This window comes from Pelophylax lessonae, assembly GCF_965119305.1.
Source record: "Pelophylax lessonae genome assembly, chromosome: 4".
Taxonomy (NCBI): domain Eukaryota; kingdom Metazoa; phylum Chordata; class Amphibia; order Anura; family Ranidae; genus Pelophylax; species Pelophylax lessonae.
In genome coordinates this window covers 508,222,624-508,508,934 of record NC_138771.1, presented here as the reverse complement: position 1 = coordinate 508,508,934, position 286,311 = coordinate 508,222,624, and the positions used below count along the sequence as shown (strand labels likewise).

At 44.5% G+C, this 286,311-nt stretch overlaps 3 protein-coding genes across 3 annotated transcripts; 2 read left to right on the top strand and 1 right to left on the bottom strand.

The window, feature by feature from the left end:
- Positions 1 to 31,419: 31,419 nt before the first annotated feature.
- LOC309553536 (aldo-keto reductase family 1 member C1-like) lies at positions 31,420 to 65,016 on the top strand. Its single transcript, XM_082254783.1, has 9 exons — positions 31,420 to 31,570; positions 38,761 to 38,928; positions 50,607 to 50,723; positions 51,431 to 51,508; positions 52,673 to 52,795; positions 53,827 to 53,936; positions 55,255 to 55,420; positions 61,377 to 61,459; positions 64,822 to 65,016. Exons 1-9 carry the CDS (start codon positions 31,484 to 31,486, stop codon positions 64,862 to 64,864), a joined length of 975 nt encoding a protein of 324 aa, XP_082110909.1. The 5' UTR covers positions 31,420 to 31,483; the 3' UTR covers positions 64,865 to 65,016.
- A 17,489-nt stretch (positions 65,017 to 82,505) lies between these two features.
- LOC309553534 (aldo-keto reductase family 1 member C1-like) lies at positions 82,506 to 130,941 on the top strand. Its single transcript, XM_082254781.1, has 9 exons — positions 82,506 to 82,593; positions 89,553 to 89,720; positions 91,622 to 91,738; positions 107,196 to 107,273; positions 107,671 to 107,793; positions 111,133 to 111,242; positions 113,141 to 113,306; positions 129,577 to 129,659; positions 130,881 to 130,941. Exons 1-9 carry the CDS (start codon positions 82,507 to 82,509, stop codon positions 130,921 to 130,923), a joined length of 975 nt encoding a protein of 324 aa, XP_082110907.1. The 5' UTR covers position 82,506; the 3' UTR covers positions 130,924 to 130,941.
- Positions 130,942 to 132,962: 2,021 nt separating this feature from the next.
- Positions 132,963 to 201,921, bottom strand: LOC309553533 (aldo-keto reductase family 1 member C3-like). The gene is made up of 9 exons (XM_082254780.1): positions 201,748 to 201,921; positions 170,556 to 170,723; positions 167,860 to 167,976; positions 161,836 to 161,913; positions 144,683 to 144,805; positions 139,038 to 139,147; positions 138,790 to 138,955; positions 135,240 to 135,322; positions 132,963 to 133,154 (listed from the first exon to the last, which is right to left on the bottom strand). The coding sequence occupies exons 1-9, from the start codon at positions 201,832 to 201,834 to the stop codon at positions 133,112 to 133,114; spliced, it is 975 nt and encodes a 324-aa protein (XP_082110906.1). The 5' UTR covers positions 201,835 to 201,921; the 3' UTR covers positions 132,963 to 133,111.
- Positions 201,922 to 286,311: the final 84,390 nt, after the last annotated feature.

The window sequence follows — 286,311 nt, the reverse complement described above, 5'->3', positions numbered from 1 at the left end:
TGTCACTTCCCTCATCTCCGGTAATAAATATAAAAGCGGATCACGGAGCCGCGATCGCCGTCACATTTACATCTCATACACCCGCCACCGCTTTTATATTTATTACCGGAGATGAGGGAAGTTACAGCGATAGCAGAGGAGATGATTGATGTTGCAGCCGAAGTGTTTTCATGTACCCGCCGCATGTATAACATTACACACTGTGCCGTGATACTTTCATGCCCACCGAGCATGCGCACTTCTCAAATTCTTTCATGTTCAATTGCGTATCCGGGGCTCTGAGCATGCGCACTGCTGCGCTGCTCAGCTGTTTCAGACCGGAAGTGACGAGGGTATGGTTTCTTCACGGGGTATGGTTTTTTAACGTTACACCGGTTTAATAGAAGGCATTTTTTTGGGATGTTTGCAGTCAGGAAAAACATCTGAACTTGTGTATAGTGGTACTGTGCACAAGTTCTGATGTTTTGCCTGCCTCCAAAAACCCCCAAAAAATGCCAGCAAAAACACACCTGGGCATTATTTTTTGGGGTTCTTTTGAAGGCAGGCAAAACATCTGAACTTGTGTATAGTGGTGTATATACACACATCCATATATTTATATACACACCTAGACATATATAGGTGTGATAGTAGCAGAAATATATGCTTGCGCTAATGAAATAATTCACAGTAATATATTTCTGCTACTATCACACCTATATATGTCTAGGTGTGTATATAAATATATCTATGTGTGTATATGTACCACTATACACAAGTTCAGATGTTTTGCCTGCCTCAAAAGAACCCCAAAAAATGCCAAAAAAAACGCTAGCGTCAAAAAAAAAAAATGCCCAGGTGTGCTTTTGCTGGCATTTTTTGGGGGTTTTTGGAGGCAGGCAAAACATCAGAACTTGTGCACAGTACCACTATACACAAGTTCAGATGTTTTTCCTGACTGAAAAGATCCCAAAAAAATGCCTTCTATTAAACCGGCAAGGTGTTACAGGAGCGGAGCCAACCCCCTGTCAGAAAGTTTTCTAATACAAACAATCTTTTTTTTCTGGTTCTGGACATGCTACAGAGCTGAAACTTCACATGTACACTTTTTAGACCCACCAGATCTGAAATCCAAAGTAAAAATCAAAAAATCTTTTTTTTTTTTTTTTTTAATTTTTTCAATAATTGGCTTTTTTATCAAAAATGACAATTTTTAAGAACTTTTTTTTTTTTTGACGCTAGCGTTTTTTTGGCATTTTTTTGGGTTCTTTTGAGGCAGGCAAAACATCTGAACATGTGTATAGGGGGTATATATAGACATATATGTCTGAATATATACCCCTAGACATATATAGGTGTGATAGTAGCAGAAATATATTACTGTAAATGATTTCATTAGTGCAAGCATTTATTTCTGCTACTATCACACCTATATATGTCTAGGGGTATATATACAGACATATATGTCTATATATACCCCCTATACACATGTTCAGATGTCATGTCTGACATCAAACATGTCCTCAAAAAAGCACTGGCAGTAGCGGCCCCTGCAGCATAAAAAATGCTTGGCTGGTGAGAAGCCATATGCCTGTGCCGAAGCTATTCAGAGAAATGATCATTTCTCTATAGCGGTCACCCTGCTATGGAAGGGTTTTGTCACCCTGCCATAGCAGTCACTGCCAGTTAACCCTACACTACACTACACTACGGTCCCCTTACACTTAACACTTTCCCTACAGAAACTACATTTTTGAAGCTAACTAAAGTGTAAAGGAGCACTCTAACTACACTAGATATCCCTTTCCTCACACTAATAAATAGCTAAATGACACTTTTAAAGTAAAATTAACAGAACTGCTTCCACTCTCTTCCATGTCAAGTATAACAATGCTAGGAATATGGCGGGGGCGATCTTATATACTGGGGGGCGTATTCACTAATGATTGGTCTAGGGACCCCCTAGTCACTCCAATCACATTCCTAGCATTCTCCTGCCCCCTCAATTGGCTTTTGCTAATGGTTCTGGTCCAATCACGGGCTTTTAAAACCTATTTCCTGAAGCATTGCATTTTGGTCGGTTCTGATTGCTGAATTCCGAACTTTTTGGGCAAAAAGTTCTAAATTCGGTCGAACCTCGAACACCCAATGTTCGGGCCGAACCGATGGTGGACCCGAACCGTTCAATCATCCCTAATGCCCAGTAGAAGGTCAAAAATAGCAGACTCCATGTTTCACTCAGCAAATAATTTTAAAGTAAATGTAAACCTAATCACTAAAACCTTATATCTTTAACTTATTAAAAACAAAAAAAAAATAAATTGGCAGCTTTTATTAAAATAATACCTGGTGATTCTGTCGTAAAGGTCCTAGTTCAGACACTTGCTGTTATAGAGTGAGAAATGTGTCCTAATCATGCTCCTGCATTTCATCCTGTCACATGCTAGCCCGGTTGAGAAACTATGAACAGTCATGCTGACACAGATTGTGCAGACATGGTCCCCTGTTGTCACCATCATGAAATCAGTCCAGAGAAATGGCATGCAACCAATGCTTGTGCATGTATTCAGAAAATGCCTGAAAGGGGTTGTAGGAGATCAGAAACACTTGAGATGGAAAAAGGGATAAAAAAGGTGAAAATCATATAAAGATTCCGGAAAATGTCTAACATGCCTAGCATGAAAGACGGATAGATCATGTGACAAAAATGAGGAATTGATAAATACCAGCAATGATAACATGGCACTGTACAATAAAACATGGAAAAGGTCCTTCAAACTACTGTAACTATACACAAATTATGAGCTCCACGTCAACCTCAGCTCCTCCTGAATGAGTAGCAAACCTAGGCCTGAAGTCCTTCACCCACCTATCAAATGCCAATGTTTATACTTATCTACTGGACCCAAAAGCATATTACCCCACTCCCTAAAGTTCTTTGTGGTACCTCCCTGGATATCCCGCTTCCTCCTACCCTTGTCTAACCTTCCCCCACACACCTAAATTCCCACCTTTACCTCAACCACTAAGGCTCGGGTCACACTATTGCGATGCGGGAAAGCTGCGAATTCGCAGCCTTTTCCCGCATCGCACACGCACCCCCGGCAGTTCACACTGCCATATGCGATACGCTGGGGGTGTCAATGTAATCTTAACGACACCCCCAGTTTGATCGCATATCGCAGTGCGATCGTGCAGTTCGCACAGGATGGGATCGCACAAGTGTGAACCGCTGTGCGATCCGATCCTGATGCGGCTGCAAAAATGCCTCCTGTGCGTGTTTGCACCGGGTGCGATGCGAATTTAGCCATACAAACTGTATGGCTAAACTCGCACCGCACAGCTGATCGCATGTAATGTCGGAGCAGTGCGCTCCGACATTACATGCGAACCCGGCACTCGCATGAGTGTGAACCGGGTCTAAAGCCTAGTACACATGCAACGATTATCGGCCGACCGGTCGTACGTCTTTTGTCCAGAGTGGTGTTTTGTTGGTTGGAATGTGCCTAGACTGCACACGAATTTTCCCGCACGACAAAATTCTACTTCAGAAGTGATGTCATGTGTTGGTTTGCTTTCTTTGTGTTCTTTCTTCTCTGAGCATGCCCAGTCTTGCTCATCAGATTTTTCCCTGTCGAAATCTGTACTGACTGCACGAAAATCGGACGTGTTTTGATGGTGGACAAAAATTTTATTTCCTGCACACCAAGATTTTTTCGGCCGAAAAGTCAGAGTCGGTTGTCGGAAGCATCATGCTAACAAGCCGAAAATCGGCAGATCGGTCGTCGGACGAAAATTCCCGGCCGAATTTCGACGCGTGTGTACGAGGCTTAAGGCTGGCCATACATGTTCAACTTTTGTTGTACAATTTTCTGTCAGATCTACCACAAACCACATAATGAGAGGTCAAAGCTAAACAACACATTCACTTGTATCTAATTAGGCAGGCCTTCGTACTACATACTTGAAGGTAAATTTCAAGAAAATCTGACAGAAAACTGAAAGAAAATTGTATCATGTATGGCCAGCCTAACTCCTAAACAGAGAAGTCAAATCCTTAGTTCATGAATGCCCAGATCCACTCCCTGACAGCCTCAAGACACCCTTTTCCATATCACATCCATTCCTACTTTCAGCAGCTTCACCCACACACTACCACCAAGAGTAGACTCATGTGGAGCAACTTACCAATAGGCATACATTTGAGAAACAAGTCCCTCTGCTCTAGGTGAACTGGCCAGGCTGGAATCCTAGAAGGCAAATCCGTGAAGTAGGTGCACGCCCCGTCACTGCTGCAGAAACCATGATAAATGAAAAAATTGGATGGCTGCACTCTCACAAACGGTGCAATTTAATTTTATTGGAGAGATCAATAAAAGCATATCACAGTGGCATGTTGGCAGGGGATGTGATTTTTCGTTTAGCCATATATGTTTGTAGGTTTGCTACCATGTTATTCTAAAGCTGGCCATACATGGATTGAAATTCCGCCGATTCAGCAGGGACCCGATGAATTTCGATCCATCTATGGTCCACTCTAATGATCAACTTCTCCCGAATTAGACTGTTGGAAAACCTCCATTTGATTGCCGTCTGATGCCAATCAACAAGTAGAGAGGTGTACATATGTGTGATTACTGATATAATGAGTCCCGGTTCACACATTTGAGATGCCAGAACCAAAGTGATTCCAGTGCCAATTCCTGCATTGCATTTCCCTCGCAGCCATGCGATCCGATTCCAGGTCTGATTTCAGTGCGGGGAAAAAAAGGTTCCTGCACTATTTTCGTGCGAATCCAATGCGAGCTCAGCCATACAACTGTATAGCTAAATTGCATTGCGCAGACATCGCATGTGATCTGCACAGGAAAGCAGTGCGAATCACATGCGATGTCTGACATTGCAGTAATGTGAACCCAGGCTTAAGACAGATTCACATCCGGTCTATTGCAGTATGTCAATGCATGTGTGTTAACAAGAATGGTCAGAGAGAGAGCAGCACCAGCACACCAAGATCCCCAAAATGGGTCCAAAGCTTTATTTAGCGATCACATCATTACAGCAAATCGCAACATTTCAGGAGTCACGCAGGACCCCTTCATCATGCCTGATGAAAGGGTGCTGTGTGGCTCCTAAACATTGCGATTTGCTGTAATGATGTGATCGCTGAAAAAAGCTTTGGACCCATTTTGGAGATCTTGGAGTGGTGGTGACATCTCTCTCTCTGACTATTCACAGTTTCAGCTGGTGGTCGCTTTAGCACCCACTTATAAACAAAGCCAGGGGTGTAGCTAGCACATCTGGCAACCGGGTCTGGTAATTGTTTTGCACCCCCTGAAAAAAAAAAAAAAAATTATGGGCAATATAGCAGCGACGCGCCCAAACTGTGGGTGTGGTCAGATTGCATCAACAGTGGGAGGGGCTTAAAGGGCCATATGTTTTAATAACTGTGCCACAAGCTTTGTGTAGCAGATAGTGGGGGCGCTAGAGGGGGGGGGGCAGTCAACGGGGTCCACCGGGCACCTGCGATCGCTCCCCATGGAGACAGAACAGTGGTCTGCTGATGTAAACAAGGCAGACCACTCAGTCTGTGACTATTTTGTCAGTGATGATCACAGGGATCCTGTGTTCCTCCTATTCAGGAACACAGGTCTCTGTGTTCATCCCGTGAGTAAATTCCACACACAGTTAGAAAGCACCCCCTAGGCACGCATTTAACCCTTTGATTCCCCCTGGTGTTAACCTCTTCCCTGCCAATGTCATTAGTGCAGTAACAGTGCATATTTTTAGCACTGATTACTGTAGTAATGTCACTGGTCCCCTTAAAAGTGTCAAAAGTGTCAATTAAGTGTCCGATCTGTCCGCCCTAATGTTGCAGTCCTACTAAAAATCGCAGATCGCGGCCATTACTATGAAAAAAATAAATACATAAATAAAAAGGACACAAATCTATTCCCTAGTTTATAGACGCAATAACTTTTGGGCAAACCAATCAATTTACACTTATTGGGATTTTTTTTACCAAAAATATGTAGCAGAATACATATTGGCCTAAATTGATGAAAAAAATTGAATTATTTAAATTTTTTTTTATTGGGAATGTTTTATAGCAAAAAGTAAAAAATATTGTTTTTTTTTTTTCAGAATTGTCGCTCTTTTTTTGTTTATAGCGCAAAAAATAAAAACCACAAAGGTGATCAAATACCACCAGAAGACAGCTCTATTTGTGTGGAAAAAAGGACATCGATTTTAATCAAGTACATCATCGCACGATTGCTCAATTGTCAGTTAAAGTAATGCAGTGCCGTATTAATGCCGAAGTAATGCAGTGCCTTCCAGTCCTTAAGTGGTTAATAACTACCATAAAAAATGTGGAATTGAGGTCTAATTGTTTTAGGCCCCTTTGGGCTCTTTCACACGGCCGCTCCGTGTGAAAGCTCCGCTGCGGTCCTTTTTTTTTTTTTTTTCCACGGAGCGGATGACATTTCTGTCATCCGCTCCGTGTGCCCGCATATCATCCCATCCGTTTGCGGATGATATGCGGACATAATGTAAGTCTATGGGGGTTTGCGGATGTCAGCGGATGACACCGCTGATATCCGATTTTCCTTCCTTTCCGTTTTTTGAACGGAACAAAAATAGGGTTTTATTCAGTTCAAAAAAACGGAACAGAACTGACAGGAAGAAAATCGGATGTCAGCGGATGGTATTCCGCTGACATCCGCAATGCCATAGACTTACATTATGTCCGCAAATCATCCGCAAAAAAATAGGATGATTTGCGGACATACGGAGCGCGCGTGTGAAAGGGCCCTTTCACACAGGCGGACCGTTCAGATCCGCCTGTCCGTTTTTTTGGCGGATCTGAACGGTCCCCCCATGCATTCCTATGGGGCATCGGATGTCAGCGGAGAGACATGTCCGCTGACATCCGACCCGATCCGATCCGTCAAATCTGGACGGATGGAAACCCTATTTTCCATCCGTCCAGCGGATCGGATCGGATGGGATCGGGTGAGAACGGACTGACAGTCCGTTGACATCCGATTTCCCCCATAGAGATGCATGGGGAACTGTCAGCTGTGTCTCCGCACACAGAGCGGAGACACAGCTGTCCTCCTGCTGCTCAGCGGGGGATCGGCGGTTCGATCCCCCGCTGAGAAAAACGGACTCCGTCCAGCAGACGGAGTGTGTGAAAGAGCCCTAAAGCTGTTCAAGTTCCTCAAGTGCCATCACCCCACACATGAACAGAATTACAGCATTACAGCAAAGAATTACAAAGACAAGACAAAATAGCCTTGAGAAAACAAATGCTTTCATAGTAAAAATGTCAAAGTTGTATTAATAAATTGAAGATAGCACACATATACATCTATAAAAACGGTTTTGGAATTTACTTTAAATAATATTGTGTACAGATTTTTATGGCCATTTTTAGCCTGTGCACTAAACACTAAATAAATCAAAAGTTCATATTAAATGTATCAGTCAGTTGACACCTTCAGGACTGAGATGGAAAACTGTAAATGCAATATGACTCGTTAGTGGTCCAACTTCAACCTAAAATGAACATATACTGTATATAGATGTGTAGCACCCTCCTAGGTAGGTAGGTGCTAGGCAAAAGCATCCATCGCTCCTTTTGCTTATCAGGGGAGCCTGATCTATTAGGTTGCCTGTTGCATGTCTCCAGGTGTGATTCACTGGGTCTGAGGGAGTGTCTCCACTGTATCCAATGAGGGAGCTTGTTGAACAGTGGAGGAAACCCAGCCAGTGACACATTGGCTTTTGTGGGAGTCCCTGTGGGAGGGCATTCTTGCAATGCATCCTGGGATTGCTCATAAAAGTCAGGAGGGGACATGTGACAGGGCGTCTTTGGCGGGAAGCAGAGTCCCAGGAGGAGGCAGATGGCTGTCTCTCCTCCTGCTGTGTGTGAGGAAGTTGGTCTTAGGCAGTCGGCCTAGTGAACCAGGTGTGGAGCTGAGCTACAGAGGATCCAGTAAAGCTGACAGTGGACCTGCTGGCAGAGGCTCTCAGGAAAAACAGTCTCCATGAGTACCAGGAGATTTGCCTAAGGGTCTGGCCAGGAAGGGGGACAACTTCAGAGAAGTCAGGGGATCAGGGAGCCAGCTCACACAGAGAGGTACAGTAAAGGGGTGCCTTGTAGAGAACCCTGAAAAAAAGGGGAAAAGGGGGTACCAGGAAGGGCCCTGAAGAATGTTCTACATTGCAGTACAGCTCATCTAAATACTTCACTGCATAGTCAAGGTGAAGCAGCGGCTTTGCCGCATTCAGTTATTCAGCAGTCCCAACAATTATGCATAGTTATTCAAGTTGGAGTATACCACTCATCCCTTCTCCTATCCAAGTTCTCAAATAAAACCACAAAAAAACAAAACCCCTGGACTGTTTTCTGACTGAGCCAAGCACTTTGAAAATGCTAAACTGTTGTGTTGTTCCTATGGGTAACCCAGGGGAATCCGTAACCAGCAGCTCCCATGGGAGTAGTGCTACAGATGCCTGTAAGTACATACATTATATCCAACAAATGCACATACACACATACCCCTCTTGTATGTACATTTACTATATGTGCATATAGTGTTCAGAGCAAATGTATTCTACTGGCCAGGATAATAATATACTCTAGCCATCGCAACACATTTATGCTCATATACGCACGTTTATGTGCATTCACACATGCGTAAATTTATACTTGTAAGCTCCTCTCTGAACACAGCTTGGGTGCATATTTTTTTATGCCTCTAAACACTGCTCTTAAGGTGGTTCCAAAGTCAAAATGTTTTTTTCTTAATGCATTGAGGTAAAAAAAACTTTCATAAGCAGCTCCCCCTAGTGCGCCCTAAAACTTACCTGCATCCATTCTCGATCCAGTGCTTTGTCCTTCTACTGCAGCTCTTCTTTCCTCTTCATGTATTCACTTGAGGCTCTGATGTCAGTGGGAGCTATTGGCCTCTGCTGCTGTCAGTCAAATCCAGTGAGGAGTAGGGAGGGCGTGGCCGAGGTGCGCTGAGTGTGTCACCTTTGATGCACACAGCCTGGCTTGGGAATGAGCCCTCATGTGTGCCAACATAGGAAGCGGCTTTTTTTGGTGGCACATGGAGAAGAGGTGGAGAGCTCCATAGGGGGACCCCAGAAGAGGAGGTTTTGGGCCACTCTGTGCAGTATCCTTGCACAGAGCAGATAAGTATAACATCTTTTTTTTATTTTATGAAAGAAACGCCAGCCTTTAGTTTCACTTTAAAATACCGATCTAAACATCCGATGTGCATGGCTAACGTAGAAATGCGCCCAATGGCATAAAAAATCCCTGTGTGCATGAGGCTCGAAAGTCTATTCAAGTATCAAACTAGTTACCGGTGTGATGCACAAAGCTTCATAAACTAAACAAGGGGATCTCCAAACTTTTCAAACAAAGGGCCAGTTTACTGTCTTTAAGGCTTTAGAGGGGGCCAGACTACGGCCAATGGGATTAGAACATTCCGCAGTGTTATTGTGAGTAAACAATGCCCAATCATTGGATTTAGTGGGAGAACTTGTGCCCCATTGTTGCCGTCAGTTGAAGAAATAGTGCCCCAAGGACCGGATAAAGGTAGGCAATGGGCCACATCCGTCCCCCGGGCCAGAGTATGAAGCCCACTGAACTAAGTCATAAACTTCCCCTACATTTCCTGACTGAGCCAAATCCTTCTTTAACAAAACATTGTCAATATTATTTACCAATCCAAAGGGGAGCAAGGAGGGAAAATTCATTCTTAGGCTTTATGTACACTCTAACCATTTGAGCTTTAGCAGGTTTTGCCCATTCATGACCAGGCCATTTTTTGCTAATTATCACTGCGCTACTTAAACTGTTGACTGCACAGCCTGCAATTCTGTACCCAAAAGAAATGTAACTTTCTGCTATAAAACATATCCATTAAAAAAATAAATAAATAAAATTTCTTCATAAATGTAGGCCAAAATGTATTCTGCTACGTGTCTTTGGTTAAAAAAAAAAAAAGAGTGAATATTGATTGGTTTGTGTGAAAGCTATTGCGACTACAAACTATGGTATATATACTGGAATTTACGCAGCTATAAATGCTATACTGTAATGGTGGTGATCAGCGACTTAAAGTGGGACTGCAATAGCACAGTGGACAATCTGACACTAACTGACTGTGGGTGGAAACTGACTAACTGACACTGACATCATCAGTGATACCAATACAGTGATAATACTATTCACCAGCCTTTTTCATTTGCAATAATTTTTATTAAGGTGACAATCATCAACAGTTCAAATGAAACAAATTGAAGAACATAAAAACTTGTCATAATGAACACAGGCAACAATGGCAACCATAAACAGTGGGACAGCAATGGTGCATGAGGCATACTGGGCAGTCAAATAAAAGTAGAGAAATATAGCACATATGCCAATGGATCTCTCAAAAAGCAATATCTGTCCCCAACACTGATAGCAACCAGAGGTTCCAAGATGCCCGGCAACCCCATGCAGGCCATCGCCCGGGTGCCCCGAAAGGGTGGACGTCGCCCCCCCCCATCTGGCCTCAAACATAACAGGACCATTAGGCAAGGGGGTTAACAATGCCACAAAGGCCGCTAAGAATCATAGCCGCACCGTAGCTGAGTTACCAAAATGACCTAAAAACAGAAGGAGGAGAGACAAAGAAAAAGAAAAGGGAAAAACGACAAAGGAAAGAAACAGGGGGAGAGAGAATTAAGTACACCAGCCCTTTTCAACCAGGATGTCCAGGCACCCTAGGGTGCCTTGAGGTTTCTTCAGGGGTGCCTTGGCAAAATGCCTAAAAATTGTATAAAAAGCTGGTGGGTGGATAAATCTGCCTTTTAGTTACACAAAAGCACAGCTTTTTATTGTGCACCATTACAACCTTCTAGTCGCCAGCATCCTAATAACCAATGGCATCACCAGTTAATAAGGAGGATGTCAGTTGCTTGCAAAGCATCCTTGTTTGACCTTTCCCTGCCCTTCTCCATCAGCATTGATGGCACCTTAGCTGACTGATGAAGAAAAACTGAGGGAGAAGAGAAACACAGGAATACTGGTCAAAACCAATGTGCAAAAATGTATTTGCTTTGGAAGAATAAATCACCTCTAATGTTGGATGTTCTACTTGGACTTGTGAATGTTGCTGCGTTATGTAAAACTATTAGAATAGCATTTAAATGTTAGAATGGGGTGCCTCCAGACTGTCCATAATTTTTAAAGGGTGCCTCAAGACTGTCCATCATTTTTAAAGGGTGCCTTGACTGAAAAGAGGTTGAGAAACACTGCTATACACTGTCACTGTACTGGAAAGGGGTTGACATCTCAGGGTAATCAAGGGGTAAGGTATGTTATTGTGTGTAATGTGTGCTGCTCTTTGCTAAAAATTGGCTTGTTTCTTCTCCCTGCTTTCCACGCACACACTTGCGCCCTGAATCCAGAAACAGGCAGCGATGTACAGGTACATCACTGTGCCTGTAAGAGCCGCCCCTTCTGCAGTACAATGCGGGCAGTCATGAAGTTGTTAATCTGAGTAAAAGGCAATTAGAGTAGCAGTACGTTTTTGTATTATTTGTGGAAACTAGGACATCCAGAGAAAACAGAGGCAACATCCACACTCTGTTCATCCAGTGTTCTTTATACCCAATGAGCATTGAACCCATTACCCCAGTGCTGAGAGGTTCAGTAGACTGAGTGATAGTTCCAGATTCTATACCACCTACCTTGAGAATTTGAAGTTTCCCACCAGATTTTCATCCTCCATAATTTTGATAAATCAATACACAAATTAAAAAATCAGAATATCAAGACCCTCTTTTAATGGCTGCGTGTATAGACCTATATATATCACATTGGTTTTGGATAGGTCGGGCCTATCAACAATAGATAGATAGATACAACTTTATTGTCATTGCATAGTACAGGTACACAGCAACGAGATGCAGTTTGGCATCTTCCAGAAGTGCAAAATGTAGCAATCGTGCAAAAGTGCAGATAAATATCTAGCATATTTACAGTGCAGATAACCATCTAGCATAATTAAAAAATATATATACACAAATGAATGTGAAATATTGGGCAAAATGTACAGTATTGATAAAGATACATACAGATATAAATAGTGCAGATGTACTGAAGAGTGAAAAGATATACTATGTAGTATGTACATGTATAGTACAGAGGTTACATACAGTCTTTTGTTTGTGACCATGTGGACATAAAATGTGTAAGGTTTGACCTTTGAGCATGCTTTTCAGGTCTGTAAATCAATGGTATGTTAAATATTACACACCCTTTCCTATTCATGATAAAAGCCCTAGACACAGGATTAGTGTTTGTGTAAGATAGGCATTAGCCAATAATGGTGACACATAATTTTTCAAGGTATGGTAAATACAATGGTCTCCGCTAATAATGTGAATTTTCTGTGTATCGTTGTGAATTTGACACACATAACATCAACTTGTTATCTTGTGATAATATTTGTGAGTATACCCCTAAGTTAAAATGTCCAAATTGGGCCCAAAGTGTCAACATTTTGTGTGACCACCATTATTTTCTAGCACTGCCTTAAAGCGGAGTTCCGGCCACGAAAATGTTTTTTCAATAAAAATACCCCCGGGACAGTCAGGGCTAGTACATTCCACAATGGATAGCCTCTGTACTGTCCCGGGTCTCACTTACCTGTAAGAAAAAATACTTACCTTGAAAATTTCTTCTCCAGCGCTGCCATCTCGGATGTGGGCAGCCGAAGCCAGCGCGTCCTCTTCTGCGTCCTTTTCCGTGTCCTCTTCTCCCAGAATGCGCCTGCATCGGCCCCGCTCGTCACTTCCGGTGCGGGCGCGTCATCCCTCCACAGCTTCTGGGCATGCCCAGAAGCTGTTTAGCAGGGAATGAGCGCCCGCACCGGAAGAGACAGGCGCATTGATTCCTGGGAGCGATGACGTTCAGCTCCCAGGAATCAATGCAAAGAGGAAGTGACGGCCACGGCCGCAGAGGGAGGAAGTGGAAGGAAGGTGAGTATATTTTTCTTCAATAACAAGGTAAGTAAACTAAAAAAAAAATCGTAACTATCCATTTCTTTTTCAGGTGACCAAAAGCAAGCGGATGGCCCAAAATCGATTATGTCGATTTTGTGGCCGGAACTCCGCTTTAACCCTCTTTGGCATGGAGTTCACCAGAGCTTCACAGGTTACCACTGGAGTCCTCTTCCACTCCTCCATGATGACATCAGGGAGCTGTTGGATGTTAGAGACCTTGCGCTCCTCCACTATCCGTTTGAGGATGCCCTACAGATGCTCAATAGGGTTTAGGTCTGGAGACATGCTTGGCCAGTCCATCACCTTTACCCTCAGCTTCTTTAGCAAGGCACTGGTCGTCTTGGAGGTGTGTTAGGGGTCGTTATGTTGAAATACTGCCCTGCGGCCCAGTCTCCAAAGGGAGGGAATCAGTGGGATCATGCTCTGCTTCAGTATGTCACAGTATATGTTGGCATTCACAGTTCCCTCAATGATAGCTCCCCATGACATGACACTCCCACCACCATGCTTGGCTGTAGGGAAGACACACTTGTCTTTGTACTCCTCACTAGTGATGTCGCGAACATAAAATTCGCCGTTCGCGAACGCGAACATTGCGAACCGCCATAGACTTTAATAGGCAGGCGAATTTTAAAACCCACAGGGACTCTTTCTGGCCACAATAGTGATGGAAAAGTTGTTTCAAGGGGACAAACACCTGGACTGTGGCATGCCGGAGGGGGATCCATGGCAAAACTCCCATGGAAAATTACGTAGTTGACGCAGAGTCGAGTTTTATTCCATAAAGGGCATAAATCACCTAACATTCCTAAATTGTTTGGAATAACGTGCTTTAAAACATCCAGTGTGTTTATACGATCAGGTATGATGTTGTATCGATCAGGTAGTGTAAGGGTTACGCCCGCTTCACAGAGACAGACCAAACTCCCCGTTTAACGCACCGCAAACAACCGCAAACAGACCAGAACCGTCAGGAACTGGGCTTTAAGGGTTAGGTAGGGTTAGGTTTAGTAACAAACGGTCAAGAGGGAAAAGAACCGCTCAAGTGAGGGGATAGTTCCAAACACATCCAACCCAGGTGCAGGCACGGATCCGCAGTCCTGATAGCAGCAAATGGAAGAGCACAAAAAGCCGCACAACTGGTTGAAGATGCAAAAAGTTAAAATCCAAATTTATTTTGCAGGCAAAAAGATAAAATCATCCAAGATGAAACCAAAACAGTCAGAGACATGGGGGGAAAAAGGGGAGCACGGCGGTTGACGCGTTTCACGGAGTCTTCCGCTTAGAGACTCCACGCGTCAACCGCCGTGCTCCCCTTAAAAAAAAATTAAAAATTTCTTTGGATTTAGCGTCTGTGGGGTCTAAAAAGTGTACCTGTGAAGTTTCAGCTCTGTAACATGTCCGGAACCAGAAAAAAATTACGAATTAGGGTTAGGGCTAGGGTTAGGGTTAGGGTTAGGGTTAGGGCTAGGGCTAGGGTTAGGGTTATTTTTATGGCTAGGCTTAGAGGGTTAGGTTAGGGTTATGGTTAGAGGGTTAGGGTTCGGTTTAGTGTTAGCCTAACCTAGCCATGTCCCGTTCCTTGTCCTCACTGACATCATTGAAGGTCTCTTCCTCCACCCAGCCAGCCACGTACAACACCAAGGGTCCCCGAAAGGTGGCAACAAGCCCCCTGGGACGCCTGCTGTGGTTGGTCTTCCACCTCCTCAAAGCCACCTTCCTCCTCTGACTTCTCTTCTTCAGACTCCTCTCTCTGCGTTGCCACAGGTCCAGCAATCGACAACGACAATGCTGCTTCTGGTGGTGATGGGGACCACAACTCTTCCTCTTCATGCTTATCTACGGCCTGATCCAGCACTCTTCGCAGGGCACGCTCCAGAAAAAAACGCATATGGGATGAGGTCGATGATGTTGCCTTGGGTTCGACCAACCAGGTTTGTCACCTCCGCAAAAGGACGCATGAGCCTACAGCCATTGTGCATGAGCATTTAGTAACGCTGCTAAAAAATACCCAGCTCCGCAGAGGCTGTCCTCTTTTTTTAAAATGAAAGAAAATGAATGTTTTTTCTATGAAAAATTATCACGCTGATCACTTTTGGTCTGTTCACAATGAAGCAACAACCTTATCATCTGGGGTGTGCCAACATTGCCAACACACTCCTAGAGTTGATCGCTTCATTGTGATACGCAAGCCCCTTCACCACAACAAGGTAACGATCACGAAGGGGAATTGACACATGTATGTGCCTTTTTTTTTTTTTGTTTGTTTTTTTGTAGCCACAGTGTAGTGTAGCACCAGAGGCCAGAAAAATTAGGCATGTACACATGCATGAAAAATTAGTTACACATGCATGAAAAAAAAGTTAGCGGCCGGAAAAATTGAGGTTTTCAAGGCAGAAAGTGCACTAAAACATTGCGGCTTGAACCGTATTTGGTGGCGGAGACGTCACGTAAGTCATCCGGCATGCAGAGATTAAATACAGCAGCGTGTGGACCATTTTTAGCCCAAGGCATCTCATCAGGCCGTTTTTAGTCAAATGCATCCCCCACTGTCAGTCCCTTCGGGATCCATGCCTCATTCATCTTAATAAAGGTGAGGTAATCAAGACTTTTTTGACCTAGGCGACTTCTCTTCTCAGTGACAATACCTCCTGCTGCGCTGAAGGTCCTTTCTGACAGGACACTTGAAGCGGGGCAGGCCAAAAGTTCAAAGGCAAATTGGGATAGCTCAGGCCACAGGTCAAGCCTGCACACCCAGTAATCAAGGGGTTCATCCCTCCTCTTCCTCTTCCTCTTCACGCTCATCTACAGCCTGATCCAGCACTCTTCGCAGGGCACGCTCCAGGAAGAAAACATATGGGATGATGTCGCTGATGGTGCCTTCGGTGCGAGTGACTAGCTTTGTCACCCCCTTTAAAAGGACGCATGAGCCTACAGGCATTGCGCATGAGCGTCCAGTAACGTGGCAAAAAAATACCCAGCTCCGCAGAGGCTGTCCTAGCACCCCGGTCATACAAATACTCGTTGACTGCTTTTTCTTGTTGGAGCAGGCGGTCGAACATTAGCAGCGTTGAATTCCAACGTGTCGGGCTGTCGCAAATCAAGCGCCTCACAGGCATGTTGTTTCGCCGCTGAATATCTGAAAAGTGCGCCATGGCCGTGTAGGAATGCCTGAAATGGCCACACACCTTCCTGGCCTGCTTGAGGACATCCTGTAAGCCTGGGTACTTCTGCACAAAGCGTTGTACAATCAGATTCAACACATGTGCCATGCACGGCACATGTGTCAACTTGCCCAAAATCAATGCCGCCAACAAATTGCTTCCGTTGTCACACACCACTTTGTCGATCTCCAGTTGGTGCGGGGTCAGCCACTGATCCACCTGTGCGTTCAGGGCGGACAGTAGTGCTGGTCCGGTGTGACTCTCTGCTTTCAGGCAAGTCAACCCCAAGACAGCGTGACACTGTGGAATAGCCCCTGGGGAGCTGGGGGGGTGCAGTTGGTGTGGAGCAAGACGCAACAGCAGAAGAGGACTCAGCCGAGGAGGTTAGCAAAGAGGATGGAGTAGGCGGAGTAGAGGAGGTGGCAGCAGGCCTGCCTGCAAGTCGTGGCGGTGTCACCAACTCCTCTGCAGCAGAGCCACGCATTCCATGCTTGGCAGCCGCCAGCAGGTTTACCCAATACGCAGTGTAAGTGATATACCTGCCCAGACCGTGCTTTGCAGACCAGCTATCAGTGGTCAGATGGACCCTTGCCCCAACACTGTGTGCCAGACATGACATGACTTCCTTTTCCACAATAGAGTACAGGTTGGGGATTGCCTTTTGTGAAAAATAATTTCGGCCGGGTACCTTCCACTGCGGTGTCCCAATAGCGACAAATTTTTTGAAGGCCTCAGACTCCACCAGCTTGTATGGTAAAAGCTGGTGGGCTAAGAGTTCCGACAAGCCAGCTGTCAGACGCCGGGCAAGGGGGTGACTCTGTGAGATTGGCTTCTTATGCTCAAACATTTCCTTGACAGACACCTGACTGTGGGCAGGTGAGCAGGAACTGCTGAAGGTGAGAGGCGGAGGGGTGGGTTGTTGATAGGGGGCAAGGAGGACAGCAGTGGTTGACGTGGCTGAAGATGCTGGACCAGGAGGAGGATGGTGGCTTTCAGTTTGTGTGCTGCTTTTACTCATGTGATCCCATAGGCGTTTGTGATCTGAGATCATGTGCCTTCGCAAAGCAGTTGTACCTAGGTGGGTGTTGGACTTCCCACGACTCAGTTTCTTTTGGCACAGGTTACAAATGTCATCGCTGATATCAGAGGCAGACACACAAAAAAAATGCCACACTGCTGAGCTTTGCAATGACGGCATTCTGGTGGTGGCAACAGCTTGCGTTGATTGGCGTGCTGTCTGGCTGACCCCGGGTGCCGAATCTACATCATGCTGTCTGACTGTGCCACTAGCTCCTTGCGATGACCTCCCCCTGCTTCCAACTCGTCGTCTCCTCCTCATCTCTGTCTCCCCATCTGAACTTTCCCCCTCTTCTTCTGCTCTTCTTCGAGCAGGCACCCAGGTGACATCCACGGACACATCGTCATCATCAGCCGCTTCACTTGACAACTCAGCAAAGGCAGCAGCAGCAGGTACAACATCATCATCATCACAATGTACGTCCATGTGTATAATGCTGCCTGACTGAGACATATCCCCGTTATCTACATCCTCTGGCACTAATGGTTGCGCATCACTTATTTCTTCCAACTCATGTGTAAATAACTCCTCTGACAGATCAAGTGAAGCGGCTGTGGTGCTAGTGTTGGTGGTGGTGCCGGCGGGCGGGCGAGAGGTAACTTGAGAGGTGCCCGAAGCTGAGCTGGAGGAGGATGGTGCATTAGGGTTCCGAGCGGAAGCTGTAGACGATTGGGTGTCCTGTGTAAGCCAGTCAACTATGTCCTCAGAATTTTTTGAGTTCAGGGTCTGTGGCCTCTGAACACTGGGCATTATTCTAGGGCCAAAGGAAATCACAGCACCACGACCACGACGGCCCTTGCGGGGTGGCCTGCCTCTGCCTGTCATTTTTTTTTTTTAATGTGTTGTACTATGAGTGCAAGGTGCTGTGCCACCCTATAGGAGTGTTGGGCAGTGGGTACAGTACACTCTGTGGACCTGACAGTCACTGGCAGCCCAGGCAACTGCAATTATAAAAAAATATATATATATTTAATTTGCAAGCTGCTGTGCCACCGCATATATCAGTGGTGGGTGGGCACACAGTGGCACTGCAGTGGGCACAGTACACTCTGTGGACCTGACAGTCACTGGCAGCCCTGGCAACTGCAATTATAAAAAAATATACATATATATTTAATTTGCAAGCTGCTGTGCCACCGTATATATCAGTGGTGGGTGGGCACGCAGTGGCACTGCAGTGGGCACAGTACACTCTGTGGACCTGACAGTCACTGGCAGCCCAGGCAACTGCAATTATAAAAAAATATATATATATTTAATTTGCAAGCTGCTGTGCCACCGTATATATCAGTGGTGGGTGGGCACGCAGTGGGCACAGTACACTCTGTGGACCTGACAGTCACACTGGCACCCAGGCAACTGCAATTATAAAAATATATATATATTTTTAATTTGCAAGCTGCTGTGCCACCGTATATATCAGTGGTGGGTGGGCACGGAGTGGCACTGCAGTGGGCACAGTACACTTTGTGGACCTGACAGTCACACTGGCACCCAGGCAACTGAAATTATAAAAAAATATATATATTTTTAATTTGCAAGCTGCTGTGCCACCGTATATATCAGTGGTGGGTGGGCACGGAGTGGCACTGCAGTGGGCACAGTACACTCTGTGGACCTGACAGTCACACTGGCACCCAGGCAACTGCAATTATAAAAAAAAATATATATATTTTTAATTTGCAAGCTGCTGTGCCACCGTATATATATCAGTGGTGGGTGGGCATGCAGTGGCACTGCAGTGGGCACAGTACACTCTGTGGACCTGACAGTCACTGGCAGCCCAGGCAACTGCAATAATAAAAAATATATATATTTTTTTCAATTTGCAATTGCAACAAGATGCTGTGCCACCGTATATATATCAGTGGTGGGCAGTGCACTGCAGTGGGTACAGTACACTCTGTGGACCTGACACAGCACTCACTGCAATTATGACAGAGGTAAAAAAATATATTTTTTAAAATGCAAGGTACTGTGCCTGTGCCACCCGAAATGAGTGTGGTGTGCACACAGTACAGTCTGTGGTGGGTCTGTGGCCTCTCACACACAGCGGGCAGGTAACTGCAGTGCACAATAGATATATATATATTATATATATATTGTGACAGGAAGTCAGCTAAATCTGGGAATGTAGTCACAGGAAGGAGATACATTTCCACCTGATTGAGAAGTCCATTAATTAATTTAGGGTGTTGGCTACAGAGCTAGCCAGCAGGAAGTTGAAAGGCCTTCACCTGTTCAGAATGAGGGAGTTAAGGCTCTATAATTTGTTTAGAGAAAGTCCTATTGTTTGCTGCCTCCAGAAGCTGCATCCTGAAGCCATGTGGGCTGGGAGCAGGAGGACAGTCAGCGTGTGCCTCCCGACAGGATGTGTGGGCCTGGGAGAAGACCCCCCGGAGTGATGTGTGCCCGGGACGGTAACCAAGGGTGAATACGTCTCAAAGGTGAGAAGACGAAGTGTTTCTGTGTGAAAGAAACAAAAGGACTGTGTTGCCCTGTGAAGCTATAGGTCCGCTGTAGGACAAGGAAGTCTAGCCGACGGTAGGTTGGAGACAGACACTTAGGCAGGTTCCAGTTGTGAGAAGGTAGCCGCCCACAGAGGCAAGGATTTATTTTCTGTTTTATTTTATTTTGGATGTTTTGCTGCATACAGCCTGGTGAAGAAAACACCATTCAATAAACCACACTGTTTGTTTGCAAGCACTTGTCGGCTACCTGTCTGGGAAAACGCACCCCCCAAGGGGTCATCCACACCCGCCACCGAGCTAATCCCTTACAATATATATATATATATATATATATATATATATATATATATATATATATATATATATATATATATATATATATATAAAAAATACTCAAATACCAGCCCTCAAAAGGGCATTTGGGGACAATAGATATATATATATATATCACAGAACAAAAAAAAATACACAAATACCAGCCCTCAAAAGGGCTTTTGGGGACAATAGATATATATATATATATATATATATATCCAAAAAAAAAACTCAAATTCAAATACCAGCCCTAGGAAGGGCTTTTTGGGGTGCTGTCCTTACAGCAGGAGTGTACCAAGAACACTGGCTAACAAGACCGGGAACTGTCCCCAGCTATAGCAGCAGCACCAGCACTTTCCCTGCTCTCAGTAACACAGAAATGATCTAAGATGGATGCTGCCCTTGCTTATTTATAGGAGGTGGGAGGGTGTGGGAGGGAGGTATGCTGATTGGCCTGGAATGTGTCTGCTGACTGTGATGTTCAGGGTCAAAGTTTGCCTCAATGATGATGTATAGGAGGCGGACCGAACATCGCATATGTTCGCCCGCAGCGGCGAACGCGAACGTACGAAGTTCGCCGGGAACCGTTCGCCGGCAACCGTTCGGTACATCACTACTCCTCACCTGGTTGCCGCCACACATGCTTGAAACCATCTGAACCAAATAAGTTTACCTTGGTTTCATCAGACCACAGGACATGGTTCCAGTAATCCATGTCCTTAGTCTACTTGTCTTCAGCAAACTGTTTGCGGGCTTTTGCATCATCTTTAGAAGAGGCTTCCTTCTGGGATGAACAGCCATGCAGACCAATTTGATGCAGTGTGCAGCGTATGGTCTGAGCAATGAAAGGCTGACCCCCACCCCGCCAATCTCTGCAGCAATGCTGGCAGCACTTAAATGTCTATTTCCCAAAGATAACCTCTGGATATGACGCTAAGCACGTGCACTCAACTTCTTTGGTCGACCATGGCGAGGCCTGTTCTGAGTGGAACCTGCCCTGTTAAACCGCTGTATGGTCTTGGCCACTGTGCTGCAGCTCAGTTTCAAGGTCTTGGCAATCTTCTTATAGCCTAGGCCATCTTTATGTAGAGCATCAACTCTTTTTTTCAGATCCCCAGAGAGTTCTTTGCCATGAGGTGCCATATTGAGCATCCAATGACCAGTATGAGCGAGTGAGAGCGATAACACCAAATTTAACACACCTGCACCCCATTCACACCTGAGACCTTGTAACACTATTTAGTCGCATGACACCAAGGAGGGAAAATGGCTAATTGGGCCCAATTTGGACATTTTCACTTAGGGGTGTACTCACTTTTGTTGCCAGCGGTTTAGACATTAATGGCTGTGTGTTGAGTTATTTTGAGGGGACAGCAAATTTACACTTTTATACAAGCTGTACACTCACTGCTTTACATTGTAGCAAAGTGTATTTTCTTCAGTGTTGTCACATGAAAAGATATAATAAAATATTTACAAAAATGTGAGGGGTGTATTCACTTTTGTGAGACAGTGTACATGGGGGGTACCGAACTCTTGACTCCCTGTAGGTCTCCAAGAAAATAAAGTAGAAGGGTGTAACATTTGTGGATCCGAAATATCTCCTTTGATCTAGGAGCTACAATGGGTAAGTATTATGCTCAAGGCAAGGTATACATTTTTAACATAGAGTTAACTACAGTTCCTATGGTATAGGGATTAAAAATGAGAGGGAAGGGGAACCTGGGGATTACAAAACCCAACACTAGTCGGAATCAGAATTATAACATGGAGAAGGGTGAAAAGGAGGAGGAAAAAAAGGAGGGGGGTGAAATACGGGTGTTCAGGATTTAAGGGGGCCAGGGAGAAAAGGGTGGAGTAGGGATGAGGAAGGGCAGAAAAGTCCACCCTACAGGGGATCATCATTTACTCCACCCTACAGGGGATCATCAAAAAAAGGAGTGGAGAATTTATGAAATAATACCCTGTACCACATCAACACTAACTTGTAGCCATGTTCTTAAAAGCGATTTGCGTTAGAAGATTAATGGGCGAATTGAATGCATTTGTCAACCTGGGCTTTTGTGAATCACATATGTTGGCCTGATACTCATATGCAGATATATGGAGGTACAAAGTTCTCCATGGGGGCATTCAGCAGTTTGTATGTAGAGGAAAGCAGTTTTTTTGGTTTTTATTCTAGTTACAACTTAGTTAGCAGAAGTTTAAACTGTTTATATTTTACTTTCCTGGATACTATTTTAACATGCTAGTAACATTTTTTAAATAAAATCTTTTTAATTTTTTTTTTACATACCTTTTATTAGATCCAGGGACATGATTTCTGGGCCTCTGAACATCTCTATGCAATACAGGCAGATCATGGCTGGTGGGAGGGGCCAACAGTGTGATGTACATAGCTTCCATAAAAGCACCCTGCCTCAGTACTCCTCTCAAGAGCACTCAGACTTGATGGCTCTTGGGTCCATAGACTTGAAGATTATTTTATATATATATATATATATATATATATATATATATATATATATATATATATATATATATATATATATATATATCTAAATGCTTTAATGCAGGGGTGTCAAACTGAATTTCCTTGTGGGCCACATCGGGATTATAGTTGACCTTAAAGGGCCTGTTGTATCTGTAAGACTATATAAATGTATCCGGGGCTTTTTTTTTTTCTCAGAGAATAGGTGCACCGTGCAGGAACTAATGCTAAACCGCATCAAATGGTGGGTGTGACCAAATTGCACTTACAGTGGGAGGATCTTAAAGGGGCAATAAATAACAGGAGTGCATTATGTGCAGAGATCAGGGATGCGCTATGTACAGAATGCAGAGTTCAGGAAGCAGTACATACCAAGTGCAGGGTTGAGGGGTGTGCTATGTACAGAGTGCAGAGTTCAGGTGTGAGCTGTGTACAGAGTGCAGGGTTGAGGAGTATGCTATATACAGTGCGCAGGGTTCACCTCTTCTTCACAGGCTGTCCACATCTCACTTCCTCCCCTGCTCAACTCTGACCTCTGTACCACTCTCCCCCATCCCCTACCTCTTCACATATCTTCCTTAATATCCGTCACGCCCCCCCTCCCCCCTTAAACAAAAGCTTCCTCACTTCTCACCTACAGTACCTGGCCTGGCTCTAGTACTTCCTGGCAGTGTAGGTTGCTCTGCCTCTTGCTTTTACTTGTACGGAGTCCATTGGTCAGCATCTGTGCACTCAGGCATAGATGTGGGATCACAGTGCAGCTTACCACATGATGCCCCATCCCACACTGCAGCTGCATCTTCCATGTCTATACCTCCCAACTGTTCCGGATTCCGCGGGACTTTCCTGAGATTTCAAGTAAGTCCTGGGGTCCAGTGGATCTGGACCGGAGTCCTGAAATCCCACCCCCGTGTCTTAACAAGTTCCAGCAATCTCTGCTTCTCCCTTCCACACCCCCCCCCCCCCCCCCTCAATCTTCAATACTGTCATTGGGCATTCTGTGGTCATTAAGCTGCACTAATATCAGTTAGCATTGTTCCCAGCTTTCTCAGTAACTACAGACACCCTCTATGTCAGAGGTCAGCAACCAGTCGATCGCGATTGACGAATTGACCACGGCCAGCTGACTGGTAGACCACAGCTTTGGCTTGCTGACTCGCTGTCCCCACAGCATCAAACATGCGTCAGCCATGGAAAGAGAAGGAAGCCGTGGACTGAGCAGGCGGCCACGGACCTCTTCTGTAATTCTGACTGCAGTATAAGGCAGAGTGATTTCTACTGCACTCTACCTCTAAATCCTGCTAGCTTGAGCCGTGCCTTAAAGCAGAGTTCCACCCAAAAGTGGAACTTCCGCTCTTTTGTTTCCTCCCCCCCTCCGGTGCCACATTTGGCACCTTTCAAGGGGGAGGGGGGAACGGGTACCTGTTTGACAGGTACGCTTCCCCACATCGGGACAACGGGGCCTAATGTGGGTATGCCAGGGTATGCCATGGTCACTGGTAACACCAACATTACATTTAAGCTGATTGCCCAAGTGTGAGATCTGAGACAATGAACAGTCAGGCATCTTTGGTTTGTTTTGTTTATTTTATATGGGGATGGGAGAAGGGAATGAGTGGGATACTTCGCTGGCTCAACTAGGTACAAATTAAGACACTTGAGAAAAGATGCCTTTCAGCGCTGACTTGACGCCAGCTAGATGCCGACCAACGCTTGCTGGCGCTTGAAATCACTGACTTGCTGAACTGTATTGAAAACTGACTTCTGACACTCTGGTTAGCTCCAAAGTCTTTGAAACTGCTCCCTCCAGTCCTTCCTGACTGAGGTAGCCTCTTATAATGCTGCTGCTGCAACTCTTAGCACTGTACACACTGCACTGCACACTTTGCACTTCAAGGCCCAACCAATGGCACCCCCTTTTATTCTTCAGAGTCAACACTGGCACCCCTCTTTACTTTGCTCCTGCAGCGGCTAACTAGCTCTTGGATCCCTCTGACCTTCTCCGGAGTGGTCCCCTCTCACTAGGCAGACCTCCAGGGGCAGTTTGCAGTACTCACGACTGGAAATGATTTCCTGAAACTGGTCCCCTCTCAGCTCTGCTGGTCCTTGGCACACTGGATCCTCTCTGGATGTAATGGGCTAAGGAACAGGATGGCGAGGGGAGGGCTTTCTCTCCTGGGTTTTGATCTGGCCTTGCAAAAGGCCTGTCCCCAGTGGTAGGTAAGCTCTCTCTAAGCTGTCCAGGTTCTAATGTCTGCTGGTGGGGATAGGCTACACTCGGTCGGGCCGGGGGCTGAGATAGAAAAAGCCCGTAGTGTAAGTGCCCCTGGGGTGGCAGCCCAGGGGTGCCTTAATTTCTCACTGGTGAGGGGCAGCTCGCTGTGAGTTTTTTCGGCACCTTGGTCACTGCACATGAACACCTTTTTCACACCTGCCTCTTGGGACAGGCCTTTTGACTTGCACCAGAGGAATTTTTTATTCCGGCTGGAAGGCCTGCCTTGGTTCCTCACATGGCACCATAGCACTTTCCCCACTTCCCCTTCCCCCACTTCTTTGTTTGTTTGTCCTTTTCTTTGGAGTTTGTCACTGCACTTTCACCTTTTTTCTTTATTTGCACGACTGGAGGGTGTGGGTCCTCGGGCCCAGCCTTGAGTCTTGGGAGGGGGTGGATATGGCCTTCTGGCTTAGTCCGCCCTCTCTCATGGGGTCTCCCTTCGGGGGAGCTCCACTTAGTACTTGGGGTGGGCTGTTTCGGCAGTCCCCCTGAAGAACAGGGTTAGTTTGGTTTCGGCCGACTGACCACAAGTACCTTAAATCCCTGTCAGGAGTCTTGCGCCCCGGGGGATCGAGGTTTCGGGTCCTACCTCTTCGGAGGGAAGACCATACGTTTTCGCACACCCTGTGCTTTTTTGTGTTCTCACTTTGTGTGTGTGCACTTTTTTATGCACCGGGTGGAGTCTTTTGAGTGTGTTTCACACGCTAGGGGCTTTAAAAGAAAAAAAAAAACTGGATCCTCTCTGCAGCTCAGCTCAGCCCTGTACCCCCTCAGGCAAACCGCCTGGGATAACCGATCCTTCCTGTCAGGAGGAGGGACAGCCGTAGCCTCCTTCCTGGGACTCTACTACCCGCCAAAGACAACCTGTCATGTGCTCCCCACCAGGCCCGGACTGGGACAAAAAATAGGCCCGGGCATTTTAGGCTGAGCAGCCCATTTTTTTTTTTAAAACAAAATGACCAATGATGAACAACTACCGGTTTCTCTATGTTTTTTAGTTATATTTAGCCTGCACACCCATGCGATCCGATTCTGCAAATCGCATTGTGTTTTGAAAACCGATTGCGGGGTGTCGTTAACCTAACATACACTCCGCAATCTGTTTGCATGGATGGGTTGCTATTTAGATGCAGTCCGCTTTTGGTGTGAACCCAGGCTAAGAGATAACAGGTAATTTTAGGGTACATTAAAAATATATTACCCAATTTTTGGGTAAAATATAAAAGATGAGTTTGTGTCAAGTAAATAAATACCCAACATGTCAAACCTTAAGACTATGCATGCCCGAAAATTGCAACACATTTCAGTACCCTATATTTTCCATAGGCAAAGCTATTAAAGATCATAGAGGTCATCAGTTCAGAGTTACTGTAACCAGGAATAATGATCCTATAATTATTGCTCTCATTCCAGTGTGCAGGGTGATATATTACACTGTAGTATGTGGTGGTAGTAGTGGTAGCAGTAGTGGTGGTAGTGGGGATAGGGATGACATCAGTGGCAGTGGTGGTGGGGATAGGGATGACATCAGTAGCAGTGGGAATAGGAATGACATCAGTGGCAGTGGTAGTGGGAATTGGGATGACATCAGTGGCAGTGGGGATTGGGATGACATCATTGGCAGTGGTGGTGGGGATAGGGGTGACATCAGTGGTGGTGGGGGATAAGGGTGACATCAGTGGCAGTGGTGGTGGGGATAGGGGTGACATCAGTGGCAGTGGTGGTGGGGATAGGGGTGACATCAGTGGCAGTGGTGGTGGGGATAGGGGTGACATCAGTGGTGGTGGGGATAGGAATGGCATCAGTGATAGTGGGGATTGGGATGACATCAGTGGCAGTGGTGGGGATAGGGATGACATCAGTGGCGGTGGTGGTGGGGATAGCGATAACATCAGTGGTGGTTGGGATAGGGATAACATCAGTGGCGGTGTTGAGGATAGGGATGACATCAGTGGGAATGATGAGGATAGGGGTGACATCAGTGGGAGTGGTGGTAAGGATAGGAATAACATCAGTGGCAGTGGTGGAGGGGATAAGGATGACATCAGTAGCAGTGGTGGTGGGGATAGGAATGACAATGTCCACTGCCACTGATGTCATCCCTATCCTCATCACCACTGCCACTAATGTCATCCCTATCCCCCCATCAGCGGATCAGGCAGAGGGATGTCGGTGGGAGAGATGGGATCCAGCAGAGGTATGGCAGTGGGAGAGATGGGATCAGGCAGAGGGATGGCGGTGGGAGGGATGGAATCAGGCAGAGGGATGGCGGTGGGAGAGATGGGATCCAGCAGAGGTATGGCAGTGGGAGAGATGGGATCCAGCAGAGGTATGGCAGTGGGAGAGATGGGATCCAGCAGAGGTATGGCAGTGGGAGAGATGGGATCAGGCAGAGGGATGGCGGGGGGAGGGATGGGATTAGGCAGAGCAGAGGGATGGAGGTGGGAGAGATGGGATCAGGCAGAGGGATGGCAGTGGGAGAGATGGGATCCAGCAGAGGTATGGCAGTGGGAGAGATGGGATCCAGCAGAGGTATGGCAGTGGGAGAGATGGGATCCGGCAGAGGTATGGCAGTGGGAGAGATGGGATCCGGCAGAGGTATGGCAGTGGGAGAGATGGGATCAGGCAGAGGGATGGCGGTGGGAGGGATGGAATCAGGCAGAGGTATGGCAGTGGGAGAGATGGGATCCAGCAGAGGTATGGCAGTGGGAGAGATGGGATCAGGCAGAGGGATGGCGGTGGGAGGGATGGGATTAGGCAGAGCAGAGGGATGGAGGTGGGAGAGATGGGATCAGGCAGAGAGATGGCAGTGGGAGAGATGGGATCCGGCAGAGGTATGGCAGTGGGAGAGATGGGATCCAGCAGAGGTATGGCAGTGGGAGAGATGGGATCCGGCAGAGGTATGGCAGTGAGAGAGATGGGATCAGGCAGAGGGATGGCGGTGGGAGGGATGGGATCAGGCAGAGGGTTGGCGGTGACACGGGGCTGCACAAGTGCACAGTACTGCCGGCACTTACCTTCTCCCCGCCGCCGCCCCTCGCGAGCAGCCCGGACTGAAGGAGCTGCCACATCTGCAGCTGCTTCACACAGTGATGCGGACTGGGCTGGCCACGCTGGGCAGGACACCGGCCTGACACCCCGTGAAGAAGAAGCGGGAACATTTGACTTGTCCGGCTCCGCGGCCAATCAGCCTTCTGCTCAGGGGGGTGTGACTCACACTCCCCCTGAGCAGAAGGCTGATTGGCCGCAGAGCCGGTGTTGTGCCGACACCCGAAAGCAAGGGGAAACTCGTTTCTTTGGGGAAACCAATATCGGCACAACAGCGGCCGCAGTGAGGGAACTTCAGAGCTGCGGCCCACCGGGAATATGCCCGGTCTGCCATATGGCCAGTCCGGGCCTGCTCCCCACAGACTTATACCCCCTCCCAGAATGCTCTGCGGCAGAATCTGCCCTTCCGGGATGAATACAAGCCCTGGTGTGCTTTTGGTTAGGTTTCCTCCACTGCCCAATGAGAGCCCTCATTGGGACACAGTGGGGAAACTTCCCAACTCAACAGGCACACCTGGGAACACATGCCAGCCTAGCTGAAAATCATGGCCCTGCTGATAAGCAGACAAGACCTACTACACTTTACCTAGCACCTACCTTGTAGGGTTCTACATCTACATTAAAGGAGAAGTACAACCAAAGCTTGTTTGGCTGTACTTCTCCTGTGATTCATAGGACTGCAGTTTGTTTTGCACTGCTGTGACCCATTTTTAGCAGAGAAGGGCTGAATTATTTTAGGGGGCTCAGCGCAGTAAGGATTTTTACAATTATGGTTTAGATGCAGAAAAAACCTCATAGTTTTTCCTTGTTTTTACCACTCCCTTCGCACCCCATTTAGCTGCAGTGGCTAGTAGTGTACACATGGCTGCAGCAGGAATTCATTCAAGTAAATGAGGCCTATCTGCAATCTTGTGCATTACAGCGACCAAGGGGTTAAAACAGGCAGTAAGGAGGCATTAAACAAACAATTCAGCCAAGCGCTCACTCCGAAGGGGAAGACTGGCGTGCTGCTCTCCTCAGGCACGGAACTTCAACATGGGTACATAAAAGAAAAGAGAAAGGAGGCGCAAACACCTAGTGCATTACCCATGGTCACTGTTTGTAAAAATGTTTAATAAAATGCCAAATGCATACTCACAGACATGCAGATAATAAAATCGTGTTACAAGAATCCATCACACATGGACTGGAACATGTCCTTGAAGATAGGACCGTTGATGCGTTTCGGGAGTCAAGCTCCCTTCCTCAGAGCTGGTCTTACCAGTAGCAGATCAAAAATATTTATAATAGCTTCAATTCAATCGGTTCAGCCCTCCTCCCCTCCTCCGAAGGAGAGTGGGCGGGACCATCCAGTGCCTCAAAAATGGCTTTCTCCACCTTGGATGAACATTAACCCTCCAACCATATATACAAATTATGTAATGCAGACAAAAAAAAAAAAAACACCTAAAACACCAAAATATTTTGTATGGTAAAGTTATAGCTATATGTGTATGCTCTGGTGGGATGAGCACCTGCTGATAGGCATATTGATGGGTTAAGTGTATTTTGAGCTTACCATACCCAGATCTCTCTTGTGGCTCCCTGAGTTGACCGATGATGACAAACAGTGACCACGGGTAATGCACTAGGTGTTTGCGCCTCCTTTCTCTTTTCTTTTAAGTAAGGAGGCATTGTATCACCTCCTCACCAACTGCAATAACCCCATGGACCCCAAACAAGCATACAGTTTCCGGGGGCACTTACAGAGTGATCCTTTTAATTTGAATGGATGATGAATGGTGGGAAGTATAGTCCACTGAAAGCAACAGGAGGTATAATTCCTGCTGCGACATGTGGCTGCTGCCTTAGTGACACCGTCCTCTGCCCTACTGACACGGTCCACTGCTCTACTGACTGACACCATCCACTGTCCTACTGACACCAACCTCTGCCCTACTTACACTGTCCACACACAGTCCACTGCCCTACTGACACCGTGTACTGCTCTACTGACACCTCCCACTGCTCTACTGACACCGCCCACTGCCCTACTGACACCTTCCACTGCTCTACTGACACCGCCCACTGCTCTACTGACACCGCCCACTGCTCTACTGACACCGCCCACTGCTCTACTGACACCTCCCACTGCTCTACTGACACCTCCCACTGCTCTACTGACACCTCCCACTGCTCTACTGACACCTTCTGCACTAGGGATGGGTGGACAGTTCAGGCCGAGCATACGTTTTAGCCAAACATCGCCCCCAAGCGCACAGTCAATTGGTTGTTAAGGAGTGGGGCCAGAAAGTCCATATGAAAAGTCCATGAATAGAAGAAAATCCAATGGTAAAAAAACTTTTGTGCTGTATAGAAGAACCACAAGTCCCAGCATGCAGGTGGAGATGGCGCTCATCTCACGGCAGAGAAAACAAATAGAAGCCCCCAGTGAAGCAAAGACACAAATGACTTCTTACCAGATGATGTTGGCTTCCAAACCAATGGAAAAGCCAAATGCGCATAAAGGGGTTAAACCCATCAGGTGCAGATCATCAGAGAAGGCCTTCAAATTGTACTCTCAGGAAGACACCTGGGAACCACTTAGATATAAAAAGGGAACACAGGGCAAATAGCTTGATACCGTTTAGCACAAAGCTCATTTATTAAAAGTTATTACACTCACATGTTCATAGAAACAAGCAGGCATATCTTAAATACTCGGTGGAGAAAAACACAGGCTGCAGCATTCAATCGTATGAAAGCTGGCTTGGGGGCTTGGTCACTACATGGCGTTTCGTCATAGGATTGACGTTGTCAGGCAATAGAATTGTTTTTTCCAAAACAGTGCCTGCAGTCTGGCACGCCAGGAAAGGGGGGGGGGTGAGTGAGCGTCCCCCTCTCCTGAACCATAACAGGCCACATGCCTTCAACATGTGGGCCTGCCCCAAAGCACCTTGTCCCCATGTTGATGTTGAATTTTGTCTGCCTAGACCATATTGGGAATCTGTTGTTTTTTTATTTTATGTGTTTAATTTGAATATTATTGCAGTGTATTTGAAAATAAATTTTAATGGGATCTTTGGTACGCTGCAATATGTATGTATACTGTGTATTGCTGGGTTTAGATACACTTTAATTTAAAACATGAAAACTGACTCAGCAAAGGAAATTTCCGTAAGAAAACAGATAGGAAGGTCAAGAACAAAGCATGATATAACTTTACAGCTTGCATTGTAATTCTATTGTAAACTTGATATAGGTAGAGTCATTGTGACACTGCAAAATACTCTGTCCCCTCTGGATGTCACAGGTATCATTGCTACATTGTTTGTGATTGGCTGCTGCCTGGATCTATCAATCTGCACTATAATGACTGGACCACAAAGAAAATGTGAATGTTTAACCCTGTGCTGGCCGTCATCTTACCTTCAACTAGCTGAAACTGGTGTGCTGCAAATGAAGTGGTTGCCAACAAGTGGTTAAACTCTCTGTAGCGTGAGCAGATTACAGGCCGACCAGGAGGAGGGGTTAGAGATGGAATAAAGTCACATACAATACACAAGCAGCAAAGACATTAGTGTGCAAGATAGGGAGTAGACACAGACAATGGCCTTAAAACCAGACTCTTATGTGGTCCTGAATGATGGCCACAAGATGCCGGTGATCGGGTTCGGTACCTATGCCCCCGAACAGGTAGGATGTAGACTTAAATTTCATTTTATTTTAATCAAACCTAATTTATTAAAAATAAGGCATAACAGAAAGGCTAACTTTACACAGTGGCCAGGAGGGTTGTAAAAACAGGCAGTTGAGCTGTTGAGTTTTAAGTGGTGAAAATGATACCTAGTGTTGCACCAAACACAGCCTATTCAAGAGAATAGAGGCAGCCCTGTAACTGCATGTTATTCCCATTCAAAATCTAAATTCAGTAAAAAAAAAAAAAATAAGAATTCCAACGGGTGGCAGTATCATTTTCTGAATGTCTGACAGCTGAAACTGTCAGAAAAGTGATTGTTTTTCAGAGACCCAAGACCTTTGACAGAATTCAAATACATAATTGCACAGTGGTGTCGTTTCAAATGTTGTGTACAGTATTAGTTATAGCACATCTGTACAGCAGCTATTACAGGATATATGAAATATTACATGATTTTCAGGCTTCATTCACACTTGTGTAATGGCAATGGGTACAAAATCGCACACTTTCTCGCAGTGCACAAAAAGCTGACAGTCATCGCTCAGAGTGGACCAGAGAACTAAACGATAACTGGTCCTTGATCGTTCAGTTCTTGGATAGAGGGGGTGGGGGACAGCTGCAGTATCGAATGGATTCTGCAGCCAGCTAGGTGAGTACATGTGTTTGTCATTTGTATTTCCCACACTTTTCTTGGCTAATGCACAGGCGTATGCACATAGTGGAGTACCATGCTTTTTGATGCAGGCATCTTTTTGCACGTTTTTTTGTACATAGGCAGCCCATTTAAATCATTTGACTGCATAAATGCGATGCATAGAAACACGAGGAATTGTGCAAATGTGCATCTTATTCATGGTGCAAATGGTGCCCCAAGGAGTACAGCTTGTCCTTGGCACATGGTTCACTTGCAGCACGCTGAAATCATTGGGATGCCAGTTCCATTTCTCAGCGGCAAGGAGAATTAATTGCCAGTGTAGCCCGACTATAGCCTGATTCTCCAAATTTCTATAACAATCTTATACTCTTATTCTACTATGATTACCAGAATTGAATCCATGGGCCAATATGTAGAAACTGAAATCTTACCATGAGAGGTCGCTCACATTCAACCTGCACATACTCATAACACATACCTCCTTATAGGCGTGCGCACAGGGTGTGTCGGGTGTGCCTGGTCACACCCTAATCACCTAGTGCACATTAGCATTATCGCTCTGTGTGCGGGCGGGGATATGAAAAAGATCTCACTCTTACCAGCTCAGCCATAAGAGAAGTGCTAAAGCACTTCTCTTTCATTGTGCCAGCAGGGAGATGAATGCATCTGGGCCATATACATGTAGACACACACATGGGAACGAGGGACACCTTTTAGCAAAAGTATGTAGGCTTCGGACACACCCTCTGCCACGCCCCTTGGAGGAGAATGGTACATAAAAAAGATTAGTTAACCCCCCAAGTGCTTTTTTTTTTTTTTTACCAATACTATTTCTTTATATTGGCTTTTGGAATTTACAAATGCAGCAGTTTAGAAATTGAAGGAAAGGTTTAGCACTGGGAAACACTTATTGAAAGATAAAATGTGCATTTTATGCATGATCTGCCTACATCCTGACTTTATATACAGTATAACTATATAGATCAGACCAAAATGAGGAACAAAGGAGGAGGAAAGAGGGACAGAGGGACACTGTTCCAAATCAGGGACAGTTGGGAGCTATGCATAACATTCCCATTTGTGCATCACAGCGCACTGCTGTATATGAGCAATTGAGTTGCAATTTGAAATGTATTGCAATGCACCCCTTTCAGTGAGATACAGGTTGTCAGTTGTTAGATACACCATAAAAAAAAAAAACATTTAAAGAAGGGTATCTTAATTTCATGACTGAATGACAAAATTGGCCATATTTTGCATTGTGAAGATTATAATTTTGCAACCACTTTGTTGTTCACACTTTTGCGCTGCGGTAACAGGCGTGATGCAGTGCGCATTACTGCTGTAACAATGTTTCCAGGCCTGTGACCTGATGTGGGTCTGCCATTGTTACTGGTTACCTCTCCAGCCCATGTGAGCTTGGGAGAAGGGAATGAGTGGCATACTTTTTGGGACTTTATCCAGAAAATGTCTATCAACGCTGCCTAGATGCCAGCCGACGCTAACCAACGCTCACTGACACTTAGAACACACTGTAACTTGCAAGAAGTGCTAAATCCTTGACTCTAGGTCCAGAAAACTCAGGACTATGGAGCATAGAATTGCTGACACTGGTGCACTGCAAAGTCACTGACTACCCACTTCAGCCTGGCACCAGCTAGAGGTAGCTTGTGGTGAATTCCCATATGGCTGCAACTCTCAACTGATACTCTGTACAATTCAGGGCCCAGACTGCAGGCGCCCCTTTTGCACTTTTAGCTCCTCAGGGTCCACTGACTATGTACCCCCTTTGCTACTTCAGGGTCCTCAACCTAGGTACCCCCTTTACAGCTAGCTGACACTGGATCCCAGAACCTCCTCCCGAGTGGTCTCCTCTAGCACTTCAGGCAGACCCCCAGGGGCAATCCTCAGTACTCATGACCTGTGTAGGCTTTCCTGGGACTGGACCCCTCTCACTCTCCGCTGGTTTTCGGCACACCGGATCCCCTCAGCTCAACTCAGCACTCTCTCTGGATCCTCAGGCGACACCCCGAGACAGGAGGAGAGACATCCATTCTATACCTCCTGGGACTCTGCTCCCACCAAAGACCCCGAGCCATGCGCCCCCTTCAGACTTATATCCTCCCCCAGAATCCTCTGTGGCAGAATCTGCCTCTTTGGGTAGATACAAGCCTGAATGTATCTCTGATTGGGTTTCCTTCACTGCCCTATCAGAAGCCTCCTTTAGAGCCAGTGGGGACACTCCCCTTCTCAGAGGACACACTGTGAGGCTCTAGGGAGCGAGCACGTGCCGCCGGAGGCGCGCTCCCGCGCGGTCACGGACCCCCCCCCCCCCCCCCCGCGCGTGTGCCCGGCGGACCCTATGTCCACCGGGCACTCGCGATCGTCCGTTACACCGGAAGAAAGGCAGGCGGCTAATGTAAACAAAGCCGCCTGTCATTCTTCCCTGTGTAAGAATGGAGATCAGACCGTTGATCTCTGTTCTTACACTAGTAGCCACAGCCAATCACAGTTAGAAACACGCCCCTAGGACACACCTAACCCCTCCCTCTCTAATACAGTTAACTCCTTCACTGCCAGTGTCATTTTTACAGTAACAGTGCATATGTATAGCACTGATTACTGCAGTAATGTCACTGGTAACCCTCAAAAGTGTCAAAAATGTCAGTCAAGGGTCCGATCTGTCCGCCGCAATGTCGCAGTCCCGCAAAAAAAAAAATCGCAGATCGCCACCATTACTCGTTAAAAAAAAAAACAACAAAAATGACAAAAATCTTTCCCTTTGTTAGTAAACGCGATAACTTTTGCGCAAACCAATCAAAATACGCTTTTTGCGATTTTTTTTTTTTACCAAACATATGTAGCATAAAACAAATTGGCCGAAAATGTTAAAAATTTTTTGACTTTTTTACATTTTTTTGGGGGAATTTCATATAAAACAATTTGAAAAATATTGTTATTTTGGCAAAATTGACGCTCTTTTTTTGTTTATAGCGCATGATCAAAAAATTGCACAGGTGATCAAATACCACCAAAAGAAAGCTCTGTTTGTGGGAAAAAAAGGACGTCAAATTCGTTTAGGTACAGTGTCGCACGACCGCGCAATTGTCCGTTAAAGTCACGCAGTGCCGAATCGCAAAATAGGCCCTGGTCAGGAAGGGGGTAAAATCTTCCGGGGCTTAAGTGGTTAAAGCCCAACAGAACTTTTGGTTTCAATCAGCTTAATACATTTCGGTTTAAAAAGCAGTAACATCCCAAGTACAAAAGGTGATGCTCTGCCAGCATGCTGCAGAAATATCTCTTGCTTGCGTAGTAGTCTCTCTGAAGATGACTGATATCCTTCTGAGTCAGATATAGAGCTCTCCAATCAGAAAAGCTCCCATTCCCTGCTCAATGCAAAGCTATAGCTCAGACTCAGTGGAGTAAGAAGAAAAAAAAAAAAAAAAAAACGACTGAAAGACTTTGAAGATTTTTTGTTTTAGTACTCCAAGAATGTATTTAGTTGACTTAAACGAAATGCTCAGCGGTGTTAATTTTGTCAACGAAAATATTTTCGTCAAGTTTTTCGTCAGCAGCCTTTTTACGGTGACCATAGTGTGCTTTGCTTAGCAGCAATTAGCAGGCTGTGCAGCCAGCATTACATGCCTCCGAGTTCTCAGACGACTGTCCAGAGCAGCCCAGTGCATTATAGGTCTCCAGACGAGAGTCCCACTCCTGACGACGACCGTCCAGAACAGAGACCACTGTGAGTGTGTACATTACAATTACAGGCCTCCCCTCAGACCACCCTCTGTCCAGAGCACTCTGGGCATTACAGGTCACCCCTGACCACCAGAAACCAGAGCACTGTACAATACAGGCCATCCCTCAGACCTGAGACCACCATCTAGCACTCTGCAGCTTTACAGGCCTCTCAGAGTCAGACCACCATCCCAGAGCACTGTGCTTTACAGTCCCCCCCCCCCCTCAAACCATTATCCAGTGCACTGTGCAGCATTACAGGCCTCTCTCATACCACCATCCAGAGCACTGTGCAGCATTACAGGCCTCTCATACCACCATCCAGAGCACTGTGCAGCATTATGGGCCTCCTCAGATCATCGTTCAGAGCATTGTGTAGCATTATAGGCTTCTCAGACTACCATCCAGAGCCCTGTGCAGCACTACAGGCCTCCTGATACCACCCTCTGGAGTACTGTGTAGCATTACAGCCACCGACCAGAGCTTTGTGCAGCATTACAGGCCTCCTCAGACCACCGTCCAGAGCACTGTGTGCAATGCATTACAGGCCTCCTCTTCAGACTGTCTATGTCCAGAGCACTGTGTGCATTACAGGCCTCAGCAGACCACTGTCCAGAGCACAGTATACTTTACAGGCCTCCTCAGACCACCATCCAGAGCACTGTGCAGCATTACAGACCTCCTCAGACCACCGTCCAGAGCACTGTGCAGCATTACAGTGCTCCTCAGACTGTCAACTGTGGCAAAATCTGTATCTGTGAGCTTGTTCAAACCTTAATGCCATATGTAGCGCCCTCCTAGGTAGGTGCTAAAGTGAGTGTTTGGTTTCTCTGCCTAACAGAGAGACAGTAGGTAAATGTATGTGCTGTCTGCTTAACAATGGCTGTGGTTGTTTATCTGAGTCTGCTCAGTGTGCTCGGGTGCTGCTCATGCTGCTTTGAGAAGTTTCACATTGGTCTAGTGTAGCTATTGAATGTACTGGACAGTGGGTGGAAACCATGCAGATGAGAGCATGCATGTCCATACAGCCCTGGCCAATTAGAAGGGGATGTGCCCCAATGCTGGGTGACTGTATTTATATTTGATGAGCACATGGGCTCTGAGTCTTCCTCTAGAGAGATGTCCAGGTGGGAAGGGGGCCTGCTGCCCCTCCTCAGGCACAGGTTGCCATGCGGCTTCAGGTGGGTGACCTGAGGGCCTGAAACATTAAAGCTGAAACCCATGGTTCTCTCGCAAGCTGACTGAGGGAGAATGTCCATGGATCCTGTCTGGTATCACGGAGGAAGGTGACCTAAGGCCAGGGCCTTGTGAGTACAGACCCCTAAAGGGATCGTAGAGACTGAGGTTGCTAAACCTCCTTCTTGGTACAAGAAGTCAGCGTACTGGGTGTAAGCTAAAGGACATTGGCTAGTGTCTTGAAGAGGCAAAGTCCACTACATTCTTTCTGCTACAAAGGGACTTGTTTATTCTGTACAGCCTGATAATGTGCTACACAGTTCTATTGAGAAAGCTGTCCTTACTTGAAAAGTGAATAGGTAATTCTGAGTATCCTACTGAATCCCTTCTCCTATCCAACTTCTCCAGATAAAACATCAAAAACAAATCCCCTAGACTGGTCATTGGGGATAATGAGCATAAGAGTGTGTGCATCTGGTTGTGTGAAAATACTCAGTGTCTGGCTGTGGATTAATTAGTGGGAGACCCGGTCAAACAAGAATTCCAGCGGCTCCTGCGGGCGTAGCGCTACACATAAATAATAACATATTAAATTTTTTCACCCCAGGAGTATATAATGAGTATAGAAATAGAAATGCTTAAAAAAGTAATTACAATTAAACTAAACACATTAGATTTTAGTTGACTAAAATAATTTTATTAGACTAAAATGTACTGGAGATTTTAGTAGACTAAAATATGACTAAAACTAGAACAATTGCAGATGGGACAAAAACTAAAATGGCATTTTAGTCAAAATACTATAACTAAAACGAAATTGAAAATAAATGTCAAAATTAACACTGATTCTCAATTGTGCTACAAGGTGGCCCATTCATTTAAAAAGTGGTGCCAATGCCCCTCAATGATTAAAAACATGTATGTGACACCTTTTTTATGCAACATACCACAAAGCATGACGTGTAACAATGCACTACCTGAACTAACATGCTTTAACATTTTAGCCCAAAACTATGAAAATAGTACTGCTCAAATGTCCCCCCAAACCTGTTTCAGTCAGATCAGCATGTGAAAAGGCTGCTTGGAAGACTTGGCTCATCAGGCTCTAGTAGACTTTAACAAAATGGTGGCCGTCTCCACACAGACACCGACTCCCTGTTGCTTAAATGTGAATGAGATGGGTAAAAGATGTCTTCAGCTCCTGTTCTCCACCTGTAGAGAACTCCTTAGATGCGTTTTGCCATTTTTGGGAGCTTAATTGTAGAGGACTCTATGATTAAGCCCTAAAAGGGCTAAATACATCTGAGGCGTTCTCTGGAGGTGGAGAACAGGAGTTGAAGCCATCTTTTACCCATCTCATTCACATTTATGCAACAGGGAGTCAGTGTCTGTGTGCAGACGGCCACCATTTTGTTGATGCCTCACATTGGTTGCAATAGAGCACAGTAAAAACGGGGGGGGGGGGGGGGGGGCTAGGGGTTTATGGTATTTGTGCCTGCAAAGACTTTCGTTTTTTTGTTGTATGAGGGCTTCTAGAGGCATTATGGTATATTCTGCTTTTGAAACATAGTTTCTTCATAATGTATCATTGTTTTTTTGCCTTTTTTTTTGCAGTACACTAAAGAGCAGGCAGGGGAGGCTACAAAGGTGGCCATCGATATTGGCTATCGTCATATTGACTGTGCTTTCATCTATGGCAATGAGGTGGAAGTTGGCCGTGCTATCAACACAAAGATTGCTGATGGAATTGTGAAGAGAGAGGACATTTTCTACACAGGAAAGGTATAAAATTGTATGTTTATGCAAAAAAATTCAATTTCAGCCACCACTTTGAACAGACTGTTTTCTCCAATTAATTGTAAAGAAACAAAAAAACAACTTTAAATAAATTAAAATAATCCTGCATGTCTATCTTTGTGGCACAGAAACAAAGTCACAATGTTTTTTTTTTTTATTTATTTAATAATTAAAGTGGATGTTAAGTCATCTATGACTTAATTCTGTCATATATAAAGATATAATGTGCAGTGTGTGTTTTTTAAAAATGATTCCACAAAATACCTCACTTTACAGCACCGCTGAGCGCTCACGTGACCTACTGGCATTCTCCTTCCTCAGTCTGAGCACTACAGTGGGAGGTGCTGTGTTTCCCCGCTGACGTTAGCCGGGGGGAGAGGAGCAGGAGGTCACGTGAGCGCCAAGTAGCACTGTAAATAAGGTATTTTGCGGAATAATTTTGAAAAAACACACACACTGCACATTACATCTTAATATAAGAGAGGGAAATACAGGATTTGTCATTAGTAATTTTATCATATTAAGTGGCCAAAGGGCAGGGAGGATGACTAACACAGACTCCCGAGCTGACAGGCAGGGAGGGAGGGGGAGAGAGGAGAGCACCGGAATGATGGTGAGGGGGAGAGAGGAGAGCAGCGGGATGACAGAGGCACGCCCGTCAGTAATCAGGGATCAGCAGATATGATTACTGTGGTCAGTACAGACAGAGGGACACAGGAACAGGCAGGATCAATCAGGTTTTTAGAACATAGAAGGGGACAAATGACACAGCACAATCACAAGATCTATGCTGTGTATCCTGCTGTAAAGGATCAGGATCATTTATTTATTTTAGGGTTAGAACCACTTTAAATTAAATTTCAAATGATAAATAAAATTTCCCTACATGGGGTTTTTGTTATCTGTGGTTTATGTGACCTGCGTTGTGCATTCTTTTTTCCTTTTTTCTTTGTAATTAATATGTATACTCAATTTGCTAAACAAAAATATATTATTATATTAAGATCAATTCATCAATTAATAAATAAAATTTTCCTGAATGTAGTGCTTCTCTCCTTGTGTTCATGTGACTTCTTGTGGTAGAATGTACATTTAATCCCTAATGATTTTTTCCAGTATATTTGGCAATGTTCAATTTTAATAATTACATTTTTCTTTTATTACATTTTTTTGTTTTAGGTTTGTTTTTTGTTTTTTTTACCTGAACATCCTGCCCTTTGCACTTTTTGTTTCAGGTTGACACTGCCAAGCCACTGCTTTGCCAATAGCAGCAAAACTTTCACCCTGCCATGCTCATCTTTTTAGTTGGCTGTTGGTCCGCTTATCTAATTTACTTTATAAGTGCCCAATGGCCAACTGAATGAGCTCACATGGCAGACTGACAACAATGCTGCTAATTGCAAAGCAGTAGTTAGGCGCTCTCAGCGTGCAACAGGCAGGGCCGGTGCTTCCACTAGGCAAACTAGGCAGCCGCCTAGGGCGCATTGCCACCTAGGGGCGCAGCCACGAATCGGCACTCTCCTTTATTAATGATCCCTGTGAGCTGAGGGGAGGGGCAGCAGTGGGGGAGGAAGAAGGGACAGAGGAAGATGCTAGGTGTCTGGGGCAGTGGCGGAACTACCAAGCCTTGGCTTTCCACCAATGTTGGGGGGGGCCCCAAGAGGCAGGAAGGGAGCCCACCGGAGTGCTGCCTGCATGATGACCCTCTTCGGCTGGAGCTGTGATGAGCACTGTGGTCCAGGAGAGGAGTGTCCTAGGAAAAGGAATCCCAGTGAAGGAGGACAGAACGTGGGCCACTCTCTTCATACCGCTCAGTGAGCGTCCCCAGAATAGGGGATCGGGGTCCCTGGGTGTGACATGGAGGATCCCTGGTGTGAAAGGGAATCGGGGTCACCAGGTGTGTCATGGGGAATCTGAGTCACCAGGTGTGACATGGGGGATAGGGGTCACCGGGTGTAACAGGGATTCGGGGTCACCAGGTGTGCCATGAGGAATTGGGGTTCCTGGGTGTGCCATGGGGGATTGAGGTCCCCAGGTGTGACATGGAGGAACATCAGGGTCCCCAGGTGTGACATGGAAAAACATCAGGGTCTCTCCGGGTATGACATGGAGGAACATCAGGGACCCCTGGTGTGACATATAGGAATTGGGGTCACTGGGTATGACAGCATGACATGGAGGAACACGGGGTTCCCTGGGTGTGACATGGAGGAACATCGGGGTCCCTGGGTGTGACATAGAATGACATCAGGGTCCCCAGGAGTGACATGGAGAAATATGGGGGTCACTAGGTACGACAGCATAACATGGAGGAACCATCAGATCAGGGTCACTGGGTATGACATAGAAGTTTTTAACCCCTACCCTTTTTTATTCTTTTTGGGGGGGGGGGCGCAAGTAGCTGGTCTTGCCTAGGGCGTAAAATAGTCTAGCACCGGCCCTGGCAACAGGAAGGGCTTTTACAAAAGATCTCCAGGTAAGAAAACTTTTAATAGATTAAAAAAAAATGATTTAAGTAAATTGTATTCAGTAAGGCATGATGCCAAACATACTGAAAAAAAAATTAAACTTTTTCATACACTTTTAATCACTTAGTAATCTTAGGGTGATTCTAGACGCTGTTTTTTTTGTTAGGGATTCCAATGCTGGACAAGGACAAGCCGCATTATTTGGAAAACTATGTGGGACCAAAAAACATGGCAAAATTAGGAATTGTAAAATTGTGAGTGTGGGGAAAAAAATAAAAAAAAAACGAGAATTTGAAGAATCAAATGTAACAGTAGGATTATAAGTAGGAAGTATAAAAGGTGAACTCAAGCTTTGAGCATTTGAAGTCAGTGAACTACATAAAATATTTTAACTTTGGGATGCCTTATTAATCAGACTCAGTTATAAAATACGGGTATTGTACGCACCTGATTATTGATGATGCTGATTAAATCCTGTGTAGCTGGGTCTGTGTGCTTTATTTTAAATTTTGTAGTTAATTCCAGGGAATGCATCATTGGCTAGCAGCTTTATCGAGATCTAAGCCCTAGCTGGATTACATTTGTCAAAATTTGCTAAAGTACCATGTATCATTTAGGCCCCTTTCACTCATACGGTCCGTTCAGTTCATCAGTTCAGTCACGTCAAAATGTATCAGTTTTCCATCCGTTTTTCATCCTCTTTTCATCAGTTATTATCCGTTTTTCATCCATTTTTCATCAGTTGTTATCTGTTTTTCATCCCCTTTCACAGGCCCCTTTCACACATGCTGTCTGTTTGTCCGTTTTTCATCCATCCGTTGAAGGATGAAAAACGGACATCAGTGTATCTCTATGTAAAAATGGATGACAACGGATGATCATCAGTTAACATCCATTTTCATCAGCTTCCTTCAATGTCCGTTTTTCTGAAAGGACGAATGCCCTATTTTTCATCCGTCAAAAAAACGGATCGGACGAAAAACGGATGACAACGGATGAAAAAAGGATGACAACGGATGAAAAACGATGACAACGGATGAAAAACAGATGACAACTGATGACCAACGGATGAAAAATGGATGAAAAAAAATGGATAAAAAACGGATGGAAAACTGATACATTTTGACGTGACTGAACTGATGAACTGAACGGACCATATGTGTGAAAGGGGCCTAAAACTCAATGTCTTCATGAAACAATGTTTTCACCCTTTTTTCATGTTAGTTCTGCTGTTCACCTTCAGATTCCTACAGCTATTTCCTGGTCATGTGCACTCGCTCCAATGTTGACTACATATCATTGCTGTCGACTGGCCCCCCAGTTATCTTTTCCCCCCATAGGGAATTGAGAACAGTGTATATTAGCATCTCATGTTACTCATACCCATTAAAAAAAGTATATAAAGACAGGCATATCTTAGAAAGGTCTTTTAAATAATTAAAAAATGCTGTTCCCTGACAAAAAATCCAACGTCAATCATATCATTAAGCAATGTAGATCTTCGTCAATCAGAATGACCTGTCACCCAATTATGTTACATCACAAATGCCACTCCCATCACATATAACAAATTGCTGCCCATGCCATACTTGGTCAATGCTGTCACCCAGGATCCCTGGCCAGGGATCTATTATTTAGCAGCAGTAGTGCGAGAGTGAGACAGTGGGCTATGTTCTGAAAAATATCTTATATTTCCCAGCTATGAGACTATAACCTTACAGGAGACATGTGTCATGCTCCCCAGCTGTGAGACTTTACCTGTTCTGAAGTTATCGCATGGTTCCCAACCATGAGACAGTGGACTGTTTTGCAAACTACCTCATGGTCCCCAACTGTGAGGGCTAAACTGTTCTACCTTCACATCAGACAGGTCAAATCGGATGTCAAATCTCAGCCTATTGCCGGCAATGGCATCGCTCCAATCGGTGCGACGCCGACTTTGTGGTGCCGCACCAATTTCCAAAATGAGTTCCTGCACTACTTTTGCAAACTTTGAGGGTGACTTAATAGACATCTGTGCATGAACTCCACAGATGTCTTTCAAGTCACCCCTGAAGTCGGACTGAAATGCGGCTTTGAAATGGCGTGAGTTCAGATGAAGCTTTACAATTTCAAAGCCGATGTTCAATGTGAACAAGTGATTACTGGGAGAAAACTGTCCTCTGCCAATTGTTAAGCATTTTGGAGTATCCCATGACCCTTACCCCTCACCTGCTAAAGTTCTGTAAGAAATTAATCGTAAAAAGATATCCCCTAGACTGTTTAATGGAGCCAGTAATGGTGGGGGGGGGGGGGGGGGGGGGGAGTACCACGCTTCAAGGGTAATAGTTGTATCTTAGAGTAAGCTCTTATATATTCAGTAAACACATGCTAATATAAAATCTTAAATTATTCTATAAATATATGCTGAAAAACAGTGTGCTGATATACAATATAACACTCAATTAATAGAATATAAACTATAAAATAATAACTATCAATAAAAAAATGTTCAAATACATATGAAAATGTGTGCCGTGATATATGTGTGACAAATCATATATCAATAATAAATATAAAGTGCAATAGTATTCCTTTTAATTAAATAATAAAGTGCTTATAATTCAAAATTACGTGGGATTGTGCAATAATGCAAATAATTATCAGCTTTGGTGACAATAATAGTAATACTTCAAAGTGCAAAGTGCCAAAGACTTAAAGTGTCATCATTCCACTTTCAGACTTTCCAGACTGAATGGACAGGCCTGTGTGATTGTTAGTGTCAGGGATCCACTGCTATACACAGGCGCACTGGTGCCGCAAACCGGCAAACGCCTATACGCATGCGTGTACGAAGAGGCGCCTTGAATAGCTAGAGGCTACCTTAGTATAGCTAGAGGCTACCTCAGTGTGGTTCGAGGCTACCTCCGTATAGCTCGAGGCTACCAAATTGGCCTATTTAAACACAGCTGTCACTACAGGAAGTTGCTGTGTTATCTTCAGCTCTGCCTTGTGATCCTGTGTTCCTGTGTACCTGTTGTTCCTGATTATTTGACCCGGCTTCCTCTTGTCTTTGCTACTTGCTGCCCGCCCTGACCTTTGGCTCGTCTGACTACTCTCTTGGTTAACCCTTGTCTGCTTCTCTGCTTCTGGACCAGAACCTGCGCTCTGCCTGGCTGGGTGATCCTGGGGACCGCGACCTGGTGCTAGCTTGCAGCGTAGTCCAACCCCACCATTAGGGGCCCTGGTGAAAACCAGCTAACACTTAGACTCCGCACCTCAGGTGAACCTGTGTCCTTATCAGAGTACTTACCTTGGTGTCCATACGGCATCCAGCTCTGCTACCACGGCCTTCTCATCAGGTGAGAGTTCTCTCTATTAGTCAGGCTCCATCTGCCATCCTGACAGTATAACACAGCCACTGACCGAGCCTGCACAAGGGATCTCTCCGATGGATGAGATATGTCAGCATCTGGCGGCTCTTACTCAGGCCGTGAAATCCCTTCAAGAGGTGTATACCCAGTTGGAAGGACGTGTGCTGTTCCTGGTCTCTTCTGCTGACCCTACCGCAGATCCAGCTTCCTCATCCGCCACACCTCCCACGGGGACCACGCCAGGACCCACGGTGGTCATGTTGCCCCCGGAACCGAGAGTCCCTACACCAGAAAGATTCAGTGGAGACCGCAGCAAGTTCCGTGCATTCCGCAATGCATGCAAATTATATTTTTCCTTACAACCCCGGACCTTCTCGCTGGAAGCCACAAAAGTGGGTTTCAACATCTCCCTCCTTCAGGGAGAACCCCAGGCTTGGGCCCATCGTCTGTTAGAAGAACGCAGCATGCAGCTTGACTCCCTTTCGTCCTTTCTTAATGCGATGGCCCAGCTCTACGATGACCCACAGCGGACCTCCACCGCGGAAACCGCACTCATGCTCCAACAAGGCCGAAGAGCTGTGGAGGACTACGTTACCGACTTCAGGCGGTGGAGCGCAGATACCTACTGGAACGATGCGGCCTTACGTCACCAGTTACGTCTTGGTCTTTCAGAGGGGCTGAAAGATGAGCTGGCCCGTGTGGGTGTACCAGAGACTTTGGAGGAATTGATCGCACTGGCGATCCAGATTGATCGTCTGCTCCGCGAACGCAGAGCGGAGCGATATACCCAGCAGTCTCGCCCAGTCTGGATGTTGCCCCGAGTACCCAATCCCGGACGTCCTTTTCCCACCAGTCTCGTCCCTACAGATCCGGCTCCTGCTACACCGGTACCGGACACCTCGTAACCCATGGAGCTTGGACTCATGCGACCTTCCCTGACAGCAGAAAAACGTTTTCGCCGGAGACAGAACAATCTGTGTCTGTACTGTGGGGAGGCCGGTCACTATGTACACTCCTGTCCTGCAAAGCTGCATAAGTGCTTCTCCATCTCGCCCTCAAGCTATCCGGCACCCTCTTCCAGCACTACTCACCTGGCTCTGTCTGTTCTTTTTCAGCTTCCGGAAGGTATGGTTCCAGTCACCGCAATAATTGACTCTGGAGCATGCAGCTGCTTTATTGACTTGTCATTTGCAGCACAACAGCACATTTCCCTTCGACCCAAGTCACAAGGACTCTCCGTATTTTTGGCAGATGGTTCATGCATCAAGTCTGGATTGGTGACCCAAGAAACCCCTCCTTTACCCGTAACTCCTGTTGGAAATCACAAGGAGCTCCTGAGCTTGGACGCCATTGCTTCCCCCCTATTTCCAGTCATTTTGGGGCTGCCTTGGCTTCAGGCACATAACCCATCGATCAACTGGGCCTCCGGAGACATCCAATTTCAGTCTTCCTACTGCCAGAACCACTGCTTGCCGATGCCCCTCAGTTCCCCCAGTATCTTGCTATGCACAGACTCTGATAAAGAGACACGGTCTCTCGTACCTGAACCCTACCACGAGTACCTGGATGTTTTTAGCAAACAAGGGGCTGAAACTCTCCCCCCCCCCCACCGTCCCTATGATTGCCCGATTGAGTTACTCCCAGGAGCTGAGATTCCCTTCGGTCGGATCTTCCCTCTATCAGAACGTGAGTTGGGAAACCTTAAAGAGTACGTGGAAGAAAACCTGAAGAGAGGGTTCATCCGCCCATCCACCTCCCCGGCAGGAGCAGGAATCTTCTTTGTAGAGAAGAAGGACCATTCTCTTCGGCCCTGTGTTGACTACCGGGAACTGAACAAGATAACAGTTAAAAATCGTTACCCCCTTCCACTGATCCCCGAACTTTTTCAAAGACTGAGGTCCGCTTCTCTGTTTACTAAGCTGGACCTGAGGGGAGCCTACAATTTGGTCCGCATTCGTGAAGGGGACGAGTGGAAAACGGCCTTCCGTACCAGGTTTGGCCATTACAAATATCTGGTGATGCCTTTCGGCCTTTGTAAAGCCCCGGCGACTTTTCAACATTTTGTCAACGACATTTTCAGAGATTATCTAGATGTCTTTGTAATTGTTTACCTGGACGACATCCTAGTCTTTTCTGCTTCCCTGAACCAACACCGGGAACACGTCAAGAAGGTCCTCCACCGTCTTCGGCAACATAGGCTATACGCCAAACCAATAAAATGTGAGTTCGAACAACGGAGTATTCAGTTTTTGGGACTCATAATTTCTTCCACAGGCATCAAGATGGACCCACAAAAGGTCTCTGCCATCCTGGACTGGCCAGCACCCTCAGACAAAAAGGGGGTACAACGTTTTATTGGTTTTGCCAATTTCTATAGTTTATTAAAGGATTCTCCGCCATCATTGCTCCTATTACGCAGCTAACCAAGCAGAACAATCGTTTCTGTTGGACCTCTGAGGCACAGGCCGCCTTCAGTACTTTGAAGGGACTATTCACCACCGCACCAATCCTGAGCCACCCTGATCCCACTTTGCCCTATCTACTTGAAGTGGATGCCTCAGAAACGGCTGTAGGTGCTGTCATTTCCCAACATCAGGGTCTTAAAGATTTAGTCCACCCTGTGGCTTTTTTCTCCCGCAAGCTTTCACCAGCAGAGAAAAATTATGATGTGGGTGATCGGGAGTTGTTGGCCATCAAGGCCGCCCTGGAGGAATGGAGGTATCTATTAGAAGGAGCAGCACACCCTATCCTGATCTATACAGATCATAAAAGCCTTGAATATTTAAGGACAGCCAAGCGCCTGAAGCCACGCCAAGCTCGTTGGGCATTATTTTTCTCCCGATTTTCTTTCCACATTACGTATCGGCCTGGATCAAAGAACGTTAAGCCTGATGCGCTCTCCCGGATGTTTGACGACCCTAAGGAGACTTCAGCGCCAGACACCATCCTATCCCCAAACCACTTTCTGCTGCTTCAACCTGACCTGCTGTCCCTTATGCAACAAGCCTCGAGGGATGTCCCCTGCCTCCCTGGAATTACATCATCTTCCCGAGATGGACTATTATGGCGGGGTAACAAGATTTTTGTCCCTGAAAGCACTCGAGTGATGATCCTTGGCCTGTGCCATGACCACCCTTTGGCGGGTCACTTTGGGGTTCACAAGACTCTGGACCTGATACAACGCACGTTCTGGTGGCCTGATTTAGAAAGGGACTGTAAACAGTATGTAGGAGCATGCCCCATCTGTAACCGGAGCAAGACGGTTAGAAGCAAGGCCTGGGGGTTACTCAGACCACTGCCAGTCCCAGATAGGCCATGGAAAATGATTTCCATGGATTTCATTGTTGAACTCCCTCCGTCTGAAGGTTGCTCTGTCATTTATGTAGTGGTTGACCGTCTATCAAAGATGGCTCACTTTCTGCCACTAAAGAACACCCCCTCCGCCTCAGAGACTGCTCAAATATTTATCAAGGAGATAATCAGGCTTCACGGGATCCCAGCGGACATCGTTTCCGAGAGAGGGGTCCAATTCACCTCCCAGTTCTGGAGATCCCTGTGTGAAACCCTACAGATCAAGCTATCCATGTCATCAGCATACCACCCCAAATGAACAAACAGAGGACAAATCAAACTCTCGAACAGTATATTCGGTGCTTTACCACGTTTGTCCAGGATAACTGGGTGTCATTATTACCTTTAGCGGAATTTGCCTATAACAACGCCAAACACTCAGCCACAGGCCAGTCACCATTCTTTGCCAACTACGGCTTCCATCCATCATTTTTCCCTTGTGTTGTCTCTGAGTCCACAGTCCCTGCAGCTCGGAGTGTCGCTGAATTCCTCAATCTCAACAGCAAACTGCTACAGGAAGCTATGGTCAAGGCGCAGGCAGCTAACAAGGTGATCTTCGACAAGAAGAGGAAAGGTGAACTGATCCTCCAACCAGGGGACAAGGTTTGGCTATCAACAAATAACCTCCGCTTGGCCTGCCCCTCGAAAAAATTGGCACCCAAATTTATTGGGCCATTTCCAGTAAAAAGGAAACTTAACGAGGTATCCTACGAACTGATCTTGCCAGAGTCACTTAAAATCCACCCTGTATTTCACGCTTCGCTGTTGAAGCCTGCCTTACCTGACCCCTTTCCGGGTAGGGATTCTAGGCCTCCTGACCCTTGGTGATTGACGGTGATGAGGAATTCGAGGTGGAAGCTATCTTGGACTGCAGAAGGAGGAGGAACCAAATACAATTCCTGGTTAAATGGAAGGGCTATGGCCCAGAGGAGAATTCCTGGGAGCCCGAACAGGATGTCCATGCCCAGGAATTAATTCGGGCTTTTTTCCGCAGCCATCCTCAGAAAAGGAATCTTTTGGGCACCCGGAGGTTGCCCAGAAGGAGGGGGCAATGTCAGGGATCCACTGCTATACACAGGCGCACTGGTGCCGCAAACCGGCAAATGCCTATATGCATGCGTGTACGAAGAGGCGCCTTGAATAGCTAGAGGCTACCTTAGTATAGCTAGAGGCTACCTTAGTATAGCTAGAGGCTACCTCAGTGTGGTTCGAGGCTACCTCAGTATAGCTTGAGGCTACCAAATTGGCCTATTTAAACACAGCTGTCACTACAGGAAGTTGCTGTGTTATTTTCAGCTCTGCCTTGTGATCCTGTGTTCCTGTGTACCTGTTGTTCCTGATTATTTGACCCGGCTTCCTCTTGTCTTTGCTACTTGCTGCCCGCCCTGACCTTTGGCTCGTCTGACTACTCTCTTGGTTAACCCTTGTCTGCTTCTCTGCTTCTGGACCAGAACCTGCGCTCTGCCTGGCTGGGTGATCCTGGGGACCGCGACATGGTGCTAGCTTGTAGCGTAGTCCAACCCCACCATTAGGGGCCCTGGTGAAAACCAGCTAACACTTAGACTCCGCATCTCAGGTGAACCTGTGTCCTTATCAGAGTACTTACCTTGGTGTCCATACGGCATCCAGCTCTGCTACCACGGCCTTCTCATCAGGTGAGAGTTCTCTCTATTAGTCAGGCTCCACCTGCCATCCTGACAGTTAGGCTCTGCACTGTTTGGGGAAAAAACAGTTAAATAAACAGCTGCTCCTTCAGGGGTAGCGCTACATTAGCCCCGTAAAATGCCAAAAAAACAACAGGGTTCAGCTCATATAGACTTCCCATATCAGGTTAGGCACTATGTTTGGGGTTCAAAAACTTTCTGCCTGGTTCTTCGAACCAACCAGCAAACCAAACCGGTTCGCTCATCTCTATTTATCATTACTAGGATGGGAACAATCTAGGAAACCTTTTGAAAACAGCTGCAGGTCCTCCATTTTCAAGGTAAAATTTGGAAAATCGTGTTAGGAGCTCATGTAAAAGCATCAAAGACCTACAACTAAGTAGACACAACCAGTGGATGCAGACTGGATAGAGAATTCATAATAAAGGAAACAGGGACTGCAGAGCCCTAACTGACCTTAGCTGTATATGATAGGTGTATCAAAATAAAAGATGTGCAAATTCTTACTGTTGGTTCCTTTAGAAAGACATCCTGAGTAGAGATGAAGAGGACTACTCTTGCTCTCTTTGTGAAAGCAGTATTTTCTTTGCAGAAGTTAAAAAAAAATTCTGCTCAGTCTTATCTATACTGTCACTCTGCAATTACCAAAGCTCATGCTCATTCTGATTGGAGAGCTCTACTTGTGACTTAGCAGGGGTCACCTCTGCAGAGAGACCACTGCTTCTACACAGAAATTCTGGCAGGGGACAATATTTGTTACAGGTCTTTTATAATACCTCATATCACTTTTGTTGACCAAATTATTTTTGTTCACTTTTTATTTCAAGCTGTGGAGTAATAATCAGGCCCCAGAAAGGGTCCGTCCGGCTCTGGAGAACTCTCTAAAGGATCTCGGACTAGATTACATGGATCTTTTTCTAATCCATACCCCTGTGGAGTTTAAGGTATGTTCACACATCATCCCTATACAGGCTTGTATGACAGTGATTTCATTTAAAACACAGTAACCAATTAGAAATTAATTTTCTTTTTTCTGGGGGTTTTTTTTCCTGTAAAATTCAACATATATTTCTTAATATTCTTTAAAATTCCATATGTTCAAGACTAAAGAATAATAAAAAGAATAAAAAATGAAAACTAATTATTCTTCATTCTGAAATTTTAAATGTGATTATTTCATATTTACAAACAGTTGATGGGGCTTTTGCCTTATTTTCCATACTGTATGTTCGCTAGGCTAATCAAATTGACTATTGTTAACACAGCTGAATAGCTCAAGCTTTAATTACACACACACACAGCTTAATGATTCAAAGTACTTTGTCACTCATCTAGAGTCATATTTTAAACGATTGAAACAGGTTTTTTTCAGTAATGCAAAGAACAATTTGCATTGCATAGGATCCATAAAACTCACTCAATGCTAAACTTTTAGTCTTCTAAAGTCACTAAAGTTGAACTTTGGTTAGTAATTTTATTTTTGTATTTCTTGTCGCAAAAAGACAGATTTTTCTCATAATCATATGGTTTGGTCATACCACTGCTTTTTTAAATGCCCCGCTTAGTACTGTTGGTCTGTCTCTTGATGTCTGAAACTCCAATATAAACCAGAATGTGAACATTGTCACTTCTTCTCCCTCCTTCTTCCCAGCCTGGAGACGATCCATTTCCCAAAGACGAAAATGAAAAAGTAATTTTTCACAACACTGATATCCGAGATACCTGGAAGGTAAGCTGGGAAAATTTAGTCATTGATTCTGGGCTCAGTAAAATCTCATATAAACTTTACTGTCAACTCAAAAGTCATTTTAAATTCTTCAGCTTTTAATAAAATAATACCTGGAGATTAGGTTTTTTAATTAGGCACCACTTTTGTGGGGTGAAACTGCTCTGCCCTTGTTTCCAAATTGTAATCTATGTTGTCTTCCTGTCACATAATGGATACATTTGGCTGGGTTAGGCTTTAAGTTAAAGTATAACTAAAGGCAAAACTTTTTGATTAGTTTTGGATAGAGTGGAGAGAGATCAGAACATCTATCAGTTTTTACTGCTGTCTGTACCTAAAGGATAAATCCAGTCAAAACCTAACTAACGCTAAACCTTCTATTTGTCATATTCTAAGACTATGCTATCTATCCCTGTAAAGCAAATATCATTGTACTTACCTTTTCTACACCCGATCTGGTCCGCTCCTCAGCAACGGAAGCTTTGTGCAGGAGAGGACCGACAACGGCTGTGAAATGAATGGGAAGTGACATCACCCAAAGACTTTCTATGGGACTTCCGATGTCGAGTCTTCCGATGTCGAGTGCCTCTCCTGCATTAGCCTCCCCACTGAAGCCGCCCCTGACAGCTCAGCGTGGGACCAGACCAGATCGGATAAGTACAGTGTTTTTTGCTTTACAGGGTTAGATAGAATAATCTTTGAATGTGGCACATAGCAGGTTTAGCCTTAGTTAGGTTTTGACTGGACTTATCCTTTAGGGAGATTCCCCCTCTCTATTTGTCCTGTTTACCATTATCTTTGAAAGTGAAAGTAAAAGAAAATCCCAAATTTTGGGTTGTCCCGAGAAAAGTAATAGAGAGGAAATCTTCCGATGGTGACACTATTTCCGGTGACCTAAGGGTCCCCAAGGAATTCCCTTAATTTGTAGGGATTTCCTCTCACTTCCTGTTGGCTATGGGACAGGAAGTGAAGGGAAATCTCTACACACAAATGAAATGATTTCTAATATTTATAAGCAACAATTTTGTATTATGTTGATAATGCGAGTATTTGATTGCTTTTAGGCACAAGGAAGGATTTTTTCTCATTCAAAAAATTGGTTCACACTTCATGTATATCTGAATATGTTTTGTTTTTTTTTTTAACTATGTAACTGGTGATTTTCAGGCTTTGGAGGCTTGTAAAGATGCTGGACTAGTTAGATCAATCGGAGTGTCTAACTTTAACCGCAAACAAATGGAGCTGATCCTAAATGCACCGGGACTAAAGTACAAACCTGTGTGTAATCAGGTAACTACAATGACTAAATGGAGAAAGACTATGGGAAACAAAGCTATTGTATAGAAAAATAAGGGAAATGTGCACTAGGTGTTTTTATATCAGCATTAGAAGTACTTCTTAGCAATGTCACTTAAAGTGTTACTAAACCCACAACCCACAGCAGTAAAGCATGCTTGTTATACTCACTGTGGACCCTAAGGGGATAATCCTTCGCATTGTATAAAAGCTATTTGATCCTGTCTTCTCTGATCCTCTTCATTCACTGTATCCAAAAAACAACCTGATATTTACAGGGCCAGGAGATGGACTGTACATGTTCAGTTTGGTGTGTATTACTAGAGTTTTTTTTTCTTGGGAGAGTGCATGTGATCAGCACAGGGCCAATCAGCACTACCCAAACATGTCCAGACAGGGGATCAGGGGAGAATGAAAACTCCTACAAGCTTTACTAGGAACTGATACAAATCACAAGGCTGATATATACTGCTGATGAGCAAAGGTATTCATCCATTTACATTTACTAAAATAATTGCTTTTCCATGTTCTGTGTACTGTGGGAGACCAGGTATATTGAATGCAGGTTCTGGGTTTAGTAACACTTTAAGGTTCTCATTTATCTAGGTCAGGGTACAGTGAGTAGTAGTTGATTCCATTTAACTGAACCTGTTCTGTAATGTTGAAAATGTTTTGGGGGCCTTCCTCATTTCCAAAGCTGACCTTTCATGAAAATAGCAGGCTCATTTTACTGCTAGTCCCCTATCCCCCACACAGATTAGCTTAAAAAAACTCTCAAAATAAAAGCTTTGACAAAAAAAGTTACCTTGGCCACAGATTCTGATGCTTCCAGGAGGCACAAAAGATGCCATAAAGCCTCACTACTGTCTCCTAGCAAACCCATGAGAAGATCCCATCCCATTGAAGTGAAGTGAATTGGAGTTCTAGCTATGCATCAATGTGTTTACAATTTTTTTTCTTTTTTTTTACTAAAATATGATTTGAATGTGGTGTTCTCCCTAACCTGTACAATGTTTCTCTCTCAGGTGGAGTGCCACATATTTCTAAATCAGAGCAAGCTGCTGGAATTCTGCAAATCCAAAGACATTGTACTGGTCGGGTACAGCGTCCTAGGCTCCAGCAGAGCTGAGGGCTGGTAAGTACAAATGTAACTAGGTAGAGACCTATGGTGTATATCATACACCCCAAAGTCCTTTCACCCTCCTTCCATGTCCACGTATGCAGATACTGATACTTGCTGTTTGACAGCAAAGGTTCTGTTCTGTGAGTCATAGCTGCTCTAAGCAACTAATTCAGCTATAATCGGCTAAAACAGCTTTTTCCCAAAAGTGTTCGCTAAAATGTGAACAAACATGGATGTTTCACTTTCACGTAAAAACGAAATGCTAAAAAAAGAAAAAAAAATTAGTTTTGTTTTTAAATAAAAGTGTTTCTTTATTAACCCTTTTACATAATTATCCCTAAATTACCCCTTCTTTCACTAATTTTACTTTAACTGTTGGAGGTATGGGAATGTTTCTGTCACATTTGTCATTTTCCTGAATTTACATGTTGGTTTATTTTTTTGTGGCTAGCTGAAATGGAAAAACTGCTCTATGGGTCTCTTCTTTAACTTTTTTTTTTACATACATTTTAAAGTAGGTGTAAACCCTTAGGGTCCTTTCACACGGCCGCTCCGTGTGTCCGCAAATCATCCCATCCGTTTGCGGATGATTTGCGGAAATAATGTAAGTGAATGGCACTGCGGGTGTCAGCGGAATACCATCCGCTGACATCCGATTTTCCTCCTTTCAGTTCTGTTCCGTTTTTACGAATGGAACAGAACCCCATTTTTTCTTCCGTGTAAAAAACGGAAAGGAAGGAAAATCGGATGTCAGCGGTGTCATCCGCTGACATTCGCAGTGCCATATACTTACATTATGTCCGCATATCATCCGCAAATGGATGGGATGATATGCGGGCACACGGAGCGGATGACAGAAATGTCATCCGCTCCGTGGAAAAAAAAAAAAAAAAGTCCCGCAGCGGACCTTTCACACGGAGCGGCCGTGTGAAAGTACCCTAACTGAATGTTAACTTGCTAAAGCACCCTGTATCCTAAACCATTGCTATGGTTTTTTTTTTTAAACACTGCCAATTGTTTATGTGATGCAGTTCTTTACTAAAGGAAATGTCATCCAATTAGGCTGACCATACACTGATCAAAAATTAGTTGGTTCAGTAGAGCAATTGTGGGGCCTCGCTCAAGAGAAGTTGATTGTTCAGGGTTGGAAAACTTTCCATCAATTCAATCATAGTTTGCTGCTGTCAGACTACAGGGTCCCAGGGGAGAATTTCCAATCCTTCACCTTGTATGGATAAGTGAAAAATAACTACCTGTGTATGGCCAGCTTTAGGATTTGCAATTTACTATAACAATAGAAAAAATCAGCTTCCTATCTTTTCTCTAAAAGGATAGACCAAAACTTACCCCAAGTGCTGGAAGATCCTGTGCTCAATGAAGTGGCGAAAAAGGTTGGACGGTCTGCAGCGCAGGTGGCGCAGCGTTATCTACTGCAGAGAGGGATTGTTGTCCTCGCAAAGAGCTTCACTGCAGAGAGAATCAAACAAAACTTCCAGGTGATTCAAGTAAAGATGTTTACTATCCAGAAATGTGTTGACAGTCTATAAGGCCTCTTGCACACGATACTCCTGTTTGAGCATCACCTTTTGGCCTCTTGCACACAATACTTCTGTTTGAGCATCTACTTTTTCCAGACCTTTTTTTTGTATGTATTTGCGAGTATTCGTGCGTATTTGCATGCATTAAGGCTTAAATTACTGACCAAAAGTGCAGATTTTTCTATTTTGTTCTTACTGAAGAATGCACAGCGCTTGTTTACGCACCTGTGTGCACAGGCACATTACAATTAATGGGCTGTATTTTAGCTCAGAAAAAAAAGCTGTACTGAGCTTTTTCAAGCTGTGAGATGCTCAAACAGGAGTATCGTGTGCAAGAGGCCTAAGAAATCCTGGTTAAAGCTCAGCTCTGGCAAAAAGGTTTTATTTTGTTTCAGATAATGCATGGAAGGGTTGGAAGCTCTCTCATCTCATGTTTGTAGTACTCTATGGGGAGATCTAATGCAGCTGTGCATAGTCCTTCTAGGTGTTAGCCCAGGTTCACACTGAAGCCATTTTGAAATTGTGCGAGTTCATCTGAATTCGCACGATTTCAAGCTGGCATTTAAGTCCGACTTTGGGAGTGATTTCACAGACATCTATGTGGATTCCTGCACAAATGTCTATGGAAATCACCCCCGAAGTCGCCAAAAGTAGTACAAAAACTACTTTTGGGAATCGGCGCGGCGCCGCAAAGTCAGCTTCGCATCAATTTGGACGGTGCATTTACCGGCAATTGACTCCGATTTGAATTGCGATTTGACATGTCAAATTGCATGTCAAATCGGATCAATATGAAGGTCGGCTTTTTGTCAAAGCTTAATTGAATAAGCTGAAGCTAGATTGGTTACTCATTCTGTAAGCACCAGTTTTACTAAATCTTCCCTTCTGTGTGTCTTTTGGTAATTTTCCCCCAACAGACACACCGTTGGGTATTCTCTGCAACAGGGAAGCAGAGAACAACAAAATCACATGAGTGAGGAAGTGTTAGAATTTCTGATACTGATGTTGTTACTACTGCTCGCAGCTTGTGCCTCCTGACCCCAATGGCTACACCCTCATTAACCACTTGAGGATTTTAAATGTAAGAGATACATCTTAAAAAACTTCAACATAGATTATAGGATGCGTCTTGATGCGCCCTGATGCAGCTCCCCTGACAAAAGTACTGGCAATTACTGGCTGTCAAAGTGACAGCTGGTAATAGCTTTGTATAGCACAGCAGGAGTGGCCATTAAAATACAGCTTCCCTTGTGTAACATAGTTTGCAAAAAACTAACAGTGGTGAAACAGAAAAAAAATGTTTTTTTTTTTGTTTTTTAAAAAACCTCTTTTTACCTATAGATTTCATAGAAAATAAAAAATGTGTGCAAACCATATTATCAAAAAAGCCTAGTCCTGTCCTTGACCCAGACCAGAATATACACTCACCGACCACTTTATTAGGTACACCTTTTCAATTGCTTGACACAAATTGCTAATTGGCTGATAACATGGCAGCAACTTAATGCATCTAGACGTGGTGAAGACGACTTGCTAAAGTTCAAACTGAGCATCAGAATTGGGAAGAAAGAGGATTTAAGTGATTTTGAACGTGGCATGGTTGTTGGTGCCAGACGGGATGGTCTGAGTATTTCAAAAACTGCTGATCTACTGGGATTTTCATGCACAACCATCTCTAGGGTTTACAGAGAATGGTCAGGAAAAGAGAAAATATCCAGTGAGTGGCAGTTGTGTGGAGGAAAATGCCTTGTTGATGACAGAGGCCAGAGGAGAATGGGCAGACTGGTTTGAGATGATAGAAAGGCAGCAATAACACAAATAACCACACGTTACAACCAAGGTATGCAGAATACCATCTGAATGCACAACACATTGAACCCTGAAACAGATGGGCTACAGCAGCAGAAGAACCACCACCGGGTGCCACTACTGTCAGCTAAAAACAGAAAACTAAGGCTACAATTCGCAAAGGCTCACCATAATTGGACAATAGAAGATTGGAAAAACATTGCCTGGTCTGATGAGCCTAGATTTCAGCTGTGACATTCAGATGGTGGGGTCAGAATTTGGCGTAAACAACATGAAAGCATGGATCCATTGAGCATCGTTTAAACGCCTCGGCCACAGAGTATTGTAACTAACCATGTCCATTCCTTTATAACTACAGTGACTTCTGATGGCTACTTCCAGCAGGATAATACACCATGTGACAAAGCTCAAATCATCTAAAACTGTTTTTTTGAACATGACAATGAGTTTACAGTAGTGAAGACATTATTTGTGCCAAACTCCAAATGTCAATAAGCCAAGAGAGCTCACGCCACATCCCTAATCATATATAGAAACAAGGACAGAAGTTGGTGTTCCAATACGTCAGACCCTGAAATAGCCCCACAGGGACCTGTGTATATGAACAGGATACACCCAACATGGGACTTTAAAGGCGGAGTTCATATGGCATTGATAGATAAATAATAAAGAACAATTGGATAAAATATAATAATTTTATTAATGCATATACACACATAAAAAGTAATAAACTGCAAAGATGCATAAGCATCAATATAGACATAAGAATACATGCAATATAAAAGATTGAGAACCGTATCCTAAAGAAGTGGGGTCACACAGGTCCAACATGTTTCGCCACCTTTTTGGGCTTCTTCAGGGACCATAAGGGCAGGTGACCTCCGAATAGGTTCTAGGTACAAATAACTTATTGCAAATATCATCTTCTTAAACATCACATAAAAAAAAAGACATATCAAAGTTGGACATAAATAGTACATGTTTCATTATTTTAATAGAGGTATCGTGTCAAGCACTCACCACTATCATAAAATCTGGGGCACAATTAGTAAGTCAACGACCAATAGCATGGTCTGCAAGTCCCTCCGGGGAGCGCTCACACTCCTGGACCAGGGTCCAGATAGATGCGTCCTCTCGTTGCGGTGAAAACTGGACCGAACAATACCAGACAACAGTGATTTGTGCAGCGGTCAGCAATAAAGGAGGTAAAATCACTGCCACCTTTAACCGGTTGCCGACCGCCGCACGACTATATACTGCGGCGGTCAGCCCCGGCCAGGCAGAGTGACGTATCGGTACGTCACTCGCCTGTCACTGACTTGCGAGCCTATCGCGGGCGGGCGCACGCCCGCCGAGGCGCGCGCCCGCCGCGGCTCGTTCACAGGCAAGTCAGTGCGTGTGACCGGCGGACTCGATGTCCGCCAGTCACACTGCGATCGCTCCTGTGAAGGGAGAAAGACAGAGCAGCTTGTGTAAACAAGCTGCCTGTCAGTTCTCCCTGTGTAAAAGTGAAGATCTGTCCGTTCTACTATGTAGAACGGTGGATCTTTGCTTTTACACCAATAGGAATGTCCCTACACAGTTAGAAGCACGCCCCTAGGACACACTTAACCCCTCCCTGTCCAATAAAGTTAACCCCTTCCCTGCCAGTGTCATTTTTGCAGTAACAGTGCATATGTATAGCACTGATTACTGCAGTAATGTCACTGGTAACCCCAAAAGTGTCAAAAATGTCAGTCAAGGGTCCGATCTGTCCGCCGCAATGTCGCAGTACCGAAAAAAAAATCGCAGATCGCCGCCATTACGCGTTAAAAAAAAAAACACCAAAAATGACAAAAATCTTTCCCTTTGTTAGTAAACGCGATAACTTTTGCGCAAACCAATCAAAATACGCTTTTTGCGATTTTTTTTACCAAACATAGGTAGCATAAAACAAATTGGCCGAAAAATGTTAAAAAATTTTGATTTTTACTTTTTTTTTTGGGGAATTTCATATAAAAAAATGTGAAAAATATTGTTATTTTTGCAAAATTTACGCTCTTTTTTTGTTTATAGCGCGTGATCAAAAAATCGCACAGGTGATCAAATACCACCAAAAGAAAGCTCTGTTTGTGGGAAAAAAAGGACGTCAAATTTGTTTAGGTACAGCGTCGCACGACCGCGCAATTGTCCGTTAAAGTCACGCAGTAAAAAATCGCAAAAAAACCCCTGGTCCTTTAGCAGCCAAATCCTCCGGGGCTTAAGTGGTTAAATGAAAAAGAAGAGGAAAATAAATTGCCACAAAAAACTATATATGTGTGGTCTGCGGTGGCGTATATAATAAGCCACCACTTGCCAAGCAGATATCATCATCAAGGTTTCAGACCGGTGAGGCGGACATCAATGGGACAGAGTAAAAGCAGGGGAAAGAGAGACCTGGTTAGATATTAAATCATACCTTGTGCCTAATAGGTGCAAATAGAGAAATAAAAAAGTATGTTCACAAGGTTGTTCTATGCAGATAGGATACTGCATTCCCAGCAGGGGATGCCAGGATCAAGTAAGTTGCATGAGCGATTGAATAGAAACATCCATAATAAGACCCACATAACCACATAATGATCCCAAGAGAAAAGAGAACAAGTGTGTAAACCGATAGATGGATATACCAAAGAAGAATGGTGCCCCAAGGTTGAGCAAGCCAAAAACCCAAAAGAGAGTGTGAATGTCCATAATGTCCGCCAGATCGGCAAGATTTTCAATGGCAAAGCTTACCAGAAGTGTTAACACGTCCAGACACGTGTGTTCGCAGTCCAGCAGGTAATACCGCTAGTAGTCGTGACCTGCTTTGACTGCGCCATAGCTGGCTATAAGTATCCGGTCCCACCGGAAGTGATGCGGTCGTAACTGACCTCTAAAGATCACTTCCGGTGCGGGCGCCATTTTGCGATCTCATCCCGCGCAATCCGCCATAAGGGAAGAGGCGGGGTCGATGAGACAGGATCGCCATTAATCCGCCAACAAGGGGCGGACTCGGGGAAGAACATGGGAGGAGTCAATAAGGATGAAAAAACAGCCTCAAACTCACCAACCCCGGCTTGGCGCCCGAGTGTCCACCGCTAAAAATAGAGGATCACAAGCATGCCCAGTAGATCTTATGCAGACAATCATACCATTGTATAAGAAAATGAAAAATAACACATTGTATCAGATTTATGTTGACATAATCAGTACATTGTATGTAATTATCCAAAAATCAACAATATATATTTTTATAAACTAGATACAAAATTCTAGTTATTTTTAATTGGCATACAAACATGCCATGAATTCCAAAAGACATGTAAGGAGGCAAATATATCGTATACAGAAGAACTAAATAAAAATAAGATTAATAAGGAAAAAAAAGAAGAAAAAGGAAAAAAGGAACACATAAAAATTCGGGAATAAAGACAATAAAGAAAAAGTTTACAGTACTCAAATAGCCTCCACAATCACCAGATTACAATCCTATAGAGCATCTTTGGGATGTGGTGGAATGGGAGATTTGCATTATGGATGTGCAGCCGACAAATCTGCAGCAACTGCGTGATGCTATCATGTCAATATGGACCAAAATCTCTGAGGAATGTTTCCAACACCTTTTTGAACCTATGCCACAAAGAATTAATGCAGTTCTGAAGGCAAAAGGGGGCCAACCTGGTACTAGCAAGCTGTACCTAATAAAGTGGCCGGTGAGTGTATGTTGTATTAAGATCATATTAAGTTATTAAGATCTGAGAGAACAAAGTCTATTTTCTCTTCATAAACCCTAGAGCCCCTCACCATGTGTAGGTAAGAAACCTAGGTGACATATACATTTTCTACAATTCTTCCAGCCAGTGTCTCACTTTTTGAAGCTCCACAAATAGCCAATCAGTTGTGCTGCAGTGCTCCTGTGCTAACAAGGAACATGCTGATAAGGAGAGAAAGTGGAGCAATAGAAAGATGAGCTCATCAGTCTTCTCCTTTCACTGTCCAGTCATAGGCCTGGCTGGATAAATCTCTGAACTGGCTACAACCCTAGGTCCACTCTTTCATCTTAACATATCTTCTTTGTAATTATACTTCTTTTGTTTCCCTGCAGCTCTTTGACTTTCAGCTGAGTGCCGAAGACATGCAAAGGTTGGATGGCGTTAACAAAAACATGCGATACTTGATCATTGATAGGTATGTAAGAGCCTTGTCTGAGTTTTGTGGAATTCGTAGAATTCTTGAATAGGATTTACTTTTCTTCTATTTAACTTGAAATGATCTCTAATTTTAAAACACAAATTATGTAAAAGAGTTGTTCTTCACATTCATAAGCATATATGTAAAAGCTAAAGTATTAATCTTGTATGTAACTTTTTCTGTGCCTGCTATTGTTTTCATGATGAAACTTGGGAGCCGTACACCAGATTACAATGCTGAATAACATTTTATTGACTGAAAGTCAACGCACAATCCTCTTGGGTTCTTCTCTTTGTCATCTTTTATTTGAATAAATTATATTGCAGAGTGAAATGCAAAAAAGAGAGGAGCTTGAGCCACTTGTGCACTGAATCTTCGTCAATAAAGCTTTATGCAGGATTGTAATCTGGCGTCTCACAAATGTCTTTATGTAAGGTTTGAAAGTGGGGATGGAATGAGTGGGGTGCTGGCCCCCAGGATCAGGCTACTCTGAATCTTGAATACCCCAAGCACAGTCTTTTAATGGGCGGGAGGTTGGCGCTGTATCAGAAGCTGCACCCTTCATGATTCCCATCTCTTGCCTGGTGTCTTCATGCCGACACCCATGCCATGTTTGATTTCAGTGTCACTGTGCTGGCCAAAGTGGGAGAGGCAGAGCCGCAAATTAATGTACATTGGGTGAGAAAAAAAAGACACAGCTGAGATACTAGAGCTGGGCCAGCTGCTGAGAGGTGATTGTGCACAGATGGTGGAAGTGAAGGTAGGGTGTGTGCAGTGGTAAAGGCTTGGGGAGCTGCAAGTCAAGAACCAAAGGTGCAGAAGTGAGATGTGGATGAGTGATTCAGAGGTAAAGAAGTTGAAAAAGGCCGCAGAGCTTAGCTGTTGACAAGGTGGGCGTTTCAGAGATAATCTGTGGAAGAGGGGTGCAAAGGTAAGTTGTGATCCACTGTTAGCTGTTTCCCAGGGGTGCAAATGTCATCTGTGAATAGGGGTTAGCTATGGCCAGGGATGTACATTATACACTCCTAACCCCTACACTCTGTGAGCTATATTGTAATTGCATACTTATAACCTAAATGTTAACAGTTACTGGTTGCCGTGTAGTCCCAAACAATTTTATTGAAGTACTTCTTTCATTTAGGCTCAGAAGAATGTTTAGGAAGGTTCTATTTAGTTATGCCCCTTTAAGTCTAATTATGACGCCACACAGTGTGGACCTATGCACGCTGCAATATTGTTCCCTTTGGAGTGCCCAGGGGTGCAAAGTCTTTCACAATCCCAGCAATCCCCCTTTCCCACAACATTACTGTAAAGTTCTGGTTCCACATGAAAACCAGTAGGCAGATCCGAGGGTGCAGAAGTGAGATGTGGATGAGAGATACAGAGGTAAAGAACTGTGGAAAAAGGCTGCAGAGCTTAGCTGTTGACAAGGTGGGTGTTTCAGAGCTAATCCGTGGAAGAAGGGAACAGAGGTAAGTTGTGATCCACGGTTAGCTGTTGCCCAGGGGTGCAAATGTCATCTGTGAATAGGGGTTAGCTATGGCCAGGGATGCAGAGATGAGCTGTGTTGCAGAGGTGAGCTGCAGACAGGGTGAAGAGGTGAGTTGTGGATGGGGGTGCACTGGTGAGTTATAGACAAGAGGTGTAGAGATGAGTTGTGGATGGGGATGCAGAGGTGAACTGTGGACAGTGGTGTGCAGAGTTGAGCTTTGGACAGTGGTGTGCAGAGTTGAGCTTTGGACAGTGGTGTGCAGAGTTGAGCTTTGGACAGTGGTGTGCAGAGTTGAGCTTTGGACAGTGGTGTGCAGAGTTGAGCTTTGGACAGGGGTGCAGAGGTGAGCTTGGAAGGTTATGCAGAGGTGAGTTGTGGGAGGTGGGGTGCAGAGGTAAGCTTTGGAATGGTGGGATGCAGAGGTAAGCTTTGGAATGGTGGGATGCAGAGGTGAGCTTTGGACAGGGGTACAGTGGTGAGCTGTGGACAGAAGGTGCCCAGGTGAGCTTTGCATGGTGGGGTGCACAGATAAGCTTTTGGGACAGGGTTTCAGATTTGAGTTTTAGATAGGGGTGCAGAGGTGAGGTTTAGATGGGGGTGCAGAGGTTAGTTATGGATAGTGGGATGCAGAGGTGATCTGTGGAGGGAAGGTGCAGAGGTGAGCTGATGATGGGAGGTGCAAAGGTGGGCTGCAGATGGAAGGTTCAGACGTGAGCTGTGGATGAGGGTTGAAGAGGTAAGCTATAGACAGGGGGTGCAGAGGTGAATGATGGGTGTTGCTTTTTTAAGCGGAAGATTGGGGAAGATTTATAGTTGGTGGGGAGGGATAGCTCAGCATACATTGATCAGTGGTCAAGAGTATTTAACCCAGCAGTTAGGATTTTGTAGCGAACTGTACGCATTACATACTCCTGATTGCCATGCTCTGTATGTTATGGTATAGGTCACATGCCCTTTACTGCTCTATGTTAAATAGTAATGGCTGCTCTGAGCGCTGTATGATGTAGTGTACATTACATATTCCTGAGCCCTGCACTCTGTACACTGAGCTGCACATTTCATATGCCTGATCATTGCACTCTGTACATTATACACTCCTGACCCCTACACTCTGTGAGCTATATTGTAATTGCATACTTATAACCTAAATGTTAACAGTTACTGGTTGCCATGTAGTCCCAAACAATTTTATTGAAGTACTTCTTTCATTTAGGCTCAGAAGAATGTTTAGGAAGGTTCTATTTAACTATGCCCCTTTAAGTCTAACTATGACGCCACACAGTGTGATCCTATGCACGCTGCACTATTGTTCCCTTTGGAGTGCCCAGGGGTGCAAAGTCTTTCACAATCCCAGCAATCCCCCTTTCCCACAACATCACTGTATGGTTCTGGTTCCACATGAAAACCAATAGGTAGATCCAGAATCGAGACCTGTGCAATGAGGCTTAGGGATGTGTGGTGGCAGCTAGGAGTGGGATCCTAGCTGCTAAAGACATCTAGGCATGCACTGACATTGATTAATGCTTAATAAACTGGGTGAAGAGTGGGAATGGCACAAATTTGGCAATTTTGCCCTGGGCACTGAGTGACCTTGTTCTGGTATTGATTAGACAAACTGCCCCCTTGTAAGTTTAAAAATTAGATCATTCCTCAAGTTTATTTTAAATTCTTAGAGTTTATAAGAAGTCGATGGGCGATTTCTTTCCACCAAAATAAAATATCATGTTTAGGTGGTGCTACTGTGCTGTATACCCAAACATTAATGCAAAGCAGTTCATCCTTCTTTTATTTATTTTTTTGTAAATTTGATAATAATTTGCAGATGAGGACATCATTGACTAATGTATCTCTTCCTCTTTTCATTTAGCTGGAAGGAATCTCCTAAATACCCCTATGATGATGAGTATTAAAGCATTGGACTTTCCAGCCTGACACCACAATGCCCAGAGCCCCCATCTGACATTGGTTGGATGCGTCTGTCTTTCCAGTGGGAGACAATGATGAAAGTGCTGTGATGTCACACTGTGCAGACTGATGGCTATAGTGAGATGATTCACGAGAGAGTTTAATTGATTGTGTCATCCATTCAGGCTTTTCAAATGGTGGAGTTTTAGCATTGAAATAAAGCTTTTGCATGCCGGAGATTATTAGGTCTGAGTCCCTATGTTCTGTTTTATCACTGAAGTGTCTTATGATATTCTCTTTATGTGATCCTTTGTATCACAAAGCTACCAACCTATGTAGATGAACAAAGGTTACAATGCATTGTATGGGCACTGCTGTCAACATCAGGCAAAGAATGTGGGCGATCCTACTGGAGTAAGAGAATATGATGTACTGAAACATTTTTTTAAACATTTAAATAGTGTGGATAGAATCCCTGTCACATTTTTATTGCTGTCTGCAATATAGACAGAGATTCACCCTTTTTGTCCCACCGACCATTGCCATTGGGACAAAACATTATGTAACAATCCTACAGGCTTACCTGAGTCAGAGGACTGCTGGCCGGAGGTAGGAGTGGAGCCCAGTGGCAAAGACCGCAGGCAGTTAGTAGGTGCTGGATACCGGATGGACACAGCGTAGTACTCTGATGAGGGCACGGGTGCACCTGAGGTGCGGAAACTAAGTGCCAGCTGGTTTTCACTAGAGCCCCTGATGGTGGGGATAGACTGCGCTGCAAGCTAACACCAGGACGCGGTCCTCAGGATCACCCAGCCAGGCAGAGTGCAGGTTCGGTCCGAAGACGGAGGAGCAGACAAGGGTTAACCAGAGAGAAGTCAGACGAGCCAAAGGTCGGGGCGGGCAGCAGTAAGCGTAGTCAGACAATCCGGATCGGCAACAGAGGTAGCAGTTCAGTAGGTAGGGACAAAGCAGAAGAGTAGTCGGTAGTCAATTCCTGGTCAGCGTTGGATTTGTGGTAGTAGATAAGAGCAGCAGGTGAGGAGTAGCTTGATCAAGGCTCAGAAGCTCAATAATCAGCAAGCTGGAGTGCAAGGGGCTGGACTTATATAGGGAAGTACCAGGTGTGGGGAATCAAGGGTGATGAGTAAGGCTTGGCAAGACTAAGGTTGAAATAAAAGGCTTCAGGGAGGAATGTTCCGGGAAGAATGTCCAGAGAGGACGGTAGCCTAGTAAGCAGGGCTACCGCCTGGGATGTGGCTGGTCACAGGTTCCAATCCCGACACATTATAGGAGACCCAATGTTTAAAGCTATCAGTGTATCAGGAATAGAGGGGAAATCTCCGATGAGATCTGTTGGCCCCCTCACGTTTGAGGGGCTTCCTTTCATTGCCTGTTGTGTCTCTGGGACAGGAGTTGAAGGAGGACCTCCCAAACAGGACATCAACCCAAAAAAAAAATTGCCAGAGTTCTAAATATTCCTTACTTTATCCAAGACTTAAAAGAAAAAATTTGTGGCTTTGGGCACACTGAATGGACAGATATCTTTAAAACCTAGTAAACCCTCATAAAAAAAGATTGAAAAATACAGGTGGTTCTGCTAATTATAAATATGGTTGTTTCTGTCCAGGATTATTCACAATCAATGTGACTTATGTGTCAAAAAAAAAAAAAAAAAAAAAAACTCTTAGAAAAACAATCTAAACAAATGTTCAGAGAATTGTGCTTTTGATATTTTTGTCTGGAAACGGTCCTCTTACATCTGCCAAAGATATTTACAGAGAATATCTGTTGGACATATTCTGAATATATATATATAATTTATATTTGTCATTTCCCAGTTCCAGCTGATGGTAATGTTGCCTTTGTGTATTCAATCACAGATATAGCAAAAACTGGTAACTCCTCATTAACGTTGTGTCCAAAACAGCTAAATCTTTAAACGAATTACCCAACATCTATCTTTAAAGTTTTATTGCAGCACTGGGTAAGTGGGTAGCACATCTGCCTAGCAGCACCCTATTGTTGGTTCAAATGCTAACCACAGCACTACCTACCTGGAGTGTGTATCCCTGTGCCTGCATGGGTTTCCTCCCGCACTCCAAAGACATGCTGGTAGGTTATTTGGTTCCTAATATAAATATATTTGGCCCTAATATGTGTTTGTATGAATGTGAGTTAGGGACCTTAGATTGTAAGCTCCTTGACGGCAGGAACCTAAAGTTTCTCACAAAAGTGATACCACCCCTCACATTTTTGTAAATATATTTTATTATATCTTTTCATGTGACAACACTGAAGAAATTACACTTTTCTACAATGTAAAGTAGTGAGCGTAAAGCTTGTATAGCAGTGTAAATTTGCTGTCCCCTCAAAATAACTCAACACAGCCATTAATGTCTAAACCGCTAGCAACAAAAGTGAGTACACCCCTAAGTGTAAATGTCCAAATTGGGCCCAAAGTGTCAATATTTTGTGTGGCCACCATTATTTTCCAGCATGCCTTAACCCTCTTGGGCATGGAGTTCACCAGAGCTTCACAGGTTGCCACTGGAGTCCTCTTCCACTCCTCCCTCCCTCCCTCCCTGGCGACATCACAGAGCTAGTGGATGTTGGAGACCTTGCACTCCTCCACCTTCTGTTAGAGAAATTAAGAATGTCTTTATAATCATTTATGTATAAGGCTGACTGTGACTCCATTTTATTCTGCTTGAATACAATCTAACTGGTTTTAAATGCCCTATAATATATATGGTAATGGCTAGATTTCAGAGTATGTAAGATGAAACTCCTTCCCCTTTAAGGAAATGGCAATAAAAAAGACATTCCTCATTGTCCTGGGGGAAGAGTTAAGTCAGGATGTTTTAACTGTATATAAATGTGTGAGCTAGCTAGCTACTGTGTATGGAGCCCTATTCCACGGGTCACGGGCGGCTAGAACTGGTGGGTGAGTATCTGACAATCTCCTGTACTTGTCTCCTCGTATACGAGAATAAATCTTTCCTTGTATCAGCTTGTGGTCTAAGGTGAATTCCCTCACACCTTCCATTTGAGGATGCCCCACAGATGCTCAATAAGGTTCATGTCTGGAGACGTGCTTGGCCAGTCCATCACCTTAACCCTCAGCTTCTTTAGCAAGGCAGTTGTCGACTTGGAGATGTGTTTGGGGTCGTTATCATGTTGGAATATTGTCCTGTGGCCCAGTCTCCGAAGGGAGGGGATCATGCTCTGCTTCAGTATGTCACAGTACATGTTGGCATTCATGGTTCCCTCAATGAACTGTAGCTCCCCAGTGCCAGCAGCACTCATGCAGCCCCAGACCATGACGCTCCCACCACCAAGCTTGACGGTAGACAAGACACACTTGTCTTCGTACTCCTCACCTGGTTGCCACCACACACGCTTGACACCATCTGAACCAAATACATTTTTTCTGGTCTCATCAAACCACAGGACATGGTTCCAGTAATCCATGTCCTTAGTCTGCTTGTCTTCAGCAAACTGTTTGTGGGCTTTCCTGCGCATCATCTTTAGAAGAGGCTTCCTTCTGGGACGACAGCCCCGCAGACCAATATGATGCAGTGTGCGGCGTATGGTCTGAGCACTGACAGGCTGACCCTCCACCCCTTCAACCTCTGCAGCAATGCTGGCAGCTCTCATATGTCTATTTCCCAAAGACAACCTCTGGATATGACGCTGAGCATGTGCACTCAGCTTCTTTGGTCGACCATGGCGAGGCCTGTTCTGAGTGGAACCTGTCCTGGTAAACTGCTGTATGGTCTTGGCCACCGTGCTGCAGCTCAGTTTCAGGTTCTTGGCAATCTTCTTATAGCCTAGGCCATCTTTATGTAGAGCAACAATTCTTTTTTTTCAGATCCTCAGCGAGTACTTTGCCATGAGGTGCCATGTTGAACTTACAGTGACCAGTATGAGAGAGTGAGAGCGATAACACCAAATTTAACACACCTGCTCCCCATTTACACATGAGACCTTGTAACACTAACGAGTCACATGGCACCGGGGAGAGAAAATGGCTAATTGGGCCCAATTTGGACATTTTGACTGTTCCAGTAATCCATGTCCTTAGTCTGCTTGTCTTCAGCAAACTGTTTGTGGGCTTTCTTGCGCATCATCTTTAGAAGAGGCTTCCTTCTGGGACGACAGCCATGCAGACCAATATGATGCAGTGTGCGGCGTATGGTCTGAGCACTGACAGGCTGACCCTCCACCCCTTCAACCTCTGCAGCAATGCTGGCAGCACTCATATGTCTATTTCCCAAAGCCAACCTCTGGATATGAAGCTGAGCACGTGTACTCAACTTCTTTGATCGACCATTCAGAGGACTGCTCTGAGTGGAAACTGTTCTGTTAAACCAATGTATGGCCTTGGCCACTGAGCTGCAGCTCAGTTTCAGGGTCTTGGCAATCTTCTTATAGCCTAGGCCATCTTTATGTAGAGTAACAATTCTTTTTTTCAGATCCTCAGGAAGTTCTTTGCCATGAGGTGCCATGTTGAACTTCCAGTGACCAGTATGAGAGCGATAACACCAAATTTAACACACCTGCTCCCCATTCCCACCTGAGACCTTGTAACACTAACGAGTCACATGACACCGGGGAGGGGGAAATGGTTAATTGGGCCCAATTTGGACATTTTTACTTAGGGGTGTACTCACTTTGTTGCCAGTGGTTTGTGTTGGCTGTGTGTTGGGTTATTTTGAGGGGGCAGTAAATGTACATTGTTATACAAGCTGTACACTCACTACTTTACATTGTAGCAAAGTGTAATTTCTTTAGCTTTGTCACATGAAAAGATATAATAAAATATTTACAAAAATGTGGGGGGTGTACTCACTTTTGTGAGATACTGTATATTAATGTACTATTAGATGGACTATTGTCTTTATTAGATGGACTATTGTCTTTATTCAACCTCACCTACTATGTAACTATGAGATGATTACAGCCACACACACCTACACAGGTTGAACTAGATGGACTATTGTCTTTATTCAACCTCACCTACTATGTAACTATGTAACTATATATGTAAAGCGTTGCATACACTGATAGTGCTATATGAGTACCTGTAATAAATCCTGAAATCAAAAAGCCTATAGTGCTGCAGAACTCAGCCTTTACAAGGTTTGCTGTGTGTTTTTCTTGCACAGACTGAATCTGGTTTGCATTCTGTCTAATAAAAATAACTTTCCATAAGTTCCTGCTTTAGGATGGCTCCATCATCTTACAGGGTCCCATGGAGACACCTCTGGGTGCTCACTCCTACCTACATCTACACAATTGGATTTTGGCAAGCCACTTCCCTGTTCCTCCCTCCTCCATCAGCTTGATTGACAGCAGCTAGAGCCTGTGCTCTTCAAATGACTAGTACGCTGTAACATGCTCAGTGCACACACTTCCCTACCCAGAAGCTCGGGGCAGCAAAAGACAGTGTTAACCAAAATGAAACATGGAATGTTTCTCTCACTTCATTTGAGTTGATTCATAAATAAATATTGATTGATACTACTTTAGGTAAAGTTCACTAATATATTCAAAGTGCCATTTGTGACTAGTACCACAACCTCTATCAGCATCCACAGGGATCAACATTTCATGAAAATCCACACCATGAGCTGACATGTTATCATAAAATTTCATAAAGTTTCCCATGGGTGATTGATATGTTACCACCATTATTACGAACATATATTTCTTTTAAGCTTAGATCAATCTTCTTGCAACAAGTATCAATGTCAGAAAGCTGTTTAGCTGTTAGGTCCAAACACCAAAGTCCACTGTGAAAGTGTAAAGACCCTTCTGTGGTGGACAATGGACACAGACTCTATGACCAAGAGGTGATAAAATTACAGATATTGTTTTCCCCCTGTATTTGGAGATCTTATCTACCCTCAGATAATGGAATCTCAAAGATATCTCATATGCATCACCCAGATTGTGAAGGGCCACCAAATGTAGATAAAACACACCTGTCTTCACTCCTCTTAAGTTCTGAACATGATAGGCACCTCACCCCTTCTTCCCACTATGCATGTGCTAACCAGCAGGACAATGTCACTCTCATGCAAAAAATGTAGGAAGAGCAAATAAGGCACGTATCATGCTGGAACGTAACCAAGGAATTCAGGAGGAACAAACATATCAAAATAAAATATTTGAAAAACAAAATGCATCTACATATTTTAAATCATTCATCTTCAGGGGAACAGTGCAACCTTAGGGGCCGGTTTACTTCCAGTTCTTCAGAAAGAGTTTGACAGGCAAGGAGGAGGTGTTGTATCTTCTCCTCACCGGCTTCTTGAACTGTTTGATTTCTGCAGTAGTGTAGCACAACTACGCAGTTGTGGGATGCTTGCAGAGTGTTCCCATTCATTTGAATGGGTCATGTTCGATTCAGGGCGATCTGCCTACTGAAATTGACAGGGGTTAGAATTCCTGCCATGACTGCAAAGTAAAGCATCATGACCATGGCATGTGTATACCCCTGACCACTGCTTCGGCAGTTAAAGAGGATAAAGGTTGGGGGTCTGTAAAAGTTCCTCTGCAGCTAAAGGGGGTAAAGGTTGGGGGGCTGTAAAAGTATCACTTAACTGTGGGATTTGACTGCCCCCCATAGGCTAGTGTGAAAGAGCCCATGAGGTCTGGGTGAGGTGGCACGAAAGGAACAGCCCACCTCTATTTCTAAGTAATTCCACTTATATATTTCCTTTGCTATTTACATGGCTGGGGGTTTATGTAAGGTTATGGGTCCCCACGTTTGCTCCCTTTGGGGATGCGCTTGACCTGGTGACTTACCTGATGGGGTTTTGTAATATAGACACAATATGCCAATTTGTCAATGTGAAAAGTACAGGTTATTATATGGGATGATTTTGTGAGAACTATGTATCATATCAAATGCTTTAGACCTGTAAGCTCCAGTTTACATTAGTGCATATTATCTAATGTTATTGTTTTGTTACACAGAGTGATTAACTTAAGCTCCAGATGAAGCACAAATGTGAAACATGTTGAGTTGAATTGAGCTCACACTCAAAAAATCACTTGTACCTGCGATGACCGCATCTACAGATCCCCTAGAGGATAGTGGTACTTTCCTGTCCCCTATGACGGACTCTCTTGATGTGGACAACATCAGAGATAACTACTCAATTTGTACAAGCTTTTATGTGTTAGTTTAATAATTATTTGTTTCTTTTTTTTGCTTTCTGTTATCCACAGACTTGTTGGCATATCTGTGGCAAACAGGCTATGTTTCTTTTTTTAAACTTTACAACAATAAATGTATTTTTTATACATCTGTGCCGATAAAGTCCATGTTTCCGACCAATTTTCCCAGTTTAAATGTTGCACTTCTTTACAATACTGCTGCACTCAGAGGACTGCCATCCTTTCCCAATAAAACTAGCCCACCTCTATAGTACTGTGAGATACAGCATTGCCTTCTTACAACAGAAGGTATAAAAACCTGTATGAAAAAGGCAATTCTGTATCCAGTACTTCCAGTATTCAGTACTTCAGGGGGTGGCTTTTCAGTTCTTTGTGTATCCCTCTCATGGGGAAGGTTAAGAGAAATGATCTGTCCCAAACAGGATAGTGCGCCAAACCTTTAGGTAAATAAGAGAACCAGAACGTTTGCTTAGTGAAAGAGTGGGTTTTAATGAAAATTGGCAATGCCTCCACCCAGGACCGTACCTTTGTGAACAAAGGGGGTTCCCTTCCTGAGAAATGAATCAGTAATCTAAACTAAATAATTGAGAGCACAGGAACTACTACAAACTACTGCAAACAGCAAATAAATTAACCATATGTATATAGATGCACAACAGTATGGAAATAATACAAGCTTTATATAAGAAAATAAATAATAATTGTACATACATCCAATGTACAAACAGATATTATCAGCAAAGGGCACAATAGGACTCCTGGTGGAATTGGGCACATACTATATATCCATTGTATAGTTATTAATAAGAAAATCCAGCTGCAGGGGGCCCTATGGATGATGAGACGTCTGTCATTGTGTCAAAAACAAGCTCAGAGGTGATGGGGAGATCCTCCAACTATTGTTCAACCAGCCTTGAATGCAGCTTCTCACACGCCAAAACTGTGGTTTGGCACTGGAACTCAGAGTCAGCCTACCTACTCTGCACTTTAGTCCCTTCCTAAAAGTTTCTAATCTGACATAAAACCAAACCTCTAACTACAAGAAGTGGCCATCGGAGATCTAACCTGACTTTATCCTATTTATTAAAGGTACCTTTTATATACACATACTAGGGCCAATTTAGACAGGTTTCAATTAACATATCAACATGTCTTTGAAGTGTGGGAAAAAAACCCCACACAGGCATAGGGAGAACATGGAAACTCTAGGCACGTTGTGCCTTAGTTGAGATTTGAAGTGCTAACCACTTAGCCAATGTTGGGTATTAGGCCCCAAGCTAAAGCTAGCTATAGAGACAAGAACTCTATTGTGATAAACAGGTTCACAATAGCGACCGAGAGTGTGTGTACTTTAGTAAAGACGACTGTCGGCTTTCATGTGGAAGTGATACAAATGGCTGGCCTATCACTTCCACTACTGCCACAATGTGCCGCCTTACCCCCCCCCCCCGCTATGTTCACCGGGCTCCGTTGTCCTACCTGCGGGCCTGGTGCTGTCATGATTGTCTCTTGGAAGAGCAGCAGGAATTCAGTGGATGTCAGCGGAGACATGTCCGCTGACACCCGCTGCCATCCGCATCCGATCCTGTCTGTGAAATCCGGATGGATGGAAACCCTATTTTCCATCTGTCCAGGGGATCAGATCGGATGGGATTGGATGAGAGCAGACAGGTGGTCCGATCTCATCCGATTCCCCCATAGAGATGCATGGGGCTCTGACACCTCCCTCTCTGCACACAGAGCAGAGAGGGAGCTGTCACCTGCCTGCTTAGCGGGGATCTGTGTATCGATCCCCTGCTGAGCAGCACGGACCGTGTGAAAGAAGCCTTAAGATGGCAAGAGAATTACCAATCTGTGAAAAGCTGCATCTAAAAATTGTTGAACAATTTCAGAATAATGTTCTTCAACGTAAAATTGAATAGAAAGGACATGTGGCTGAGACTTTTTCCTCTCTCTCTCCACTTCCTCCTTCTGGGATTTCAAACCAGCTTCTCAGAGACAGGAAGCGCTAACACATAATTATACATAACACTGTGATATTAGCAGTTAACAGTAGAGGGCAGCAGATCCGTACATTTGTGTACAGCTGCACTCTGGTTCACCAAATTGCACATGTTCCAGCAGCGCTTACACAATGCGCATCTCTTTTGTGGGTGTGAGGCAGTGCCATTATTGTTATTGCTACCCAACACACCTTGCTGAAGTAAGAGATATTATAAGGCTAAATGCACAATAACAAAGTACCATGCATTTTGGTGCAGCACGATTTAAAAAAAAAGGCCATGCACTTCTTGGGTGCGATTAAGATGTGGTAGGCAGCCCAGTGAAATGCAACAAATGTCAACGCACATAAAAAAGTGCATAAACAATGCCTGTGTTCTGCTGCATGGCAGAAATGAGAACCCAGCCCACACAATAGGGTCTGATCAGCTTGTCTCTGTATACCAGCAATCACAAGCCCAGCCCCCTGCCAGACCTTAACCAATCGGATCCTGTATGGGGTGGCTCCTCTCTTGCTGGTGTGTGCGGACTGCTGTGGGAACTTCAGATCTGTGGAGATACTTCCAGGAGTCGGGACCATGGGGCGGATTTTCCTGCTGGAGGGGGGAGTACAGATTACTGGAGCCAGACCCCTGAGTGCAGGTGATACAGACCGGAGATGAGCTAAGCTGGGAATCGTAGTATCACTCTGCTAGGGAAGGCAGTGGGCAGCGGTGGCCGGGACTAATTGAGTAGCTGGGCTACATGTGGGGTGGAATGATGTACATGCTCCCCGAAAAAGATGATAAAGTTCCTCCACTATGCTCACCACCTGGTCCCCCCTGTTGACCTGAAGGGGCCCAGGAAAATGAAATTACACCCCCCCATAAGCAAGTAGGAGCATTATGCAGTAATGGACTGTAATCATGCTTGCCCCCCCTCCCCCCTGTGGAGCTGATGGGGTCGGGCCTTATCAGCGGCCCTGTTCCCACAGCTCAGCTGTCTGGGCATTTGTTAGCAAATGTGCAGCTGATCGCACTGTTGCAATTTGCAAACTTTGTCTCAAGCACATCAAGCGTGGCAAAAACACCAGCCATTTGGGTACCACATGCTTAATAAGGTATTTAACCTCCCACCTCTCAGCCCATTGTCAAGAGCACCTGAAAGCCACTCAAAAGGGACGCAATTCTGTTCCTCCTCCTTACTCACTTTAGTCTACCCCTATACCTCATGAACTCTGAGCAGCTTCCACTGACAGGGATGATGGTATACCGCAGGGTGTCCCAGCTCCTTGCAACACATCTGCAAGTAGCACACTACCAGCTGTGGACTAAAGGGGGCAAATTTCTCTGCCCCATCTGCTGCAGCTAAAAATCCCACATGCCCAATGTCTAAATACAAGCTTGTCAAAGCTGCTGGCTTTACAACTTCTGCCTTTCCATCTGGTGGATTCTGCCCCCTTCCGTGAATTTGCAGAACGTGCTGTACCACAATGACAGGTTCCTAGTCGGCACTTCTTTTCATGTAAGGCTATTCCAGCTCTGTACTATCACATGGAAGGCAATGTTGTGGCATTGTTGGGCAAGGCAGTCAGCCGCAAAGTCCACATTACTGTAATCCTCAGTGACCCAGAGGAGTCTGCTTCTCATGCCTTTGCAAACTTGCGGTGCTTGGGCTCCCTCATGCTTCAAAGCTTGTGAAAAGACCCAAGAATACCTGGCATCAAGTAGAAGGATCACTATTGGTTGGCAACCCTCCTTGACCACCGTTACAAGGGGAAAGTCTTAGAACTCATCCCGTTCCCACAGAGTGTGCAGAAGATGAAATCTCTTGAGGGCACTTTAAAGAGGAGTTTATCTAATGCTTTTCCTGACTCTGGTAGGTTACAGTGTCATGGAAAATGTAGTTTTGACTCTTCTGTTGGTCAAGAAAGGGGCGGTGGATAAGGGGGCCGCCTAAGTAATGCATTTCACAATTTTGTTAATCCTCGCCTCCCAGGGTTCTTAGCTTCCACATCCCATCGGCAGTGTCTGCATCATATGGTGGATGATTATCTAGGGGCGAAAACAAAGATGGAGAGCTTTCCGGGTTGACGATCCACTGGGTTACTGGGTCATGAGAATAGACCACTGGCCAGAACTTGCCCAGTATGCAATTGAGCTGCTGGATTGCCCTGCATCTAGTGTGCTTTCCGAACGTGCATTCAGTTCTGTTGGAGATTTTGTTACTGATAATAGAACGCGTCTGTCCGCGCAATGGAAGATATATTAAATGTATATAGGGAGTTGCTGCCTGCCCTGAATGCTTCTCACTATTGTGGAAAGTCAAGTATATGGAATAAGTGTATGTGGGCTATGGCGCTACTCTGGATGTAGATAATTAGAAATTAAGTTCTTGTCTAGGTATAGTGTGTATCTCCCCCTAATAACACATGATATCTATATCTCAATTAAATAGTTTAAAATTCAGAAATACAATAAATTATTCAAAAATGCAATAAAAGAAATCAGTGCTGTGTGTCAAACCAGTGGGTGGGTGAATCAATATACATAATATATAGATGCAGTAACTGAATAATTGAGTAGTAATAAATGAATGGGTGAGTGGACCAAAACCTTGGTTCACTAAAAAGTGTCTCAGTGCTTATGGTGAATTAATATCCCATCAATAAAAAAGCCAATATAAAGTGCTGTAGATCTCAGTATTGTGAACCAAAGTGCAATGTGCAAGGGAAAAGGTTCCTCATATATATAAATGAATAAATATCAAATCCAAACAAATTATATAATATTCTAACAGTCCCAGTGTCTTCACTATGATAAGGTGCTACGTGCAAGGGAAAATTTCCCTTAAATAAAAGTCCAATAAATTATATATGGAAGAAATTGTGCTTTATGCTTGTGCCAAAGAAGAAGATATAATAGGTGCTGGTGTTGATCTGACTCCTTGCTATGCTCGGTGCAATGCTCCATTCCCCTATTGTAGTTGCACTCACCGCAATTATTTACCCATAAAGGGATAACGAGCCTTGCACAGCTAGTGGGTATCTGGACGGTCCTACGTATCCCTCTGGGCGTTAATGGATGAACTACCTCTCTTGGTCTCTTGTGGGTGTGTGTATCCACCAGCACCTATTATATCTTCTTCTTTGGCACTGATTTCTTTTATTGCATTTTTTGAATAATTTATTGTATTTCTGAATTTTAAGGTATTTAATTGAGATATAGATATCATGTGTTATTAAGAGGAAATACACACTATAATACCTAGACAAGAACTTCATTTCTAATTATCTACATCCAGAGTAGCGCCATAGCCCACATACACTTATCCCATTTATCAAAATGAATCAGTCCTGGATTACCAGCAGCTATGAAGCCCCTGATGCCGACGTCACATATTAATGGTTTTTGGGATGTGGAATCTCTGCAGGACTTCTTGGCTGCCTAGTGTGGTGGGTGTTGATTTCATCTGAAATAATTTTTTTTGATGTAGGTTTCATGGGCACAATTAACACCCAAAGACCAATTTTTTCGCACCTGTTTGACAGGTGCATATCATTTACATTTTTGACACCAAGGCTAATTCTTGCTTTCATCAAGAGTACCTCTATAGGGTTACGGTGTGAAGGTGCCACAGACACAGAAAAAGACCACATTTTCTGCACCTGTTTGACAGGTGCATATCATTTAAATTTTTGAAAGCAAGGCAATTCTTGCTTTCACCAAGAGTGCCTCTATAGTTACGGTGTGAAGGCACCTTCAACACCAAAAAAACAATTTTTCTACACCTGTTACTTCTATCCAAAGTACATGAAGAGACACCAGAATTTATCCAAAAAATCTCTAATCTTGTTCCCAGTGCACTACATTGTGGCCTCATCATACAGACTGGCTCCCCAAACTGTTGTTTACAAAATAAAGAAAACTTGCAGGGAAAATGTCCTGTTTTTGGCTTTATGAATGCAATTATTTCTGCAGCAGCTTCTATTCACAGTACAGATGTGCCACTTTACAGGTAGACTAAGGGGATGCCCCAGGCCCTATATTGAAAGGAATTGTTCATTGAGTGTTCTTGAATGGAAAGACCACATACTGTTATCTCACATATATATTCTTATTATAGCCAAATTTACCACCCTAACTCCTCCCACAGTTTTTACACTACATAGACAAGTAATATACCAAAACAAGCGTACTGTTCCCAATTGGTGTGCTATTACTTTGTGGAACATTTCGCTAAATGGTTCACAAAATATCGGAATTTTTTTGTGGGGATATTGATCCCATAGGAATGAATGGTGGAATGTTCAAAACTAGAGTGGTAGCTGACAAAAGCTAGAGTGGGAGCTGAAAAATCAGGACATGATTTCTAAACTGCCACCACTCCCTCATTGACAAGCCCACCTACACAAATCTTATATCAAAACGTTCAGCTATCCCTGCTGCCACTAAAAATGTCAACAGCTGATAGTTTTCACAATATGACCATTTGTTTGCAACTCATGCCACCCATTGACATTCATTGAAACTCCACTGTAGCCACATCAAATTTGAAGGGCAATTTCTAAACTGCGACTGTGCCTTCATTTTTAATATTTCAGAGACATACTATGCATCAAAATGTAGGTCTGGGATATTGTGATTCTCACAATATAAAGCTCTTCCCTGTAGGATTTATAATTTTTGAACTACAACCATTTGAAGATGGCAACCGCCAGTGAAGTGAGCAAGTTGGAGCAGTTTGTTTTTAGCCGCTCTTCTCTGCCCTTGCTGTGGAGTGAGTTGCCATAGGAACCCAGGTGTGTGAGCAGCCAGCAGAGTGACAAAAGCTAGAGTGGGAGCTGAAAAATCAGGACATGATTTCTAAACTGACAACACTTCCTCATTTTCACCTACACAAATCTTATATCAAAGCATTCAGATATCCCTGCTGCCACTAAAAATGTCCACGGCTAAGCCATAGTCCTGATAGTTTTCACAATTTCTTAACTGCTGCCACTCCCACACCCACACACCACACCCACACACCAGACCACACACACACACACGGCAAGAACACTTCACACAATTTCCCCGGAAATTGTACGTTTTCTAGTATCTCATTTTGATGCTTTCCCTTTAAGCATCAGTAAATCACTGCTCATTTAAAAATGACGTTTTTTACAAACTTTTTTTTTCATTGATACATGTCCCCCAGGGCAGTACAATGAACAGAGATAACACCACTCAGGCAAGTCAAAGTCCACGATTCAAGGTGGGTGCTAAACCTTGGCTCACAACGAGGAGAAGCATAAAAGAAGAAAATGGTCGCATACCACCACGGAATCCAATGAAGAAAAGTTCCTTTATTCACATAAGTGGTACAGAGTACAGCAGGGTAGGACAGTAGACACGTTTCACACGACTGCTATGTGCTTGTTCAGTGTGTAATGGGAGACCAGCATTTAAATACTCACCCAAGGTGAAACACCCCTGTTCAATTAGCCACCTAATTACTCCAAACCTGACACAAATCTACTTGCATACAATTAGAAATAGACTTGACAGAAATTAAAAACATTTATAATTGTGAATTAAAATAAAATTGAAAAAAGGAGAAAAAGACAAAAAACTAAAAAAGAGCATATATGTGTATAAAAAAAAAAACATACATCAAAAATATGTGCATCTAAACACACACATGCATACAAAATAATTAAAAAAAAATATATATTAAACAAAAAATGTATGTGTATATGTGTAAATGTGCACATATCCCTCCACATAGATGAAAAATCACCTCATTGGGTTATAGAAAAAGTTGTAGGAAGAAGCAATGCACAAGAATGTCCATCCAGTTCTGACATTACACTGCTCTGTCACCTGTCCATCCAATCCTGACATTACACTGCTCCATCATCTGTCCACCCAATCCTGGCATTACTCTGCTCTGTGATTTGTCCATCCAGTCCTGTCATTCATACTGCTCCGTCATCTGGCCATCCAGTCCTGACATTACACTGCGCCGTCATCTATCCATCCAGTCCTGACATTCATACTGCTCCGTCATCTGTCCATCCAATCCTGACATTCATACTGCTCCGTCATCTGTCCATCCAATCCTGACATTTATACTGCTCCGTCATCTGTCCATCCAGTCCTGACATTGCACTGCTCTGTCCATCCAGTCCTGACATTACACTGCTCTGTCACCTGTCCATCCAGTTCTGACACTCATACTGCTCTGTCACCTGTCTATCCCATCCTGACATTACACTGCTCCGTCATCTGTCCATCCAGTCCTGAACAAGCATGTAGCAGTCGTGTGAAACACGCCTACTGTTCTACCCTGCTGTACCTTGTACCACTTATGTGAATAAAGGAACTTTTCTTCATTGGATTCCATGGTGGTGTGCGACCATTTTCTTCTTTTATATCCCAGGGCAGTACCCCGACCCCCATAACAATTGTATGTCCAATTACTTGCATATAAACCTTCAAAATAGGCACTTTTGATTTTTCCAGTTCTTAATGGGGTTCGTTATTCGTTTGCGAACTTTCGCGATGTTCGAAAGTTCTGGTGCAAATGGAACAGGGACTCCCCAAAAAAGTGTCAAAAGTGTCAGTTAGGTATCCAATTTGTCCGCTGCAATGTCGCAGTCCTGCTAAAAATCGCTGATCGCTGCCATCACTTAAAAAAAAAAAAAAAAAAAATTTGATAAAAATATCCTATGGTTTGTAGATGCTATAACTTTTGTGCAAACCAATCAATATACACTTATGGAGATTTTTTTTAACCAAAAATATATAGCAGAATATATATTGGCCTAAATTGATGATTTCTTACACATTCAATGTGTGCGCTCAATCATCATACCAATTTACAGAGTGCAGGGGTCAGGAGTGGGTAACCTACAGAGTGTAGGGGTCAGGAGTGGGTAACCTACAGAGTGCAGGGGTCAGTGATAGGTAACCTACAGAGTGTAGGGGTCAGGAGTGGGTAACCTACAGAGTGCAGGGGTGGGTAACCTACAGAGTGCATGGGTCATGGAAGGGTAACCTTCAGAGTGCAGGGGTCAGGAGTGGGTAACCTACAGAGTGCAGGGGTCAGGAGTGGGTAACCTACAGAGTGCAGAAGTCAGGGGTGGGTAACCTACAGAGTGCAGGGTTCAGGGATAGGTAACATACAGAGTGCAGGGGTCAGGAGTGGGTAACCTACAGAGTGCGGGGGTTATGGGTGGGTAACCTACAGAGTTCAGGGGCCAGGGGTGGATAATCTACAGAGTGCAGGGGTCAGGAGTGGGTAACCTACAAAGTGCAGGGGTCAGGAGTGGGTAACCTACAAAGTGCAGGGGTCAGGGATGGGTAAAATACAGAGTGCAGGGGTCAGGGATGGGTAACCTACAGAGTGCAGGGGTTAGGAGTGGGTAACCTACAGAGTGCAGAAGTTAGGAATGGGTAACCTACAGAGTGCATGGGTCAGGGATAGGTAACTTACAGAGTGCAGGGGTCAGGAGTGTGTAACCTACAGAGTGCAGGGGCCAGGGGTGTGTAATCTACAGAGTGTTGGGGTCAGGAGTGGGTAACCTACAGAGTGCAGGGGTCATGGGTGGGTAACCTTCAAAGTGCAGGGGTCAGGAGGAAAGGGCACACACACACCCACCCACCCACATACATACACTCGCACGCTATGAGCAGAGTTGGCCTCCAGGGTGTACATACATACACATACATGCATACACGCGCACACAACAAGCAGAGTTGGCCTCCAGCGTGTACATTCACACACATAGATACACACACATACATACACGCACACAACAGGCAGAGTATGTACATAAACACACTGGCTGTCAGCTCACTCTGTGTTTCTCAGCTTGCATAGATAACAGGCTGTGGTTTACTGAAGAGGCTTGGCTGCAGCAATGGGCATGAAGCCCAGTAACGCTGACCTGAGACTTTACCAGGCTCAGCATTACAGAGCTGTATGGAGGAAGGAATGTCTGGTATGGACACACTCCGGCCTCCCATGCCTCTATGAGTGCTGCCTGAGGCATCCACCTCAGGTGACCTGATGGGCAGTGCAGCCCTGGTTCTTACAAAGTGCAGGCCTGTTCATGTACAGCAGCCATTTTTTAGAGTGTAAAACATGTGTTGCTCAGTTTGGCTTCATTACAAAGTTTACTCACATGCACTGACAGGACTAAACCAAATTCAGAGCACAAAGGGGCCTGATAGTAAATTACATTATAGCATTCTGTTAAAACACTCCTGGGTTTTGTTATAAACTATTAACAAAATTATGCATTTAGTGTATGTATAATCATTTATTAACTGTCTTGAAGATATTCATGAAAGCATTAGAAAGTGAGTTGGTACGGCCCCAAATTACAGGCACGCCCGTAGGACTTGTTCCAAACAGAGTAAAAGTCAGTAACATAACTAGTAAAGAAGTCATTGTTCGATCAAGACAGGGACAGGGATCAAGACAGCAAGCAATGGCCCTGAAATCAGGCTCCTGTGTGGCCCTGAACGATGGGCACAAGATACCGGTGATTGGGTTTGGTACCTATGCCCCAGAGCAGGTGAGGTGCTGTGATTCTAGAGCTCGGGTTACATGGATCGCTAAAAAGCTCTTGCTACTGACAGATATTTTTTTATCAGAGCAAATTAATTAATTAGTAAGAGATTTTTAACAAAATCCAGATACATCATTTCACATTTTGAGCAGGGCCAGGACCAGGGGGGGGTGGGGTGGGGAATGTTTATCATGTGGTGGGGAGCTCGATGTGTACAGTATATATGTAGTCACACGCTGCAAAACTTTCGTAAAGTGGCAGTGGGGTGCTGGGTGCGGAAAGCTCTCTGCGCTCCTGTCATGGACTGGAGTCCCTGTTCACTGGAAGTGGAATCTCTAGGGTCTTATGAACAACAGAATGTAGCTCAGCATTTTTCAACCAGGGTGCCTTCTGGGCACATCAAGGGTGCCGAGCTGCCTTCCAAATTTTTGCACAGCAGCATGCGTTTTCCATGGTGAAGATGGGCTGACCAAGGGCTCTGATATGAAAGTGGGAAGCTGGGGTGTCCTGAGATGCAAAGCCTAAGGCCCCTTTCAGAGGGACCATATTCGGTTTTGCCCAGCAAGGGATCTGCGGACACAGCTCACTCTGCTCTATGGGCAGCCGGATGTAAACGGACTGTCTGCTCATTTACACCCGACTACCCTCCGATCCAATCCAGCCAGAAGGTGAGGAGTGGATACACTTCCGTTTGTTTTTGCCAAATTGGATCGGAGGTAGCGGAGTGTAAATAGACACACGTATGTTTACAACCGACTGCCCATAGGGAAGGTAGAATGGAGGGTTAAATTGGGTCCACCTAAAAAACAACCAGGTGTACCCGGTCAAACGGCTCGTGTAAAAGGGGCCGCAGGGCCCTTTCACACGGGCTTTCCGATCAGGTCCGCCTGTCAGTTTTTCAGGCGGACCTGATCTGATGCTCCATGCACCTCTATGGAACAGCGGATGTCAGCAGTGACATGTCCGTTTACACCCGCTGCTATCCGATCCTGTCCGTTAAATCCAGACCGATGGAAACCCTATTTTCCATCCGTCTGGAGGATCAGATCGGATAGGATCGGATGAAAACGGACAGGCAGTCTGTTTTCATCCGATCTCCCATAGAGGAGAGTGGGGATCTTACAGGTCTGTCTCTGCAAAGTAAGCGGACCTGTCATCAGCCTGCTCAGCGGAGATCAGCGGATCGATCCCCGCTGAGCAAAACTGAGTCTGCCGGGCAGAAAGCCCGTGTGAAAGGACCCTAAGGGCTCTTTCACACGGGCTTTCCGTGTGAGAGCTCCGCTGCGGTCCTTTTTTTTTTTTTTTCACGGAGCGGATGACATTTCTGTCATTCGCTCCGTAGGTCCGCATATCATCCCATCCGTTTGCGGATGATATGCGGACCTAATGTAAGTCTATGGGGATTGCGGATGTCAGCGGATGACACCGCTGACATCCGATTTTCCTTCCTTTCCGTTTTTTGAACGGAACAAAAATAGGGTTCTGTTCCGTTCGAAAAAACGGAACAGAACTGAAAGGAAGGAAATCGGATGTCAGCGGATGGTATTCCGCTGACATCCGCAATGCCAAAAACTTACATTATGTCCGCAAATCATCCGCAAAAAAATAGGATGATTTGCGGACATACGGAAAGCCCGTGTGAAAGAGCCCTAAGGCTTAATTCACACAGCCATAAGAAAATGCATATATAGGTGTGTTTTATTTATAGATCTGAATGCAACTGCATTGTTTTCAAAGGAGCCATTCACATTCAGATCTGTAACACAGAATCCATAAATTAGCATAAAAGAACATGCGCTTACGCATATGTACACATGTATATGCTTTTGTAGGTGCAGAAATTTTACTCTAAACAAAATGGTAAAAAAATGATCATAAAAACAAGTTATGTACACCATACACATCTTTATCCATTTAAACGCATCTATACACAAGTATTTTACTGATTACTACTCAGGAACTTTTCTCCTAGAAAACACACGTGTACTAACATAAGTAAAATTTTTATGGCCGTGTGAATGAGGCTTAAGGAGTGCCTACGTTTTGCTGCAGGACCATTGCCAGGTTGCGGCCCTCGGGCACACCCATGCAGGCTACAGATGATTAGAGAACAGGAATAACTAACACACAAGAGCAGTGTGAGTCTCTTGTAGCACTAGGATGCTGGGATCACAGGTGCAGTAAGGAAGCCCTGAGAAAACAGAAGCAGCACGGAAAGTCTCTTGCAGCACTGGGAACACAGGAGAGATCTGCTACGGTATTGCTGTCATTCTCATGGAGTATACAATGCAGCCAGGTGTAGGAACGCTGGTGCACACTTGGAGGGTCACACCCATTTACACTATAAGTCATCTTTATTTGCAATATGAACACATATGTACACCAATATATTATTTTCTACTCCAATCTATTCTATTCAAATTAGAATTGATTATTTTTGAATTCTGGGACATGGTTATACAGTATCTCACAAAGTGAGTACACCCCTCACATTTTTGTGAATATTTTATTATATCTTTTCATGTGACATCACTGAAGAAATTACACTTTGCTACAATGTAAAAAAGTGAGTGTACAGCTTGTATAAAAGTGTAAATTTGCTGTCCCCTCAAAATAACTCAACACACAGCCATTAATGTCTAAACCGCTGGCAACAAAGTGAGTACACCCCTAAGTAAAAATGTCCAAATTGGGCCCAATTAGCCATTTCCCCCTCCCCGGTGTCATGTGACTCGTTAGTGTTACAAGGTCTCAGGTGGGAATGGGGAGCAGGTGTGTTAAATTTGGTGTTATCGCTCTCATACTGGTCACTGGAAGTTCAACATGGCACCTCATGGCAAAGAACTTCCTGAGGATCTGAAAAAAAGAATTGTTACTCTACATAAAGATGGCCTAGGCTATAAGAAGATTGCCAAGACCCTGAAACTGAGCTGCAGCTCAGTGGCCAAGGCCATACATTGGTTTAACAGAACAGTTTCCACTCAGAGCAGTCCTCTGAATGGTCGATCAAAGAAGTTGAGTACACGTGTTTAGCTTCATATCCAGAGGTTGGCTTTGGGAAATAGACATATGAGTGCTGCCAGCATTGCTGCAGAGGTTGAAGGGGTGGGGGGTCAGCCTGTCAGTGCTCAGACCATACGCCGCACACTGCATCAAATTGGTCTGCATGGCTGTCGTCCCAGAAGGAAGCCTCTTCTAAAGATGATGCACAAGAAAGCCTTCAAACAGTTTGCTGAAGGCAAGCAGACTAAGGACATGGATTACTGGAACCATGTCCTGTGATCTGATGAGACCAAGATTAACTTATTTGGTTCAGATGGTGTCAAGCGTGTGTGGTGGCAACCAGGGGAGGAGTACAAAGACAAGTGTGTCTTGCCTACATTCAAGCATGGTTGTGGGAGTGTCATAGTCTAGGGCTGCATGAGCACTGGGGAGCTACAGTTCATTGAGGGAACCATGAATGGCAACATGTACTGTGACATACTGAAGCAGAGCATGATCCCCTCCCTTCGGAGACTGGGCCGCAGGGCAGTATTCTAACATGATAACGACCCCAAACACACCTCCAAGACGACCACTGCCTTGCTAAAGAAGCTGAGGGTAAAGGTGATTGACTGGCCAAGCCTGTCTACAGACCTAAACCCTATTGAGCATCTGAGGGGCATCCTCAAACAGAAGGTGGAGGAGTGCAGAGTCTCTAACATCCACCAGCTTCGTGATGATGTCATGGAGGAGTGGAAGAGGAATCCAGTGGAAACCTGTGAAGCTCTGGTGAACTCCATGCCCAAGAGGGTTAAGGCAGTACTAAAAAAATAATGGTGGCCACGCAAAATATTGACAATTTGGGCCCAATTTGGACATTTTAACTTAAGGGTGTACTCACTTTTGTTGGCAGCAGTTTAAACAATAATGGCTGTGTGTTGAGTTATTTTGAGGGGACAGCACATTTACACTGTTAGGGCTCTTTCACACGGGCGCTCCGTATGTCTGTATTTCATCCCATTTTTTTGCGGATGAAATACGGACATAATGCATGTCAATGGGATTTCGTCCTTTCAGTTCTGTTCGGTTTTTTGGAACGGAACAGAACCCTATTTTTCTTCTGTTTAAAAAAACGTAACGGATGCAAAATCGGATGTCAGCGGTGTCATCCACTGACATCCGCAATCCCTATAGACATGCATTATGTCCGTATATCATCTGCAAACAGATGGGATGATATGCGGACATACGGAGTGGATGACACAAGTGTCATCTGTGTCCGCGAAAAAAAAAAAAAGCGCCACAGCGGAATAAAAAATCGGAGCGGCCGTGTGAAAGAGCCCTTATACAAGCTGTACAATTACTACTTTACAATGTAGCAAAGTGTCATTTCTTCAGTGTTGTCACATGAAAAGATATAATAAAATATTTACAAAAATGTGAGGGGTGTACTCACTTTTGTGAGATACTGTATGTATTCGATTTATTCTGGGACATGGTTATATTTATTCTATTCTATTGTTTTTTTCAGTTCTATTATTTTCTATTCTATTATATTCTATTGAATCTTTTTTTTTTTTCTATTCTATTCTTTTCTTATGTATTCAAATTCAGATTTATTCTATTTAAAAATTCGAATTTGAGAAGATGGTTATATTCTTTATATTTTGTGCAATTCTTTTTTTTATACTATTCTTTTCTATTTTTCCCTTTTCTATTCCTTTACTTTCTATTCTATTTTATTCTCTTTGTAAACTGCAAAACCGAAAACTATTCAAATTCGAAATTGATTGGAAAACGATTCAAATCGATTTGAATTCAAATTTCGTCTCAATTTTTTTCCATTATTTTTTGGATTCATTAGGATTCGAAAATTCACATACATCCAAATTTCCGAAAACGAAAAATTAGTCCGAATTTGATTTGGAATGAAATTAACTACACATGTCTAACTGCAGGGTCAGCTACTTCCCCCTGTATTCTAGTAGGTTTCAGCATATACTGTAGTGGCCTGGAAAAGGCTGACCCTGGGCTTAAATGTTTTGGGCTTGAATGGGTCTCAGCCAAACCCTGGGGGAAGGGGGTTGTGTGCAGTAGGTAGCTGAGAGGAGAAAAATAGTCAGAGGCAAAGAGAGGTGTAAGGATTCTTGTCCTAGAGGGGAAGATCCCAGACTGGAAGGGCTAATGCCCTTCTGGGCAAGTCAGCTGAAGCCTGCAGATAAATCACTGAGGTCCCAGTTATGCTAGAGCTGGGGGGCCTATTACAGAAAGTTCATTGAGGTCACAGCTTTGAAGGAGCTGGGGGGCCTAGTCTCTTGGAAGCGGTTCAGAGACAAGTAAAGTTGGTGCACTAAGAATCCGGCCTTGAGATTCACAGTACAGTGTCTATTCAATATTGGACAGGGAGGTATCCAAGTATCTGGAGTGAGTAGGGGCTTGGAAGAGGGATCCTAATGACTGTCCGGTGTTTAATCCGTTGTATTACTTTGTTAGTGCTGCTTAAGTGGGAGTCCCAGAGGTGCTTGTGTCGCTAGTCTCTGCGAAGAGGGGAGCTGCCTCCCTTAAGAGAATAGAATAGAGAGAGTCCTCTAAATGTCTATGCACTAGAGATGGGCTGAACACCCCCCAGTTCAGTTCACACTAGAACACCCGAACTAGCAAATGTTCAAGCCCAAACTCCAAACCCCACTAAGTCCCCATTTTGAAGGCCTTTATGCAAGTGATTGGCCATAAAAAGGGTATGGGGGCCCGGCTACTGCCCTGGGGGACATGTACCAATGCAAAAAAAAACTTTTAAATTAGATAATTTTTAAAGGAGCAGTGTTTTTATTGATGCTTAAAGTGAAACAATAAAAATGAAAAATTAATTTAAAGCGTAACTCCACTTTTGAGGGTGATTTATGTACATCAGGATTTAACAAATTTTGTTGCAGATTCTTACCTTTTCTTATTCTGCAGAAATCATTGTTTGTTCCTCTGTGCCTCTGTGCTGAGTGGGTCAAATGGGAGTGGGATCATAATTATCTATCAGCTGTGGCAGCTACAGGGCACTAATGAGGAAAACTGCTGGGCCTGCATCCCTTTAGACGTGTTCCTATTGGGAGTATTGGTGTATTTTTGTTTAAAATATTATTTTTAATCACCCTTTGCACAACTATCATGGGAATTACAAAATCAGTAGCCCCCCCCCCCTTTTTTTTTTTTAATCCTACTGGGCTTTTTATTCAGCAAATGTATGGTTTGGGAAAGGGGGGGGGGGGGGTCTTTAACTAGTTCTGAAATCTGTAAGGAAAATTGAAATGCCATCTAAATACCAGCTGGTTTTGTCATTTGCAAAAATTGTGGCAAAATATAATATCTTAAAGTGCCCACCGTCTACAAAAAGGGCCATTTTGTGGGTGTTCGTACTGTCCTTGAATATTTATGTCAAATGTTTTATAAGTCCCCATTCACACTAGCGCGACTTGTCAGGCGACTTTGCCATTGATTAGCACAGGACCCGTTCTAATAGGAGCGACACAAGTTGCTCTGACTTAGAAAAAGGGTCCTGTACTACTTTGGGGCGACCTGGAGGCAACCTGCATTGACTTCAAAGATATGAAGTCCGTGCATGTCGCGCCGAGGTCGCCCCAGCAAGTAGCGCCGCCCCTATGTGAACGGGTTCTTAGAGTAAAGAGAAACAGATTTTTGCTTAAAAATTTCTGTTGTTTGTTTCTTTATAAAGTAAAAAAAAAAAAAAAAGTGGTTAATAAAAACCACCAAGAGAAAAAAATTATCAAATTTAATCAAATTTATTTAGGTACTGTGTTGCATGACGGAGTAATTGACAGTCAAAGTATCACCACACTGAAATTGACAAATGGCTGGACAGAAAAGGGGTGTACCATGCCAGTACTTAAGTGGTCAAAATCTTCTGCTTTTGAAACACGATTTCTAAACAATTCTTCATTGTTTTTTTTTTTTTTTGTTTGTTTGTTTTTCAGTACACTAAAGAGCAGGCTGAAGAGGCTACAAAGGTGGCCATCAATGTTGGCTATCGTCATATTGATGGTGCTTTTATATACGGCAATGAGGTACAAGTTGGCCGGGCTATCAACGCAAAGATTGCTGATGGAACCGTGAAGAGAGAGGACATTTTCTATACTGGAAAGGTAACAAGACCTTTTCTATAAAACTGTATTAGATGGAGTCACTGTTCGCAAATGCAATTGTTTTCAGGCAGCTGCAGGTGTCATGGCTGCCTGAATACGATGCTGACAGTGGGGATTTCTCAATTCAGTTAGTGTAGATGGAGGTATCAATTGATTTTCTCTTATTCTGCCTGCAGGCTGAACAAGAGAATAGAGCAATTTATGGAAGCCCTAAAGTATAACTAAAGGCAAAATGTTTGTTTTAGTTTTGGACAGAGTGGAAATGGATAAGAACCCCTTATCTGGCCTTTATTGCTGTCTGTGACCCTGTTAGGGAGATTCGCCCTCTCTAGTTGTCCTTGTGACCATTATTAGAGAAAAGAAAAGAGAAAATCCCAAATTGTGGGTTGTCCCCAGAAACATAATAGAGGGGACACTAACTCTGGTGACCTGGGGGGCCCCAATGGATTCCTTTTTCTTTTGCAAGGATTTCCTCTTACTTCCTGTTTGGCTAAGGGACAGGAAGTGAAGGTAAATCTCCATAAAGGGACACATATAACGAAAAAAAAATCTGTCAGAGTTTTAATCCTCCCTTATTCTAGCCAAAATGGAAAATAAAGTTTTGCCTATAGTTCTACTTTAACTGTAAAGAAAGGAGGAAAAAACTTTTGAGCCCCAAAGATAAAATAACGGGTGGGCTAAATTAAAAAAGATATATAAACAAAACCTCCCATGTAGTTCTTCTATTCTGGGATTTTTGATCTTCTTATATGCATTTACTCTCTGTATTCTCGAATTGCAAAATAAAAATATATTGTATACATAAATACATTTAATTAACAATGTCCCAGCTTGCAATGCTTCTGTCCTGGTGTTCATGTGACGTGCTTTGTTAGGCCCCTTTTTACTGACGGACCTATCAGGTCTGCCTGTCTGTGTTCAGGTGGACCCGATTGGACCATCCATTGCTCTCTATAGAGCGGCGAATGTCAACAGACATGTGTTCGTTGACACCCGCGACATCTGATCCTATCTGCTAAAAACAGATGGATGGGCATCCATTCAATTTTGGCGTGGCGTTCCCCTTAAAATCTGTACCAGACCCAAAGGGCCTGGTATGGATTTTGGGGGGGAACCCCATGCCGTTTTTTTTTTCTATCCTGTCATAGGGTTCCCCTTAACCACTTGAATACAGGGCACTTTCACCACCTTCCTGCCTAGACCAATTTTCAGCATTTCAGCTTTCAGTGCTAATTGGCATGTATGGGAAATCTCGGTCAGCTTGACATGGCACTGCTCACGAACTATAAGTGACAGGGAAACAAAACTTGCAGAGCACTGAGAGGGGACCCAGGACTACAACATATCTATACATTATAAAAGTGGGGTATGCCTGTTCACTACACTGACTGCACTAATCTCACTCAACACACTATCCACTAACTACCTGCCTAACCTCTATTATCATACACGTGTAAGCAGCAGCCTTATATAGTGTGGGGCGTGGACTTAGCCACTGAGCCATGATTGGCTAAAGGCAGCCTGCCTTTGGTTAATTATGGCTCTGACAGGACCCTGTGTGCTGTGATTGGCCAAAGAATACAGGTCTTGTGCATGCTTTGGCCAATCATCATTATTTATTCACTGCACCAGCGCAGTGCATTATGGGGCGCTCATCGGGGGCGAACTTCCGGCTGAGCACCAAATTTGTTTGTGTGCTCAGCAAACATCTCGAACATCAAGCCCATCCCTATTGATTAGGATGACCTGCTGCCTACAATGATCCCCCACCCAACGATGTTGCCCTGAATGATGTTGCCCTGCTACATGATGAGGTTACCCAAGTCTTTGTCTATGACAGATCCTTTTCTCTACCCATATTACCTTTTTGACCAAGTTATTTTTTTTCTTTTTATTTCAAGCTTTGGTTAAATAATCATGCCCCGGAAAGGGTCCGTCCAGCTCTTGAGAGATCTCTAAAGGATCTTGGACTAGATTACATGGATCTGTTCCTAATCCACACCCCTGTGGAGCTTAAGGTATGTTGACACATCATCCCTATACAGACCTGTAAAAAAAATGATAACCTGATCAAGTAAATCAATCTAGTCCTTAGTTTTCTTTGTGCTGACTGCTATTAAGTTACAGGAACATAATGAATAGTTGTGTGTAGAAGATTCAGCGCTGAATAAATTAACTTGCAATGAGACCAGCAGCTAACACTCAAGGGCAATCCAACTCCTTCAATGAAATAAATAATAAATAGTGTAGCGCAGTCTATGATAGATTTTTGGGATTCAATCATTGGATAAAACACTTTAAACCAATAATAAATATATTAAATATATTAAAACATGTCTAAAAAGGAGATAGTCCATATAAGAGGCGATAACAGTCGGTAGAGGTAAAAAGTCCACTTGTGATATGGTGAAATAATAACAGGTGTGACTCTGGTGCTCAAATCCCTCCACCAAGCAATATCTGCCTCTCACCTCCAAAACATGACCCTGCAGGGCCAGAAAGCATAAACAATCTCCACAGGTAACCAACTCGTGTTGCTCCGATACAGGCAAGACCAAGACTCCAGCACTTGTCAGCACAAATAAGGATATCGCTGCAGCAGGTACAACTCACACTCGATTCCAAGTTTCCCAAGATATATAAATAAAAGAGGGGGAGATCTAGTGCTCTCTGTTGTAATACTGAAAGCTTTAATTCACTCAAAACATATTGCACTTACATTGTATCCGACCATAATAGGCATAGTAGTTGCAGAGTGTGCAGCGTGCTGGATGGTGCCTGGTTACTTCCTGGTTAACAGCCGTAGGACCGATTGACCAATCCCCCGTACGCGTTACGTCAGGTGGGCGTAGACTTCTTCAGCGGGGATGGTGATAGGTCGAAGGCCTGGCTTTTTATATTATCCCTAAGCTCCGCCCACTATGTCACTTCCGGCGTTTCACCATCGCCATGGAGACAGAGTGTCTCCTGAGACAGAGAGATAGAGGGGCGGGCTAAAAGTAATGATATTCATTCGGCCGTGTTTACAATTACATTTGTCACTAAGGAGACATACATATATCTCGGAGATCGGCCGAAGGATCACTTATAACAGCAGACTAATATTGTATGTCTTTCTTTACAGGAAGAACCATTTAGAAACTGCTCAAAGTTTTTTAATATTATTAAAAAACGAACTTATACTCAATCATTGATTTGTACTGTGTTGATCTTATAGGTCGTACGGCTATATTAGCAACCAGACACCAGATGGCAGCACTTTTGCTCACTTACATAGGGAACAGTGTTAAATACAATAATATACATAAAACACATTATAACCACATAAAAACATATAAAATCGTACATAAACCCCAATAAAATAGTATAAAATTTACTAAATAAGTATTTAAAATTTAAATATCATAAAAAGAAAAAACAATGACCATAAAAAATTATCTGTCTGAAATAAAACAATTCAGATCAAAGTCGACATTCAATCCTAGGGGCGTTAAGACTTTAGCCTCATAAATCCAAAAGGATTCGCGACGACTTAATTGTCTGATGAAATTACCACCCCTCCAATGGTAGCTTACTTTTTCAATCCCCCAGAATTTTAAGGTGCTTGGATTTTTATGATGATAATTTTTAAAGTGCCTAGATACACTGTGGGTAATAAGCCCCTTCCGTATGTTGTTGACATGTTCCCCAACATGTACGTGTAGAGCCCGCGAGGTGCGTCCAATGTATTGTAACCCACAGTCACACTCTAACATGTAAACCACACCTTGTGTGGCACATGTTATTAAATTTTTTATCAAATAGCTTTTTTGTGTGACCGTGGATACAAATTCCTTGCGTTTTTTGATATTTTTCCTGCAACTTTTACAAGTAGCACACTTCCCGCACGCATAAAAACCTGCCAGGAAAGGGAATATACCATTGCTCTTCACCTGGGGTGGATCAACTACTCCCGGGGCAACTTTGTCTCTGAGGGATGGAGCTTTCCTGTAAACAAATTTGGGCTGCTCTGATAAGACAGGGCCCAATACCCTATCCTCTCTCAGAATGGCCCAATGCTTACGGATGATTTTTTCAACTTTTTTATGTTGGATATTATAATCTAAGACCATTCGGAATTGCGTATCCACTTCTCTAGATCTGGAATTATCCAAAAGGCGATCCCGACTTGTGTTTTTAACCCATTCAAGCTCATTTTTCACATTTGTTTTATCGTATCCCTTTTCTAAAAACCTTCCTGTTAAAACCTCTGACTGTGTAATAAAATCCTCCTCAGTGGTACAGTTACGCCTTAAGCGTGTAAACTGTCCACGAGGGATATTACACAGCCACTGTCTGTGATGGCAACTGTCAAGGGGGATAAAAGAATTTCTGTCTGTGGGTTTAAAATAATTACGGGTTTTAAAAACACCATCTGCTTTGTACACTTCCAAGTCTAAAAAAATTATACTCTCATATTGCAAATTCCATGTAAGAACAATATTCTTTTCATTGTTGTTTAATTTGTTCATAAACGCTTCCAAACTCACCATGTCCCCCCGCCATACCATGAATAAATCATCGATATAGCGACGGTAACATATGAGCTGTGGGGGCAAATCTTCAAACACAGTTTCTTCCTCCCAGTGGGCCATAAATAAGTTGGCCACACTGGGAGCAAACTTAGCCCCCATCGCAACTCCTTTGACTTGCAAATAAAAACTATGGTTGTACCAAAAATAGTTCTTCTCAAGACAAAACTTTAAGCTCCTCTGAAGAAACCTAATTTGCTTTCTAGGTAACTGTGAATGAGATAGACCCCATTTAACCGCACTCAGTGCATCCGAGTGGTCAATAATGGTGTACAATGATCCAACATCCGCTGTAATCATTATACATTCAGTGGAGCTTGGTATTGTATTAAGTATTTGTATAATATGTTTAGTGTCTTTAAGGAACGATTTGGTTTTTTGTACAACCGGCTGGAGGAAAAAATCTATGTATTGACCCAACCTGGCCGTGATGGAATCAATCCCATTAACTATGGGGCGGCCAGGTGGGTTTTCCAGCTGTTTGTGTATTTTTGGCAGAAAGTATATTATAGGCCTCCTACAAAATAAGGGGTCTAGATACTGGGCCTCTTTATGAGTGAGGACTCCACTCCGTTCGCCTTTAGTAGTTAGACCATGTAGTTCTTCTTTGAACTCTAACATGGGGTCTTTAGACAAGATCTGATATGTGGAGTGGTCACTCAGGAGTCTCAACATCTCATTTTTGTAATAACTCCCACTGAGTACCACCAGACCCCCCCCTTTATCTGCCGGACGTATAACGATATCACTCCTTTTTTCCAGAGATGCAATACCTCTTTTGATACACAATGGGTCATACGCTTTTTTATACTTCAATTTATCAAGGTCACTACACACCATGTGTTTAAACACATCTAGGTGCTTAGTGTCCTGTCCAGGCGGATTGAAGGTTGATTTATTTTTTAGGGAGGAATGGTGGTATGTAGAGGAGGCGGAGTTGCGGGTAACAGGATTAGACAAGAAATATTTTTTAATGCTTAATTGTCTAGTAAATTTCTGTATATTAACATAAGTTTGAAATTTGTTCAAATTCCTGATAGGAGCAAATTTTAGCCCCTTATCCAAGACTTTGAGTTCGTCCTCCGTGAGGGGAACTCCACTCAAGTTATATATTCCTGTACCTATCGTGGCCTCTGCCTTTTTGGTTCGTCGTCCTCCTCGACATCCTCTCTGTTTTTTCTTTTTCCTACACTCTGATTGGCGTTTTCTAGTTGGTATTGGTTCCCCCTCCAATTGTAATTCTGGATTGGGGTTCTTGGGGCTGGGGACTGGAATTGGGTCCGTGGTCCCCTCCATGGGGACCTCCCTTCCTCTAAAAAATATTGTTGGTCAGCATCCTCAATATCACGGAGGGGGGTAAACCTATTCTGTGAAGGTATTTCTGAATAAGGTCTATACTGGGCATAATTTCCCTGTTGGGGTCTGCCTTTTCCTCTCCCTCTTCCTCTCCCTCTGCTTTTTCCTCTCCCTCTCCCTTTTACCACCTGCCAACCCTCACCTCCATTGTTGACAAATCTCTGAGGATAGTTATTATTGGAAGGGGGAGGGTTAAAGGAACTCTTTCTCCCTCTTCCACCTCCTTTCTTATTGTAATTATTCCAATTGTTTCTGGGGGTGTGCTGGTCATGGGGAGCTGGTATAGGGACATAATAAGTTTTCTTATTAGGAACTGTCTCTAATACCCCACTATTACTAGTGCCTTGGGAAGGTTCACTTATTTCCACTTGTGGAGACTCTTGGCTTATATGGAACGATAGTTGCCATTTATATATATCCTTTCCATTAAAATCTGCCAAATCTCGCTGAAATTTATTTTTCTTTTTTTCCTGTACTTCTCTATCCCATTTTTCCATTTTTAGTTTCAAGTCATTTGTTAATTGAGTTAAGTCTGGGTGGTCTTTAACCAACTCCACTTTATCTTTAATATCTTTTATTTGGGTTTCTAATGTGGTCATTTTTTTCTTTTTCCGATTTAATAAAAATACTAAGAGCTCTAAACCCTTATTGGTAAAGAAATCCTCCCAATCTTTTAGGGACTCGTTATCCAATAGACCATCGTTAGGAGGGACATCCCACCTTAAACGACGTGGAATTAGCTTAGCGGCGATGTAGTGTTCAAAGGACACTATGTCCCACCATACTTTAATTTTCTTTTCAAACTGAAGAAGTCTACGCCCACCTGACGTAACGCGTACGGGGGATTGGTCAATCGGTCCTACGGCTGTTAACCAGGAAGTAACCAGGCACCATCCAGCACGCTGCACACTCTGCAACTACTATGCCTATTATGGTCGGATACAATGTAAGTGCAATATGTTTTGAGTGAATTAAAGCTTTCAGTATTACAACAGAGAGCACTAGATCTCCCCCTCTTTTATTTATATATCTTGGGAAACTTGGAATCGAGTGTGAGTTGTACCTGCTGCAGCGATATCCTTATTTGTGCTGACAAGTGCTGGAGTCTTGGTCTTGCCTGTATCGGAGCAACACGAGTTGGTTACCTGTGGAGATTGTTTATGCTTTCTGGCCCTGCAGGGTCATGTTTTGGAGGTGAGAGGCAGATATTGCTTGGTGGAGGGATTTGAGCACCAGAGTCACACCTGTTATTATTTCACCATATCACAAGTGGACTTTTTACCTCTACCGACTGTTATCGCCTCTTATATGGACTATCTCCTTTTTAGACATGTTTTAATATATTTAATATATTTATTATTGGTTTAAAGTGTTTTATCCAATGATTGAATCCCAAAAATCTATCATAGACTGCGCTACACTATTTATTATTTATTTCATTGAAGGAGTTGGATTGCCCTTGAGTGTTAGCTGCTGGTCTCATTGCAAGTTAATTTATTCAGCGCTGAATCTTCTACACACATATTATACTAGTTTTCAATCTATGTGATTCAGCAGCAGAATTATGGAGATTTTCCAATATTTAGAAAAACGGGAAATTAAAATTAACGAGATCTTTTCAAACAAACCAACCATATCTAAAGATCCGGGGGATCTTTCATATTTATTTAGAAAGCTGGGCTTTTTGTTTGAAAAGAAAATTAAAGTATGGTGGGACATAGTGTCCTTTGAACACTACATCGCCGCTAAGCTAATTCCACGTCGTTTAAGGTGGGATGTCCCTCCTAACGATGGTCTATTGGATAACGAGTCCCTAAAAGATTGGGAGGATTTCTTTACCAATAAGGGTTTAGAGCTCTTAGTATTTTTATTAAATCGGAAAAAGAAAAAAATGACCACATTAGAAACCCAAATAAAAGATATTAAAGATAAAGTGGAGTTGGTTAAAGACCACCCAGACTTAACTCAATTAACAAATGACTTGAAACTAAAAATGGAAAAATGGGATAGAGAAGTACAGGAAAAAAAGAAAAATAAATTTCAGCGAGATTTGGCAGATTTTAATGGAAAGGATATATATAAATGGCAACTATCGTTCCATATAAGCCAAGAGTCTCCACAAGTGGAAATAAGTGAACCTTCCCAAGGCACTAGTAATAGTGGGGTATTAGAGACAGTTCCTAATAAGAAAACTTATTATGTCCCTATACCAGCTCCCCATGACCAGCACACCCCCAGAAACAATTGGAATAATTACAATAAGAAAGGAGGTGGAAGAGGGAGAAAGAGTTCCTTTAACCCTCCCCCTTCCAATAATAACTATCCTCAGAGATTTGTCAACAATGGAGGTGAGGGTTGGCAGGTGGTAAAAGGGAGAGGGAGAGGAAAAAGCAGAGGGAGAGGAAGAGGGAGAGGAAAAGGCAGACCCCAACAGGGAAATTATGCCCAGTATAGACCTTATTCAGAAATACCTTCACAGAATAGGTTTACCCCCCTCCGTGATATTGAGGATGCTGACCAACAATATTTTTTAGAGGAAGGGAGGTCCCCATGGAGGGGACCACGGACCCAATTCCAGTCCCCAGCCCCAAGAACCCCAATCCAGAATTACAATTGGAGGGGGAACCAATACCAACTAGAAAACGCCAATCAGAGTGTAGGAAAAAGAAAAAACAGAGAGGATGTCGAGGAGGACGACGAACCAAAAAGGCAGAGGCCACGATAGGTACAGGAATATATAACTTGAGTGGAGTTCCCCTCACGGAGGACGAACTCAAAGTCTTGGATAAGGGGCTAAAATTTGCTCCTATCAGGAATTTGAACAAATTTCAAACTTATGTTAATATACAGAAATTTACTAGACAATTAAGCATTAAAAAATATTTCTTGTCTAATCCTGTTACCCGCAACTCCGCCTCCTCTACATACCACCATTCCTCCCTAAAAAATAAATCAACCTTCAATCCGCCTGGACAGGACACTAAGCACCTAGATGTGTTTAAACACATGGTGTGTAGTGACCTTGATAAATTGAAGTATAAAAAAGCGTATGACCCATTGTGTATCAAAAGAGGTATTGCATCTCTGGAAAAAAGGAGTGATATCGTTATACGTCCGGCAGATAAAGGGGGGGGTCTGGTGGTACTCAGTGGGAGTTATTACAAAAATGAGATGTTGAGACTCCTGAGTGACCACTCCACATATCAGATCTTGTCTAAAGACCCCATGTTAGAGTTCAAAGAAGAACTACATGGTCTAACTACTAAAGGCGAACGGAGTGGAGTCCTCACTCATAAAGAGGCCCAGTATCTAGACCCCTTATTTTGTAGGAGGCCTATAATATACTTTCTGCCAAAAATACACAAACAGCTGGAAAACCCACCTGGCCGCCCCATAGTTAATGGGATTGATTCCATCACGGCCAGGTTGGGTCAATACATAGATTTTTTCCTCCAGCCGGTTGTACAAAAAACCAAATCGTTCCTTAAAGACACTAAACATATTATACAAATACTTAATACAATACCAAGCTCCACTGAATGTATAATGATTACAGCGGATGTTGGATCATTGTACACCATTATTGACCACTCGGATGCACTGAGTGCGGTTAAATGGGGTCTATCTCATTCACAGTTACCTAGAAAGCAAATTAGGTTTCTTCAGAGGAGCTTAAAGTTTTGTCTTGAGAAGAACTATTTTTGGTACAACCATAGTTTTTATTTGCAAGTCAAAGGAGTTGCGATGGGGGCTAAGTTTGCTCCCAGTGTGGCCAACTTATTTATGGCCCACTGGGAGGAAGAAACTGTGTTTGAAGATTTGCCCCCACAGCTCATATGTTACCGTCGCTATATCGATGATTTATTCATGGTATGGCGGGGGGACATGGTGAGTTTGGAAGCGTTTATGAACAAATTAAACAACAATGAAAAGAATATTGTTCTTACATGGAATTTGCAATATGAGAGTATAATTTTTTTAGACTTGGAAGTGTACAAAGCAGATGGTGTTTTTAAAACCCGTAATTATTTTAAACCCACAGACAGAAATTCTTTTATCCCCCTTGACAGTTGCCATCACAGACAGTGGCTGTGTAATATCCCTCGTGGACAGTTTACACGCTTAAGGCGTAACTGTACCACTGAGGAGGATTTTATTACACAGTCAGAGGTTTTAACAGGAAGGTTTTTAGAAAAGGGATACGATAAAACAAATGTGAAAAATGAGCTTGAATGGGTTAAAAACACAAGTCGGGATCGCCTTTTGGATAATTCCAGATCTAGAGAAGTGGATACGCAATTCCGAATGGTCTTAGATTATAATATCCAACATAAAAAAGTTGAAAAAATCATCCGTAAGCATTGGGCCATTCTGAGAGAGGATAGGGTATTGGGCCCTGTCTTATCAGAGCAGCCCAAATTTGTTTACAGGAAAGCTCCATCCCTCAGAGACAAAGTTGCCCCGGGAGTAGTTGATCCACCCCAGGTGAAGAGCAATGGTATATTCCCTTTCCTGGCAGGTTTTTATGCGTGCGGGAAGTGTGCTACTTGTAAAAGTTGCAGGAAAAATATCAAAAAACGCAAGGAATTTGTATCCACGGTCACACAAAAAAGCTATTTGATAAAAAATTTAATAACATGTGCCACACAAGGTGTGGTTTACATGTTAGAGTGTGACTGTGGGTTACAATACATTGGACGCACCTCGCGGGCTCTACACGTACGTGTTGGGGAACATGTCAACAACATACGGAAGGGGCTTATTACCCACAGTGTATCTAGGCACTTTAAAAATTATCATCATAAAAATCCAAGCACCTTAAAATTCTGGGGGATTGAAAAAGTAAGCTACCATTGGAGGGGTGGTAATTTCATCAGACAATTAAGTCGTCGCGAATCCTTTTGGATTTATGAGGCTAAAGTCTTAACGCCCCTAGGATTGAATGTCGACTTTGATCTGAATTGTTTTATTTCAGACAGATAATTTTTTATGGTCATTGTTTTTTCTTTTTATGATATTTAAATTTTAAATACTTATTTAGTAAATTTTATACTATTTTATTGGGGTTTATGTACGATTTTATATGTTTTTATGTGGTTATAATGTGTTTTATGTATATTATTGTATTTAACACTGTTCCCTATGTAAGTGAGCAAAAGTGCTGCCATCTGGTGTCTGGTTGCTAATATAGCCGTACGACCTATAAGATCAACACAGTACAAATCAATGATTGAGTATAAGTTCGTTTTTTAATAATATTAAAAAACTTTGAGCAGTTTCTAAATGGTTCTTCCTGTAAAGAAAGACATACAATATTAGTCTGCTGTTATAAGTGATCCTTCGGCCGATCTCCGAGATATATGTATGTCTCCTTAGTGACAAATGTAATTGTAAACACGGCCGAATGAATATCATTACTTTTAGCCCGCCCCTCTATCTCTCTGTCTCAGGAGACACTCTGTCTCCATGGCGATGGTGAAACGCCGGAAGTGACATAGTGGGCGGAGCTTAGGGATAATATAAAAAGCCAGGCCTTCGACCTATCACCATCCCCGCTGAAGAAGTCTACGCCCACCTGACGTAACGCGTACGGGGGATTGGTCAATCGGTCCTACGGCTGTTAACCAGGAAGTAACCAGGCACCATCCAGCACGCTGCACACTCTGCAACTACTATGCCTATTATGGTCGGATACAATGTAAGTGCAATATGTTTTGAGTGAATTAAAGCTTTCAGTATTACAACAGAGAGCACTAGATCTCCCCCTCTTTTATTTATATATCTTGGGAAACTTGGAATCGAGTGTGAGTTGTACCTGCTGCAGCGATATCCTTATTTGTGCTGACAAGTGCTGGAGTCTTGGTCTTGCCTGTATCGGAGCAACACGAGTTGGTTACCTGTGGAGATTGTTTATGCTTTCTGGCCCTGCAGGGTCATGTTTTGGAGGTGAGAGGCAGATATTGCTTGGTGGAGGGATTTGAGCACCAGAGTCACACCTGTTATTATTTCACCATATCACAAGTGGACTTTTTACCTCTACCGACTGTTATCGCCTCTTATATGGACTATCTCCTTTTTAGACATGTTTTAATATATTTAATATATTTATTATTGGTTTAAAGTGTTTTATCCAATGATTGAATCCCAAAAATCTATCATAGACTGCGCTACACTATTTATTATTTATAATGAATAGTTGCACTAAATTATGGCGCATCTTCTTTTCTGACTTTTATTTCCTAATTTAGGCCTTATTAAACAGACCGTGTAGTGCTTTTAGCATATATATTCTGTAGAATTCAGCTTATAGTTCTTAATCTTTTTTATTTAGTTTTATGCAAGACTAAAGAATTAAACTATGTTTATTATTTAGTTAGTAAAGTGTAAATATGAAATAATAATATTCAATGTATTTTAATCAACAGTCAGCTGCTGAAGCTCTAGGCTATTTTTTATGTTCATAGCCTAATTCTTACTGATCTCTTGGGAAAAAAAAGACTTGTTTACAGAGCTTGATAGTTCAAGGTCTAAACACACACACACACACACACACACACACACACAGACACACACACACTTACACACACTCACACACGTGCATGCGCACACACTTGCATAGAGGGCTTATAGAAAGGCTTTCCATAAGATGTTGGAGTGTGTATTTGGAAATGTGTGCCCATTGGACCATAAGAGTATTAATCAGGTCTGTTACTGATATTGGAAAGAGACTTACAGTCAGTGTTCCAGTTCATTCTAATGGTGTTCAGTAGGGTTGAGGTCAAGGCTCAGTGCAGGCTATTCAGTTCCTTCATGTCAAGCTCAACCAATTATATACAGTGGGTACGGAAAGTATTCAGACCCCCTTACATTTTTCACTCTTTGTTATATTGCAGCCATTTGCTAAAATCATTTAAGTTCATTCTTCTTCCTCATGAATGTACACATAGCACCCCATACTGACAGAAAAACACAGAATTGTTGACATTGTTGCAGATTTATTAAAAAAGAAAAACTGAAATATCACATGGTCCTAAGTATTCAGACCCTTTGCTGTGACACTCATATATTTAACTCAGGTGCTTTCCATTTCTTCTGATCATCCTTGAGATGGTTCTACACCTTCATTTGAGTCCAGCTGTGTTTGATTATACTGATTGGACTTGATTAGGAAAGCCACACACCTGTCTATATAAGACCTTCCAGATCACAATGCATGTCAGAGCAAATGAGAATCATGAGGTCAAAGGAACTGCCTGAAGAGCTCAGAGACAGAATTGCGGCAAGGCACAGATCTGGCCAAGGTTACAAAAAGATTTCTGCTGCACTTAAGGTTCCTAAGAGCACAGTGGCCTCCATAATCCTCAAATGGAAGACGTTTGGGACGACCAGAACCCTTCCTAGAGCTGGCCGTCCGGCCAAACTGAGCTATCGGGGGAGAAGAGCCTCGGTGAGAGAGGTAAAGAAGAACCCAAAGATCACTGTGGCTGAGCTCCAGAGATGCAGTCAGGAGATGGGAGAAAGTTGTAGAAAGTCAACCATCACTGCAGCCCTCCACCAGTCGGGGCTTTATGGCAGAGTGGCCCGACGGAAGCCTCTCCTCAGTGTAAGACACATGAAAGCCCGCATGGAGTTTGCTAAAAAACACCTGAAGGACTCCAAGATGGTGAGAAATAAGATTCTCTGGTCTGATGAGACCAAAATAGAACTTTTTGGCCTTAATTCTAAGCGGTATGTGTGGAGAAAACCAGGCACTGCTCATCACCTGTCCAATACAGTCCCAACAGTGAAGCATGGTGGTGGCAGCATCATGCTGTGGGGGTGTTTTTCAGCTGCAGGGACAGGACGACTGGTTGCAATCGAGTGAAAGATGAATGCGGCCAAGTACAGGGATATCCTGGACAAAAACCTTCTCCAGAGTGCTCTGGGCCTCAGACTGGGCCAAAGGTTTACCTTCCAACAAGACAATGACCCTAAGCACACAGCTAAAATAACGAAGGAGTGGCTTCACAACAACTCCGTGACTGTTCTTGAATGGCCCAGCCAGAGCCCTGACTTAAACCCAATTGAGCATCTCTGGAGAGACCTAAAAATGGCTGTCCACCAACGTTTACCATCCAACCTGACAGAACTGGAGAGGATCTGCAAGGAGGAATGGCAGAGGATCCCCAAATCCAGGTGTGAAAGACTTGTTGCATCTTTCCCAAAAAGACTCCTGGCTGTATTAGATCAAAAGGGGGCTTCTACTAAATACTGAGCAAAGGGTCTGAATACTTAGGACCATGTGATATTTCAGTTTTTCTTTTTTAATAAATCTGCAACAATGTCAACAATTCTGTGTTTTTCTGTCAGTATGGGGTGCTATGTGTACATTCATGAGGAAGAAGAATGAACCTAAATGATTTTAGCAAATGGCTGCAATATAACAAAGAGTGAAAAATTTAAGGGGGTCTGAATACTTTCCGTACCCACTGTATTTATAGAGCTGGCTTTGCTTGCAGGGGCATTTTCATTATGGAACATAAATAGGCCTTCCCCCAAAGTGTTACCACAATATTGGAAGTCCACAATTGTCTAACATGTCTTTGTATGTTGTAGCATTGACAACCTTCACTGGAAGTGTAAACACCAATAAAAATTAGCCCAGTAATTTGGAAGGGTGTCCACAAGTAGGTGTGATGAACTGATATCCATAATCTTTTAGCCATATGGTGTATATCTGGGAGGACTCAATTGATGATGATCTCTACTGAGTATCTGGGTCTGCACTTCTGCTCTGCTCCGACCATCCCTACTAGGTTTTAATTCAATATGTATTATTTATATAGGGACAATCTCTAAGCAAGTGCCCCTACACAAAATTGCTGTGCTGCAGTCAGCCTGAAAATGGATTGTTCTAGTTTTGCTTTTGTTAAGGTTTCCATAAGTTCAGTGTAGCACTACCCCCTTGAGGGCTGCTGGATTTCTCACCTTTCAGGTTCCTCTGGGTTACCGATAGCATCTGCATGCAGAAACACTTTACTTTCTGGCTCAGTCAATGAACAGTCTAGGGGTTGTTGTTTTTGTTGTTTTATTTTATATGGAGATGGGAGAAGGGATGAGTGGGATACTCCAAAACTTGAACTATTCACAATGCTGAGGACTCCTGAGAATACGGCTAGGCCGCAGCTTCATCCTGCCACTAGATGGATCTGAGGTAATGTTCTTGAGTGCTTATCTTCAGGATACTTGCCTAGCACCCCTTTTATATCCACCAGCTGACACCCGTCCTCTGACTACTCTACTCCGGAGTGGCCCCCTTCCTGGTCAGGCCCTTAGACACGATCCCCTGTACTCTTTTCAGGTTCTCCAGTGTTTCAACTCCTCCTAGTCAGCTCTTCTGGTCCTGGGTTCAGCTCCTCACTTCTGGCTCACCAGACCGACCGCCTGTGACCATACACCAACCACTGCAAAAGAGGAGGCAGCCGCCGCCCTCCTTCCGGGACTCTGCTCGCCAGCCAAAGACCCCGCGCACATGTGCTCCTGGCTATTATACCACACCTCACAATGCACCAAGACAACCAGTCTGTGCCAATTACTGGGGCTCTATCAAAGCCTGTGTATCCATTGGCCAGGTTTCCTCCACTGTCCAATGTGCCTCCCCATTGGACCAGTGGGGACACTCCCCCAGACCACATGAACCACACACTGAGCAAATTGAGCAGACCTAACTCAAAGATCCTGCTCCATATTAAGCATAGAGAAATATAGAATTTACCTGCTGCTCCACTGATAGGCAGACAGAGCCAAATACTATATTTACTCTCTAGCACCTACCTAGGAGGGTGCTACATTAATTTTATTGATTACTTCTGACTGTTGTTGGGAGTGTCCCTAGCAATAGTCTAAATTCATTTTGAGCTCTGAATATTTGTCTCCCATACCAACCCTTAGGAGATTTATTGCTAATGGTGCAGGTAAGAGGAGAATGTTAAAATTTGGGTTGGTCTACTGGAAGCTTTCTGGCTGCTGCCAGGTAAAAAGGGTGGGCTGCTGCCTAGGGAGGGCTTTTAGAGGAGAGGCCTGAGCCACAAGCCTTGAAAATTTGGCCTATCTGGATTGGAGCACTGAGGGCGAAGACTTTAATGCTGAAAAGTGTCTTAGTGAGTTGGGTTGAAGATATTGTCAGTGGACACTGCAGAAGAGTTTGGTGGCTCAACCAAGGGATGTAATGCCTTTTGAAATTGTAAAACATATCCCTTGCAGTGTTTACTCATTTAGTCTAGAGAAGATTTTTTGCACTATAACTTGCCTGATCCTCCACTCCCATGGCAGATGGCACTCCCCCACTCTCAGCAGTAGACTGTCCCTCTGGTCATCACATCCAATGCAGGACTCTGGACCCTGCATTGGTCTTGATAACATCAGGATCGTAGACCACTGGGGCATGGGGGAGAAGATGCTGTAAGGACTGTTCTAGCAGCGCAGAGGACCAGATAAGTAGGTCATCTTTTTTATGTCCCCTGGACCTAAATAAGCAATTAACCCTTGCATTGTGGGCACAGCCCCACCACAAGGGATAATTGTTAGGTTTCCAAGAGTTAGGCTTTAAAGCTGTATTAGGAGTATGAAGTGCCAGTTCCAGCTTAAATGCCCTTCCTTCTGTATTGACTGTAAGTAAAATCAGGGATCTGCATTTTGGCTATTTTTGTGTATCTTGTTGCCCTACCCCACTCTTTCCAAATTTATTGGCTTTAATAAATTCTGTTAAATTCCCTAAAGTGACTAGCGTCCAATTACTTCCACCCCACTAAGAGTCAAGGGTTGCATCATGAGGTGAAATGGTAGCCCACTGAGCCACCTGGGTGTCCTCCACCATCACCTAGGGATAAAGGGGTGCTACATTTAGAATGTAAGCTCTATGAGCAGGGCCCTCCTATTCCTTCTGCATTGAACTGTATTGTAATTGTACTGTCTCCCTTTTTATTGTAAAGTGCTGTGTAAACTGCTGGTGTTATATAAATCCTGTATAATAATAATCCTGTATAATAATGTAACAGGAGGAGCTGGAACACACAAGTTGATGGGAACAACCAAAACTCCCAGTTGGGACAAGAGCAGAGCTGTTGGAGAGATAACTTTTTGCCATACTTCCTGCCTCGAGTATACTGGTGGTGCATTTACTTTTAGAATACAGAGCTTTTTTATTGGTTGATATAGACAGGTTAATTCAGCAATGCAACGACTATAGTGCATCTCACAGAGGTCCCATAAAAGTCCATCCTAACTAAATTTTCAGTGTTTTAAGTTCACTAAAGATTAACTTTAGCAAAAATTAAAGTTTTGTATTTGATTTCTGAAAAAGCTAGAATTTGTCATAATTGTAATTTAAATTCAGTATTGTGATGGAGCAAAGACAAGATGGTCCAGATTGGCTTATGGTATAGTTGCATTACTGCTTTAAGTCGCCCCACCCCCCCCCCCCCCACCTTAGTACTGATGGTATACAGTATATCTGAAGGTTGGTGCCTCACTACAAACCAGAATGTGACCATTATTTCTTACTCCCCAGCCTGGAGATGATCCAATGCCCAAAGATGAAAATGGAAAACTGATTTTTCACAACACTGATATCCGGGATACCTGGAAGGTAAGACAGGAGATTTGGTCATTGATTCTGGGCTCAGCCATGTTTGTTGGGGAGGGCTTAAACAATATGTGAAATTGCTATAATCCAATATAAGCTTTACTAAATAAGTTGTAATAACACAGTAGATTTTTTCAAAAATAGTCAGGTTTTCTTTCTAATTGCACAAAAATAAATAGCTCGATGTTAGGAATAATGTCATTATGTTGCTTTAGGGAGTATTTGACTGCCTTTAGGGTTCAGGAAAAATTCCTTTCCTTATATTAGAAAGCATAAAGCTTTTTGACTTCTCTGCATCAAAAAGTTTAGAGTTCTAAAGATGTAACATGTTTTTATTTTGCTTTGTTTAATCAAATGAACGTGTGTTTTTAAGCTGACTATGTAAACTGGTGATTTCCAGGCTTTGGAGGCTTGTAAAGATGCTGGGTTGGTCAAATCAATTGGCGTGTCCAACTTTAACCGCAAACAATTGGAGCTGATCCTAAATGCACCTGGACTGAAGTATAAACCTGTCTGCAATCAGGTAACTACAGTGAATAAAATGAGAAGATACTTTAGAAAATCTAGCAATTGTACAGAAAAAAAAGGTAAATGGATTTACCTTATCTGAACGGTTTGCCTCCGCTCCTCCACAGCTGCATGCTAGACAATGCAGCCACACCTTGGGCTCTTTCTTCTTTTCTCTTATTGGCTGGGGTGTCCTGAAGCCTGGCAATGCCCGCAGACATCTTGCCTTACATTGATCTTGCATCTGTTTGCACCTGATTTAAAAATCAGATGCCATGTGCATGGACTTGTGATGGGTTTCTCCAAGTGCCTCACTATTTTGTCTTTTGTCCATATTTGTGTCTTGATCTGCCTGTTGCTTGAACTGACCCTTGCCTGTATTGACCACATCTTCTCCCTGCTGCCTTAGCTGACCTTTCTGCATGTCTCCCTGACTACGCACTTGCTGGGACCATTAGTGTAGCAAATAAGTATCCCTTACCTGTTCAGCAGCTGCCAGGTACCAGTTCCAGAGCACAACAACAAACTTAGGCTCAGTCTGTGGGTGTCTTTGGAAGATTTATTTGAACACTGGCAGATAGAGGGATCAGGGTGCAGGATATTCCAAACCACAAGCAGGTACAAGAGGACAGATTCTCAAGAAAAGTCCTTTATTAGCAGGTTAAAGTATTGCTGAAGGTAAAAGGATAGCCAGCTAGTCTGAGACTCTGTATGAGCAGTCACAGTCCTTGTAGCAACCTCTGGCACCTCAAAGGACAAGCACACCTGGAGATCTATGCAAGGTCCTACTCCTAATGTCAAGAGGCAGCTTCAATCAGCTTCCCTACATTACACTTCAGCAAATGTCTTTAAGTGCAGGGTCCCCCAGGCCCTCAGCCAAGCACATGCTGAGGCCTGACGACAAAACCTCCTTCAACAACACAGGCTGCCTCCTTGGGGGAGAGGTCCCAGGAGAGAGCTCTGAACAGACCCTCCCAAACATCAATCTTCTCCACAGTCTCACCTTCTGTGCCTGCCTCCCATGGATTGGCTAAAGTCAGATACATATTTCTAACCCTCCTACTTTTTTTCTGAAAGCTTCTTCCAGAGACAGGCAAGAGCAATTCACCCCCAGGCTTAGGGAGACCAGATCAGACCTAAAAAATAAATTACTGCTAAGCTGGGTACAGCAGAGCTAAAACTAAATTTAGCCAGCCTAGGGCAGGAGCGCTACATTCATTTTCTCCATCCTCTGCAGATACATGAAAGTAACACAATGCACCCTTTTTTTTTCGCCTTTGCTCAGCCACTTATGCTGCTTGGCCTGAGAACATGGTATTGTGCATGGAGTGCAGAGCCAACCAAATACCCCTAGGCCTGCTTGCCTTAACCACTTGCTGACCACCGCACGCAGATTTACTGCGGCAGGGCAGCTCGGCTGCGCATAATCACGTAGATCTACGTGATTATGTGCACGCAGATCTACGTGATTATGTGCACGAGGTTTCGATTAGACACAGATTAGTCAAGATTAGACTAATCAAGATTAGTCTTGATTAGACACAGCGGGAGCCAGACTGCGGGAGGAGCGGACTCGATCGCCGCCGGGAAACTGACAGAAGAACCGCCTGCCTATGTAAACAAAGCAGACGGCTCTCCTGGCAGACGGCTCTCCTGGCAGACAGGCACACTGAGGTTGCTGAAATACCAATCTCTGTGTGCCTTTCACAGAGCCCCCTTCACAGTTAGCGAGCACAATAAGGCTTAAATTTGACCCCTTGATCACCCCCAGTTATTAACCCCTTCCTTGCCAGCGTCATTTATACAGTAACGGTGCATATTATTTAGCACTGATTACTGTATTAATGTCACTGGTTGCCAAAAAGTGTCAAAAATGTCAGTTAGGGGTCAGCTCTGTACGCCACAATGTCACAATCCCACTAAAAATCTAAAAACGGCGGCTCCGTGTGTGAATGGACACAAGCATGCCTGCTTAGGTGCCCCCACAGCAAGCTGCTTGCTATAGGGGCACCCGGCAGGAGGGAGGAGCCAGAAGCACTGCTGTGGGACCCAAGAAGAGCAGGATCGGGGCTGCTCTGTGCAAAACCACTGCACAGAGCAGGTAAGTATAACGTCTGTTTTTTTAAAGAAGAAATCCGGAACACAGCCCTGCTCGGTCCTTCTCCTGCATTCCTGGTCTTTCCATTCCTTCAGCCCCTGCCGCCCCTTCCCCCCCCCCCCCTCCACCCCACCCCCCCCCCCCCCCCCTCCACCACCCTGCAGAGCAGAGAGCGGGACATATCACAGTACGAGAGCTGCTGGAGTTAACTGTTCAAATTAACCAGCAGGTGATTGGTTGATAGGAAGCTGGGCGGTCCTAGCAACCAATGAACAACTTGTTCATGTGGAAAGTTAACTTTGGCAGCTCCTGCTTCCAACCATCCATCCAGTACTGTAAAACCTCTCACTCTCCTTTCTGCTGCACTGTGTTACCAGTGTAAGGTAAGAGACTGCTACCTACAGTGTGTGTGTGTGGGGGGGGGGGGGGGCAGCGTTGCAGAGGAATCTACAGTAGGGGTATGAAAGGGGGTTTGGGGGGAGGGCACAGGGCTGCTATGGGGGGGGCTCAGGACACTACAGTTGGGGGAAATGTGATGTGAAGGGGAGGAGGACACAATACTTGGGGCTGTGATGGTGTCGCTGCCTAATAGGAGGCACAGGACACTGCAATGGGCGGGGGGGGGGGGGGGTTTAGGGCACTGTGCTGTGTTTTTATATGGGGCTTGATCATTTTTTATTTATTTTTTTAAAGGGTGCTAAATTTCATTTTCTCCATGTTTCCATGTTGTCCAGTTTGAGCTCAACCTCTGTTAAAGGTTGCCTACCCCTGCTATAGGTGAAGTTACACTAGCCAGCCATATTCTGTGACATTATGAATAGGAGAGACCATTATAGCCAGGTGATTTTATATTGGCTGTTGAGGTACTTCTTACAAATGCCACTGAAGTTTCTCATTTATCCAGATCAAGGTATAGCAAGTAGTAATGGGTTCCATTCAACTGGACCTGTTGAAGATGTTTCACCATTCATCCTCATTGTTCCCCCCCCCCCTTCCCACACCTGAAAAAAAGATGATTGCCTTGGTACTGTTGTCCAATGCTTCCAGGTGGCACTAAAGAAGTCATTGCACCTCACCAATGACTTTTGGCAAAGCTGGGTGCTTGAAATACTGCAAGAATGCTCTCCTGCTAATTGCAGAGGACTTTGTGGGGGGCTCAAGCTGAGTCTACAGGTATATAGATGTTTTTTTCCTGCATACTGAAATATGTTTTTAGCATGGAGTACTCCTTAACCAGTACAATGTTTCTCTCTGCAGGTGGAGTGTCATCTATACCTCAGTCAGGATAAAATGTTGAAATTCTGCAAATCCAAAGACATTGTACTGGTCGGGTATAGTGTCCTGGGATCTAGTAGAGCTGAGGGTTGGTAAGTGCAGATGTAACTGATTAAGAACCTAGGTCATACCTCTTACTTTCCAGATGCAGACCCATGTAGCTGCCAATATCTGCTGTTTGATATTTAAGGTCCTGTTCTGTGAGTTCTAGCAACTAATTCAGCTATAATCAGCCAAAAAACAAGATTTGTGTAAGATCTTACCGTAAAATCTTTTTCTGTGATGTCCATCGACAGACGCAGCCTCATCTCCATGAGCCCCATGTTGCCCGGTTGGCTACGTTTTAGCCTTTTAGGCATGAGGGGTGGGAAAATGCAACCAGACAGTAACGTCAACTCCAAAAGGCTAAACGTAGCCAACCGGGCAACATGGAGCTCATGGAGATGAGGTTGCGTCGGTCGATGGACGATAGAGGAAAGCTGTTCCTCAACAGTGTGTTAAACAATGTGAACAAACACTTTTACTTTTACTGCATCTGTCAGAGAAACTAATCTTTTACCCAGGAACACTGAAAAAATGACATTTGTTGCCGATACCGATATTTTGGCCATTGAATACTGGTATCAGCCAATATTGGCCGATATTTTTGTACATTTAAATGTATTATTTTTTTTTTTATCACTTGACAGGTACACTTGTGGAGGGATCTGGGGGTCTAAAAGACCCCAAACCCCTCCTCTGCACTTAAAACTATTCAAAACGCCAAGTTTGACTGTTTTGAATGCTGTCATTTTTTGGAGTCTGGCGCCGAGTACCCGGAAGTGATCACTTCCGGGTTTTTACATGGAGACCCGATCAGAGCAGAATGCGGCTTTGATCGGGTCTTCAGCGGCCGTGCAGGCTGGTTACCTGGGTCTCCTGGTGGGACAGAAGACCCGGGCGAGCCGCGGGGGGGGGGGGGGGGGGACATCCCCTCCCGCTCCTTGTAATGACAGTTGAGCCGCATTGGTTGTCATTACAAGACAGCTGACCGTCGGCTATGGACGCCGGTACCAGGATGATGCCTCTAGCTGCAGGCATCACTCCGGTACAAGCATTTTCCTGAAATATCGGCAATATCGGTCACCTTGGTGGCCGATTCGAATATATCGGGGAAAGTGCATATCGGCCCCCGATAATCGGTTGATCTCTAATAAATATATATATATATATATATATATATATATATATATATATATATATATATATATATATATATATATATATATATATATATAATTTTTCTATGTTTAACCCTTTATTCCTTTCACTTTTTTTTTCTATGCACTATCTACTTTTTTGGAGAATAGTCCCCTACTATCAATATATTTTTAATTCTTCCACACACATATAGTATACAGTAAATTGTGAAGGTATTCTGTTATAGGTTTTGAAATCCTATAAACAGGCAGCAAATTTTCTTTTTTCACAGAAACAAAAATATTTTTTTCTGAAGTTAAATTTAGGTTACCTTTATGTGGTCACCTAAGCTGAGTTTTTTTAGCAATGTCATCCAGTTTGACTTTACAAGTGGATCCACCTGCTCAGTGGGGGATATTTCCACTGATCTCTACTAAGCAGGGGGATGACAGGTCCGTGTCTACTCCGCTTATGCAGAGCGAACATGGACACAGCCTGATTTCCTCTATGAACGGTGAGAGGTCTGTTTACCAACTGTCATCCAATGCGCCAGACTGATGGGGAAGGGATCCCCATTTATCTGTTTTTAGCGGATCGGATAGAATGTTGCCAGGTGTAAATGGACACAAGTCCGTTTACATCCGCTGCACCATAAAGGGCAATGGATGGTCCGATCGGGTCCACCTAAAAAACTGACAAGCGGACCCGATTGGTCCACCTGTGTGAAAGGGGCCTTAGGGTTTGGATTTACTTTTATACTGATAATAAAAAGATTGGGAAGAAAATAAGCTTCTTGTCTTTTCTCTAAAAGGGTAAACCAAAATTCTCCCCAAATGCTGGAAGATCCTATTCTCAAAGAAGTTGCAAAGCAGGTTGGACGATCAGTGGCACAAGTGGCAATGCGTTATCTGTTGCAGAGAGGGATTGTCATCATCGCAAAGAGCTTCACCCCAGAGAGAATCAAACAGAACTTCCAGGTGATTCACAGAGTTAACCATCCAGAAAAGTTAGACACTAAACACACAATAGTAGGGTACTCCTTAAACACATTTTCATACAACAAAAATCTAATAAAATAGACATATTTTTTCTTATGAATACAACAGCTATACAAGTACAAAAAAATCCCACAAATAGAACCTACAGCATAAAATCATGAAAAGAAAAATAAAATAAAGATAGCTATTGGTCACTTTTTATAAATAGTTAAACATTGCATGCTGCTCACATTGAGTCCTGAGGCAAACAGACATGAGTCAGTAGACAATTTGAATAATATACCTCATGTATAAAACAAAATATTAAGGAAAATATGATAAATGAGATGGAAAAGTAGGTACAAAAAGGTAAACATGCTAAATCCCACAAATGTAACTGAATCAAAATAAACTAATATAAAAAAGCTAAAGCTGTTGGTACAGGTAACCCTGTGTTTTTCAGATTATTCCATAATAACAAGAGATCAAATAGGGACTGGTGCCTAAACGTTCTACACATATCGGGGCTTAAGCATAGTAAAGGGTTTTTTGTTTTTTGGTGTTTTACGCTGTTGTGGGATATGTGGGATACTTTGTTCTTGTGCAGTGTTTGCTATTATAAAAAAGAATTGTTCTGTTTTATTCATTTTTGTTCTGATATATTCATTTTTGTGGTGTGGGTATTTTTTTAGGGGGTATCCTATTTTAGTGTGTCTAGTGTCTTATTGGTATCCCCCTGTCTGCACGCTTGATTATGCTGATTTGCACTTTAAGCATTCAGAAATATATTGATATTCTATAAAAAAAATAATTGTTAAAGCCCAGTTCCAGCTAAATGATTGTTTTGTTTTGGACAGAGCATGAGAGGATTAGCATCTCTGTCAGTTTTCTAGTATTCTGTGGGGTTGATTTACTAAAGGCAAATAGACTGTGCACTTTGCAAAGTGCAGTTGAACTCTGCAAGTGCAGTTGCTCCAGAGCTTAGCAAATGAGCAGAAGCTCTGCTGACTTTAATCATCCAATCATGTGCAAGCAAAAATTATGTTTTTATTTTCCTTGCATGTGATTGGGTATACTTTGAAAGGTGAAGTTTTACCTGAAAACAACTGCACTGAAAACAACAAAGACCTGATACAACTGCACTTTGCAAAGTGCATACTCTGCCTTTAGTAAATCAACCCCTGTGTGTCTATTGGTGAGATTTGCCTGACGGACACACTGATGAGTAATCTCTGCAAAAGGGACATGGACAACAAAAGCATGTTTACTGGAATGAGACAGGATTAGAATTTTAGGTAATGTTTTTTTATTGTTGCCTGTGCCTCCCTGCCTCGTAACAGCCCTCCTAATTAATTGCATGGGTTTAACAGAAACAGGAAGTACAGGAATATTTTACCAATGGGTCAGACATAAAGAAAAACCTGACAGAAATGTTAACTTGTCCTATCCAAAATTACATAAATACATTGTGCTTAAAAGTTTGCAGCAATTGGCCCTATCACTAGGCATTGAAATTAGGAGGAAGTTGGAGCAGTTGTTGCAAATCCTCACAGCCATGGGGAGAGCAAACTCCATGTAGACAGTGTTATTGATGGGAACCCAGATGGGTAACACCGTATTAAAATATAAAGTACAGCGCTATTTAAAACATATATATCACATGTCAGTAAAAGCTAGGTGCTTGGAAAATATGAAAAAGTGACTCAGTGTACAAAGTGCAAAGACTAGTGCAATTTGACAACAAAAAGTGCTTGAGACAAATGTAAAAGTGATGATGCGCCAATATAAATCACATGAAGATTAAAGGATGCAAAACAATATAAAAACTTTCAAAGTCCATAAAACTTATTATGCCCTTGTGCAAAAACAAGTATGAAGGTGCTTGACCGGTGCTTTAAAAAGTGTCAGTGCTTCCACCACCACCACCAAACGGATGGCCTCTCACCTGAAACTATGACCTGTGTATTACCACTAGGTCAAACGAGCAGTTCCTCTTAGGGGTTAAAAGATCTTTCCTGGTGCCTCCATGGCAGCATACCAATGATAGAGCTCCGCCTCGACTCCTCCCTCAGGACTAGTGCATAGCATAAAAGACAAGAAGGTCCCTTCCCCCAGCATTCTCCTTTTTTCCCTCATACCTCCGGAACTGGTGAAGAGTTAGCAGTATGTCCCTACCTCTGCCTTACTTAGTTCGGCAGCTTCCGCTGGGTTCAGCCTCTCCCAGACGCAGTCCCTGCTCTTGGGTCGCTCATAGCACTAATAAGGCAGGGAACCCCTTCTGTGGATCTTTTGGGGTCAAAGCAGAGTTTCCTCATAGGAACGCAGTCTGCAATATCTGGAAAATTATGGATGAGTCTTATCTGCAAAACAGCCGGGTCAGGTGTTTCCCTTTATTCTATCATTTTATTATAAATGTCATTGTTTTCCTGAGGATGGTTTATGTATTAACTGTGTCTTGTTTTGTTCCTTTCCCTTTTTTACACTAATATGAGTTAGGCAGGAGTTTTTTGTTATCTCATTGCCAGGGATGTATTTTATTCTTATCATGCTTTTCTCCAAAGGTTACCTGTTTTTTGTACACAGGACGCTCGGTCCTCCTTCATCGGCAGCAGAGTTTTTCTCCGGCGGGTGGGGACGAATGCGCACTCCACGGCGTCCTCGTGGAGCGGCGTCGGGTGCGCGGGCGCATGCGCAGTGGAACGGGAAACGTCACCGAGTGTGGGCGGATCCAGGCGTCCACTGCGTGATGCCGCGGGAGGCACGGCGCATGCGCGGGCGCATGCGCAGTGCCATAATCCTGCATCAGGGGGCCATATTGGTTAGAAAAAAGGAGGCGGCCATATTGGTTAGAAAAAAGGAGGGGCACTGGAGAAAACTGCTGCTTTGAATTAACTTTAATTGTAAGGGAAAGCGAGTATCGCTTTCCCTTACAATTAAAGTTAATTCAAAGCAGCAGTTTTCTCCAGTGCCCCTCCTTTTTTCTAAAATAAAGGCACATATAAGGGGGCAGTTTAACTAATTGTGTGGAGCTGCCTCTATCAAGAAGCCCTGCAAATTGCTCCTTTCCCGGCCCTTAGGTACAGCAATTTTCCTCTTTTTATATGCGTGTCCTTCTGGGATTAAGTAATGTGTGTGTATGTATCTGTATACATGTGCACACTAAGGGGAGGGTTTGTGTATATGTGTATGTATGTGTGTGTATATGTGTATGTATATATATGTATATATATATGTGTGTATGTATGTATGTATGTATGTATGTATGTATGTATGTATCTGTCTCGTCTAGATCTAAGAGTATTTTCTCTCTCTCTCTTTCTGTTTCTATCTCTCTGTTATCTTTAAAAAAAAAAAAAAAATGGGGATTTTCCTCTCTCTCTTTCCCCTTTAGCTGACCCTGCTGCTTGTAAGCCATCATGAGTCGCTCATCCCAGGCAAAAGATCCTCACACTTCCGATAGGTATGGGACCAACTTTACGTGAGTATTAAAAAAAAAAGAGAGCATGTGTCTTTGAGTGATGGGAATTTCCCTCTCACCAGCCCTGCCCAATCCAAGAGATCGGAGAAATCTTCAAGATATCGAGATGACGAAAGTCCATATAGATCCCGATCCTCACAACAGAGATCTGGAAGATCAAGATCAAGGAGGCGGGACTATTCCATATCTCTGCCTCCTCATACTTCCAGGAAGAAGTGTTGGGCTTGTGGCGCAAATCCCCTCCCGGATAAATTAGTCTGCAAGGACTGCTTGAGAGATTATGCGGCCAATCGGGAGCAAGAAAGCAAACAAGTAGTAGACTTGATCAAAAAGACAGTTAAGGGTTCAATTTCAGAACTAGCATTGGTTCCGGCCCAATCTGTTTCCGAATCCTCTGCTCATGTTCCAGATACCGAAAGGCCTGGTCCCTCCGCAAATATTACTACTGTACATCCGGCAGAACATCCAGCCAAGGAGTCAGACTCAGACGGATCTTCAGATAAAGGGGATCCATCTGGGTTCCAGTATACCTTGGTTCAGCCCTTCATTCAGGCGGTCAAAGAAGCTATTGCCTGGGAGGAGGTAGAAAATCCCACTCCTCAAGAATCAAAATCCTATTTTCCATTCCTTAAAAGGAAACAGATCAATTTCCCTTTAATGGGAGAAATTAAGGAGGTCATTGATAATGAATGGCAGAAAACAGATGAGAAGTTTTCGGTGGGACGGATGAACAAGCTATACCCTTTGGCTGAACAGGATATGCATTCCTTAGCCTCTATGCCAGTTGTAGATGCAGCAGTAGTCCGCCTGGCAAAGAACGTTACATTACCTATGGAGGACTCTACTTCCTTCAAGGATCCTTTAGACAGAAGAAATGACTCAGACCTACGAAAATCTTATCGGGCAGCAGGTGCAGCTTGCAGACCAGCAATTGCCCTCACCTCGGTTTCCACCGCTATTAGGTCTTGGACAGTAAACGTCGAGACTGCCTTACGTCAGGACGTCCCAAGGAAGGACATAATCAAAGCCCTGGAAGAGCTCAAGATTTCGGCAGATTTTGTGGGAGAAGCGGCAATTGATACCATCCGCTGCTCAGCCAGAGCTATGCTCCATTCTGTGATGGCAAAAAGAGCTTTATGGCTTAAACCATGGATAGCCGATCCTGCATCCAAACAAAACTGGTGCAAGATTCCATTTGATGGGAAAAATTTGTTTGGGGAACAACTAAATACAGCCATCTCGAGAGTGTCGGGCGGAAAATCGGGCATGCTTCCACAAGACAGAAGGGCTCGCAAGTCAAGGCCATTTACAGCAAGATTCCGTCCATCTAATGTGCGGGATTACAGACAGCCAAAACAGGCCAGAGAGGGCAAGAGACCCTGGAGAGGCACTCAAGCTTCCTTCCTAAATTCCAGAAAGAACAAATCCCTTACCGCTCCCCAAGAGGTGCCAAAACCTTTTTGACGCCAACTTAGCCTTGTCCCTCCCAGTGGGGGCCAGGCTAAAACAATTTTTTCCAATCTGGGCAAGCCGCTGCCAGGATCCTTGGGTTCTATCGACTATTCGTTGGGGCCATTTTTGGAGTTTTTTGGGTCATCCTCCTCAAGATTCGTTCCAACAGACAACGTGGCCGACCTCCCATCAAAAGGCACAAGCACTGTCTCACTTCCTGTCATCTCTCCAGCTTCAGAAAGCGGCAGTTCCTGTTCCCTCGGAAGAGCGCTTCAAGGGATTCTATTCTACCCTTTTTCTGGTCCCAAAGAAAACAGGAGGTTGGAGACCTGTTATAGACCTAAAGAAGCTGAATCGACACATTCTTCTCGAAAAGTTCAAAATGGAGTCCCTGCAAACGATTATCCATGCCATCCAGCCAGGGGACTGGATGATCTCTATAGATCTGCAGGATGCGTATTTGCATGTCCCAATTCTCCCCTCTCTTCAAAAATACCTGAGAGTCGCAGTGGGACAATTGCACCTCCAATTCCAAGCCCTTCCCTTCGGCTTGTCCACCTCTCCACGAGTTTTCACAAAGATACTGATCTCATCCCTGGCTCCACTTCGAGAAAGAGGTCTAAGAGTCTACCACTATTTAGACGATATCTTGCTTCTGGCCTCCAACCCAAACCAGCTCATGGTCCACAAGGAAATGTTAATGCAGGAATTAACGGAAATGGGATGGTTGATAAACCTACAGAAGAGCCAGTTAATACCTACTCAAGAGATGATTTATCTGGGCGCCTTATTCAACACGAAACAAAGTTCAGTTTCATTGCCTCCTCAGAAGAGGGAAGCCATTATTCAGAAAATGATCCGAGTTCGACGGTGTTCTTTCCTGACAGCATCTCAATGCATGAGTCTAATAGGCATTATGTCAGCCTGCATCCCGTTAGTCCCCTGGTCTCATTGGCATCTGAGACATTTCCAAGTAGCCTTTCTGGCACAGTGGAAGAGACTACATCTTTCCCAAAAGATCAGTCTGTCAGCATCAACAATCAGAAGCCTACACTGGTGGACAGACGCAACGAATCTTTCCAAATCGCATCACCTCGGCTCTCCCTCATGGATCACAATTACGTCCGATGCCAGCGGACAGGCCTGGGGAGCCCATTGCGGGGAGACAAGGGTACAGGGAAGGTGGCCTTTCCCTACCAACGGGATTGTGTCGAATATCCTAGAAGTCAGAGCGGCTTTTCAAGAACTGTTAGCCTTGACATCCATCATCAAAGGTCAGAGAGTGTTACTGCGTCTGGACAACAGAGCAGCAGTGTCTTATCTTCAGAGACAAGGGGGCACACACAGCAGATCCCTTCTCAGGGAAGTGGAGCCAATACTCTTATGGGCAGAGAGGAATCTCCTCGGCCTGAAAGTTGTGTATCTTCCAGGCACTTTGAATATGGAAGCAGATATGCTGTCCAGGAACTTCACGGACAGCAACGAGTGGTCTCTACACCCCCACATCATCCAGCAGATAGTCAATCTCTGGGACTATCCTCAGGTAGATTTGTTTGCCTCTCCGAGCAACAACAAGTTGACCCGTTTCTTCTCCCGCTTTCCTCACCCATCGGCCGAAGCAGTGGACGCTCTGGTATGCCCATGGGTCTTCAAGATGGCTTATGCCTTTCCACCTCGCCCACTAATTGCGAGCTTTCTCTCAAGACTTCTGAAGGAAGAAGTCCAAGTCTTGGCAATATTGCCCTATTGGCCGAAGAGACCATGGTTCCCTCTAGCCATGTATCTCAGCCTGGAACCGCCTCCTTTCCTCACCTGTTATCCCAAGGCAGGATGTTTCACCCGAATCCCCACAAGCTGGACCTTCAGGTTTGGAAGCTGAAAGGCAGAGGTTTGAAACCTTAGGCTGCTCCGCAGAGGTCATCTCTACCCTTCTAAGAGCAAGAAAACCTTCCACAAACGCAGTTTACAATAAAATCTGGAACAAGTTTCAAACCTTTGCTTCTGGAAAAGGATTCAACCCGATCTCTCCTTCTACGATTGACGTCCTCAGTTTTTTACAGACGGGTCTAGATTTGGGTCTTGGTCTGAGCTCCCTAAAGGTTCAGGTAGCGGCAATATCGGCCGCATCCAATAGAAGATGGGCAGAAGACCCCTTAGTAGTGACCTTTCTGAGAGGAGTATTAAAGATCCGCCCTCCGGACAGGTGCTTCCTTTCCAAAATGGGATCTTTCATTCGTTTTGGAAGTTCTCTCAAATCAGCCGTTTGCCCCAGTAGAGCAAACTTCACTTTGGAATCTTACCTTAAAAACGGTCTTCCTCTTAGCCATAACATCTGGAAAGAGAATTTCGGAACTCCACTAGGAATTGGTGAGGAACACTTTTCCTTTTTCCCGGATAGGGTGGAACTCCGTCCGATTCATGGCTTTGTCCCCAAAGTGGCGTCATCAGCTTTCCTAAGAGAACCCTGGGCATTGCCAGTCTTTACTGACATGGATTCCAATACTTGCCATGAATTAGACATCGCCAGAGTGCTGAAAGCCTACTTGGCTGCCACCGAATCTTTTAGGATATCGGAAAGACTATTCATCATCCCTCACGGGAAAAATAGAGGAAAAGATGCCACTAGCAGAACTCTAGCCTCCTGGGTAGTGAAGCTAATCAAAAAAACGTACATATCCAAAAAGTTGGTGCCTCCAACACAGGTGAAAGCTCATTCCACGAGGGCTGTAGCAGCATCCTGGGCAGCTAGGGCCAACGTCTCCTTGGAGACGGTATGCAGGGCAGCATCCTGGTCTTCTCGCCATACTTTCATCAGGCATTACAGAATTGATCCAGGATCCCTTACAACTGTAAACTTTGGAAGACGGGCACTAAACTCGGCCATGTCCTCTGTCTGAATAAAATTTATTTTTTGTGTGCATTATCCCACCCGTGTCAGCTATTTATTTATCATTGGTATGCTGCCATGGAGGCACCAGGAAAACGGAAAATTGTATCATACTTATCGTAATTTTCCTTTCCTGGTGCCAATCTATGGCAGCATACGCTCCCACCCTCGGTATTCTAAATTACAGGAGAATGCTGGGGGAAGGGACCTTCTTGTCTTTTATGCTATGCACTAGTCCTGAGGGAGGAGTCGAGGCGGAGCTCTATCATTGGTATGCTGCCATGGATTGGCACCAGGAAAGGAAAATTACGGTAAGTATGATACAATTTTCCGTTTTCCTCCTCTTGCCCGTTTCAATAAGGGTTGCTCAATAGCTTGGATGTTACACAATTGCTTAAGTGGCTCACAGCATTACTCGCAGTGTATATCCCGTTTTGCATAAAAAGAAGAAAGAGGCAAAGGGATCTAATGCTCTCAGTTTTAAAAATATTTATTGGGAATTAGCATAATAAAAACTTACATGGTTCAGCACTGATAACAGTGCAAATTAAGGCGCTTGTCCCCGCTCGCACGGAGCTGGCTGCCGGCTTCCTGGTTGCTCTGGAAGTCTCCGCCCCTATACGCGTTGTGTCATCGGTCATAGGGCGCTCGATTTCTTCAGTAGGGGTGGAGCTATGCTAGCATCTGTTACGTGAAAAAAACCTACCTGTGAAAATTCCCTACCCTCGTCATTTCCTGTGCACATACGTCATGAAACAGCTGAGCCGCTTCCCACTGCGCATGCTCACAGCTGCGGAGGGTAGGGAATTTTCACGGGGTAGTGTTTTTTAACGCTACACCGCATCAGCTGTTGCCGCGCATATATTAAATCCTCTTCGCTCCAACATTAAATCATCAATGCTCCAACATTAAATCATCTCCACTCCAACCCATCACACTTCCCTGATCTCGGCTCCAAAATGTAAAAGCGGCGGCGGGTCTATGAAAATATAAATACCGGAGCCGAGATCAGGGAAGTGTGATGGGTTGGAGCGGAGATGATTTAATGTATGCGTGGCAACAGCTGATGCGGTATAACATTAAAAAACACTATCTCGTGAAAATTCCCTACCCTCCGCAGCTGTGAGCATGCGCAGTGGGAAGCGGCTCAGCTGTTTAATGATGTAGGTGCACAGGAAGTGACGAGGGTAGGGAATTTTCACAGGGTAGGGTTTTTTAACGTTACACCAGCCGCTTTAAGTAGTGATCTTCCGCACTGAGGCGGGATCACTGCGTGTCCCCTGACACAGAAAATACAACATCCGCTAAGGTTTATTGCACAATACAGATATAATTAAAAATACTCCGGAGCTCCTGCACAACCGAAAACTCTGCAGCCAGTCCATACAGGTGACAATGGCATTATAAAAACCAAACCATAAATACAAACTAGATCCAAAAAAAAAATTATATATATATATATATATATATATATATATATATATATATATATATATATATATATATATATATATATATATACAAAAAGAGAATAAATGTAATGCAAATGACTTAGAATGAATGAAATAAAAAAAAAAAATATGAAAAAATATATAAGGATGAATAAAAATAAAAATGATAATGTAAAAAATATAAAATATTGAATAAAAATATTTAATAAATATTAACCACTTTACCACCGGAGGATTTTGCTGTCTTATGTCAGGGCCACTTTTTGCGATTCGGCACTGTGCGATTTTAACTGACAATTGCGAGGTCATGCAACACCGTACCCAAACGAAATTTACGTCCTTTTTTTCCCACAAACAGAGCTTTCTTTTGGTGGTATTTGATCACCTCTGCGATTTTTATTTTTTGCGATATTAATAAAAAAATGCAACAATTTTGAAAATAACTTTGACAGTTAAAAAATATCCAATATATTCAATTTTTGTCATATTTAGGCCAAAATATATTTAGCTACATGTTTTTGACAAAAAAATTCTCAATGAGCGTATTTTTAACCGCTTTAAGACCGGAAGATTTTACCCCATTCCTGACCAGGCCATATTTTGCAAATCGGCACTGCGTTACTTTAACGGACAATTGTGTGGTCGTGCGACGCTGTACCCAAATTAAATTGACGTCCTTTTTTCCACAAAAAAAGAGCTTTCTTTTGGTGGTATTTATCACCTGTGCGATTTTTACTTTTTGCGCTATAAACAAAAAAAGAGCGACAATTTTGAAAAAATAAAAATATTTTTCATATTTTTTTTATATGAAATTCCCCCCCAAAAAAATTTAAAAATCCAAATTTTTTAACATTTTAGGCTAATTTGTTTTCTGCTACATGTTTGGTAAAAAAAATCGCAATAAGCGTATTTTGATTGGTTTGCGCAAAAGTTATCGCAGCTACTAACTACGGGGAAATTTATGTAATTTTTATTGTTTTTTTTTTTTAACTAGTAATGGCGGCGATCTGCGATTTTTATTTTTGCAGGACAGCTACATTGCGGACCCTTGACTGACATTTTTGACACATTTGGGGGTACCAGTGACATTACTACAGTAATCAGTGCTATAAATATGCACTGTTAGTGTAAAAATGACACTGGCAGGGAAGGGGTTAACTTTTATTGGTGATCAAGGGGTTAATGTATGCCTGGTGCTTACTAACGTGTGTGGGGGGAGGGAACTATGTGACACAGGCACAGATCGCAGGTTCAGCTATGCTGAATCCTGCAATCTGACCCTGCCTGTCACTTAGGAGATCCGCCCACTTTGTTTACACAAGCAGACGGATCTCCACACTCGATCTCCGACGATCGGGGAAGAGCAGCGGTGATCACCGCCTCTCTTCCCCTGGCCCGACTCCCGCTGTGACTGAAAACAGCGGGAGTGAGCCTCCGGCAGCGCGCGCGCCGCCGAGGGAGTGGAATGTCTGGCGTAGGTCTACGTCACCAGACGATAACGAGCCACTGTGCCGCAGTAGCAGCACAGTAAGCAGTGTTAAAGTGGTAAAAGTAACACCATACCTCCCAACTTTTGAAAATGGGAACAAGGGACACTATTAGTAAAAGTATGTAGGCATAGGCCCCTGTCATGCTGCCTTAAAGGAGAATTATACAAAAAAAAAAAGATTAGTTGAACCCACCCAAAAAGTGATTTTTTTTTTTTTTTACCATTTCTAGTCCTTTGTATTGGCTTTTTAAATTTACAAATGCAGCAATTTAGAAATTGGATGAAAGGTTTAGCACTGGGAAACACTTTTTGAAAGACAAATAGTGCATTTTATATACATCTATATAGATCAGACCATATTACGGGACAAATGAGAAGGAAAGAGGGACAGGGGGTAATTCCAAATAGATAAATAATGCTGCGCCAAAGGTTCAATAAATAGTTAATAAATCAATCACGTACAATTAATACAAAACAATACTACACCGGCCAGGGTCGATGGATCAGCGCTCACTGCAATCACATAATGAAGGACTGTACATAATGTTATATATGGCACATAGTCATAAATCCAAAAAACCTGTCCGCAGGTGTGCTTCAGTGTGGTGTCCTGGGTTGAAAGATGAGATGGTCTCTGTAGTATATGTGGGGGAGGGAGTCCAATTATGCTGAGGTGCAAGACCGGCTGCTCCTAGAAGAGGTGAGAGCCAGATGCAGCGTCACAAGACACTGCCGGTTCCTCCACGGGAGCCGGCAGGAGACAGCTGAGACTGTGGAGAGGGCGGGCCATGGAGGAACCGGCAGTGTCTTGTGACGCTGCTTGCGGCTGTGTGCCGCGGATGTCCCCAGGAGGAGGAGGCACAGCGAGATCCCCTTCCCTCAGGATCTCCGGATCATCCACTCCCCATCCTCCATCCCTGGATCTGTGAATACACCTGTGGCTGGGTGCTTGCGTCCCAACCACCCCTCGGCACCTATCATTAGGGATCCATGCTTTTCACCTGAATGCTGATGTTGATTCTCTTAAATGTAAGTGCATTGCAATAAATTTGTTTTTAATTTAAACACTACTCTAACCTGGGGCCCTTGTTTCGTTTATACGTACAATTAATAAGTGAATGGAAAACAGTAACAATCACGTAGCGAACCCAAAAAGTGAATGGGTTAATTGCAAACTTGAAAGTGTAATAATAATATTGGATCCTAAATAATACAATACTGGTACACATTAATCTCATAAATAGCCATTAAAAATATATTCATATCTTGTGGAAATTAATTATTAAAAAAAAAAAAAGTCCATAGTGAAAACAATAAAAATATATATAAATATAAATAACAAAAAAAAATAATCCTTCCGTGCCGTGCAATATAACGTAAAAAGTGCTGGTGCATCAATCCACACACAAGTGCTCCATGTGTTTCAAATCTGTGCTCTTTAGCAGCTCACCTTACTCTCTGACTCTTTCAATGAGTCAGATATGCTGTTACACCCAATGGTGTCAAAGGTTTGTTAGGATGACATTCTCCCCCTTCTTTCTTAAGGACTCAGGATAATACAGGCCAGGATAACGTTTGTATGTAAAACAGAAAAAACTCCTCTAGTGCTCTCTGAATCAGTTTATTAAATGACGATCAAACAAATTTTACACTCCCAGTTCCATGCACTTCAGTAGTGCGGGCTTACACAGGCACCGTCTATCTATGTGTATGGACGATCAACCTGGATACGGCATCCAAACTTTTTACTTTATATTGCACGGCACGGAAGGATTATTTATTATTTTTATTTATATGTTTGGCATCGCACCAGTGTGAGCCAGCCCTAAAGTGGAATTGACGGTTCTGTGCCTTTTTATTGTGACACTCACCGTGCAAATGAGTGATGTAATCGCAACTTGGTAACTGAAGTAGCTTAAAGTCGGAGCCTGGAAGGAGGGCAGGACAAAGATGTATGCGCTCAGAACAAGTTGCAACAGGGTTTGGCAGGTAACTCTGCCATAATATGCTAGTACGTGGTGAGGGAAAAAAAATCTCAGACTTTAACCACTTTACGTCTGCTCGCGGTAATACTACTGCGGCAGAGTGGTTCGTTATCATCTGACGACGTAGTATTAACGTCGTCAGACACTCCCCCTTCTGGGCGGCGCTTGCACGCCGCCGGAGGCTCACTCCCGCTGTTTTCATTCACAGCGGGAGTCGGGCCAGGGGAGGAGCAGCGGCGATCGCCGCTGCTCTGCCCCGATCACCGGGGATCTAGTGTGGAGATCCGCCCGCCTGTGTAAACACAAGCGGACGGATCTCCATAGTGACAGGGAGTGACAGATCGGACTGTTCAGCATAGCTGGACATCTGATCTGTCCATGACTCACTCAGTCACCTCCCCCCCTACACGTCAGTAAGCACCAGGCATACATTAACCCCTCCCTCTCCAATAAAATTAACCCCTTCCCTGCCAGTGTAATTTTTACAGTAACAGTGCATATATATAGTACTGATTACTGCAGTAATGTCACTGGTACCCCCAAAAGTGTCAAAAATGTCAGTCAAGGGTCCGATCTGTCCACCGCAATGTCGCAGTCCCACAAAAAAAATCGCAGATCGCCGCCATTACGCGTTAAAAAAAAAAACACCAAAAATGACAGAAATCTTTCCCTTTGTTAGTAAACGCAATAACTTTTGCGCAAACCAATCAAAATACGCTTATAGCGATTTTTTTTTACCAAACATAGGTAGCAGAAAACAAATTGGCCAAAAACTTTTTAAAAAATTGGTTTTTACATCTTTTTTGGGGGGAATTTCATATAAAAAAATGTTAAAAATATTGTTATTTTTTCAAAATAAACGCTCTTTTTTTGTTTATAGCGCAAAAAGTAAAAATCGCACAGGTGATCAAATACCACCAAAAGAAAGCTCTGTTTGTGGGAAAAAAAGGACGTAAATTTCGTTTGGGTACGGCGTCGCACGACCGCGCAATTGTCAGTTGAAGTCACACAGCGCCGAATCGCAAAAAGTGGCCTGGACGGAAGACAGCAAAATCCTCCGGTGGTAAAGTGGTTAATAGCACTTTATGTCACAGTGATTTTATTGGTTTCAGAAAAAGGGTATGCAGAGGTTCAAACAATCCATGACTGTTAAAAAAAGTTAAAATCCTTTAAAACAAGTATCATGGTGCATACATTTATAAAACTTCAACTATATCAACTGTAAATGGCAGGGCTCCTCAGTTCTGATCATTGCTGTGCAGGCCAGTCTGAGTCACGTCACCTCTCCCCCTGATGCCCCAATGGGAACAAACTGTGTCACGAGGAAAAGAACAGCCTGTCCGACCCCCCCAGTCTTTATTTCCATATCAATTTGTGGAGGCGCCCACCCTCTCCATTCTAAGCAGGTAAACTGCAAAGTTGTGAACTATAAACAATATAAAAAATGTAGCAACCGAGGACATGTTTTGGTCCATTATCACTGAATTTTGTGGTAAAAAGGTACGAGATAAAAAAGGAAAGAATAGGAAAGAAGTGTAGAAAAATTGAAAGGTAAGAAAGAATAGGAAGGTGTTGGTGTCTAGATCGTTGTGACCAAGGTTCCAATATAGAAGACAAATTAATTGACCTCAAGGGTCAGAAGGTCTCCACCCGATCATGAAGGTCCGGACAGATACCTCATCCAGGGGTCCCACACTTTCTCAAAAAGAGTCATCTTATCTTGAAGTATGGCCGACCATCCCCTCATGCAGGGGAGGACTGGGCCATGGGGCAGGGGGGCAATTGCCCCCTGGGCTGCTCTGATGCCCCGTAAAAAGGCTGCACTGCTTCTGCCACAGACTTGCTAAAGTATTCCTGGAGAAGATAAGTAAAACGTCCCTGCCGCTGACCTACTGAGTGCAGTTTGAAGACAAGGACAAAGAGCCGACCTCGCCCCCCCCCCCCCCCCCCCGGCATGGATGGTGTAAACTATTTCTGAGCAGAAGCCAATTCCATGACCCACTGGAGACTCTTCTGCCCTTGCCCCAACTGAGCGGTCCCAGCTCCCCCCAACCGCCCCCTGCTGGCCAGGTCGGGAACCCAGATTCAGCCGGTAAGTAGAGAGTCTCTGGTGCAGGGCTTCAGCTTGGAATGGGGGTCAGGAGGAGGATTGGGAGAGTGGGTGAGGGAAATTGGGAGGGGGGTCGAGTCGCTGCACCATGGGCCTCTGGCTTGTACTTGCCCCCTGGGCCGAAAGCTGCCAGTCTGCCCCTGCCCTCATGATCATGATCCAGGTCAGCTTACCCTTCAACAACCCAATCTAGCGGCACCAAACTCTTTCTCAATCAATGTTAATCAGTAGTGAATAGATAGGAAGGTATACTATATTTACTTGTGTTTAAACTTTTTTTTCACATTTCTTCAGCTGCTTCCTGGCTACTGGCCTAAGAGTCCTGATTTTTTTATCCCTTTGACCTGGAGGAGGGGCTTTCCCAAGTAAGCACACCCTCCTGTCTGTATGCTTGAGCTAAGGGCAGATGGATTCCACGAATTAAATACTACATAATGAATCTGCCCATTCTGCAAAAGAAAGACATAATGAGCTAGTATGCATCGCATATTAGCTCATTATGCAATACTTACCTCAGAACGAGCCCCCGCCGTGCCGCTCACTCACCTCTATGACGGGCGACATGTCTAGTCGCCCGTCTTCCGGGATCGCGGCATCCGGCCATCTGATTGGCCGGAGCCGCGGTGACGTCACTCCCGCGCACGCGCGCGGGAGCCGACAGTCACGGCACGGGGCTCTGAAGGAACGGCACGATCGGCCGTTCCTTCAGAGCGCATGCGCCAGTGACGTCACTGGTGACATGTAAGGTAAATATCTCCTAAACGGTACATGTTTAGGAGATATTTACAGTACCTATAGGTAAGCCTTATCATAGGCTTGCCTATAGGTACAAGTTGTAGAGGAGGGTTTACTTCCTCTTTAAGATGGCTACAGCTAGAAATACTAGGGGGCATTTTTCAAAGTGTTTTTTTATCAAAATAAAGCATGGAGACATGGATGGATGGGGGAGTTTACTTTAAATATTTAAAATTATTAAATGGTGTTTTCAGTTTGTGGTGCTCAGTAAAGTTCCTCTTTAAGCTAAACTCCAGGCAGATATAAAATACAGAAATGAATGCAGCTCTTCATTCATCAATCCATTCTTAAATTTATTTTTATTGTAAGCAGTTTAAGTATCTGCTTCTTGCGGTCTCTGTAGAACTCAGGTTGGAAAAGGAGTCATTAAACTGTGATGCAGTGCTCATGTTCGAACAGGGAAAATGCTGATAGAGCCAGGGAGCAGAGTGATGGAGATGAGCCACAGCCACAGGTTGGGGTAGGGGAGGGACCTGTAAGTATTACTGAACTGCAACAGAGAAAAATTAGGTTAAGCTTTGTGGCAGAGCCATGTAAATCTCAGAACCAGCTCCATTTTTTTTTTCACGGTTTCCTCTCAAAATGTTCTTAGTAGTTATAATTGTTTTGTTGCTTTCTTGCAGCTCTTTGACTTTGTGCTGAGTTGTGAAGACATGAAAAAACTGGATGGCATTAACAAAAACTTGAGATACTTAAGCCTTGATAGGTATGTAAGAATCTTGTCTGTCTGTAGTTTGTGGAATTTTATAGAATTCTTGGTTAGAATTTATTTGTCTCTTAATCAGTTTAAAAATATTAATAAACCTAAAACACAAATTACAAAGAGTTATACATATCATTTATAGCTATACATATATATATATATATATATATATATATGTGTAAAAGTCAATTTATTTGGATGTAAAAACATGTGATATTTCAGTGCTGTCCATTGTTTAATGACCCGAACGTGTGAGCTGCTTGCTAGATTGCAATTCTGTGTAAAACTGTGTTTACAGTCGATGAGCAACCCATAGGATCCTCCCATTCACTCATTTTTACTTAACTAAGCTCTGTTAAGTTGTTAAACTAGAAAGAGAAGCCCAAAACTGGTTGCGCATTGACTCTCAATCAATACAGTTTTATGCAGCATTTTAAAATGGTGTGCAGCTAAGTTTCTTCATGTGAGGTTTGGAAGTGGGAAATAGCTGAGTGGGTATACATACATACATACATACATACATTGGGAGGATTTACTAAAACTGGTGTACTCAGAATCTGTTGCAGTTGTGCATGGTAGCCAATTAGCGTCTAACTTCAGCTTGTTCAGTTAAGCTTTGGCAATAAAACCTGGAAGCTGATTGGTTTCTATGACTGCACTAGATTTTGCACTCTCCAGTTTCAGTAAATAACTCTCATTGTTTTGATGAATGAATGCATTGTTTAATGTTCAATGGTAAGATGAGAGGTTCCTGCCATAAATCCCTGTTCCGTTACAGCTGGGTGTTTTGGGTGTCCCCATCCATCATTTTGCGTTTTAGCTCCACCTGTGGCACTATAATGGGCACAGCAGCTGTACAGACCTAGGAACTCAGTGCAGGCATGGTGGGAACTCCTCATTGTGGGCATAGCAGGTGTGCAGAACTGTGCAACTCCAATAGAATCCCTGAAAGATATGAAAATGCCAGAGGGCCAACTCTCCAGCACCTATCAAACACAGAATATTCATTCTAGGTGGCTTGTCCCTTAAATGCTAAGAGGTAAAAGAAGTTGATGAGTAACCAGAATACATTCAAAATTAACAGTTTAAGGTGGGGCTGCCATATGCCCAAACATTAAATGCAAAGCCATTCATCCTATCATTTTTTTTCCTTTTGAAATGTGATAATGTTTTTCAGATATAAACATCACTGATTAATGTATATCTTCCTCTCTTTTCATTTAGTTGGAAGGAATCTCCTAAATACCCTTATCATGATGAGTATTAAAGCACTGGGTTTCCCAGAGCCCTCATGAAGTTGATCAGGTGCGTCTGTCTTTCTAGTGCAAGAAGATGACACAAAGTGCTGTGATGTCACACTGCTCATGATGGTTAAATGGGAATGTTTAATGCCTAATCCCTGGTTAATTTTACTCTACTTTAAATGTGTTAGTTTGTACCAAGCTCAGTCTGGCTTGGTTTTGTTCTAGGAATGAGATGGAAAGTCCCCATACTGCTGCAGAATTGCAGCATTGTATACTGTATATAGCTGATGTCACATACAGTTTATACAGCACTGACAGCAGCCACATATATAGTAATGAAAATAGTTTGTTTGGGTCAGGTTGGCCCAAAAAAACTATTTAAAGTGAAATGAAACCTGGAGTTAGTCTTTAAAGAAGTCTGGACTCCTAGTTTAATAAAAACGCTTAATTGACTGTTTCATAAATCTGAACTATTTAAGTGAATGGTGTTGGTGTTTCAGCACTGAAATAAAGCTTTTGCATTCCTTAGTCCTGCCTATCTGTGTTTATTACTAAAGCGGCATAATATTCTCATTCTGTGGCTCTTTGTATCACAAAACTAGAAGAAAAAGACTTACAATGTATCGTCTGTGCACTACTGTCAACAACAGGCAAAGAATGTGGGTGATCCAGCCACTGGAATTAGAGAATATGTAGTAGCAAAACATCTTTTTAATTTTTGGTAAACAGTGTGATTAGAATCCCTATCAGGTTTTTATTGCTGTCCACTGGGGAGATTCACACTGTTTGTTTGTCTTGGTGTTCCTCTATTTGTCCTGACCACCATAATCTTTAGAGCCCTGATCACCATGGTCAGCCTGCGTGCCTCCGTCATCAGCAGCTTTCCTCTGTCCCCCTCAACCCCTCCCTCCCTGCTTGTCAGCTCCATGTCTGTGTTTCTGTCTCTGCCCCCCCTTTCCTGCCACTATTAGTAGAAAATAAATTATTACAAATTGTCACTGCCAGCCCCTCTAATATATCAAGGCATACCACACTGTATAAGTGTTTTATTTAAAAAAAAAAAAAAAGCTTGTAAATACCTTTAACAGCTGTCTTCAGGCTGGTCACGTGACTCCCAGTCGGTCTACTACTCCGATCCAGAGCTACAGAGAGAGGGGCTGAGCGGCCATGTGACCTTTTTCCGGCTGATGTCAGAGGGAGATCTCGGCCCCTCACGCTGTAGCCTGGGGATCAGAGTAGTACACCTGCCTGAAGATAGCTGTAAAAAGGTATTTACAAGCTTTGTTTTAATAAAACACTTACACAGTGTGGTATGTGATGGTACTCACCGTCACTGGGAGTGAAAGACACATACTTAATGGTTTGGATTGCTTCAAATGGTTCTGTGTTTACTTATGATAATGTGTATTGAACTTCAATGTCAGAGACAGGATCTCCCTGTTTGTGTATTGAGGTGAGACGTGTATTCTGTTAAGCCTGTCTGTTCCATTGTTAAATGTAAATAAACTCACATAATGTTCTGTCCAGATGGCTAGATAATTAGTTCAGGTTAATTCTATTTCTGTATACAATTTCGTCTGCATATGATAATGTAATCAGGAAACCCCTGACCTGTGTGTGGTAATCTGATCAGGAGGGGGATGTGCTCATGTGTGTATAAGTGTGAAACTGTTCAATAAAGGAGAAGATTCCAGTACAAGCTAAGTTGTCGGCTAGCTTTGTATGGGGGGTGGCTGGAAAATCTGATATCTATGTTCACGACAGGGAGGAAGCCATATACTGATGGAAGTTCACAAGTACAGTGTGGGTTGTCCCAGAAGATTGCAGGGAGGGAGGGGGAGAAGAGAACTTCTGCTCAGGCCGCCGCGGCGCTCCAAGCGGAAGTGGGAGCGGGTACCTGTCAAAACTAGGTAATCACCCCCCCACCCCCCCCACCCCCCCAAAAAAATGACATGCCAAACGTGGCATGTCAGGGGGTTAGGACTATTTAAAGCGGAAGTTCCACTTTTGGGTGGAACTCCACTTTAATTCTAAACAAAGTAATGTTCATTCACATGCTGAGTATGTATGTAAACTGTAGTTTATTGATTTTTATCATCCATAATTACAGCTATGATTTCCTTTTCAAGATAGGGTTGGTGAGGCCAACCTATCAGCATCCAGTCCTGATAAAGCCTCTTCTGTTGCAGTGATGGCTGCTGACACAATTTTTCAATATTCATCGTGGAATGGGTACTTCGGATGGTCCTGCCACCTGAGTAAAAAACACCATTTAATTATAGCAATGCGCATTGTAATAATTGTTTATAAATCCAAACCATTTTGGGGGAATTCATAAAGGATGTTGAAGTGTCAGCGCTTACGCTAAGTTCATGTAACTTTCAGGGACAAGTAGATAAATTTGTCCCTGTCTGCACTGGACACACCTCCCTCAGTGCACTCACTCTTGCCCTGCATTCAGCATTGAAGCTCTGGAAGTTATCTTGTTGGAGCACAAAAAAACTCTCAGATGTAAATAATAGAGAGAAATCCACCAGGTAGCAGGCACCTTGTTGAGACTTAACTCATTGTATTGTTCTGTTCAATAAAGCAAAAAAAAAAAAAAAAAACGTCCCAAATCAGGCCCCCCTTAAACACTTACCTGGCTTCCCTTTCGATACAGTGTGTGCTTGTCTGCATCAGTGTTGCTTTTTCTCCCTCTTCTCACAGGACACAAAGGCAGCCCATGACTCCTGCCGCTGTCACTCAAATCCTGTACAGGCACGAGGCTAAGCCGTGCCGTGTGTGTCCATGTACACACACAGCTTGTCTCGGGAGCACACCCGCATGCAGCCAGCCTAAGCGTGCTATAGAGCACTAACAAAAAAGGAGGAGAAGACAGCACTGGTGGAGGACCCCAGAAGAGGAGGATCAGGGCCAATAACATTGCACAGAGCAGGCAAGTATAATATGTTTATTATTTTAGAAAAAAAAATATGCCTTTACAGCTACTTTAAGTTTGGAATCTTCCCCTCCCTATCTATCCCAATGACAGGGTGTCCGATAGACAGGAAATGATGAGGAATCCCTTTATTGCATGGCATTTCTTCACACAGACAGAAACAATCCCTTTACCCTTTACTTCTGGGCAAGTGTGGAACCTCTGATAGATATTTATGGCTGTCTGTGTCTTTCTGTCTTAGCGACCTCCATTAATCTAAATGTCTTTAAAGGTGTCACAAGCAGCTAACAATACCTGATAGAGGTTCTAACCCCCTCCCTCAGAAAAGAAAAAAGTTTTTACACAAGGTGCGTGTTGCATTTAACATTTTCACTTAAGTATTTTCGGTTTTGGTGTCTGAAGAAAGATCACTTTGGCACAGTTGGCCAGCTTGAACATAATTGTCAAGTGTATTAAAAATGGCAAGTGTGTTACAGGTTTTAGCAGTCTGCAAGGTACTAGTGGAAAATGTTAAAAGGCAAAAGCTAATTTTGCATGTAATAAACTGTTCAGGATTGTTGTAACATATATTCAGTTTTGAATGGAACAAGGGAAATCGTTTTTTTGTACTAAAGCCAGGGTATGCTCTCACCTTTCTTTGAACAATCCTATAGAGCTATTTCAACAGGCTTTTTGCAATGTCATTGTCTCATGGTTTAGTATTGTGTTTCCTGTATTGATGTACCCTCTATTGGGCACCTTATCTTTCCCCAAACGTATGAATATAGGGTAAGGAGACTGGCAATCCATATGGCAACTAATTGAACATGGTTAATGCTTTTATAAAACCACTGATAAATCAGGTTGAATGCTTTGAGCCAGTTCAATTGCTAAACTGTACTACGATCCAAACTGAGTGACACTGCTCCAAAGACCAAGTCTCTCCTCCACTACAGATGCTTCGGGTGATGGCCATTCACGCTCCTAATCAAGAGAATGTAACACGAGTGTAGGCTGTACATCGATGACACCACTCCTTTAAGAAAACCTTATTGAGCCGCAAACAGCACATGGCATGTCCCCAATTGGGAACTGCTTCCATTTCACCCCAATGGACCTAATTGTAGAGATGCTAAACTAATATTTAGACCAAAGCATCCCTTTAGGATCAACAAGGAGACAGCACAAAGGGGATTTAAAGCTGCAATAGCATGGTAGGGTTAAAAAAAAAAAAAAAGCAGCACTGCTCCAAGCCCTGTGTGTAGTTGTCAGATTTGTCCCAGGTGCCAGCTTCTAAAGAGCTTGTTGAACTCAGTATTGTCTTGGTCTGCTCATGACTTTGGACCCAACAAAATAAAAATTATTCAAAGGTAAGCATATAAGAATACATTTAATGTCTAGTTTAAGTATGACACTTACTGTGGAGTTTGTATATAACGCATGTTTTTGTTTAGACCATCCAGGGTCTTCATGTCTTCTTCACTCAGTTGGAAGTCAAATATCTAAAAGAACAAGCGACATGCACATTTACTGTAACAGGCATCTGGGTCTATTGGCCAGAGAAAGAATGTTTGGATATTGCTAGGGGCTTAGGAACTATCAAAGAATTGTACAGATCCTCTGTATAACCAGTGGGTTTAGTGAAGTGCCCATTATTTGCCATGGACCCCTGGAGGACGTTTGGGAGTCATATGATACTACAAGAACCTTGAATTTGCTCCATTGTCAGCGGTTGGTGTAACACCAGGCAACCAAATGCAATACCAAATCATAGGACAGGAGTGTAAAAGGTAAATGGGTGAATGTCAGGATAGACCGCATTTACAGTAGGTAAGGGCATAAAAGAAGGCAGAAAGCCAGACAGCAGAAGCATAAAAAAGAAAGATTTGCAAAGATCGGGTCAGAAGGGAAGATATATAAGAGGAGAGCTAGGTGAGCAAACGGGGCCAGAAGTTACATTCCAGGAATAGAAACTGTATGGCATGGAGCATTGGCAGCAGTTAGAGAGGCCCTGCTGCCTGATTATTTATTTCAACATAAATCTTCCCATAAGATTATGTGTACATTTTACATATTTTAGACATGCTCTTGTCCTATAAAAGCTTGTCTTGTGTAGACATGCAAAAGCCCTGACTGCTACTGCTACTAGAGACTGCTACTGGGCACCACCATCTTGGATGTGACATCAGCAGCCTAGCAGACTCGGTATTATTAGCAAAGTAGCTGGGTCAGCTCAGATAATAATTAGACACACCCAGAGGAGAAGATGTCTATGACATGCAAGAAAGGATGGGCTGTGCTAGAAAATTGACTCTCATGGTATAGTCGAATTTTTAGCAAGTTCAGAGGCACATGGCATTTCTATAATGATGTATGAAAATAAAAAAAAATGCTGCAAGTTAGCATTAAAAGTAGTTGTAAACCTCAGGCATTTAATATGAACAAAGCATATCCCTCTATAGTGTTTGTTTGTCCCAAATAAGAACACTAAGTGTCATTTCTCTCTGCTGCTTTCTTCCTCTGCTATCAGCATGAATCACTTCAGACAGTTTTCCTGACACCAAGAGAACAATGGTGACAGGGGAGGGATCTCCAGCTGATTGACAAACTAAGATCTGTTCCTGTGTGCTTTGTAAACGAGGGTGTGTCCCTTCCCTCCAATCAGCTCACTGAGTTCTGCAGAATGTAATTTCAGCTCTCTGCTCCCTTTTTTCTGACAGCTTAGACAAGCTTTATAAGTTCTGCACTCTGAATGGATGTAGAGAATAGAAGACTGCAGATAAACAGGTACAACATATGTAGGAGGATTTGTTTTATCTCTAAGTATCACCCGAGGCCAGTCACCTCACTGGGTATATGTAAGGGAGTACAACTGTTTTTAACTGTAAAGTTGGTGATAGGGTAAATAATTTGAGGGCTGGTTAGAGACACAGACTAAAGTTGGCCATAGATGGATTGAAATTTGCCCGGTTTAGCAGGTATTGTGATCCATGTGTGGCCATGTCTGTATTAACTGACTAAGTTAATTGTTAGATCAACTTCTGTTGAATCTGGTCAAATTTTTCTCCATAGTCCTGCTACCAGAATACAATGTCCTAGAGCAGTGATGGTGAACCTTGGCACCCCACATGTTTTGGAACTTAATTTCCCATGATGCTCAACTACACTGCAGAGTACAAGAGCATAATGGGAAATGTAGGCCCAAAACATGTGGGGTGCCAAGGTTCGCCATCACTGTCCTAGAGGGTAGTATTCCTCTATTCACCTTGCTGGTATAGGTGGAGGAATATGTGTGTTTGTTTTTTTCGTTCAGCCTGCTGGTTGATCTGAGTCATCTGTGCCCAGATTTAGACAGGTAGTGGGTAAAATCAATAGAAGGTACACTATATTACCAAAAGTATTGGGATGCCTGCCTTTGTATGCAAATGAACTTTAATGTCATCCCAGTCTTAGTCCATAGGGCTCAATATTGAGTTGGCCCGCCCTTTGCAGCTATAAAAGCTTCATCTCTTCTGGAAAGGCTGCCCACAAGGTTTAGGAGTGTGTCTATGGGAACGTTTGACTATTTTTCCTTAAGCGCATTTGTCATCTATAGCCCCGTACACACGTAGCGATTGTTGGCCGTAAATATTCGGCCGCCGAACGATCGGCCGATTGTCGGCTTGTTAGTATAATGCTTCCGACAACCGACAGCGAATTTTCGGCCGAACAGAATCTGGCGTGCAGACTTTAAAATTTTTGTTGGCCGTCACCAGAACGGCCGATTGTTCGCCAGTCAGTACAGAATTCGGCCGACAAACAGCAGATTAGCAAGACTGGGCATGCTCAGAAAAGAAAAAACACACGGAAAGTTAACCATCACATGACATCACTTCTGCAGTCGGCTGTTGTTGGCCGACAAAATTCGTGTGCAGTCTTTAGCACTTTTCAGCCGACAGGACAGCACCGGACAAAAGACGGCCGATCGTTCGGCCGACATTCGGTACGTGTGTACGGGGCTTATATCTTTATGGATCTTGCTTTGTGCATTGGTGCGCAGTCATGTTGGATCAGGAAGGGGCCATCCCCAAACTGTTCACACAAAGTTGGGAGCATGAAGTTGTCCAAAATGTCTTTGTATGCTGATGCCTTAAGAGTTCCCCTCCACTGGAACTAAGGGGCCAAGCCCAACCCCTGAAAAACAACCCCACACCATAATCCCCCCCCCCCCCCCCAGCAAATAATCTGGACTAGTACACAAAGCAAGGTCCATAAAAACATGGATGAGCGAGTTTCCGGTGGAACTTGACTGGCCTGCACAGAGTCCTGACCCCAACCCGATAGAACACCTATGGGATAAATTAGAGCGGAGACTGCAAGCCAGGCCTTCTCATCCAGCATCAGTGCCTTACCTCACAAATGCGCTTCTGGAAGAATGGTCAAAAATGACCATAGACACACTTGCAAAGGGTGGGCCAACTCAATATTGAACCCTATGGACTAAGACTGGGATGTCATTAAAATTCATGTGTGTCTGTAAAGGCAGGTATCCCAATACTTTTGGTAATATAGTGTACATTGCCAAGGATCATGGTACAATGGTAAGAGATTGTGCCTGAAAGGACACAAGACCTAGAACTGAATTAATTCTTAAAATGTATCTGACATCCAGCATCATCTAGTTTTTCCTCCTTTTGTCTTCCTGTCTCTTGCCTTCATTCATTTTCAGGTGCTACTTGAAAGACATCTGTGCGGCTTCATGCACAGATGTCTAGTGAAATTGCACCTGAAATCTGCAAAAACAGTGCAGAAACTACTTTTGCAAAATCAGTGGGGTGTCGCAATGATTAGAACGGTGCCATTGCCGGCAACAGGCTGCGACTTGCCATGCGATTTGACCTGTCAAATCTTATGACAAATCGCTCCAATGTGAACAAGGGCTGAATGTGGATGCCCCTTTGGTCTTCAGCAGTGCCCACCCTTCCCTCACCTGCAGATTCTGTTTAATTCTGGCTGGCGTGTAGCTCTTTGCCAGGACCACATTCCCTCTCTGTAGCAGGTACCGCATGGCCACCTGGGCAGTTGTCCTTCCCAACTTTTCTGCTATTTCTTTTAGCACTGGATCCTCCAGCAGAACAGGAGTATTAGGGTCTATACTGGAAAATAGAACGTTTACAATTACCTACAATTCTGCTTTGGTGAGAAGGTAAATGACATCAAGTGATATGACAATCTTACAATTTCTCATCTCGACTGGAACCCAGCACGCTGTATCCCACCAGTACGATGTCCTGTGACTTGAGGAATTCCAGCAACTTTCCCTGATTCAGGTAGATGTGACACTCCACCTGAGCAGCAAATAAGAAGGGAACAAAAACCCGTAGCAGTCATTGCATGTATTGCTCCGCCTGTCCGTATTTCTCACTTTACCCACTTCAGCTCTCATATCTTTATATTCACAATAAACAAGAATGCTTTTTACATTCCAATGTAATAAGCCTGTTTATTCGAAGATAAAAAAGAATGACAAAGTAATGCCTTTTTTTTTTTTTGTGAAATAAACTATGCTTTCTTTAGGCATTATTGTCTTGCAAGAAGTGTTTTTTTTTTTTCCTATTTTGATCAGTGTTAGTTTTACTGTAAAAAATAAAATATAAATAAAAAGAATATATATACTGTATATCCACAGTATCTCACGAAAGTGAGTACACCCCTCACAGTTTTGTAAATATTTTATTATATCTTTTCATGTGCCAACACTGAAGAAATTACACTTTGCTACAATGTATTAATGTCTAAACCGCTGGCAACATAAGTGAGTACACCTCTAAGTCAAAATGTCCAAATTGGGCCTAAATTGTCAATATTTTGTGTTGTCACCATTTTTTTTCCAGCACTGCCTTAACCCTCTTGGGCATGGAGTTCACCAGAGCTTCACAGGTTGCCACTGGAGTCCTCTTCACGGAACTGGTAGATGTTACCTTCCGTTTGAGCAGTGAAGGTTGGTGCTCCATGGGCCGGGGGCGGCAGACGGACCACACCATACCCCCCTCCCCCAGACTACACCAGCCCGCACACCATACCCCCCTCCATCTTACTCACCCTGGACATGTGGAGGGCAGGCAGGCAGGAGCGGCGGCGGCGGCTTCCCCCTCAATCTCCTGCTTCTCCTGTCTCTTCCCTCCTCCTCCTTCGCCAATGGCATGGCTTCTCCTTTCGGCCAATCGGGAAACGGGTCTCAGGACCAGCTTCCTGATTGGCCAGAAGGAAGATCCATGTGACAATAGGGAACATTCATTCGCTATTGTCACACAACTGCGTGGGCTCAGGACGCCTTGCTCTCCGCCCCGAGCCCACCCTTTTTTGAAGCCTATTAGAGCCTCTGGCTCTAATCACGTGCTTCAAAAAAAAAAAAAACCCATTGGAATCCATGCGTCCGGCACTCTGCATGTAGATTAGGGGGCCGGACGCATGGATAGGGGGGCGGTGCCCCTGCACTGCCAATGGACGGGCCACCACTGCGTTTGAGGATGCCCCACACATGCTCAATAGGGTTTAGGTCTGGAGACATGCTTGGTCAGTCCATCACCTTTACCCTCAGCTTTTTTAGCAAGGCAGTGGTCGTCTTGGAGGTGTGTTTGGGGTCTTTATCATGTTTGAATACTGCCCTGCGGCCCAGTCTCCGAAGGGAGGGGATCATGCTCTGCTTCAGTATGTCACAGTACATGTTGGCATTTATGGTTCCCTCAATGAACTGTAGCTTCCCAGTGCCAGCAGCACTCATGCAGCCCCAGACCATGACACTCCCACCACCATGCCTGACTGTAGGCAAGACACACTTGTCTTTGTACTTCTCACCTGGTTGCCACCACACACACTTGACACCATCTGAACCAAATAAGTTAATATTGGTCTCATCAGATCACAGGACATGGTTCCAGTAATCCATGTCCTTAGTCTGATTGTCTAAAGCAAACTGTTTTCTGGCTTTCTTGTTCATCATCTTTAGAAGAGGCTTCCTTCTGGGACAACAGCCATGCAGATTAATTTGATGCAGTGTGCGGCGTATGGTCTGAGCACTGACAGGTTAACCCCCTCCCCTTCAACCTCTGCAGCAATGCTGGCAACACTCATACATCTATTTCCCAAAGACAACCTCTGGATATGACGCTGAGTTTGTGCACTCAATTGCTTTGGTCGACCATGGCGAGGCTTGTTCCTAAATGGAACCTGTCCTGGTAAACCGCTGTATGGTCTTGGCCACTGTGCTGCAGCTCAGTTTCAGGGTCTTGGCTTTTTTCTTATAGTCTAGGCCATCTTTATGTAGAGCAACAATTCTTTTTTTCAGATCCTCAGAGAGTTCTTTGCCATGAGGTGCAATGTTGAACTTCCAGTCACCAGTATGAGCGAGTGAGAGCGATAACACCAAATTTAACACACCTCCTCCCCATTCACACCTGAGACCTTGTAACACTAACAACTCCGGGGAGGGAAAATGGCTGATTGAGCCGAATTTGGACATTGTCACTTACTTTTGTTGCCAGCGGTTTAGACATTTATGGCTGTGTGTTGAGTTATTTTGAGGGGACAGCAAATTTACACTGTTATACAAGCTGTACACTCACTACTTTACATTGTAGCAAAGTGTCATTTCTTCAGTGTTGTCACATGAAAAGATATAATAAATTATTTACAAAAATCTGAGGGGTGTACTCACTTTTGTGAGATACTGTATGTATATGTATATATATATATTTTTTTTTTGATACATATATATATATATATATATATATATATATACACTCACACACAAACATACACATTTTATTGTATAAATTGATCCATTTAAAACAAATTAAAATGATGTTTCTGGTAAAAAGCATGGTCCAAAACTATTTGCAAATAAAATAAGCTTAAAGTGTTACTAAACCCACAACTGTATAATCAGTCTGTATTTGCAGTAACGCATGCTTGTTATACCCACAGTGGATCCAAAGGGGTTAATCCTCTGCACTGTATAAACATATTGTTTTATCCTGTCTTCTCTGATCCTCCCCTACTTTTACTGTCCCCAATCCATCTGCTAATAGTACAGAGCCTTGGGGGCACTATGCTCATGCTCAGTTTGATGTTTATTGCTAGAGAGGTTTTTTTTTTGGATGGTGCATGTAATCAGCCCTGTCCAGATAGAATCAGGTCATGCATCCTCATAGAACAGTCAGAGCACAACAAGCTTTAACAAGTGCTCAGCCGGACACTGATAGAAGTCACATGACTGCTATATACTGCTGATGAGAAAAGGTATTTAGCAGTTTGTATTTACTAAAATAATTGCATTTCCATGCACTATGGCAGACCAGATATAGTAAATGCAAGGTCCAGGGTTTAGTAACACTTTAATTTTTTCATTTTTTTTTTTCTTCAATTCTTTTTTTTTGCATTACTGAAAAAATAAACAAAATGATTTAAAAACAAAAAGAAAATTAAATATTAATGGTAAAAAAATAGTAGAAAATAAATAATAGGTAAGTGGAGGAATTGGTAATTGGGACTGATTATGGTTAACCAATGATTAATAATAAAATACAGTATAATTTATTTATTTATTTTTACATGTAAGGTTTCTACACAGTAGTACTAAAGGCATTTTAAATGGCTTATCCCTTATTTATTAGATAATGATATCTTTGGGACATGTGGGTTCCTTACAGAGTTGTATAAAGTACTGGAAACCCATACTTGAGTAAAAGTACAAGTGCTCGATCAAAAAGTGACTTGAGTAGAAGTGGAAGTGCTCGATCAAAAAGTGACTTGAGTAGAAGTACTAAAGTATTCTACATTTTTTGTACTTAAGTATTGCAAGTAGTTTTTGTAAAAATTTTGCTACTCAAGTACTGAAAGTAAAAGTACCAGTAGTTTTGAAAATAAAATTGCTACTCAAGTACTGAAAGTAAAAGTACAAGTACTGTGTTATGTAGTTATTAAAGAAAGAAGTCAAAAGTTTGAACATCATATTGTCTTTTATTATTTCAAATGCAGCTTTTATTTATGCATACAGTAGCCTTTATTTTCGTATGCGCTGATAATACACATGTTTTAAGTTTCATGAAACCTTCCATCTACTGTTCTGGCAGTGGTCATTTATATAATAGTAACGAGTAACTATGCAGCACAAAAAAAAAAAAATATCGGAGTAGAAGTATTGAAATCATCGAAAAAATGTAGTGAAGTAAAAGTGGAAGTAGGAGAAAAAAATTCTACTCTAGGAAAGTACAGATACCGCCTTTCGATACTTAAGTACAGTAGTGAAGTAGTTCTACTTAGTTACTATACATCTCTGCAAATGAATAGCAAAAAATGTAAACAGTTTGACGTGACTTAGGGACCTGCAGAATGCCGAGGCTCCGGTTATCTATAAAACATTAAACACTTGGCCCATCCCCCCTTTCCAAAATCCAAAATGACCAGATGACATGTTTTATTTGGAGTCGAATGGCCATAGCAGCCTTTTTTTTTTTTCTTTTACAAACCGTTAAAAACAACATTCACAAGAAAACACGTTTAATGCATATAATACAGTCAATGCATACCAAATAAACCAATCTCAGCTTATGCCGGGTCTAAGGTTTTTGAAGGGCAATTTACTTAAGATTAACTGGTTGTATCTTCCACCCAATCAAACGCCCCAAGCTGCAACTACACCGGCTCAGGGACAATTAACTACTTACATACTACCAGATACAACCCAATTAATACCCCTATGTTACCACCATATTGTTAGTAAGGGACACCCATATCTCAGATGGGCCCAAACCACAATTTTTCCACTATGATTTAACCAGCACCGCTTTCAAAGACCCAATAGACCACCTGCCTGCTGCTATGACAAGCAAATAAAAGGACCTAGACATTGCATGGTAAGCTAACAACATAAGAAACGAAAAGGGAGGGTGGAGAAAAACTGTCTGATGCTGTGATGAGCTCCGACTGAGCTCTGACACGATCCCCCTCCTCTCTACCCACTACAGGGCACACCTTCTGCCTTGAACTCTTCAATATGGTAAGCAGAATGCATCATTCTAAATCACCCCACTAACAGGGGCAGTCTGGCAACTTTCGGCCCAGGGGGCAAGTACAAACCAGAGGCCCCTGGTGCACCGACTTGGCCCCCCTCCCACTCTCCCTCTTCCTGTCCTCCTCCTGACCCCCATTCCAGGCTGAAGCTCTGCTCCAGGTACTCTCTACTCATCGGCTTAATCTGGGTTCCCAATCTGGCCAGTAGGGGGCGGTTGGGAGAGCTGGGACAGCTCGGTTGAGGCTGGCCAGGGGAGGAGAGTTTTCAGTGGGGCATGAAACCGGCCTCTCCTCATCCTTGTTGTCCTTGTCTTCAACCCGCACTCAGTAGGTCAGCAGTGGGGACTTTTTACTTCTCTTCACCAGGAATCCTTTAGGCATGTCTGTGGCAGAAGCGGTGCAGCCTTTTTACAGGACAACAGAGTGGCCCAGGGGGCAATTGCCCCCCTGCCCCCTGGCCCTGTCCTCCCCTGCCCACTAATACTCCGTCTCTTTTGCAGGCCCCAATCATGCTGGCCCTCCTCCTGGTATCACTCAGCTCTAGGCCAAATACTGGACAACTTTAATACTATTTTACACAGTATAACATTTATTTCACTAATGAATGACAGACAAACAGAGAATGGTTCTTATTAACAAGTATGGATGAGTTCATGTTTGTTTGAATCCAAGCCTGAACCCACCTGAGTGATCCCTCCAGGAAGCTGCCATTTTACTGAGGCCAATCATAAGTGGCTGAGGCATTCTCCGCCCCACAGCCATATGTATACATACCCCTTTTATACCGTATGTGTGGAAGCAGTTATTACCTGATTGCAGACAGGTTTGTATTTGAGTCCCGGCATGTTGAGGATCAATTCTATCTGCCGCTTGTTGAAATTGGAAACTCCGATGGATCTAACAAGTCCGGCATCTTTGCATGCCTCCATAGCCTAAAAAAATCAAAAGGATTATAATTAAGTTAAACACAGAAAACAATCAGTTAGCGAAGTGCTATTGCCATTCTGAAAATATTGCATTATCAGTCCACTTTAATGGCTTAGTTTTCCTAAAAGTTAAATGTCAGTTTAATGTGGAGTCTAGTGGGCCAGGATAATCACTGCCCTGCTTCATAGCTTAGGGACTATATGGTGAGAACATACGCCTAGTTCCTGGGTCTGTTTCTTTTTACCAATGTGTCATAAGCCCCGTACACACGCACAGATTGTTGGCCAACTGATCGGCCAACTTTTACCCAGTGTTGTTTGTTGGTTGAAATGTGCTCTAGACTTGCACTGGACTTTTGTTGGCCAACGAAAACCAACTTCAGAAGTGATGTTATGTGATGGTTGACTTTCCCTGTGTTTTTTCTTCTCTGAGCATGCCCAGTCTTGCTCATCTGATTTTTGTCTGCCGAAATCTGTACTGACTGAGGAACAATCGGCCGTTCTTTGTTGGCCAACAAAAATTTTATAGCATGCACACCAGATTTTTTTCGGCCGAAAATTCGCAGTTGGTTGTCGGAAGCATCATACTAACAAGCCTACAATCGGCAGATCGGACGTTGGCCGACAATTTACGGCCAACAATCTGTGCGTGTGTACGGGGCTTTACTCGTTTTGTTTTAACAAGGGTGTTAACAAGCCTGCAGTTGCTGACTCCATAATACAAAATAAATCAAATGTCCAATCAGATACCCTTGTAATACCTAAAACAGGTGCATAGGCCAGGATAACTAGATGTAGAAAGGTGACTTCTGGGAGACATCAAAAACCATTAGGTGATTTAAAGTGCACTTGTCTGTACCATAAAGATACCAAGCCAGCTTCAAAATTGCTGTGCAGTTAACAAGCCTTTAGCTGTGACTTGGCTCAGGTGCCTCCACAGCAAGCTGCTTGCTGTGGGGGCACTCAACAGTAGGGAGGGGCCCTGGAGCTCAGAAGAGGGACTCGAGAAGGGAAGGACCTGGGCTGCCCTGTGCAAAACTAACTGCACAGAGCAGGTAAGTATAACATGTTTGTTATTTTTAAAAAAACAAGACTACTATAAACGAGACGATTACTTTAAGACCGGTTTACACCCAACTACCCTTCAGCCCGATTTGGCCAGATGGAGAGGGAGGGTTTCCCCTTCTGAATTTTTTTTTTTTGCCGAACCATATTGGAGGTAGTTGGGTGTAAACGGACACAGGTTTGTTTAAATCCAACTACCCATGGAGGAGAATAAAGGGTCCAATCGTGTCTGTCTTCCCGTTTTTTTTTTTTTTAGACAAATTGAAAAGCCAGTGTGAAGGGGGCCTATTCATTTTTTTTTTTCAATGAGTCACAGCCTGAGTAGAAAAGCTTTTCCCCTGCCAGCATGGAAAGAACCCTTGTGAGTGGGCCAGGCACACCGCCCATGGGGGAAGAGAACACAGAGAGTGGTTGAAGCAGCAACATATTTTAACACGATAGTATTGGACAATACAGCACCTCAATAGCAGGGACATGCAGTCAGGGGAGGCAGGTGAGGCAGAGCCTTCGATGGTCATAGCTGGGCTATCTGGGGGTCACAGATACTTTGTGTGGGTAGGTAGCCAAAGCCCTACCCCACCACTGGTCAAAATTTGGGGCTCCTAGCACCCATGGTTCTGGAGATACGGGGGTCCTTGACCAGGCTGTCAGAAGCTACAGTACATACAGTGTGGCCAGTTTAAAAACAAGCTGGCACACACTGCAGCAGACTGAGAAGATGAGCTCACAGTGCCTGTTACTTCTTGTCAGAGGCACTGAGCTCAATGGACAGCTTGGAGCCTTGGACCAATGGTAAAGCACCATTGGTCCAAGCTGTCCAATAAAAATGCTGCAGTGAAGGCTCTCTTCTCACTGCAGTGTCATAGAAGGGGGCATGTGTCTAAAAGAAAAAACATGGGTTTATGGGTATAAGGTTTAGCCATAATCGCATGTTTTTCTCACACAGTTAGCAGGGAGAATCTGCTGCTGCTGAAAAGGTACTTTTTTAATCACGCAAAATAATATATTATTATGCTATATGTTGTAACATAATAATTTGTTATTTATCTATTTACTGTGAAACTACTGGTTTGAAGTATGAAATTCATACTTCAGTAATCTGTCCATTAAGTCACCTGCTTGAGTACAGTTTTTGAAAATATATTAAATGACCTTAAAAACAATATATAATGGGGGGACGGAGCTGGATGGTGGTGTGATCCGGAGCACCGGCGATTCAGAAGGCAAAGCGGCAATTAGCTACCCACCAGCGGCATCACAAATAGCCATCCTGACCACATTACCTCACTGGCACCTGTGGGACCCAAAACGGCCATGTCCAGAAAGAGGAAGGAGGCAGGGAAGCCTCAAAAACTCTGCAAAAAAAAATGCCTTTTTTCAACAGCAACTGAATGGGGAAAGCCAAGATGCATCCAGAATGGACTCAGCAGCTCCAGGACACAAACAGCAGGGCCTGCAGAGCACAGTGAGTAACTCACCTTACAGCTACTCCTACAGCTACTCCTACAGTTAAGTCCAGATTTAAATCGGACAAACAGCACAACTCCAATAATAATAACCTCAGTGCAGACTAAGTGGAAGATACTAGAGACCTGCCGGACTCCATTGAGGAGTTTCCTACAAATAATCAACCGGTACTGGATACTGTGATGAAGGACATGTTAATGACACTGCAAAGCTCCCTACAAGCTGATCTGCATCTGTCATGCATGCAAAGATTTGTTAAGGATTTGAAAAGTGTGGAGAGCAGGATAGATCACATCGAACATAAAATGGGAGAATTTGCTACTATCATAAATAATTTAATGAATGAATCAGAAGGAAAGGAGGAGGAGATGGACCGGGTCAAAGCCAAAATTGCAGATATTGAAGATAGGTCTAGAAGGAATAACATGAAGATCAGGGGGATCCCTGGATCTATATCCCAAGCTGTCCTATACAAATACATTACCTCCATGTTTAAAGACATACTCCCGGAGGCAACCGACCTGGATATTATTGTGGATTGGGTGCACCGTCTCCCAAAGCCATCTCACCTCTCAGACCAGGTTCCAGGGATGTAATTCCTCCACATGCATTTTTTTCACATCAAAGAGAAACTAATGTATGCAATACGCAAAAAGGAATGCATACCTCCCCAATACATGGGGATGAAATTCTACGCAGATCTGACCCAATACACTTTGATGAAGAGGAGGAATCTCAACACCATCACTACAGTGTTGAAAAACCATAATATAACCTACAAATGAGGTTACCCTACAAAAACCATAATTACAAAAGAAGGACGTAACCAAACTATAGACTCCCTTGACAAAGGTATCTCCTTGCTGAAAACTTGGCAGATACTTCCAGAAGAAGGGTCACCCTCCTCGTAGTCAGGAAAGGCCAGCATGTCGAGCAAGAGTGGAAAACGGTGACATGGAAAAATCTCACAGAAGCTCTCTTGACACTGGAGAGGGTCACATACCTACCTAGACCTACCTAGATCCCCTGGATGAAGTGGCTTTGGCTATTAGCTCCACATACTCCCATTAAAGCTTGAGCAGCGGATGCGGATGTTCTATGCCCACCTGTTCAAAATCTATTCATTCTGGTTCTACAGGTTGTATAACTGGAAAGCTTTGTTATGTGTGTCTCATTCGCTCTTGTTCTTTCTCAGTTTTTCTGAGTACTGTTGAACCAACCTCCTATCACGTTTTTTACCATTTAATGAAGAAAAACCGAAAGATGGACACTTCCTGTTCTGACCACTAGAGGGCACCTGAAGGTCACAGTGAATAAATGCATGACACTTACACCTGCACAAACTCCTACCAACTAATATGGGGCTGACTTTTCTATCCATAAACTCTAATGGACTCCATCACCCAATGAATAGGAAATCTTTATGGCAAGAGGCACTGAAGTTCCGATGTGATGTGTTATGTGTGCAGGAGACGCATTTATGTAGCACGGCTCCACCAGAAATGCACACATAAGAAGCTCCCGCATTTTTTTTCCGGCTAATGTTGACTCAAAAACAAAGGGAGTGCTAATAGCTATAAAGGACATGGTTAATTTTACCCTATGCAAATAAATTGCTGATCCTCAGGGTAGATTTTTGATACTCATTTGCGATATCAACTCCAGGACGTTTACACTAGCAAATGTTTACGCGCCAAACAATCGCTAGATACGTTTCTTCAACCAAACTTTGAAGATTATCCGAAAACATCAGCAGGGAAGCTTAATAGTGAGTGGGGACTTTAACATTACCCCTGATCTGTCTATAGACTCCACTTCGGTGCGTACACATAGGACTCCAGCACTTCAACGACACATCCACCTTCATGATTTCCATGATGTGTGGCACTGTTTCCATGCAGGGGAAAGAGGCTTTACTTTTTTTTTTCAATCACCACAGATCTTACACAAGAATTGACCTTTTCTTACTTGATAGATGGCTATTAGACAAAACTATGGCCACCTCTATTAACTCCATTACGTGGTCTGATCATGCATCAGTTCTATTGTCCATCCGAAACTCTCTTTCCACTCATACTACGCCTATATGGAGAGTCAATCCTCTCCTATTACAGCAACCGGAAACGAAAACCGAACTGGAAAAACATTTGGTTGAATTCTTTGACTTAAACAAATGCTCTGTGGAGGATCCCTTTACGTTATGGTGTGCCCACAAGGCATTTATGAGGGGATTATTCATTAAATTAGGAGCTAGGGCTAAGAGGCAGCGGCAAAAACATATTGACACACTACTCACAGAAATTGATTTTACTGATAATCTAAATAAAGGCAATCCGTCCCCTGATCTATTCCAAAAACGTTTCCCTTAGCGTAACGAACTACGCTCCCTTCTGTTGGCTGAAAAGACAAATAGGAGGTTGAAAATGTCCTATGGCAATAGAGCTGGGAAATAATTGGCGTACAAACTTAAGGGCCACAGGCAAAAACTAAAATCCAATTTCTCCACCACCCTACCACAAATGTTGAAATATCCCACCCCCGAGACATCACTGACGCCTTCAGCGAATATTATGGCTCCCTATACAATTTAGAAGGAGACCCTAACACTGACCAACCCAACTTAACTAAAATCATGGGATTCTTACAGGAATGAAACTTCCTCAGTTGTCCCAGGAACAATTAAGTGCACTCAATTCTCCATTCACATCCTTAGAAACAAGCTCCTTACCAAACAATAAACCTCCCGGACCCGACGGCTATACGGGAGAATATTACAAAACCTTTAAAACTACACTAACACAGCTTATGGATAGAATGTATGGTGCAGCTGCTGCCTCTTCACCTTTCCCGCAGAAAATGCTTAAAGCTTTATTAATTACTCTACCCAAGCCGGGGAGGGATCCTGTTTTACCTCAGAACTTTAGGCCCATTTCGCTATTGAACAATGACCTAAAAATTTTTGCCAAACGTATAGCCCATCATCTAGTAGATATACTTCCCCATCTTATCCACCCTGACCAAGCCGGATTCATTAAGGGCGGCCAAACAACAGACACCACCCACAGATTAGTTAACATAACACACCTTGCTAAAACAAGCCGGACCCTTTCACTGCTCCTTGCACTGGATTTACATAGAGTATTAGAAGCTTTTGGTTTTAGTGGGCCCATATTAACAGCTATATTAGCTTTATATAAAAATCCTTCTGCCCAAGTTTACACAGATGTGCAGTACAGTACAGCACCACCCTTGCTCCAAACTACGCCTGCCTACACCTTGTGAAAGCTAGGGTTGAGCGGACACCTAGATGTCCGTGTTCGACGGGTTCGGCCGAACTTTAAAAAAAAGTCCGGGTCCGTGTCCCGGACTTTTACCGAACTTTTCCCGGACACCGAACCCCATTGAAGTCAATGGGGACCCGAACTTTAAGGCACTAAAATGGCTCTAAAACACCAAAGGAAAGGGCTAGAGTGCTGCAAATGGCAGCAAAACGTAATTAAGAGCATGGCAAGTGCTCTGCAAACAAATGTGGATAGGGAAATAACTTAAAACAACAAAAAAAAACAGAAAAATAAAACAATGTTCTTCTTCATCTCTGAAGGACGAGGCCCATATGGAGTAGGAGGGAGGTTGAGGTGGTGGTGGATGTGGCGGTGACATAGGCGTGCGCACAGGGTGTGCTGGGTGTGCCTGGGCACACCCTAATCACCTAGGGCACATAGCATTGCCAGTGAGGAGATGGGAAAGATCTCCCTGGGACCTGCTCTGCTCTATTTCTCCTTGCCTACAGGTACATGGCCCCGATACATTACTCTCCCTGCTGGCAAACACATGCATGTGTATTTCAACTTTGGGGTGCACACCTTAATGCAATAGGCTGCGCACACCTATGGGCGGTGTAGGTGGAAGCGGCGGTGGAGGAGGACCAGGGCCGGATTAACAGCATCATGGGCTTGGTGCTGAGGATTTTGAAGGGCCTTAAGGGCCGTGCCTTGCCATGCACCCAGAGGAGGAAGGGTGCAGCCATGCATGCCTAATTCAACATGGGATGCTGTCTCTGAAGCCCATAAACACATCCATGCATCGCCAACTGTCCCTCCTTGTCCGGCCTTCACGCTGTGTGGGGAGGTTCTGAGGGTGCTGCCTGGGGAAGCGAGCATAGAAGCCAGACTTCTGTGTTTACAAGTGACAGAAGAGCGGTAACAGTGAATATGGCCAACCCGGGGCCTATATAAAAGGTAGGGGCCTGGAGCTGCAGCTCCAATAGCCCCTACATTAATCTGGCCCTGAGGAGGAGGACGAGGTAGCCAACACTGCTTCTTTTCAAAAATTTTAAATGAGGGTACACCCCAAAAGAGTGAGAAAGAGCAAAAATGGAACAATGGGTGGGTAAGGTCGGTATCCATTGCTATTCTGCATAAGGTACGGAAAAGTCCCGTGGGATCCATGCCTGGTTCATTTTAATGAACGTGAGCTTGTCCACATTGTCTCTGGACAGGCGGCTGCGCTTGTCTGTTATAACGCCCCCAGCCGTGCTAAATACCCGTTCAGATAATACACTGGCTGCAGGGCACGCCAGCACCTCCAAGGCGTAAAGGGCAAGCTCAGGCCATGTGCCCAATTTGGAGACCCAGAAGTTGAAGGGGGCAGACCCGTCATTCACTACATGTAGGCGTGTGCACACATACTGCTCCACCATGTTGGTAAAATGCTGCCTCCTGCTAAGACGTTCCATCTGAGCTGCTGGTGCTGCTGTTTGTTGTGGCGTGCTGACAAAGCTTTTCCACATTTCGGCCATGCTAACCCTGCCTTCTGAGGTGCTGGCGGTGCCCTGGTTGCGTTGGCGACCTCCTCCTCCTCCTCCTCTGCCTTGTGCTTCCACTGTGGCCCCGCTGTCAGATGGGAATGCCAGCAGCATGGCGTCTACCAGCGTGCGCTTGTACTCGCGCATCTTGCGATCGCGCTCCAGTGAGTGAATTAAGGACGGTACGTTGTCCTTGTAACGGGGATCCAGCAGCGTGGCCACCCAGTAATCAGCACAAGTTAGAATGTGGGCAACTCGGCGGTCGTTGTGGAGACACTGCAGCATGTAATCGCTCATGTGTGCCAGGCTGCCCAGAGGCAACGAAAGGCTGTCCTCTGTGGGAGGTGTATCGTCCGTGTCCTCTGTATCCCCCCAGCCACGCACCAGTGATGGCCATGAGCTGGCCTGGGTGCCACCCTGCTGTGAACATGGTTCCATCTCCTCCTCCAGCTCCTCCTCCTCCTCATCCTCCTCATCCTCCAGAACTGTGCCCCTGCTGGACAATTGCGTCCCTGGCGTTTGCGTGTGCAGGAACCCACCCTCGGAGCCCCTTGCGAATGACTGCCCTGAAAGCCTTGGAAATGTTACCTCTTCATCCTCCTCCTCCTCCTCATCCTGTGCCACATCCTCTTCCATCATCGCCCGAATTGTTTTTTCAAGGAGGCATAGAAGTGGGATAGTTAAGCTGAGAACGGCGTCATTGCCACTGGCCATGTTGGTGGAGTACTCAAAACAGCGCAACAAGGCACACAGGTCTCGCATGGAGGCCCAGTTATTGGTGGTGAAGTGGTGCTGTTCCGCAGAGCGACTCACGCGTGCGTGCTGCAGCTGAAACTCCACTATGGCCTGCTGCTGCTCGCACAGTCTTTCCAGCATGTGCAAGGTGGAGTTCCACCTTGTGGGCACGTCACATATGAGGCGGTGAGCGGGAAGGCCGAAGTTACGCTGCAGCGCTGCCAGGCGAGCAGCAGCAGGGTGAGAACGCCGAAAGTGCGCACAAACGGCCCGCACTTTCTGCAGCAGCTCTGACATATCGGGGTAGTTTTTAAGGAACCTCTGCACCACCAAATTCAGCACATGCGCCAGGCAAGGGATGTGCGTCAAACCGGCTAGGCCCAGAGCTGCTATGAGATTTCGCCCGTTATCGCACACCACCAGGCCGGGCTTGAGGCTCGCTGGCAGCAACCACTCATTTGTCTGCTGTTCCATGCTCCTCCACAACTCCTGCGCGGTGTGTGGTTTGTCCCCCAAACAGGCAAGTTGTAAAACTGCCTGCTGTCGTTTACCCCTGGCCGTGCTGAAGTTGGTGGTGAAGGTGTTACGCTGTCCGGATGAGGAGGCGGTAGAGGATGAGGAAGCGGAGTAGGAGGAGTTAGGAACAGGAGGCAAACTGAAGCGCCCTGCAATCCTCGGTGGTGGAAGGACATGCGCCAAATTGCTATCCGCCTCAGGCCCATCCGCCACTGCATTTACCCAGTGTGCCGTTAGGGAGATATAACGCCCCTGACCGTGCTTACTGGTCCACGTATCCGTAGTTAGGTGGACCTTGGCACAGATGGCGTTGCGCAGTGCACACCTGATATTTTCCCCCACTTGGTTGTGCAGGGAAGGGATGGCTTGCCTGGAAAAGTAGTGGCGGCTGGGCACGACGTACTGTGGGACAGCCACCGACATAAGGTTTTTAAAACTGTGCGTCTCCACCAGACGGAATGACAGCATTTCAAAGGCCAATAATTTTGAAATGCTGGCATTCAGGGCCAGGGATCGCGGGTGGGTAGGGGGGTACTTCCTCTTCCTCTCAAGTGTTTGGGAGATGGAAAGCTGAACGCTTCCACGGGACATTGTGGAGATGGTTGTTGGTGACCCAGGTGGTGGTGTTGCTGACAGATCGTCTGTTTGCGGGGTGGCAGGTGCCGGTATCACTACAGATGTGGCTGGAGCGGCCGAGACTGCAGCAGAAGAGGAAGCAGGATGAGCCAGAGACGTTTCTTGGTTTTGAAGGTGTGTACTCCACTGCAGCTCGTGCTTTGCACTTAGATGCCTGATCATGCAGGTTGTGCTCAGGTTGAGAAGGTTTATGCCTCGCTTCAAGCTCTGATTGCACAGGGTGCAAACCACTCGTGTCCTGTCATCAGCACATTTTCTAAAGAACTTCCACGCTAGAGAACTCCTTTGAGCTGACTTTGGTGCGCTCGTTCCCTTGCTGCGTTGGGCAGTAGCGGGCGTAGTGTCTAGGGCACGGCCGCTCCGCTTCTGCACCCTGCTCCCTCTTCTGCTGTGCTGGTGGCTCTGTGCGACCACCGCCTCTTCCTCCAAACTACTCAGGTCACCTGCATGACGTTCATTCCATGTGGGGTCGAGGACCTCATCGTCCTCCACATCATCTTCCACCCAGTCTTCACCCCTGCCCTCCTTGTCGGTCTCCACAATGCTGAACGCCGCAGCAGTTGGCACCTGCGTTTCGTCATCATCGGAGACGTGCTGCGATGATCCTTGCATGTACTCATCTTGAGAAATAAGTGGTTGGGCATCGCTGCACTCAATCTCTTCCACTTCTGGGGCAGGGCTAGGTGGATGGCCCTGGGAAACCCTGCTGACAGAGTCCTCAAAAAGAATAAGAGACTGCTGTATGGCTTGGGGCTCAGACTGCTGGCCTGATTTGCAAGGGGGTGAGGTGAAAGACGGTTGGACATTGGCTGCAGGTGCCAACTCTGACCTTTCTGCAGTAGACTGGGTGGGAGACAATGTGAAGGAACTGGAGGCACTGTCAGCAGCAAACCAATCTACTATCGCCTCAACTTGTTCTGGCCTCATCACTTCTAGGGGCGTTTGATGCCCTACCAAATACTGATGCAGGTTCTGTCGCCTACTCACACTTGAGGAAGGTGTTTCACTTGTGCGTGTAGCTGGCACAGATCGACCACGTCCTCTCCTTGCAACAGGAGCTCTACCAGCAGCACCACGACCCAGGCCACGGCCCTTATTTGACGGTCTCCTCATATTTCTGTAATTTAAGATCTTGCCCTAGAAAGGTTTTTATTGAATAGCGGAATAGGAAATATGATCCAAAAAAGTGTATGTATCTCGCACGTACAAAACCACACTAGGCCCCAATTACTATTGTTTCTACCCCTAAAAGGATGGATGAGGAGTAGGAGGAGTATGGAACAGACAGCACCCTCAAATCTTCAGAAGTATGAGATGAACCCCAAAAACTTGGAAAGGTGGATCTCACACGTACCGACACAGACTATCCCGCAATTCAATTGATCCTCAAAGGTTTTTATTGAATAGCGGAATAGGAAATATGATCAAAAAAAGTGTATGTATCTCGCACGTACACAACCACACTAGGCCCCAATTACTATTGTTTGTACCCCTAAAAGGATGGATGAGGAGTAGGAGGAGGAGTATGGAACAGGCAGCACCCTCAAATCTTCAGAAGTATGAGATGAACCCCAAAAACTTGGAAAGGTGGATCTCACACGTACCGACACAGACTATCCCGCAATTCAATTGATCCTCAAAGGTTTTTATTGAATAGCGGAATAGGAAATATGATCAAGAAAAGTGTATGTATCTCGCACGTACACAACCACACTAGGCCCCAATTACTATTGTTTGTACCCCTAAAAGGATGGTTGAGCAGTAGGAGCAGGAGTATGGAACAGGCAGCACCCTCAAATCTTCAGAAGTATGAGATGAACCCCAACAACTTGGAAAGGTGGATCTCACACGTACCGACACAGACTATCTCGCAATTGAATTGATCCCCAAAGGTTTTAATTGAATAGCGGAATAGAAAATATGATCAAAAAGAAAGTGTATGTATCTCGCACGTACACCACCACACTAGGCCCCAACTACTATTGTTTGTACCCCTAAAAGGATGGTTGAGCAGTAGGAGGAGGAGTATGGAACAGGCAGCACCCTCAAATCTTCAGAAGTATGAGATGAACCCCAAAAACTTGGAAAGGTGGATCTCTCTCACACGTACCAACACAGACTATCCCCCAATTTAACTGATCCCCAAAGGTTTTTGATTAAATAGCGGAATAGAAAATATGATCCAAAAAAAGTGTATGTATATCACACGTACACAACCACACTAGGCCCCAATTACTATTGTTTGTACCCCTAAAAGGCTAGATGAGGAGTAGGGGGGGTATGGAACAGGCAGCACCCTCAAACCTTCAGAAGTATGAGATGAACCCCAACAACTTGGAAAGGTGGATCTCTCTCACACGTACCAACACAGACTATCCCCCAATTTAACTGATCCCCAAAGGTTTTTGATTAAATAGCGGAATAGAAAATATGATCCAAAAAAAGTGTATGTATATCACACGTACACAACCACACTGGGCCCCAATTACTATTGTTTGTACCCCTAAAAGGCTAGATGAGGAGTAGGGGGAGTATGGAACAGGCAGCACCCTCAAACCTTCAGAAGTATGAGATGAACCCCAACAACTTGGAAAGGTGGATCTCTCTCACACGTACCAACACAGACTATCCCCCAATTTAACTGATCCCCAAAGGTTTTTGATTAAATAGCGGAATAGAAAATATGATCCAAAAAAAGTGTATGTATATCACACGTACACAACCACACTAGGCCCCAATTACTATTGTTTGTACCCCTAAAAGGCTAGATGAGGAGTAGGGGGGGTATGGAACAGGCAGCACCCTCAAATCTTCAGAAGTATGAGATGAACCCCAAAAACTTGGAAAGGTGGATCTCTCTCACACGTACCAACACAGACTATCCCCCAATTTAACTGATCCCCAAAGGTTTTTGATTAAATAGCGGAATAGAAAATATGATCCAAAAAAAGTGTTGGTATATCACACGTACACAACCACACTAGGCCCCAATTACTATTGTTTGTACCCCTAAAAGGCTAGATGAGGAGTAGGGGGAGTATGGAACAGGCAGCACCCTCAAACCTTCAGAAGTATGAGATGAACCCCAACAACTTGGAAAGGTGGATCTCTCTCACACGTACCAACACAGACTATCCCCCAATTTAACTGATCCCCAAAGGTTTTTGATTAAATAGCGGAATAGAAAATATGATCCAAAAAAAGTGTATGTATATCACACGTACACAACCACACTGGGCCCCAATTACTATTGTTTGTACCCCTAAAAGGCTAGATGAGGAGTAGGGGGAGTATGGAACAGGCAGCACCCTCAAACCTTCAGAAGTATGAGATGAACCCCAACAACTTGGAAAGGTGGATCTCTCTCACACGTACCAACACAGACTATCCCCCAATTTAACTGATCCCCAAAGGTTTTTGATTAAATAGCGGAATAGAAAATATGATCCAAAAAAAGTGTATGTATATCACACGTACACAACCACACTAGGCCCCAATTACTATTGTTTGTACCCCTAAAAGGCTAGATGAGGAGTAGGGGGGGGTATGGAACAGGCAGCACCCTCAAACCTTCAGAAGTATGAGATGAACCCCAACAACTTGGAAAGGTGGATCTCTCTCACACGTACCAACACAGACTATCCCCCAATTTAACTGATCCCCAAAGGTTTTTGATTAAATAGCGGAATAGAAAATATGATCCAAAAAAAGTGTATGTATATCACACGTACACAACCACACTAGGCCCCAATTACTATTGTTTGTACCCCTAAAAGGCTAGATGAGGAGTAGGGGGGGTATGGAACAGGCAGCACCCTCAAATCTTCAGAAGTATGAGATGAACCCCAAAAACTTGGAAAGGTGGATCTCTCTCACACGTACCAACACAGACTATCCCCCAATTTAACTGATCCCCAAAGGTTTTTGATTAAATAGCGGAATAGAAAATATGATCCAAAAAAAGTGTTGGTATATCACACGTACACAACCACACTAGGCCCCAATTACTATTGTTTGTACCCCTAAAAGGCTAGATGAGGAGTAGGGGGAGTATGGAACAGGCAGCACCCTCAAACCTTCAGAAGTATGAGATGAACCCCAACAACTTGGAAAGGTGGATCTCTCTCACACGTACCAACACAGACTATCCCCCAATTTAACTGATCCCCAAAGGTTTTTGATTAAATAGCGGAATAGAAAATATGATCCAAAAAAAGTGTATGTATATCACACGTACACAACCACACTGGGCCCCAATTACTATTGTTTGTACCCCTAAAAGGCTAGATGAGGAGTAGGGGGAGTATGGAACAGGCAGCACCCTCAAACCTTCAGAAGTATGAGATGAACCCCAACAACTTGGAAAGGTGGATCTCTCTCACACGTACCAACACAGACTATCCCCCAATTTAACTGATCCCCAAAGGTTTTTGATTAAATAGCGGAATAGAAAATATGATCCAAAAAAAGTGTATGTATATCACACGTACACAACCACACTAGGCCCCAATTACTATTGTTTGTACCCCTAAAAGGCTAGATGAGGAGTAGGGGGGGGTATGGAACAGGCAGCACCCTCAAACCTTCAGAAGTATGAGATGAACCCCAACAACTTGGAAAGGTGGATCTCTCTCACACGTACCAACACAGACTATCCCCCAATTTAACTGATCCCCAAAGGTTTTTGATTAAATAGCGGAATAGAAAATATGATCCAAAAAAAGTGTATGTATATCACACGTACACAACCACACTAGGCCCCAATTACTATTGTTTGTACCCCTAAAAGGCTAGGAGTAGGGGGAGTATGGAACAGGCAGCACCCTCAAACCTTCAGAAGTATGAGATGAACCCCAACAACTTGGAAAGGTGGATCTCTCTCACACGTACCAACACAGACTATCCCCCAATTTAACTGATCCCCAAAGGTTTTTGATTAAATAGCGGAATAGAAAATATGATCCAAAAAAAGTGTATGTATATCACACGTACACAACCACACTAGGCCCCAATTACTATTGTTTGTACCCCTAAAAGGCTAGATGAGGAGTAGGGGGAGTATGGAACAGGCAGCACCCTCAAATCTTCAGAAGTATGAGATTGTGTTCACTGTACCCCACAAAGATTGAGTTCACTGCACCCCACAATGATTGTGTTCACTGCACCCCACAAAGATTGTGTTCACTGCACCTCACAAAGATTGTGTTCACTGTACCCCCCAAAGATTGTGTTCACTGCACCCCACAAAGATTCTGTTCACTGTACCCCACAAAGATTGTGTTCACTGCACCCTAAAAGGATGTTGTTCACTGCACCCCACAAAGATTGTGTTCACTGTACCCCCCCAAAGATTGTGTTCACTGCACCCCACAAAGATTCTGTTCACTGCACCCCACAAAGGATTTTGTTCACTGCACCCCAAAAAGATTGTGTTCACTGCACCCCAAAAAGGATTTTGATCACTGCACCCCAAAAAGGATGTTGTTCACTGCACCCCAAAAATGATTTTGTTCACTCCACCCCAAAAAGATTGTGTTCACTGCACCCCACAAAGATTGTGTTCACTGCACCCCAAAAAGATTGTGTTCACTGTACCCCCCAAAGATTGTGTTCACTGCACCCCACAAAGATTCTGTTCACTGTACCCCACAAAGATTGTGTTCACTGCACCCCAAAAAGATTGTGTTCACTGCACCCCAAAAAGGATGTTGTTCACTGCACCCCAAAAAGGATGTTGTTCACTGCACCCCAAAAAGGATGTTGTTCACTCCACCCCAAAAAGATTGTGTTCACTGCACCCCACAAAGATTGTGTTCACTGCACCCCAAAAAGATTGTGTTCACTGCACCCCAAAAATGATTTTGTTCACTGCACCCCAAAAAGGATTTTGTTCACTGCACCCCAAAAAGGATGTTGTTCACTCCACCCCAAAAAGATTGTGTTCACTGCACCCCAAAAAGATTGTGTTCACTGCACCCCACAAAGGATTTTGTTCACTGCACCCCAAAAAGATTGTGTTCACTGCACCCCAAAAAGGATGTTGTTCACTGCACCCCAAAAAGGATTTTGTTCACTGCACCCCAAAAAGATTGTGTTCACTGCACCCCACAAAGGATTTTGTTCACTGCACCCCACAAAGATTGTGTTCACTGCACACCAAAAAGGATTGTGTTCACTGCACCCCAAAAAGATTTTGTTCACTGCACCCCAAAAAGATTGTGTTCACTGCAGCCCAAAAAGATTGTGTTCACTGCAGCCCAAAAAGATTGTGTTCACTGCAGCCCAAAAAGATTGTGTTCACTGCAGCCCAAAAAGATTGTGTTCACTGCAGCTCACACACAGAAAAATGGATGTGGATCACTGACACCTGCCTATCTCCAATCCCACACCACACAGCAATATCGATTGTAGTTTGTAGAACACAGTTTCCCTAAAATTCAGCAGACTCTGTCCCTAACAGGATTGAGAAGAGATCGTAGATCAGGATTGAGTGCAGATTCACCCCACCCCCCACACAGCAATATCGATTGTAGTTTGTAGAAGACACTGACCCTATAATTCAGCAGACTCTATCCCTAAAATGCCTACAACTCGCCCTGCCTAAACACTCCGACCTGTCCCTCAATTCTATCCGGACACAAATGGTTTTTTCCTGCCTATCTTTCCCTAATCAGCAGCCAGCACATTGATGTGTGCTCTGTCCCTTAGCTAAGCAGCAGAATGACGCTGCTGCGGCGGCTGCCTCGAACTTATAAAGACTTGGTCACATGCTTCAGACGGCCAATCACAGCTACTAAGACATTTGCAGGCATGGCTGGGATGGCTTAAGGCACACCAGTTAAACGATTGTTGATTGGCTGTTGAAAGCCCGCCATGAAAAGAGCGCCAAAGCATGCAAAACCCGGAAATAAAACGACCGAACACGGATTTTTACCCGAACATACAGTAAAGTGTCCGTGTCCGTGTTCGGGTAAAAAAAATCCAATTATTCGGTACGAACACGAATAATACAGTCCGTGTTCGCTCAACACTAGTGAAAGCAAAAGTCTTCCTGTCTCGGTCTAGCACACCCCTGAGTCAGAGCCAGAGCTCTCCACTTAGCAGATAGCATTTGATTTTTTTTTTTTTTTTTTTTTGGAGGCTATAGGTCTGACTTAGTAGTGGGCACACTGGACTTCTGAAATAAAACCACTGGTTCCATACAGGGGGTAAAGGTTTCTCTCTGCAGCATGCTGGCATGGGAAAGGCTGTTCTACTCAAGATGCGGCTGTTTTAGAAAGAAAACAAACCGTAAGACATTAAACACATTTTGTTTTAATGAACCTAGAATGTATTTAGCATACTTAAATTGGTTCAAATTGGCTTTAATCTCAACTCAATATGATCCAAAGACCACCTCACAGGGACCCTCAGTGTGTATTTCCTGAAGTCTGATCCATGTAACTCCCTCCTCTCTCTCTGTTTTATGTATCACCTATCAGATTCAAACTGAATTGGCAAAAGCACCGCTGAATTTGATTTGTGGCTTTCAGAAACAACTTCCTACTGACATTTTACATAGCTCTGCATGTCCCAGCATGTCTTCCCAGCGCCCTCTGCATTATGGTTGTATGGTGGGAGGAGGGGCATTGTAAAGTACTGAAGCCAATTCCAGGAAAATTGGTTTTCAGATGCTTTTTTTTGCTTTTATTTGAATACTTTAGGGACCTTTATAAACATCTACCTTTATATTAATAACTGTTTCAGCCTTAGTTAATTTGTAATTGAAAGTGCACCTTTTTCAAGTGTGGCCAGCTCAGGCAGCATACAGTACCTTCCATGTGTCCCGAATGTCTGTGTTATGGTAAATTAGTTTTCCATTTTCATCCGCTGGGAACAGATCATTTCCAGGCTAAAATATAAGGAAAAAAATATAAAGCTATATTAGATTTATTAGACTTTGTTTTTAAACATGCAAAGGTCAGCTCCACTCTAAGACTAATATGTCAATTCTGCATAGCTGTCGTTCAATCATGAGCTTGAGTTCTGCTGCTGCCCAACTGCTTTAGCCATTGTCTTTTGGACAATCTCCCATGATGCAGAACAAACATGTAGGACCCTACATGTCTACACTTATTGGGCTGAGTGGTCGTCCTTAGTTTGGGCACTAGAAGTCTCCCAAGGCTGGATGAAGGAGTAGATAAACAGGTAAATTGTAAGGATTTGTTGGTGTGAAGTATTAGAGAGCAGGTAGAAAGAACAAGTGTTCATGATTTAGGCCCTTGTGAGAATCCAAGAGCCTCACCTTTAGAGACAGATAGGCCCGGAGCAAAAAAAAAAAAAAAATAGGCGCAGGGCCTCATGATAGGGTTGATAGGGGACACAGGAAAAGGAGGTAGGATAGGGTTAAATGGTGGGCTGTGGCTGGTGGTGCAGGAAGAGGATTGGATTAGGCCAGGTAGGGGTGGGGGCTCAGTGTGGCTGCATGGGGTGGGGCTCTTTCCGGTCAAGCAGAATCGTGAGGATCAGCAGAGGAAGAAGGAGGAATCCCCGCCCTCCCGCCCTTTGAGTTTGGGATTTCGGAATGTGTACGTGGTGGATGTCGATTCGGATTTGGAGTTGGGGTTATTGGGGTACTGTTGTTGTCTGTGGCGGTTGGGGGTCTTTGGAGGCGGTAACAGGTTTTTTGGTCAGTGCATAGGGTGACCCATCTACGGTATGGAGCCCTATAGTGTATCCCGGTTAAGAGGGGTTTAACCGGGATGTGTTAACAAAGGGTATCAGTGGAAAATGTGTTTGTTCCTGAGCTGGTGTCTCGCGGCTGGGGACCGTTGGGTTTTTGGATACTGATACCATTTTTTGAATTGGATTTTGGTGCCTCCCAAGACCAACAACCCCTGATTCTCTTATGTGTACTGGAGTATTTATGGTTTACTGTTTACAATGTTTTAAATTGGTTGTTAATAAAATGGCCTAACAGGCCACAATTTTATCCAAAGTCGTTGTCAGTATCATTTGTTTAGAAGGATTAGAAAGGGGTGGTTTATGCTAAGATCAGGAGTGGGCATCGGTCATACCCTAATCATGTGTAGTACACCCTATAATGGCTTTTTCCCTTTGGGGAATGCCGGAACTCTCTCTGCCTTTCTCTGTGTGCAAGACCAGGGTAGATGAAGAGCTAATTGCCAAAGAGAATGGGCAGAGGATAGAACTTTGTGCAACTCATCTGAAAGTTCTACTAAGGGATGCTGTGCCCTTCAAAAACCAATTAAGAGTTTCCTGCAAGACAAATTATGCTGTATTATTTAAACTCATGTTTAGTAAAGAAGCAAAAACAGAACCTGAGTGAGTCTCTTCCTTGGCAACTAAGGTCAGTAGCCTATACCTGGAAAACCTTGTGAGGAACATGGCTAAGTGAGAAAGAAACCCTAGTGATTGTAATAAGGCAGTGTGTTGGTGAAATGGGTCCTCTGTCTACATTGTGTACGGTAGCTGACCCGACCCAATAGAGACCAGGTTGGAGACAATGTCAGTTGAGACCTCGTGGATCCAGTCACCCTTTGTTCACACATATGCATTTTTTAATGTGTTTTGTAGTTTATAAAAACGCACTACAGTCCATTTAACATGGTTTCCTATGATACACATTGACATCAATGGGATTGGCAGCCGGTGCATTTTTGTAAAGGGTCGGGGACTTTTTTCCCGCGTTTTGCATGTAAATAGACTTCAATGGGGTCACAACAGAAACGCAAATGTTGCATTTGTGATGTGATTTTTTATGTTACTTTTTTTTTCCTCCTTTAAAAACTCTGTATATAGCTACTTGCTAAGAAGCAGGCCTGGGAAGCTGGCCACCACATCCTTAACATCCAATGAGTCATCAGCTGTCAGCGGGATGTAAAAAAACAAATTGTGAAAAAAAATGGCATGGGGCTTCCCCACGGATCCATACCAGGCCCTTCGGGTCTGGTATGGATTTAGAGGGGACCCCCCCAGGCCATAATGAAAAAAAAACAGTGTGGGCCCCCCCTCCAAAATCCATACCAGACCCTTATCCGAGCATGCAGCCCACCAGGTCAGGAAAGGGAGGGGACAAGCGAGCGCCCCCCCTCTCCTGAACCATACCAGGCCAAATGCCCTCAACATAGAGGGGGTGCTTTTGGGCAGTGGGGTTTTCCCCCTCTCCCCAGAAGCACCTTGTCCCTATGTTGATGGGAACAATGGGCCTTTTTCCGACAACCCTGGGCAGTGGTTGTGGGGGTCTGCGGGCAGGTGGCTTATCGGAATCTGCAAGCCCCCTTTAAGAAAGGGGGTCCTCGAATCCCTGCCCTTCCCTATGTGAATGAATATGGGGTACATTGTACCCCTACCCATTCACCAAATAAAAAAGCAGTGTAGTGTTGCAAAAACCTAAGCCTGTTTTTGACAAGTCCTTTATTAAAAATGAAGAATGCCCCCCATCACAGCTCCAATGTGTCTTCTTCCTCCAGTTTTCTCCCTCCAGTGGTTTCTTCTCCCTCCGCTGTCCTCTCCCTCTGCTGTCTTCTCCCTCTTCTCCTTCTGCTGATGTTCTCTTCCTCCGGTGCCGCTGACCCGCTAACAATAAAAAAAGATGCTTCCTCTGACACTGTCTGCCTCTATTGTGTCGGCTCCGCTGTCTGCCATTGCTAATATAGCCATGGGGTGTGGCCATCTGGTGACATCACCCAGAGAACCTGCCCCTTGGGACGTCACATGCCATCAAAGCACCCCTATGTTGAGGGCATGCGGCCTGGTCCCTTTCCTGACCCGCTGGACAGCATGCTCAAAAAAGGGTCTGGTATAGATCTATACCAGTCCCTTTTTTGAGCATGCAGCCCAAATCCATACCAGACCTGACCTATGCGTTTTTTTTTCACAATTGTTTTTTTGCCGGAAATTCTTTTGATGACTGATCGGTTGTTAAGGATGCTCCTTAGCAACTGGCTATTTACAGCATGTTTACAGAGGAAAAAAATGCAAAATGCATGAAAAATGCATGCAAAAACGCATTAAAAACAAGGTTTTAAAAATACAAAATGCCCCGCAAAATGTGCCTGAAAAACACATCAAACGCAGCCCACATGGATGTGAACCTAAGATTCAAAGGGATTCCTAAAGGCCTATGGGCTACAAATAGTAAACCAATGCATGGGATGGAAGTCTCCAATGTCCCTAGTAATGTTGTTCCTGAACTTAGACTCCCGAGCGTGTACTTGGCTTTGATGCCCCCACTAAGCTGCTCTAGATTTACACCTTTATTATGGCCTTGTGGAAGTGGGTGGAGATAGATTATTGTGAGGAAATCATAAATTAAATTGTAAAGTCTCCTACGGCTAAGGTTTGAATTTTGGCTGATTCAGAGGAAATTACTGAAATTGTAGCAGAGTATGACCAGCTTTATCTGCAGTAGTGAACCTATGCACTTCCCTCTCTCAGTAAGCTGCTACCTTAAGTAGAAGTATAGGCAAAGCTTTTAATTTCCATTTTGACTAAAGTAAGGGAGGGTTATAACCCCTGTAAGGTTTATTTTTGCCATCTTTGCCCCATTGGGGAGATTTACTTTCACTTCCTGTCCTATAGCATTAACAGGAAGTGAGAAGAAATCCCTTCAAAGGGAATATCTTGGGGACCCCCAGGTCACCGGAACTAGTGTCCCCATTGGAAGATTTCCCCTCTATAACTTTTCTTAGGACAACCCAAAACAAAACAGGACAAATACAGAGGGACACATCCAGCAATAAAAACTGACAGGTGTTCTAATCCTCCTCCACTCCACCCAATACTAAAAAAACAAGTTTTGCCTTTAGTTATTCTTTAAAGCTGAAGTTTAATCTGCTTATATTTTGCCTTTCCTGGTGCCTCTCTCCTCTCTCCATCAACATGCTATAAACATTTTTAAATAAAACCTGTTTTCCTTATATACTTTCATTTTGACCTAGTGATATCATCGCTGGGTCTCCGTGCTTTTCTATGAAATGAAGGCAGATAAAGGTTGGTGGAAGGGACTGGCAGGGTGCTGTACATAGTTTTCTGAACACATTATAGCACCCTGCCTCAGCAATCCTTTTAAGAGCCCTCAGCCCTGATGCAAGCAATGGATTGACTCTTGGGAGGAGTTATGCAAAAACCAAATACCGTAATTGGTGAGTGTTAGTCTATAGCAGTTATGGCAAACCTTAAAAACTACACTGCAGAGTGCATGAGCATCATGGGAAATGTAGTTCAAAAACATCTGGGGTGCCAAGCAGAGGCGTACCTATGGTCTCCAGCGCCCTTGGCGAGGAACTGTATCGACGCCCCCCCCCCCAGGGAGAGAGAGTTTGACAGAGAGAGATGGGGGGGGGTTACAGAGAGAGGGGGTGACAGAGAGAAGGGATGACAGAGAGAGAGAGGGGGATGAGAGAGAGGGCGGGTGACAGAGAGAGAGAGAGAGGGCGGGTGACAGAGAGAGAGAGAGAGGGCGGGTGACAGAGAGAGAGGGCAGGTGACAGAGAGAGAGAGGGCAGGTGACAGAGAGACAGAGAAAGAGAGGGCAGGTGACAGGGAGAGAGAGAGAGAGGGCAGGTGACAGAGAGAGAGGGCAGGTGACAGAGAGAGAGGGGGGGTGACAGGTAGAGAGAGAGGGGGTGACAGGGAGTTAGGGACCTTAAATGGTAAGCTCCTAGAGCCGTCAGGAACTGATGCGAATGTACAATATATATGTAAAACGCTGTGCAATTTGATGGTGCTATATAAGCATAGCTCCCGACTGTCCCTGATTTGCAACAATGTCCCTCTTTCCTCCTAATTTTGGTCTGATCTACATAGTTGTATATAAAATGCACTTTTTATCTTTCAAAAAGTGTTTCCCAGTGCTAAACCTTTCATCCAATTTATAAATTACTGCATTTCTAAATTTCAGAAGCCAGTATAAAGTAATAGTAGTGGTAAAAAATATCACTTGTGGGTTTAACTAATCATTTTTTTTTGTATCATTCTCCTTTAAGGTGGCATGGCAGGGAATGTGTCCTATGCCTATATCTTTTTGCTAATAGGTGTCCCTCGTTCCCATCTTAAAAAGTTGGGATGTATGCAAAAGTATAGTAAATTAATCGAACAAAGAATCAACAAAATTACACTATCAATTCCAATGGAGAAGGTCTAAATTCATCAGATGGAGGGTGCTTGCTTTGTGATTTTTATTCAATTCAATCAGTTGAGGTGCATTAAATGATCATATTGTTATGGGTGTAAACACCATAAGAGAAACCACTTCAGCATGTATTTCTGATGGGTTTTATGTCTGTTGTATGCTCTTTCCAGAAAGAGAGGCAACTTCCTGTAATAAAATTATTGTAAATTACAAGTGTCATGAAAAATGCAGCAACATTGTAACTTTCTGGACCTATATAAAAACTGTTCTGTATTCCCCCAGATCTAGCTGGAATGTATGTGACGTAATCCTTGCCTAGGCCACACAAGTGGAAGATGGGGCTGCATCATCCAATCACAGATCTAATTACTTGAATCTGTGAATGGAAAGACTACAAGTCCCATCTTCTACCGCAACAAATGACATCACCACAGTCATAGTTTATTGATTACTTTCCTACAGCCCCGTAACTGAAGATCTGTGTCTCCAGTCCATATGAGCCTGGAGCTGGAGGAATAGTCTGCAGGAGCCTGTGGATTGCAACCACAAACCACCGATCACGTTTGCAATGCTTTGCAGGCTCCAGCAAAAAAAAGAAAAGAAAAAAAAAAAAAAGAAATACCCTTTTTTCTTTGACAGAGGGGTGCACTTATTAATTTATTACCAGTGCTATATTCATTTAAGCTGTTTGCATGACCTTACCTTGAGCTCTATAGGGCTATGAATAATGTATAGATCAATGTAATCCAGTTGGAGATCCTTCAGGGATTTCTCTAAAGCTGGACGGACCTGATCTGGTGTTTGGAAGGTGGACCAAAGCTGCAATTTAAAGATTGATAGATAACATGTACACATAACATAATCAAATATTAAACAGCATTCCCCAGGCAACAAGTAACTTCAATGTACTGCTTTAAAAATATTTTTAATGAGACACTGTCAGTCTCTCAGAAATGTACCCAATGTTCCCTGCAAGAAAAGAGCCATTATACACACCTCTCCAGCAACCTGGCTTTCTTATTTTCTCTCCATTTCAAGGATGCAGCCCCCTGTAAGATTCTTGACAATGCCACACACTGTGGGTCCTTCCTCACTACAGGGCACGGCAATGACTTTGGGGTCAGAGAAAGGAGTCAGAGCAAGCAGAAGTGGACACAGACATCCAACGTGAACAAATTGTCAAATGCCCAAGAAAGTGGAGCAGGCGGCAGAGCTTGAATGGAGGGGAAGTAACGGTAGGGGACATGGGCTGCCACATAGATGAGTATAATACCTCTTCTCTAGCAGGAGATTACTGGTACGATTTTTTGGAAAGACTGCAAGGTCACATAGTTTTCAATTACATGTTACTATCCGCTGTTGGAGAATATAAGCTGAATGGGTTCACGTGCATAAAGAAATTAAAGAGAGACTTCCTTAGGCCCAGCATGTTATATTTTTAACATCTACCCTTTACTTGTTATAATAGTCTTGTCTCAATTCATATAATCCCCTGCTCAGTGGATCCAGGGTTGTCCTGCTGTAATATGCTGATCTGCTGTTAAGGCATCACAGCCATGTCCATTTTTGACCATCCCAGCAGGCAGGGAAAGAGTTAATCTAGTTCCTGGGTCTTGAGTTTGAAAGGCTGCTGATGGGTTCCGCCCCCTCTCCTGTGCAAGTAAAAGCAGGAGGGAGCTTTTCCTAGACAAGTCGAGCCACATGGGGGAAGACAGGCTGTCTGCTGCAATGGAATCCTATCCTCCAGCATCCACTCTCCCGAAGGAGGCCCTGCTTGGCTCTTCTTCAAGCTATCTTCGTGTCCAGTTCTCATTACTGGGAATTGTATGCAGAGAAGAGTCTGACAACACACCTGGGGCTGCTGAGCCCTATAGCCCCACAACACACAATCTGCTGCAGGAGAAAGGAAAGGCATAGCAAGATGTGGGAGAGTGCTTCTGCTCCTGAGTCCAGCAAATCTGCTACAAACCTGTGTCCGGGAGCCTTCCACATGTAGGGGAATTGCTTGGACGTGCAGTCCTCCTGAAGACACCAGCATGGACTCTACATTTGCAGGTATGCCAGGCAGCCCTCAAGCCTGAGTTAGAGATTAGGGATGTAGGGAAAGGAACTGTTGCTTGTGCAATTGGACTGTCATGTTTGCACCTGTTCTAAGTAAAGCTTTCAACATTGCCTTCTGCTTGGTCTGAAGTTATTAAAGGAGTGTAATGCAAGCAACTGGAACACATAGTCTCAGTTGGTGGATCACTAGGCACATTGGGGTATGAAGACAGCACTTAAAAAGACATCCTATTGCAGTACTACATGTCAAGAGTTGAGTAAGTGTGCACACTCACTGGGCCCCGTTCTGCTACCAGGGAAAGGTAGTGGCAAACACTGAACAGGTGGATGTGGACATAAGCTCATGGTCTCCCTCCTAAATGGAAGTTAGGGCTCATGCACTCTGTAGCTCAAAAAAAATCAGATCTTGCAGGAATTTGAGCTTTTATTTCAGCTTGAAGAAGCTTATGCTTTTTTGTGCTCTTTTGCACGTTTTTATTGAGCTTTTTTGAGTATGTGGTTTTTTTTTCACAAACCCTCCCCTCTGCACATTTTTCCTATTTTTTTTTGTATGTTTTAGAGCTGTGAAATGTGAGTTTGGTGGGGTTTTTCTTCTGCATGTAAGAGCATATGCCTGTAAACTCTGGAAAAAGCCATAGTGTGCATGGACACATTGACTAACATAGAGGGGATTTTCCAGGCAGAAAAATTTAGAGCTCAGAAAAGTTTAAAAGCCTGTAGGAGCAGCTTCTTTGAGATACAGTGTGCATGAGCCCTTACAGTGAGGGGTGTATGTTGACACCCGAACCTGAGAGTTAACTGGAGGACAATTCTACAAGTGTACACTTTGTATGTCCATCTCAGAGTGGAGACCCGCCTTAAGGTTGACTATTTCCCCACGGCAGCCACAGCCTTGTCCCAGGGCATGAATGAAAACAGCACAGAGTAAAGGTACAAGTGATTTTGGGGATATTTAATACCTGAGGGGAGATTACTGGAGTTCGTTCATGTTTGTCATCTACCGGCTCAATTAAAGGTGTGTGAAGAGAGTGACCCTGTTACAGGTTCCTACTTCCTAGTGTAGCCCAGAAGAACCCACCCAGGAGGTAGTCCTCTTACTGTATATGACCCAGACGTTGCTCCCAATGAGTTAATGGGGAATATGGAGGTAGGTCCATCATTTACTAAGTACACCTTACCCAATTAGCATAATAACAAGGTAAGTAGCATTTTTAGAAGAAGAAATCAGCATAGTGAGCTTCCGTACTTCCTCAGCACATGTTTGAGCTCTTTCACAAGTAGCTGCAAAAACCTTTAGGTAGAGTTCCTCTGGAAGCAATTTTGTAAGTTGGATATACCTTTGAGGTGTAGAAGACATCCTCCCTCTTCACCGTTCCATCTGCAATCTTCTCTCTGATGGCTCGTCCCACCTCCACCTCATTGCCATATATCAAAGCGCAGTCTATGTGCCGATAGCCGACTTCCAGGGCCACTTTCACTCCTTCTTCAGCCAGACTCTTGGATACCTAACAACAACAGAATGACAGTGATACTTTACAGGGAAAGTATGGTTCTGATCCACTTTACTTTGTATTATTTGTAAAGTTGACAATCTTTTTGTTACATTATTAAAATATACATTTTACAAATATTCTTTTACTGTAGAGTGCATCTGTAACACTCAGTTTACAAAACATGCTGGTCCTTCTAATCATCCATCCCAGCACAGTAAGCTGCTTTCCAGTTTGTGTAAACCCACTTATTATCGTCATGTCTTTGCAAGACCTGATGGGGTTTTTTTAAACAAATGTAGCACTGCCCCCTTTAACTATGCACAAGACGTTGGAGGACATCTATCTCTTGATACAGCCAGGCTGTTGAGCCACCTTGCCACTTAGGTGGATTTAGGGATAAGTCTCTTTACAGATGACTTGATGAACTAAAGTTATCTTCAGGACACTCTCCTAGTATCCTCTTTCTTGATCACTGACACCCGTCCACTGACTATCCTACTTCGGGGTGGCCCCCTTCAGGACAGGCCCTTGACACGATCCCCTGTACTCATGATACTGTTTTTCTAGTGTCTCCCCCTCAGTCAGCTTTCCTGGACCTCTGGGTTAAGCTCCATTCCTCTGACCCTCAGGACGACCTCCTGATGCCACATGCCACTGCTACAGAGGAGGAGACAGCCTATACTTTCCCTCAAGGACTCTGCTCACCAGCCAAAGACACCAGCACATGCGCTCCTGGCTTTTATACAGTATCCCAGAATGCACCGAGACAGCCTGTCTCTGCCAATCACCAGGACTGTTTTAAAGCCTATGTATCCAATGGTCAGGTTTCCTCCCACTGTCCAACATGCCTCCCTATTGGACCAGTGTGAAACACTCTCTATACTTAATGAATCACATACTGAGCACACTGAGCAGACCTCACTAACAGATCCTGCTCTTTGGTAGGCAGAAAGCAATATAGATTTCCCTGCTGCTCCTCTTATAGGCAGACAAAGCCAAAAACTATACTCTCTCACTAGCACCTATCTAGGAGGGTGCTACACAAACATATACAGCTTTATTTTTATTGTCATTCATCCTCATTTCCGGGGGACAGTCCTTTTAGTGAGTGGTCTATTCCCAGGAAATGGGCGTCACCAGACTTGGCCCTGAGAACCACCGCATAGTGTAAAGCTTGTAGTGTGCAAGCTCCAAAAGCCACACTGCTAAAGCAGGCTCCCAGGGATAATGCTCCAAACTGTGAGTAACTGTCGACCTCTGAACAACTGTGTACTTGATCCTGAGTGACCCCTGAATTCTGTGCATTACTTGATCCTGGCCCCTGAACTCTGTGCATCACTTAATCCTGACCCCTGAACTCTGTGTATCACTTAATCCTGACCCCTGAACTCTGTGTCTTACTTGATCCAGATCCCTGAACTGTGTGTGTTACTTAAAGTGGAACTTTAGGCTAGGAATAAAAATGTGCAGACAGGCAGGATTTTTAGTTAGTAGTCAGAGTTAGAGGTCAGTGGCCCCACCCTCCCGACGGGGTCAGTGTGTGAAGGGAGCAGTAGGAGGTGCACACCCGCACCATACTGTCTAGGTCAGGACAGACAAAGGCTCGAGCCTTTAAGGATGTAGCAGCTGGGAGCTTCAGGACAAGAAGGCAAGCTGACAAAGGTACAGCGTTTTGTGCATGAGCACTGGGACTGTGTGTTAGATGGTCTGGAGCACCTAGGCGTGAGGCCTGAGCGGTGGAGCAGCAAAGAGAGCCACAAGGCTGAATATTGCTTGTTTGTCATATTGATGGTGAGAGCCCCCTGCATGGGAAGTCATTCATTTCTGAACTTTTCTTTTATTTAAATAAAAGCCCTGAAAGAAACGCCTGGCGTGGAGTAAATTCACTGTTTGGCACTACCAATGAGTACCATATTTCCCAACTTGTCACACGATTCGTGATTCTTTTTCATGCTGCTCTGGCTGGTGGGAAGAGTCAGCACATAACCACAGTCAAAATGATTGACATTTAGCAGACATTACTACTTTCTTAGGTAATACACACAATTATATCTAAATGTGCACAGTAGAAGAAAGTAAACTATGCTGTGAGTTACATGTGTCTGCAGTCGTGATTCCACTGCATGGCATAAGACACTAATCCGGGCTCTCCTTCCATTCTCCTTATTATATAATGGGATAATAATGTACATATTTTTACCTAATAAAACAAGGCCTCTTTCATGTGGGCGGCTAGGGGGCAGTTAAAGACAGGTGGTTGAGCCTCTGACTGCCGAGGCTAATTCTGCAGTTCAAGATTTGTAGTCCCAGCTAATTTTTGTGAAGATTTGCTCAGGGCTATTTTTTTTACATCATAATGCACTTTGAACTATGAACTATGGCTAGCAGGCTTAGAGAGGCAAAAATAAAACTTTTGAATGAGCTAGCCCCCTCATTATAAAAGGGGGGGCATACACATACTAGGGCCAATTTATACAGGAGCCAATCAAACTTCCAGCATGTGTTTGGAGTGTGGGAGAAAACCAGAGTACCCGGAAAAACTCACCCAGGTACAGGGACAACATGCAAATTTCAGGATAGTAGTGCCATGGTTGGGATTCAAAGTGACAATGCTAGTGTTGCTAGGCGGGAGTGCTAACCACTTAGCCACTGTGTGTTATGGTGGATTGGAAGCCATCAGTCATTTTTAGTTACTGTCCCATGTAGATGGGAAGGCCTGGAAAAAAAAAAAAGTTGGGGGAAGAAAAACTTTTTTTTAATATTTTTTTTCAAAGCTGTATTTTGGTGTTTTTTTTCCCGGAGAATTTAAAAAAAAGAGACTTGTGAAATATGTTCTTTTACAATGCTATATATTATCTATGACATGTTATTCAAACTATATAACATGAAGACCTCAATAAAAGATTTCTGAGGTTTTATGTAAAGTCTTAAATTATTGAAAGCTCTCTTAGCTGAAGACAAGCAAATCCTGGAATACAATTCAAGTAACACTGTACTTCTCTATGCAGTTCACAGCATACTGTTTACCTATACTCTGGTCAGTAAATAGTTTTTCTCTTGTCCTCCTCTCAGTAAAATAGTGAGACCAACATCTAGAGTTTGGAAACATTTCCACAGTACAATTTCTGCTAAGAGCAAGGCTGCCAATTGCAAATATTGTGAGAAGAAATATTATTTTCCAAATGCTACAAGGTTGACAAAACACATGCCAGAGGTGCCCTAAAGACATTAACCACTTAACAATTGCTTCATAGCAGATATACTGCTACAGGGTGGCATTTTTTGCAGATTCACGTATTAATGTGTGATTCTACACTTCCTGGTAGGGGGCATGCCACTTATGCTGTGATTTGTCATAGCAGAAGCCGATCAGCAGGTGCCGACCAATGGATGCCTGCTGGCACCTGCCTATCGTTGGGAACAGAGGCTGGATGGAGCTCTGCCTATGTAAACAAGGCAGAGCTCCACCCTGACGGAGGGAAATTATGGATTTTTTCCCCTGCAAAGCACAACATACAGTACACAAAAACACTGGTTACTCACACATTTAACCCTTTGATCGCTCTAGATGTTTAAACCCTTCACAGGCAGTGTCATTAGTACAGTGATAGTACATATTTTTAGCACTGATCACTATGTTAATGCCATTGGTTCCCACAAAGTGTTAAAAGTGTCAGTTAGTATTCAATTGCTGCAATATCGCAGTCCCGCTATAAGTCACCAATCGCTGCCATTACTAGTATATAAAAAGAAAAATATACCAGTATGTATCTCATTGTTCTTAGATGCTATACCTTTTGCGCAAACCAATCAAGATATGCCTAATGGGATTTTTTTTTTTAACAAAAATATGTAGCAGAATACATATTGGCCTACATTTATGAAGAAATTTGATTTTTTAAATAATTTTTATTGGATATGTAAAGTAAAAAATATATATATTTTTTTTCAAATTTGTCAGTAATTGTTGTGTGTATAGCACAAAAGAAAAAGCACAGTGGTGCTCCAAATACCACCAAAAGAAAGCTCTATTTGTGGGGAAAAAATGCCATGAACTTTATTTGGGTACAAAGTTGCATGGCTGGGCAATTGTCAGTTAAAGTAACGCAGTGCAAAAAATGGGCTGGGTATGAACGGGGGTAAATCTTACGGAGGTCAAGTGGTTAAAAACATTTTATGGAGGGAAATGATGAGGACCAGAATAAAAGTGCAAGGAGAATCCCCCCTATAGAGTTCTCATTCCAGAAGCAGCTTCTTCTGGCTGCTTCTGGATCATCACAGGAAGTGTTTCTTCTACAGCAGCATCTTCAAGGAAGGAAGCATTACAAACCACGGCCTCCCCCAAAAAAAAACACAAAATCCTTAATTTAGCCCTTGTTCACACTGAGGGAGGGTTTGAAATCATGCAAATTCAGCTGAACTCTCACAACTATTCCTTTTTTTTTTTTAAGAGGATGTGCGGGAGTGACGTCAGCACCGCTCCGGCCAATCACAGTGCCGGAGCCTGCGAACTCAGGGGAAGATGTCGGCCATGTCAGCGGTGTGCGGGTGCCACTGCGAGGGCTTCGTTTTAAAATAAGTATTTCATAATGAGCTAGCATGCGATGCATACTAGCTCATTATGCCTTTGTCTTACAGGGTTTGTTTTTTTGTTTTTTGTTTTTAAATAGGTTTACAACCTCTAACAGCCGGTTCACACTATAGCGATCCGACTTAGGGGGCGACCTGTGAAGTCGCGTGCAGCGCGACTTCGGTGCGACTTGCACGGACTTCATAAAATGAATGTCTATGCAAGTCGCTCCAGGTCGCCCCGAAGTAGTACAGGAACCTTTTTCTTAGTCGGAGCGACTTGTGTCGCTCCTATTAGAACCATTCCTGTATTACACAATGGACCGCGATGGCTGACAAGTCGCCTGACAAGTCGTATTGGTGTGAACGGGCTCTTAAAGGCCTCTTTCACACGGAGCGGCCCGTATTTCAATCCGCTCCGGCACTTTTTTTTTTTTTTTTTTACGGACACAAAAGTGTCATCCGGTCCGTATGTCCGCATATCATCCCATCCGTTTGCGGATGATATACAGACATAATGTATGTCGATGACACCGCTGACATCCGATTTTGGACGCAAATCGGATATCAGGGGATGGTCATCCGCTGACATCTGCAATCCCATTGACATGCATTATGTCCGTATATCACCCGCAAACAGATGGGGTGATATACGGACATACGGAACGCCCATGTGAAAGAGGCCTAAAGGATTTATATTCAAGCGGGGGAATTTTGTGATTTTTCATTTATTTGAGAAGAATATTTTTTATTTTATATTGATAAGGCTTTCATTTTTTTTCACTGCAAGTGTTTCCTCTTTAAAAATTGGCTTTTGATTCAGGAGTGGTATTTTGTGTTTTCAATTTTTTTTTTTTTTAATGTAGGGCTTCAAAGCAGTATTAAACCCAAAGCAAACATTTATTACATTGCAGCTTACCAATTTTGATGTTATTGCTGCATTAGTTTCCTTTATTTTAGGCTTTCTTTCTTCTATTGACATCTGGTGATCCAGCCAACAAGTCTGTTTTTTAAAAGCACAAGCTCTCCAGCTCTCCAGCTACAGCAGAATGTATCAGTTTACATGGATGAGAAAAAACACTTAAGGGAAAAAAACTTTTCTGTAACTGCTTATAACGTGTGTGCAGGAGTTTGGCTTAAATTCTAATTCTAAATCTGCTAATATGTTTAACACTAGCCCCCCTCCCCGACTGACAATGCTGCTGTCTGCTGTGCCTCCTGTGCTCCTTCCAACAGAATTGTGTTAAAGTAATCCAGGGGGTATGTTATTGGCCAGATCACCAGGTAAAAACAGAGAGAAGAAAATGCAGCCACCACATATAATGATTGGTAAGCTACAATATAATGCATTTTTGGTTTAATACCGCTTTTAAGGACATCCACCAAGCATGGTACTTAACCCTTTTACTGCCACCAACATGTAGCACCCTCCTAGGTAGGTGCTAGGAAAAGTATATTGTGGCCCTGTCTGCTTATCAGGGGGTCCTGATCATTCAGCTAGGCTGTCATGTGTTTCCAGGTGTGTCTGTTGAGTCTGAGGAGTCTCCCCACTGTGTCCAATGAAGGCTCTTATTGGACAGTGGAGGAAACCTAGCCAATAGCACACCAGGGCTGGTATCTACCCTAGAGGGCGGAGTCTGCTGCAATGCACCCTGTAATGGGGTATAAGTCTGAGGGGAGCACATGACAGAGCATCTTTGGCGGGAAGCAGAGTCCCGGGAGCAGGCTGACGGCTGTCACTCCTCTTGTCAGAAGAAGCAAGTGCATCCTGGGCGGTCGGCCTAGAGGGCCAGAGGTTGAGCTGGGCTGCAGGAAGGGATCCAGAGTGCTGTGGACAGAGTGGAGCTGCTGGGCAGAGGTTTCCAGGAAAAACAGTGTTGTGAGTACTTGAAACTGCCCAGGGGTCTGCCTAGGATAGGGGACCACTCCAGAAGATTAAAGGGATCTGGGAGCCAGCTAACCAGTAGAGAGGTTTAGAGAAAGGGGGTGTCTGTGTCTAAACCCTGAAGAGAAGTGAGAGAAAAGGGGGTGCTGGTGTGGGCCCTGAAGTTTTCAGCAGTGCAGCAGTGTATACAAATAGCTACCTCAGCAAGGAGTGCTTAGGGGAGCTTAAAGAGAACTTCTTTATTCAAAAAAGCAGTCACAAGTCAGTTCAGCGTTAACAGGCATCAGGCCAGTGTGCCTGCTGCAGTGCCCTACAATATAAATTTAGAGGCACACAGTGGGAAGGGAGAGAAAAGGAAAGAGCAGAACAGTTTTCCACCAATCAACAGAAGCAGATGTTCCGTTCTGAGTTTCGTTTCAAAGAAATCCTTGGAAACAACCTCTACAATTTATATTCCAGCAGTGATGGTTGAAAAGAAGAGGGGGGGCGTGGTCGGAAGAGGACCGGAACGGACGTGTTGTGGAGAGGCTCCTTTTTGGCAGATTTAATCCGGCCTAATCCTCCTCTCTGATCACCCCGGGAACGACATTAATAGCACAATCCTCCACACCGGAGCACAAGGAGCCCACCAGTAGGTCTATTTTGGCTCCGGGAGGGTCTTTTGAGGTTGCGGCCTAGTCGGGCCCTAAAGCCGCGGACTCGCCTAAAAGCGGCGCCCGCGGCCGCGATACGGACTCCGAGTAAGGCCGCATCTGAGGAGGGCTGCAAACGCCTCGGGGGGGCCCATCAGTGCTCCAGGTACTGCCACTGGACTTTTTTGAGGGGTGATACGCCGGATTGAAGGCCCGGTTTTTCGGCGGCCTAGTTGGGCTCCTGAGCCGCGGCCTTTCTTGGAGTAGGCCGCGACTTCCGGGTTTTGGTGGGGCTGCATTGTACAGAGGCCATCCTTCCTCCTAGGGGTGCCCCACTTGCCTACCCATCCCCACCAGCTTCTCACAGTAAGGCCCCAACAAAATTGCAACCCCCACAACATAGCAGTCCGCCATCTTGGCTGCAGAAGGGGACAGAGACACTGGATCACCCACCCACCTGACACAGTAGCACTTAAAATAACTTTAAGAAAAAAAAAAAAAAAAGGTCTGTGCGCAGCGGAGATGGCGTACTAAAAAGAGAGTGCCGGTCACAGGACAACTCCCCATCCTCCATGCAGCCACATTTCTAATGTAAGACAGCATACAATGGGCAGGATACTTAAGGCAGGATCCCAGGGGAAAATACAACGCTCTGGAAAAGTTGTTAGCAGCAAGGGAATCGCCGATATTTTCAAAACCCAGGCTCCTGTGAGGAGGAACAAAGCAGGTTCCAACATGGCGAGACGAACAACACAGGAGGAAGAAGAAGAATATGATGCAGATTCAATCACCGCATCGGAGGATACGGTAGGTGATTCTCCACATTATGACAGACAACTCACATTTAAAGACATGACTGTGTTTGCCGCAGACATAACTGCAGACATAAAAAATTCATTTGCCGCAGCTATAACTGACCTGAAGGCAGACATACTGAGGATCACTGAACAAATTGCGGTGGGGGAGAGAGCAGGAAAAGGCAGAGATAAGGCTATTAAACGACTGGAGACTGTAGCCACCTCACACTCTGAACATCTTATTGCCATGAATCGTCAACTAGAGGATTTGGACAATCGGGGACGACGTAATAACATCAGGATTAGGGGGATACCTGAAACGGTCAGCGGTGAGAATATCAGACCAGTGTTGACCTCCATTTTTAATAATCTTCTGGAGAGACCCCCAGAGTCCCCGATTGAGTTCGACAGAGCCCACCGTGCGCTCAGACCCAAAGCTCCAGATCCCAACCCTCCGAGAGACATTATATGCTGCCTCTCAAACCACCCAGTTAAAGTGGAGTTCCACCCTATTTTTATACTTACCTCCATCTTCTCGCTCCGGGTCACCTGAAAAAGAAATGGATAATCGCATATTTTTTTTTTTTTTACTTACCTCGTAGCGAAGAAAATATACTTACCATACTTCCTTCTTCCTCCTTCCTCGGCCGCGGCCCGTCGTCACTTCCTGGCTCTGCAATGATTCCTGGGAGCTGGACGTCATAGCTCCCAGGAATCATTGCGCCTGCACCGGCCCCGACGTCAGTTCCGGGTCGCGCGCGTCATCCCCTTCTAAACAGCTTCTGGGCATGCCCAGAAGCTGTGGAGGGATGACGCGCGCGACCCGGAACTGACGTCGGGGCCGGCGCAGAGCATCGTGGGACCACAGAAGGCGGAAGAAGACGCCGAAGAGGACGCGCTGGCTTCAAGCTGCCCACATCTGAGATGGCAGCGCTGGACAAGACGTTTGCAAGGTAAGTATTTCGTCTTGCAGGTAAGTGCAACCCGGGACAGATCAGAGGCTAGCCATTGTGGAATGCACTAGCCCTGACTGTCCCGGGGGTATTAAAAAAAAAAAAAACAAATCCAGGGTGGAACTCCGCTTTAAAGAAGAAATCCTCTATAAGGCAAGGCAAAATGAACAGATCTTGTTCAATGAAACACCTATTCAATTGTACCAAGACCTCTCCCCCATCACACTGAAAAATAGAAGGGCTGTAAGACCTGTGTTGGAAGCATTAAAGGAGAGAAATATCACCTACAGGTGGAAATTCCCCTTTGCGGTCCAGGCATCATATCAAGGGAAACAATTTTTTCTTCGCACACCAGACGATCTCCCCACATTCTGCGCTAACCTAAATTTGGAGCCAATCTCATTGCCAGAATGGTATGCAGAATTTATGTTGCCTACATCCATGAGTGACACCCACGAAGCCTCATGTTCAACATCAATGAGGTCACCTGCAACTAAAAATGGAGGAAAGAAATTTAAAGGTAGAGATCCTCACAACGTCTTCTCCTCACCTCCTAAAACCCCCAGATCCAAAGATCACACTTGATCCCGCTCACTCAAGTTGAAAAGGACTGCAAGTCTCTTCCCTTTTTCTTTTTATTTGGTTTTTTGGTTCTGCTCAATTGCTTTCAAGTTTCTTTAATAGGTTGATGTTTGAACATTTGTCCAGTGGATGGTGCTAGACTCACAGAGATAACGGGTAGATGTACTGTTCTCCTATGTCCACAGGAAGTTGTCAACATACAGGTTACCACTTCTTGAAGGTGGAAATAAACACAGAATCAAGAGTCTCACCAGTTCAATAATGCCTAGTTTCCACCTTACCTATGAATAATGGGAATACTCACATGCAAGCCCTGATTGACTGACTATTGTGGATGGTTCCTACGCACAGGGATTTGCCTTTATGAGGAATTTACTATAATGTCTTACAAGATATTACCACTTCTCATTAATGGAATTCTCTTCATCTTACGGCCTGCAATACTCTAGTTCGCCACAAGATGCCGACACTATGTAGTTGATATCAATCTCAGGAGTCTCAGTTATACTGAGTCTTTAGAATGACATGCCTACCCATGTTCTTTCGCAATGACAGATCTCATGTTGTCGATACTTGACTTAATTAACCTCGCCCCATAACGGGTTTGTTTTCCCTTTCTTTTTTGTTTTTTTATCTCCCTACCTCCGAGATAGTTTGGGTTGCAGCAAAAGGAGACAACCACAATGGGACTTCCACAGAGGACCGTTATTGAAATACCTACCGAGTTATATCCCTGGGTCTACTCCAAGGTACTGTAACTAACTTCTTATAGCATCCACGTGGAACAATGGAGATCAAAAATTCTATCCGTCCTTTCTCCCTCTTTCTCAATGTTGGAAAGGTTTGATTCATCCAATGTATGTGACTAAGTAGTTAATATTATCCTGCTCTTGGGGATGTGGAGGCGGGGGTCCCCTAATTCTCTGGGTGACGTTTCCCTCCATTTTCCCCAAAAATGTTGAAAAGTTCTTAGACCCATATCACAGCAATTGTTACGTGATAAACATGCTTACCGTTCAAGGAGTTATAATCTACTTGACGGTACCTTTTTAATTTTCTTCAACCTTTGAGGGAAAAATGTTTTTTTTTTTTTTTTTTTTTTTTTGTGTGTCCCTGGGCGCTACTGACGAACCCAGGGATACATTGGTTATTCACCAAATATATCATATCTTGCAGTCCTTTTATTCATTGCCTATTGTTATATATTGAATCTAGGCTTACGTTAAGTCTTTTTTTTTTTTTTTTTTTTTGTTGTTTGTTTAATAATGGATGGGGAGTTGTCCGGCTTCAGACTGGCGTGTTGTCCGTAATTTGTTCAAATTTTTGCGGCTTCTCACCGGACAGACCGGACTGTACTCCTTCCACTCACCCCCCCAGTAGGGAATATTATTCATAATCCATTCAAAGTTAAATAATTCTTTGATTTGTACCTAATCCTGATTCTCACCTTCACGGTCTGTTGATCATTGTGTCGGTGATACCACTTACTTGTCTATTCTTCCTTCCTCCTTCTCTTCTTTCTTTTCTCTGCCTTTTCTCTACTACCCTTTTCCCCCTTCCCTCATTGTCCGTGTCCAATACCCCTTTGTCCCCTGACTAACCATGGCTTATTCACAGCTGGGAAAGAACCCCCTGATAATTTCCCATAATGTGAACGGCCTTAATATCCCAGAAAAGCGGAGGAAATTGCTACATGAACTACGAAAATCAAAAGCTCAAATTGTGTTCTTACAAGAGACACATTTCAAGGGACCCAAGATCCCTAACCTGACTGACAAAAACTATACTAAAATATATGAGGCATCTAGTACCATCACTAAGACTAAAGGAGTCGCTATTTTATTACACAAATCTGCACCCTTTGTAGTTGAAAATCAACACTCAGACCCAGAAGGCAGGTTTTTGTTCCTCTCTGGTACATTATTCGGACGTCCAACCACGCTAGCAAATGTATATTTCCCAAATAAGGCACATGTGTCCTTTTGCTCAAGAATTATTGATGAATTAAAAAGCTTTGCCAGAGGATGTATTATTTTAGGGGGAGACTTCAATGTCCCCCTAAATCCCCTCCAGGACACATCTTCAGGTCATTCGTGTATTAAATACCAATCACTGAAAAAAATCAAACAAGCACTAAGATCACTGAACTTGGTGGATACCTGGAGATCGTTACACCCGGTCGACAGGGATTTCACTTTCTACTCGGCACCGCACAATAGATACACAAGAATAGACCATCTGTTCATTACTCAGAGGGACCTTCCCAACCTTACGGACGCTAACATCGGGATCATCTCTTCATCTGACCACGCTCCGATATCACTCTCTCTCTCCTCAACCACGCATTGCAAACCAGTATTTAATTGGAGGCTAAACCCCTCTCTCTTAATAGACGCTAAAATACAAAGTGAAATTCAAACTACAATCACAAATTATTTCAATGAAAACAAATCCTCTGATATCTCCCCCATGACCCTGTGGGAGGCCCACAAATGTGTGGTGAGAGGTGAATTCATTAAATACGGGGCCAGGAGAAAGAGAGAGAAGGAGCAACAGGTCCAAGATTTGATCACAAAAATTTCGACTCTTGAGGCTCAACATAAAATGTCATTAACCAAAGAACACCACCAAGAACTATTATCTCTTAGGAAATCCTTGTCCGAAATCCTAAACAACAAAATAAAAAGATCACTTTTTTTTAAAAAGGCAATATACTACGAATTTGGGGATAAGGGAAGCAAGTACCTAGCAAGGGCATTAAAGGACGCGCAAGCCTCTACACACATTATGTCACTAAAAGAAAAATCCAATAAACTAACACATGACCCGGGAAAGATAGCAGAATCCTTTCGATCTTTCTATGAGAAGCTTTACAACTTGCCCCCTCAGAATAGACCCAGCGACCTCATAGGTTCCAGACATTCAATTATGAAACAATACATCATTGACAGTGGCCTTCCTCAGATTTCAGATGGAGATGTGGAGGCATTAGAAAAGGAAATTTCCCCAGAAGAAACCAAATTGGCAATTCTAGATCTTAAAAATGGGAAGAGTCCTGGTCCAGATGGACTAACGTCCCAATATTACAAGATGTTTGAAACCTCTTTAACAGACCCCCTAACAAACGCACTAAACATACTAACCAAACAGCATAAACCATCCCAAGATTTTCTTACTGCTCACATCACGGTGATTCCGAAAGCAGATAAAGACCCGACTACATGCGCCAGCTATAGACCGATTTCCCTACTAAATCTAGATGTGAAGCTGTTAGCAAAAATCTTAGCAAATAGGTTGAGACCGCTATTGCAACAAGTTATAGGCCCTGAACAAGTAGGCTTCATGCCAGGCCGTGAGGCTAGGGATAATACTATCAGATCCCTGAACTTAATACACGGAGCCCACAAATTAGGAATTGAAGGTTTGTTAATCTCAACCGACGCCGAAAAGGCTTTCGATAGAGTGGCCTGGGACTACATGCTGATGATTTGTGAACATATAGGATTGAAAAGTAGTATGATATCTTGGATAAGATCCCTCTACACTAATCCCACAGCAAAAGTTAAGGTGAACAACATCCTTTCTGCCCCTATCCATCTTAAGAATGGAACTAGACAAGGCTGTCCTTTGTCACCCATCCTCTTTATATTGGCGTTAGAACCATTAATTAGACATATTAACGGGGACACAGATGTGCATGGCTTCGGCATTAAAGAAAGAGAATTCAAAGTTTCTGCTTATGCGGACGATCTCCTCTTCTATATATCACAACCACATATCTCCATTCCAAAACTGAACTTACATTTCCGCACCTTCAGATACATATCAAACTTTAAAATCAACCATTCCAAATCGGAGGCCATGGACATCTCACTCCCCGATAAAGTAAAACAATTAACTAAATCTAATTGCCCCTACAAATGGGATTCGACCTCACTTAAATACTTAGGAATCAAACTTACCCCAACTCTAGATGCCCTCTATGAGGCCAATTTTATCCCAATCCTGAAAAACATCACTAATGACCTGAGTAAATGGGATGTTAATCATTTCTCGTGGTTCGGCAGAGCAGCCATCTTAAAGATGGTCATCTTGCCTAGACTACTTTATTTATTTCACGCTTTACCCATCACAATACCTCCCTCCTTTTTCAGGAAACTAAGGACTATTCAAAGGAAATTCATATGGGCCAACAAAAGACCTAGGATACAGCTAAAATATATGCAATTACCCAAGATCAATGGAGGCATAGGGGTCCCGGATTATTATAAATATTACCAAGCCACTCACCTCACCAGAGCGATCAACTGGCACTGCCATTCAACTCAAAAGGACTGGGTGGCTATGGAGAGGCACTGCTCCCGGTATCTGACCCAGTTCCTGCTTTGGACAGACCCTCACAACTTCCCTTCTGAAGTTAAACACCACCCCTTAATCAACACCACCCTTACCATCTATCACAAGCTAGCGAAATCATATAACTTATCCACCAATCCGAGCCCTCTGACTCCGGTTTCCCACAACCCAGACTTTGTTCCGGGTCTTAATATAAAGTGCTCTGCTGACAATCCTTTGCTCATTAAACATTGCATTCGTGATCAAAAAATTCTATCTCTTCACGAACTAAACAACCTAAAACCCCAAAACATCTCATTGAACCAGTGGAATTATATCCAGCTGCACAGCTTTGTTCAAAATAACAAAAAGAAAACTTTGTGGGCTAGACAACTAACTGCTTTTGAGAGGATATGTGAGAGACAGTCCCCAATATCGAAAACGACATCGATGACCTATCAGTGGCTTATAGCCCCGTTGCCGAATTTTGACGACAAATATAAGAAATTATGGGAACTCGAGTTATCACGCAAAATTTCTGATAGGGAATGGGAGAAGGCCTGTGTATTTACTCACAAATGCTCCCTGAGCACAAAAACTCAAGAAACGTCATTTAAAATCCGCACGCAATGGTACATAACACCAGCGAAAATGAAGATGTGGTCCCCACAGTACTCCGGAGGGTGTTGGAGATGTCTAGTTCACACAGGCACATTTCTACATATTTGGTGGAATTGTGACATAATCAAAACCTTCTGGAACAAAGTTGTGCTCCTGATCAAACATATCACTGGTTCTACCTTAGAATTTAATGCGGCAAGCTGTTTATTACACATCAATAAACTCTCATATAGGTCATATAAAAAGTCTCTAACGAGACATCTACTCAACGCGGCCAAATCTCTTATACCTTTATACTGGAATTCCAAATCCGTCCCCTCGACTAAGAATTGGGTAGACAAGGTGACTTCCACATTTGAAATGGAGGAAACTCTAGCCATCAAAAAAGAAATTAGCGGACCGTTCCATGACATGTGGAGACCATGGTTGATATTTACTCTTTCTTCGGATTTTAAAAAAATGACTGAAGACTAGCAATCTCACAATTAACCCTCACATTCCACCTGGACCTTTAGTATACGCTTCTACAATGAGCTACTTGATCAAGCACCACTTATCAATAGTACTCCATTACCTCCCCCTCCCTTCCCTTTACTTTTCCTTCTCCTTCTCTTTCCTTTTTACTCATCTTCTTTAATTCCTATCTTCGCTTCCTTCCCCGCCCTCTAGTGGCCTTCTTTGAGACAGGCATATGTCTTTGGTCCTGTCTCATCTGAGAGAGGGTATCCAGTTAGATACCCCCATTATACCTCAGGAGCTGACTTACATGTTTTATGTTGTTGCACTAACTTTTGATCCAACATTACATGATGTTGTAATTTATGTACATGTTGTACAGTTATACCAATATGTCATACTGCCATTGTTAATACTGTACATGTTTATTATTGCGATTCAATAAAGCTTTTATTGAAAAAAAAAAAAAAAAGAAAAGAAGAATGAGCAATTGGCAGATAGAATCCCAATTTCCAAATTCTAGGAAATGATGACTCATGACCTGTATGAGTCTTAACAAATTGGACACATTCTCCTGACTATATTACAAATAATGAAATTGAAATTCTAGGATACAACTAACTCCCCTTCTAACACCTATATTAACTACCCTGTGGAAGAAAGATGTGTTCAATTACCTATTTTCATGCCGCTCTGGTTCCGGTTAAGTTGTTGGCTTCCCTGTGTCCGCTAGAGGCGGCATCATGGGAGAGTAGGGGGAACACTGACAATGGATGGCTTATAGTAAGCCTATGGGTGACTTCACCATTCAGGCATCACAGCTATTGTCAAGCGCCCTCTCCTCTTCCCTGTAGCTGGTGCTGGCTGACAAAGGGAGATTGTGAAACTGGACTGGAGCAGCCTGAAATTAGGTAAGTACACAGATCTTTCCAAGGGGGCACTTGTGTGTGTGCTCATCCCCAAGCCGCCCTGTCTGACTCTGTGTCCATGACACAGACAGGGCCGTCTTTAAGGTGGGGCAAAAGGGGCACCTGTGGGCCCTGTCATTGTTGAGGGGCCCAACATCCTAACAATCTCTCCCTGTCACATAGTGCAGGTGCAGCGAAAGGGAATCAGTAAGAGGCGGTGTCCATGGCTGACAGCAGAGCTGGCCGAGTGGAGAGACACACTGACGAGAAGTGGCAGAGGAGTGAGGGATGATCACATTGAGAGTTTCAATCTGAATGAGAACATGGGCTTGGCTGTTTCAGATGCTAATCTGTTATCGCCCTTCTTTATCTCTCTGCTTTTTAACAACATTACCAGCATTGCCTGTATATAACACTGGTCGGCATGGATCAGTGGACAGCTAGTATGTTGTGTGATTAACTTCTTCCGGCCCACGCTATAGCCTAAAGACGGCAACAGCGCGGGCTCTAATTTCCGGGAGGCCGCTCTCCGTGCGCTCCCGCGAGCGCGCATCAGGGGAAATCTGTGTCGGCCGTGTCCCTTGGACACAGCCAATCACAGATCGTGGTGAATGGCCAATAACAGCGGCCATTCACCACGTGATCGGACCGTGCAATGAGAGATGATCTCATATGTAAACATATGAGATCATCTCTCATTGCCAGCTCTCCTTCCTCACACAGAGACTGCAGTGTGAGGAAGAGGAGAGCCGATCAGCGGTAAGCTGACACAGAGGTATGTTATCAGGGCACTGATCACTAGTGCCCTGATTACACAAGAGGGGAAAAAAATGCCATAAGTGCCCACAGTGCCCGCCATCAGTGCCCCCCATCAGTGCCTACAATCAGTGCCCATAGTGCTGCCAGTCAGTGCCCATCAGTGCCTGCTCATCTAGGCACTGATGGGCACTGACTAGCAGCACTATGGGCACTGATGGTGCTGCCCATCAGTGCTCATCAGTGCCGCCCATCAGTGCCACCCCTCAGTGTCCATCAGTGCCACCCATCAGTGTCCATCAGTGCCGCCTCTCAGTGCCCATCAGTGCCGCCTCTCAGTGCCGCCCGTCAGTGACACCTCTCAGTGCCCAGCAGTGCCACCTCTCAGTGCCCAGCAGTGCCACCTATGAGTGCCCATCAGTGCCACCTATGAGTGCCCATCAGTTCCACCTCTCAGTGCCCAGCAGTGCCACCTCTAAGTGCCCAGCAGTGTCACCTATCAGTGCTCATCAGTGCTGCCTATCAGTGCCCAGCAGTGCCACCTATCAGTGCTCATCAGTGCCGCCTATCAGTGCTCATCAGTGCCGCCTATCAGTGCCACCTATCAGTGCCCATCAGTGCCGCCTCATCAGCGCACATCAGTGAAGGAGAAAAATTTATTTATTTTCAAAATTTACTCACAGAAAATAAGAAAAACTTTTTTTTTTTTTTTCAAAATTTTCTGTCTTTTTTCTTTTTTTTTATAAGAAATAAAAAACCCAGAGGTGATTAAATATCACCAAAAGAAAGCTCTATTTGTGTGAAAAAAATTATAAAAATTTCATATGGGTACAGTGTAGCATGACCGCGCAATTGTTATTCAAAGCATGAGAGCACTGAAAGCTGAAAATTGGCCTGGGCAGGAAGGGGGTAAAAGTGCCCAGTAGGCAAGTGGTTAACAATCGGAATGAGCTAATTTGCCTTGCTGAGTTGAACTTTCACTGCTTTAGCTGCTAAACTATCTCTGATCTTTGCTTACTTTGATTATTGACTGTACTATTTTTGATAATCCTGGTTAACCCTGTCTTTTCCTGCCACATGTTAAATTCTGCTTCAATGCAAGACAAGACTTCTACTCTGGCAAGGGGACTGATGTGTGTTTGTAACATAGTCTATCTAGCAACCAATCAGTGAGCAGTAATTATGTGCAGTAACCTTTAGCAGCCAGTGTGTGGAAAGGATGTGCATTAACCTCTAGAAACCAATCAGTGAGCAGTAATAATGTGCTGTAACCTCTAGCAACCAATGGGTTAGCGGTGATGATGTGCAGTAATCTCTAGTAACCAATCAATGAGTGGTAATAATGTGCAGTAAACTCTAGCAACCAATCAGTGAGCAGTAAGGATGTGCAATAACCTCTAGAAATTAGTGAGTTGTAAGGATGTACAGTAACCTCTAGCAACCAATGGGTGAGTGATTATGATGTGCAGTAACCTCTAGAAACTAATCAGTGAGCTGTAATGTGTGCTATACCCTCTAGCAACCAGTCAGTGAGCAGTAAGGATCTGTAATACCCTCTAGCAACCAATGGGTGAGCTGTGATGATATGCAGTAACCTCTAGAAATCAGTGAGCTGTAAGGATGTGCAGTAACCTCTAGCAACTAATCAGTGAGCTTTAATGTGTTGTCAGATCACTTCTTGGTAGAGGTCGAAATGCTGAGAGGGCTTCCCTTGCAGCTCGGTGTGAATCACCCCTGGAAGTGGGACAGGAGGTGACGCGTCCCAAGGAGCACTGGATGCTTGTGGAGTGCAGGTAAAGGTTCACAAGGATATCCTGGAACAACTTGCAGGGCCTCCAGGGAATCAAGCAATGTGCAGGTAAAAGCCAGGCCGAGGGTCATACACAGGTATCAGTCCAAACAGGTCGCCAAGACAAGGGGATTGAGCAGAAGCAAGTCCGTTGAGCAAGCCGGGATCGGTACACTGGAAGTCAGGCAGAGGACAAGAGAGCAAGGATGGTCACACAAGCCGAGGGTCAAACACTGGAGCAGGATCGAAGGGTCAGACGAAGCCGTGGGTCAAAGCCAGGAGAGAGAGCAGACAGGTCAGAAACAAGCCGGGTCAAACTGGAATCCAGGAAGTAGCAATGCACAGGAAACAGGAAGAGCTGAAGACAATCCAGCAATCAGATGGGCTGAGCAGAGTCCTTTTATAGGCCAGTGAATTAGTCTATGGCCTGAGTCCATTGCAGCCATGGGAAGTACTGGCAAATTTGCCAGTTGCAGCGCAGCCATTTCACTGACAATGAGTCTATGGCCTGAGTCCATTGCGGCCATTGGAAGTACTGGCGGAGTTGCCAGTTGCAGCATGGCCGTTTCTCTGACATGTGTGCTATACCCTGTAGCAATTAGTCAGTGAGTGGTAATTATATGCTGTAACTTCTGGCAACCAATCATAATTGTTGCTTGATCTGCTGCAGTAAACTGATTTAGAGTCTAGCTGCTATTTATTGTATGTCTCAAAGCAGGTAGATAAAGGAATTGCATAGTGGAAAGCGGGGAAATAGGGGTGGTGTTGGGCTGGGGGGGGGCAAGAAAATGTTTGCCCAAGGTCCAATCAATATTAAAGACGGCCCTGGACACAGATGGGGTTGCTCGCCCCCCCGCTTCCTTGTCACTGCCAATGAGGAGGGAGACAGCAGTGAGAGACACTGCTCTCGTGCACATGGCTGGATCGGTATCAGGCCCAGGTAAGTATAAAGGTGGGGGGATCCTGCAGTACAAAAGGTTTTTCACCTTAGAGTGCATTGAAGTGGTTGCAAAGGCTCAATGTTTTTTACCTTCATGCATTCAATGCATGAAGGTAAAACACCTTTGTGTAGCAGCCCCTCCTAATACTTACATCCAGCAATGTGCACGGGAGCCTCGGCTCTCTGTGAACTCTCCCTCTTTTCTGTCTGACACAGCAATGGGAGCCATTGGCACCCACTACTGTCTATCACAGCCAGTAAGCCAATGATGAGAGGGGGGAGTCACGGCTCTTTGTGTGAATGGACACACAGAGCCACAGCTGGGGAACAAGCCTGCTTGGGTGCTCCCTTTGCAAGCTTCTTGCTTTGGGGGACTCGGCAGAAGGGAGTGCTGAAAAGAGGAGGATTGGGGCTGCTCTGTGCAAAACTACTGCACAGGTGAGTATGACATGTTTGTTACTGAAGAAAAAAAAAATAAAAGAGAGCCTTTAATATCACTTTAAGGTAAAAAAAAACATGGCTTTAGAACAACTTTAAAGCGGAGTTCCGGGGCACAGAAATTATTTTTCAACAAACATACCCCTGGGACAGTCAGGGCTAGTACATTCCACAATGGCTAGCCTCTGATCTGTCCCGGTTCGCACTTACCTTTTAGAAGAAATACTTACTTATAAAATTTCTTCCACAGAGTTTCCATCTCTCTTGTGGGCAGCTGAAGCCGGCGCGGTCCTCTTCGGCATCTTCTTCCGCGTCTTCTTCTCCCAGAATACGCCTGCACCAGCCCCTCTCGTCACTTCCGGTGCGGCGCCACATTTCTCCACAGCTTCTGGGCATGCCCAGAAGCTGTTTAGCAGGGGAATGTGGCGTCGCCCGGAAGTGACGAGCGGGGCCGGTGCCGTCGCATTGATTCCTGGGAGCGATGACGTTCAGCTCCCAGGAATCATCGCGAGACAGGAAGTGACGGCGGAGCCGCGGCGCTGAGGGAGGAAGTACACTGAGGTGAGTGTTTACGATCTTCAATTACAAGGTGAGTAAACAAAAAAAAAAACTAACTATCCAATTCCTTTTCAGGTGATGTCGAACTAGCGGACGGGCACAAAAAAAAATATCGATTTTGTGCCCGGAACTCCGCTTTAAGTCTAGTTAGTTGTATCCCTGAATTCCACTTTAAATCTTTTGCAGTCTGAAGGCTTACTTGAGTTTTAAATCAATTCCTTCTTTATCTGTGTGCTCTTTTTACTCGTTAAAACCAATAAAGACATTATTTTGAGATACAAGTGGTTTTAGGTTGCTTATGTAAATGTCCGTGGAAGAGGTCCAACATAATAACCACAATCACACACATGAGACCTGACTGCAATCCGTATATAGTAAAGAAGGGAAATAAAACATTCCTGAAGTCTGCCGCAGGTCTCTGGAGGATCCAATCAGGCATTTGCATTATGACTTTGTATTAATCCTCCGTATACAAAATATCACTGTAAGCTACAACGTTGAATAAAAAACAAAAACATTTTAAAGCTCATCGCGTTCAATACATTATATTCTATTTAATAAATAGTTTACTAAATCTATTGAACCAGAAAAGAAAAAAAAACAGAAAGCCAAAAGATGTGCAATAAGGGCTCATTTAATTATGCTTTCAAATTTTAGATACCATGGATGCCCATTAAAACGCCTATAAGTTGCTTTATTGATGCATTCTGTATGTGTTTTTGCTTCATGTTAAATAACACTTTCCAGGTGCCTCTTCTTTGCTGGTTTTGTATTGTATGAATTATTTTATTATCATTTTTTTTTGCTGGTAACGCTTTCTAAACATCTTGAAATTGCACTATAAACACCTTAGGGTCATTTGCAGTGCGTTTGCAGCACGTTTACATTGACATGAATTTGACCTTTGGGGAGCGGAAGGGCCAGCTGAATGCTACATATCAGATAAGTTTTGATGCAATGCAACATGAATTCGTGCATGCAAAAGATACTTGGGGTTATTTACTAAAACTGCACGGTGTAAAATCTGGTGCAATTCTGCAGAGAAAACAATCAGCTTCCAGGTTTTATTGCCAAAGCTTAGGAAAACAAGCTTAAATTAGAAGCTGATTAGCTACCATGCACAGCTGCACTAGATTCTGAGAGCACCAATTTTTAGTAAATCTCCCCCTACTGTCTGTTGCAATGCATATAAATGACAAACTGGGGTTGATTTACTAAGGCAAATAGACTGTGCACTTTGCAAAGTGCAGTTGCACTCTACAAGAGCAGTTGCCCCAGTTGCTCCAGAGCTTAGTAAATGAGCAGAAGCTCTGCTGACTTCCATCATCCAATCATGTGCAAGCAAAAATGCTGTTTATTTTTATTTTCCTTGCATGGTTTTGGGTATTCTTTGCAAGGTGAACCTTCATCTCATTTACTAAGCTCTGGAGCAACTGCACTTTACAAAGTGCACAGTCTATTTGCCTTTAGTAAATCAACCCCACAGTGTTGACCGGCGTTCATGAGGATTCAAAAATGCAAGGTACGCCTGCTTTTGACACTAGTGTAAGCTTAGCCTAAGGCCCTTTCAGACAGAGAGAAATCCATCCAAGCAGATCCACCTGCTCAGCGGGGAATCTCTCCGCAGATCCACCTGCTCAGCGGGGAATCTCTCTGCAGATCCACCTGCTCAGCGGGAAATCTCTCCGCAGATCCCTGCTGAGCAGACAGATGACAGATCTGTGTCTGCTTTGCTATGTAGAGCGGACATGGACACAGCCCGCTGTTCTCTATGGGGCAGTCAGTTGAAAACGGACCACCTGTCTGTTTCCATCAGACCCGCCAGACGGATAGAGAATGGATTCCCATCTATCTGTTTTTAGCGGACCGGAACGGATGCCAATGGGTGACAGTGGACACATGTCCTTAGATTTTACGCTCCTTGAGGGCAGGGACTGATGTGAATGTGTAATGTATATGTAAAGCGCTGCGTAAATTGACAGCGCTATATAAGTACCTGAAATAAATAAATAAAAAATGTCCGCTGACATCTGCCGTCCTATAGAGAACAATAGATGGCCCTATCGTGTCCCCCTTGAAAATGGACAGGCGGACTTCATCGGTCCGCCGGTGTAAAAGGGGCCTAAGACAGGAAGAAAAACATATAATATAGTTTGCCACTGGCATTAGCACAGCAGTCTTTGTTTTTGCTGAGTCCTCAATGTAACATAGTTTATTATCCTCTTAATCTGAGCAATCTTAAAGTTTGTAAACCTACTTTGTAAAGATCCCCACACATTTACTCCCTTGAACTCTGTGACACATATGTACTATGCTCTGTTAGTCGGCACCACTATGCCACACATTTCAGAGCCTTCATTCAATTACAGAGGACAGAGATGGAGAGCTGCAGGAAGCGGAGTCAGTACAGTGTAGCCAGGTGCTTGGCTAGACAGAGAGTGAGTTAGAACACTGTACTACAGCTGCTCTCTATGCCCTCACTGAGCTGGCATGCTGGGTCTAGTAACCAGTGGTGGCTGGTGTTAAACTTTTTTTTTGGGGGGGGCGACAAACAAACCTCCCCCCCCCCCGTTCCACACTCATCCCTCCAGGGTCACAGTGCTGAGGCTTCTCCTCACGGCCAACCCGGTCTTCTTTAGATGAACTTCCTGTCCTCCTGATTAGCTGAGAGGAGAAGCCACAAACCAATAGGGAATATTGATTCACTACAGTCACAAGTGGGTGGGTTTGGGGCGCAATGCTCTGCACCCCAAGCCCAACCTTTTTAAAGCCAATTAGAACCTCAGGTTCTTATCATGTGCTTTAAAAAAAAACTCAGAAACCTATGAGTCCAGCACCCCACATGCAGCCTGCATGCTAACTAGGGGGGTGGAGCCCCTGCTAGTAACACTGCCTGCCTCCCTCCCACCAGCAGGGGGAGCAGACAAGCCAAAGGAGCTCCATCAACTTGTATGCTGCCACATTGGACTGTGGAAGTTGAAGTTCTGAATGGGAGCCATGTTATGGAATCTTATGGAAGACTGAACTACAGTACCCACAAGGAGACAGTGTGAGGGAGAAGGAAAGGCTGTATTTCCCAGGCTGCAGACCAAGGAGCTTCCTTTATTTTCCTGCAGAGACCAGATTGAGCACACCTGCCTTTCTGAGAGTGTATCCACCTGACACAAGCCAGAGATCAGGGTCCTGTGTGCTGGGGACCAGAAAGATAGCCGATTGAAGTGTGCAGAAGATGAGGACTAAGCTATTGGTGGTGCATAGATCTTTGCTGCAGAGAGACCAGAGCACTGTATACCTGTACACTGAGGACCGTAGCCATTACAGGCAGATCCACAGAACATCTGAACTGTGGGACTGTTTCTGAGAGTTGTGGAAGGCCACTGATGCTATAGACCTTGTTGCTGCTAGTAGGAACTGAGCACATAGAGAGTGGACATTTGACTAGCAGCCTTTACCCATGCATGCAGACTTTACTAGGACTGTATTTATTTGCACCACGACCATAAAGACTGGGCCCCAATGTTAGCCAGCTAAAGAGCTAGGGTAAGGGACTGTCTTGTTAGATAGCTGCTGTATTGGGACTTTATTTGCTTCAACAAGTAAGGAGAGACTTCTACAGTAAGACCTGGGTCTCAGCATAGTCATCCCTAGAGTGCACTCTACTAGCATAGTATACTGGCTGCAGGAAAGTTAGAACAGCATTGTTCACCATTGTAGCTATTGTCATTCATGTTATTGCTGTGTGCGGATTTGGAGGTTACTAGGTATAGATTACTCTTGCTACTTCACATCAACCTGCTACAAGTTAGTGATCCTATTGTCTAGCGATTAACTGCATTCTCCATTTACTCATTTATGACACTACTGCCATTTACCTCAATCTGTAACAACATACGTAAGTAGAACATAAGTTCTGTTTTCACTAATCCCTTTGGTGTCTACTTCTTGATATTGAGTTTTAAATTGTGTTCAGTGTATCTAACGTTGTGCTCTCAACAGCATTGCAGGTTCTTTCTGCCTAAAGTGTTACTAAACCCAGGACCCTGCATTTACTATATCTCGTCTCCCACAGTACACAGAACATGGAAATGCAATAGTTTTAGTAAATGTAAACTTCTAAATACCTTTTTCGCATCAGCAGTATATAGCAGTCTTATGACTTGTATCAGTGTCTGGTTAAAGCTTGTAGAAGGAGTTTTCATTCTCCTTTGACTGTCTTATGAGGCTGCAGGACTCCTGGCCTTCTATCTGGACAGTGCTGGTTGGCCCTGTGCTAATCATATGCACTCTTCCAAGAAAAAAAATACTCTCTAGCATTCCACACCAAACTGAGCATGTGCAGAGTGTCCCCAAGGCTCTGTTGTATCAGGAGATGGTTTGGGGACTGTGGAAGAAGGGGAGGTTTAGAGAAGACAGGATCAAACAGCCTTTTTACACAATGCAGAGAATTAACCCCTTAGGTTCCACAGTGAGTATAACAAGCATACTTTACTGCATATACAAACTGATTTTACTGTTATGGGTATAGTAACACTTTAACTTGGTGTGTCAGAGGGGATAAGGTTGTCTACAGAGTCGAGGTAAAGAACAGAGAACCCAAACTATAAAGTGACTCTTTTGGGGGTAGCGCTGCAACAGGAATCATTGCTTGTAGGCAGCAAGGCATCATGGGATATGTAGTCCTTGGAAATAAAAAAGTAAACAGCTAAGTAGAAGCATGGCATGCAGGGAATAGAGGAAGTTGATGAAAGAGATGACCAGCAGACAGGCAGCGCTCACAACATGAAAAAAGATTTTTCAAGTACAGATATATTGTCAAAATAACTATTGTTTGTATTGGTATTAAAATGCTGATGTTATAAAATAAATTGTATGCTATAATAACCATAGATTTCCTTTAAAAATGAACCCCAGCCTTCCCTTCAGCCTTACACAGTTGTACAGGTTCCTCTACTATACTGAAATAGCTTACACTGATTTCACTGCACACTCTGAGCTTCTCACAAGGTGCATAAGAAGCTGGAGCAAATTAGATAGAGCCCTCCTTTTTTCCTAGCCGAAGTACACCCAGTATCATATAGCTCTTTCCTCTGCGTCCCTACTGTCTTGTCCTACTTCTTTTATTAATTGGATTTCAGTTTTTTCAATCATAGAGGTTCAGCATTACATATGGGTGTTACCCTGGGCAGGCTCCTGTTTTCTGGAAGTATTATACAGCCCCTCCTACCAGCCATGGTCTGCCTGCATTGCATAGAGAAGCACAGACATCAGCGATGACATCCTTGGGTAGTAAATAAAGTATGTAATGGAAGTGGGAATGTTTTGTTTGAAATTGTCATTAGCATGTGGATGAAGGGGAGAGGGAAGGCAAAATTTAAGTGCAGCGCCCTCCTAGTTAGGTACTAGAGTGCAGAGCTGGTGCAAGGATTTTCGACACCCTAGGCGAAACCTAATTTTGCCGTCCCACTGGCTCCGCCTCTGACTCCACCCCCTTTACCCTGCCAATGTATACGGCAAAAAACGTAGACATAAGGCCCCACTCGCGCTCATCAGCTTAAGGTGACTACATTTCTAAACTGCCATTCAGGGACCCCCCCAACTTCCCAAAAAAAGAGGATTTCAAAACTCTCACCGACAATGGAATCTGTCACTCTTTTCTCTGCTGTGTGGCTATCTATATCATAGAGTGCTAGGAGGAAGTGATGTCACTTTAGAGCAGCGGCCCTCAACCTTTTTGGCATGGGGGACCCACTTCGTAGAAGAAAATTTTGCCAAGAACTTGAGGAAGGGGGAGGGGGGAATGTAGTGTTGGGGGTTGACAGGGAATTCGGCGGCGGGTGATTTGTCAGAGAATGGCTGGTGTTAGCACTTAAATCATTCTGACACCATGCCTAATATGGTGTCAAGATGATTGAATTACATTATTTATATTATTACATTGTAATATATAATAAAATATTTAAACTCACCATAATGCAGAATCAGTGGGAGCCCTGAGCTTGTCACTTGCCACCAGATGCAGCGTGTCACTTGCCACCGTTACCTGCCACCAGATGCAGCTTGTCACTTGCCACTGTCGCCTGCCAATAGATGCAGCTTGTCACTTGCCACCAGATGCGGATTGTCACTTGCCACCATCACTTGCCACGAGATGCAGCGTGTTACTTGCCACCATCGCCTGCCACCAGATGCAGCTTGTCACTTGCCACCAGATGCAGCGTGTTACTTGCCACCGTCACTTGCCACCAGATGCAGCTTGTCACTTGCCACCAGATGCAGCGTGTCACTTGCCACCAGATGCAGCATGTCACTTGCCACCGTCGCCTGCCAACAGATGCAGCTTGTCACCGTCGCCTGCCACCAGATGCATCTTGTCACTTGCCACCGTCGCCTGCCACCAGATGCAGTGTGCAGTGTGTCACCATTGCCTGCCACCCGATGCAGCGTGTCACCATTGCCTGCCACCCGAGGCAGCGTGTCAGCATTGCCTGTCACCCGATGCAGCATGTCACATTTGCCTGCCACCAGATGCAGTTTGTCACCATTGCCTGCCACCAGATGCAGCGTGCCACCATTGCCTGCCACCAGATGCAGCGTGTCACCATTGCCTGCCACCAGATGCAGTTTATCGCCATTGCCTGCCACCAGATGCACCGTGTCACCATTGCCTGCCACCAGATGCAGCTTGTCACCATTGCCTGCCACCTGATGCAGTTTGTCACCATTGCCTGCCACCAGATGCAGCGTGTCACCATTGCCTGCCACCAGATGCAGTGTGTCACCATTGCCTGCCAGCAGATGCAGTTTGTCACCATTGCCTGTCACCAGATGCAGTTTGTCACCATTGCCTGCCACCAGATGCAGCGTGTCACCATTGCCTGCCAGCAGATGCAGTTTGTCACCATTGCCTGCCACCAGATGCAGTTTGTCACCATTGCCTGCCACCAGCTGCAGTGTGCAGCGTGTCACCATTGCCTGCCACCTGATGCAGTGTGTCACTGTCACCATTGCCTGCCACCAGATGCAGTTTGTCACAATTGCCTGCCACCAGATGCAGCGTGTCGCCATTGCCTGCCACCAGATGCAGATTGTCACCATTGCCTCCCACAAAGTGTTCCACTTGCCACCTATAGCCTGGTTCTCTTTTCCTTCCTTTCAGCTGGGCATGCTGGGGGCTGATGTTTCCCCCAGTCTTCTTGACTACATGTCCCATTATCCTCTGCTCCTTTTTGATTGTATTTTTTTCCCTAACCAATAGGAAGGAGAGGGGAAAAAGAACTGACAAGCGCTGCTCCCGAGTGTACACAGCAGCATGGGGAGGAGGAGGAGAAGGAGGGGGAAAGAAGAGCCCACAGCTGCTCCCTCTTCACACAGACACATCCACTCTGATCTCCTGCTGTTCTACTCTCTGCTGCTGACAGAAGGAAGGAGAGGGAACAGGCAGGAGACAGACAGCAGTGGCTCGAGTGGGGGGGAGGAAGATGGGCAGCACAGTTTCTCTCCTCCTCGGACTATCATTTGCCAGTGGGGAGAGCGATCCACCTCTGCCCATAGCGACACCACTGAGTGCCACCCCCGGCTGATGTGCGCTCTAGGCCGGCACCTACCTTGCCTATAGGTAGAGCTGGCTCTGCTAGAGTGAGTGTATATAGTTTTTGGTTTCTCTGCCTAACAGGGAGACAGCCCGGTAAATTCATGTGCTGTCTTCCTAACAGAGAGCTGTGATTGTTTAGCAGAGGCTGCTCAGTGTGCTCTGATGCTGCTCATGCTGTCTGGATGTTTTAAACTGATCCAATAGCTATGGAGTATATTGGACAGTGGGTTGAAACCTGGCAGATGAGAGCATGGGATGGCTATACAGCCCTGGTCAATTAGAAGAGGATGAGCTCTAAGGCCTACTGGGTGATAGTATTTATATCTGAGGAGCACATGGGCTCGTGGATCCAGTCCAGCCCATCTTTACAGGGAGAGGTCCAGGTGGGGAGAGGCCTGCTGCCTCTCCTCAGCACAGGCTGCCATGCGGCCTCAGGTGGGAGACCTAAAGAGCCTAAAACACTAAAGCTACAACCCATGGTTGTAGGGATCCTGCCTGGTATCATGGAGGAAGGTGACCTGTGGCCAGGGCCTTGTGAGTACAGACCCCCTAAAGGGATCCTAGAGACTGTTGTTGCTAAAATCCCCCTCTTGGTACTAGAATTCAGTGTACTGGGTGTAAGCTAAAGGGAACACTGGCTGGTGTCTTAAAGAAGCAAAGTCCACTAGATTCCTTCTGCTACAAAGGGGCTTGCTTTTGTTCTGTACAGCCTGCTGCGTAGTGCTACTGAAAGTCTACTACACAGTTCTATTGAAGAAGTTGTCAACGAGCGGAAGACTGTGTGAAAATACCCTGTTACTGGCTGTGGAATAATTAGTGAGAGACTCGAGCACAATTACTCAAGCAGCTCCTGAGGGGGTAACTTCATTACAGGCAAGTAATGTAACTAAAGCTGTAGAGATTTTTGTAAAGCCAAACTTCAGCTTTAACCCTTTAACTGCCACCACCGTACGTAATGCGGCTGGGGGATTTACACATACTCCAGGGGTTTTTGTTCTCTATGTGATGAAAAAAAAGGTTTACTGAAAAAATGTGAAAAATTTAAGTTAAAATGAAGCATTTAAACCCCCCCCCCCCCCAATTTTTTTTGAGCCTCCTTAGCCCCACATACATAGACTTATGAGCATAAAAGAACGCATTGGGGGCACTTAGGCATGAAAGTGTTGACTGTGCTACACATGTTACATAGAACAGTGAGCGCTGAGTGAGAGTGTTAATCCTAGGCCCATTAACCACATTTAACTCTAAACTCATGATCTGTAGGGGCTTTTAAAGTGTTGCCTATTAAAAATATAGGGTATTAAAGTTTGCTGCCATTTCACAGGCATACACAATTTTAAGGCTTGACATGTCAGGTATCTATTTACTCGGTGCAAGTTTGTCTTTTATATTTTCCCAAAAAATTGGGTAATACATATTGTTTGTGTACCCCAAAATAAATGTAATGTATTTTTTACTGACATTTTGAATTTCATAAACCTTTGTGCTTATATTGTGTGACAAAAATGTTTTAATCATCACTATTTTATTCTCTAGGGCAGGGATCTCCAAACTTTCTAAACAAGGGGCCAGTTTACTGTTCTTTGGACTTTAGAGGGCCGGACTGTGGCCATTGGGAGTAAAAAAGGTCCTGACGCCAGTGGGAAAAAACAATGCCCCATCTTTGGTGTCAATGGGAGCAATTGTGCCCTATCGTTGGTGATGTTGGAAGGAATTGTGCCCCATCATTGGTGTCATTGGGCCCAATTGTTGGTGTCAATGGGAGGAAGTGTGTCCTATCGCTGGTGTAATTGGGCCCAATTGTTGGCGTCAATGGGAGGAAGTGTGTCCTATTGCTGGTGTAATTGGGCCCAATTGTTGGCGTCAATGGGAGGAAGTGTGTCCTATCGCTGGTGTCATTGGGCCCAATTGTTGGTGTCAATGGGAGGAAGTGTGTCCTATCGCTGGTGTAATTGGGCCCAATTGTTGGTGTCAATGGGAGGAAGTGTGTCCTATCGCTGGTGTCATTGGGCCCAATTGTTGGTGTCAATGGGAGGAAGTGTGTCCTATCGCTGGTGTAATTGGGCCCAATTGTTGGTGTCAATGGGAGGAAGTGGTCCTATCGCTGGTGTAATTGGGCCCAATGGTTGGTATCAGTGAAAGGAATGGTGCCCGATCGTTGGTGTCAATGGGCAGAATTGTTGGTGTCATTGAAGAATTGTGCCCCATTGTTGGTGTGTGTGAAGAATTGTGCCCCTTCATTTGGGTCAGTGGATGAAATAAGGGTCCAAGGACCAGATAAAGGCAAGTGAAGGGCTGCATCTGGCCCCTGAGCTACAGTTTGGAGACCACTGCTCTTGGGTGTCTGCTTTAAAAAAAAAAAAGTAAAGTTTGTGGAGTTTTGGGTGATCTTCAAGCCTAAATTTTTTTTTGAACATGAATGCAAAAAGCTTCAAAACAGTGCTGGCAGTGAAAGGAATAAAGTGTATGCCTAGCCAAAACTTTTTTTTTTATTGGATTGAGGGTAAAAGGGTTTTAATCAGTTTTTTTTTTTTTTTTTACTGCTATCTAGGTAGTTTCCCTCACCTTCTGCCCTGCTGACAACCAGACTGGAAGTGAAAGAAAATCTGATGCTGGGATACTAATGTCAATAGCAATCTAACAGGGGTATTAACTTTTCCTTACTAAAAAAAAATAACTTCATTTGTCTCTGTGTATCTTTAGAAAATTCACCTTAACTTCCTGGGTGTCACCAGGACAGAATGTGAAGGGAAATCCCTCCATGGAGTCCCAAATAGCGATTAAAACCTCGGAGGGGTTCAGACCCTTCCGTATTCTTCACAAAACTAAGGATAAAACATTAGCCCTGGTTCACACTGATGAGACATGCGCTCCGACTTTGTCCCATGAGAAGTCACGCCCCATTTAGTGCAATGGAATAATTTTAATAGGAGCAACTTGAGTCGCTACGACTTCGAAAAAGGTTCCTGCGCTACTTTTGGCCTAACGTTGACACAAATTGCATTGACTTCTGTTAAAGAAGTCGTATGCAAGTTGTGCCGAAGTTGTGCTGGGATGTCGGCGCGAAAGTCTCTCTTGAATTTGAAGTTGGCTTAGGGCTGAACATACACTTTAAAAAAAAGAGAAACATTTCAGGGAAAAATTATAGACAATAGCCAGCTTTTTTTTCATAGTTACATTGTTAGTAAAGTAAAAAAGACACGTTCAGTTGTTTGCAGTCACTCACCTCCTGTGGAGCATACGTGCCAAAGCCAGCCAATGGCATCTTGTTGCCATCGTTCAACAAGACATAGGAATCTTTGTTAAGTGCCATCTCCCACCCACGATGTGTCAGCAGCCAACTGTTCTCCGCAATGGAGCCTTCGCTGTTTACTCATTTTAAAGCTGCCTCTCAGTCCCTCCTTCTTCAGTATGATTGCAGCCTGATTAGGCGAGCATACCTTTTAGCCAACCATAACAAATATGAGGTGGGGGACGGATCTTTTCCAGCTGTAATCTCAGTTTTTCACAATACCACACCCAGGCCAGAAGCAGAAAACTCCAGCTTTTGTGCTAAATCATTGTAGGCTTGTGAAAGTAAATAATAGTAATGCATTACAACATTTATCCTCATGATTCCTGGTTGGCTTCTCTTTTAGGAGTAACTCCAGCCAACTAATAAAGACAATTTACAAAACTCACACATAGACACGGCAATCCCCACACATAGACAAGACAATTTGTCTAAAGTCTTTTTGCATCACTTCACACTGACATGCTGCATTAAGGTGTGCTGATGCTGAAAATAAAAGGATATGCTGCATTTGTGTGCATCGCATTCCACTACACAGCACACACAAGGGCAAGTTACTGCTCGGCCGTTTGTGTGAATGAGTTGGGTTTCTTTAGAACTTCTCAGTAGAAAAGCCTGTCCCCTACCAGCATGCTACAAAGAGGGCTTTTGCTCTACATGTGGAAGCAGTGATCTCTCTGTAGAGGTCTGACACAACCCCTGCGGAATCAGTCTTACACCCAGGGCTGCTGTTAGAAATCACGGGGCCCCTACCTGGCAGGGCCCCCTCAAGAAAATATTTAAGATATATTTAGCTAAAATTACAACAAAATCACTATTATCCGACACAAATATAACATAACTCGCATAATTCCTGCTAAATCTAAAAAAAAAACTATGTTAAATAAAAAAGAAGATAAGATGAGAAAAATATACAGGCTGGGCAGTTGGAGCTCAGTGATCAGAGAGACAGAGAGAGAGAAACAAAGTTACAATTTACAAATAAACTCCTGAGCAGAGATAAGTGCTGGGAGGGGGGCCCACACAAGGGAGGGGGATTAGTGAGGGGACAACTGTCTCTTTCTCAGCAGATAAAAGCTGATAGCAGGGAGAGGGCCAGATCAGATTCAGGTGCTGGAGGAAAATTTCTGTATTTGTTGTCCATCACTAATCCCACTCTCTGTGTGGGCCCCCCTGTGTGCTCGGGCCCCCTACAAGAGGGCTGGTGGTTCCCCCCTATCAGCGGCCCTGCCTACACCCTTCCAATCAGCAGGGAGAATGAGATTTACCCAATGAAGAGCTCTAGCTCTGACTCAGTATGGGAAGTGTTGTGACTGCAGACAGACTACTGCTTCCAAACAAAGAGCAATATTCCTTCTCTACAGAATGCTGGCAGACAAGGTATCGGTCTGCTATAATGCAGTGTTCATGTGCTAACCAGAAGCATGCTGAAAGAAGGAGAGAGCAGAGAGTTATGAACTAATCAGTCTGTTGCTTTTTATTCTGTCCAGTTATAGGCTGCTAGAGGGACAGGATCTGTTTGTGGTATTAAAGGGGGGATCCGCTTGGCGGACTCCACTAGCTCAGCGGGGATCGCTCCATTAATCCCCGATGAGCAGGTGGAAGACAGGTCCGTCTCTGATCACTATGCAGAGACTGATCTCGTCCCGCTCTCCTCTATGGGGAGATTGGATGAAATCGGACAGCATGTCTGTTTTCATCCAATCCAATCAGACCCGCTGGATGGATGGCGAACATATCGCCATCCGTCTGTTTTCAGCGGAATTTGTCGGATCGGATGCCAGGCGGGTGTCAGCAGACATATGTCCGCTTCCCCATAGAGGAGAATGGGTGGCTCAATCAGGTCTGCCTGAAAAACGGACAGGTGGACCTGATCAGTCCGATCATGTGAAAGGGGCCCAAGGCAGCCCATACTTCAATCCATTTTTTTTTCTGTTCTACCAGCAGGTTGAACAAAAAAACGGACTCAATTCCCCCATCCACACACTCAGCGTGGGTTCACACATATGCAATGCAGGAACCAGAGCACTCCAGTACAGGGTTCCCGCATCGCATCTCCCCCACAGACAGTTCACATTGCCCTCTGCACACTGCTGCAGGTGTCAATACAAAGTAATGACACCCCCAGATCGGTTCGCAGATCGTAGTGCAAACTGTGAATTTGGATATGAATCGGATCGCATGGGTGTTTACACGCACGTGTTTAGATTCCATTGCGGGGAAAAAAAAAAAAAGGTTCCTGCACCTTTTTCGTGCGAATTCAATGCGAGTTCAGCCATACAACTGTATGAATTTGCATTTGCACAGACATCGTATGTGATCTGCACAGCAATGCGGTGCGAATCACATGCGATATCTGACATTGCATATGTGTGAACCCAGGCTTAGTGTGGATGGGAGCTATTGGATTCTGACAGTGGGGAGCTTTCCCTGCCGTCAGAATACACTGATCCGTGCTTGCCAGCTATTGCAGAAAAAATCCAACAGGGTAGCTTTATGGAAGTCGATCAGTAGATCCACTTCTGTAAAATCACCTTATCCATACATGGCTCGAAATTCGGCTAGTCCCTGCTGAACCCTCTGAATCCTCGTGATTACATTGCTAGAAATACAAATTCTTTGTCAGGTAAAACAAATCCTTTATATTTATTTCACCTGTTTGCCTAATGTTCAGTTTTAAAGTGTTTCTAAAGAAAGGATTAAAAAAAAAAAAAAAAGTTATACTTACCTATACAGAGCAGCAGCTCGAATCCTCTTCTTTTTGAGTCCCCCGCCAGAAGTCCTGGCTTTTCTTCCTGTTGAGTGCTCCCAATAGCAAGCCTTTTGCTGTAGGGGCACTCCAGCAGGCTCACTCCTGAGCCACGCTCTGTGTGTCCATTCACAGAGCGTACCTCGCCCCCTGCCCCTACTCTCTCACTTGACTCACTGGCTGTGATTGATAGCAGCATGGCCAATGGCTCCCACTGCTGTGTGAATCAGTGAGAAGAGAGAGACCCAGGAGAGGCACTGCTCTCTTGCACATCGCTGGATCAAGATGGGGCTCAGGTAAGTATAAGCTGGGGGGAACTGCATCCAGAAGGTTTTTTTTTTTTTTTACCTTAATGCATTAAGGTATAAAATCTTGGGCCTTTGGAACCACTCTCAGTTAATTTATTGGATAGCATGATTTTATAAGCAAAAAACGTATAGTATCTATAATTAAATGTAGCACTGCCCCCTAGGAAGCTGCTGAGATGGGATTCCCCTGGGTTACCCATAGCAACAGTCTGTAGAAACATAACTTTAATGCTTGGCTCAGACAATGAACAGTCCAGGGGATTTGTTTTTTTTTTGTGTTTTATTTTGAACTGGGAAGGGAGAAGGCATGAGTGGGATACTCCAACTATGACCTATGCACAATCTTTAGGACAACTAACTGTAGTGTATGCAGCAAGGCCGCTGCTTCACCTTGCCACAGAAGTGAATATAGATGAATATGCTCCTGTTAAAGTTACTCTTCAGGGTCTCAACTTGGCACCCCCTTTCTCACTTGCTGTGTGTGCTAGCCCCTGTCCACTGACTCTCCTCTGGAGCGGTCCCCTTCCTGGGCAGACCCCTGGCAAGCTTCCCGGTACTCACGGACACTGTTTTTTCCTGGGTTGCTCTGCCTTCAGCTCCACTGGTCAGCATCCACCGGACCTCTTGGCTCAGCACCACACTTCTGGTCCACTAGGCCAACCGCCTGTGACCACCTTCCTTGCAGACAGGAGGAGAGACAGCCGTCACCCTCCTCCTGGGACCTGGCTTCCCGCCCAAAGACACCCTGTCACATGTGCCCTTGGCACATATGCCCTTCACATATCCCAGGATGCACCACTGCTTGTGCCAACCCACTGGGATAGTTACAAAAGCCTGTGTGTCACTGGCCAGGTTTCCTCCACTGTCCAACAGGCTCCCCTATTGGACACAGTGGGGACACTTCCCTTAGAGTAAGTGCAACAGGCCTAACTGCTGATCAGGCTCCCCTGATAAGCAGATGGAGCAAACTATAGTTTACCTGCTAGCACTTACCTAGGAGGGTGCTACATAAATATACCTAGAAAATAACTATAATACAACGTAAAAAATACTGCTTGTAAGCAGGTTTTTTATTAAAGAAGTGGCAAGTTTGCCAATAGGCAAGAGCAATCAATCATATTTCAGGTTAATGCAAGCAGATTAGCTCATACACTTTATGCTAATTCTTTGCCCCCCAAGACAACACAAGCTTAGATACACTGGATCAGCACTTAGGCCTCTTTTACACTTGTGCGACTTGTCCTGCGACTTAGGACTGCAAAGTCACATGACAAATTGTACCCCATGATTTCCAATGAGTACCATTCATATATGTGCGACTTCAAGTCTCAGCTTCTTCAAAGTAGTCCCTGCACTACCTTGGTCCTACTTTAATGCAACTTGAGGTCCATAGCAGTCGTATCAAAGTTGCGTCAAACTCGCTGAGCATTGCCAGTTTTGGTTGTTGGCTGTTTGCACTGAAAAGGACTCAGATATCACAAATCCTTCTTTTCTTGACATGAAGACATTAAATCAGGTTGGTTAGTGTTAGTAAGATTGAGGGCATTTAGAAGAGCTGGCACCAACTAATGGCTGGGCAGGCAGATTGGGCAACTGTCATCTCACATCTTTGAGTACCTGTACTAAGTGTTGCACACGACCATTGCTCTTTGAACTTCCTTATGTAATAATCTCTTGGGAGTGGTACTTGTTCAGATTCTTAGAGAGCATAAGCAAATATTTGTTGAACAATTGGTTTACTATAATTTTTCTTATCTGCCTTCTGCTCTGCTAGGTCTGAAATACCATGCTGGGGTAGCACTTGCTGCCTAATATATCCCACACACTTTCATGTGCCATTGGAATTAGATAATCAATGTTATTCACTTTACCTGTCAGTGTTATGTCTGATTGGTATATATAATACCACACCATAATCCTCTCTCTACCAAATGATTTGGAGCAGTGCAAAAACAAGGTCCATAAAGACAGGGATGAGCGAGTTTGGGGTGGAGGAACTTGACTGGCCTGAACAGAGTTCTGACCTCAACCCAACAGAACATATTTGGGATAAATTAGTGCAGAGACTGTCAGCCAGGCCTTCTCATCCAAATCAGTGCCTGGCCTCACAAATGCGCTTCTGGAAGAATGGTCAAACATTCCCACTCCTAAACCTTGTGGACAGCCTTCCCAGAAGAGTTGAAGCTGTTAAAACTGCAAAGGGTGGGCCAACTTAACCACTTCTGGACCAGAAGGATTTGCCCCCTTAATGACCAGGCCATTTTTTGCGATTCGGCATTGTGTTAATGGAAAATGCGACACTGTACCGAAATAAAATTGATGTCCTTTTGTCCCACAAATAGAGCTTTCTTTTGGTGGTATTTGATCACCTGTGCAGTTTTTATTTTTTGTGCTATAAACAAAAAAAAGAGCAACAATTCTGAAAAAAAATAAATACATTTTTCACATTCTGCTATATATCACCCCCCCCCCCCCCCCCCACAAAATGTAAAAATCAAAATGTTTCATCCTTTTAGGGCAATTTGTATTCTGCTACATATTTTTGGTAAAAAAAAATCACAATAAGTGTACTTTGATTGGTTTGCATAAAGGTTATCGCGTCTACAAACTAGGGGAAAGATTTATGTAATTTTTATTTATTTATTTATTTTTTTACTAGTAATGATCTGCGATTTTTAGTGGGACTGCGGACAGATCAGACCCGTAACTGACATTTTTGACACTTTTAGGGGGACCAGTGACATTACTACAGTAATCGTTGCTAAAAATATGCACTGTTACTGTAATAATGACACTGGCAGGGAAGGGGTTAACCTAGTGGGTGATCAAACGGGTTAAATGTGAGCCTAGGGGAGTGTTTACTAACTGTGGGGGGGGGGGCTGTGAAATGACCATAGAGACCTGTGATCTTATATAGAAGGATCACAGGCGCTCTGTGATCATTTCAGAGAGAAGAACGGTCGGCTGTTTTTACAATAGCTGACCATCCTTTTCTCTCATTGGGGAGCGATTGCGGGTGCCCGGTGGCAATCGAGGCCACCGGCCCCATGCATCGTTATCCCTGCTGCCTGCCGGCGGTGCGTGCTCGCCCCCCAGCACCAAGTGCGCGACTGACTTAGGGCTACGCCGGTTCGCAGAGGAGGGCCAGCCTGCCACAGTAAATGTGTGGCGGGCAGTCCGGAAGCAGTTAACATTGACCCCTACAGACTGGGATGCCATTAAAGCTCAGTTGCGTTTAAAGGCAGGTGTCCCAATATTTTTGGTAATATAGTGAAAATATCCCCAAATTCTGGCCCTCCATCACCTACAGTTGTGCTCATAAGTTTTTGTGTTATCATTCATATTCTCTGAAAAATGGCCAAGAAATCATAAATTCTGCCAGGGTATGTAAACTTATGAGCACAACTGTACCTTTGACCAACACACCTGCCACTCTCCATCCTCTGGCATCAGCCATAATCCACACAATCTGGCTTCTATTACTCTTCTTCCAAGAGCCAGCCCCCCTTCATGTGTACCCTTTGGAATGCTTGCTCTGTCTGTAACAGACTTACCTCTGTCCATGACCTTTTTAATCACTAAATACTTTAACCTAATGTACTTGCTGTTACTGAATCCTGGCCTCAAGTATTTGACTCTGCCTCTCCTGCTGCCCTCTCTCATGGTGGCTTTCTCTGGACCCACTCTTTCAGACCCAGTGTACTGAAGGAAGGTGGAGTTGGAATCCTATTGCCACATAGCACATTAAGGTTCTTCACTCACGTTCCTCTCGGTCTCTCCTTTCATTAGAAAATCTCTGAATTAGGCTATTTTTTTCCAGTTTATTTGAGAATTGCTGTGATCTGTCGGCTTCCTGGACAGGTATCACCCTACCTTGATGACTTTTCTGCCTGGCTTCCCTGCTTTATGTCCTCTGAAATTCCCACAATAGTTCTTAATGACTTCAACATCCTTGTTAATATTAACACTCCTGCTACATCTAAACTTCCCAGCCTAACCTCCTCTTTTGATCTAAAACAATGGACACATGCTTCTACTCACTCTGATGTCAACTCCCTTGAGCTTGTACTCTCCTATCTATTCACTTGAAACCTGTCAAACAGCCCTTTTCATTTCTCTTATCACCACCTTTTTAACCCACTCTCTACCTCTCTTCCACCTTCTTTCCTTCCAAATGCTTAAGAATTACCCATAGAAACCTTAGCCATATTAACCCTTCTCTTCTTTTTTCTGTAACAGAATACCTCTATGACAAAATCTCACCCTTGTCCTGCCCCAACCCTGCCACTTCTGTCTACAACAGAGTACTGTCATCTTCTCAGAATCACTCACCCCCCTCACTACACACAGAATTAGGCAGCGACCGCTACCAACTTGGCAAACAGGCAACACCAGAAGAAGCCACACTTTTGATCATCTGTGGCTTAGGATGAAGTCCAATCAAGTCTTCACCAAAAATAAAATTACTGCCTCTGCATAGTCAAACCGACCTATTTTATCTATGACCTATCTCTCCTAAACACCCTCTCACGAAGTCCTCATCAACTCGACCTTCAACTCTTGACTTCGTCCTTCACTGTTTCCACCCACTACCTCACTGCCCAGGAGATTGCAAATCACTTCAAACATAAGATTGACGCAATTTGTGATGTGATATCCACAGTTTAACCCTGCTACTATAGAAAAAAGTCACTAATTTATTTTACTTTTTCTAATGCCCACCTGCTCCCTGGACTCCATTCCCTTTCACATACTATGCCCCCCTTACTCTATCCTGCACTCTCTCACACCTTCAGTCTCTCCCTTTCTTAAAATGTATTTAAGCCCTGCCTTTGCTTTTCCTCTTTGCTTTGGTCCTTTGTTCCATGTGCCCCTGACTTGCATCCCTGCGGCCTGATCCTTAACCCTGACCCTGCAGCCTGATCCCTTACCTGCCTGCTTGTTCCTTCTCCTGTTTACCCTCTGGCCTGCTTCCAGCTCCCTCTGCCTGATCTCCCATGTATGATCCTATGCTTCACATATTCTACTATCTGTATAAACTTGGTTTGGGCAATTGTTCATTGTGTGTTCACTACTTTTTAGGTTCTCTGGTTTGATTTATACAGTTCTGGTATGTTGGATGTGCGTTTATGTTTATGTTATCCACCTATTTTTAATAAATTACATTAGTTTATATTTTACATGTGCCTGGTATTCTCTGTGGAAGTCCACATATTTCTGGTCACACCTCTTATTCTTGATCTACACCTCCTCCCTGGGTCAGCTGATAGCCTTCCAATACCAATTCTATGTTGACAACACCCAAATCTATCTTTCTACCCCTTCAGTCTCCTTATGTATCACTCATTTACTAGCAAACATAACTTTATAGATCGCAAATAAAAAGTTGATGCGCTTTCCATAAATCATATAGTTAATGTTAAATCAACTAATCATTATAAACCATATCATCAAAGTGTAATAAAGTGCGAGCATAATCAATAACAAATTTCTCATAACGTATAAATATATGCAGTGGCGGCCGGTGTGTTGGGGGCGCAGGGGCGCCACCCCCCCTATCCATGCGTTTGGCCCCCTAATCTACATGCGGGGCGCCGGACGCATGGAGTTCAATGGACTTTTTTTTTTTGCATCACCTGATTAGAGCCAGAGTCTCAAATAGGCTTCAGCAAAGGGTGGACCCGGGGCGCAGAGCAGTGCGCCACAAGCCCACCCATTGTGTGACAATAGCGAATGAAAATTTGCTATTGTCACTTGGATCCTCCTCCTGGCCAATCAGGAAAGTGGTCTGATACGCCCTTCCTGATTGGCCGGAAGGAAACCCCATGCCATTGGCTGGGGAGGAGGCGGGAGGACTGAAGACTGAGGAGACCCACCGAAGAGAAGCCACAAGCCACCGCTGAAATCTCCATAGAGGTTTGTGTCCCCCTTCCCCAGGTACATCATCACCCCCCCAGTTACATGTCATGGATGTCAGTCCTAGACACACACCGATCCAGGCATTGTGTCCACTCTGATCCCTTTCACCTCCTGCCCCTGTGACAGCTGTACCTGGCTGCCCCCCGTGAGACAGCTGTACCTGCTCCCCCGTGCACGCTCCGCTCTGAGCTCCTCAGATACTCGTCCACAGTCTGCTCCGGTTCCTGGCATCTTCCCGGCCACAGCCCCGGCCACCCCGCTCCTTCTATGAGAGTCCATAGTGTGCAGGGGGCTGGAGAGCCAACACCGCCGCCTTACTCCATCCTTGTCCGCCCTCATTCCCGGAGACTCGGCTCCTACTCCGACCTGACATCTCCACACTCCTTCATTGCAATACCGGCTAATTCTGGTTCAAGAGAGGAACGACGTGTGCAAACATCTCACAAGCACACTCTATACAGCGCATAGGTAGGGGTACACTTAGGTAAGTGCACTGGTCTCGAGCGGGGGGGGGGGGGGGAGACACGCTTACGCTGGTCATTCAGCATTGAAAGGGGGGATGCTGGCATCTCTGCATTGAAAGGGGGCACGCTGATCTCTGCATTGAAAGGGGGCACGCTGATCTCTGTGCATTGAAAGGGGGCATGCTGGTCTCTGTGCGATGAAAGGGGGCACGCTGGTCTCTGTGCGTTGAAAGGGGACACGCTGGTCTCTGTGCATTGAAAGGGGGCACGCTGGTCTCTGTGCATTGAAAGGGGGCACGCTGACATCTCTGCATTGAAAGGGGGCACGCTGGCATCTCTGCATTGAAGGGGGGCACAATCATGGGCGTAGGAACCGGGGGGGATGGGGGGGACACATCCCCCCCAGGAAAAAATGCGGGGGGGGACAGGTATGGAGAAATCCCCCCCAGTTTGGTACTTGGAGCAGGGGCCCCCTGTATGTATATAGAGAGGAGAGCGGCAAGCGCAGCTGAGCTGAGACCGGAGCTCCCCCGATCCAGCGAGTTACACAAACACACAGGCAGCTGATCTCTCTCTCCAGCTTCCTGTGTGTGAGAGCAGAGACGAGCACTGAACCCGCCCCCAGTGGCGTAGCGTGGGTTGTCAGCACCCGGGGCAAGGCAAGTAATTTGCGCCCCCTAACCCACGGGAATTTAGCACTTGAGCTAGAGCAGGGTCCCTATAGATCCCCCTTTAGAGCAGGGTCCTTATAGATCCCCCTTTAGAGCAGGGTCCCCAAAGATCCCCCTATAGAGCAGGCCAGGGTCCTCATAGATCCCCCTTTAGAGCAGGGTCCCCCATAGAACCTCCTTTAGAGAAGGGTCTCCATAGATAACCTTTTAGAGCAGGGTCCCCATAGATCCCCCTTTAGAGAATGGTCCCCATATAATCTATGGGGACATTTCTCTAAAGTGGAGAATCTATGGGGACCCTGCTCTAAAGGGGGATCTATGGGGACCCTGGCCTGCTCTAAAGGGGATCTATGGGGACCCTGGCCTGCTCTAAAGGGGATCTATGGGGACCCTGGCCTGCTCTAAAGGGGATCTATGGGGATCCTGCTCTAAAGGGGGAATCTATGGCATAGATCCCCTTTAGAGCAAGGTCCCCATAGATCCCCTTTAGAGCAAGCCAGGGCATGTCCCCCATAGATCCTCCTTTACAGCAGGCCAGGGTGAGGTGAGATCCCCCCTTACAGCAGGCCAGGGTGAGGTGAGGTCCCCCATATAGATCCCCCCTTACAGCAGGCCAGGGTGAGGTGAGGTCCCCCATATAGATCCCCCCTTACAGCAGGCCAGGGTGAGGTGAGGTCCCCCCATATAGATCACCCCCCCTTACAGTAGGCCAGGGTGAGGGGGATCTATATGGGGGACCCTGTACCTCACCTCACCCTGGCCTGTTGTAAGGGGGAGATCTATATGGAGGACCTCACCTCACACTGGCCTGTTGTAAGGGGGATCTATATGGGGGACCTCACCTCACCCTGGCCTGCTGTAAGGGGGATCTATATGGGGGACCTCGGACCTCACCTCACCCTGGCCTGCTGTAAGGGGGAGATCTATATGGGGGACCTCACCTCACCCTGGCCTGCTGTAAGGGGGGATCTATATGGGGGACCTAGTCCCCCATATAGATCCCTCTTACAGCAGGCCAGGGTGAGGTCCCCCATATAGATCCCAGGTCCCCCATATTGACCCCCCCCCTTACAGCAGGCCAGGGTGAGGTCCCCCATAAAGATCCCCCTTACAGCAGGCCAGGGTGAGGTGAGGTCCCATCCCCCATATAGATCCCCCCTTACAGCAGGCCAGGGTGAGGTGAGGTCCGGACCCTGGCCTGCTGTAAAGGGGGATCTATATGGGGGACCCCAGACCTAACCTCACCCTGGCCTGTTGTAAGGGGGGATCTATATGGGGGACCTCACCTCACCCTAGCCTGCTGTAAGGGGGGGATCTATATGGGGGACGGGACCTCACCTCCCCCTGGCCTGCTGTAAGGGGGGATCTATATGGGGGACCTCACCCTGGCCTGCTGTAAGGGGGGATCTATATGGGGGACCTCACATCACCCTTGCCTACTGTAAGGGGGATCTATATGGGGGATCAGGTCCCCCATATAGATCCCTCCTTACAGCAGGCCAGGGTGAGGTCCCCCATATAGATCCCCCTTACAGCAGGCCAGGGTGAGGTCCCCCATATAGATCCCCCCTTACAGCAGGCCAGGGTGAGGTGAGGTGAGGTCCCGTTCTCCATTTAGATCTCCCCCCTTACAGCAGGCCAGGTTCCCCTTAAAATAGATCCCCTTTACATAGTCTTCTCACAGTCACTCAGTCAGACAGTGACTAGTACAGCCAGAGTCAGTACACTACTCCTACCTTTTTTTCACCTGTCCCGACCTACCCCAGGCTAGGTTTTCCTCCTGGCTGCTGCAGCACCACTGTCACCAGGCTCTCTGGCCTCGTCTCACCTGCCTTCTTTGCTGAAATTGCTGACTGTCCTGTTGTGACTCCTGTCCTGTCATCCTCCTCCTCCTCGCCACGCCGGCTTCTTCTGCTGCTCTGCTGGCCTGGTGTGGTTCTTCTCTCCCCGTCTCCCGCGCTGCGCTGGGCGGCCGCAGCACTTGTTAGTCCCTCCCCCAGACAGTCCATCTCCACACCGCACGGCGCACGCCTGGCCTGTCTCCCCCCACCACCACTCCACAGTGGGCGACGCCGGCTGGATCGGATTGGGGAGCCGAGCTGCCAAGCCGAAGCAGTGACAGTGAGTGAGCCAGGGGCAGAGTCGAGAGTAGACTCAGCGGGCGGCGGCCAGCCTATGACAGAGTGAGTGACATCTGACATGACATTGCGGAGCGGATGCGCCCCCCCCAGATGTTGCGCCCGGTGCGGCCGGCCCCCCCTGCACCCCCCACGCTACGCCACTGCCCGCCCCTCCCCCTTCCTGTGTGTTTCCTGTACAGTACACGGAGGAGAGGAGGCGGGAACAGCTCTCTCCAGTCTCCACTCTGCAACATCTGAATCTGAAGGTCTGTGATGATGATTATAACTAATATAATACTGTACTAACTTGCAAGGGGCGGTGTATGGTGCTATGGGGGTGGAGATGGAGGGGTGTGTAAAGCTAGGGGGGGGGGGCAGGGCCGCCATCAGGGGGGGACAGCCAATACACATGTAGGGGGCCCGAGTGCCTGTAGGGGCCCCGGATCCAGCATCCATGAAGTGTGCAGGAGACAGTAGCCAGGTGACACATAAGGCAGGAGAAGCGCCGAAGGATAAATGCATAGTAAGCACAGTAAACTAGCTGGCAGGGCTGGGACTCAGGAGATGTTATGAGGGAGGGACTTAAGAGCCTTTCAGCTACTCATTGGCTGAGGAGGTAACAGGAGGCAGGCTGAGCTGCCTCCTTAGCCAATGGGTACACAGGGTGCACTGTCCATCACTGCACAGGCTGGTGCTTCCTCTGCTGATGGGATAGAATTCCTCTGCAAAAAAAACCTGCTGCAGAGATGGAGGTAAGAGAGATTAACCACTTTAATACAGGGCACTTCCCTCCCTTCCCGCCCAGGCCAATTTTCCCCTTTTAGCGCTGTTGCATTTTGAATGACAATTGCGCGGTCATGCAACACTGTACTTACACCAAATTTATATCATTTTCCCCCCACAAATAGAGCTTTCTTTTGGTGGTATTTGATCACCTGTGCGATTTTTACTTTTTGCTAAACAAATAAAAAAAGACAGAAAAGTTTGAAAGAAAAAAAAAGTTTTTTTGTTTATGTTATACAATTTTGTAAATAAATAAGTTTTTTCCTGCACTGATGAGCACTGATGAGACTGCACTGACAGGCACTGATGAGGAGGCAATGATGGGGTGGCACTGATGGGGTGGCACTGATGGGGTGGCACTGATAGGCGGCACTGATAGGCGGCACTGATAGGCACTGATATGTGGCACTGATAGGTAGCACTGATATGCAGCATTGGTGGGCACTGATAGGCGGCACTGCTGGGCACTGATAGGCGGCATTGATGGGCACTGATAGGCGGCACTGACGGGCACTGATAGGTGGCACTGACGGGCACTAATGGGCACTGATAGGCAGCACTGGTGGGCACTGATGGGTGGCACTGATCGCCACTGACGGGCGGCACTGATGGGCACTAATGGGCACTGATAGGCGGCACTGGTGGGCAATAATGGGCACTGGTGGGCGACACTAAAGGATGGCAATGATGGGCACTTGTGGGCAGAACTGATAGGGAGGACACTGGTGGGCATCACTGATGGGGAGGGCAATGGGGGGCTCCCTGAGCCCTGATTGCCATCCCTGGTGGCCATAGTGGGCATCCCTGGGGTCATAGTGGGCATCCCTGGGGTCATAGTGGGCATCCCTGGGGTCATAGTGGGCATCCCTGGTGGTTCTAGTGGCATCCCCCCCCGAGGGTCTGCACTGGTAATCAATGATCTGATTACCAGTGCCGACCCCCCCCCCTGTCAGGGGAGCCGCCGATCGGCGCTCCTTTACTCGTGTCTGTCAGGCACGAACTAAGGAAAGCCGATCAACGGCTGTTCCTGTTTTACTATGTGACCAGCCGTGATTGGACACGGCTGATCACATGGTAAAGAGCCTCCGTCAGAGGCTCTTTACCGAGATCGGAGGTGCAGGGTGTCAGACTGACACCTCGCATCACCGATCGTCGCTCTGCGCGCCTCCGGGGGGCGCCCAGAGCGGTGTTATCCTGCCGCCATCATATGACGTCCGGTCAGGATAACTCAACCACATTCCCGCCGTCATTTTGTAATAGGGCGGGCGGGAAGTGGTTAAAAAGAAATGTTTCCTACTGAAGCTGCTAGATTTAGCTAGAATACATGTAGAGTTCATAGCTCTTGCCATGATAATTACAGTCACTGTATTTACAACCTTATTGCTGTCCATTTAGCAGGGTGAAAGTAACTTTACACACGTGTAGCATAGGTATCTGCCTTTGTCACCATGTTAAAAGGACAGCAGTATGGGTAGCATTACAGTGACTGTTATTAGTCCAGGCTCACTAAACTAGCCAATGCTCGGAAAAGCAAGCCATGCAGATTGCTTTTCAGGTCCCTTTTAACATGAGCCGTCTGATTGGGTCTGGCTGTTCATTTTTCACGCAGACCTGATCAGCCCCTCCATTCTCCTTTATGGAGTGTTATATGTAAATGGGATTGATTCATTTGAGATGCAGATTTAAACTATGTATGGGCAGGCTGAAAGTACCCAAGTTGATTGATCGATCAACTTGAGGACAACGTACACAACCAGTCTGTCAGATTTTACACACACTTATCGCTAGCAGCTCTTGTAGCCACTAGCAATAATCACTGTGTTTTCCTGGCAGGGGCAGCACCGGGAGAACACAATGGCTCCGCAGGAGGGTTTGCCCTGTCTGTGTTGATGGGGGAATCAAGGCAAAATGTTTTTCCTGCAAGCCACGGGACAAAAAACTAATGTTTCTTTAATTAATCCATAATTTCGCCAAAATGGGAAAAAAAAGATGTTTGCTTGGTATATTCTTAAGTTTGCTACATAACTAGAACATGTAACAGGGTTATATCATGGCAGGAGATTTCCCCTTACTTCCTGTATTGGTGTCACCGGGACAGGAAGTGAGGGAATCTCCCGGTGGGGATATAGCCAGCAATTGTTTCCTTTTATATATACTATGGACATTATAAGGCAACAATTGCAAGCTAGTTCCCCACAGTGATATTCCCCCACTTCCTGTTCTGATGACACTAAGACAGGAAGTGAGGGAAAATCTCATGCAATGATATAACCCTATTAGAAATTCTACTTCCGTCTAAAAAGTATACATAAAGTAAGCACTTTGTTTCCTAAGTGGCTAAATTATGGAGGAGTTAAAACCCCATAGTGTGATCCTGGGATATGACGCTGTGCTCATGCACTGCTCAATGTGTCTGTTCATTGTGTCTGTGCTGAATTATCCTGGATTCAGAATTCCTGCAAGAGGAGGACATGGGATGGGGGATGGGCTTGGAGGAGGAGGAGAAGGACATGGGATCGGGGAGATGAGACTGGAGGAGGAGGACATGGAATTGGACTCAGTGGGACTGCCAGTGGCCGGGCCCAGGGGAATGTAGATGGTCAGGTCTAGGGATGGGGGAGATGGGGGGACCAGGGGGCCCAGGCTTAAAACTGTTTAAGGGGCCCCAAAATGTCTGATGGCGGCCCTGGGGGGGGGGGTGGAGATGATCATGGAGGGGTGTGTGAAGCAGGGGGGGGGGTGTATGGAGATGGAGGGGTGTGTAAAGCTGGGGAGGGGGTGTATGTAAAATTCCTACCATCCCCCACCCACTGTCATCTTCATCCCCACTGTCATCTTCATCCCCACTGTCATCTTCCTACTATCCCACCCACTGTCATCTTCCTACTATCCCACCCACTGTCATCTTCATCCCCACTGTCATCTTCCTACTATCCCACCCACTGTCATCTTCCTACTATCCCACCCACAGTCATCTTCATCCCCACTGTCATCTTCCTACTATCCCACCCACTGTCATCTTCATCCCCACTGTCATCCTCCTACTATCCCACCCACTGTCATCTTCATCCCCACTGTCATCTTCCTACTATCCCACCCACTGTCATCTTCATCCCCACTGTCATCTTCCTACTATCCCACCCACTGTCATCTTCATCCCCACTGTCATCTTCCTACCATCCATATTGTAAAAAAAAAAATGAATAAGGGCTCTTTCACACGGGCGATCCGGTCAGATCCGCCTGTCAGTTTTATAGGCGGATCTGATCGGATCCTCCATGCAGCTCTATGGGGCAGCGGAGGTCAGCGGAGACACCTCCGCTGACACCCGCTGCCATCCGTATCCGATCCTGTCCGTGAAATCTGGACGGATGGAAACCCTATTTTTCCATCCGTTCAGGGATCGGATCGGATGAGAGCGGACAGGCGGTCCGCTCTCATCCGATCCCCCATAGAGAGCAGTGGGAGCTGTGACACCTCCCTCTCCGCTCTGCAAGCGGAGACGGAGCTGTCATCCGCCGGCTCAGCGGGGATCGGCGGATCGATCTCCGCTGAGCAGCACGGATCCGCCTACGGAGGTGGACCGTGTGAAAGAGCCCTTAAGCAAATTCTAGAAAAATGTAATTAAAATAAAAAACTACTGACACCAATGGCAGAACTACCACACAAACATTGCACTTGCGACCGGCCCTGGTGTTCCGCCACCAGGCTGGAAGGGAAGGGCCCCATCCGGGGGGCCCTTTATGGTTTCTTGCATCGGGGCCCTGAAGGTTCTAGTTACGCCACTGACTTGGAGAGTGCTGATTACGCTGTAAAAATGTCCAGTGCATTCGGCTTCCGAACAACTACTGTTAGGGTGGGGTTTACGACCCAGAAAGGCGCTGATTGGCTGCCTTCTGGGGGCGTAACCTGGGCGCAGGAAAGAGCGCTTGGCCACCCCCACCTTCGTGATGTCCTGGCTGTGATTGGTCCAGTCTCCAGCCTGGACCAATCATCATCCAGGACATCCGATCGCTGACGTCGCAATGGGGGCGGTGCCGGTGCGTGCGTCAGTCACTCACCGTCACCGCCGCTCACCTTCCCGCCGGTTCTGGCTGAAGAGGAGAGGCCGCCCACCGGTTCCCGCCGCAGAAGAGGACGAGGGAGAAGCCGCTCACCTTCCTGCCGCCGCTGATGGCCGAGCCGCCGCCACCAGGTAAGTGCATTGGGTTGAAGGGAGCATGCACGCTGGTCTCTGCATTGATTGGGGGACAATGCTGTGGCACTCTGCAATCATTGGGGTGCAATCATCTCTCTCTCTCTCTCTCTCTCTCTCTCTCTCTCTCTCTCTCTCTCTCTTTCTCTTTCTCTTTCTCTCTCTCTCTCTCTCTCTCTCTCTCTCTTCTCTCTCTCTCTCTCTCTCTCTCTCTCCTGAAAAAGCATATACCTGGCGAGTAAAAATGCTGTCCCCCCCAGATTTGTGTGGGTTCCTACACCCTTGGGCACAATGTTCTCTGCATTGAAAGGGGGCACGCTGGTCTCTCTGCATTGAAAGGGGGCACGCTGTACCTTAATTACTGAAGGCCCCTCCTTTCACACTTTTGTGACCTCAAAGTCACGCAATTTTTACAGCGTTTATTGCCACAAAGCAATGCCTATTACATTTTTCTGTTTGCGCCCCCCAAAAATTTCGAGCACCAGCCGCCACTTAATATATGTGAATCTGTGTAACTGTACCCACCAGCCAAACGGTTTATAAGGTGTAATTAATTTCGAATAGGTTTATGATATTGGCAGTCACCACAACGTGCTCAACTGCAAACATAGAGGATTCGCCCCTGTCAGAGAGTCTGACCCCTATGGGTCAGAAAAAGCCTTTTGACTAGTGTTGAGCGAACACGGACTGTATTATTCGTGTTCGTACCGAATAATTGGATTTTTTGTACCCGAACACGGACACGGACACTTTACTGTATGTTCGGGTAAAAATCCGTGTTCGGTCGTTTTATTTCCGGGTTTTGCATGCTTTGGCGCTCTTTTCATGGCGGGCTTTCAACAGCCAATCAACAATCGTTTAACTGGTGTGCCTTAAGCCATCCCAGCCATGCCTGCAAATGTCTCAGTAGCTGTGATTGGCCGTCTGAAGCATGTGACCAAGTCTTTATAAGTTCGAGGCAGCCGCAGCGGCGTCATTATGCTGCTTAGATTCAGGGACAGAGCACACATCAACGTGCTGGCTGCTGATTAGGGAAAGATAGGCAGGAAAAAACCATTTGTGTCCGGATAGAATTGAGGGACAGGTCGGAGTGTTTAGGCAGGGCGAGTTGTAGGCATTTTAGGGATAGAGTCTGCTGAATTATATAGGGTCAGTGTCTTCTACAAACTACAATCGATATTGCTGTGTGGGGGGTGGGGTCTGCACTCAATCCTGATCTACGATCTCTTCTCAATCCTGTTAGGGACAGAGTCTGCTGAATTTTAGGGAAACTGTGTTCTACAAACTACAATCGATATTGCTGTGTGGTGTGGGATTGGAGATAGGCAGGTGTCAGTGATCCACATCCATTTTTCTGTGTGTGAGCTGCAGTGAACACAATCTTTTTGGGCTGCAGTGAACACAATCTTTTTGGGCTGCAGTGAACACAATCTTTTTGGGCTGCAGTGAACACAATCTTTTTGGGCTGCAGTGAACACAATCTTTTTGGGGTGCAGTGAACAAAATCTTTTTGGGGTGCAGTGAACACAATCCTTTTTGGTGTGCAGTGAACACAATCTTTGTGGGGTGCAGTGAACAAAATCCTTTGTGGGGTGCAGTGAACACAATCTTTTTGGGGTGCAGTGAACAAAATCCTTTTTGGGGTGCAGTGAACAACATCCTTTTTGGGGTGCAGTGAACACAATCTTTTTGGGGTGCAGTGAACAAAATCCTTTGTGGGGTGCAGTGAACACAATCTTTTTGGGGTGCAGTGAACACAATCTTTTTGGGGTGGAGTGAACAACATCCTTTTTGGGGTGCAGTGAACAAAATCCTTTTTGGGGTGCAGTGAACAAAATCATTTTTGGGGTGCAGTGAACACAATCTTTTTGGGGTGCAGTGAACACAATCTTTGTGGGGTGCAGTGAACACAATCTTTTTGGGGTGGAGTGAACAACATCCTTTTTGGGGTGCAGTGAACAACATCCTTTTTGGGGTGCAGTGAACACAATCTTTTTGGGGTGCAGTGAACACAATCTTTGTGGGGTACAGTGAACAGAATCTTTGTGGGGTGCAGTGAACACAATCTTTGGGGGGTACAGTGAACACAATCTTTGTGAGGTGCAGTGAACACAATCTTTGTGGGGTGCAGTGAACACAATCATTGTGGGGTGCAGTGAACTCAATCTTTGTGGGGTACAGTGAACACAATCTCATACTGAAGGTTTGAGGGTGCTGCCTGTTCCATACTCCCCCTACTCCTCATCTAGCCTTTTAGGGGTACAAACAATAGTAATTGGGGCCTAGTGTGGTTGTGTACGTGTGATATACATACACTTTTTTGGGATCATATTTTCTATTCCGCTATTTAATCAAAAACCTTTGGGGATCAGTTAAATTGGGGGATAGTCTGTGTTGGTACGTGTGAGAGAGATCCACCTTTCCAAGTTGTTGGGGTTCATCTCATACTTCTGAAGGTTTGAGGGTGCTGCCTGTTCCATACTCCCCCTACTCCTAGCCTTTTAGGGGTACAAACAATAGTAATTGGGGCCTAGTGTGGTTGTGTACGTGTGATATACATACACTTTTTTGGGATCATATTTTCTATTCCGCTATTTAATCAAAAACCTTTGGGGATCAGTTAAATTGGGGGATAGTCTGTGTTGGTACGTGTGAGAGAGATCCACCTTTCCAAGTTGTTGGGGTTCATCTCATACTTCTGAAGGTTTGAGGGTGCTGCCTGTTCCATACTCCCCCTACTCCTAGCCTTTTAGGGGTACAAACAATAGTAATTGGGGCCTAGTGTGGTTGTGTACGTGTGATATACATACACTTTTTTGGGATCATATTTTCTATTCCGCTATTTAATCAAAAACCTTTGGGGATCAGTTAAATTGGGGGATAGTCTGTGTTGGTACGTGTGAGAGAGATCCACCTTTCCAAGTTGTTGGGGTTCATCTCATACTTCTGAAGGTTTGAGGGTGCTGCCTGTTCCATACTCCCCCTACTCCTAGCCTTTTAGGGGTACAAACAATAGTAATTGGGGCCTAGTGTGGTTGTGTACGTGTGATATACATACACTTTTTTGGGATCATATTTTCTATTCCGCTATTTAATCAAAAACCTTTGGGGATCAGTTAAATTGGGGGATAGTCTGTGTTGGTACGTGTGAGAGAGATCCACCTTTCCAAGTTGTTGGGGTTCATCTCATACTTCTGAAGGTTTGAGGGTGCTGCCTGTTCCATACCCCCCCTACTCCTAGCCTTTTAGGGGTACAAACAATAGTAATTGGGGCCTAGTGTGGTTGTGTACGTGTGATATACATACACTTTTTTGGGATCATATTTTCTATTCCGCTATTTAATCAAAAACCTTTGGGGATCAGTTAAATTGGGGGATAGTCTGTGTTGGTACGTGTGAGAGAGATCCACCTTTCCAAGTTGTTGAGGTTCATCTCATACTTCTGAAGGTTTGAGGGTGCTGCCTGTTCCATACTCCCCCTACTCCTAGCCTTTTAGGGGTACAAACAATAGTAATTGGGGCCTAGTGTGGTTGTGTACGTGTGATATACATACACTTTTTTGGGATCATATTTTCTATTCCGCTATTTAATCAAAAACCTTTGGGGATCAGTTAAATTGGGGGATAGTCTGTGTTGGTACGTGTGAGAGAGATCCACCTTTCCAAGTTGTTGGGGTTCATCTCATACTTCTGAAGGTTTGAGGGTGCTGCCTGTTCCATACTCCCCCTACTCCTAGCCTTTTAGGGGTACAAACAATAGTAATTGGGGCCTAGTGTGGTTGTGTACGTGTGATATACATACACTTTTTTGGGATCATATTTTCTATTCCGCTATTTAATCAAAAACCTTTGGGGATCAGTTAAATTGGGGGATAGTCTGTGTTGGTACGTGTGAGAGAGATCCACCTTTCCAAGTTGTTGGGGTTCATCTCATACTTCTGAAGGTTTGAGGGTGCTGCCTGTTCCATACTCCCCCTACTCCTAGCCTTTTAGGGGTACAAACAATAGTAATTGGGGCCTAGTGTGGTTGTGTACGTGTGATATACATACACTTTTTTGGGATCATATTTTCTATTCCGCTATTTAATCAAAAACCTTTGGGGATCAGTTAAATTGGGGGATAGTCTGTGTTGGTACGTGTGAGAGAGATCCACCTTTCCAAGTTGTTGGGGTTCATCTCATACTTCTGAAGGTTTGAGGGTGCTGCCTGTTCCATACCCCCCCTACTCCTAGCCTTTTAGGGGTACAAACAATAGTAATTGGGGCCTAGTGTGGTTGTGTACGTGTGATATACATACACTTTTTTGGGATCATATTTTCTATTCCGCTATTTAATCAAAAACCTTTGGGGATCAGTTAAATTGGGGGATAGTCTGTGTTGGTACGTGTGAGAGAGATCCACCTTTCCAAGTTGTTGAGGTTCATCTCATACTTCTGAAGGTTTGAGGGTGCTGCCTGTTCCATACTCCCCCTACTCCTAGCCTTTTAGGGGTACAAACAATAGTAATTGGGGCCTAGTGTGGTTGTGTACGTGTGATATACATACACTTTTTTGGGATCATATTTTCTATTCCGCTATTTAATCAAAAACCTTTGGGGATCAGTTAAATTGGGGGATAGTCTGTGTTGGTACGTGTGAGAGAGATCCACCTTTCCAAGTTGTTGGGGTTCATCTCATACTTCTGAAGGTTTGAGGGTGCTGCCTGTTCCATACTCCCCCTACTCCTAGCCTTTTAGGGGTACAAACAATAGTAATTGGGGCCTAGTGTGGTTGTGTACGTGTGATATACATACACTTTTTTGGGATCATATTTTCTATTCCGCTATTTAATCAAAAACCTTTGGGGATCAGTTAAATTGGGGGATAGTCTGTGTTGGTACGTGTGAGAGAGATCCACCTTTCCAAGTTGTTGGGGTTCATCTCATACTTCTGAAGGTTTGAGGGTGCTGCCTGTTCCATACCCCCCCTACTCCTAGCCTTTTAGGGGTACAAACAATAGTAATTGGGGCCTAGTGTGGTTGTGTACGTGTGATATACATACACTTTTTTGGGATCATATTTTCTATTCCGCTATTTAATCAAAAACCTTTGGGGATCAGTTAAATTGGGGGATAGTCTGTGTTGGTACGTGTGAGAGAGATCCACCTTTCCAAGTTGTTGGGGTTCATCTCATACTTCTGAAGGTTTGAGGGTGCTGCCTGTTCCATACTCCCCCTACTCCTAGCCTTTTAGGGGTACAAACAATAGTAATTGGGGCCTAGTGTGGTTGTGTACGTGTGATATACATACACTTTTTTGGGATCATATTTTCTATTCCGCTATTTAATCAAAAACCTTTGGGGATCAGTTAAATTGGGGGATAGTCTGTGTTGGTACGTGTGAGAGAGATCCACCTTTCCAAGTTGTTGGGGTTCATCTCATACTTCTGAAGGTTTGAGGGTGCTGCCTGTTCCATACTCCCCCTACTCCTAGCCTTTTAGGGGTACAAACAATAGTAATTGGGGCCTAGTGTGGTTGTGTACGTGTGATATACATACACTTTTTTGGGATCATATTTTCTATTCCGCTATTTAATCAAAAACCTTTGGGGATCAGTTAAATTGGGGGATAGTCTGTGTTGGTACGTGTGAGAGAGATCCACCTTTCCAAGTTGTTGGGGTTCATCTCATACTTCTGAAGGTTTGAGGGTGCTGCCTGTTCCATACCCCCCCTACTCCTAGCCTTTTAGGGGTACAAACAATAGTAATTGGGGCCTAGTGTGGTTGTGTACGTGTGATATACATACACTTTTTTGGGATCATATTTTCTATTCCGCTATTTAATCAAAAACCTTTGGGGATCAGTTAAATTGGGGGATAGTCTGTGTTGGTACGTGTGAGAGAGATCCACCTTTCCAAGTTGTTGAGGTTCATCTCATACTTCTGAAGGTTTGAGGGTGCTGCCTGTTCCATACTCCCCCTACTCCTAGCCTTTTAGGGGTACAAACAATAGTAATTGGGGCCTAGTGTGGTTGTGTACGTGTGATATACATACACTTTTTTGGGATCATATTTTCTATTCCGCTATTTAATCAAAAACCTTTGGGGATCAGTTAAATTGGGGGATAGTCTGTGTTGGTACGTGTGAGAGAGATCCACCTTTCCAAGTTGTTGGGGTTCATCTCATACTTCTGAAGGTTTGAGGGTGCTGCCTGTTCCATACTCCCCCTACTCCTAGCCTTTTAGGGGTACAAACAATAGTAATTGGGGCCTAGTGTGGTTGTGTACGTGTGATATACATACACTTTTTTGGGATCATATTTTCTATTCCGCTATTTAATCAAAAACCTTTGGGGATCAGTTAAATTGGGGGATAGTCTGTGTTGGTACGTGTGAGAGAGATCCACCTTTCCAAGTTGTTGGGGTTCATCTCATACTTCTGAAGGTTTGAGGGTGCTGCCTGTTCCATACCCCCCCTACTCCTAGCCTTTTAGGGGTACAAACAATAGTAATTGGGGCCTAGTGTGGTTGTGTACGTGTGATATACATACACTTTTTTGGGATCATATTTTCTATTCCGCTATTTAATCAAAAACCTTTGGGGATCAGTTAAATTGGGGGATAGTCTGTGTTGGTACGTGTGAGAGAGATCCACCTTTCCAAGTTGTTGAGGTTCATCTCATACTTCTGAAGGTTTGAGGGTGCTGCCTGTTCCATACTCCCCCTACTCCTAGCCTTTTAGGGGTACAAACAATAGTAATTGGGGCCTAGTGTGGTTGTGTACGTGTGATATACATACACTTTTTTGGGATCATATTTTCTATTCCGCTATTTAATCAAAAACCTTTGGGGATCAGTTAAATTGGGGGATAGTCTGTGTTGGTACGTGTGAGAGAGATCCACCTTTCCAAGTTGTTGGGGTTCATCTCATACTTCTGAAGGTTTGAGGGTGCTGCCTGTTCCATACTCCCCCTACTCCTAGCCTTTTAGGGGTACAAACAATAGTAATTGGGGCCTAGTGTGGTTGTGTACGTGTGATATACATACACTTTTTTGGGATCATATTTTCTATTCCGCTATTTAATCAAAAACCTTTGGGGATCAGTTAAATTGGGGGATAGTCTGTGTTGGTACGTGTGAGAGAGATCCACCTTTCCAAGTTGTTGGGGTTCATCTCATACTTCTGAAGGTTTGAGGGTGCTGCCTGTTCCATACTCCCCCTACTCCTAGCCTTTTAGGGGTACAAACAATAGTAATTGGGGCCTAGTGTGGTTGTGTACGTGTGATATACATACACTTTTTTGGGATCATATTTTCTATTCCGCTATTTAATCAAAAACCTTTGGGGATCAGTTAAATTGGGGGATAGTCTGTGTTGGTACGTGTGAGAGAGATCCACCTTTCCAAGTTGTTGGGGTTCATCTCATACTTCTGAAGGTTTGAGGGTGCTGCCTGTTCCATACCCCCCCTACTCCTAGCCTTTTAGGGGTACAAACAATAGTAATTGGGGCCTAGTGTGGTTGTGTACGTGTGATATACATACACTTTTTTGGGATCATATTTTCTATTCCGCTATTTAATCAAAAACCTTTGGGGATCAGTTAAATTGGGGGATAGTCTGTGTTGGTACGTGTGAGAGAGATCCACCTTTCCAAGTTGTTGAGGTTCATCTCATACTTCTGAAGGTTTGAGGGTGCTGCCTGTTCCATACTCCCCCTACTCCTAGCCTTTTAGGGGTACAAACAATAGTAATTGGGGCCTAGTGTGGTTGTGTACGTGTGATATACATACACTTTTTTGGGATCATATTTTCTATTCCGCTATTTAATCAAAAACCTTTGGGGATCAGTTAAATTGGGGGATAGTCTGTGTTGGTACGTGTGAGAGAGATCCACCTTTCCAAGTTGTTGGGGTTCATCTCATACTTCTGAAGGTTTGAGGGTGCTGCCTGTTCCATACTCCCCCTACTCCTAGCCTTTTAGGGGTACAAACAATAGTAATTGGGGCCTAGTGTGGTTGTGTACGTGTGATATACATACACTTTTTTGGGATCATATTTTCTATTCCGCTATTTAATCAAAAACCTTTGGGGATCAGTTAAATTGGGGGATAGTCTGTGTTGGTACGTGTGAGAGAGATCCACCTTTCCAAGTTGTTGGGGTTCATCTCATACTTCTGAAGGTTTGAGGGTGCTGCCTGTTCCATACTCCCCCTACTCCTAGCCTTTTAGGGGTACAAACAATAGTAATTGGGGCCTAGTGTGGTTGTGTACGTGTGATATACATACACTTTTTTTGGATCATATTTTCTATTCCGCTATTTAATCAAAAACCTTTGGGGATCAGTTAAATTGGGGGATAGTCTGTGTTGGTACGTGTGAGAGAGATCCACCTTTCCAAGTTGTTGGGGTTCATCTCATACTTCTGAAGGTTTGAGGGTGCTGTCTGTTCCATACTCCCCCTACTCCTAGCCTTTTAGGGGTACAAACAATAGTAATTGGGGCCTAGTGTGGTTGTGTACGTGCGAGATACATACACTTTTTTTGATCATATTTCCTATTCCGCTATTCAATAAAAACCTTTGAGGATCAATTGAATTGCGGGATAGTCTGTGTCGGTACGTGTGAGAGAGATCCACCTTTCCAAGTTGTTGGGGTTCATCTCATACTTCTGAAGGTTTGAGGGTGCTGCCTGTTCCATACCCCCCCTACTCCTCATCTAGCCTTTTAGGGGTACAAACAATAGTAATTGGGGCCTAGTGTGGTTGTGTACGTGCGAGATACATACACTTTTTTTGATCATATTTCCTATTCCGCTATTCAATAAAAACCTTTGAGGATCAATTGAATTGCGGGATAGTCTGTGTCGGTACGTGTGAGAGAGATCCACCTTTCCAAGTTGTTGGGGTTCATCTCATACTTCTGAAGGTTTGAGGGTGCTGCCTGTTCCATACTCCCCCTACTCCTAGCCTTTTAGGGGTACAAACAATAGTAATTGGGGCCTAGTGTGGTTGTGTACGTGTGATATACATACACTTTTTTTGGATCATATTTTCTATTCCGCTATTCAATAAAAACCTTTCTAGGGCAAGATCTTAAATTACAGAAATATGAGGAGACCGTCAAATAAGGGCCGTGGCCTGGGTCGTGGTGCTGCTGGTAGAGCTCCTGTTGCAAGGAGAGGACATGGTCGATCTGTGCCAGCTACACGCACAAGTGAAACACCTTCCTCAAGTGTGAGTAGGCGACAGAACCTGCATCAGTATTTGGTAGGGCATCAAACGCCCCTAGAAGTGATGAGGCCAGAACAAGTTGAGGCGATAGTAGATTGGTTTGCTGCTGACAGTGCCTCCAGTTCCTTCACATTGTCTCCCACCCAGTCTACTGCAGAAAGGTCAGAGTTGGCACCTGCAGCCAATGTCCAACCGTCTTTCACCTCACCCCCTTGCAAATCAGGCCAGCAGTCTGAGCCCCAAGCCATACAGCAGTCTCTTATTCTTTTTGAGGACTCTGTCAGCAGGGTTTCCCAGGGCCATCCACCTAGCCCTGCCCCAGAAGTGGAAGAGATTGAGTGCAGCGATGCCCAACCACTTATTTCTCAAGATGAGTACATGCAAGGATCATCGCAGCACGTCTCCGATGATGACGAAACGCAGGTGCCAACTGCTGCGGCGTTCAGCATTGTGGAGACCGACAAGGAGGGCAGGGGTGAAGACTGGGTGGAAGATGATGTGGAGGACGATGAGGTCCTCGACCCCACATGGAATGAACGTCATGCAGGTGAACTGAGTAGTTTGGAGGAAGAGGCGGTGGTCGCACAGAGCCACCAGCACAGCAGAAGAGGGAGCAGGGTGCAGAAGCGGAGCGGCCGTGCCCTAGACACTACGCCCGCTACTGCCCAACGCAGCAAGGGAACGAGCGCACCAAAGTCAGCTCAAAGGAGTTCTCTAGCGTGGAAGTTCTTTAGAAAATGTGCTGATGACAGGACACGAGTGGTTTGCACCCTGTGCAATCAGAGCTTGAAGCGAGGCATGAACCTTCTCAACCTGAGCACAACCTGCATGATCAGGCATCTAAGTGCAAAGCACGAGCTGCAGTGGAGTACACACCTTCAAAACCAAGAAACGTCTCTGGCTCATCCTGCTTCCTCTTCTGCTGCAGTCTCGGCCGCTCCAGCCACATCTGTAGTGATACCGGCACCTGCCACCCCGCAAACAGACGATCTGTCAGCAACACCACCACCTGGGTCACCAACAACCATCTCCACAATGTCCCGTGGAAGCGTTCAGCTTTCCATCTCCCAAACACTTGAGAGGAAGAGGAAGTACCCCCCTACCCACCCGCGATCCCTGGCCCTGAATGCCAGCATTTCAAAATTATTGGCCTTTGAAATGCTGTCATTCCGTCTGGTGGAGACGCACAGTTTTAAAAACCTTATGTCGGTGGCTGTCCCACAGTACGTCGTGCCCAGCCGCCACTACTTTTCCAGGCAAGCCATCCCTTCCCTGCACAACCAAGTGGGGGAAAAAATCAGGTGTGCACTGCGCAACGCCATCTGTGCCAAGGTCCACCTAACTACGGATACGTGGACCAGTAAGCACGGTCAGGGGCGTTATATCTCCCTAACGGCACACTGGGTAAATGCAGTGGCGGATGGGCCTGAGGCGGATAGCAATTTGGCGCATGTCCTTCCACCACCGAGGATTGCAGGGCGCTTCAGTTTGCCTCCTGTTCCTAACTCCTCCTACTCCGCTTCCTCATCCTCTACCGCCTCCTCATCCGGACAGCGTAACACCTTCACCACCAACTTCAGCACGGCCAGGGGTAAACGACAGCAGGCAGTTTTACAACTTGCCTGTTTGGGGGACAAACCACACACCGCGCAGGAGTTGTGGAGGAGCATGGAACAGCAGACAAATGAGTGGTTGCTGCCAGCGAGCCTCAAGCCCGGCCTGGTGGTGTGCGATAACGGGCGAAATCTCATAGCAGCTCTGGGCCTAGCCGGTTTGACGCACATCCCTTGCCTGGCGCATGTGCTGAATTTGGTGGTGCAGAGGTTCCTTAAAAACTACCCCGATATGTCAGAGCTGCTGCAGAAAGTGCGGGCCGTTTGTGCGCACTTTCGGCGTTCTCACCCTGCTGCTGCTCGCCTGGCAGCGCTGCAGCGTAACTTCGGCCTTCCCGCTCACCGCCTCATATGTGACGTGCCCACAAGGTGGAACTCCACCTTGCACATGCTGGAAAGACTGTGCGAGCAGCAGCAGGCCATAGTGGAGTTTCAGCTGCAGCACGCACGCGTGAGTCGCTCTGCGGAACAGCACCACTTCACCACCAATAACTGGGCCTCCATGCGAGACCTGTGTGCCTTGTTGCGCTGTTTTGAGTACTCCACCAACATGGCCAGTGGCAATGACGCCGTTCTCAGCTTAACTATCCCACTTCTATGCCTCCTTGAAAAAACAATTCGGGCGATGATGGAAGAGGATGTGGCACAGGATGAGGAGGAGGAGGAGGATGAAGAGGTAACATTTCCAAGGCTTTCAGGGCAGTCATTCGCAAGGGGCTCCGAGGGTGGGTTCCTGCACACGCAAACGCCAGGGACGCAATTGTCCAGCAGGGGCACAGTTCTGGAGGATGAGGAGGATGAGGAGGAGGAGGAGCTGGAGGAGGAGATGGAACCATGTTCACAGCAGGGTGGCACCCAGGCCAGCTCATGGCCATCACTGGTGCGTGGCTGGGGGGATACAGAGGACACGGACCATACACCTCCCACAGAGGACAGCCTTTCGTTGCCTCTGGGCAGCCTGGCACACATGAGCGATTACATGCTGCAGTGTCTCCACAACGACCGCCGAGTTGCCCACATTCTAACTTGTGCTGATTACTGGGTGGCCACGCTGCTGGATCCCCGTTACAAGGACAACGTACCGTCCTTAATTCACTCACTGGAGCGCGATCGCAAGATGCGCGAGTACAAGCGCACGCTGGTAGACGCCATGCTGCTGGCATTCCCATCTGACAGCGGGGCCACAGTGGAAGCACAAGGCAGAGGAGGAGGAGGAGGAGGTCGCCAACGCAACCAGGGCACCGCCAGCACCTCAGAAGGCAGGGTTAGCATGGCCGAAATGTGGAAAAGCTTTGTCAGCACGCCACAACAAACAGCAGCACCAGCAGCTCAGATGGAACGTCTTAGCAGGAGGCAGCATTTTACCAACATGGTGGAGCAGTATGTGTGCACACGCCTACATGTAGTGAATGACGGGTCTGCCCCCTTCAACTTCTGGGTCTCCAAATTGGGCACATGGCCTGAGCTTGCCCTTTACGCCTTGGAGGTGCTGGCGTGCCCTGCAGCCAGTGTATTATCTGAACGGGTATTTAGCACGGCTGGGGGCGTTATAACAGACAAGCGCAGCCGCCTGTCCAGAGACAATGTGGACAAGCTCACGTTCATTAAAATGAACCAGGCATGGATCCCACGGGACTTTTCCGTACCTTGTGCAGAATAGCAATGGATACCGACCTTACCCACCCATTGTTCCATTTTTGCTCTTTCTCACTCTTTTGGGGTGTACCCTCATTTAAAATTTGTGAAAAGAAGCAGTGTTGGCTACCTCGTCCTCCTCCTCAGGGCCAGATTAATGTAGGGGCTATTGGAGCTGCAGCTCCAGGCCCCTACCTTTTATATAGGCCCCCGGGTTGGCCATATTCACTGTTACCGCTCTTCTGTCACTTGTAAACACAGAAGTCTAGCTTCTATGCTCACTTCCCCAGGCAGCACCCTCAGAACCTCCCCACACAGCGCGAAGGCCGGACAAGGAGGGACAGTTGGCGATGCATGGATGTGTTTATGGGCTTCAGAGACAGCATCCCATGTTGAATTAGGCATGCATGGCTGCACCCTTCCTCCTCTGGGTGCATGGCAAGGCACGGCCCTAAGGCCCTTCAAAATCCTCAGCACCAAGCCCATGATGCTGTTAATCCGGCCCTGGTCCTCCTCCACCGCCGCTTCCACCTACACCGCCCATAGGTGTGCGCAGCCTATTGCATTAAGGTGTGCACCCCAAAGTTGAAATACACATGCATGTGTTTGCCAGCAGGGAGAGTAATGTATCGGGGCCATGTACCTGTAGGCAAGGAGAAATAGAGCAGAGCAGGTCCCAGGGAGATCTTTCCCATCTCCTCACTGGCAATGCTATGTGCCCTAGGTGATTAGGGTGTGCCCAGGCACACCCAGCACACCCTGTGCGCACGCCTATGTCACCGCCACATCCACCACCACCTCAACCTCCCTCCTACTCCATATGGGCCTCGTCCTTCAGAGATGAAGAAGAACATTGTTTTATTTTTCTGTTTTTTTTTGTTGTTTTAAGTTATTTCCCTATCCACATTTGTTTGCAGAGCACTTGCCATGCTCTTAATTACGTTTTGCTGCCATTTGCAGCACTCTAGCCCTTTCCTTTGGTGTTTTAGAGCCATTTTAGTGCCTTAAAGTTCGGGTCCCCATTGACTTCAATGGGGTTCGGTGTCCGGGAAAAGTTCGGTAAAAGTCCGGGACACGGACCCGGACTTTTTTTTAAAGTTCGGCCGAACCCGTCGAACACGGACATCTAGGTGTCCGCTCAACCCTACTTTTGACAAGAAAGCCCCCTCAGGCAAAAAATGACACTTTATGTATCCCGGCACTAGCATGGATGATCTCTCTACTTCTCCTCAAGCCACCATATATTCCCTGCCTCAGTAAATGAGGCAAATGAACATAAGGAAAGGTAGGGACATCTCATTGGGCAACATCCATTGAAAACATTTTTTATTAAAGATATATACTGACAAGAAAGCAGATAACAGAGGCATATGGATCTTAACAGTATCCGTCGTCTCGGATGTGTTGACATCACCACTACTCCTACCTCCTGATGTACGTTTCTTCCTAATGAACATTGTAATTGGGGCGGCTATCCGTATACCTCAAACTCAGTCTATCCAAAACAAATATTTCTACCCCTACATGCCCCTTCTCCTGACTTCTGTTTTCAGATTGATGGCACAACTATCAGTCTATCCAGAGTACAATGTGTAATCTTGGACTCTGAACCCTCCTTTTAGCCCCACTTCCAATAACTGTCCAGATCCTTCAGCCTCAACCTCTGTACCATCTCCAAAATATGCCCCTTCTATGCCAAGGTACTTTGACCAGCAACTTATGACCTGCTTGCAAGGTCAAGAGCCTGAACTTCCCTACCTGGCCTGCTTCCTGTGCCATCCTTTTGCTCAGTAAGGCCACCCATAGCAGCAATGGGCCAATATGGAGAAATAGAAGGATGGATGGGATCCAAATATTCGACTATCAGAACACAAAGGGGCTCCAAATTCACTCAAAAGGAAAATCAAGTTGACATGCTGGTGATTTTTTACCTTCAAGAACACTTTATCACTGGAGAAATCAGTGCACACATACATATTTCACATTTTTCTGAGGTGCCACAAGCAAAAATATTTAATATAATGCATGAATATAATGGACAAACACATTTGAGTGTAACTGAGCAAAAAATGTAATTCAAGAAATATTAAATCTTTTTTATGAAAGTCCTCTCTTCAGAGTATAAGATAATCAATAACCCCAGCATCAATTAAATCAGTTTATATCAATGAATCCATGACTGAGAATAATCTTGCCAATGCAAGAGTGAAGGACAATCCTGCCAGCTCAGTTCAAGCCATTAATAAAAATGTACAGACTAACAATACTAGATCAATATGGGGCATTGGCCCTGATAAGCCTACATTTGCCTGGGTAGTAGGCTCTGCCCCAGGTAACGCCACCAAGCCAGGGCAGCAGTTTGCGAGGGACTTGGCTTCCATATGGACTCTTCCTCCATAAGCTAGTACTTTGAGCACCCCAGGATCAGGTCTTGCATCTCTGGCATTTGCCCAGGGTTTGAGACGCAATGTGGTCATGCTTAGATGAGAAGGTGGAGTTATCTCCCCAGAAACATGTATGGTAGTTGACCTGATTATGGGGATGGTTGTTAGAGCAAATGACCTATATTCATGTAGCTGGAAGCCGGGAGTACACTATCAGCTTCACCGAACCAGAAAGTCTTCATCTGTTTTTTGAATGATACGAGGCTCAGTGTAAGACAAGACCCAAATGGGAAGGTCTGGCACTGGTCGGTGTCTCACAGAGAACAATAGAAAAGATGAACATCCTCCTCAGTGTTGATAGTATGATAGTGTTATGGCTTAAGACCTAGATGTCTAGGTGAGGCATTATGGGGAATTGTTGACAAAACCTGTTAAAATCCTTTATGATCATAACATCTTGACCTGGTGGTTGGTCTGGAACATGTCAGGTTGGCCAGGGACGGGAATGTCATCTGTAGGGTTGAGCGAACACGGACTGTATTATTCGTGTTCGTACCGAATAGTTGGATTTTTGTTACCCGAACACGGACCCGAAAACTTTACTGTATGTTTGGGTAAAAATCCGTGTTCGGTCATTTTATTTCCGGGTTTTGCATGCATTGGCGCGCTTTTCATGGCGGGCTTTCAACAGCCAATCAACAAGCGTTTAACTGGTGTGCCTAAGCCATCCCAGCCATGCCTACAAATGTATTAGTAGCTGTGATTGGCCGTCTGAAGCATGTGACCAAGTCTTTATAAGTTCGAGGCAGCGCCGCTGCGGCGTCATTCTGCTGTGTACTAGTTCAGGGACAGAGCACACATACGTGCTGGCTGCTGATTAGGGACAGACAGGCAGGCAAAACTCATTTGTGTCCGCATAGAATTGAGGGACAGGTCGGAGTGTGTTAGGCAGGGCGAGTTGTAGGCATTTTAGGGAGAGAGTCTGCTGATTTTTAGGGTCAGTTTTCTACGATCAATTTTGCTGTGAGGGAGGGGTTTGCAGTGACCGATCTACGATCTTATCAATCCTTTTAGGGAGAGAGTCTGCTGATTTTTAGGGTCAGTGTGTTCTACAAACTACAATCGATATTGCTGTGTGGGGTGGGGTTTGCAGTGACCGATCTACGATCTTATCAATCCTTTTAGGGAGAGAGTCTGCTGATTTTTAGGGTCAGTGTGTTCTACAAACTACAATCGATATTGCTGTGTGGGGTGGGGTTTGCAGTGACCGATCTACGATCTTATCAATCCTTTTAGGGAGAGAGTCTGCTGATTTTTAGGGTCAGTGTGTTCTACAAACTACAATCGATATTGCTGTGTGGGGTGGGGTTTGCAGTGACCGATCTACGATCTTATCAATTATTCATAAATGATCTGGAGGAGGGGATATCGAGTACAATCTCAGTATTTGCAGATGATACTAAATTAGGCATGCCAATATCTTCTATGCAGGATGTGGAAACCTTGCAAGCGGACCTGAACAAAATAACGGAGTGGGCAACTACATGGCAGATGAGATTTAATGTTGAAAAATGTAAAGTAATGCACTTGGGGGCCAGAAACCAGAAAGCAAGCTACTCGCTAGGGGGGGAACCTCTGGGTGAGTCTAGGATGGAAAAGGACTTAGGAGTACTGGTAGACAACAGGCTTGGCAGTGGCATGCAATGCCAGGCCGCCGCAAGCAAAGCCAACAGAATACTGGGATGTATAAAAAAGGGGATTCACTCCAGAAATAAAGAGATTATTCTCCCGCTCTACAAGACTCTGGTCCGGCCACATCTGGAGTATGCTGTCCAGTTCTGGGCACCGGTCCTCAGAAAGGATGTGCTGGAACTGGAGAAAGTCCAGAGAAGGGCAACAAAAATAATTAGGGGGATGGAGGACATCAGCTATGAAGAAAGACTACAAGCCCTGAACTTATTCTCTCTGGAGAAGAGACGATTGAGGGGGGATATGATATCAATGTACAAATACTGTACTGGCGACCCGAGCATAAGGAACAAACTATTCAGAGAAAGGAGATACAATAAGACACGTGGCCACTCACTAAAACTAGAGGAAAGGCGGTTTAACCTTAAAGTGCGTAAGGGGTTCTTCACTGTAAGAGCGGTAAGGATGTGGAATTCTCTTCCACAAGCAGTCGTATCAGCAGGGAGCATTGATAGTTTCAAAAAACTGTTAGATGGACACCTTAAAGACCACAACATACAGGGGTATACAATGTACGGCTAAAAGCAAACACACACACACATCATAGGTTGAACTGGATGGACTGATGTCTTTTTCAACCTCACTAACTATGTAACTATGTAACTATGTAGGGAGAGAGTCTGCTGATTTTTAGGGTCAGTGTGTTCTACAAACTACAATCGATATTGCTGTGTGGGGTGGGGTTTGCAGTGACCGATCTACGATCTTATCAATCCTTTTAGGGAGAGAGTCTGCTGATTTTTAGGGTCAGTGTGTTCTACAAACTACAATCGATATTGCTGTGTGGGGTGGGATAGGAGATAGGCAGGTGTCAGTGGTCCACATCCATTTTGCTGTGTGTGGGGTGCAGTGAACACAATCTTTTTGGGGTGCAGTGAACACAATCTTTTTGGGGTGCAGTAAACACAATCTTTTTTGCCCACTGAGGAGGAGGGAGAAAAGTATTTTTCTATCAGGCACTGTGTGCAGCGTTTTTCCTTCAGCTGTGCTGTGCTGACTGATCATACACTGCTGTGTTCAGTTCACATGTGCTATTATTGAGTGGTTTCAAAAATCTGACACTTTTTTTCTATTCCACTATTCAACATACAGCCTTGGGTTAAAAAAAATTAAATTGTGGCCTGCAGCAGAGCTGAATGATATTTGGGGTTTTTGGGGTTCATCTCATACTTCTGAAGATTCGAGGGTGCTGTCTGTTCCAAACTCCTCCTACTCCTCATCCAGCCTTTTAGGGGTACAAACTATAGTAATTGGGGCCTAGTGTGCTTCTGTACGTATGAGATACATACACTTTTTTTGATCATATTTTCTATTCCGCTATTCAATAAAAACCTTTGGGGATCAGTTAAATTGCGGTATAGTCTGTGTTGGTACGTGTGAGATCCACCTTTCCAAGTTTTTGGGGATTACCTAATACTTCTGAAGATTTGAGGGTGCTGCCTGTTCCATACTCCTCCTACTCCTCATCCAGCCTTTTAGGGGTACAAACAATAGTAATTGGGGCCTAGTGTGCTTCTGTACGTGTGAGATACATACACTTTTTTTGATCATATTTCCTATTCCGCTATTCAATAAAAACCTTTGGGGATCAATTAAATTGCGGGATAGTCTGTGTTGGTACGTGTGAGATCCACCTTTCCAAGTTTTTGGGGTTCATCTCATACTTCTGAAGATTTGAGGGTGCTGCCTGTTCCATACTCCTCCTACTCCTCATCCAGCCTTTTAGGGGTACAAACAATAGTAATTGGGGCCTAGTGTGCTTCTGTACGTGTGAGATACATACACTTTTTTTGATCATATTTTCTATTCCGCTATTCAATAAAAACCTTTGGGGATCAGTTAAATTGCGGGATAATCTGTGTTGGTACGTGTGAGATCCACCTTTCCAAGTTTTTGGGGTTCATCTCATACTTCTGAAGATTTGAGGGTGCTGCCTGTTCCATACTCCTCCTACTCCTCATCCAGCCTTTTAGGGGTACAAACAATAGTAATTGGGGCCTAGTGTGCTTCTGTACGTGTGAGATACATACACTTTTTTGGATCATATTTCCTATTCCGCTATTCAATAAAAACCTTTGGGGATCAGTTAAATTGCGGGATAATCTGTGTTGGTACGTGTGAGATCCACCTTTCCAAGTTTTTGGGGTTCATCTCATACTTCTGAAGATTTGAGGGTGCCTGTTCCATACTCCTCCTACTCCTCATCCAGCCTTTTAGGGGTACAAACAATAGTAATTGAGGCCTAGTGTGCTTCTGTACGTGTGAGATACATACACTTTTTTTGATCATATTTCCTATTCCGCTATTCAATAAAAACCTTTGGGGATCAGTTAAATTGCGGGATAGTCTGTGTTGGTACGTGTGAGATCCACCTTTCCAAGTTTTTGGGGTTCATCTCATACTTCTGAAGATTTGAGGGTGCTGCCTGTTCCATACTCCTCCTACTCCTCATCCAGCCTTTTAGGGGTACAAACAATAGTAATTGGGGCCTAGTGTGCTTCTGTACGTGTGAGATACATACACTTTTTTTGATCATATTTCCTATTCCGCTATTCAATAAAAACCTTTGGGGATCAATTAAATTGTGGGATAGTCTGTGTTGGTACGTGTGAGATCCACCTTTCCAAGTTTTTGTGGTTCATCTCATACTTCTGAAGATTTGAGGGTGCTGCCTGTTCCATACTCCTCCTACTCCTCATCCAGCCTTTTAGGGGTACAAACAATAGTAATTGGGGCCTAATGTGCTTCTGTACGTGTGAGATACATACACTTTTTTGATCATATTTCCTATTCCGCTATTCAATAAAAACCTTTGGGGATCAATTAAATTGCGGGATAGTCTGTGTTGGTACGTGTGAGATCCACCTTTCCAAGTTTTTGGGGTTCATCTCATACTTCTGAAGATTTGAGGGTGCTGCCTGTTCCATACTCCTCCTACTCCTCATCCAGCCTTTTAGGGGTACAAACAATAGTAATTGGGGCCTAGTGTGCTTCTGTACGTGTGAGATACATACACTTTTTTTGATCATATTTTCTATTCCGCTATTCAATAAAAACCTTTGGGGATCAGTTAAATTGCGGGATAGTCTGCGTTGGTACGTGTGAGATCCACCTTTCCAAGTTTTTGGGGTTCATCTCATACTTCTGAAGATTTGAGGGTGCTGCCTGTTCCAAACTCCTCCTACTCCTCATCCTGCCTTTAGGGGTACAAACAATAGTAATTGGGGCCTAGTGTGCTTCTGTACGTGTGAGATACATAGCCTTTTTTTGATCATATCTCCTATTCCGCTATTCAATAAAAACCTTTGGGGATCAATTAAATTGCAGGATAGTCTGTGTTGGTACGTGTGAGATCCACCTTTCCAAGTTTTTTGGGGTTCATCTCATACTTCTGAAGATTTGAGGGTGCTGCCTGTTCCATACTCCTCCTACTCCTCATCCAGCCTTTTAGGGGTACAAACAATAGTAATTGGGGCCTAGTGTGCTTCTGTACGTGTGAGATACATACACTTTTTTGGATCATATTTCCTATTCCGCTATTCAATAAAAACCTTTGGGGATCAATTAAATTGCGGGATAGTCTGTGTTGGTACGTGTGAGATCCACCTTTCAAAGTTTTTGGGGTTCATCTCACACTTCTGAAGATTTGAGGGTGCTGCCTGTTCCATACTCCTCCTACTCCTCATCCAGCCTTTTAGAGGTACAAACAATAGTAATTGGGGCCTAGTGTGCTTCTGTACGTGTGAGATACATACACTTTTTTGGATCATATTTCCTATTCCGCTATTCAATAAAAAACCTTTGGGAATCAATTAAATTGCGGGATAGTCTGTGTTGGTACGTGTGAGATCCACCTTTCCAAGTTTTTGGGGTTCATCCCATACTTCTGAAGATTTGAGGGTGCTGCCTGTTCCATACTCCTCCTACTCCTCATCCATCCTTTTAGGGGTACAAACAATAGTAATTGGGGCCTAGTGTGCTTCTGTACGTGTGAGATACATACACTTTTTTTGATCATATTTTCTATTCCGCTATTCAATAAAAACCTTTGGGGATCAGTTAAATTGCGGGATAGTCTGCGTTGGTACGTGTGAGATCCACCTTTCCAAGTTTTTGGGGTTCATCTCATACTTCTGAAGATTTGAGGGTGCTGCCTGTTCCAAACTCCTCCTACTCCTCATCCTGCCTTTAGGGGTACAAACAATAGTAATTGGGGCCTAGTGTGCTTCTGTACGTGTGAGATACATACCCTTTTTTTGATCATATCTCCTATTCCGCTATTCAATAAAAACCTTTGGGGATCAATTAAATTGCGGGATAGTCTGTGTTGGTACGTGTGAGATCCACCTTTCCAAGTTTTTTGGGGTTCATCTCATACTTCTGAAGATTTGAGGGTGCTGCCTGTTCCATACTCCTCCTACTCCTCATCCAGCCTTTTAGGGGTACAAACAATAGTAATTGGGGCCTAGTGTGCTTCTGTACGTGTGAGATACATACACTTTTTTGGATCATATTTCCTATTCCGCTATTCAATAAAAACCTTTGGGGATCAATTAAATTGCGGGATAGTCTGTGTTGGTACGTGTGAGATCCACCTTTCAAAGTTTTTGGGGTTCATCTCACACTTCTGAAGATTTGAGGGTGCTGCCTGTTCCATACTCCTCCTACTCCTCATCCAGCCTTTTAGAGGTACAAACAATAGTAATTGGGGCCTAGTGTGCTTCTGTACGTGTGAGATACATACACTTTTTTGGATCATATTTCCTATTCCGCTATTCAATAAAAAACCTTTGGGAATCAATTAAATTGCGGGATAGTCTGTGTTGGTACGTGTGAGATCCACCTTTCCAAGTTTTTGGGGTTCATCTCATACTTCTGAAGATTCGAGGGTGCTGCCTGTTCCAAACTCCTCCTACTCCTCATCCAGCCTTTTAGGGGTACAAACTATAGTAATTGGGGCCTAGTGTGCTTCTGTACGTATGAGATACATACACTTTTTTTGATCATATTTTCTATTCCGCTATTCAATAAAAACCTTTGGGGATCAGTTAAATTGCGGTATAGTCTGTGTTGGTACGTGTGAGATCCACCTTTCCAAGTTTTTGGGGATTACCTAATACTTCTGAAGATTTGAGGGTGCTGCCTGTTCCATACTCCTCCTACTCCTCATCCAGCCTTTTAGGGGTACAAACAATAGTAATTGGGGCCTAGTGTGCTTCTGTACGTGTGAGATACATACACTTTTTTTGATCATATTTCCTATTCCGCTATTCAATAAAAACCTTTGGGGATCAATTAAATTGCGGGATAGTCTGTGTTGGTACGTGTGAGATCCACCTTTCCAAGTTTTTGGGGTTCATCTCATACTTCTGAAGATTTGAGGGTGCTGCCTGTTCCATACTCCTCCTACTCCTCATCCAGCCTTTTAGGGGTACAAACAATAGTAATTGGGGCCTAGTGTGCTTCTGTACGTGTGAGATACATACCCTTTTTTTGATCATATCTCCTATTCCGCTATTCAATAAAAACCTTTGGGGATCAATTAAATTGCGGGATAGTCTGTGTTGGTACGTGTGAGATCCACCTTTCCAAGTTTTTTGGGGTTCATCTCATACTTCTGAAGATTTGAGGGTGCTGCCTGTTTCATACTCCTCCTACTCCTCATCCAGCCTTTTAGGGGTACAAACAATAGTAATTGGGGCCTAGTGTGCTTCTGTACGTGTGAGATACATACACTTTTTTGGATCATATTTCCTATTCCGCTATTCAATAAAAACCTTTGGGGATCAATTAAATTGCGGGATAGTCTGTGTTGGTACGTGTGAGATCCACCTTTCAAAGTTTTTGGGGTTCATCTCACACTTCTGAAGATTTGAGGGTGCTGCCTGTTCCATACTCCTCCTACTCCTCATCCAGCCTTTTAGAGGTACAAACAATAGTAATTGGGGCCTAGTGTGCTTCTGTACGTGTGAGATACATACACTTTTTTGGATCATATTTCCTATTCCGCTATTCAATAAAAAACCTTTGGGAATCAATTAAATTGCGGGATAGTCTGTGTTGGTACGTGTGAGATCCACCTTTCCAAGTTTTTGGGGTTCATCTCATACTTCTGAAGATTCGAGGGTGCTGCCTGTTCCAAACTCCTCCTACTCCTCATCCAGCCTTTTAGGGGTACAAACTATAGTAATTGGGGCCTAGTGTGCTTCTGTACGTATGAGATACATACACTTTTTTTGATCATATTTTCTATTCCGCTATTCAATAAAAACCTTTGGGGATCAGTTAAATTGCGGTATAGTCTGTGTTGGTACGTGTGAGATCCACCTTTCCAAGTTTTTGGGGATTACCTAATACTTCTGAAGATTTGAGGGTGCTGCCTGTTCCATACTCCTCCTACTCCTCATCCAGCCTTTTAGGGGTACAAACAATAGTAATTGGGGCCTAGTGTGCTTCTGTACGTGTGAGATACATACACTTTTTTTGATCATATTTCCTATTCCGCTATTCAATAAAAACCTTTGGGGATCAATTAAATTGCGGGATAGTCTGTGTTGGTACGTGTGAGATCCACCTTTCCAAGTTTTTGGGGTTCATCTCATACTTCTGAAGATTTGAGGGTGCTGCCTGTTCCATACTCCTCCTACTCCTCATCCAGCCTTTTAGGGGTACAAACAATAGTAATTGGGGCCTAGTGTGCTTCTGTACGTGTGAGATACATACACTTTTTTTGATCATATTTTCTATTCCGCTATTCAATAAAAACCTTTGGGGATCAGTTAAATTGCGGGATAATCTGTGTTGGTACGTGTGAGATCCACCTTTCCAAGTTTTTGGGGTTCATCTCATACTTCTGAAGATTTGAGGGTGCTGCCTGTTCCATACTCCTCCTACTCCTCATCCAGCCTTTTAGGGGTACAAACAATAGTAATTGGGGCCTAGTGTGCTTCTGTACGTGTGAGATACATACACTTTTTTTGATCATATTTCCTATTCCGCTATTCAATAAAAACCTTTGGGGATCAATTAAATTGTGGGATAGTCTGTGTTGGTACGTGTGAGATCCACCTTTCCAAGTTTTTGTGGTTCATCTCATACTTCTGAAGATTTGAGGGTGCTGCCTGTTCCATACTCCTCCTACTCCTCATCCAGCCTTTTAGGGGTACAAACAATAGTAATTGGGGCCTAGTGTGCTTCTGTACGTGTGAGATACATACACTTTTTTGATCATATTTCCTATTCCGCTATTCAATAAAAACCTTTGGGGATCAATTAAATTGCGGGATAGTCTGTGTTGGTACATGTGAGATCCACCTTTCCAAGTTTTTGGGGTTCATCTCATACTTCTGAAGATTTGAGGGTGCTGCCTGTTCCATACTCCTCCTACTCCTCATCCAGCCTTTTAGGGGTACAAACAATAGTAATTGGGGCCTAGTGTGCTTCTGTACGTGTGAGATACATACACTTTTTTTGATCATATTTTCTATTCCGCTATTCAATAAAAACCTTTGGGGATCAATTAAATTGCGGGATAGTCTGTGTTGGTACGTGTGAGATCCACCTTTCCAAGTTTTTGGGGTTCATCTCATACTTCTGAAGATTTGAGGGTGCTGCCTGTTCCATACTCCTCCTACTCCTCATCCAGCCTTTTAGGGGTACAAACAATAGTAATTGGGGCCTAGTGTGCTTCTGTACGTGTGAGATACATACACTTTTTTTGATCATATTTTCTATTCCGCTATTCAATAAAAACCTTTGGGGATCAGTTAAATTGCGGGATAGTCTGCGTTGGTACGTGTGAGATCCACCTTTCCAAGTTTTTGGGGTTCATCTCATACTTCTGAAGATTTGAGGGTGCTGCCTGTTCCAAACTCCTCCTACTCCTCATCCTGCCTTTAGGGGTACAAACAATAGTAATTGGGGCCTAGTGTGCTTCTGTACGTGTGAGATACATACCCTTTTTTTGATCATATCTCCTATTCCGCTATTCAATAAAAACCTTTGGGAAACAATTAAATTGCGGGATAGTCTGTGTTGGTACGTGTGAGATCCACCTTTTCAAGTTTTTTGGGGTTCATCTCATACTTCTGAAGATTTGAGGGTGCTGCCTGTTCCATACTCCTCCTACTCCTCATCCAGCCTTTTAGGGGTACAAACAATAGTAATTGGGGCCTAGTGTGCTTCTGTACGTGTGAGATACATACACTTTTTTGGATCATATTTCCTATTCCGCTATTCAATAAAAACCTTTGGGGATCAATTAAATTGTGGGATAGTCTGTGTTGGTACGTGTGAGATCCACCTTTCAAAGTTTTTGGGGTTCATCTCACACTTCTGAAGATTTGAGGGTGCTGCCTGTTCCATACTCCTCCTACTCCTCATCCAGCCTTTTAGAGGTACAAACAATAGTAATTGGGGCCTAGTGTGCTTCTGTACGTGTGAGATACATACACTTTTTTGGATCATATTTCCTATTCCGCTATTCAATAAAAAACCTTTGGGAATCAATTAAATTGCGGGATAGTCTGTGTTGGTACGTGTGAGATCCACCTTTCCAAGTTTTTGGGGTTCATCCCATACTTCTGAAGATTTGAGGGTGCTGCCTGTTCCATACTCCTCCTACTCCTCATCCAGCCTTTTAGGGGTACAAACAATAGTAATTGGGGCCTAGTGTGCTTCTGTACGTGTGAGATACATACACTTTTTTTGATCATATTTTCTATTCCGCTATTCAATAAAAACCTTTGGGGATCAGTTAAATTGCGGGATAGTCTGCGTTGGTACGTGTGAGATCCACCTTTCCAAGTTTTTGGGGTTCATCTCATACTTCTGAAGATTTGAGGGTGCTGCCTGTTCCAAACTCCTCCTACTCCTCATCCTGCCTTTAGGGGTACAAACAATAGTAATTGGGGCCTAGTGTGCTTCTGTACGTGTGAGATACATACCCTTTTTTTGATCATATCTCCTATTCCGCTATTCAATAAAAACCTTTGGGGATCAATTAAATTGCGGGATAGTCTGTGTTGGTACGTGTGAGATCCACCTTTCCAAGTTTTTTGGGGTTCATCTCATACTTCTGAAGATTTGAGGGTGCTGCCTGTTCCATACTCCTCCTACTCCTCATCCAGCCTTTTAGGGGTACAAACAATAGTAATTGGGGCCTAGTGTGCTTCTGTACGTGTGAGATACATACACTTTTTTGGATCATATTTCCTATTCCGCTATTCAATAAAAACCTTTGGGGATCAATTAAATTGCGGGATAGTCTGTGTTGGTACGTGTGAGATCCACCTTTCAAAGTTTTTGGGGTTCATCTCACACTTCTGAAGATTTGAGGGTGCTGCCTGTTCCATACTCCTCCTACTCCTCATCCAGCCTTTTAGAGGTACAAACAATAGTAATTGGGGCCTAGTGTGCTTCTGTACGTGTGAGATACATACACTTTTTTGGATCATATTTCCTATTCCGCTATTCAATAAAAAACCTTTGGGAATCAATTAAATTGCGGGATAGTCTGTGTTGGTACGTGTGAGATCCACCTTTCCAAGTTTTTGGGGTTCATCTCATACTTCTGAAGATTCGAGGGTGCTGCCTGTTCCAAACTCCTCCTATTCCTCATCCAGCCTTTTAGGGGTACAAACTATAGTAATTGGGGCCTAGTGTGCTTCTGTACGTATGAGATACATACACTTTTTTTGATCATATTTTCTATTCCGCTATTCAATAAAAACCTTTGGGGATCAGTTAAATTGCGGTATAGTCTGTGTTGGTACGTGTGAGATCCACCTTTCCAAGTTTTTGGGGATTACCTAATACTTCTGAAGATTTGAGGGTGCTGCCTGTTCCATACTCCTCCTACTCCTCATCCAGCCTTTTAGGGGTACAAACAATAGTAATTGGGGCCTAGTGTGCTTCTGTACGTGTGAGATACATACACTTTTTTTGATCATATTTCCTATTCCGCTATTCAATAAAAACCTTTGGGGATCAATTAAATTGCGGGATAGTCTGTGTTGGTACGTGTGAGATCCACCTTTCCAAGTTTTTGGGGTTCATCTCATACTTCTGAAGATTTGAGGGTGCTGCCTGTTCCATACTCCTCCTACTCCTCATCCAGCCTTTTAGGGGTACAAACAATAGTAATTGGGGCCTAGTGTGCTTCTGTACGTGTGAGATACATACACTTTTTTTGATCATATTTTCTATTCCGCTATTCAATAAAAACCTTTGGGGATCAGTTAAATTGCGGGATAATCTGTGTTGGTACGTGTGAGATCCACCTTTCCAAGTTTTTGGGGTTCATCTCATACTTCTGAAGATTTGAGGGTGCTGCCTGTTCCATACTCCTCCTACTCCTCATCCAGCCTTTTAGGGGTACAAACAATAGTAATTGGGGCCTAGTGTGCTTCTGTACGTGTGAGATACATACACTTTTTTGGATCATATTTCCTATTCCGCTATTCAATAAAAACCTTTGGGGATCAGTTAAATTGCGGGATAATCTGTGTTGGTACGTGTGAGATCCACCTTTCCAAGTTTTTGGGGTTCATCTCATACTTCTGAAGATTTGAGGGTGCCTGTTCCATACTCCTCCTACTCCTCATCCAGCCTTTTAGGGGTACAAACAATAGTAATTGAGGCCTAGTGTGCTTCTGTACGTGTGAGATACATACACTTTTTTTGATCATATTTCCTATTCCGCTATTCAATAAAAACCTTTGGGGATCAGTTAAATTGCGGGATAGTCTGTGTTGGTACGTGTGAGATCCACCTTTCCAAGATTTTGGGGTTCATCTCATACTTCTGAAGATTTGAGGGTGCTGCCTGTTCCATACTCCTCCTACTCCTCATCCAGCCTTTTAGGGGTACAAACAATAGTAATTGGGGCCTAGTGTGCTTCTGTACGTGTGAGATACATACACTTTTTTTGATCATATTTCCTATTCCGCTATTCAATAAAAACCTTTGGGGATCAATTAAATTGTGGGATAGTCTGTGTTGGTACGTGTGAGATCCACCTTTCCAAGTTTTTGTGGTTCATCTCATACTTCTGAAGATTTGAGGGTGCTGCCTGTTCCATACTCCTCCTACTCCTCATCCAGCCTTTTAGGGGTACAAACAATAGTAATTGGGGCCTAGTGTGCTTCTGTACGTGTGAGATACATACACTTTTTTGATCATATTTCCTATTCCGCTATTCAATAAAAACCTTTGGGGATCAATTAAATTGCGGGATAGTCTGTGTTGGTACGTGTGAGATCCACCTTTCCAAGTTTTTGGGGTTCATCTCATACTTCTGAAGATTTGAGGGTGCTGCCTGTTCCATACTCCTCCTACTCCTCATCCAGCCTTTTAGGGGTACAAACAATAGTAATTGGGGCCTAGTGTGCTTCTGTACGTGTGAGATACATACACTTTTTTTGATCATATTTTCTATTCCGCTATTCAATAAAAACCTTTGGGGATCAGTTAAATTGCGGGATAGTCTGCGTTGGTACGTGTGAGATCCACCTTTCCAAGTTTTTGGGGTTCATCTCATACTTCTGAAGATTTGAGGGTGCTGCCTGTTCCAAACTCCTCCTACTCCTCATCCTGCCTTTAGGGGTACAAACAATAGTAATTGGGGCCTAGTGTGCTTCTGTACGTGTGAGATACATACCCTTTTTTTGATCATATCTCCTATTCCGCTATTCAATAAAAACCTTTGGGGATCAATTAAATTGCGGGATAGTCTGTGTTGGTACGTGTGAGATCCACCTTTCCAAGTTTTTTGGGGTTCATCTCATACTTCTGAAGATTTGAGGGTGCTGCCTGTTCCATACTCCTCCTACTCCTCATCCAGCCTTTTAGGGGTACAAACAATAGTAATTGGGGCCTAGTGTGCTTCTGTACGTGTGAGATACATACACTTTTTTGGATCATATTTCCTATTCCGCTATTCAATAAAAACCTTTGGGGATCAATTAAATTGCGGGATAGTCTGTGTTGGTACGTGTGAGATCCACCTTTCAAAGTTTTTGGGGTTCATCTCACACTTCTGAAGATTTGAGGGTGCTGCCTGTTCCATACTCCTCCTACTCCTCATCCAGCCTTTTAGAGGTACAAACAATAGTAATTGGGGCCTAGTGTGCTTCTGTACGTGTGAGATACATACACTTTTTTGGATCATATTTCCTATTCCGCTATTCAATAAAAAACCTTTGGGAATCAATTAAATTGCGGGATAGTCTGTGTTGGTACGTGTGAGATCCACCTTTCCAAGTTTTTGGGGTTCATCCCATACTTCTGAAGATTTGAGGGTGCTGCCTGTTCCATACTCCTCCTACTCCTCATCCAGCCTTTTAGGGGTACAAACAATAGTAATTGGGGCCTAGTGTGCTTCTGTACGTGTGAGATACATACACTTTTTTTGATCATATTTTCTATTCCGCTATTCAATAAAAACCTTTGGGGATCAGTTAAATTGCGGGATAGTCTGCGTTGGTACGTGTGAGATCCACCTTTCCAAGTTTTTGGGGTTCATCTCATACTTCTGAAGATTTGAGGGTGCTGCCTGTTCCAAACTCCTCCTACTCCTCATCCTGCCTTTAGGGGTACAAACAATAGTAATTGGGGCCTAGTGTGCTTCTGTACGTGTGAGATACATACCCTTTTTTTGATCATATCTCCTATTCCGCTATTCAATAAAAACCTTTGGGGATCAATTAAATTGCGGGATAGTCTGTGTTGGTACGTGTGAGATCCACCTTTCCAAGTTTTTTGGGGTTCATCTCATACTTCTGAAGATTTGAGGGTGCTGCCTGTTCCATACTCCTCCTACTCCTCATCCAGCCTTTTAGGGGTACAAACAATAGTAATTGGGGCCTAGTGTGCTTCTGTACGTGTGAGATACATACACTTTTTTGGATCATATTTCCTATTCCGCTATTCAATAAAAACCTTTGGGGATCAATTAAATTGCGGGATAGTCTGTGTTGGTACGTGTGAGATCCACCTTTCAAAGTTTTTGGGGTTCATCTCACACTTCTGAAGATTTGAGGGTGCTGCCTGTTCCATACTCCTCCTACTCCTCATCCAGCCTTTTAGAGGTACAAACAATAGTAATTGGGGCCTAGTGTGCTTCTGTACGTGTGAGATACATACACTTTTTTGGATCATATTTCCTATTCCGCTATTCAATAAAAAACCTTTGGGAATCAATTAAATTGCGGGATAGTCTGTGTTGGTACGTGTGAGATCCACCTTTCCAAGTTTTTGGGGTTCATTTCATACTTCTGAAGATTTGAGGGTGCTGCCTGTTCCATACTCCTCCTACTCCTCATCCAGCCTTTTAGGGGTACAAACAATAGTAATTGGGGCCTAGTGTGCTTCTGTACGTGTGAGATACATACACTTTTTTGGATCACATTTCCTATTCCGCTATTCAATAAAAACCTTTGGGGATCAATTAAATTGCGGGATAGTCTGTGTTGGTACATGTGAGATACACCTTTCCAATTTTTGGGGCGCATCTCATACTGCCGAGGATTTGAGGGTGCTTCAGTCTGCCTCCTGCCTGTTCCGAACTCCTCCTACTCCTCATCCTGCCTTTAGGGTACAAAAAATTGTAATCGGGGCCTAGATTGTGTTTGTACGTGTGTACATCGTTTTGTAAAATTTCTCCTATTCCGCTATTCAATATACACCCTGTTTGAGTGTAAAAAATTAAATTGCGGGATAGTCTGTACCGGTACATGTGAGATACACCCTTTTAAATTTGTTTGGCGCATCTCCTTCTACCGCCGAGGATTGCAGGGCGCTTCAGTTTTTGCTCCTGTTCCCAACTCCTCCTACTCCTCTTCCTCATCCTGCCTTTAGGGTACAAAAAATTGTAATCGGGGCCTAGATTGTGTTTGTACGTGTGAGATACACCGTTTTGTAAAATTTCTCCTATTCCGCTATTCAATATACACCCTGTTTGAGTGTAAAAAATTAAATTGCGGGATAGTCTTTACCGGTACATGTGAGATACACCTTTTTAAATTTGTTTGGCGCATCTCCTTCTACCGCCGAGGATTGCAGGGCGCTTCAGTTTTTGCTTCTGTTCCCAACTCCTCCTACTCCACTTCCTCATCCTGCCTTTAGGGTACAAAAAATTGAAATCGGGGCCTAGTCTGTGTTTGTACGTGTGAGATACACCATATTATAACATTTTTCCTATTCCGCTATTCAATATACACCCTTTTGGAGTGTAAGAAAATTAAATTACGGCATAGTCTGTATCGGTACGTGTGAGATACACCTTTTAAATTTGTTTGGCGCATCTCCTTCCACCGCCAAGGATTGCAGGGCGCTTCAGTTTGCCTCCTGTTCCCAATTCCTCCTACTCCTCTTCCTCATCCTCCCTTTAGGGTACAAAAAATTTTAGTCTGGGCCTAGTCTGTTTTTGTATGTGTGAGATACACTGTTTTTTTATCCTTTTTCCTATTCCGCTATTCAATATACACCCTTTTGGGGTAAAAAACATTAAATTGCGGCATAGTTTGCATATTTGACTGTCAGATACACCCGTGCGATACTGTTGTTGTTTTGTTCCGCTATTCAATAAACACCTTTCTAGGGCAAGATCATAAATTACAGAAATATGAGGAGACCGCCAAATAGGGGCCGTGGCCTGGGTCGTGGTGCTGCTGGTAGAGCTCCTGTTGCAAGGAGAGGACGTGGTCGATCTGTGCCAGCTACACGCACAAGTGAAACACCTTCCACAAGTGTGAGTAGGCGACAGAACCTGCAGCAGTATTTGGTAGGGCATAATGCGCCTCTAGACGTGATGAGGCCTGAAGAAGTACAGGCGATAGTAGATTGGGTTGCTGACAGTGCCTCCAGTTCCTTCACATTGTCTCCCACCAAGTCTACTGCAGAAAGGTCAGAGTTGGCACCTACAGCCAATGTCCAACCGTCTTTCACCTCACCCCCTTGGAAATCAGGCAAGCAGTCTGAGCCCCAATCCATACAGCAGTCTCTTGTTCTTTTTGAGGACTCTGTCAGCAGGGTTTCCCAGGGCCATCCACCTAGCCCTGCCCCAGAAGTGGAAGAGATTGAGTGCAGCGATGCCCAACCACTTATTTCTCAAGATGAGTACATGCAAGGTCCATCGCAGCACGTCTCCGATGATGACGAAATGCAGGTGCCAACTGCTGCGGCGTTCAGAATTGTGGAGACCGACAAGGAGGGCAGGGGTGAAGACTGGGTGGAAGATGATGTGGAGGACGATGAGGTCCTCGACCCCACATGGAATGAACGTCATGCAGGTGACCTGAGTAGTTTGGAGGAAGAGGCGGTGGTCGCACAGAGCCACCAGCACAGCAGAAGAGGGAGCAGGGTGCAGAAGCGGAGCGGACGTGCCCTAGACACTACGCCCGCTACTGCCCAACGCAGCAAGGGAACGAGCGCACCAAAGTCAGCTCAAAGGAGTTCTCTAGCGTGGAAGTTCTTTAGAAAATGTGCTGATGACAGGACACGAGTGGTTTGCACCCTGTGCAATCAGAGCCTGAAGCGAGGTATAAACCTTCTCAACCTGAGCACAACCTGCATGATCAGGCATCTAAGTGCAAAGCACGAGCTGCAGTGGAGTAGACACCTTCAAAACCAAGAAACGTCTCTGGCTCATCCTGCTTCCTCTTCTGCTGCAGTCTCGGCCGCTCCAGCCACATCTGTAGTGATACCGGCACCTGCCACCCCGCAAACAGAGGATCTGTCAGCAACACCACCACCTGGGTCACCAACCGTCTCCACAATGTCCCGTGGAAGCGTTCAGCTTTCCATCTCCCAAACACTTGAGAGGAAGAGGAAGTACCCCCCTACCCACCCGCGATCCCTGGCCCTGAATGCCAGCATTTCAAAATTCTTGGCCTTTGAAATGCTGTCATTCCGTCTGGTGGAGACGCACAGTTTTAAAAACCTTATGTCGGTGGCTGTCCCACAGTACGTCGTGCCCAGCCGCCACTACTTTTCCAGGCAAGCCATCCCTTCCCTGCACAACCAAGTGGGGGAAAAAATCAGGTGTGCACTGCGCAACGCCATCTGTGGCAAGGTCCACCTAACTACCGATACGTGGACCAGTAAGCACGATCAATGGCGTTATATCTCCCTAACGGCACACTGGGTAAATGCAGTGGTGGATGGGCCTGAGGCAGATAGCAATTTGGCGCATGTCCTTCCACCACCGAGGATTGCAGGGCACTTCAGTTTGCCTCCTGTTCCTAACTCCTCCTACTCCGCTTCCTCATCCTCTACCGCCTCCTCATCCGGACGGCGTAACACCTTCACCACCAACTTCAGCACGGCCAGGGGTAAACGACAGCAGGCAGTTTTAAAACTTGCCTCTTTGGGGGACAAACCACACACTGCGCAGGAGTTGTGGAGGAGCATGGAACAGCAGACAAATGAGTGGTTGCTGCCAGCGAGCCTCAAGCCCGGCCTGGTGGTGTGCGATAACGGGCGAAATCTCATAGCAGCTCTGGGCCTAGCCGGTTTGACGCACATCCCTTGCCTGGCGCATGTGCTGAATTTGGTGGTGCAGAGGTTCCTTAAAAACTACCCCGATATGTCAGAGCTGCTGCAGAAAGTGCGGGCCGTCTGTGCGCACTTTCGGCGTTCTCACCCTGCTGCTGTTCGCCTGTCAGCGCTGCAGCGTAACTTCGGCCTTCCCGCTCACTGCCTCATATGTGACGTGCCCACAAGGTGGAACTCCACCTTGCACATGCTGCAAAGATTGTGCGAGCAGCAGCAGGCCATAGTGGAGTTTCAGCTGCAGCACGCACGCGTGAGTTGCTCTGCGGAACAGCACCACTTCACCACCAATAACTGGGCCTCCATGCGAGACCTGTGTGCCTTGTTGCGCTGTTTTGAGTACTCCACCAACATGGCCAGTGCCGATGACGCCGTTCTCAGCTTAACTATCCCACTTCTATGCCTCCTTGAAAAAACAATTCGGGCGATGATGGAAGAGGATGTGGCACAGGATGAATAGGAGGAGGAGGAGGATGAAGAGGTAACATTTCCAAGGCTTTCAGGGCAGTCATTCGCAAGGGGCTCCGAGGGTGGGTTCCTGCACACACAAACGCCAGGGACACAATTGTCCAGTTCTGGAGGATGAGGAGGAGGAGCTGGAGGAGGAGATGGAACCATGTTCACAGCAGGGTGGCACCCAGGCCAGCTCATGGCCATCACTGGTGCGTGGCTGGGGGGATACAGAGGACACGGACGATACACCTCCCACAGAGAACAGCCTTTCGTTGCCTCTGGGAAGCCTGGCACACATGAGCGATTACATGCTGCAGTGTCTCCACAACGACCGCCGAGTTGCCCACATTCTAACTTGTGCTGATTACTTGGTGGCCACGCTTCTGGATCCCCGTTACAAGGACAACGTATCGTCCTTAATTCACTCACTGGAGCGCGATCGCAAGATGCGCGAGTACAAGCGCACGCTGGTAGACGCGATGCTGCTGGCATTCCCACCTGACAGCGGGGCCACAGTGGAAGCACAAGGCAGAGGAGGAGGAGGAGGAGGAAGAGGTCGCCAATGCAACCAGGGCACCGCCAGCACCTCAGAAGGCAGGGTTAGCATGGCCGAAATGTGGAAAAGCTTTGTCAGCACGCCACAACAAACAGCAGCACCAGCAGCTCATATGGAACGTCTTAGCAGGAGGCAGCATTTCACCAACATGGTGGAGCAGTATGTGTGCACACGCCTAGACGTACTGAATGAGGGGTCTGCCCCCTTCAACTTCTGGGTCTCCAAGTTGGGCACATGGCCTGAGCTTGCCCTTTACGCCTTGGAGGTGCTGGCGTGCCCTGCAGCCAGTGTATTATCTGAACGGGTATTTAGCACGGCTGGGGGCGTTATCACAGACAAGCGCAGCCGCCTGTCCAGAGACAATGTGGACAAGCTCACGTTCATTAAAATGAACCAGGCATGGATCCCACGGGACTTTTCCGTACCTTGTGCATAATAGCGATGGATAATAGTGATAGACCTTACCCAGCCATTGTTCCATTTTTGCTCTTTCTCACTCTTTTGGGGGTGTACCCTCATTTAAAATTTGTGAAAAGAAGCAGTGTTGGCTACCTCGTCCTCCTCCTCCACCGCCGCTTCCACCTACACCGCCCATAGGTGTGCGCAGCCTATTGCATTATATTATATTAAATACACATGCATGTGTTTGCCTACATGTACATGGCCCCGATACATTACTCTCCCTGCTGGCAAAGAGAAATAGAGCAGAGCAGGTCCGCGGGAGATCTTTCCCATCTCCTCACTGGCAAACAGAGCGATAATGCTATGTGCCCTAGGTGATTAGGGTGTGCCCAGGTACACCCGGCACACCCTGTGCACACGTCTATGACACCGCCACATCCACCACCACCTCAACCTCCCTCCTACTCCATATGGGCCTCGTCCTTCAGAGATGAAGAACATTGTTTTATTTTTCTGTTTTTTTTTTTGTTGTTTTAAGTTATTTCCCTATCCACATTTGTTTGCAGAGCACTTGCCATGCTCTTAACTACGTTTTGCTGCCATTTGCAGCAGTCTAGCCCTTTCCATTGGTGTTTTAGAGCCGTTTTAGTGCCTGAAAGTTCGGGTCCCCATTGACTTCAATGGGGTTCGGTGTCCGGGAAAAGTTCGGCAAAAGTCCGGGACACGGACCCGGACTTTTTTTTAAAGTTCGGCCGAACCCGCCGAACACGGACATCCAGGTGTCCGCTCAACTCTAGTCATCTGTTAACTTCCTTTGTTAGATTTTTTAGGGAGAAATAAGATGATTATTTTCTCCCATGGTGAGCCAAGCCTTAATATGCTCAATGTGCCTTGCATATACGTGATCCTGCACAGAGTGGCTACCCTGTAGCAGTAAAACTGTAACTGTAACTTTTGTTGAGAAAAAAAAAACAATCCCCTCTGAGTGATCTCTGTACATTGCAGGGATTTCAACAAACTTTGTTGCAGATTAATACCTTTTGTTATTCTGAAGAAATCCCTGTCTGTTTTTCTGTGTCCATGTGGAAAGTTGAATCTAATAGAAGCGGTTTCATAATTATCAATCTGCTGCACCAGCTGCAGGGCACCAATGAGGAAGGCTGCTGGGTCTGCATCCCTTTCGACATGATTTCCTATTGGGAGTATCTCACCAAAAATGAAATTTTTGTTGCAGGGGATGCCAGAAATCTGACTTGTATCTTAGGCAGACGTCTGGGAAAATCCGTAAGCCAATCACACAAGCAGGAAATGATGTTTCTGGGGTGTGGTCAGTACACATTCTGTGTACAGAACACCTCCAGGTGGCCATATTGCATTGTATTTTCAGAAAATAACAGCGGCTGCAGATTAAAAAGGAAAGGTCGTTTTTAATAACATTCAATTCGAATGACTTGTGTCGCAATTGTATACGCTATATTATTTTTTCTTTATTTACCATTTTTTCCCCCCAAAAGTGGAGTTACCCTTTATTTCACAAATATGCGATGCGGGAACCCTGCAAATCCACTGTGGGTTCCCGCATCGCATTCAACTCGCAGACAGTTTACACTGCCATATGTGAATCGCTGGGCGTGTCAAAACAAAGTTACTGACAGATCAGTTCGCATATCGCATATGCGAACTGTCAGTTTGGACATGAATTGGATCGCATAGGTGTGAACACACATGCGATCTGAATCTGTATGGCTGAATTCGTAACGCACAGACATCGTAACGCACAATGCGCTGCAAATCACATGCAATGTCTGTCATCGCATATATCATTATATGTGAACCGGCACTTAAGAAAAAAAATAAGGTTTACAATCAATTTAAATGGAGGAAGGAGCAGAGTCATCCAGCAGCAAAGTTTAGCTTTACATTATTGATTGATTTAAAGATAAACTTTGAGCTGGAGAGATAGTTACCCTTGCAGTGGGTCTCCTTCTGCACTAAAAGGATTTACTGCTTGTTTTGCTTCGCCCAGTCTTCTGTCACTCTGACTCAGGGTGTTAATACATTGTATTGATTATTTTCTGCTGTATTATGACAGCAGATATGAAAACTGGAAATTCTAGTATGCGGCGGTATTGCAGTGCTTTTCATCATGTATTTGCAGCTTAGTAGGATGACTTGTGTCGTATTTCACTCTTGTTTCATCTTAAAACAAACACAGTTTCTGCCTTGAGTGTAACAATATCCAGATACAGGGGTGACTCAGCTGAATTTATGAATGTTATCATTTTCAGGAATTAAAGAATCACTCCAGGAATTAATAAACTTCCGCTGGTATTGCTGTTCAGTAAATATTGTCAGTGTGCTCATAGCACAAGTTCAATCAACCTTGAGGCATCATGCACATGGGCAGAAAAAAAATGCCGCTTTTAGAAGCAATTTTCTTTTTTTTGTCTCTTAAAACACATGTATATTAGCCAATGTATTTGATGCACATTGTGGAGTTTATATTCATATTTTAGAGCAGTGCTTAGGGACATAAAAAAATGCCCCAAACCTGTGTTCAGTTTAACCACTTGCCGACCAGCCGCCGCAGTTGTACAGCGGCAGGTTCCTGCGAATCGCCGCACCTGTACGGCGGTTCGCGGGAGCAATCCTGGGGGGCGCGCCTCCCCCCATTCTCCACAGGGGAAACTGATGCATGGAGCCGGTGGCTGCGATTGCCGCCGGGCACCCGCGATTGCTCCCTGTGGAGAGAGAACGGCGGTCTGCTGATGTAAACACAGCAAACCATTGTTCTCTCAGTAATCAATACAGGGATCCTGTGTTTGTCCTATTTAGGAACACAGGTCCCTGTGTTCATTCCACAAGCCCCCCCCCCCACCAGTTAGAAAGCATCCCCTAGGCTTACATTTAACCCTTTGATCTCCCTGGTGTTAACCCCATTCCCTGCCAGTGTCATTAGTACAGTAACAGTGCATATTTCTAGTTTGTAGTAATGTCACTGGTCCCCACAAAAGTGTCAAAAATGTCAGTTAGGGGTCTGATCTGTCCGCCACAATGTCGCAGTCCCGCCAAAAATTGCAGATTCATTACTGGTAAAAAAAAAATTAAATAAATAAAAATGCCATCAATTTTGTAGATGTGATAACTTTTGCGCAAACTATTGTTTTTTTTTTTTTTTTTACCAAAAATATGTGGCAGAGTACAAATTGGCCCAAAATGATGAAAAAATTTGATTTTTATTTTTTTTTTATTTGGAATGTTATATAACAAAAAGTAAAAAATATTGTTTTTTTTTTGTTTTTTTTTCAAAATTGTCGTTCTCTTTTTCTTTGTAGTATAAAAAAAATAAATAAAAAATCACACAGATGATCAAATACCACCAAAAGAAAGCTCTATTTGTGGGGGAAAAAAGGACATACATTTTATTTGGGTACAGCATCGGACGACTGCGCAATTGTCAGTTAAAGTAACACAGTACCGAATCGCAAAAAATGGCCTTGTCATTAAGGGGGCAAATTCTTCCAGTCCAGAAGTGGTTAACGTGTTTGTTAATCCAGTATCTCATATTTCTGATATGAGCCAGCTGTACCGTGTACTTGTATGAAAAAGTATCTTGTTCTCTTTGTATTGCTTCCTTTGTGTGAAATCCCAGGTGTTCCTGCCAGTCCCTCTGCTCTCTCATTAAAAACTGACCACACTAAGCAAGAGAGCACATCGTGGTCAGTTCTCTAGCTATGCTGGGAACTCAGCCTGCCCTCCTCCAATGATAAGACTTGTAATGACATGCCTCCCCTGCACAGCCTTACATTTGGAAGCTCAGTGGGCTGACGTGTCTCCTCCCCCCAGCTCTTATGCAGCTGAGAATAGAGGGAATGTGATCACTTATAAAAAAAAGGGGAAAAAAAGGTGTTTATAATGTTTTTTTCTTAATCTATACACAAATATTTTGCCTTTAATTTCTAATTTATACTGAAAGGGTTGTTTTACTTGTTTTGCAAGGTGATTGTTTACAATCACTTTAATTTACTTATATGTATGCATAAACATGCATATATGTGCACATATGCAGATAAATTTAGCCTAGTGGCTTGATAAAATTAATATTCTAGCCATTGCAACTAAATTACGCACATAAACAAAGCATGTTTAATGCTGCATTTTCCTGCCAGCTTCTGGCAAAAAGATCCAGTGTTAATGGGGATAGCCTTAAAGTGTTACCAAACCCACAACAGTATAATCAGTCTGTATATGCAGTAAAGCATGCTTGTTATACTCACTGTGGAACCTAGGAAGGTATTTCTGCGCATTGTGTAAAACGTCTGTTTGATCCTGTCTTCTCTGATTTCCCGCTTCTTCCACAGTCCCCAATCCATCTCCTGATAGTACAGAGCCTTGGTGGCACTCTGCACATGCTCAGTTTGGTGTGTATTGCCAGAAAGTTTTTTTTTTGGGGGGGGGGGGGGTGCTTGTGATCAGCACAGGGCCATCCAGCGGAAGGAGGGTCGGGGGTCATGCAGCTTCATAGGACGCTCAGAGAAGAATGAAAATCCCCCTACAAGTATTCAGTTAGGCACTGATAGAAATCACAGGACTGCGATACAGACATCCCAACCTGCAAAAACAATTTTCAGGGAGGTGGCCCCCCGTGCGCACGCCGCCGCTCCTGCCCTCCCCCCCCCCCCTCCCAATTTACCACAACCAGAGGATAATGAAATGAAATGTAATCAGTATACAGAGGTTTACTTCTTCTATGAGATATTAAAGGAACACTCTAACCACCATGACCACTTCAATGATTTGAAGTGGTCATGGTGGTAGGAGTCAGAAACACTACACATGCTGGGATACTTAACAGTTATGTGCTGGGGGCTAGTTGCATCCCTAGCACATATGACTTAGGGCTCTTTCACACGGTCCGCCTCCGTAGGCGGATCCGTGCTGCTCGGCGGGGATCGATCCGCGATCCCCGCTGAGCCGGCGGATGACAGCTCCGTCTCCGCTTGCAGTGCGGAGAGGGAGGTGTCACAGCCCCCGCTGCTCTCTATGGGGAATCGGATGAGAGCAGACCACCTGTCCGCTCTCATCCGATCCGATCCCCAGGACGGATGGAAAATAGGGTTTCCATCCGTCCGGATTTCACGGACCGGATCGGATGCGGATGGCAGCGGGTGTCAGCGGACATGTCACTGCTGACATCCGTTGCTCCATAGGGCTGAATGGGCATCCGATCAGATCCGCCTAAAAAACTGACAGGCGGATCTGATCGGACCGCCCGTGTGAAAGAGCCCTTAGGCAGACAGAAAATGTCATGTCCTTCTTCATACATGTATGTACAAGGACATGAAATATTATTATGACAGAACACAGCTAGCTATTAAAAAACACATTGCAACAATTTACACACACTAATGCACATGCATTTTCTACTTATTTTGCAGACTATGCTGGTCTCTGTGCTATGCTGGGCTCTGTGGTATCTGTGGTGCGGTCTCTGTGGTGCGATCTCTGTGGTGCTGGGCTCTGTGGTATGCTGGGCTCTGTGATGCAGGGCTCTGTGGTATGCTGGTCTCTGTGGTGCCAGTCTCTGTGGTATGCCGAGCTCTGTGGAGGGCTGAGGGCGGCAGTGTCAAAGCTCAGCTGTCAAGACTGTGAGAATGGAGCCGCTATTTCCTCCGTAGTACCGGCTCACAGGCGGAGTGATATCAAGTGCACTTTGCCTGTTAGAGGAGGAGTCATACAGAGGAAGCACACGGCTGCAGTAGAGAGCAGAGCCGCGTGCTTCCTCTGTATGCCTCCTCCTCCCACAGGCAGAGTGCACTTGATATCACTCCGCCTGTGAGCCGGTCCTAAATAGCGGCTCCATTCTCAGTCATGACAGCTGAGCTCGCCTCTGACACTGCAATCCTCAGCCCTGCCGGGATATCGCCCTGCTCTTGTGGGTGTCCTTGAGTGCAGGGCGAAATGCCGGAGACTCCCGCAACTTGCGGGAGACTTGAAATGTCTAGCGATATATTCTGCTGATTTCTGATGAGAAAAGGAATTTAGCAGTTTATATTTACTAAAATAACTGCATTTCCATGTTCTGTGTACTGTGGGAAACCAGATATAGTGAATAGTGATGTACGAAAAATTTTTTTTTTCCTAAATCAGCCAGAACTGACAGCAGCTGGTAAATACATGTCAAATATATATAGGGTCCATTCACATGTCTGTAAAATGGGTCCGCATCCGTTCCACAATTTAGCGGAACGTTTACAGACCCATTGATTTTCAATCTCAGTCTGAAAAATTAGGCATTCACAGGATAAAGAAGTAAGTGTCGGCCAGTACAGGCCCCAAAAATTAGCCAACAGGCATTCACCTTACAGCAAACAACTTTGTATTCTGTGGCTGGAGGTACATTAGGCATTCACAGGATAAGGGATGTAAGTGTCGGCCAGCACAGGCCCCAAAAATTAGCCAACAGGCGTTCACCTGACAGCAAAGAACTTTGTATTCTGTGGCTGAAGGTTGCTGTATGGAGCAGGGACAGACTGTATAGTGAAACAAGTCGCTAGCTAATAGGTCCACAAAAGTCCTTTGTCAGTGTAGGGAGAGGTTGCTGTGTGGAGCTGGTATAGACTGTAGCAATTAGGCATTCAATGGACATAAAAGGCCTTTTATGCCGCTGGATTTACCTAAGACAGGGACCATGAATTGTTATGGGTGGTGGTGGATATTTGTGGGCTGTCATGAGGAATTTGAATCAAACATGGTCTACTGGTCACATGTGTTGAATTCCTCCGAGATCCATGCCTCATTAATTTTTAGAAATGTGAGGTAGTCAACACAGTCGTGAGCTAGGCGAGTGAGCTTATCGGTCATGATCCCCCCTGCTGCGCTGAACGTCCTTTCGGACAGGACACTGGACGAGGGGCAAGCCAACAGTTCCATTGCAAATTCTGCAAGCTCTGGCCAGAGGTCAAGCCTGCCCACCCAGTAGTCCAGGGGTTCATCACTTCTCAGAGCATCCACATCGGCTGTTAACCCAATGTAGTCAGACACCTGTCGGTCTATGCATCCCTGATGCTGGAGCCTTTGCAGTCAACGCCTAATTCTCGGTAAGCCCAACACTCACCTAGGGACGATCCACTCGACGGATGGAAAATAGGGTTTCCATCCGTCCAGATTTGACGGATCATGTCTCCACAGACATCCGATGACCCATAGACATGCATGGGGGGACCGTTCAGATCCGCCAAAAAAACGGACAGGCGGATCTGAACGGTACACCTGTGTGAAAGGGGCCTGAGAAGGCACCTGGACTTCCATCACCGAGCCCAGTGGGAGCAATGCCGTCCGAACCCACAAAGCCACACTCCAGGCTCTCACCGTCCAGCCTCTTCTCCTCTCTCCTCACAATTGTCCTCCACTCCACCTTCCATCATGCCGTCCTCACGTTTTTCTAGAAAAAGGCAGGCTTCTGTGGCCCAAATGTTCGAGAGTAAAAAAATGATGACGCTGAATAACCCTCTTGCCCAACGGTTGACCACTGGCTTGTCGGAACTGATAGCCCGACAACTACTGCCATATAAACTGGTGGACTCAGAGGCCTTTCGGAAATTTGTGGCCATTGAAACACCACTATGGAAAGTCCCAGGAAGTCTCGCAGAAGAGCATCCCAGAGCTATATGGCCATGTTCAGCGGCAAGTGAATGTATCTCTGGCACACAGTGTCAGTGCCAAGATACATCTGACCACAGATACGTGGTCTAGCAAACACGGGCAGGCAAGGTATATAACTTTTACTGCCTACTGGGTGAACCTTCTGACGGCCGTCAAGCATGTAACCCGTGACACCCGTGTAGATTTGGTTTTACCGCCATGGATTGCATGCAGGCCTGCCTCTTCTTCTCCTCCTGCTACTCTATCCTCCCTCTCCTCCTCAGCTGACTCCTCCTTTTCCGCTGCTACCATCTCTTCCGCTGCGCTGCCCAAGATTCCCAGAACCTATTCAACATGCCAGGTGAGATGTTGCCATGCTGTGCTGCGTCAGTTGTGCCTGGAAGCCAAGATCCACACTGGTCCTGCCCTCCTTTCAGCTTTGCGTTCACAGGCAGATCAGTGGCTAACACCGCTCAATTTGTCAGTTGGTAAAGTGGTGTGCGACAACGGTGCCAATCTGCTGAGCGTGCTGAAACAGGGCAAAATTACACACGTGCCTGAACTTGGTCGTGCATCGATTCGTTGTCAAATACCCTGAGGTCCAGGACATCTTGCAGCAGGCCAGGAAAATCTTGGGCCATTTCTGAAGATCTTACACAGCCATGGCTCGCCTTGCTGACATTCAGCGGCGACACAACCTGCCCGTCAGACGTCTTATTTATGACTGCTCGACGCAATGGAACTCAACCTTGTATATGCTTGATAGGCTGCTCCAGCAGAAACGTGCAGTTAACGACTACCTGTACGAACTCTGCGGCAGGACAGGTTCTGGGGAGCTTGGGTTTTTTTCAATGCGCCAGTGGCTGCTCATGTGCTACGCATGCATACTTCTGTGGCCGTTTGATGAGATCACCAAACTGATCAGTCGCATCCAGGGGGCCATCAGTGACATCGTACCTTACACCTTCTTTCTGGAGCATGCATTGCGTCGTGTCATTGATCAAGCCATCGAGGAGCAGGAGCAGGAAGATGAGGAAGTCGCAATGCTGGATGAATATAGAAAGCATATTATAGTCGATTTGTATTGTGCAGCATTGTGACTGGTGAGCGGTTCTGCAGCGATACTACAACTACAAAGAGTGACAAACGCAATTAGAAAAAAGTATTATAACTGGTGTGATAGACCAGTGGCCCCCCAAAACAACAGATTGAAGCGGGGGTGTTATATAACAATATACTTTCATAATAGTGTATTTGGTTACTGCAGAAATTTTGCCTCTGTATCATCGACGTCACCTTCCCCACCACTAACATTAGAGATCTGGGAGTAGGCAGCAACAGCGGGGACCAACCTCCTTGGGCTGAACTGGGTACTGTCGTCAGACTGCTGAGTGGCGGCTGTTGCTACCTCCTCTTCCTGATCTGATGCCAAGAATGGCTGCGCATCGTAAATGTCTTGTGATGGATCGGAAAATAATTCCTGTGACTCAGGCGGAGGGTATATGGTGTTGGTGTTGGTGGTGGTGTCTTTGGGGGTGCACACAGCAGAGAGTGAAGAGGGTGCAGATAGAGAGGAGGAGGAGGGTGCAGAAGAGGAAGGCTGACCAAGTCTGGTGCGTCCTTTGACGTAATCGAGCGCACCTTCTGCAACTTCCCACTTTGGCTCCGGCCTGGTGCTCCTGCCCTACCCCTACCACCCCTGCGGAAGGACCTGCCTCTTCCTCTGCCTGTCATTTTTTAAATGGTCCTGTGACAAAAGTCTCTAGAAAAGCGCAGTATATGTGGAAGAAGGTATATAACACCCCGCTTCAATCTGTCGTTTTGGGGGGCCACTGGTCTATCACACCAGTTATAAAAAAAACTTCTAGTAACTTTTGTCACTGTGTGTAGCAGAGTTAACGCAGAGAAAGAGGCAACATTTCTGCAGTACCCAAATACGCTATTATGAAAGTATAACACCCCACTTCAATCTGTCGTTTTGGGGGGCCACTGGTTTATCACACCAGTTATGAAAAATATTTTCTAGTAACTTTTGTCACTGTGTGTAGCAGAGTTAACGCAGCGAAAGAGGCAACATTTCTGCAGTACCCAAAGACACTTAGACAGTACACCTAATACCAGTCCTTAAAAGGACTTTTGTGGACCTATTACTGAGCGACTTGTGTCACTGACAGTCTGTCCCTGCTTCACAAGGCCAACCTCTCCCTACACTAACAAAAAGCAGAATGTAAAATGGCAGCCAGGTCAGGTCTATTTATAAGGTAGGGGGTATGTCCATGTGGTGAAATGTCTCAATTGGCTGTCCTGTACCACCCGATGGATGTGTCATGGGTCAAAGTTCTTCACAATGTAAAAGAATATGGCGGCTGCGAACATCGCCATATGTTCGCATGATCGGCGGTCAGCGAACGAGCAAAGTTCGCAGGGAACCGACCGCCGGACGAACTGCAAGGCCATCTCTAATAGTGAATGCAGGGTCCGGGGTTGAGTAACACTTTAAGCAGGCCATAGATTATCTAATCTTCTTTCCTTCTACCACTGGTGTACAGAAAGAAAAGTGCTTGATTCCTCCATCAACACAGTCAGTGATGATGGAGGATAGGTTGATGGTGGAATCCCTTCTGCAGCATTATTGTGTTCTGCTGGAGGTAAGCCTTTCCTGCCAGCAAAACACAATGATTAGTGTTCCTGCTATAGCAGGCGGCACTAATCGTTCGGATACAGTGGCGGCCTGTCGATAGGGGGCGCAGGGGCGCCGCCCCCCACTCTGTGGCCAGTAAAAAAAAAGATTTAAAAAAAAATAAAATTGTCCATTTTCAGCCCACTAGGGGCGCCGGACCTAGTGGTGGTTATGGGGGGCCGGGGTTTTTGACCCCACCTGCGTCGGGCAGAGGCGCCGATTGGCGTCCTTCTGGGGGTCATCGGGGCACAGAGCAATGCACCCCGACACTCCCCACTTTGTTGATGTCCGGGCTGTGATTGGTCCAGACTCCAGCCTGGACCAATCACAGGAGGACATCCCGGGACCTGGTGACGTGACGCGTGGGGGCGGTGCACCGCCCCGGCATCACGTGATCACCTTCCCTTCCCGCCTGCCGGCGCAGAGAGAGAGAGGAGAGCGAGAGCCGTGTGAGGACTTCCGACGCCGGAGTCGGAAGTTCATTCGCAGAAGAAGTGACCTACCTCTACCTGACAGACTCGGAACGGTATCGTTCGTCAGTGAGTCCCAGACACTTCAGACTGAGTCCGCACTGCAGGCAGGCCGCAGGCGGAGAGCCAGAGAGTACTCCTCAGGCCGCAGACAGACCCGCACTCAGCAACAGCGAGCCGGTAACGGTAAGTGATGCCTCAGGGCCAGGGGGGGCCTGGCCCGCACACTGTCCTGTCAGTTCTGGTGCTATGAAGGGGGCATGCACGCACGTTGGTCTCTCTCTGCATTGATTGGGGGGGGGGCCTGCCAGGCAGACAAGCCAGTGGTCAGTCTGCATTGATGATCATGGGAGCACGGCAAGCTGGTGGTCAGTTGTAGACACTGTGCATTAATGGGGGACATGCTGGTCACTGTGCATTGAATGGGGACATGCTGGACACTGTGCATTGAATGGGGACATGCTGGACACTGTGCATTGAATGGGGGCACACTGGTCACTGTGCATTGATGGGGGACATGCTGGACACTGTGCATTGATGGGGGACATGCTGATCACTGTGTATTGAATGGGGACATGCTGGACACTGTGCATTGATGGGGGACATGCTGGTCACTGTGCATTGAATGGGGACATGCTGGTCACTGTGCATTGAATGGGGACACGCTGGACACTGTGCATTGATGGGGGACATGCTGGTCACTGTGCATTGATGGGGGACATGCTGGACACTGTGCATTGATGGGGGACATGCTGGTCACTGTGCATTGATGGGGGACATGCTGGTCACTGTGCATTGAATGGGGACATGCTGGACACTGTGCATTGATGGGGGACATGCTGGTCACTGTGCATTGATGGGGGACTGCTGGACACTGTGCATTGATGGGGGACATGCTGGTCACTGTGCATTGATGGGGGACATGCTGGTCACTGTGCATTGATGGGGGACATGCTGGACACTGTGCATTGATGGGGGACATGCTGGTCACTGTTCATTGATGGGGGGACATGCTAATCACTGTGCATTGATGGGGGGACATGCTGGTCACTGTGCATTGATGGGGGACATGCTGGACACTGTGCATTGATGGGGGACATGCTGGTCACTGTTCATTGATGGGGGGGACATGCTAATCACTGTGCATTGATGGGGGGACACGATGGTCACTGTGCATTGAATGGGGGCATGCTGGTCACTGTGCATTGAATGGGGGCACGCTGGTCTCTCTGCATTGATGGGGGGGCACGCTGGTGATTGTGCATTGATGGGGGACATGCTGGACACTGTGCATTGATGGGGGACATGCTGCTCACCGTGCATTGATGGGGGACATGCTGCTCACTGTGCATTGAATGGGGACACGCTGGTCAATCTTGAACCAACCTAATGATTGTTTGTTAAGTCACAAAATTTTTTACAGCGTTTTTTGCCGCAGAGCAATGCCTATTACATTTTTCTGTTTGCGCCCCCCCCCATGGTAAATACAAATGTTCATAAAACTTGCCTATTTAAATCTATTCACAACATAACAGTAAATTTGATGAAAAATAAACTGTGGTTGGACTTGAGACTGCCACCTGCTGGCTACAAGCAATACAAAGAAAACAATATAATAAATATATTTGAGCCCTAAACATTTTAAATAAAGAAAATATATACACAAATATTAAGCATTCATTTTTTAAAAAGGTTGATCCCATTTTATCTCTCGAGATCCTCTTGGGGAAATTTCTATGCTGGGTTCCCAGGTCTGCATACCAGCTGTGCCAATTATAAGGGATTTCCAACATCCTTGCACTGAATTCCTCGATCTGGACACATCCTCTGCCCATTATGAAGGATTCCCATCATCCCTGAACAGAGTTCCCAGGTCTGCAAACCTGTGTGCATATTATGAGGGGTTTCCAACATCTCTGCTCTGAGTTACTGGGTCTGTACACCTACTGTGCCCTTTATGAGAGTTTCCAACCATCCCTGCTCTGAGTTTCTGGGTCTGCACACCTTCGGTACCTTTTGAGGGTCTCCCACCAGTACCGGCACAATTTCATCCAGCGCACAGGGCAAAGATGCTAAACTGTGCCCCCCCCTTCCCTTAGGATTAGGATCAGGGCACCCCCATTCGTGCAATAAATAATTGCGCCCAGTGCAGCTACCCCTCCTGCCCACCCCTTATCCTGGCCCTGTCTCCCACTATCCCTGTGAGGAGTTTCAAGGTCTACACACCTAGTGTGCCTATTATGAGGGGCTCCCACCATCCCTGCACAAAGCTCCCGGGTCTTTATAAGCTAGTGTGGGAAGAGTCCTAAACAAATATTCTAAGTACATGGAAGGTGAATCATTTGGATTCAGTACACAGTCAAAGAATTGAAAAACAAAAACAATGGATTCTCAAAAAGACGGAGAAGAATTTTTTTTTTTTTTTATCCAAAAAGAAAAATGTAATTGGTTAAGTGGCTGTTAAGCCACTTGAAATAAAATCATCCCACCCCCTCCATAATATAACACTAAGTGTCACTGTGCCTGTTTTATAGAAAGAATATGATCTGTACCCAAATCAGAGCAACTCTCGTCACTCAGCTGAATCCTCGGCTCTCTCCTCTGCCTGATTGACATCAGCAGCGGGCAAAGCCGAATCACGTGATCGCCGGGAGCCACTCTGATATATGTAGAGATCTGCGTATTTTTTCTATAACACAGACACAGGGGCGCTTATTGTTATATTATAGAGGGGATGGGATGATTTTATATTAAATATAGGAGCAGCAGGAGGGGAGGGGGTGGGCATTGACACAAGCAGACAGGCAGGGAGGGGAGTGGGGAGAGAGGACAGAGAAGGGCTGTGGATGACGGAGGCACGTAAACTGACCACAGTGTCAGGGCTCAGCAGCCATCATATACTGTGGTCAGTTTACAGAGGGGAGGGTGGAAACTGGCAAGATCAGCCAGGTTTTTATAGGTGATACAGGGGGCCAAATTACACAGCACAAGCACTGTGCTGTATACATGCTTTAAGGGAACAGGGTCTGTTTTTTTTTTTTTTTAAGGTAACAAACGCTTTAAATGAAATGCTTCTGTGCATTATAATTATATTGATTATGAGTAAAAAAAAAATCCACCAATGCATAATAATAGTTGACAACGCTGTCAGCCCACCCACAGCCATGTAGACACCTTATCTAACAAATTTCAGGACAACACAGACAAGAGGTGCGTCCTCTGGTGTCATAAATAAATGTCATTAATCTAACAGATATCCAGCTAAGTGAAGATCATTTATGGTTGCTAATTAGGGATTGTCTTTCCCCAATATGTAATGGAAATTAATTTATTGGTTACATGGATTTATTTTTTTTTTTGGTTTCTACATAACATTATATTATGTTTAATGCAATCCCATAAGGAAGTAAACCAAGAGGTGGAGACTACACAGGAGAGAAATGACAATCCCGATATGATGATTTGCCTGAGAATGAAGAAAAAGCACTTGAAGAATTAGTGGAACTTTTGAAGGAAGGGAGTGAGGTAAGTAGAAGGGAAGATGAAGTAAAAACAGCCGCCTTAAAAAGTCCTAAATATAAAAATCCCCCCTAAGCTACCACATGTATGTTTACCTATTTATGTAAAAGGTGGCAAGCGAGATCAAATTAATTCGCTGGTCTGAGAAAAAAGTAATAATCTTACAGTTGATGAAAGAAGAGCTGAACCAAAAGCAATACAAGAAATAGTTAATAAAGTAAATGGGAAGGAAAGGGAGGAATGACAACAGAATATTATGAGGTGGAAGCCTCACGTCAACTTAGAGGTAGAAGGTATTATTACTCCATTTCCTGGAATCCCTTTCCCTCCCTTATCACTAAGGTGAATGGATTGTTAACACAAAGTTGGCAAGGAGAAGTAATTAAATAAACAATAGAATAAATGGATCAATGAATTCAATGAAGCAGTCTTTCAAAGTCCACAAGAATTCAGTACCACCTGGCAGACTAGTTGTCCCGGCGACTGGCAGTCCTACAGAATGATTTTGAAAATTTACTGATGACACTGAAGCCTCTCAAACAATGGCCTTTCCTTCATACTGGATACCGGAGTATGTATTGAGGAAGTTGGATGTATTTCTGTTTAGAAAAGGGTGGCTCTTGGTGGGGATCAATTTGGAATTGCTCTACACATCGATACACTGCCAAGTTGGCCTAGAAACAAAGCCAATTAAGCTCAGACAATACAATCAGCAAGTGATAAATTTGATCAAGTCATCTTCAATATGTTGGAATTGATTCTTAGTCACAATTTCCTTGTTTTTGCAGGGGTATACTGTATTTCAATCAGATTTGGGACATCCATGGGAGTAGCATACATTATTGCCTGCACCTCAGCTGGCGCAAGCAGCAGAAGGTGTATGGGGACTATGTCAAGCTATGGGTGCAGTATATTAATGATGGGCTGGCAGTGTGGAATGGGTCTCACAATCAAGTGGATTAACTTATGTCTATATTAGGTATAAATCACAGAAATATCCATCTTACATAAGTGCAGATTTTTGAGAAATTAAGCTAAAAATTACTAAAAATCTGTATCCCTGAAGAAAGACTAATACTTTTTAATAAACCCATGGCAGGTAATACACTCCTCCATGCTGCCAGCCTCAACCTACAGCAACCATTAAGGGGATTCTTTAAAGTCAGTTCCTCAGAAGTTGGAGGAACTGCTCCAATGATAGAGCATTTCATGAGGAAGTCACATGATCAACTGGAAGTTAAGAAAGAGTATGTTCAAAGCACAAAGTGAGTATCTATTAGTGCTGTTAAAGAAAATGCTGCTTTTGTCTACCTTGTCACACCCTATGATCCCCACTGGAATTATCTGTACAGAATACTTCATAAACCTTTACAAACAAGAATGATCAACCCACAGGTTGAAAGTCCATTTGCCTGTATCAGAATGTATCTCCCAGAAAGATGTAAGGCTTACGGAGAGTAATCTATGTAGTATGTACAAGTGTAGAAATTGTGTCATCTGCGCATATATGTACAGTGGATATAAAAAGTCTACACACCCTGTTAAAATGTCAGGTTTCTGTGATGTAAAAAAATGAGACAAAGATAAATCATTTCAGAAAGTTTTCCACCTAATGTGACCTATAAATTGGTACATGTATAAAAAAAATTCAGCGCAACCACTATATAAACAATATAAAAAAATATTCTTTTAAACAGTATTATGTGCTTAAAACAAACAAAAAGAACAAAAATGTGCCTGTTCTTAAAACTTTTAGAATGTGTGCTGTCACCTTATAAACCAATACTATATTGCAACATATAAGTACAGCGCTGTCAATTATTGGCAAGACATATCAATAACACAATCTGACTAGAGTTAAATCATACAGTATCTCACAAAAGTGAGTATACCGCTCACATTTTTGTAAATATTTTATTATATCTTTTCATGTGACAACACTGAAGAAATGACACTTTGCTACAATGTAAAGTAGTGAGTTTACAGCTTGTATTACAGTGTAAATTTGCTGTCCCCTCAATAACTCAACACTCAGCCAATAATTTCTAAACCGCTGGCAACAAAAGGGAGTATACCCCTAAGTGAAAATGTTCAAATCGGGCACAATTAGTCATTTTCCCTCCCCGCTGTCATGTGACTCGTTAGTGTTACAAGGTCTCAGGTGTGAATGGGGAGCAGGTGTGTTCAATTTGGTGTTATCGCTCTCACTCTCTCATACTGGTCATTGGAAGTTCAACATGACACCTCATGGCAAAGAACTCTCTGAGGATCTGAAAAAAAGAATTGTTGCTCTACATAAAGATGGTCTAGGCTATAAAAAGATTGCCAATACCCTGAAACTCAGCTGTGGCACGGTGGCCAAGACCATACAGCGGTTTAACAGGACAGGTTCCACTCAGAACAAGCCTCGCCATGGTCAACCAAAGAAGTTGAGTGCACGTGCTCAGCGTCATAGCCAGAGGTTGTCTTTGGGAAATAGACATATAAGTGCTGCCAGCATTGCTGCAGAAGTTGAAGGGGTGTGTGTGTGTGGGGGGGGGGGGAGGGTCAGCCTGTCAGTGCTCAGACCATACACCGCACACTGCATCAAATTGGTCTTCATGGCTGCCGTCTCAGAAGGAAGCCTCTTCTAAAGATGATGCACAAGAAAGTCCACAAACAGTTTGCGGAAGACAAGCAGACTAAGGACATGGATTACTGAAAACAACAAACAAACACAAGGGCGCACAGGCCTAGTGCATTATCCTTTAGAAGGTTTATTAAAAAGAAAAGTTAAAATACTCACAAACGAGTTCTTGATAAAAGCATATCACACAAGGAACGCAGTCATCAGCATTGAGATTCAAGGGTGAGCCATTCCTTGAAGTCGAAACGCGTAAGTCTTCAGGACTACTCAGAGCGCAGGGAACTGGTGCTTCGCACCAAACTATTATGTGCTGCTAATGGATTACTGAAACCATGTCCTGTGGTCTGATGAGACCAAGATAAACTTATTTGGTTCAGATGGTGTCAAGCGTGTGGAGCGGCAACCAGGTGAGGAGTAGAAAGACACGTGTGTCTTGCTCACAGTCAAGCATTGTGGTGGGAGCGTCATGGTCTGGGGCTGCATGAGTGCTGCCGGCACTGGGGAGCTTCAGTTCATTCCCAACCATGAATGGCAACATGCACTGCGACATACTGAAGCAGAGTAAGATCCTCTCTCTTTGGAGACTGGGCCGCAGGGCAATATTCCAACCGCAAACACACCTCCAAGACGACCACTGCCTTGCTAAAGAAGCTGAGGGTAAAGGTGATGGATTGGCCAAGCATGTCTCCAGACCTAAACCCTATTGAGCATCTGTGGGGCATCTTCAAACAGAAGGTGGAGGAACGCAAGGTCTCTAACATCCACTAGCAACATGATGTTGTCATGGAGGAGTGGAAGAGGACTCCAGTGGCAACCTGTGAAGCTCTGGTGAACTCCATGCCCAAGAGGGTTAAGGCAGTGCTGGAAAATAATGGTGGCCAAACAAAACATTGACACTTTGGCCCCATTTGGACATTTTAACTTAGGGGTGTACTCACTTTTGTTGTCAGCGGTTTAGACATTAATGGCTGTGTGTTGAGTTATTTTGAGGGAACAGCAAATTTACACTATTATGCAAGCTGTACACAAATAAATAACACAATCCGACTAGTGTCAAATCATATATGTGATAAAACTATATTCGTGTCAAAGTCCCATTCATGGAATTCCATCGTAGTGCAAATATAGTGACATGAATTGCTTATATCTGACGTGTTTGGTGCCCACCACCTTCTAGCAAAATTCCTGCTCACCTCCAATATATGACCCCACTACAGAGTCAAATCAGCCTTATGCCTAGTACACACGCATCGATTATTGGCCGGGAATATTGGGCCAGCGTCCGATCGGCCGATTTTCGGCTTGTTAGTATGATGCTTTTGACAACCGACTCCGACTTTTCGGCCGATTAAAATACGGTGTGCAGGCTATAAAATTTTTGTTGGCCGTCAACACAACGGCCGATTTTCCGTCAGTCAGTACAGATTTCGGCAGACAAAAATCTGATGAGCAAGACTGGGCATGCTCAGAGAAGAAAAAACACACGGAAAGTAAACCAGCACATGACATCACTTCTGAAGTAGATTTTTGTTGGCCGTGTGTGCAGTCTAGGCACATTCCAACCAACAAAACACAACTTGGACAAAAGACGGCCGATCGTTCGGCCGATAATCGTTGCGTGTGTACGAGGCATTAGTGTCCTCCACTTAAGGTGATACTGGATGATGCTGGAACATTCCCTCTGGTGGCACCCCTGAATTATAAATCCTCCACCTCTTAATCACGATATTCATTGGATATACCATAAAAACAAAAATGGAGAAACCATAGTGCTCTCTGCTCCAAATGTATTTTCTAATAAGAACTAGGGATAAAAACACTCACAAAGGTACAAGTAAAATGCGCAGATTATCAGCTCACCACACTGATACAAATTCAATGAAATGGCATCAAAAGCAACGACTCCTTCCACCTGTACGTGTTACGCTCGCTTCATGAGCTTCTTCAGAAGGTCTTTTTTTTTTTTTCTAAATAGGAAATTCAGTAATTCAACATTTTTGGAGTTAAAAAAACTCAAACCACTTACTCTTCATCCATTAATCCATCATTTGGTGGTTTGTCCCACCTGAGCCTATGGGAGGCCACCTTGGAAACTATATATCTCTCAAATGTAGCTATATCCCACCATGTTTTAACCTTCTTTTCAAACAGATAATTAAGTCTCTTTTTTTTTTTACAGTTAAATTTTTATTTTATTGTTACACATATAAACATCACAAACATTCCAATACAATACATTACTCTGCACAAGGAATAGTTTTATCCGTACCTACTAACACACACAAAAAAAAAAAAAAAAAAGGAAAAAAAAAAAAAAAAAAAAAAAAAAAAAAATTCTTAGGGAGAGGGAGGGAAGGGGAATGTCAATAAACCAGTTTAGAAACAAGGAGAGAAGAAAAAAAAAAAAAAAAAAAAAAAATTCTTAATTATAATAATAAGAGCCTACTTATATCATTATGGAACCGGTGACTTTAGCTCACCTACAGCGTCGATCCAGGCTGACCAGACTTTATCGAATTTTTTTGGACAGTTCCTACTACCGTATGTAAAACGGTAGAATGGGAGTGTCTTAGTAATGGCAACTATCCAGGATAATCTCTTAAAGGAGTGGGTGAGGTCACCAGGTGAATTATCATTTCTATCACCTGAGAAAACTTCTTCTAAATTAACATTCCTGTAATCAAATCCATGGTGCTGCTAGATTATAAGTGAACAGATCACACTAATATGTGTATAAAAATAATCAGCGCAACCACTATATAAACAATATAAAATAAAATAGAATAACATATTCTTCTAAACAGTATTATAAACTTAAAACAAAAAGAATAAAAATGTGACTGGTGATAACACTTTTAGAGTGTGTCCACCCACCTCATAAACCAATACTGTAATGCAACATATAAGTGCAACGCTGTTAATTATTGGCAAGACATATAAATAACATAATCTGACTAGTGTTAAAACATACACGTGATAACAAAACAATATATGTGTCAAAGTCCCATTCATGGAATTCCATCGTAGTGCAAATATAGTGACAAAAATTGCTTATATCCAATGTGTTCGGTGCCCACCACCTTCTAGCAAAATTCCTGCTCACCTCCAATATATGACCCCACTACAGAGTCAAATCCGCCCTCTGGTTGCACCCCTGAATCATTAATCCTCCACCTCTTATTCACGATATTCATTGGATTTACCATAAAAATAAAATTGAGAAACCATAGTGCTCTCTGCTCCAAGTGTATTTATTAATAAGAACTAGGAATAAAAAAAAAAAAAAGGGACAAGTAAAATGCGCAGACCACAGTACCCACAGTGAAGCTTGGTGGTGGCAGCATGATGCTTTGGGGCTGATTTCTTCAGCTGGAACAGGAGCCTTAGTCAAGGTAGGGGGAATTATGAACAGTTCCAAATACCAGTCAATATTGGCCCAAAACCTTCAGGCTTCTGCTAGAAAGCTAAACATGAAGAGGAACTTCATCTTTCAGAATGACAACGACCCAATGCATACATCCAAATCAACAAAGGAATGGCTTTACGAGAAGAAGATTCAAGTTTTGGAATGGCTCAGCCAGAGCCCAGACCTGAATCCGATTAAAAATCTGTGGGGTGATCTGAAGGGGGCTGTGCACAGGAGATGCCCTTGCAATCTGAAAGATTTGGAGTGTTTTCGCAAAAAGAGTGGGCAAAGATGCCAATTGCAGATGTGTCATGCTGATAGACCCATACCCAAAAAGACTAAGTGCTGTAAATTAAATCAAAAGGTGCTTCAACAAAGTATTAGTTTAAGGGTGTGCACACTTATGCAATCATGTTCATTTTTTTTTTACTTCCCTCCACCTAAAAGGTTTCAGTTTGTTCTTAAACTGAGTTGTACAGTATATAGGTGGAAAAAGTTCTGAAATGATTTGATCTTTGTCTCATTTATTTACATCACATAAACCTGACATTTTAACAGGGGTAGACTTTTCATATCCACTTATGTCCACTTTTTTTTGCCGATTGGGAAGGATCTCACGGTTTCCAGGTAAAAACCTTAAAAACATGTAACAAGGGTGGTTTTCTTGATCACATACCCCTGCTATAAATGACTGTATATGCAAAAAATACAATGTGAAAGTTGTTATTTCAAACTGGAGAGAATATGTATGCTAAAAAGCTGTCAAGCCAATAGGCACAGCACTTTGAGATGTATCACTGCTCAAATCCCCATGGGATAAAGGTCAAGGGTATTTACCACTGCAATTGGTGCACATGATGAGAGATTTTTGATTATAAACTCTTAGACTGGGTTCACACTGATGTGAATTGGATGCAGGTTTCCCCGAATCTAATTTGCATGACAGGAGACTGTGACTGCCTCTCAGTGGAGCCGGTTCACACATCTCCGGGACCGCCGCGGAGTGCATTGCACAAGCGTCCTGTGCATTCTTTGGCTCCGTTTTGGGTCAGATGCAGGCAAAAATTCAGGCCTGATTCGTCCCTGAAATGGAGAACAGGGACGCACCGGACTCCTGCTGTGAGCTGTGCCTGCACTGTGTGAACCCAGCCTTAAGGAAAGAAACAATGTGAATTTTTATGCTGGTTACGCTGGCTTCAGGAGGACTGAATGTGATGATGATGGACTTTTCTGTATATCTATGAGATGGGCTCTTTCTGCATTTTACATAAGTATGATTAGTTGTCAGTCTCAGCAAGTTTTAATTGGTTCCATTATCTTTAAATCTCAAAGCTCTAACCTGCAGCAAAGGGGTTGTGTCAATCCAACAGTTTAAATTGAAGTTCATTATAGCACTGTGGTTAAATTAGGACATGAATTAATTAAGATTATCCTAAGTAGTAAGTGTCATAAAATGGTAACTGGCCTGGGATAACATAGGTTAAAAAAACTGTGTGTGCTTGTAACAATGAGCTCTATGGACAACAAGCAGACAGATTTGTCTTTAAACCTTTCCATATAAGAGTGAGTGGGTACTAAAGTACTTTATGGGTTTAACCACTTTACCACCGGAGGATTTTGCTGTCTTATTGCGCAGACGTTTTTCTCACAAACAGAGCTTTCTTTTGGTGGTATATGATCACCTGTGCGATTTTTACTTTTTGCGCCATAAACAAAAAAAGAGCGTACATTTTGAAAAAATAACAATATTTTTCACATTTTTTTATATGAAATTCCCCCCCAAAAAAATGTAAAAATCAAAATTTTTTTCAATTTTTGGCCAATTTGTTTTCTGCTACCTATGTTTGGTAAAAAAAATCGCAATAAGCGTATTTTGATTAGTTTTCACAAAAGTTATTGCGTTTACTATCTAAGGGAAAGATTTATGTCATTTTTGGTGTTTTTTTTTTTTTTTATATTTCTTTATTAAATTTTTCACATATTACAAATAAAGGGCAAAGCAAAGCATTTCAACCCTCCAATCGCTGGAGGAATGACTATACAATTTAACATTGGTACATTTTACCCTTAAACCCTTTACCCATTCTCCCCCTCTTTTCCCCCTACAGCCCCTTGATCTTCTATCGATCCTTCTCCTAATATTTCTTTATATTCTTCTGTCTCTTTGAAACTCTGCCACTCACCCCAGATTTCTATTTCAATCCCTTGATCCTCCTCACCCCAATTCCTTAGAGACTCTAGTTTTCTTGTTTTTTCAACTCTGATCACCCACTCTTTACTTGATGGGGGCTCTATTTTTTGCCATTTTAAGGGAATTAGGCTTTTAGCTGCATTTAGTAGGTGGGGCACTAGAGTTTTCCTATAGTGTTTCACTGACATATGAGTTCCATGAAACAAGCATTTCCAAGGATCTTCCGGAATATGTTTTTTTGTGATTTTTTTTATCAGGGATAAGACTTCTTTCCAGAATATTTTAATTTTTGGGCAGTCCCACCAAATATGTGATATTGTCCCAATCATCTGGCATCCTCTCCAACAATCATTAGAGCTCTCCCTCTGGAATCTACCCAATTTGTCGGGAGTGATATACCACCTAGTGAGCAACTTATAATTCATTTCTTCGGTGTTAGAATCGATCGCAGATCTATGTACGAGCTGTAGACTTCTTTCCCAAAGGATGTCCTCACTACAGGGGCCAAGATCTCTTTCCCATTTCTCTTTTAATGAGGGGCCTACCTCCTTTGTTATTCTTAACAAGATTTTATAAACACTTGAGACATTATTTACCACTCTGTCTGAGAGACAAAGCTGTTCGAAGGGTCTCAAATCTTCCAAATCTCTTAGTGGTTGAGGTAGCGTGGCAACGAAATGTCTCAACTGTATATATCTCTATTCATTTATTTTCCACTCCCCTTTTTTTGTTTCAATTCTTCAAAGGTTATAAGTCTCCCTTGGTCTATTACATCCCCTAATCGGGCTCCACTGTCTTCTATCCAATTGCCCAATTCTTTTCCTTCTCCCGGTGCAAAAAATGTTGTGTTTACAAGGGGTATTAACGGGGAATTGTGATTCCAATTTTCTTTTGTATGTATCGTGTCCCAAATTTTTAAGGCGTGTCGTGTGATTGTGTCCGTATTACTGTTTAGTTCTCTGAACTTCGGGGGTATCCTGATAATTTTTGCTAAGTGTGCTTTACTAAGCGTGTTTTCTATTATTACCCAGTCTTTTTCACTATTTTGTTTACTCCAGTCTATCACCGGTGTAAGTATTGATGCTAAATAATAATTTTTAAAGTCTGGTAGTGCCAATCCTCCGCGACCCTTTTCTTTCCTTAATATTGTGTAACTAATCCTTGTTTTTTTGTGTTTCCATATGAACTGAGTTATCAAAGTTTTAAGTGTTCTAAAAAATACTTGTGGGATTGGGATGGGGATCATTTGGAATATGTATAGTATTTTTGGTAGGATTATCATCTTTATTGTATTTATTCTCCCTATCAGCGAGGAGATCCTAGGGGATAATCTATTTAAATCTGCTCTCGTATCATTTAATATTTGAAGGAAGTTTACTTTATATAATTTCTCTGGGGCTGTTGTTAATTTGATCCCTAGGTATTTTATTTCATCTTTTCTCCATTTAAAGTGGAATTCATTTTTTAACCTCTCTTCTTCTTTCCTGTTGACATTTATACTCAGTATCTCTGACTTTTTTTGATTGATTTTTAGGTTTGAGAGTTCACCATAATATTTCATAGTTTTTATTATATTTGGTAGGGTAATCATAGGGTTAGTTATATACAGAAGAATGTCATCCGCGAAAGCGGAGATCTTGTACTCCTCTTCTCCTATCCTTATACCCCTAATGTCAGAACTTCTCCTTATCGTAGCTAGTAATGGTTCCAGAGATAGAACAAATAACATTGGGGATAATGGGCACCCTTGTCTGGTTCCATTAAACATCTCAAAGGGTTCTGACATTCCCCCATTGATCTTTACTCTTGCGGATGGATGATTATAGAGTGATTTGATCCTAGACATCATTGTAGGGCCTATCCCTAGCTCCTCTTGGGTTTTAAACATAAACTCCCAGTCAACTCTGTCAAATGCTTTTTCAGCATCTAATGACATTATTATACTTGATGGTCTGTTTTTTAGCATTTGAATAATTAGGAGTATAGTTTTAATTCCGTTGTCTCGGCCCTGCCGGCCCGGGATAAACCCTACTTGGTCTCTATGTATCCAATCCCTCATCAAACTCTTAAACCTAGTGGCTAATATTTTTGTGAATAGCTTGGTGTCTGCGTTGAGGAGTGAAATGGGTCTATAACTAGAGCATAATAACCGGTCTTTCTTCTCTTTGTGGATAACAGTTATCGAGGCGGATAGGGCTTCTCTGCTCATCTTATATTGAGTGCCAATTCCGTTCATATAATCTTTTAATTTTGGTATTAATATTTCCTTGTATCTTTTGTAGTAGTTAATTGTAAACCCGTCAGGTCCCGGGCTTTTACCTGGGCTAGTTTCTTTTATCGCTTTCTCTATTTCTTGTTCTGAAATTGGCCTCTCTAGAGCTGATAATTTATCTTCCTCTACCCTTGTCAATTTAGCGTTCCTAAGATATTCTTTAATTTTCTCGCTCCTGTCCGGCTCTATGCCCTGTGACCCCCCTTTTTTTACTGAGTAGAGGTTTTCATAGTACTTTTGAAATTCTTTAGCAATTCCTGTTGTTGTTTGGATTATGTCCCCATTTTTATTTTTATTTTATCTATAAAGTTCCTCGCTTTCCTCTTTTTTAGAATTCTTGCAAGATTTTTTCCGACTTTATTACTTTCCGTATATTTTTCTTTTGTACATCTTTTCATTTCTTGTCTAATTTCCTGATCTAGTAGGTCTCTCAGTTCTTCTCTTTTTCTTTCTAATAGATTGTATGTAGATGTGTCTTGTGTTTTTTTATGCTTGTGCTCTAGTTGGTGTACTTCTGTCAAGAGACTATCCTTGTTTATTGTGTTTTCTTTTTTCCTTTGTGCCCCTTTTGAAATCAAAATACCCCTTATATAAGCTTTATGAGCCTCCCACACCATATTTTTTGGTGTGTCATTTTGATCATTTACTTGAAAGTAGAGTTCCAATTCTTTTTCTATTTCTTTTCCCCATTTTTTATCTCTAAGGATCTCTTCATTAATTTTCCACGCATCCATCCTAGGCCTTTCCCTAGACATTTTTAATTTTACAGTGATGGGGGTGTGGTCGGACCAGGTCCTAGTCCCGATCTCTGCCTCTACTATTTTTTCAAGCCATCTATGTTCTATTAATATATAATCTAATCTCGAATAAGTTCCATGGACATTTGAAAAGCAGGTATAATCTCTGCCTTTCGGATGGAGAGTTCTCCAGGGATCTACCAATTGATTTATTAAAAGTTTTTCTTTAATTCTTCTTTTTTGATTTTTATTGGCACTTACAGATTTTGAGGTGGAATCTATTTCGGGATCGAGGCAGAGATTTAGGTCTCCCGCTACAACCACTCCCCCTTTTTTAAACGTCAATAATTTATTCATTACTTTCCCCAAGAACTCTATTTGTCTTACATTGGGGCTGTATATATTTGCTAGGGTGATTTCCTCCTCTCCTATTTTCCCTCTTAAAAAGAGGTATCTTCCCTCTGGATCCACCAGTCTCTCCTCGAGAGCAAATCCAAGGCCCCTGGCAATGCCAATGGCCACTCCCCTGGACTTGCTTCCCGAGGAGTCCGCGTAGTACCAGGTAGGATGGCTTTGTGAATATAGCCTAATGTTGGATGCGTGGGAAATGTGAGTCTCTTGTAGAAATGTCTGCCTTCAAGTAATTGATTTCTTTTAGAATTTTTTTCCTTTTATCTAATGAGTTTAGACCTCGTACGTTGTAGGATAGTATATTAATTATCACCATTTCTGATTTATATGGCTTTTCTTCTCATTTTCCTGGGTTTTAATATAATCTCTAGGATTTGAGGGTTCGAGATCCTTTGGGTTGAGCCGTGGCTTATAGGGGTTAGTTACTTTTTTGGGGGTTTTTTTTCATCTCTTAAAGGGGTTGGATAGTTTTTTTGGGGGGTTTTTTCCCATCTATCCCTCCCCCTCTTTTTCCCCTCCCCCCCTTCCTCCCACCCTCCACCCCTCCCCCCCTCCCCTCCCACCTCCCCTCCCTGCCCTTGTGGGGGCCTGGCATCTCTCCTTCCCTTAGCCAGGATAGTCGATGTCTCCTTCTCCCTTATCCATCGACTTTTAATAATAAAAAAATAATAATAATAATAATAATCATAATCTATCTATCTATCTATCTATCTATCTATCTATCTATCTATCTATCTATCTATCTATCTATCTATCTATCTATCTATCTATCTAGATATATCTATCTGTATATATATAGATATATATCTATATATACAGTACATATAATTCACAAGACAATTTGGTTTAAACATTTTAATTCTCCTTCTCTATCTTTTTATGTATCCAGTATTTTGATGTGCTGCATCCAAATTATTCATGTATTGTAGAGGAATATTTGTTAAATAACTAAAAAAAAAAAAAAAAAAAATAACTAGTCACGAGAATTACCTGTGGTCTCTATGACGCTCATATTTCCCCAGTACTGAATTACCATGTCTTGTTCTGCATGGAGGCAGTCATCTGACTGGTGGAGGCAGAACTTTGTTTCCTCATGTCAGAGCCTCAAGCAAGGAGAACAGTGAATAGCACAGCAGTGACATCACCAAATCTCACACCAAATCTCCTTAAACTAGCAGTGAGAGGCAGCAGTGCTTTAGATCTCACACTGCAGACTTACAGCTATGAGGCTGTAGATACAGGGGTGAATAGGCACACTAATTTTCCATAGGCACAAATAACATTTATAGATGTTCCCTATAGCAGAGTTTTTCAACCGGGGTTCCACGGCACCTTGGGATGCCGCAGCAAAATGACGCAAAGCCCTTGACAATCTGACCATGAAAGGGTTACTGTGTTAAGTTCTGTGTACAGAGAGGAGGGAGAGCACATTCCCTTTGCTCCTTTGGGCTCTCTCCCCCTCTATGCTGTGTAAGCCGCCCACCCACATCCTACCAACCAATGACAGTTGCTAAGGGAATGTTGGAAAATACAGATAACCACATAGGGGGGAGAGAGCCTGGAGGAGCAAGGTGATGTGCTCTCCATTCTCCCTGTACACAGAACTTAACACAGAAACCCTTTCATGGTCGGACCGTACACAGGACTTTGTTTATTTTTGCTGTAGCAAGAGCAAAGAGGGGGTATTGGAGGGGGGGAGGGGTTGTGCTAGGAGGTGGGACTTAGGAAGGGGGGCTTGTGAGTAGCAGGGAGGGTTTGTGTCAGGAGGGAGGATTTGGGGGGGGGGGATATATGTCAGACAGGGGATTTTTTTTTTGGGGGGGGGGGGGTTGTGCTAGCAGGGTGTTTTGGGTATATACAAGCTACTGACCTCCTAACTCCGCCTTATAAACAACATTTTAGGTCTTTTTCACACCAGGTGCAGTGCTGTGAAATTGTGTATTTTCCCACACCACACATGCATGTGTTGCTTTTTTCAGTTGCTCATGGGTTTCATTAATTATTGGCATCCCCCATGCATCCACCAATTGCATGTTTGCTTGTGCCCACTTGAACGCCTGGTACTGCAGTACCATGTATTTTAGTAGGGCTCAATTTAAAAATAATGCAAGCAATTTTTTGCGTGTTTTACAAGCGTAGACACAAATCAAAGCCGACATGTCATGGCACGGAATCATATGACGTTTGTCACGTGAGGCTGTGGAAGGACTTGCATTCCTGTATTGTCCATTCCCTTATGGTGACCAGGGATGGTGGGGTAATTTCTGCCCCGTCCACCCCCTGGGCACCCAACCGGCGTTGGAAGGGATCCTGTGTTGGGCCTGCAGGGCTATATATAGGAGGGCTCAGACACCAGTCTATGCAATACCTCCGAGGTGGATGGACACACTTTATTTTTGGTCAGCTTTATTTTGATACTGGTAGGTACAAAATCTCTCCCTCTATTTGTCACACACAGGGCTGCTGTTAGAAATCGCGGGGCCCCGTACAGACTACCTGGCAGGGCCCCCCCAATAAAATATTAAAGATATATTTAGCTAAAATTACAACAAAATCACTATTATCAGACACACATATAACATAACTCGCATAATTCCTGCTAAATCTAAAAAAAAAACTATGTTAAATAAAAAAGATGAGATGAGAAAAATATACAGGCTGGGCAGTTGGAGCTCAGTGATCAGAGATACAGAGAGAGAAACAAAGTTACAATTTACAAATAAACTCCTGAGCAGAGATAAGTGCTGGGAGGAGGGGGGCCCACACAAGGGAGGGGGATTAGTGAGGGACGACTGTCTCTTTTTCAAAAGATATAAGCTGATAGCAGGGAGAGGGACAGATCAGATTCAGGTGCTGGAGGAAGATTTTTGTATTTGTTGTCCATCACTAATCCCCCTCTCTGTGTGGGCCCCCCTGTGTGCTCGGGCCCCCTACAAGAGGGCTGGTGGTCCCCCCCTATCAGCGGCCCTGGTCACACATACTTACTTTTTTGACCTGATTTGACCTTGCACTATTGGGGTAATCCCATGCACTGGTGTCACTGCCTCTCCAAGTTGCATTTATACTTTAACCAATACACTTAGTTTCACATGTGGATTCTTTTATTTCAGTTGTGCAGGTCACTTTCACCACTCCTAATTATACCATGCGGTTGCTTTTGCAACTCAACCATTATTTTAAACTTTTTTTTCTTTTTTTTTACAGATTTTTTACCTTTCCATCATTTTTCATTTTATTTATTTATAATTGTGCACATTACCACCCATTATGTTGGACGGTTCTGTTTGCCCGTTTTTCTATCTGTCCTGTTCTGGGCTGTGGGCCCATTTTGGAAACTTTACCCACAGCTCCCGGGTCAGATGTCTCCGCTGGCTGCCGGTGTGATTTTGGCATGCAGCACCCTGCATTTTTGTAAGTATGGATCCCTTAAGCCTCGTACACACGCAACGAATTTCCACCGACCGGTCGTCCATCTTTTGTCCAGAGTGGTGTTTTGTTGGTTGGAATGTGCTCTAGACTGCACACGAATTTTCCCGCACGACTGAATTCTACTTCAGAAGTGATGTCATGTGTTGGTTTGCTTTCTTTGTGTTCCTTCTTCTCTGAGCATGCCCAGTCTTGCTCATAAGATTTTTCCCTGTCGAAATCTGTACTGACTGCACGAAAATTGGACGTGTTTTGACGGAGGACAAAAATTTTATAGCATGCACGCCAGAATTTTTTCGGCCGAAAAGTCGGAGTCGGTTGTCGGAAGCATCATACTAACAAGCCGAATATCGGCAGATCGGTCGTCGGATGAAAATTCCCGGCCGAATTTCGACTCGTGTGTACGGGGCTTTAGTCCGATTCCGGAACGACAAGGGAAGAAGCCGCTCGTGTGTGGTTATGATTAAGCGATCTACATCGTGAAACGCGTCAACCCGACATGTCTGTTCGTGTATTGCACTGTCTGTCTGCTGTATTTATGGAGAATAAAGGAGTTCGATTGATTTTCATTTTATACCTTTGAGTGCGGTCTCTCTCTTTTGGATGTCTACATGCTTTAGTCCGATTCCCACATTCCAATCTACCTGATACATTTCAATGTGATCACTATGTTATATATTTTTTAATCATTTTACTTTATAGATTATGTCTATGCGTCAACCCCTGAAAAGTAAGATTGAACTCACAAAATGCTTCGGGTCACCACAGATGCCATGACACATTTACTATGTACTATTTGATTATTGTATGTACCAATGTAATAGATTTTATACTTCGGCCAACTGTTTGGCATTGTGACACCTTTTCCCAGTTTTATTGCTGGCATATACTCAATAAACTTGTACTATGTTTTTTTTTTTTTTTTACTGGTTGTGTGGCGCTTCATCTAAAGTCCCAATGGGCAAAACTCTGCAATTGTTTTATGAACATAGAGCAGCCTAATAAAAAATAGAACACGCAAAACAGCGCTCGGGCTAGGATGCACCTCCTTGTGTGAACAAACCCTCAGACTGGTGTGCCCTGGGGGTTGTACACAATTCTAAATGGTGTATAAATAGAAGAAAAATTTCCGCGCTAGATGTGACAGAAAACCAAATGATTAAGAACAATAGTGAGCAGCTGGCACAAAATCAACTAACAGTGATTCAAAAAATACAATAAAAACCAAAAAGTGCAGCGCTGTTTTTTAATAAATGGAATGTGTATCACACATAGCCTCACAATTTAGAACCAGCCTGTATAAATCAAGATATACATCAACTTATGAGAAAGATTAAAAGGATTAAAAAGGTTGAAATCAGCTATTATTAATAAAACAATTTACATCCCATTCCACATTTAACCCATAGGGAATATAGGATTTTAGGCAATAGATCCAGCGAGTTTCCATCCTGGAAATTTCTCGCCTTACGTTGGATCCTCGCCAGTGAGCTTTAAACCTATCTATCCCTATAAAGAGTGTGTTTTTTGGGTTCTTGTGGTGGCATTGGTCATAGTGTTTGGAGACACTATGACCAGGGAAGCCTTTCCTAATGTTGCCCACATGCTCTCCTAGCCTGATCTGTAATTTCCTCGTTGTGCGTCCAATGTATTGTTGACCACATTTACATTGCAACATATAAACGACGTTGGTGGACGAGCAAGTGATGAAAGAATCTATCTTGTATTCTCGTCCAGTCGTGGAGGATACAAATTTTTCGATTTTTCTCCCTTTGAATGAATTGAGGGAGCAGATCTGGCATCTGTGACAGGGGTAGAAACCTCTAAAATCTCCAAAGAAAGTGGGCTGAATAGGCCTTTCAACAACGTTTTGAGCTATTTTATGTCTCAAAGATGGGACTCCCCTGAAAATAACTTTGGGATGTTCAGATAAAACAGGGCCCAGAACCCGGTCATTTTTAAGGACCGGCCAGTGTTTTTTAATAATATTTTTAATTAAAAAATGCTGGGTAGAATATGAAGTAATAAAAGAATTTTTAAAACTTTGGTTGTTATTACCCTTTAGACTTGGACGTAGCAACGAGGATCTGTCGACAGCCGCTACGTCTCTAATGGTAGTGTCTAATTGGGAAACGTTGTACCCTTTCTCTATAAATTTCATTTTATGGGGGTTAGCCTGTTGAAAAAAGTCATTTAATTGGGTGCAGTTTCTGCGTAATCGCAGGAACTGTCCCTTTGGGACAGCATTGAGCCATGATTGGTGATGACAACTATCATGTGGAATGAAGCTGTTCCGGTCCGTTTTCTTAAAATGAGTGGTGGTAATGATTTTATCCTCCTGTACCACCAGATTCAGATCAAGAAACGTGATTTGTGTAGAGCTACTAGTGTGATCTAGTTTAATACCTCTATTGTTGATGTTTAAGTTCGAGATAAAGGAGTCAAGTGAGGGGGCATTGCCATCCCATAGGAGGAGGATGTCGTCAATGTAACGCCGCCACAGGATCAACTGCGGCGGTCGATTCGCAAAGACGACATCCTCCTCCCACTTGGCCATAAATAAGTTGGCCAAGCTGGGTGCAAATTTTGCCCCCATCGCGACCCCCCTGTTCTGCAGGTAATGAGTGTTGTTAAACCAGAAGAGGTTATGAGACATCTCAAATTTGATAATGTCTACTATAAACCTCTTCTGTTCGCTGGATAAAGAGCTCCACAGATCTAGATAATACTGTACAGCCTCTAATCCCTGCTCATGGTCAATTATGGTGTACAGGGACGCTACGTCCGCTGTAGCCATAATATACCCTTCTTTCCAGGAAATATCTTGGAGGATATTTAGGACATGGGTCGTATCTTTGAGGTACGACGGAATTTGTTTAACAAGGGGTTGTAAAAATTCATCAGCATATTTGCCTATCCGGGAGCAAAGGGAATCTATCCCACTGATTATGGGGCGTCCCGGAGGTTTAACGGGATTCTTGTGGACTTTAGGTAAAAAATAAATAATAGGCAAACGAGGTGCGGAAGGTATTAAAAATAATTTTTCTTTTTTGCTTAAAATCCCCTCTTCATGTGCCTTATCAACTAAGGATTGTAGCTCCTTTTTATACTTAGGAGTAGGATTGGAGGCTAAAACTTTATATGTCTCTCTATCGTTTAACCACTTAAGCCCCAGCCCTATTTCGGACACTTTTTGTTTACAAGTTTAAATCAGTATTTTTTCCTAGAAAACTACTTAGAACCCCCAAACATTATATATATTTTTTTAGCAAAGACTCTGGAGAATAAAATGTCGGTCATTGTAATATTTTTTATCACGCGGTATTTGCGCAGCGGTCTTTAAAGCGCCATTTT

Coding starts and splice junctions, on each gene's coding strand:
- LOC309553536 (XM_082254783.1), top strand. CDS start 31,484: ATGGCCTTAAAACCAGACTCTTATGTGGTCCTGAATGATGGCCACAAG. Junction 31,571..38,760: donor GTACCTATGCCCCCGAACAG/GTAGGATGTAGA, acceptor TTTTTTTTGCAG/TACACTAAAGAGCAGGCAGG. Junction 50,724..51,430: donor ATACCCCTGTGGAGTTTAAG/GTATGTTCACAC, acceptor CCTTCTTCCCAG/CCTGGAGACGATCCATTTCC.
- LOC309553534 (XM_082254781.1), top strand. CDS start 82,507: ATGGCCCTGAAATCAGGCTCCTGTGTGGCCCTGAACGATGGGCACAAG. Junction 113,307..129,576: donor GAATCAAACAGAACTTCCAG/GTGATTCACAGA, acceptor GCTTTCTTGCAG/CTCTTTGACTTTGTGCTGAG. Junction 129,660..130,880: donor AGATACTTAAGCCTTGATAG/GTATGTAAGAAT, acceptor CTTTTCATTTAG/TTGGAAGGAATCTCCTAAAT.
- LOC309553533 (XM_082254780.1), bottom strand. CDS start 201,834: ATGGCACTTAACAAAGATTCCTATGTCTTGTTGAACGATGGCAACAAG. Junction 161,914..167,859: donor ATAGCCCTATAGAGCTCAAG/GTAAGGTCATGC, acceptor CTTATATTTTAG/CCTGGAAATGATCTGTTCCC. Junction 139,148..144,682: donor ACAAACCTGTCTGCAATCAG/GTAATAACTGCT, acceptor TTTGCTGCTCAG/GTGGAGTGTCACATCTACCT.